The 274,227-nt window shown below is 40.7% G+C and overlaps 1 protein-coding gene and 1 long non-coding RNA gene across 12 annotated transcripts; one reads left to right on the forward strand and one right to left on the reverse strand.

Annotated features, from left to right (window-relative positions):
• Positions 1–19,060: 19,060 nt before the first annotated feature.
• SCAF8 (SR-related CTD associated factor 8) lies at positions 19,061–186,195 on the reverse strand. Of its 11 annotated transcripts, none has more exons than XM_037391115.1 (21): positions 185,795–186,195; positions 163,005–163,088; positions 161,426–161,470; positions 157,550–157,711; positions 154,315–154,471; positions 152,778–152,908; positions 149,266–149,442; positions 143,173–143,252; positions 142,640–142,757; positions 141,598–141,729; positions 141,331–141,443; positions 140,648–140,841; positions 138,040–138,140; positions 136,240–136,353; positions 135,423–135,579; positions 134,093–134,223; positions 132,319–132,463; positions 131,710–131,790; positions 130,887–131,108; positions 128,529–130,243; positions 19,061–19,152 (listed from the first exon to the last, which is right to left on the reverse strand). In XM_037391115.1, the coding sequence occupies exons 1-20, from the start codon at positions 185,822–185,824 to the stop codon at positions 128,544–128,546; spliced, it is 4,074 nt and encodes a 1,357-aa protein (XP_037247012.1). In that variant the 5' UTR covers positions 185,825–186,195; the 3' UTR covers positions 19,061–19,152; positions 128,529–128,543. The 11 variants fall into 11 exon arrangements, with proteins under 11 accessions (XP_037247012.1, XP_037247013.1, XP_037247014.1 ...); XM_037391116.1 differs by lacking the exon at positions 19,061–19,152 and adding an exon at positions 87,145–88,300; XM_037391117.1 differs by lacking the exon at positions 19,061–19,152 and having other exon boundaries at positions 120,377–130,243; positions 143,173–143,249.
• On the forward strand, positions 73,313–84,630 carry LOC119149637. The gene is made up of 3 exons (XR_005104793.1): positions 73,313–73,470; positions 84,017–84,073; positions 84,203–84,630. It is a non-coding gene; the product is annotated as an uncharacterized LOC119149637 (long non-coding RNA).
• Positions 186,196–274,227: the final 88,032 nt, after the last annotated feature.

Raw genomic sequence — 274,227 nt, forward strand, 5'->3', positions numbered from 1 at the left:
GATCTCTCTCTGTTAACATCTTCCTCCTTCTTGCAAAGTCACATTAAAACATAGATTGCATAGATACTCCTCTGCCACAGCCTCTGGGTTTTATAATATCACTGAGTTTAGCATTTGTCACATCTCTGAAAAAGCATCACTGCAGGAGTCCTTTTCAAGAAATCCATCCGCAACATGTTGTTCCTGGCCTGTACCATGTACTTAATGTCAGAGATACAAAATAATCTTTTCCAAATTATTTGTATGAAAGCTTCACACTCTATCAATTAAAGCAGGAAATGGGATGTTATAGAAAAAGCCCACACTCAGATTTTCCATAAAACCTTTGCTATTAATACACCCAGATTCACTCTGTGGTGTGTTTACGATTAGAAGCCTTGGCGGAAACATCAGCTGGTTAATAATCATCTACATCTGTCACAATATCCCATTTATGCCTCAGCCTACATCCTTCCATTGTTTTATTAGCTACCTTCGATAAATGATTGTCAGAATTGTTTCCTCTTTGTTTGCAAGAATCATCTGAGGATGAGAGAGGAGAAAATAAAAACTAAAAAGGTGATGCTAACTTGTAGTACGATTGGGAAGGCAAATAAAGGAGATTTTTAACGGTCTCGTGCATTGTTCCACCAGTAAAACAGTGTTTATTAGCTAGACTTTACAGCCCAGCCCGCCCCCCGAGTTTTTAAGGGTTGACCTGACCAGCCCCAGGTGGTTTGCCCTTTCTCAGGGTTCATCACGGGAGCATGGCCCTGTGACCCCAGCAGTGGAGGGCATGGCTGCTTCACCCAGGGACCCACCAGTGCTGCTGGCCACTGCCCCACTGGCTGGCCGGGGCCCAAGGCAGCAGGTCCCTGCAGGCACCCTAATCAAACCTCCATCCTGGGGATATTTATATATCATTCAAGACGACACAGCTACCTAGCCTGCAACAGGGACTGAGCCCAGAAACCTCTGCAGATGTCTGTCAGGTATGCACAGCTTGGTTCAGTACCTTCATGGCCACTGTCACGAAAATCCTTGTTCTGCTGAACCCTTAACTGGGGAAAAGAAGAGACAGATCTCAACTCTTCCACAGACTGAAGCAAATCGGTGGAACAAAAATGCAGTCTGTCACTTTGACAAGAAAAAAGGGAGAGAAAAGGACAACATACATTTGGCAGGCAATAGAGACCTAGGACCACATTTACAGCCAGAACAGTTTCCAGATTAATTTGCCCCATTGCAACCCTTGTTTTGTCATTTAAACAATGCATACTACCAGTTTCCTACCAGAAGTAACATGTCCTAGTCCGATCACCCAGGAGCCTGAAGGGCAGCACGTAGGCACAAGGCTACGTGTCCTTTGGTTTGAAGCCCTCTTGCAGTCTTTGCAAAGACAAAACCCCCTTGTGCCTACCCTGCAGGGACCCTTGCTCCCACCTTGGTGGAGTTCGGTTCCCCTCCCGCTGGTGCCCTCAGGAGGGCAGCGACTGGGGCGGTTTGGGCTGACAGGTAATGTTACCCATCACAAAATGCTGTAAGAGAACAACTAGCACTATTGGAACTTAATGAATAGTGATGATAACGGAGGTAATGTTACCACTGTTGGATGTCCTCCTTTAAACAGCCAGATTGCAGAGTTACCCAGAGGCAAAACACACTTCCAGCTGCCAGGTGAGAAGCAGAGGAAAGAAGGTTCTTAAATACAGATGATGGGTGTCTAAGGGCGATCTGCAATCTGCCAGAAACTTGCTGCTGAAATTACTCAACTGATCTACTAAAAAGTCATTAAGAACAAGCTAATGTTGCTGAAAGCAGCATTTCAGGCTGCTTGTCAGGCTAGCTTTTGATGACGCCTGCTACATACTACAGTATTTGATGCACCCAAAGGCACTAAAAGGAAAAAAAAACCCAGTAACAAGTGCAGAGTATTATCAGAGCCTTCATTTGTGAGCAAGATAAATACTGGTTCCACTCAAACCGCCTCACTATTTGTTTTGCCATTGAAATCGGCAGGCTCTGTTTCAGTTAATTTTCCTGAGTGCTTTAACTAATCAAGTCTTAAACACAAACATTTGACCAAGAGAGAAAAAAGCATGAAAACAAAATAGCGTTGTTTTGCATGCGGGGAGCAAGAGAAATATTTGTGAAGTGCAAATAATACACGCAAGAGAACAGCATGTTCTGTGCTTGGGGGGGAAACTGCAGTTTTCCCTGGCCGGTGTAGGAGAGCCCGTCCAGACTAGCCTAGCCTTGCGCTGAGCAGCAAAGGTGTTGCATTTTCTAATCAAAGTGTATTAAGAACAAACAGTTCAACATGACTCAAAGAGCTTTGCCCCATAAGTGGGAGTAGAACATGCTGCCTGAAGCTGACTTTTGGGTAGGTACATGGACAGGGCAACAGTACCTTGCTCCTTGCCTGTGGAAAAAAAAAAAAAAAGCACCCACTAAAGCAAAAACTTTTGCCGACATACTTGAGAGAGAAAGGACCAAGGAGTATCCAGAGGAGACAGAGTAAGAGAAGAGAGAAGAATGTGATGGTATGACCCTGGGACCCAGCAGGGAACGGCACAAGCACCTGAGGTCTTGGCAGCACTGAATGCTGCAGCTCACAAAGCACTTGCCGGCTGCCCACACCTGCGGAGACCACACGGTCGCACTCCTCCTGTTAGGTGTTCACTTCTGGTGACATGCGAGTCCACGACAGCATCACCACAAGCTACACCAGTAAGAATAAAACTACTTTTTTCTGCCCTCTTAGTTAAGTGCATACAAATGTTTAATTCCAGTTTTCATCAAAACTTAGATGTCTCTAAAACAAAAATGTTTCATGTCATTCCCCATCCCTCCTCCTCTGTTCCTCTGTAGTGTAACTCTGAGCAGCCTCACAGCAGCAGAAGTGCGGTTCCCAGTGCACAGGAGCCAGCCCAGGCCAATCCCAGGCACAGGCAACTACGTGCTGGCAGCAGGTAGCAACCTCAGAGCCAAGGCTGGCCACCCAGTATGGCCATGGCCACTTTTATACGAACACCCAAATTCAGAAGTTGGCTTTCAGAAAGGAAAGCAGAAGCTGTCTCTGCTGCGCTAACCTTCCCAGGCTGGGCCTAAAAGCAACACAGCCACGGTAGCAGATGTCCAGCTCCTGACTGCGGCAAAACACAAGGGAGAAGTCTGTAAGATCACTCTGTGGCCAGGACCACTCCCCCGAATCCCGGTACTCTCCCAGCACTTCTATACCCTAGGAGTGCTCCAGCAGCCCACTCCAGCCTCCCTCCAAGCTGCACAAAAATGCCATGGGAGCTGCCCTGGAAACAAGTTAGTCCATGAAAAACAAGAGCTGGAGACTCAAAGCCCATACCAACCAAATATTGTGCCTCTGAGCACCACAGCCATATCATTTAATCCTTCTTTAGCATCTCAGGAGGTAAGGAGAGAGAAGCAGGCAAATCCTACCACAGTTAAAACTATTTCTTTGATCAGTATTTCACAGAAGAAAAACCTACAAAGCAACACCATCTATTCATATTCATGATGCCCTTGCCAAAGTTTCACAATAATTCAGAAGAAACTTCCAGTGCCTGCACGCATGCTCAAGTACACAGGTGCAACTGGCAGCAGAGACTGCCTTCCAACACAATCACTTCTGTACGAGCAAATGAGAAAATATTAGGTCTTACAGTGTCCTACAATAACTACCTAAATTCTGGTTTTAGATTAATTTCACTTTAATGAACCAGTATTTGAGAATCCACAGTTACAAAAATGGAAAACAACATAAAGGCTTGCTCAAAAGACTGCCTATGCAGGAAGCAGCTCCTGGCCTCAAATAGTAGATTCAATACCACTGGTTTGCACCTTTGACTACATTTAGCTTCTCCAACAGCAAATTGAAAAACTATTAGTTAATTTATCTGGGAGGGGGTTTTAGGACTATTTGATTAACAAGCAGGTCTAACAAGGCCAGCCACATAACTGAACAAAACCATTTCTTTATAAATACAGCAGGTAAACCCATCTCTATGAGCAGCATTAGCTCAATAGGCATGTAACATATTCTGAAAATCAAGAGTAATTCATATATAATTCACCCTGTGTTCACATGCGTATTATAATTCATCATAAATATCTCTAACTACCAATGTTCATACAGTCTATCAAGAGGCATCTCAACAGAAGTGTGATTCACAACTTCACAGGAATGCTGGTGGAAGGCTTTTGCTATCACTGTGAATGCTGATAGTTATATTACTACTGAGAATAACATGCAGCAAGGCAGTGCATAGTAATGCTAGATGAATATCATGCATCAGAAAAAGGGAGCGATTTCCCCTTCTGAATCCACTGCAAATGTATGAATCTCCTGGATCAGTTTCTAATCATCCAGTTCTCACCACTTTGTGCAGGCTTATGTTTGCTGTTAACATGTCAACAAGCTGCTGTGGTCTGTGAAAGTAATTCATTGGAAAACAACACCTTGAAAACTTTCAAGATTTTCTTACATAAAGAAAGAATAAATAAAACTGCGTTAACCAAAGGTTTTGATTAAACTCTACTGGTTAAGCCCTGTAAGAAGTACATAGCGACAGATCACACAGGAAAAATGTCGTAAGAAAATTAAAGCCTTTTGCAGTATGCCTTAGCACAAACATTTGTGTGTTGTCCTTGTGTCAGACAAATGCTCTTGCAGCTCTTCACACACCAGAACAACGGCTCCCAAAGCAACGGAAATGGCACCATCCAAGAATTCCAGCAACATTAATACTGTCGCGTTTCCTGAAACTGCTACAAGCCATAAACAACCATGGAGAAGTCAGCCTGAAATGCCATTTTAACTCCATCTGTGCAGCAACCAAACGGTGCACAAGAGTTGTATTTGCTCCTACTCCGAGCCAGCACACAGCTCTGCCACACAGCCCAAGCCCTGCAAAAGCACCACCCAGGCACCTGCTGAACAGCTCTTCGGCGTCAGGCATCTCCAGCAGTGAGCAGAGGGGGGTGGCATTCATCTCTGATGTGAGCTAAGTTGGTACATTAACCAGTAATCCAAGCTCCTGCTACAGTTAGTGGAATGACCCAGTCATTTCAGCCCCCCCTTAAGTGCTGAGATAGCTGGGTGCTCATAATAGCTGTTCTCTTGTGAGTAATCTGGCTGTCAGAACATATGCATGCATCCTCTCTTGCTATGTAAATACAAGATACAAGCTACTCTGTGAGGTTGTTTCAGGATTTTTTTTCCTAATAACATATGCATTGACACTTTCAGCTGCTACTTTTACTGGAAATAAGCCTTTCTGCTTTTGTGACAAGTTGCATGTCTTACAGTAATTGAAAAAAGAGTACCAGATAAGGGTATCCTGCCTGCCTTGAAATAACTCTCCTACTTCCTTTATCCAAGAAGATAAGAAACAACTGCACATATGGGCATTACTACATGAAATTTACCTCTCTTTAAGGAAAAGCCTAATTGAAAATTCGGATAATTTCTACAGCTAGAAGAATCCTCATGGACGTAGCCTTGTGTAGCAATTCAGGTATGTTACAACCTGAGCAACGAGGGGGTGCCGTCGAGCTGTCCAAATTACACGCAAGCTTTGCCTCTCATTCAGAGACACATCTCATAGTTGCCTTTTTGCTCACCAAGTAATTATAAAACTGAGACTACACTGTGTATTGATTTTTTTCCCTGTGCTTCCTGGATTCTTTTTCTAGCTGTTCTTCTCCATCACCTCCTCCTCCCATCTTCCCTTACTTTCACATCAGTGCCACAAATTTCATCTGCTGAACAACTGTTCTCCATCCCCACGCCCCCTCCTGCAGCAGTCGCCCTTCTTTGACTCACAGCTGCTCCCTCTAGCCACCCCACTCCTCCCTGCTCCGACCGCAGCCCAGTAATGAGTCCCCAAAACCCATCCAGTTATCCATGCAAGGTGACATGGCAGGTTGGGTCATGGCCGCTCGGTTCACCTCGAGCAGCTTTCCGCTGCAGACATTGGTTTGAAGCCAACTGCCCAGGAACGTGGGCAGTGAGTGGGGCTGAGCTTCTACCAGAGGGGAGCTCCTCTGCCACACTGCCTCGGCCATCACAACTGCCTAGTTCTCCCCACACTCTTATCTCACTGCATCACTTGGCTTTTGCAACCTGGCCTTTAGGATCCAGGTTAACATTTGCTGCTACAGCTGCCTGCTATAAATCTCTCGTATGAGGAGAACTGAGGACGTCTGAGCTGATGCCTGCGAGATGGCCAGATGGCCGTGCTGTCATCCTGTGAGTTTACACGGGCTGTCTCCCACTCACATCCTTGGACTTCAAGTTACTCTGCCCACCCCGACTAGCAGGAGCATCAGCTTCTGTTGTGTTTCTTCATTCCGTCTGTGCCATGGCATCAAACCCAGCTTCGAGTAATCTTTGAACAGCTATTTTTTTCTTCCACTGTAACAGGTTATTAAAGAAAATAAAATGAAGCAGTGAATATGATCTATTTATTACACAGAGACAGCACTGATGCTCTGAAATCAGACAATGAATCAAGGTCGGTTTTCCCCTGCAATATAAAGTTATTTGTACCTCACTGCCTTTCCCCCTTCGGAAAGCCTCCCAGGATAAACCCAGTGTGAACTCCAAGCTGCTGGGTTTGTGTTGCCCTGAAAATAGAGAGGACAAGCACAAACATGCCCCAACTGCCAGCCGAGAGGAGCTGAGGGACCCCAGAGGTGAGGCGAGCCATCACGCAGCCCAGCCCTGCTCCCCCCGTGCCCCCTGCACCGCTCCCCAGCCCGCTGCTGAGACCTGGCCCTGGCAGGAGGCCGCTGCCGGGCCCTTGGCGCACCAAAAGACAATTCTTCATGCATTTTGCCACCCCACCTTCAAAGGAGTGTTATCTCCCCACCTCTAATGGGCTCTCCAGCGGGTGCCAGCATCACGATGGGTGACGCCGGGAGGGACCCCCTCTCCTGCAGCTGCTCTAACAGCTCCTGGCCACTATCTGGTGAACCAGACAGACCCTGGCACCGGCCGCGGCTGCCAGCAGGAACCCCACCCCAGACCACTGCTGCTTCCTGATGCACCTGATACTGCACAGCCCGTCTCCAAATGCTCTATTATCTTACCAGAAATGTCTGCATGTGTTTTTATGTAGGAATTCTACAGCAGCACAAGATCCGAGAGCCCACTCTCCTTTTCAAATGTGCAAGGAGGGAGATTCGATCTGTAGAAGTCAGGTATAGAAACACAAGCCCCATCTTCCAATTAAACAGATAAACACACCAAGAAATCTTTCACCGAAAGTCTTGTCACACACTGGAACAGGCTGCCTGGGAAAGTGGTTGGTTCACCATCCCTGGAGGTATTTAAATACATGTGGATGTGGCACTTAGGGACATGGTTTAGTGGTGGATTTGGCAGTGCTAGGTTAACAGCTGGACTCAATGATCTTAAAGGTCTTTTCCAACCTAAATGATTCTATGATTCTAAAACATTTTGCAGTTATACATACCCATCCACCTTTCTTTAGCTGGCAATATCCCAACAGTGTATTTGCGTATTACACTGAATTGAGGCAATAAGCTCCTCTGAATGTGTGACACCTTCTTGTTCTTCACCAACACAACAACAGCTCCATCCTGTATCTTTCACACCAGTGCAACTGAGAACCAAAATGAAGTCCACATTTTTCCATTTTGCTGAAAAGCAGGTCCTACAAATTTATGCAATGAAATAAACCACCATGATGACAACGGGTAGGAAATAAAAGTGACAAGCTTTGAGAGTAGCTCAAACAATTTCCTGAAGCAAATGGAAATCAATTTGCATTTCTTCTCCTCACACGAATCATCATTTTTGTGTTGTTGGTTTTATTTTTTTCCCTTAGTACAGTTTTTCCTTTTTTCAGGTGTGCATGAAGGAAGTAGGGATGAAGCTATGACTAAAAAGATACAGGCACAGAACAGTACAAGTCAGCATTTTTTTAAACAAAAATAAAACATTTTTTTGATGTATTAAAATGATCAAATATAATAATTCTTTCACGAATATTGCTGGAAAATTCAGAGAACTACTTTGTTCAGTTATTTAAAAGAAAGGTAGAGGCAATTTGAAGAACTTAAAAAGGAAGGACAAATCTCTTTAGAAAAAATGCAAAACAGAATATTCTTTCAGCATACAAAAGGCTGTTAGATTTGGCATCAGCTGTTGGCCAGCCTCATCAAGAATAGATGAGAAATAAATCAGGTTGATTTTCAGTGAGGAAAGCTTGTATAAGATGTCAGGGAAAGCTTTCTAAGTATAAGGACATCTAAGACCAAGCTACATTAGGAAGGTTACATATACAGACAAATTAGGAAAACAAGGCAACGTGGGAGGGAAATGACGTATTATCCTTTACAATGGTGCTAAAAGCCTCCAGTAACTGAATGTGCCAAAATGAAACAAAAAATTATTGTTGCACATGTCAACGTGTTGGATCCATTTTTACAGGAAATAGGCAAAAGCAATCCTTTCCAAATAAATAACGCACAACTTAAAACTAGTGGCTTTGAAACTTTTTAATACCGCATTTGCTTTAAAATAGCCTTTTCTTTTTTAGACTACATTTTGGGAAAAATCGTAGTATAAATTTTCCATACACTCCTTGAAGAAGTGTTTGGAAAAAAACATCCACTAGCTGACAATACAGTTCTGCAATTTTTATTTTATTTTTCTAATGAAAACTGATCTTCATGACAAAGTCAGTTTTCTGTAGGAGGTACAGAATACTTTGTTACTTTTTAGCCAAAAACTAAGCTACCACTTCACAGTGTTAACACTTGCTCTTTTCTTTCCACAGTCTAGACAGAAGCAGTGACTCTGTAACTAAGGCTTCCAAATCCTTTCAGTTATAAAACCTCGGTTTTAAAATTTCACAACACTTTAGCTAATGACACGGCTCTGACCAGGACTGTTAATAACCCTAACTGTTTGCTGCAGGAGCAATGTTCAGCCATACAATCAGATTGTCATCTCTGTCCCAGTAGGGCAAATCTTCCTCAAAGTTGCCAAGGGCAGGGGGAGAAAGAAATAAAGCCATGGATGAATGCTGACCCAGTTCTCATTGATGGTAAAATCCCCACGGTGTTCACTGATGCCAAGACTTTGTCTAGGGAAATTATTACAATTTTCTGCTATCATAACGAGTTAAAAAATCAGGCTGTTTGCTGCTGAATGCCACCTGCTGTTGCCTGGCAAAGCATATTCAAACAATTACACAGGACATATTATCATAACGAATGGCTCTTTTAATTTACAAATCCAGAAGTCCTGTGCTGAAGTGGTACCATTATCCCCAGTCAAGGGTGGGGTGAAAAGCTGGAAAAACAGGGAGAAGAGAGATGGGCGCACAGACAAGAGGGTTTCTCCAGGCAGAACAGTGGCCAGCGGGTGGACGGGGCTCAGCTACCCCAAGATCTAGTGCTGCATCTTTTCCTACAGGCCTCACATGTAGTTCAGCAGGAAAGGATTTCAGGATTTCACACTGTGCATTGTCTGTCAAAACACACACAGAAAACCAGCAGCTGGTAAAGCACTATATGTTGCTTATTTCATCACATTCCGCATGAACCTGACAGGAGACATGGTGTGTCAGGCTCACAGGTCCATTTGGGAGAACCAGTCTTCAGCAGCGACCAGCAGCAGCGGCAAAGCAAAGTTTGAGGGGAATTACAGAAATACAGTAATCATGAAGCAGTCTACCAAGGACTGCACCTTATTTTCTTCTCTTGAAACAAAAATATGTGAACTAATGTTTCTTTAGAAAGAAAAAAAAATTGGTCACGCAATCTGTGTTTTTCAGGAAATCAAACTAGATGATCACAGTGATCACTTCTGGCCTTGCAATATATTAATTTAAAAAAAAAAGTCAAACATCAACTTCATTCTCTGTGGTTTTCCCCCATGAAGTCCAAAGAACTTAGGAAACCCACTCTTCATCTCTTGGATTTTACAATAAATCTTCCTTTACTGATTCTACAAGAGCCTTGGAAATCAAATATCTTTTCATTTCCAGCTTCTGCAAATAATCAAAACTTTGTTCAACACTATGGCTTTTATTCCAACACACATAAATAGCTTCTTGACTTGCAAAAAACCTGAAACCACTTTAATCAATCAGCTATATATAGTCTGGATAAGTACTGATTTTGAGATTCTGGGTATACAGCCAATCCTGTGCTATTTGCTAATACTTTGATCTAAATTTACGTTATTTTAAGAAGAAAAGAAAAATATTCTGGGGAGAACAAAGACTATGGTAAAGAAATTACAATCTGTAAAAGCTAGAGGAAATGTACATTAGCTAAAAATTCAACTTGTTCCAAAAGCATTTCAGAAGGCAGAAATACATTTAGACTTATCACAAAATGAGACACAAATATCCATAAATTTGTTATTTTGTTACTCCCACAGGAATTCACTGTTGATTTTCCAGAAATCTACCACTACATTAAGTATATTTAATAGCATTAGTAGACAGCACTACAGTTTCACTGGGGGGGTGTGTGTGTGTAACATACTGCTCCGTTTTCTATGGCAGCATTATAGTGCAGGTGATTTATGTCTGTGTAACAGAAAGGGCTATTCTGTAGAAATATCACAGGAAATGACACACAGGAAATAAACCAACACAGACATCTTACAATCATTTCCTACGCTCTAACGCAGCAATCTGCTGAGCTCCTGAAACAACCCAGATGCTGCTGACGCAAGGAATGAACAAGCACCAAAAAGGCTTCCCTTTCCCAGCATGGTTTCTGGGTCCTGGGAGTAGAAAAGGATGAGCAAAGCAACAAGCGATGGAACAGCCATTTGCCACCTGGAAATATGCTTTACTGAGTATTAGCTCTTCAGTACTGTCATGGTTCATCTATGGTGGCTATCAACAGATAGGGGGGACCCGCAGCAGCTGTGAAAACAAGAAAGCTGAAGATTAATGTGTGGTGAATGCTCAAGTAATGGCTGGGGAAAAGAAGGCCACATGGAAAACAGTTGCAGTAAGCCTCATGCCAAAGTCCTCTCATCTTCTTGTCTGCCTCCCTCCTGAAAAGGGGCTTATATGAAAGATGGTAATAGACTTTTTAGTAGGGCTTGTAGCGAACGGACAAGGTATAATAGTTTTAAACTAAAGGACGGTAGATTCATAGTCAACATAAGGAAATTTCTGATGATGGGGGTGGTGAATCACTGGCATAAATTGCCCAGAGTGGTGGTAGATGACCCATCCCTGGCAACGTTCAAGGTCAGGTTGGACAGGGCTCTGAGCAACCTGATCTAGTTGAAGATGTCCTTGCTCACTGCAGGGCAACAGGTTGGAGTAGACGACCTTTAAAAGTCCCTTCCAACCCAAACTACTCTGTCAGACGTCCTATGATTCTATGAACTACCAGCAGTTCCACTCAGATACCATCCTGTTAGCTAGCATGTGTTATTCTGCTCTGATGCTCAAAAGCATCCATTCCTTTCCCACAAGCTCCTACTGTGTCGGGTAGCAGACACAGTAAAAATTCAGTCCCTGCCCTCAAGAGCACTTAAGTCAGGTTTCAGCAAGACATCAACAGATGCAAAGCAATAATCATGTTTCAGTCAGGTTTGCCTATATGCAATGGAAGACCACATCCTGGAAGCCAGATGTACTCAGTAACATTTTAACACGGATTTTATAAAGGAATGCTAGGACATAGATCATAAGGGTTTAACTGAATGCCCAGTATAGAGAACTGTTTTTCATCTAAGTAAATTTTACCAGTTAAAAATTATCAGAAAATGAAGAAATATCTCAGCCTACTATCTCATTATTGCTCAGTATTCTACTATTTCCACTCACCCTTCATACAGCCTTTTAATGGAGATTAAAATACATGAAAGCCACATATGCAGACATGTATACAACACATTAAAAATAATACGCATCTGACATCAGCATCCTAGGCTAAGAATCAAAATGAGACATCTTTATACTATTATTTTCTAGGAAAAAAAGAGCAGAAATATTCTATGTGAATTTGAATAAACAGAGGTCTACACAAGCAGATTACACTGACACACACTTTAAATGTAACTATTTCTTGGAATTTTTTTCCTTACCCACTAGAGGAATTAGCAGGGCTGTCTAAAGACAGCAATGAGGAGAACATCCATGTCATTCCATGACATGTTGTTGGGGGTTTTTTTGAGACGGAAGTTTTTTCCTCAAAAAATTTCATGTGCAATTTTACCATTAAGTACATTGAGGTCACATAGCTGGTGAAATACCTAAAGCATGTCAGCTAAGCAGCAAAGAAACATAAGACTAATTTTACTACTGTATAACTTCAAGTAAAAAAAAGTTTGAGAAAATCAGTACAAAATTTGCTGTCAGTAGGTGAAACTTCCCACTGTAAAAATAAGTATAATTTTCTTCAGGTAACTGAAAAAGATACCAAAGACTTTCACTATTACCTACAAACAATGGAATCATAAAATACACATATGATGTACAGACACCCAAACCATCTTAAAGCACCATGGATGAAATCTTTGTCTCATTAAAGCTGATTGCAAACTTGCCATTAACTTCAACAGCGACATAATTTCATCCATTGTGCCAACTCATGAAGCAGAAAAAGGGTAAAGGAAAAGTTTTGAGATATAAAACTAAAACAACAAATAAGAATGTTATAATCACCACTTCTGATGCCTTCCATCTTCCATGCAGTTTCTGCCTCTGCCGCCGATATGCCAACAAGCTGAAGGTTCAGTGCTTAGGCAGTTGATTTATCGGTCCCTGTGATACAGATTTGGACCATGCCCTACCCTTTCCCCTGTTCCATGCCCAGCGAAACACAACACAAGAGCTCTTAGACCAGCTGCATTTTAATAGATCCACAACAGCAAAAGTCAGCTTTGCAGTGACTCAGTTCAGAGCACTGCACTTCCTAAAACTGGGAGGTTTTTTGGTTTTGTTTTTTTAAGGTTAGAGGGAAGTTCCTCAGCGATCAGTGTGCAAGATCCCTTATCAGTGATGCAGGGAAGTGGGTGGCACCATTTGGTTTCCATTCAAATTCCACTCTGATCCCAAATGAAAGGGAGTTTTGCAATTATATTGTCACCTCTTCAGATATACTGCAAAGACTTCAAAGGAAGAACATTTCTGGAAATCACATGGCTTGGTAGGTCCAAAGGGAGAAATATACCTAAAGGCCAAATGTCTTTCATAAGATACTGCACTCTAGTAACAGCTGTTACTCATATACAAACAACCCACTTCTGGGCAACCTAAACAACAACTGTATCAGTATATGAAGAGTTTTCATGCAAGACCTTAATGAATGAGCTGAGGCTACATTTACTGGCCCAGCCACCTGAAAAGTAAGTTCTGCAGCACTGTAGGAACTTCTACCAGATCACTGTTGCTACAGGGAAGTGCACTGAACTTCAGAACTATTGAGGTATTATACACTGTATTTTCTTTATTAAAAAAAAATATTTTTAATTATGTTTATAAAAAATCTCAAATTTAGCACACCTGCTTTGTTCAGTTCCATCAACAACTATTTTTTAAATGCCAACAACAGGCCAGGCAGAACACACATTAAATTTCCGGTCATGTAAATGCATACAACATCTGGACTGGACTAAGAAATATAAGCAAACAGTATTGTAAGCAATCAGCAAATACAAAGAGGCAACATTTCCTTAAATGTTGTCTTTTAGAAAGAGAAAATCCTCCACAAATTTCTTTTTAATATTGTCCACAATGCTTTTATAAGACATCAAAATTTGTGCAAGGCACGAGCATGTGAACAAGAAACATTGACTCCGTTTTAAAGTGAGGATACTCAATACCCACTACCCAGCATTTTCTTTCAGGATCTTCTATTTTCAAGATCATTTTGCTATCCTATTTAACATTATCCTGTATTACACCGTCAATGATTTTGAAAGTCGTTCTCCAATCTGAAAGTGTAACGTGGTGTTTAAGAGATTAGCTCCATATGCAAACTCAGCTGATGACCGTAGGGAACATTTCACGTATGTAATTTTAAGAAGCAAAACCCCACCTCTCTGACATATCAGGATAGAAGATGATGTATCAGTAGATCACACTGTAAGGTTTCACAGGAGACTGGAAAGAGGAAGCAGAAATGAGATCTCGCCCTCAGCAGGAGTACACCTCTGAGCAGACAAAAAGCAGCAGCTGCAGAACCTTGAGATATCTGTAGCCTGTTGACAACCGTGGTAAGGCTCAGGTGGGAGAACAATGATCTACCATGACTGACAGTGAGCTCAGTTAAAATGCCACTCGGAAAAATACAAACACAAATACTCCTGCTCCCATGCTCACACACATAGCACCACTGCTTCTGCTCGAGGCCTGGCCATACAGACCAGGAAAAACCTGGGGTGATGCTCATTGCATATCAGCTGCACCACCAACGCATACTCCCCTGCCACCTCGTGTTACAGCAAAGGAGGATGACACATCCAGCACGACAGACAAGCTACATCTTGCTGGCCGCAGAGCAAGAGTGGGCACACAGGTAGGTGCCCCAGCAGGGCTGCAGGTCAGCACACCCTGCTCCCCCAGGAACTTGTCTTCCCCTTCCCATGGCACCCCAAGAGCTCCACGGGGGAAAGGTGCACTTTGCTCCTTTCATCCCAGCATCTTGCCAGCAGTACCAGCTCACAGAACTATCAAACTGGATACACATAACAGGGAGAGCTGCCCAGTGGCTGGAGGGGCAGCAACATTAAGCTTTGTCAGGTGTGCCGAAATTTTCAGTGTCATCTTTAGTGAGGCTGATGATCCCGGCTGCTGTCAGGCAGGGGAGGATAAGGCTCTGACAGAGAACATCAAAGCAATGGGAAATCAATGTACGGCTAGAAATAAGGGAAGGCTGAAACTACAGCTAGCCAGCTTTGGAGATAGGAATATTATCTCAGCTGGAAGTCTTGAGGACCTTATATATTCCTTCTGGGGTTACAGTGCAAAAAAATGTATACACCAGATTGATTTTTTAGAAAATCAGTAACTAACTTTTACTGAGTTTCTACACTGTTGCCTGTCAAAAGAAACCGTTTCCTGAATACAGAGCCTAAACAGCAGGCCACAAGGCTTCCCTCAATAGACCACCATTTTCTTCTGCTTCCTCAGCCTTTTTTGCACTTCTCCTCTTGCACACTATGCTGGAACATCAGCCACAGGGGCTTGGCCAAAGAGCCATGAAGCTTCTTTCTGCCATGACCCTACCCTGTTTTGCATGAAGTTTGAATGCACACTGTTGGTACCAGCATTATGTGTTATTGAAAGAGTTTTTAAGATTGCTCTGTTCCATGGTTTACGTGAAAGCACCGGTGCGTATTTTTCTCCTCACATTTGATCAGCTTCCTGACCATTCTATCACAAATTTGGGGTTTTTTTCCCCCTGGGTCTACAAACTTTTGTTTGGCATTTTCTCATCCAATCAACCACAAGAGTAAAACTTTCACTTGGAAAGGAGATAAAGAACCAAGCCTTGTTTTTAATTACTGTAACCTAGGAACAATTTGTTGCAAGAGTCTACAGATAGCGTTATGATCATATCATAATCAAACATCTGAGTCCACAGTCTTACTGCATATGCCAGCAATGCTGGGCCATAATTAAACAGCTATTAAAGTAAGCACACAGTGACCTACTTATCTCAACTATACATCAGCTTTGCTTCAAAAGAGGTTCTTCTGAAAATCAGGTGTCAGTATTCCTCAGGCTATACCACCATGGAAGACCCCGCATGAACACATACCAATAGGTACTTCACTTTTACCGCCTTCAGCACATCCGTATCCCACGTTAAGCAGCTCTCTTCCTAACTCAGGTTTTCTAGACCCGATGCATGCACAACAAATCATCCTCCAGAGCAACTTGAGAGTCGGTGTATAGCATGGGCACTCACGCTTGCATCTTCCCAAAGACAGAGCAACATTTAGAAGCTTATGGGCCATGCACAGCAAGTAGGTTCTTCAGTCGCAGGAACCAGGAGCCCTTGGACCTGGGGAACCAGAGCCCACTGCCCTGCAAGGGGAATGTAATCCACATGCCTCCAGCCAGCAGGAACTCCAGCCAGCCAGGAAGGGCTCAGTCCTGCAGAGCCTGAGGAAACATCCCTTACCAGGTACCTTCTTAGGGTCAGCGCCTGCTGCCCCTTTCCAAGCTCACTTTAAACTGGAAAATCAGCACTGGGCCTGCAGGGTATCAATGCCTTCCTCATGAGATTAAGTTTTAAACCACCTGTATCTCCAGAACGTACTTTGCTGAAATACTTAATGAAGTCCGAGCAGTTATTAACACTAACAAAATCTGTGCAACTCTGCCTGTACGGGCCGGCTGCTGTAACAAAATTCAGCTGCAACATAAATGCAGGAACAATCAAACTTGTTACTGCAATTCAGCAAGTAATTTCAGGTTATAAAACTGAACAGATGGCACTTGTGAGCTTTATTCAATATCTTGGACTTTTTAATTAGATTCCTGTTCAGGTCATTCTGCTGGTCTACAGCAGGAGACCTCAGGTTTCAAAATAACCTTAGCAATCCCATTGCTCTGTCTGATAGAAACCACTACGTCAGGGAACTGCTGCAGGCTCAGCTCCTGCTGCTTCCACCCCAGGAACCAGTCAGCAGGTAATTAAAAGAGCAGAATTAAAGGGATAGTCCAAAAATGCAGCAACGCCTTAGCCAAAATGCAAATTAACGCTGTAATGCGCCACACTGTTTTATAATTTCAGGATGTTCTCAGTATGTTTATCATTAGGAAGCTGTATGCCGTAATTTTCTCTTACATGTCTTCACGTGGTTCCCAAATTCACCTTCTGCCATTGACAAACTTGCTCTGGGTTTTCACTGCTTTTTGGAAAGCTGCAGGTGATCACAATCGAAATGAAACAAAATGTACTGACTGCTGAAAGCTGATAAACTTGCAAGGCAATAAATAGTGGATCTACCCCACAGCACTGAAACATGGCAGAAACCACCAGCAGGCTCTGATGGTTGTGAGACCCAAAGCCCCAACAGATGTTAGTCTCATTAAATGTTAGAATCAGGTCCAATACTTCCTGTTACCAATACAGGTCAAGCAAACGAACAACCCAAGCCCCCAGCAGATTGACTAATATGACAAATTAAGATCTTTTTACAAGTGCTGCAGTACATTAATCTCAGTAACACTTTCAACCTGAGGCAACGGAGCATGGCACGACACACCAGAACAGTAAATCTAGTTGTATGCATCACAACGGCACAGCATTGCTGCTGTCCTTTTATCAAAAGCAGTTAGAAGTTGACTATTTTGGAGTTGGTTGGTTGTATTACTTCACCTTTTTGAGGAGGAAAAAACTCCAAAACTCAGAAGACCTTCTAGACTGTTGTAATCATTTCAACATCACATTGATCACTCCTGCAAATCCATTTCCATTTTATAACATATCCTGAATGTATAACCTAGCATTAAGAATAACCTGTGTGTTTTAGAAAATGGGCCAAATACTCTGATAACCAAACAACAGCAAATCCAGAGCTTGTGCATATTTACTTCTGTGGCACTGGTGCCCTAAATTCCTTTCAGATGGCCGAATTCTAAAGTCATTACAAAATGTACCAATGCTTCATTATATACTAATTTTAAAAGACATGAGTGGGTTACAAAATAGACTGAATATATAGATACCAATTTTTTTAACTGTTTGAGTATCATATAATAATCTGCTCTAAGAGTCACATGCCTGGTGTGTGTCAGTCAGGAAAAAACCTGCAACTTGGACAGTTCCCTTGTTTATTCAGCACAATTTTGCCCCAAAATATTTTGTCAGGCAAGAAAAGCAATCCTGTCCTAGCACAGGAGGTGACCGAGTCCCTCTGAAACTTCAGCCCTCACCAGTGGATGTGTTTAAGATCGCATCAGACAAACTCCCGGGGAATGAGGATGAACTGGATGCACTGAGGTCCAACCCTGCTCCCTACGGCTTTGTGATGTGCAGAACTGCCCATAGGCCTAAACTTCCTAAAAGCTGGCTTTGTCAGGGTTGGGCAGTGGATTCCTGTGACAAAGCCCAAACATGGCTGGACTTTGTGTTAACTAGTAGCATACATGGTGTAGTAGATAGCACAGTGCTGACAACAAAGTGGGGTTACTGCAATTAATAACAGCAAACAATGCTGAAGGAATTAAGAATAATGAAAAGCCAAATAAACACACTCACCACCCTTTTATAAAAACATCATGATTAAGTCTTCTAAAATCTCTAAAACAACCCCCTTATTTCACATGACAAAACTAAAAGGGGTGGAGGAAACCTGCCTTCCCATAATCTCAGTTGCTCCAGCTCTTTCATACCCTCAACCAAAGCGTTGGTTTCTCTCTCATATGCCATGCATAAGATTTGTGACTACAGCAGAAAGACATCTGATGATCACCAGAACTAAACTTTAATGCCGCTCCGTCCTCTGGGGACAGTGAGACAACAGGAGCAGGGCACCTCTTTGCTGGTAATGTTCTGTCTAATTCTGGAACGATGCAGTCTACACCAGAAACTGCTCATTCATTCCCTCTCCTTTGATAGACACACATCTACCACATCATAACACTCATAATAGCTGAGCAGGAAAAAGCCTAAACCCCTCCCTCTCCCTCCTTAAGTTAAGTATAGAAAACTGCATGTATGCTATTTACAGATTTGGACGCTTGTCTGGACTGAAGTTTTGTAAATACAACCTATTTTGAAGTCAGAGGCATTAAATGTTGGATGAATGCCTCGAGACAAACAATTCAGATAGCCTACATTTTCCCCAGTGCTAGTGTTCACTGTTGGGTGACTAAAACCTCAAAGGCACCCAGCCAATACGAAACATTAAGACCCAGGGACTAAAGCGAATTTTAAGCTGGTTGTAGCTGGACCTTGGCCTATAATGTTTTATAATCCAACTTACACATTCAGAAATAAACAAACAAAAAAAAATAAAAACAAACAAACCTTGCATAATTTATTTGCTCTCCGTGTGCTGTGTTTCCCTCTGCATCCTGGGGTGAAAGCACAGAGGGAGGGTGGGGTGTGTTCTTAACGCTGCCCCTGCCGCTTCCCCGAGCTGAAGAAATTTTTGCTGGAAGTCTCTATTTTCATAGCGCTGGCAATCTGAAAAACAAAAACTGTTTTGTTAACATGTGTATCCCTAGATACATTGGTAGTAAGTTTCATTCTGAATCACTGCCAACTAAATCATTAACCTCTCCCATGCAAAGCCAACAACTCGCATGCAAAAAAAGGCAGCCAGGAACATCTCTGCTCAATTCACACCTCACTTACACATTCTGTGCGGGCCGCTCATTCGCAGCAGCTAAAAACTCTTTCTGTATACAAAGGCAAGTCAGAAACCGGTAATGCAACACATTACAAACACATGCTTCAAGAGGAGGTTTTGTTAAACTGTCTAGGATTCCATCTGGGAAACACACAACCAGGCAAGGTAGCTTGAAATGGGCCAGCACCATCATGGTCCCCTTTCTGCAGTGGTGGCACTGACCGCAAAGGGTGCCTGCACCACAACAGGATTGTGATCCACGCAACAGCACCTTCGGGTCCATTCCTGCATGTTATTGAAAGCTTCTCACATCCCAGGCCTGGACAGGCTATCAAAACTCAGCCAGGACCTCTGCAAAATAGTTGTACATCAGCTACAAGGACCTCCCACCGAAGTTTCCTTGCACCAGCCGAGCCAGGTTCTCAAAAGCCGGCCATTGCTTTTGAGTAGACCCATACAGAGTAACGAGCTGCTGTTTTGCTCACACTGCCCAAAAAAGGTAAGACAGAAGATACATCTGCTCTTCTTGTTCGATGCAAATACACTGAAGATGGTGTCTAACTGAGCTCCCAAAAGCTGGCAAGGAGAACTTTGTGCTCTGCAAAGTCTGTCATTTTCATGCTGCAAAGTGTCAGACTGTATTACAATATTTTCTGTGATGTTTAAATTGGCACAGCTGACTTTCAACAGCTTCTTCACGGCACATAGCACCTTGTCATAAAAATTTCCTTATTTCTACAACAGTTAAACTGACATACCACAGAATTAAAACTAACACAAGAATTTTATCTTACTCCTCATGCTTCAAAAGGCAGATCTTACTGAAAAGCCTGGTGATGGAGTCTGTGTACAACAAAACAGAGTCTCAATTAAAATGTTACATGCAAACATGTACAACAGAAACTAGGGTTTACTCCTCCATCTAAAACTGTCAAACATACAAACAGGGTAACATAATACTAGACATTTTCTTTTTCTAACGTTACTCAGTGGAATTAGAGCAAAGTCCCAAACTGACTTCACCAAAACCAAAGGCTATTCCATTAAAATAAAATGCAGGCAAAATAGGACATAATGCAGGCTGCAAAACCACCATATAAAAGGGAGAAATTAACAATGGGCCAACAAAGAGCAGTATCAGGCTGCAAGTTACACCCAAGAGGAAGCAGGAGTAATAAGGTGTAAGTAATTTTTTTCTTCATTTTTACCATAAAACCACTTTTAAAGTTTAGAGATAAAGATAGAGACTTGCTTTGCTGGTGGGGAAGAGTAAACATCTATCTACACTGAACATTTAACCAAAACCCTCCTTATCATCAGTGTAAGAGACACAGAGCCAGCGCTGCAGGGCAGGGCTGCAAGTGCCACAATGATGGCATTCAGGTAACATCACCATGACCCATGTGCCATGGATCCCTTCTGTCACAAAGTTCATACTGCTGCTACCATGCCTGATGTGTATTTTTTATCATACTTTTCCTACAGCATGGCACAGCATGGATCTGTTCCTCAAAAAGACACAACACAGCGCTTCCTTCACCATAGTGCCCAGTTTCTCAACACCAGCAACTAAAACTCAAAAGACTTGGATGGTAGCTTGCTCTCACCCACATGATTGCAAATCATCTTTGCTGATGACTTGGTAGACATGGAGTGAGACCTAATGTGATGCTAAATGCAAGACCCGTGTCAGTATAAACATGCAATTTCAACCACATAGAGTTAAACTCTGCCGTCATGGACTTTTGCTGGCCCATAACTATAGGGGGAAGGCAGCTGCTGTTAGCTAATTACAGCCGTGGTGACCTCATGGTACTAACACTCAGTCATCCCAGATTCGTAAATGTACAGCTAAAATGTTGCAACTGGGGCAAGAACAGGCAGAAATGAGAGCACAACGCTTACAGCAGGCAGGTGATGTACTACTTTTGATATGAAAAAAACAATTTATGGCAAAGTAATACATGAGGTCCCTACCGGTCAGCTCTTACTCGGAGACTTATAAAGGACAATATCCTGCTGTTTGAAGAAAACTTCCTGGCCAAGGAAGAGGGCCCAACTTTTTGAAGTGCTTCCAGCACTCCCAGAAAGCTACCTCTCAGGGAGGTCACAATGCTCCCCTGCAAACAGTCCATCAAATGTTGACGGAAGTTTGCCATGGTGAATACAAACTTCCCAGCAATGCTCTGTCAGCTCAGTGATGCCTGTTTCCCCATATCTGCACACTCCTGAATAACAAGGCTTAACATAAGGAAAATCTATAGGCCTCCAAATAAAGGATAGGATGTTGCTGTGTACATGGTACACAGAGAGCTCTACCCATTCAAGTACCTTTTTAAAGCAGGCTAGGAGGAAACACGCATCATACACCGGTGAATTAAAAACACTCCTCTTTCCCCTTTTCTAAAACAGATCTTTTAATAGCACGGATTCTCATCAAATTTCTACTGAGGGCAAAGCACTTCTGAAGGACTCAATGTGAAAAAAATATTTCTTGCATCCAAAAAACATGGTGAAGGGTAAAAAAAGAGAAAGAGGTACTTAAAAGACAACTGCTGCTATACTAAAATAACAGTTACATAAACCTCACACATCTCAGACTGAGCTTCTAGCCTCCTGTATACTAACAAATAATGACAAATCTCTGGGTGCTAAGCATGGCAAATACAATACTATAGGCTCTGCATTTAATTAAGGACAGGTAGGCGTAGCTGTGAATGTCTTAACAGAATAGATTAGTAGGTGCTACAGTACCAGAACTTCAGTTTGTCATTAATCTCGTATTCACACTTCCATTTCACTGCTGAATAGGGGTGTAAGCAAAAATAAACACCAGCAAATGTCTAGCTGGTATGGCAGTGAAGTAAAGACATCAGTACAAAGATATCACAGGCCCTTCCAGCTCCACTGTAAACCAAGAGTGAATTACACTATAGACTCAAAAGCAACATTAAAGTCATGGATCTAGTTCCTGAGTTGCTATCTGGGAAGGGCCGCACAAACTCAGGGTAGGTGCCACCTGCAAGAGCAGGGAGAAAACACCAGCTGTTGGGGTTTTTTTGCGGGGTTGCCAGATATCTTCAGTACAAACTATAGCCCCTTGTTAAAGCCATGTACAATAACCAGGTGCTGAGCAATTCAGGAACACAATGCTACAAACACTTTGTTTCAGCCGTAGTATGTTTCCTGTGTCAAAAGGAAGGCATGAGATGCTACCAAACCTCAACAGGTCTGGCAAGAAGGAAGCAGAGGTGACGCTTGCTCATGCGGTTCCCCTGGAGGGTTAGCTGCTTGTAACCAAACTAATGACAGCACAGTGCCCTCCTATAAAACGCACTGCAAACTGCTCTCCAGGGTAGTTATGCACAGTATATACATCCAGACCCTCACCTCTCGAGATGTCATCAGACAGGCACAGAGATTTTAACTTCTTCTATACCATCTATGTTCAACCAACAACTAGAGAACAGCGTGTGGCAGCTGTTGTAGCTTTCTGCAACAGTCCATCAGTTTGCTACATGTGGTTTTCTTGGAATTCTGCCCCCTCCCTTTTTCCCTGGAGAAACTTGGGAATAGTCTGCAGATCAGATGTAATACCATGGAAAGCTGCTTCTGCTTACACGGGGGCGGGGGGGGTGGGGGGTGGCGGGAATAATAATCCCACAACTTTTTCAGCATTGAACAACTCTAAATGCGCCAGCATACTGGACACACACAGTCAGGATATATTCAATCTAAGCCGCAGCACAGCTCCTGGGAGTCCAGGGTGCCCAGTGACACACTGAGCATCAGCTCTGCTCTGAGGCTGCAAACTCTCAGGTCCACAGGAAGGGACTGTTTACCGAGTGCATCTTCTCCCCCTGACCGCAAAGCCAGGGCTATGCCACAGCCTGCAGCTCTTCCCAGAAGGCAGAAGCCATCTGCACAAGGAAAGATGGGACTTCCCTTCCCTGTGCCTGCGTGTTTGCTTTGGGAAACTTCACATTCCCGAGCAGAGTTTCAGAATCTACCCTAACTCCTCTGTCAGATGCAGAACTGAGCCAAGGAGGAATTGTATGCCTGGGATGATCCAAGCCTTCCCAGTCTCTCTTGCTATTTTCAGAATGTATTTCTGAAAGCAACTGAAAGTACTTTTTCATTTTTATTGATGATTTACAGGCAGCACAGTAACAAAAGTGCTGACTTTTTTCCTAACCTTTGACTGATCCTATGAGAAAAAGGAATATCTTGTTAACGTTACTTACTTTTAATTTACTAATTCTATACAAAACCAATGATCATCATCTAAAGCCTCTAACTCTCTACTCAGCAATTTAATTAGAAAGATGATAATTGATTAATCCACTTAGGTTAATCTGGAGAAGGTGTGACTGACCAACAGATCACTCCACCCCAGAGAAATGTGCATTAACCAGTTCTGCACTGAACTGCTTTCCTCTTCATTAACATCAAACAGAAGAGCAAAAACCCACAACACAACAAAAACAAAACCCCAAACTTTCAGTGTTAAACCTCAGAAATATTTTTTATTTTACTTTATTCTTTAGGAAGTCTCACATTATCTTGCTTTGGATTTCACAGCCATCTATTTATTTTTTTTGAATTATGGTTTATATATATTTTTATATTTTTACACATATATTTATTATTATATATAAAACAAACCCAGGCTGGAGGTTCAACATGCATTTGCAAAGCCCTGCCAAAGAACTGCAGTCATAAATTAGTTGGCTCAGGCAAGCAGCGAGGGATGACACTGATACTCGACAGGAATGTACACAGCGTTACGAACACACCACAACTGAAACCAGGCGTACTCCCATCCAGCGAGTGGTTTCAGTGTCCCACCTACAAAGACAATCGAAAAGAAACCCTTATTTAAGGTTTCCTCACTCTTTTTTTAAGCTCTCATCAAAATTTCTCCAGCCACAGGCTGGCCTACAAACTGACCATGAGTCTTTTACCCCTAAAAAATGGGTAAGCCTTCCTTGACCGTATCTGTGCACCACAACTCACACTGCCCTTAGCCTGGTAAAGCTCATGTTTCACCTGCCCTTAGGTTACAGTTCTGTCTGCTGATGCTCTGAACAGCAAGGACCATCTTTCCTCTTTCCATGAACATCCCCTCCTGGTCTCTACACACCAACAAAAAGCGTCCCCACCGCATGACCCTCTCCTTGCCCACCACCCTGTGACCAAGGGGGAGGGCCATCTCCTTCCCACAGGTCTGATCCCTAGGTGATTCAAGCAAATAGCCTTCCTGCTCCATCTGCCCTTGACCAGGAAGATCTGCAAGGTGGTAGGTAGTGTTGGTGCCTCAGTTCTGCATACAGGAGTAGCCCAATCCTTCTCCTGGTCACCAGAAAGTGACACTAGGAAGGCAGACATGGGGCAGACTGGATAGCCAGGCTAGGTAGGGCAGGGAGGGAGGAGCCGAGCTTTCTCTTCCACATCCTAAATTACATGCTTCATATCATCTCTTCTCCTGTGTATGCTTCTTCCCGTACTTGGAACTATTTATTCACTTACAAAGCCCAAGCCACCACACAGGACACACCACGGCCCCGCAGAACTCCTGGTACATGGTTAGAAAGGGTTCTTCCATTGGCCTCTGTCAACTTAGTACATAATTAATACATGACATCAGCAGAAGTCAAGCGAGAAAGCTGATCCTACATCAGCATGCCATTTTAAGAGCATCCAGAACTGATCCATTGTGAATCCCTTTTCTGTTGCTGTTATGCCTGCTGGTGGAAATTTTTTTCTGAGATCGTTTATAACTCAAGGTTATTTCATCATCAAGTTACGGAGAAAAAGAAATAAACCTATGTTATTGCAAAGGACTGGAACTGATAAGTAAATCTTACTGAGGCTTCTGATGGTCTTGCCAGCATCCATAGATCAGTTCAATGATGCAGACTTCAAAAGAGGGTGACCGATGGGGAAGGGGAACAGAAATAACAGAACCGAGCCTGATCTACGTGAGGGTCCATCACAAAAACACAGCTTTCTAGAGGTGACGGGATTAGATCTGCAGAGAGTGCAAGTGAGGCCCCATTACCAGCTTGGGACTCTCAATATCAAAACATTTTTGCAGTGAAGCAACTAAAGAAAATAAACGTTCCTAGTCAGGCAGAGATCAGTCATAAACCTTTTCTGAAATGGAGATGAACTCTCTTATTGTGTATTTAAAGCAAAACTATAAACCAAACCAGGCCATATCTTTATAAAGCAACACTGTGGGATTAAAGCAACAGCGGCGATATTCTCTGCCAGAGCTCAGGCTGAATACCGCAGGAAGGACCCACCAACAGTGCTACTGTTCAGGAAAAAAAAAAAAATTTAAAAAAAGCCATCATTTCCTAAGCAAAACTTCAAAAGACGTTAACACCTTTTGCATAAAAAAGTTAGAGATTATTTCTGTAAAACCCTCCACGAAGCTAACAAAGAAAGCCAAAACATGTTGCACATTGAAAGGTGAGCCTCAGGTTTCCACAAAGCTAACACCACTATCAACAGGTCATTGCTCACATTTGGTGGTAGATACCAAATGAAGCACTTAAATATCTACATTTTACAGATACCATGCTGTAAGAAATGCTACAGAATATACTGTATTATCTTATATTTTTCCATGTACTTTATTCTCCCTTTTCCTGCACTTTCATTTTGTATAATTTTTTATATCATGTATAATTTTTACATATAATTTTATGTCACGCACAAGAAAATAGCATGGTATTTTAATCCTGCGTTTTCATCAGGACATTCATAATTGATTGAAAGCAACAGAAAAGCTGGGGAAAACCAACCTCAAGATATTAACTTGAGATATAGGCCAAAATTCCGTCTTGTAGCTTAAATAGGTCTTGTGAAAGATTCAGCATATCAAGATAAACGTTTAAGAGAAACACTGGAGTTCCTTGCTCTTAGCTCAGCACACAAACTCACGGGGAAGTCACCCACCATTAACTTCAGCTGCCAGGCAGACAACTACAATTTGCCACACAGTTTAAGTCTTACCTAAGATTTTATAACACAGAGTCTTGAACTGCTTAATTGATTTAGTTCACTCTACGAGCCTTACATTTTTTTTTCCAAATTAAGAGCATATAGTTGATGTTGATGATACCACTTCCACTCACATAAGTTTTAATTAGTGGCATTTTTGTTGGTGGGAACATGCTTTAAGACGGGCAGCCAGTGCTAAGGAACAATCCTTACGGAATATCCTAACAGCCTGAACAGACTCAAAATGCTAAATGGTGTATCATGACTGCTGCAGGTTGCTAGGACATCTGTGGCAACATTCACCTTTGGGTATGAATGAAATGTGAACGGAAATCTGAAGGGCAACAAAACATCATTAGTCTTTCATCATGGTTAGCATGATGGATTAGCAGAAAGATTGTAAAAACAACCTAGTAATTTATACTCAGCAAGCAATTACCTATTTGTTGCAAACAAGAGCTATTTCTTAGCCCGCTAACTTGGCCAACACTAGAGGCTGGCAACTGCTTCCTTCTCCCTTTCCATCTCACCTGCCCAACTATAAACTCTCCCTTCAAAAAAAGCTCCTGGTGCCTGTCAGGGATCACAACTGAGAAAGCAAAGATCTAAAGCATTCTCACTAGGAGATTTTCTGCCTTCTGAGCAAGCTGAATATTTTAAAGGGGTTTAAGATAGGGAGATTAAGAGTTCTCAATGCCATTATAAATGTAAAAGAACAACAGGAACATGGGAGGAGGGAACCCAAACTACATGAAGCCTTTAGACCTTAACTGGAGCAATGCTGAGATATCTGCAGCAGCTTCATTCCCACCCTGCAGAATGACTCAGATCTGACCTTCATCTTGCCATCAGCCTCAAGATATCAACCTGTTAGCCTGATTGCTTCAACAGTGTAAAGATAACATTCCTTAGACTCTTCTTTTTATTGTTTTATTTCAACCTTCATAAAAATTCCAGTACTATGTTTATGCTTAGCTATTTTTAAATAAAATAGATCGATCCATCTCCTCTATGGAAGTCATGGCTCCAAGAATTGTGACTCTAAAACAACAAAGAATTATCAGTAAAATCCTAAAACCAGTAGTACTAGAGTCTCCCCACAATCTGGCAGAAAGAAAGGTAGAAGACAGAAAGATATTTTTCAAATCTTGTTCCTAAACTTTGGGCATCACACCCATCATGCTAGGCTCTCTTGAGTGGTACATGGACCAGAGTATAAATTCTACTGCCAGCTTCATCAGAAATTAACGGCATGAATGATGACTAGTAAAACAGTGATGATTTCAACTGCTTTTCCATTACTGCCTCAAGTATGCCTTGGCATAAAGCTTTACCAGATTTGGAGGACTATTAAATGCCCAGATACCTTCTCCTCTGACAAAGCAGAAGCAGCGGTAACTGTGGAGCTACCCAGCCAGGGTACTTGGTACCACCCAGCGTATTCATCACCCCAGGCACAGACAGGGGCTGGTGGGGTTGAAGCATGTTTTATAAAGTGGGAGTATTCCAAGATTTTATCAGCAAGCCTCTAACCTGCTTTTGTGAGCACGTGTAGATAACAATTTTCACCAGCTCTGGTAGGCTGGTAAATCTGGGTTAATTTCCACAGAGCTGCAAAAAGCATCTCGACTCCCCCCTCTACTCCCTGAAGGTATAACAGCTCTTTGAAGGAACGGCTGGCTAAATCAAGTTGACAAACCTCTCTGATTTTCTGTAATGCATTCTTTTAAAAAGAGTTGGAGTTCTGCTGAAAACCTTTCCAAGAGTTTTCTGCCTGAAGCAGAAAAAACACTGTGGAAGTTTTGTATATGAATGACTGAAGGCTGGCAAGAACTAAACACAGGTGAAAATATGATGTTAGAATATGGGAGGCATGCTTAAAGGTGCTCCTACCACCTCCATCTACCATATTTTATATATAATATTGTATAATGCAGTTGGAAATGTAAAGTCATAGTAAAACACTAATGGCTTGCCCTTTCTGTTGTTGTTGCTTCAATATTTTAAACAAGATTACTGCTGTTTTAGCAATATAAAGTATGAAACATCCAGATTTCTGTGTTGAAAATCCCTCTCTTGGTATCCAAGGCCAGGAAGGGACCACCTGATCCAGCCAGTCCTGTCACAAGCAGCCAGGCACTGCAGGCATCTGAAGGGTCTGTGGATCTTATAATCTGTCCATCCACATCACGACTCACAAAACACTTCAGGAGATCTGACATGAAACCTGCAGTCTCTGGGAAGGGACCAAAAGGTGAAACACAAAGTGTACAGTGAGAGCAAAAGAGACTGGAGACCTTGCAAGGGTCCTATGGCAACACAGGATTTTCTATACTCAAGGACACAGCTCTATCACCAATCCTCATCATGCATGGAGAAAAGAAAGAAAAAAACCCGAGCTGCTAACTCCTAAAAAGGAATTTTGAAACAAATTACCTACAGTTCCTATCACAAATGACAGCAGGTCCTTCACCTACCAACCATGTCTCTCTGGGTTCCTCGGTCAGTGCACCTTACACCACTCCTGAGCTAACGGAGACAGTTGCAGGGGGAGTCACAGCCAGAAGACGACATTGAGCAAAACCCTCTCTGGACATGACCCTCTCCACAGGAGAGGCTGGAAGACCAACCTTCTAATTTTAGGCACCTCGGTAGATTGTTTGCCTGAGGTAAAACAAATCTGAGCCACAGAGTATCTTTCCTACTTCTTTCTGAGCAACAACAAAAAATAAAAAAAAAAGAAAAAAGAAAAACGAAAACAGGAAGGAAATTTTTTTTCCAGTGGAAATGTAGTTTAAGAGGCCAATAGCCTGGTAAAATCTTGAAGTTATAATGAATTCCAGGATTCATTCGAGTAGTCCATTCTTAAAAAACACAATAATGAAAGGCTTACATATGAAATTTAGTAGTAATAACTTTGGGGTCAAATCCATAGTGATCTCTTTGGCAAAGCTTTCACTGACGACACTTAAATGTGATTTCAGTGGGTGTTCTGCCTCAGAAAGGACTTTGGGATTGGCCCACACTCCGTATATTTAAGTCACTCCAGTCCCAGTATTATACAGCGCCAACCAGTAACAAAACCTAGCATTATTTAAACCATTTGCATGCCAGAATCTGCAATTGCAGGGTGCAAAAGCCAGCAGGAAGCATTGATCATTCCCTTAGTAGCAAACAAAAATGCAATCTTTTTTACTTGGCTTTCTTATGATATCATTTACCTTCTATAATAGCAATTGCTTTTTTTAAAATGTGGATTTGCACAGTATTCAATTTGCCAGTTTCCCCATATAGATGTAAATTTACTGAAATAGCTGTTCAGAAAATCCAAAGCCCAAGGGTGGAGTCCTAAAAATAAATATATGTACTTTAAGATCTTTTATATCCATACACGATAAGAAATCTGGTTCTTTTCTGGTGAGCCATAAAAGGGGAAGAATGGGAAAACCACAAACAAGCAAACAGAAAATAAAAATTTGTATCTTTTGGCCTACCCCCTCAAACCTGCACAGATACTGCAATGCAACCACTTGGCTAAATGTTTCAAATGTTGGTTTTTCAAAGTATTTAGCCATATAAACTACCCTTTTGTTTCTGTTGGCTTCAAATGTTCCTAGGCTCATGAATTCTTCCTTATGTCTTATTATTCAAAAAAATACAGCCAACGTTGCCTTTATGGAGCAAGAAAAACCTGAGTATCATTTTCCACTTAACTCTTCTGGACCTGCATGAAAGTGAAATCAGCAACAGTAACTTCAGGCCAGGTTTTCTAATCATTCCACCTAATCACTACCATTTTTAAGTATTTTATTTCCCAAGTAGTACCATAGAAAAAAACCCTGTATAATCACAATGTAAACTCAAGTCATAGGAGTAGTGGAGCACAGGCTGTAAAAATTTATAAAATTTACCCAAAGAACAAGCAGCAGCAGTAGGTAAGACTTACTGCCCTACCAAATGCCACAATCCCAGAAATATTTTAGACAGAAAGCATTTCTTCCTTTAATTTGAAAGACTTAACTAAATCAGACCCGATATTGGTTTCCAATCTTCCAAATTCAAGTATTTCAGTGAACACAGCCTTCATTGGCACTGCTATGCTGTACTTTTACACTACCACGAAAGGAAATTTTATAATTGTCACCTTCTTCATCTTTCAAGTATTTTTTCTGTCTGTCCAGCTTCTCTAATCTGAGATATCAGTAACTAAACAAGCGATTCATCTTCACTTCCATATTTTCCACTTATTTAACTTCACATTCAGATGATGAATTTGTGATGTGGCTATTTCCACAGCAGGTCGCTGACTTCAGAGCCAGCAGCTGTCAGTCACTGTCTAAACAAGTCCACGAAAAACCTGCTTCAAACACCAGCCACCCTAGCAGGAATAAAGACAACACAAAGCAGTGAGTTCTTCCCCCTTAAATACCACGGGTACATGATCTGCAGGTCTTTCCCTTCGTCCCCCAAGACCTTCCTCCCTGTTGCATTTTTCAGGACCAGAACAGCCAGCCAGGAGGAACTCCAGACAACTCCAGACAGAAACATATTTTCCCATGCAAGCATCTAAGTTTCTCCACCCGAGCTGAGGAATGAACTCCACAACACGGCAGTGAAACGCTGCTATTTTTCTGAAGAAGCACTGTCCGTCCCAGCAATTCCTGGATGAAAACACAATATTCAAGCTACAAAACCATAAGCTTACAGAGCTGACTCTTCAGTCGGAGAAACGTGATTTCTTCCAACTTTAAGGAATGTGACAGTAACAGTAAATCTGACCCTGCTTGGGAAGTGTCAGGCAATTCTCCATATAAGGTGAAAAATGTGCTAGTGCAGCTCATGCAACACTGCTAATTCCTTGCCTGTTCTCAATATTCAAGAACATAAATGAACGTATAAATCAATTTTGTAAGTAAACCTTTTGCATGCTTACAGCTATAAACCATCTAGACCATGCTCAGCACACAAGGAATTTTGAACTTAACCATTTAAGCCCTTTTAATAACAAAGTGCATTTACGCTTGGTATGCATATTGCTGTAGCAGATAAATTAACGTGAATCTGAGAGGTCCCAGCCCTGTTCAGTTCCTAAATTCCCTTTATACTTTACTGTTCCCCAGTCATTCTGTGTATTCCAGCCCCTGACTAACACGCTGCTGGCAGCGCACCCGGCACGCAAGGAGAGCAGCCAGGAGGAGGGCAAGGAGGGGGCTGAGGGCTGGGTGCAGCCCAGCAGCCCAACACAACCACCAGTCACTCTTCTGCATGTCCCCCAGGATGATCCATGGTGGAAGCACCACGGTATGAGCACAGGACTGCTGCTACTACTATTCAGCATTTTTATCATGGCTCTGATAATCTAATAATATTTATGTAATAGCAACAGGAAAATATGCAGCATTTACCTAGTTGTGTGTTACAAGAAGATTTCGGGCATCGCTCACTAAGAGACTGATGGAAAGACCTCTATGATTTTTTTCATGAGCTCTACACCAGGCTGTAACAGCAGAGAAAAATTACTTTATATGATCACTCCCCCACAAAGCAAGTTATAGCATCCGCAAAAGATGTATCAGACCTGGTAGTTAAGTCTACTTTATTTTGAAGTTAGATCCAAACACCAGTTCACCCCATTTCACCTGGTTTTTACACCATGGTGTCAACACCATTATGAGTTATCTCAATGGTCTGACAAATCGCCCAATGAACCAGCTGGCACACCAATAGACTTTTTTTCCTTTCTCTCTTTTTTTTTTTTCCCCTCAAGGAATGAAGTATCAATGGACAACAGGGCATAAAAGAGAGGAGATTCAGAAAGAGTCCCATGGGGTCTTTTGGAAACCACTCAAAGCTGATGGGATTAACACGGGACAGAAGACTTCCTAAAATCTCATTGGCAATAGAGAGAAAAAACCTAAAAGGATTAATATAATTAAATATATTTTTTTTTTAGAAAACAAAATCCTTAAGTCCAGGAACTACTCTGCAGAAGCTGTACTCTACAAGTCAGCGACTTGGATGAGAGGCATAGAGGGGAAGTTTCCACACACACGGCACATACACATATAAAATGTGGGTGGGGACAATAGGAAAAAAGTTTGTAATTTTCTTGAACCTTTACGAGAGAGCATGGAAAATTTTGATTTGATTATTTTAGCCACAGAAATTTCTCTATACCAAAGATCGATCAGATGATGGCTTCAGATTGTCAGCCTTCCTAGTTTATCTACCTTCAGCCAGCTCATAATACCCCGAAGGCAAAAAAATGTAACATGTGCTGAGAAGACATCACCAACTGCTTCATCGCTAGCATGAATGTAGCCTTCTGGCGCATCAAATACTTAACAGCCAAAAAGCAAACACGGCCAGGAACGGAGAAACAGAACATACTAAACGTCTCAAACGAGGGATGAAAAGTGCTATCAACACATCAGTTATACTAGTCTTTCACAGCTTTGCTTATGGCAGGTCCCGTGAAGTTCAGGTTACTGGTCTGCAGACAGAGCACAACACGCTGCAGCGTCACAGCTATTAAGAAACCCAACGATCAGGGATGACTGGCTACAGCGACTTCTTCCAAGAGTTTTCTCTCCACCTATTCAACAACAACAACCACCTCATCAAAACCTTTTAAAACACTTTTTGTCTTATCCAAAGGACCGGCTTCACGCACCGGGCAGGTCTTCAGCTTCTCCCTGTGAGAGCCCCTCTCCCATGTGACAGTGCCCTGACGCACACAGACTCCAGAACTGAGGGGGCTGAAAATGAAGAAAATAATCAATGTGCATTTACCATCTAATTATCCTGCATTTGGCTAATCGTGACAGTATTAAATCATTTATGTTCGCTGGCAGTGCCGTAACTAGCTTGTATTCAGCTTTCTGCATCACAGCTTGCACATCTGTAAAATGACAGCGCTGTCTGGTCTGCAGAGCTCGAGCGAGCTTCCACAGCCGGTGACCCGTCCCGTACTGCTACTGCTGCTGGGCTACTTCACTGCTTACTTTTCAGAAACATCTTGAAATTTTTGCATTTTGCTATTGACCCCTCTATTTCTAGGATTATTTCAACATTTAATCAATTCTAATGCTTAAAACAATCTAGTATAGCTTGATTGGTAAGTTACTTTTGAAGGGATTTACTTTGTTACTTCATAATTTCAGAGATGTAACTTGCAGAATTCCATTTGAGGAAGTGCTAATGAATCCACCAAAACTCCCAAAATAAATGAAAAAAGCCCAGCCTCATTGACATGACCACGCCACATACACTTCACAACCTCTCTTTATTGCCATTTATGAAGCATTACGAGTATGCTTCATAATTCAGAAATCTGCCCCCTCTATGGTTTTGCATTTCAGGAAAAATTAAATATATAGAATAATACAAACGTGTGAAAAACCTGAAAAAATAATGAGGAGTTTTGTACCAGACCCCATACCAACCACTTGCAAAATGGAATTTAATACAAAGAGAGCCACTATCTTGGTGGTTTCAAAGAATCATAAAACTGCACGCAGCTTTAACAACAAATATCAACAAATACATCCACAACCAAGAAAAGAAAGGATGCATCAGGAAAGCTTGACAGAATAGATTAACAGCTTTGGGAGATTAATATATTTAATATGTTTCTGGACAACAGAAAGCAAAGGAGGGGTCGGCTCCAATTACAGTATTAACTTGCCTGCAAAAGTAAAAACAAACCAATCAACAATGACAAGAACAACAAAACACTCAAGGTGAAATGTGTTTCTTTTTGCAAAATAAGTATAAAACCAAGAGGGACTGCTAAACTGGTAACAAGCTGATATTCTTCTGTCACAGGAGCTTTAAACTGGAGAGGCTAGTGAACAGGGACATATTCCCAGGCACAAGTCTGCTACCATCTAAATCACTGGAAATAGTTGTACACTTAATGGTGGGTGTATACTGGGCTCATTGGAATAGTTTCATTCAGCTCAAGCCACTATCACAATTAAAAATATAAAAGGATGCATGAGAAAGAGCAGCATTACCAAGTGGACAGGCAGAGTGTCAACATTCACTTGCTGAAGGATGATCGACTGAAAGGCTTTACCACAGCAAGATCCCAGGGAACTGGCACCCTGCCTTCAGAACAATGACCTAGAGTCGAAGGCACCACTTCCTATTCCAAATCAGCCAGGACACAAAATCCTCACCCACTAAAAAACTTCTCCAGAGGTTTCTGGCTATCAGAGATTCTGTTCCGGTGACTTTTTTTACACAGCACCCATTGCCTTACTATGTAAAGTAGCATAGCCCATGAATTCCTACAACATAGCAAAGCATCGCATTGACATGCATCTGGATTTTAGGACTCAAATTACAGTGTTTGCTATGTTCTAGAGAAGAAAAAAAATCAGCAAGATTATCTCTAAACATTATTTAATTCTTACAGAATGACTCTTTAAGCATGTTTACAGTCATTCACATCCAAGGCTCGTTCTTATTTCCTGGAACTTTATCTAATGTAAATTCCATATGGAAGTTTTTAGTGGTATATGAAGATGCATACAAATTAACCACATTCCTTTCAAATGAAACAAAACAGTAAATTTAACAGGGATGAAACTACAGCTACCAAATTATATCTGAAAAACAACAAAAAAAAAATCTGACCTTTGTGTACAAATTTACTCTTAAAGGACCTATTATATTGCCTTAATTTAGAGGACAACTCTGATGTGGCTTAGTACAGTTGACTCACTTTTTATCCAGGGAATGTCTATTATCCATGTGATAGCAAAGAGCTCACATGGCTAAACCACAAACTTTGAGCTTTTCAGTGTTTAGCACTTAAAGCTTCGAAGATTATGGCTCCTACTCCAAAACCAGTCCAGAAAGCACGGCAGGAACCACGATAACATACAATAGAGAACTCTTATTGTACCTTTACTGACACGGCTCCCCCATAAACTTCCCATGAACTCTTGAGGAAACCATTTAATCATTCCTCTTTTCTATGCAAGACTTTATATATTATATGTAAGTATCATAAATGTGTGTTTATCAATAACACCTACAGTAGTAAGTAAATAATACACGTATACTTACAATCAAGTGCTAATAATGAATGGAAAAAACTTTTCTCAAAACAATGAATAAATTATCAGTAATACTTCATACTGTGATACTAAGTGCAACATGGAAAATGACATATTACAAATTCAGCTTCTGGGAACAACCCCAACTACAGCAATTCTACAAAGAAATCCAGAGATGGAAGGAAAAAGCCATCAGCAAAACATAAAAATTCCACACAAAAAGGTGTTTGGCTGAGGAAGATAACTGCACAATAAGAACCTCCTATCTCAAGAGGACATGGAGATTACAAGTGAACAAAAAGTTATTGTCAGGCTCCTATCCCGAGATCCCAAACCAGTTAGCTCCACATAGTTGCTTGCAGTATTTACCAAACGTGTTTTATTTGGGGGACTGTCTTCCCTATAACACAGAAGTCCTAGTGAAACATGAAATACTGCAAGAAATAAAAACAATGACAGTATGTTGATCAGAGGAAAAAAAGACGTGTTCCAAACCAAAGTAAATAGTTATAAAAGAAACAAAATGTTTAAATGGGCTTATTGGTTGTGCACAGCTCAGAAAATTTAAAAAATCATTTATTATGATCTTGCGATGGGGAAAAAGACATAATAAAAGGTATGTATTTTAAATAACCCAGACACTTACTGTGATGTCCCAAGCAAAATACAGGGTGGGTGGAGAATGAATTGAGAGCAGCCCTGTGGAGAAGGACTTGGGGGTGTTGGTTGACAAGAAGCTGAATGTGGCCCAACAGTGTTGCAGTCCAGAAAGCCAACTGTACCCTGGGCTGCATCAAAAGAAGCGTGACCAGCAGGTCGAGGGAGGTGATTTTACCCACCACTCCAGTCTCATGAGACCCCACCTGGAGTACTGCATCCAGCTCTGGGTCTCCCAGCATAAGAAGGACATGGACCTGTTGGAGCAAGTCCAGAGGAGGGGCACAAAGATGATCAGAGGGCTGGAGCACCTCTGCTATGAAGACAGGCTGAGAGGGTTGGGGTGTTTCAGCCTGCAGAAGAGAAGGCTCCAGGGAGACGTTACAGCAGCCTTCCAGTGCCCAAAGGGGGCCTACAAGAAAGCTGTGGAGGGACATTTTGCAAGGGCTGGTAGTGACAGGACAAGGGGAATGGCTTTAGACTGAAAGAGGGTAGATTTAGATTAGGTAGAAGGAAGGAATTCTTTACTGTGAGGGTGGTGAGGCACTGGAACAGGTTGCCCAGAGCAGCTGTGGATGCCCCATCCCTGGAAGTGTTCAAGGCCAGGCTGGATGGGGCTTTGAGCAACGTGGTCTAGTGGAAGGTGTCCCTGCCCACGGCAGGGGGTTGGGACTAGATGATCTTCAAGGTCTTTTCCAACCCAAACCATTCTATTATTCTATCTATCATTCAGCATAGATGACAGGCTGAACATCTTAATTTCTACACCAGTTTTCTACAAGTAAGAAGTAGCCACTGATTAAGAATTGTCTCAATCTGAATTCAGTGAATAGCAATTACTGTCTCCCCTCCTTTACGACTGGGATTCAACATTCATAAAGTGCAAGACAACAAAAGCCATTGACTAAAGGCAAATTGGAAAGCAGCAATAAAAGCCTCCCTTTACACTTGTTCTTAGCCTTCAATATCCATTGCCATTTACAGTACAAGGTTTAGTGAATGATCTATCAATATTGGCCTTGGGTGACTCTCTCCACACAGATAACTCTGCATGTGGAGATATTCCAGGACATGTTCTTTAATAAAAATGTTGGCTCAGAGATTTGACAGTGACAATTCGTCACAGATACTTTGACCCCAAGCATTATACCAAAAAAACCCCAAATGTTTTATGGTGCTAAACCCCCTGTGTATCATTCCAGGAAACATTTAATCATAACAACATTGCTGACAGCCAAATACTGCAGCCAGTCCTCATCCTGCCAGTGAAGTGCTGCCTCCCAGCAATGCACATTCTGATGTCCTGCACAGCTTAAATTTAAACATCTCTAGGGACAGGGCTCCCATCCTTTCCCCAAAGAAATGCGCTCTGCTACTTACGAGACACGACTGTGAAGACACCCTTCCTTTTATTCAGATTAAATTTTCTTCTAAGCTTATTACTTCCAATTTTTACCATTCATAATCCCTTGCAGCATCTTAAGTAACAGCCCCCTCTGCAAAAGGGTTATAGCTTTCAGGTATGCTAATTAGTATGTCAGCCCTCTCCCCATGACCATTAAGCTAAGCTATCCCACATTCACATCTCAGTTTACTCCAATCAGTCTTCAGTATGCTATCATTTGTCACTCTCTTACAAATACTCTCCAAAATGCACACAATGTCCTGAACACCATACATCCTTAGACTGCTGTGAACTGCCTGATAGTTTATATGTACTATATTCCTTCCTACTGCTGCGTTGCCCAGATCTGGAGGCAGTAATTCAGATGTAGCCCTGTAACTGCAACAGACCAGCAGTGTTATCCCCTCCCAGATTTCTGTAACTCAGTTTCTGGTGGCCAGTCTGTTTCCATAAAACGCCAGTTTGTTGTGCAAGAACATTACACATCTCTACAACCACCACCACCCGTGCCTAGTCCCATCTTCTCCTTCCTCCAGTCATTCCCAGCTTCAGCAGTATGCCTCAAATTCAACTTCATCTCTTCAACACTTAGATCATCCTGAAGGATTTGCAGAGCATCTTGAACTGTTTACAAGTACCAATCTTTTTCCTCATCCCTTTCCAGAGCAATCTCGCCCTACTTCTGAAGAACACACTGGAGACCATCAGATGCACCCCTCCTTTGCCAATGCAGAGGGCAACCAGTGCCAAGCGCTGGGGTCACACACAAAGGCTCTCCCAAAGCCTTGTCTGAAACGCTTACTGACGCCACAAAATTAATAAAATCTTTTCCATTACCAGTAGTAACAGGCAAAATCCAAGGCAGCAAAAGGATCTGTGGCTTTAGAATATGCTACTCAAAATATCTGCTGATGGTCATAAGACAGAAAGAATAAGCCAAAAAAACTGTATGATGTAGTCAGTTGGCAACTGGGGAAAATCACACACAAAATGAAATGCATTCAGTACTGTAAAAGCAGGGCTGTGGGAAATTGTTGGTTCTCCATATAAGGATCCAATATTTTTTCAATTTGCCAGCATAGCACAAAGCACATAAAATCTTAAAATAAAATTCTAAATGTTAACCATGAAGAACACTTTTTACAGTATTTCTTAAGAATGTTAATTCTGTAGACCCATGAGTCCCGATTTTACAATTTGCAGCCAGCCTAAATGAAAAATAAGAATTTTTAAATTCTGCATATAAAAAGTCAACCACCTTTTTAATTGAGAGTTACAAAAATGTAATTGAAAATTACTAACCTCAACGCACTCATTAGTGACAAATCCTAACCCCAGTTAAACACAGCCCTAATAGGATTAAAGAGGCATGCAGGATGATGTATGCAGCTCTGGTATGTACGAAAAGCCAAAGAAAAATCTGGATCCATCTGTAGAACAGGGATCAGACAGAAAGCTTTGGGAGCACTGGTAGCTCAGTGCCCAAGGTGCACGCACACCCTTTCAGGTATCTCCCTTCATAGTTGGAGCCACAGATGCTGGAGCAACAGATGCTACTTACAGGCACGCTCATGACCACGGGAGCCGAATGCATGCCCCACTGCCGCCTGCAGGTAACACTGCTGGGCCCAGAAGCTGCAAGGTCACCCAAGCTGCCATGGGAAGGCAGTGGGCAACGGCATGCCATGTACCTCGCAACAAGGCCTTTCGCAGAGCACAGCCACTCTATTCACACTTCAAATGGTCCTTTGCCACTTTCCCTGCTACACAAAGCTCTTCAACAAGTGAACCGTTTGGTCTACCACAGCTACAAAGTTCGCACATGCAGGTAAGCAGGATCCAGGCTGAGTTTCACGGTCTCAAGGACCTTCCGTGAGCATAAAAATCACCGAGCATGAGATTTCCTATTGATCACACGCCACTGGCTGCACATCTAAGGAGGCTCAGGAGGGTAAATAATTTTTTCCCAAGTCAATTGTAAATTGGCTTCCTAAATTGTCTCCAGATCCTTTCCAGACAGCAGAATGGAAATAATTAGAGGTGGTTGGAAAATGGAATTTTTATCCTGCGGGGAAAGTCTGATAGTCCTGTACTTATTTTTATCCTGACACAGGCCAAAGCGTAAAAGCCTTAAAATATTTAGTAAAGCAAAATATGGCAAGGTATTCTGATATATACTGAAACAACACCCTGAACACACTTTGACCTATTTTGCTGCTAAAGAAGAAGTCGAACAGAAAGCACTTTGAGCTCGATTACCTGCTGCCAGCTGGGGGTGAGGGTTATGAGACTCAACGGGTGCTGCCACACGAGCATACCCGGGCTGGGAAGCGGGGAAACTGCAAGAGCGGGGAGCCGGCCAGGAAAGCTCTCAATATTCGATGGTGACCTGCACCACCAGGGAAGGGCTACAAGCCTTGCTGCCCAAGGACTAGGCAAGGGCCCGGGCTGGCAGCCACCCCAGTGGCACTGAAGGGCACAAGACATTACACGAAGGGCAGTTTCCAGGTTGGGCAGCACATGTCCCACACAGCACAGCCCTGCTCTGCTCCCTGGCCCCATCATGCGAAGTCACATCCAAAGCCTGGGAAGAAAATAGGCTATCGCTGCAACTCCCAATGGACAAAGCTGCTGTCCTCTGGCAAGGGGAGCAGCCCAAGTCACACACCTAGATGGGGAAGACTAGGGGAAGCTGGCACTGCCTGGGACACACTGATGGGGCCAGAGTGGCTTTCCTAGCCCAGGCAGCGAAGCATAGGAGCCACCACCTCCACCCCTACAGCATCTCCCCACCCCAATGCAATCAGCACAAACATGACCCATCGCTCACGTGGACACACCACCAGCCCACATCAATGATTTATTTTCCTGCCCGAGATCCTTTCTGCCCCGCAAGACCACACAGCAATCCCCAGCAGTGTTGACATAAGCTCTCCGCACACCTTATCCTACTCCTCTCACTCTGGGCGGGAGACAGGACAATGGAACTACACTTAATCACCACTCTCTTGTTAATCTTCTGAAGACAAGCTTAAATGACATGTTTTGGAGGTTTGGGTGAGGAGGTTCCCCCCACTTTAAAACAAACTTTATTCCAGTCAGCAGTGGTTCATCCTAACTTTTCCTGCTGCTTACTGTGCAGCCAATACTTGCCCACCACCTGCATACACACTGGCTTTTCCACAGAGACTAGTCAGGAGCTGAGATGCCATGCGGAAATCTGCAGAGAAGAGATCTGTAAAAGTTGTATGCAAACCGTGAACAGAGTTAGAAGAGGCATTCACCCTCACCATCTCTTAGGGAGAGGAAGAACACATCTTCCCTCCTGTTTTCCACGTACAGCACTATGCCTTCTGCTGCCTAACCAGCAGAGACAACTGTTGAGCCAAGGACCTAGGTAACTAAGTCAAGTAAAACTCTTCCCTCCAGACACCATGGAGGTAGCTGTTTCATGCAAGTCATCCAAGTAGGAAGCCCCATGGGAAAACCTTCAGTGCCATCACTCTGTTAGAGCCCTTCCCTGCAGCTGCTCAGCTAACAGAGCCATGCAAATCCTGAGCAGATGCACATTTTGCATCATTTGAATCCTGGCTTCAACAAAATGCCCTTGAACAATTCGACTCCTGATGAGGACGACCTCAATGCAACTTTCCACTGTAGAGCTAAAGAGGTCTCCTTAGCATCTCTTCTTCCTCGGGTCATCTGGCAACTGTTCCCAGAGGAACCTGCAGCATGCTGTCCAAGTACAGCTGAAGCTGAAGCACACAGGGGCTGAAGCACAAAATAGCCATGAACACCAGAAAAAATGCTTATACCATTGTATCTTTCTCCAAAAGCTCTCTCCAAGCCAGACCAAGGTATCAGGAGAAACAAAGGAGCCCTCAGCTGCATATGGGGAAGGGAGTGATTGCATCAGTTCAAAAGCTTCACCTGTCCTAACCTTCCCGCATGGAAACGCTGCTTCCATGCAGCTTTATACTGCAGACTGCCGAGCCTACGGGTACAAGGCTCAGAAAAGAAGGCTTGATGAAGAACATGAAACACAGTCCAGAAAAGATCTTTTGGCATTTTGGACTTAGATGGCCACCAAATCATGAACTAATTGCTTCTTCCTCTTAATATTTCTACACAAGTGAGGCAAGCTTTGGAAGGTTTAAAAAAGAAAAAAAATCAATTAACAAACTCAAAGGCAGTCAAAGAGACGCAATATACTAAAAGATGCCAGTTTCCTTTCATCAAAGATGCAACTTTACAGGATATGTCTATAGGTTATGATGCCGACAGGTTCAAACTTGTTCTGAACAGACACAAGGAATCCCTGCCCACACTCGGAGATAACCAAAAGACTTTTGAACACTTTTAGCATGGCTCTGGGCCAAACTAATAAACTCCGCTGAGCCGCAGGGACATCACCTTTAGCTCTGTGCCATTACCTTGGGCTGGGCACATGCTGGCAGTGTTCACAGTGCTTTGTGCTGGCTCAAAACATGGGCAGAGCTCATTCCTGGCTGCCTTCACTGCAAGACACAGAGGGAGCTGCCGTCACGCTCACAGCCTTGTCTTCAAGCCCCAACTTCAATCTTGGGGCCACCCATACCCATTACCTGCATTATCAACCTAACAAAAAACATTTCAGGCCAGTTTTTGACTCAAGCGTCAATGTTTTGACACGGAAACAAAGTTTTTCACCTGAAGGTGATGAAAGGAGTTGAAATGAGAATCCAACTAAACCAATACACTTCACTGTAGCTTTGAACTACACTACTTCACAGCAGCTTTTCTATTGAAAATTAGGAATTTGCACATTTGCACGAGACTTCTTCAACAAAACAGCATTTTTATTCAAGTGTTTCTTTAGAAATACTTCCTCAACCCTCCAAACAGCACGTCTGTTCAGTGGCTTGGAGGGGGAGCAGATGAGGGGATGATGAGACACAGTTTAGAGTGGGTAGAGCTGCCAGGCTTCTATCCAGCTCCAAGACTTACAGACTTTGAAAGCCCTTGCGTCTGGTCTTTGACTCAAAAATGACATCTCTACAGACAGACACAGGGGTACGGGACTGTAAAACCAAAGCATATTTTCTTAACACTGCTCCAGAAATATCCTCTGCTAAACGTGTAACAGACGCATGTTCCTCATTAAAAAAAGTGTTGCTATACATTATGTCTTGGCTGTAGACAGATTCTGGCAAAGCCTGATACACTGTGGACATATAATTCATGTGTATAGTATGTGAATTCTGTACACTGCTGCTCAACCTGCTAAGGTCCTGTTGTGGATCTTGGGCCATGGAAATGGGAGCAAAGGGAGAAAGATAGATGTGGAGGACCAGCGTGAGGCTGAACCTGTAACTGAGAAAACAACAAAAGCTTTTGGACTTACTTTTCCTGACACCACCCCCAAGCACCCAGCTTCTATTCCCAAGTGTCACAAACTGGAAAAGCAGCACCAATTCCAGATACCTTTCTTTGAGAGGAAAAAGAAATCACCACTCTGTGGTGACCATTTTGTTCCTTGAGTCATCTCTCGCCTTTTGTTGAAATTTAGCTTTTGGTTTCTTGGAAAGGTGGGTCCCAATGATGAATTACAAAAATTTTTTGGCTGATTGGTGCTTAAAAGCAGCCCGTGCTAAGCATAACTGTAATCCACAGGGAGACCCTCAGTTTTATTCCTTGCCTGGTATTCAGACTTCCATTTAATTACTGGTTACTTAGATTTATAGGCAGATTTGCTAAAAACAGTGACTCTCTGTGTGCAGACAATAACCTTTTGATGGGTATGGTAGTAAAACTGAAATTCCTATGTAAACAGGACCAAATTTTAAAAGTAGCTGGTGTAGCACTCTAATGAAATTGGCAGCACTGTGTGGGTACTTTGTCTTGGAGAATGCTAAATGGTGCATAGCCAGCATTTGCTCCATAAACTGTCAAACAAGAGAACCGCAACTGTTCAGTGATTTGTTTTTCTAATGTAGTTCTCCGCTATGGGAAATGTCTTTTCCATGACCAAATGTAGAAGCTGTCAGGATCCAAAAGAAATAGAGGGGAGAAAGATGATGTCTAGAAGGTATCACCCAACAGAGAAAAAAGGTGAAGGAAAACATTTCTCAAAGACCCAGGTTTCGTAGCATTATAAAAAAGCACAATGCTTTAAGGATGCTATTGTTAATTGTCGAGCATCAATTATGCTACTACAACACTCAAATCTTTTCTTTCGTTAGGCAGTACTGATGATAATATTGTTGTGTACCTCAACAGGAAGATTAAACAATAACAGAGTCACCTGGTAACTTCCTTGAGGACTTTCTACTGCCTCACAAAATGAAGCAGGCTTCATCACTTTAGAAAGGTAGAAAATACTTAACACCCACATTTCATTACAGAAGAAACAAACACTCTGCAAGGAAGTGATACCTGAGCTACACCTCAGCAAATAAAGCAGTACATGAGCACTGGTCCCAGGTTTCCTATTTTGTTCTACATTCCTTTCATTTTATTGCAGTTTTAGGCTCATGTCAGTACCACAGACAACCAAAAGAAAAAGTAGCTTCGATCATAACAACAGAGGGTAGGTAAAAAAGTTAAAAGTCTTTACTACTGATAAAAGGATGCCAGGTCAGAGTTTTAAAAGCAACCAATATGGACTGACTTTATTTCAGATAGGTGCTCTGGTGAAGTCTCTCAGTGACAGAGAAAACAGCATAGCTCTCCTTTTTCTTACTTTTGTTTGCACCAGACAGAAAGAAAGAAAAAAATAAAACACTGATTTCATCATCTGAATTCAAGCCTCATCTGACCTGGTCCTTAAGAAGACACATTGTAGTTAAGTATTAACGATGGCTGTTAAGGGATTCTGGAGAAGCAGTCAGATACACAATATTTTTGCTGGGGTTCAAGCATCCGCAATATTCAGTAAAAGAATCAAGGCGACCATGAGCAGACTGTAGGACTCCTCTGTACGTGTAGACACTTCCCAATGGTGCAATTGTAGCTGTTAATTAGGCCTTGCTGATATCTATTACATACTTTCAAGTAGCTGATAGAACAGTTAGTTGCCTGCTACCCTACAATTTCCCTGCCTGCTGCCAGCCTAGGAACTGGTTGATCATAACAACAGCAAAGGTAGGACGGGACTACTACTGTCAGGGATTTGAGAGCTATTAGCGATAATATGCCAACTACAACAAATCTGCTCAACAAGACAGGAGTGTCAACAGACATCAGTAGCCTTCATCGCAACTTGCTGAGAATGAAAGTTTGTATCATTTTATGTCCCTGAAATGTCAACTCAATTGCAAATGTAAAAATAACAGTTTCATCACTTTGCTAGTCATAAGGCAAATTTTAATAACCTTAGTAATGTGCTGACCTTGACCTGGCTTGAGACAAGTAAGTCTCAGACACAGAGAAAGCCAGAAGCCTACGGAGTAATTACAAAAAATAAAAATCACAGCCATGTTATGACATGCTAAAACCTTGTTCAATTCCTATTACCAATTGCAATCTATACTCTCCTTGGGGGACGTATCTGGACTAAGCTGCCTACTAGCAGCACCTTCTTTTATTGAATGTCCAGTGCATTACTGGCACTATATAAAAAGATAAACCTTAGAGAGGGAAGAGCATTGTGAGTGTTGTGCAGGTATTTCCCTTTATTGCTGTTAATTACTGGATTGTGATACAACTTAAAAATTGGTTCCCTACTTCAGAACTCCAGCAGCCCAATGCACTTAGTTAAGGCAAAGGTTTTTTTACTTTCAGCAACAAAAAATTATATTCTTAGTAAATAAAAAAATACAAAGGTAATGGGAAAGATTCACAGCAAGACCATGAATATAAGGTCATGAAAACCCAAACAAAGAGGGAGTTTAAAAAAAAAAAAAAAAAAAAAGTCAGGATGAGTACTTACACTATCACTAAAAAAAAAAGAACCTTATAATTGTTTGTAACAGCTTTTCAGGTGCTATTTGTGCTTTGTGATAATGAAAGCGCATAACAGCACTTAGCACCATTTGACATTTTTCCATATGCAAAGAACCTTATAGGGACAATATGCCAAATGGGGACCACAGTTAATGTGGATAAATAGCTACACTGAAATCACTGTTGTCAGGTGACACTGATTTATTTTGTCAGTGAAAACGAATCTGAAGCACGCAGCACTGCATCTGTTCCACCATCGGTTTCCAGCTTCAGCACCAGTACCACCACAACTGGAACTTCAAAGCTTGCATCCAAGGTGTGATGCTGTTAAATGAGCGAATCTGTTCCTCCCACAGAAATAACAACTGCTGTCATTTTTGAGAATCAAAATGTTAGAAAAACTCACTGGACTTCCAGTGACAATATGCTCTCTTGTTTGGCATACAGCAGAGTAGAAATTTCCTTCCCTTTTTTTAACACTTTCCTCAAAAGCTGATGCAGACTCGGAAGACAACAGGGAGAACAAAAAGCAGGGGCAGGCGTCTCCCATGTACGCTGTTCTTCCACCAGCCAGCCTAATACGACAGACAACTAGAGTGGACTATATCTGATACATTCGTTTGGCAACTGGAAAGGAAAGCTGATGGAAGGGGAACCCCTTCAGACTGGATCTGATTATGCCTCCTGGTGAGAAGGAGGAGGGATGCGAACATCAGCCTGCACATAACTTGAGTGGAAGAAGTGTGAGGATCAAATTAGTAAGAGCCCTCGTAACACAATGAGAATGACTTTAGAAAGTTCACATTCAGACCAAGTCAAATCCAGCATAGGCATGTATTCATTGATGATTTCAACCTAATTAATTTAGACTGAAAATGCCTGAAACTAAACAATGTGTTACTTAACTGAAAACTTGAACATCTTTAAGCAAGTATCTTCCCCCTCAAGAGCTGATAAAGGGGAATATATACAAAGTATTTTGGTTCAAATAAAACATTCCTGTTGGTTTAAAACCACAGAAAAAAAAGTAGATTATTTTAACAGTTTCATTTTTCAAACAAGATGCCTTGCAGTCAGTTGGTAAAGCTTGAAAGTTTATAATTACTTAACAAGCTTTTATTCCAAACAATCGTATCTTAATGGTTCGAGTTTCTCTTCTTTCTGCTGTTGTATATACAATGATCACACAAGTTAATTATAGGGGGTTAACACTGCCAAGTAGCTCACACTAAAATTGCGATGTAGTTCTATTAGAAATCATGACAATTATATACTCATTACTGGTACCGGTACCACGTTCAAGTGCGATCTCTCTGTATGTATGGCCAGGTCGCATCTATGGGTGGTCAAGGTAAAATTTGCACCAGCTGGGCTAAAGGCACACCCTGTGGTGGGGGCACGGCTACACCGACAGTGGCTCCAGATCCAGGACTCGGTCTTTCCGCAGTAGACTGGTTTCTTGAACTAGAATGAGAGGTCAATGTCCTATTTTTATAGAGCTGCATTTACTGTTTCCTTTTAAAAGCTGTTTTATTAATATTGTGGTGTATCACAAAGGAATGATACATAAAAGAATGATAATTCTGCACACAGCTAATGCACATAAGAGATACTGGTTTTAAGAGCATTTTCAAGTGACTAATATGAAAACAAAACAGCAATTTAAACTTTACAGCATCAACTGAAGATGACATTTCGGCATGTAAGTATCCAAACTCTTCACAGTGTCCCTATAGAACACGTCTGTAACTCTCATATTTATACTCAGAGAAGATGCACAGAGCCTTTCGAATGATGATGATGCAATCTAAATGATTTAATTAGAATAATATGCTCTAGTCCTTGGCCACTCTCTTGCTATAAAGTAGGAATTTCCTCTGGGCAGGCACTGCACACAAGCCAAGCTGCAACTGCTTTTCCCAGCTTCAAAAAGTGTAGTTTGATTTCCCATTCCTGTGAGACACCAGAAGGGTCTGCTAACTTCTTTGACATGTTTCCTTTCTTCTTTAAGTCTTAAATCCATCCTAACAGTACAAGGAAAACAGAAGCAGTTGGTACCATGATACAGAGTTTAAAACACTAATAAGAGCTACTGAAAAGCACGCACGTTTGCACTACCTTCTGATTTACTTTTCAAATCAAAACTAGAAGTCCATTTCTTCTCCCAGGTTGTTTTTATCCTTTGTAATTAAGAGACTTGAAAATCTGAATCTCTCTTTTTTCTGAGGAAGGCATGGAAGAAAAAAAGACAGGATAGACCCTATTGCCACCCCAAATGTATCTCAGACTCTATACTTTGTGAAGATTGTTTTCTCCAAAACCCACACCAATTAAAAAAAATAATTAAAGCAGAAAAATATTTTATACACACTTTCCTCTACAGTGCTTAAATATTGACAGTGACAAAGTTACATTCAACATGTTTCAGTTCCAAAAAGCAGTAAAGAAAAAAAATGAGCAGCAAGAACAGTTTTCCTGCTTTTAATTTTTATTAATGATTCAGAGAAATTAATTTCTTTACACAAATGGGAAAAAGTTGCTGACTTGAGTGAACAACAAACTTCTGCAACTGACTTCAGTGGAGCCCCAATTAATATCCTCAAAGCGAACGTCTGTCTTCTCCTTCCTAACTGCAGATAAGAAGTTCACTTCTAAATTGCATCCTAGAGACATTTGGCTAAAACTATTTTCCTTCAGGCAAAAAGTAAACATCTATAAACATTTTATACTAACACTGCAAAGCAAAAAAACAGACTAAGCACTATTAACATGCACTTTTTTTTTTCCCTTCGTCGCATTTATAAGAAACAGGCAGCGATGCACGCCACAAAGCTGGGATCTAATCAGACACAGTAAGGCCCTGTCTAGACAGGCAAAAGTTATTACAATCAGTTAGCGTGGTTGAAGAACTCCATTAAGATGCAGGCCAGCAAGTAGGAAACGACATTAGCAAACGACACAGCACAACTAGGCGATGAGGCAGCCAAGGGGCATTCTGGTACCTTCAAAACCAAGACTCTTCACCTCATTGGCACACTGGCACATCGTAGCAATGCTCCTTCATCACTATCGAGTTTGACAGACTACAGACATGTGAGCAGCAGGAGACTAACTTTACAGGTCTCTGACCCAGCCACACAAGGAAAAGGTAAGCAAAGAGGAGTCAGGATGCTACTTCATGATGCTGTGCCCAGGCATAAGCTGACCCAGTCCCAACAGCAAGGTACCAAATGCCCACAACAGAGAAGACACTGTTTACGCAGCAGGTGAGCACCTGGTGAGGGTTTTATTCTCACCCTTCATCCGTTGGAATGATATCACTTCTGTTTGCAGAGAAACATGCTTCCCTCATGTTTGGGATATAAGCACATACATCCTAGAAATAAGAAACCCTGTACTAAAGAAGAAAGAAAAAACAAACTAGACAAACGATGAAAGCAACGAAAAATTAAAGATGAGTGATAAGAACTACATCTAAAGCAAAACAAACTTGTTTCCTCTGCTGTGATCTTCCCCATGACCTCAAAACTTAAGGCTTCTCAGTATCATAGAACCATAGAATGGTTTGGGTTGGAAGGGACCTTAAAGATCATCTGGTTCCAAGCCCCCTGCCGTGGGCAGGGACACCTTCCACTAGACCACGTTGCTCAAAGCCCCATCCAGCCTGGCCTTGAACACTGCCAGGGATGGGGCATCCACAGCTGCTCTGGGCAACCTGTTCCAGTGCCTCACCACCCTCACAGTAAAGAATTCCTTCCTTCTATCTAATCTAAATCTACCCTCTTTCAGTCTAAAGCCATTCCCCTTGTCCTGTCACTACCAGCCCTTGCAAAATGTCCCTCCACAGCTTTCTTGTAGGCCCCCTTTGGGCACTGGAAGGCTGCTGTAACGTCTCCCTGGAGCCTTCTCTTCCACAGCCTGAACAATCTGGAGGTATCACCTATTTGCTTTGCAAGCTGCATATCACAGCATATTTGATTCAGTGGCAAATGTGATAAAACAAGAGTAATAAATGGGCTGCCTGTGCTTTTGTTTTATTACTCTTTTTAAAATAATTGATTTTGAAGTAAAGAAATAAACAGACAATTCTAAAGAGAGAAAAGAGGCAGTGAGGTCACCTAGGAAATTGTTATCTCAATGTCTATAGACAGTAGGAGCACTTCTAATTCTAGACATGCCACCATTTAATCATGGCCCACAAGAAATAGAAGCAAAGCCCAGAAAAGTCGTCATATTTTAATTACCACCAACAGTAAAACCTATTTTCAGCTATGCTATCCCAAGCAACAAACTACAAGCTTTACAACTGCTATTAAAGGCCTCACAAACCATTTGCTGAAGAAGAGTAAGCATATACTTCTGTGGTTACACAATACAACACATGCACTTTGGGGAGGGGAGGGGAGAGGAAGCTATAAACTATCCACAGTCCACCAGGGAAAATCTTTTCGTCTTTGAATCAAGAACAGGCTTCATAATAAATTCCTTTGATATTGTATTATATAATCTCATCGGTAGCATTTGTCCAAACTTTTCCAGTGCATTACTTTGTGTCACTGCAATTTACTTTATAGAGGGGGAAATAAATCCCACAGAGAATTTGAGAGTATACACGGAAACAGTTGCAACTTTTCTATTATCATTATTATTATTATAATTATTATTTCCATTATTATTTTTCATGTTCAGAAGCCATGCACTTCACTTTGGCACCATTAGAATCTCACATTTGGCTCTAAATGCTACATACAGCAACGCTGCCAATCTATAAGGCTGTTCCACGGCAGCATGAAGGATCCCTATTAAAGTGCCTATGCACTATCAGACTCAAGGTCCGAGTTGAATTTGTCACTGCAAATGTGAGCAGACAGCGCAGTTTGCTCACTAGTGCAGTCAGTGGGCAGGGCACCCACATCACCCTCTGCAGGCATCTCACTGAGGGCGAGTAGTGAAGCAGGTCTTCAGCAGCGCTTGGTGGTAACGTCAGCAGCTAAGCATGGAAGAGCTCAGATCTGCCTAACAAACGCAGGTTTTGGAAGCACATCTGCTATTACAAACTGACAAACAAAAAGCAGTCCTTCAACCGACTCTGTGTCAGCCCCACCATGAGCTGCACTGTGGCCCAAGGGGAAGAGTGCCCAGATGCCAGAAACCAATACCATCAAGCTCTGCATGCAAACATACGGCCTACCTCTCTTCTGTAGGTAACAGGTAATAAGAACTAATTATCATTTGCACTTGCAACAACAGTTATTACTTCCAGATAGTCAGAATACTTACAGTACAGATCTAACAAGAGATGGTGAGTGCTCCCCAGGACCCGAGCACCAAATGAACACCTTTTGCAATAAGGGGAATGGAAGGAGCAACACCACTACCAACATCATCTAAACTACATTGCCATGAAAAGGGGGAGTCTCACAGCACTCTCCATCCCTGGCCATGGATTTCCACCTCCTGCCTTCAGGCCATGCTATTACAAGTGTTGAAACAGGAGCAGTTCAGTCAGTATACTGATGGGTTTTTTCAATGGTGAGCACTAATTTTCAGCCTGATCACTGACTTGATCTGACTCACACCCACTAGAGCCAGTGCAAGTAATGTGTTGGGATGGTCTAACGACAAAGGGACAGGACAGATTCCCCACCTGCTGCTGCAGTAAAGACTTTGCTGCTTTATGCTGGGAACCAGTTTCTACTTTTCAGCCAGCTCCAGGATTGAGAAACACACAGAGCTTATTTCACCTGGCGGGATCAGCACCCATTCCTGTCACAAGCCCATGTGATAATTACTTATTACTACAAGTGTCATCACAGCCTGTAAAACTTCTGGCTCACCCTGAGCATTAAGTACAAGACAGACCCTGCAAAGAACAGCACAAACCAGTAAGAGCTTACAAGCTCACACGCTTTTTATAAAACCCTGCACATTGTGCTGCACTATCTACAGTGTTCATTGTTGTCCAAAGCAACAATTATGCAAACACTTGGGCACTTGCTTAATTTTTCTGTTACAAATTACTCCATTACACTTAATGGATTAATTTGCAAAGGCTCAATTTTACCCAGGGAGGGAAGGCTCCTGAGGCTACATGCAGAATCACTGGACTGGCTCCCAGGGGAGGCAGGGAGGGGGAGAGGCAGCTGGGAGTGCATGCAGTCACACTGCAGCTCCACAAGCACTTTTGGCAGCAACATCAAGTTTTGCCAGCTTAAAAAAAAAGCAAGCCTACCTTCTCCACACCCTCTTTCCTCTTCTCTTACCCCCCAGTGAACCAAATCATGGAACCGTTCCAGGTTAAAATTAAATCTGGTTTTTAGAATTTAAAATTAAATCAGTGCCTAGATCCAGTTCACCGCAGGGCAGCATAAGCGTTTGTGCTGGTATGAATGGGGAAAAGAGGCAGAGGTAGGCAGGGGCTGCCAGGGCAACACGAGGCTGTGTCAACTTAAGCCACCCAAAGCACAATCGTATTCTGACACTGCAGTTTCAGCCTTGCTACACTCATCTGACTGTCACTGACAGTGAAGCAGCAAGGGTGGTCCTCCCCTTCCCCCCCACACCTCCCTGCCCTCTCCCCATTACACTGGGGCTCAGCAGCTCTCCCAGCCCCTCGCTTGGGAAGCCAAAGCTGCAAAAAAGTCCTGCAAAAAACCTCTGGGGTCGGGTTAGGGTTTTGCTACATTGGCTCCCAGAGCCGGCTTTCCACAGGGTCTGATGAGGGTGCGATGGGACCGCAGCAGCTCATCCCAGTGCAATAACAGTCAGAGCAAGCCGTCTGTCTTTTCTCCAACCACAGAGCGCAAGCCTCTCCAGGACCAGCCAACACTTCCCACTGGGACGGGACCAGTCACAAAAGTAAACCCAAATGCATCGAGAAATATTTGCAGATCGTAAGTTTCACTCATGCCAAAAACATAAAAGCACATTATTGTAAGTTCAGTTAGATAAAAAAAGGTCATACAAAGTACTGGTTTCCTTTCACATTCTTTGCATTTACAAAGATCCCAATGGTTCCAGCGGGATTTTCTTGTATAGCTTTACCAAAAGCTGATTAGAGAAAACTACCATTAATCCTGCTGTCAACTTAAAACAAAATGTTAAATTAATTTCAGTGGGAGCTCTGGATGCGTAGGGAACCCAGTGTGGCACCCTTGGATTCATACACGCAGCTCTCTTGGGAAATGACAAGAGCCCTGCGGACATATAAAAAGGGAGAATTTACTCCATGTTATTAAAACTCGGTACAAAGATCATCGAACCGTCTTCACCAGACTTAAAACTATTCCCACCAACCTGACCTTTTGAAACTGTCATTGTTCACTACAACGTTTCCCTTTCCACCCCTTCCTTGGAAAGCTCACACACACACACACACATCATCATCATCTTTAGACCCAGACCTGTGACAGCAAATCTTTTCCATTTTGCTACAATTTTGCTCTGTGTTTTCTCAAACTGCTGCTGAGCCCTGTGTCGCAACCACCACCTCCCTCTGACGGAGCACGGCTCCCCGGAAAATACCCATCAAAGAGCCGGGCACACGCGTGTGGGAGCCGCCGGACCCGCTGCGGGGGCCCGGGGGGCCGCTGTCCCGCCTGTCGCTGACGGGCACCGGCCGCAGCAGCCGGGGCGGGGAGGGCGCCCGGAGCCGGGACGCCGGCGGCAGCCGCTGCCCGCTCGCTGCCGGGCTGCGCGGAGCCGCCCCCGCTGCGCATCCCGCGGCGCCCAGGGCCAGGCTCCCCCGGCCAGCCCTGCGCTGCGCGGGGCGCGGAACCCTGCGCGCCCGCGGCTCTTTGTTCGGCGGCGCCAGAGGCCGGGGCTGCCGCGCCCCGCGGAGCCGGTCAGGACGCGGCTCAGCCCCGGGGCCGCCGCCGGCGAGATCCGTCGGACGGGGCGCCGGGAGCCCGCGGAGCCGGGCGGCGGCCGACCCCCCGTCCCGCGGCCGCGGAGCCCCCCGCTGCCGGCCACGGGGGTAAGCAGCAGAGGGCAGCTTTCACCGCAGACAGACCGACCCGCCGTATCTCCCGCCAGGGGCTGGCACCCGGCTGCCCCCCGCCTTACCTGTCCGCGGGTGCGCAGCGCCGCAGCCCCGAGGACTTTCTCTCCGCGGCGCGCCCGGCTCCCGGCGGCGAACTTTCTGCCTCTACTTCGCTCCGTGCACGGACGGCGGCGCCTCCCCCTCTCCCTCCCGTCGGGGGCGGCGGCGGCGGCCCGGAGCGCGGCCTGACCCCGCCCCGCCGCTCCGCCGTGCCCGGCCGGCAGCGCCGAGCGCCCGCCCGTCGGTGCCGAGCGGCGGAGGCTGCGGGTACGGGCTGGCAGGTGTGCCCGCCCCGGGGGTGCCCTGGGGGGCGGGGGCCGTTCACCTGTACCCGCCGGGACCCCGCAAGGGCAGGCAAAGGGCGCAGGACCCGGGCGTTGCCGCCCCATCCCCCTCCGTTTGCCTGGGCAAAGCCTCCCGTCCTTTAGTCTTCGTTTATTTACAAACTTAGCGCAAGTTGCCTACCCGGTTAATACAGCAGCAGGAGAAATTAACCCCGAGAGAAACCTCACACCTCTTGGGTTTTCACACACACAGGTGTTTAATGGAAAATAAACCACCTGGGAAACCTCTGCTTCTCAGAGGGGCTTGCCTCCCCACAGGGTGACCTGCAAAGGGAAGGGCTCTGGTGGCCGGGTGGCAGCGATCTGGGAATGCTGGGGCAGGCCACCGCTGCTGTGCAGCCAAGTTGTAAGAGCACTGAGGAGCAGTTACTCCACCTGCAATCATCTGCTGCGTTCGGTTCTTCTGATGCATTTATTGCTACTCCTGCACGGTGCAAGCGCAGCTCACTTGCACATTTTATGATGTAATTAAGCTTTGTTACGTTGGTAGTCCTGTCATTCTCTCCCCAGGGCAGTTCCAAGCTTGGGGAGAAGGGCTTTATTTTGGGATAGTCTGTTGTAGTTTTTTTCCCCCTGACAATTTTTGTTTGGCTTTGTTTTGGTTTGTTTACTGATCTTCAGTTGAAAAAACACCTACTTTTAGTACATACCTGCTCTACTGTGCATCTGTGAGCTCTAATCCTGCAACAAGGCCTGACTGCAGTCACCCCGCTCCAGATTGCTCACCCGGCGTACATAACAGGAGAAAGGCAAGAGTGTAAAGGAACAGCGCATTCCTCATCAAAAGACTAGATCAAAAAATGTTCTTTGCCACGGAGAGTGGCATGATGAACATTGTGGTGGTCCTTTATTCCTCAGCTAGCTTGTGCCACAGCTGGCCCTTAAACTCTTGTCTCCTCCCCAGGCAGGCTATACCCTATCTGCAGAGAGGTCTGCTGCATCAGAGTAGCAAAACTGAGTGAAAGTGAACCCGTACGGAAGGCTGAAGTGAGCAGCAGAGGACACATGTTCACAGTAGCCTCAGCTTCTCAGACAGTATTCTGTGTTAGTTGAAGTTTTCTGCTGGCTTCATGCCTGCAATTTCATTTCTGTAATCTAGTGAGAGATGGAGTCATCAGAATCATTGTCAGGAGAGAAGAGACTCTCCTGGCCAACAAGTGCTTTCTGTCAGAAAAAAACACTTACGCATAGTAGGACACCTAAGTGTGTTGTCAGTGAAGGACACTGCCAGCACTCCTGCCGTACGGACTAGCTTAGCCAACTGTGTTTATGACATTTCAATGAAGAAACCTGTGCAGTGACTATGAACTCTTTAAATATAAAGCACTAAATAGTTTTAAGGCTAAAATGAGTGGCATCTCCCACTGCTGTGGTTTCTTCTACTGATCTTGCAGAGAGCATTTCAGCAAGATGTACTGGCTAGAGAACTAGGAATATACCTTACTGATGGGATGAAGCAGAGGAGCATTGCAAAACTACTAGAGCATAAGCATTTTTTTAATGTGAAAAAGAAATCAGTCAAAAATCAGGCTTTTTCATTGTGTTTAAGGTAAATCATTCAGAAAAAAAAAAAGAGGTAGACTTTCCAACACAGGGTGGAAAGAGTCTGCTGAAGGTTATGCAGAGGAGCCATCTGCACCGTGTTCTGGTTTAACCAACATCTCTGTGAACAGGGGTGTCTGTTGCATAATTAGGACATTTAATTTAGGATTGGGGTGTTCACCCTATTCCAGATCACCTTCTCCCTGGGGATGGCTTTACTCCTTTATATGCCTGTAATTAAAGTATTGCTTTGCCTGTGTGCAACACCTCTCAATAAAGACTCTAGGGACAGACTTTCAGCTGGTGTCCATGGTGTCAGCTCTATGTGCTGCGCAGGTAGATAGAGCACAACAGACCAACAGACCCATGGAGAGCTGTTGGAAACAATCAATGGCAGGACTGCTAATATGACATATGAAAAAGTCATATGAAAAGTCATATGGAAGCCCTTAAAAACTATTTGTTCTTCAACAGCTAGCCTTTGAACTTTCAGGATCATGCCAGGGTTGTGTTTTCAATTTATTTCTCACAGGCCTGAGAGCTAACTACTTACTTTTAAAAAGAAATGGAAGCTTGAAATTGTCTCATATTCAAATGACCTCTGGAACCAGGGATTTAAAAACAAACTGAATATCATTAAAAATAACAATGTGGTGTTGGTAGCACCACCAAAGTGGTGATGGAGGCATTAATACCCACTGAGCCCCACACCTTTGTTCTGCTGTAATAGACTATGTTTATAGTAAACTCATATAAGTAGTAAATCCAGTTTGTAGTTTACTCCAGAGAGGAAAATCTTTGTCTGCAAAGTGCTGAACCAGTTGCCTATCAAAAGACACAAGAAAGAGTCATACTAGAAACTTTCACCTGCTGTCATGAATAAAGCTATTTTCACCATCAAATGCTACATACTGTAAATTTACTCTTAAGACCACCATTAAAATTCTTGAAAACATTCCAAAATAGTATGTCCTTTTCAGACTCACACATTATGATGTTTTGCAGTCTCAGGCCCTGTCCTTACGTCATGACTCACACAAGCAAAACATCTATTGAAATAAATGGGAATTAGGCAGAAAAAAAGATAGAGATGGGCGAAAATCAAACAGGAATAGAAACACTCTGGTCTTTTAAGGCAATTTGGTTCCTCATATGCACTCAAAGTTTTCTGTTCAGAGCTTAATTCTCATGTGAGATTACCGAAGGACTTCTGATGGGCCTTCACCGGGCGGTATCCTGGCTAAGTAGGCTTTAGCAAACACCATCTGTGGCTGTTCCTCGTGCACACCAGGTTCCCAAGGTACACAATAAAGTGTGCTTTTTTTTGTAAGAATATTCCGTTCCCCCTTTGCCCTCTCTATTCCTTGGTTTTCCCTCTGAAGGAACCATTGCATTAGATGTTTCCTCAATCTTAAACACTTTAATCCTTCTCCTTTTGGTTTGCTGTGGAACAGCATGTCTGACTGAGCCAGTGCTTGTGTGGATTTTCTCTCAGTGGTTGGTGTTCCTGCTTGTCCTCCATGTGTGTCTCTCTCTGCCTTTTAAGTAGTGAAATCCTTTATCTGTCCCCTCCTGACCTCCCTGCACGTCTGGCTTCTGGGCGTCTGCTTTACTTCTGTTCTTTGCTCTCCGGCAGCCGTCCGTGTTCCATCCGGCCGCAGCAGCTGGTCATCATTTGGTCTACTTCTGCCTGTTCCCGTGGGCGCTCCTGGGACCCGCATCCCCAGCACAAGGGGTACAAACTCTGGAGCTGGCCATTCCCTAAATTTTAATTCATAAAGTCATGGTGTTCTGCAAGCCAGGAGCAGATGCGTGGGATTCCTTCTATCCCTCCTGCTCTTCTCGTCAATACAGTATGGAAGCACACAGACAATTTCTAGCTCTCTCATTGGAAAATTACATATATGATGCGAATCATCAGATGGTCAATGCTATATATCCACTTTCTTTCAGCATGTTTAATCAAACACAGTGTTTAAGAGTATTTGTCTGCAATTAAAACACATTTTCACTGAGGGTAAATTAGTAAAGGTAAATTGAAGAATATGAAAACAATTTTCTTGTGCTCTTTGCATGCACACACATGCACACACGCACACACACACACAAACATACCTGGGGACAAGTGCCTACCTCCCGTAGGTAACCAAACCAGCGTTTTGGCTTCTGTGCCCCCTCTGCTGGCTGGCCTTTATGCATCTGTATTAACAAAGGTACTTCAAAAAGTTGTATTGGAATTCTTGACGATGCTGGCACATTAACAAAACTAGCCACACTAATAAAACTACTGCAAAGGGCAAGTAACTTCACCAGTCCTGCAGAATTATTTTCTCCAAATATATATTCAAGCTCAAACTATTTTTAAAATGTTAAGAGATGTCCAAAGCTGACAGAGCAATGTAAAAATTCCTAAGGAGCATCCTCAAAACACAGATGTGTGTGGGTCGGATGTTGTATTAATTCATTTGTAATTTCCAATTTGTTGATGTAAAAACTTTCTCCTTTTTGTATTTTTCCCCATCAAAACCAAATTATGAAATCTTACTTATCACTCTCTGTATACTGTATAGGTAAAAAGATACACATATGTCATTATTTTGATCTTATGCATTGAAACTTTTAAGGGAATATGGAATTTAAAAAATAAATCATGAAAAGGTGCAGAAAGATAAAATTAAGTATTTGATACAAGCAGAAGTATATAGAGAGGAAAACAGACAAAGCCATGAAACGTAGATAACAGTTCCATTAGACCCATGCTTAGTATCTGGAAGCCTATACTGAAACCTGCACTGGTCTCATTGACATCAGTGGGACTGGGCTTTACCAACCAGAAGCTTTCAGCAGGAAGGCAAAGCCATTCAAATCATGTCTGAACCCCAGGGGAACCACAAGTTTCAGGACAGGTGTGGAAAGGGACCGAAGCTGACCTAGCTGAGGGCTGAGAGGGCTAGTGAGTAACATCTGCACATCTTTGAAGCTATAAGAAGTCAAGCTGGAACAATTTGATAGAAAAAAAGAGCTTGTCCCGCTCAACAAGTAGTTTTTATTAATTACTAAAAAATAAGTTATGTATTGTTCACAGAATCACAGCATGGTCAGGGTTGGAAGGCACCTCTGGAGATCACCTAGTCCAACTCCCTGCTAAAGCAGGTTCACCTACAGCAGGTTGTAGTTCTGAACATCATGTCCAGGCAGGTTTTGAACATCTCCAGAGAAGGAGACCCCACAGCCTCTCTGGGCAGCCTGTTCCTGTGCTCTGTCACCCTCAAAGCAGAGAAGTTTTTCCTCATATTCAGATGGAGCTGCCTGTGTTGCAGTTTGTGCCTGTTGCCCCTTGTCCAGCCACTGGGCACTGCTGAAAAAAGCTGGGCCCCATCCTCTTGACACCTGTCCTCAAGATACTTGTAGACAAGATCCCCTCTCAGTCTTCTCTTCTCCAGGCTAAACAGGCCCAGTTCTCTCAGCCTTTCCTCATAAGGGAGCTGCTCCAGTCCCCTCATCATCTTCATAGCCCTCTGCTGGACCTTCTTCAGTAGTTCCCTGTCTCTCTTCCACTGGGGAGCCCAGACCTAGTAGTTCCCAGTTCAAATAGCTGAAGAACAGTTTAATTAAACATGTTACATGGAAAGAACTAAAGGTGTCTGCCTTTAAAAAGACATAATTATAGGGAGCTGTTCTGCAGCTTCAATACTTTAAAAACAGCGGAAAAGTATAGAATGGAAAGAGGAAGCTGATGGATTCAAAGAGAAAATGAGCAGCAAAGATCCAGGCTCCCTAAACCTCCCTTGTTCATGCACCCATGCAAAACGGACCTCAGACAAGGCTCATGGCCATGGCACCATTTTCAGAGAATATTTGCATGTGACTAGGCATTTGGGACTGTATCACTGTAAGACAAAACCATTTCTTTGCATTGACACTGCAAATGAAAGCAATGACCTCGTGCTCTTTAAAATAATCAATAGATGGGCTAACTTCTGCTGAACTTCATTTAAAGCCTCCTGCTGTTCCCGCAAGCATCACCCACCGCCCCCCCAGCCCCACACGCACCCTGCTGTATGCACAGCTTGCCACCTGGCCTGTATTACTGCAGAGCCCCTGTTTTGTTAATGCATGCAAATAATAGAAAAACAAAAATATTTCCTCTGTGCTTTAGTCACTGCACCAGCCTGGACGGTCAGGGAGCAGTGTGCGTGGAGCCTTTTACAGTGCCCTCCAGCTGGCATGCCCTCCCCCAGCTGGGAGAGGCTCGCCAGGGTCCCCCTCTCAAACCTCCGCCGACTGCACACAAAATGCCCTGGCCAAAGTCTTACGAACCAGTGCTCCAAGGCCAATCTGGGATGCTAGCATTTTTCTGGTGTGTCAAATCACCCTTAGAAGCCCTTGTCTGAAGCCTGTAAAGCCAATGCAGTTTTATATTGGTTTGAATCAGATTCATCTTAAGCCCAAAGAGGAACATTTCTTTTCAGGAATGAGTGTTACAAGTGCATCTTCTGTTTGCCCTGTTAGGTGCTAACAGGGGGAGAAGATAAGGCAATGGGTGGCCTCTGGAAAACACAAAGTCATGCCTAATTTCACAGTTTTCAAAAGCTCTACTTAAAAGCTGCCTGTGTGTGAGGCAAAGCCAGGCCCCTCTGCTCCCTGAAGATTTCACTTAGAGATACCAGTTTCACTTGGAGATAACCACAACTTTGGGTTTTAGCACATACTTACATTCTCAAAACATTGATGGGGAGATGACTGATGGGACTCCATATCAAAGTCTTTCTCAAGCTTTTATCATGTTTGGACATTATAATTTTTCAAGTCAGGAGTGGCAAACTGACCAGGACTGCTGACACACACCCTCTCGCCTAACCAAAATGAGACCAACACTCCTGCTGGCACTGATACCATCACTAGTACAAAAGATACTGCAGTCACAAGGTATCTTATCTTCCACAGCAGGGTGTTTACAGACTCTCCACTTGCCTTATTGTATTAGCACATGACAACCTGCAAGACAGCTCCTAAAAGGGACGGTGCTCTCCATCACTGCTTGTAGGTGTCAGCATTTAGTTTCTGTGCTTGTTCTGGTCTTTTCTTCTATTGATTCCTGGCGTTGCAGCGGGCAGTATATAAACTCAGTTCTCCTGTGAATTTATTAGCCCCTTACTACTAGGAAAAAGAAAAGGGTAATCTCCCCTTTCTCCCTTGGTAGCAGCAGACATGACTCCAAACAGAATGAAGGGCCAGATTTATTATACAGTAAGATGATACTTTTTTAATACATTAACTTAATAAAACAAGCATGCTGTTTAAAGGAACTTTTGCATTTGTACTTTCTTCCTTGCAATTTCAGAGCTGTATATATTATCATCTGTAAAGAAAGCAATGTCATATGACTGATGTTGCAGATGAGTTTTCCTTTGAGTCCTCAATAGGTGTTAAAGCATGTTTAACGTATTAGTTGAAATACCTAATCAGTGCTTTCTTTAAAATATCTTTCTTCATGTAGACATGGTTTTGTAAACTGACTAGAACAAGGTCTTACTTCATACAATCAACACTATCTGGCCCAGAGTTTTGGCGTGAATTTTGAGGCACAGTAAAAATTATATTATCACTCATTTCCATGGTTTTCATTCCCCCTTCCTGTCTGTCCCAGCATTCACACTGATGGCAGAACCAGGCAGCTGTGACTTGATTTTTACATTGATTCACTGCTGGCTCAAAAAAACCAAGGGTGTGTTCTAATTAGGTTCCAGGTTTTAATAGACCAAAGCATGTCCCTACGTGTTGTCTTGAACCAAGATGTCATCCAGAGTCCAGACCTTAACTGCCAAAATAAGCCTTGGTGTGCACACACAGTTTCTTTGGAGGCCTCTTATTCAAACACTAACTGCCCCTGAACTTCATTAGCGTGTGAAATGCAAAAAGCAGGAAAAGTGTCGTGCAAACTCTGACCGCTTGTACATGCGAAGTAGAAGGCTGTGTGCATCTCAAAAAGCTAATGATTACTTAGAAAAGTAAAAAAAAAAAACAAAACAAACCAAAACACCCAGGCCTGTTACAGACATGAGTTAAGGGATGTAAGACTGCACATATTAAAGGACTTTCAGATAAGCTGCGTGTCCTAGCTTGACCTAGTATACATGACTGAACTTTTTCCTGGAACAGGAAAATTATGCTATTGCTTTTTCTTATGTACTGTAGCATTTGGACTCATGGAGCTGCCCAGAAGTGACTTATTTCTTCTGTTTGCCAGCAGTTGCTCCGGAAGAGTTCTTGAGCAGAGAAAGGGCCGGCATTACGTGTCTGAGAGGCAGGCTGGTATCCCTTTACATAATAAGCCTGTACCACTGAATCCCAGACCACAAGATTCTGCAGCAGGCAGATTTTTCATAATTAGATCCTGACGAGGAACAGAGCCTTTAAAAAGGTTGTGCTAGTCTGTGCTGTTGCTTTGCAGGACAAGCAATCATGGAGCACAACAAGGGTCTAGTTGTGTGTGACCCACGAATCCATCGTTTACTGATACACACCAGGCAATCCAAAATTAAGGCAGAGACCCAATATTTCTGGTCCTCCATTTTAGGTTCATGCTGTGATTTTAGGCCTTTTGAGGGCTGGCAAAAGACAGACTGGCTGGTTTAGCTGTTTCCCTCCCTTCTTAGGGATTTTATAGGGGTTTTCATCACCATGAAATCTGAGTGTCTATTTCCTTTTTTATTTTCAGAGGAAGAGGTGGGCATGTGGATAATTCTGGTGGAAAGTCTGATGCAGTCCCTGCCAGCACAAGCACTTCCTAGAGGAAGGAGCTGGCAGGAGACAAGGGCTGACAGTAGGTTCAAAGAGGAGTGTTTGGTAGGAAACTAGGAGCAAGCTGGAAGCCGCAGCCAATGCTGTAATTAGAGCACATCCTGAGCAGCGGCAGTGGATCACACTTAGGACCACAAATGAAGGCCCTGTGAACATGGCAGAGATGACACTCCATGGCACTGACCACTTGTGCTAGGTGACGTCGTGATCCTTTTTGCACATCAGTCCTCACTTGAAGGGGGTAGTTTTGCACAGAACGACTCACAGCCCACACTTGCCAGATAATTGCACCTTCAGCATCTGAGTGAGGAGGAGGAGCTGGTAGAAGAGCAGTCCCCAGGAGTTCAGGAGGGAAGGTCCTGCTAGGCTGTCAAACACAGACCTTTGGTAGGCAACTGCCTGTTATCTTCCCCTTAGGTTCACTGAGCTTCCTTTGCCAGGTTTTTGTCTCCTTTGCTGTTCTAATTATTTGCTACTTCATTTCTCTGTCAATTAGAAACCTTTGAATAACCAGCTTACAGGCATTCATTATCAGTTCATATTTATTTCTTCTGGAGTATGCATTCCAGATTAAATTTCTTTTCTGGCATTTTCCTTCTCACCTATTCACATACAGCAAACATATCCCTCCTCAGAGAGAAGGTTCTGAACTTTGGGAGAAGTTTTTCTTCCCATTCTGAAAAAGATCAGCATTGCCATGAAAGCGCAGCTTGCTTGTCCTCCTGCCATGGTAGAAGTGAGCATTGCTACCGTGTCCGACATTCCAGCAGAGCTACCCCAAGGCTGAGTGAACATTTTGGGCCACTTTGAGGGCTTGTTCATGAGAAGGCAGGTCACTGCTGCTATGCTTGACAAAGGGCTTGGTGAGCACCAAGCATACCCAGAGGGACATTAGATAAGTGCAATGTCTGGCCAGAGAGAGGGAGGCTGAAGCCAAGCATACATGACTTTTGAAGACAGAAGACAAAGCAAGGACAATTCTACATGGGGTGTGTTTTACTTGAGTCTGGACTGTGTGAATGAGAGGAGAACTTGGCCTCCTTTTTTCTTCTTTTTGGAAGCAGGGAGGAAGAATGGGCTGTGGTAAGATGATGTGGAGTAAAAAAAATTCTGTATTTAGCAGGACTGGGTCCTGGTGGTGGTTCCCACAGGCCAGGGCTGACCAGCACACATTGCCTTTCTTTCTCTTAACCACAAGTTGGTTGAGCATGTTAATTTGAGATTTAGGGTTTTGAAATAAGTATTAATTAGAGCACAGCATCATAGCACTTGGACTGCATGGAAGTTGATGTGACACCAGACCTACATCTTATCTCCTGGCACTAGTCCTTCTTGGTAGTATTGTATTATGAAGTACATAATAACAATGAACCAAGAGCAACAATAGCGTAAACCTCAGATCTGTTACCCATAAAACACAAGTGAGAAAGTTTTTTTGACATTCATAATTTGCTTTCAGCCTGGTTCCCTAGGAAACAAGACTTATGTGAACTGCTGTCTATCTGCCTGTCCATCAGTTTTCCTCATCATTGGTGCTGCTACCTGCAATACCTTTTGAACTTTAATCAGTTTCAAATAAATGTAGTGAAAGTGATCTCAAAGCTGCCCACATTTAGCGTAAATCTGTTAAGGAGATAGAGAAGTGGCCACAGTAATGCTGCTAGTGACAGAAAAGCAGTCATTGCCCCTTGGTTTGTTTGCTCTGAAGGGATTTAGAAGTTGGCCAATTAGCATTAATGCAGGTGGCTGCCTAAACAGCAATTTCTGCGTGGCTTCTGGAGAAGCCGCAAAACACACTGCTTTCTGCTCAGCTGCTGAGATGAATAAAGGTAGAGGACCTGTGAAGGAGCTGCAGGTAGTGGAGCTGTTAGTGGAGCTGGCCCGAGGGAGCTGTTAGCGCTAGGGGGATGTGGAGGTGACGGGGACACAAAAAGGAGCTGCTCATACTGTTTTGGGAAGTTGGAATTAATGCAGGAAAATATGACACAAGTTTATAGGGAGGGTACAGTAGAGACCCAGAAAATAATCCACTTAGGACAGTGCAATTTCTCTCCTCCAGCTGCTTCAGATTCATTCCCTTGCAGTATTCCAGCACAATCCTCCTTGCTATGGACCACAGCCTCATCGCTGCAGCTAGTAACTGCATTTGTTGAAAAAACCTGTCAAGATTTGACTGTATATTTCATTTTCCATCTTGTATGCACTTTGGAAGCTCTTGAAAAACACCAGCCTTAAATATTATACGTTGGCTTGAGTTCAAAACTCAGGAGCACTTTAGGCCCCTTGGCGTTTTTGCTTCCCCCCTGCTTCTCTCTCTCAGACTCACATAGTGAAAATAAACTATCTGTCACATGAGTGTACGTTACTCACTCCATTATAAAAGTTAGGGTTTCCTTCTGTTCAGTTCTCAAGAGGTTTGTTAATAATTACATACACATACAAATATATAAAAATTAAGATATACAAAGACTAATATATATATATATATGTAAATGTTAAGATATGTTTGGTGTTGGTTGCTTTTTTTTCCCCAAGACCCCTCCTCCATGTGGTTCTGAATGGTTTCAGGAGGAGCGAAGTGGTCTGAACACATTTTCAACACATGAGCAAAGTTTGTTTTGACACAGGACAGCTTGAAGCAACGACTGAAACTCCAAGTATGTCAGTGCTGGCCTCCTCAAGGGTACAGTCTCTGAGCTGAGAACGGCAAAAATTGACGAGTTTTGTCTCCAGAAGACCCCAGCCACAGCCTCTGAGTATTTCTGGAGATAAACCACAAATGGTGGTAGGAGATGCCAAGGAGTAGGAAACAAATATACGACACCCCTATCTATTCTGACTACTGAGAGCCTTTGTTTTTTCTCACTGGTGGGGGGACCATGCACTTTTGAGGCAGTTGTAAAACCACAGAGTCTAATTGTGCTTTCTATGCATCACTTTACAGGTGTGCATTACATCTAGGGGGAACAGTCCCTGGAGATAGGCAGCCTTTTCATGCTGTATTAAGATAATCTAATGCTTTATGCACAGGACACAAGAGCCTGGAGCATATTTCATTATCAGATCCTTTTGCAAACATTGAATAACCAGTAGTCACGACACTCTTCGAGCTACTAGGTGAATACAATCAACCTTTCTTTACAAATGCAGTTACTGAGACTAAGTGCTTGGGATTTTTCCAAGCCTCAAGATGACAGTGTCGCAAAGTGTTATCTAAGCTCCAGACTACCTACAAATAAAGACATCCAAGATTTGTGTTCAATTTGTGATCACACAGTAGATTTCTGAGAAAGGTTTTTGCCACATCACTAACAGGGATGGTCCTTCCCAAATGTATAATTTACTCCCATAGCTGGTATAAAAATTTATGCCAATATGTGATTGGACAGAGATGGAGCTAACTCAAAACTGGTGTGAAATGAAACCTGTATCTAGGGTTACTGCCCTTGGGGGGTTAGAATCAATTCCTTTCTTTGCCCAAGCAAAGGTATAGCCTACCAGAAGGATGCAGAAAAACTGACTTTAAGGAAAGCGTAATATAAAATTTTCTTAGCTAGGATTTTTTTCTGTTGCCCTGGTATGCACATGCTAGTTCAGTAACATCATTATTCTTGGTCAATTCTTCTTACTCATAGACCCTATCAGGGTACCAACAATTAAAAAAAATAGTATCTGTGAATTTCCAATGAATTATTGCATGGTGGTAGAGAAATGTGTAGATGCAATTATGTGTTTATCGGATACCTTGCTCATTTTCTCACCTTGTAAAACTGCATAAGGAGTCTCCAAAATCTCTTTTTCCTTTTTCTTCCCTGTCCCCCACCCTTAATTCTGACTTCAAATGGCTGCTGGAAGTTCAAAGTCTCTCTTGCCTACTGAGGTTCCCCTGTGCTGACTTGCAATATTGCTGCCCTTCCCTTGGCTCAGTGCATGCTTAATATATATTCTTTCTTCAGTACATGGAAATTGCAAGCCCAAATGCCTTTAACGCAAAAGGGCAGAGTGTGTGTGAAATACGTACATGTGAGGATGCAACTCTGCCTTTCAGAGCTTTGCTGAAGGTACTGATTTAATGCACTCTATGGTTATTCTGCAACAGCTTAATGGACCATAAAAACAGTCCCACCTGCTAGAAACCCTTCTTCACAATTGCCTTGCTATCCAATATGCAATATCCAAAATTACCTAGAAAATAAACAGTATTGTACACAGATAAAGGCCCTTTGACTAGCCAGCTTCCTCTGCAATCAAAATATTTCCCTGGGTTTGTTTCCTCACAGTCTGTCCCTTCTTCCTCTTTTCTGTATGTTTCGTTGTCTCTCCTGAAATGTCATGACAGCAAACAGCCCATGAAAAGTCATTGCTTTCTCTGCAAGCACTTCTCTTGCCATGATAATTAGTTTGAGTTGGATGACTAATCATACAAAGTTCTGCCTAGAGCAGGAGCGCTGTAAAAGGGCTATATAGAAATGCAAATATAAGTGAAATGTGACTCACAGTCACACTTAGACTTTTCCTGCAAATGTATCAAAACAATGCCCTTTTTATACATTAGTGATGGTGAATTTAGCTGCTTGAGTACAAGAATAATCTCACTTATGGCTAAAGCTACATACGTACATCTTGTTAGATTATGTGGCACCACTCTCTTTTCCTAAAAGATCCACTTCCCTGGTTCTGAGTAGATACCAAGATCTGCAGTGTACAGCAATGATGTCCTAAAATCTATGTTGGACCTGAAGTCTCAGGCCATGGAAAAGAAGAACAGGGATTCAGGAACTGTGTTCTGTCTCATGGCACAAGCTCTCTCTGGCTGTATCTACACAGCTAAGTTAAATGGTGGCAAGGAACATTCAACTGCAGTTGGTGGCTGGGACTTGAGCTTGACTTTGTTAAATCATTTGATCCATGACCAGCACAGTTTTGCCTCCCAAACTGTCTCAGGGCACGGTTAGGGTAGGCCAAGTACCACTTCCCATAGGCAGTTGGGGTGCAGCCATCCTGTTTTGGAAGGCAGGAGAGCTTAAGAATAGGGACATAGTTGACTTCAGCCCAGAGAGCGGTCCTGGGCATTAATTTACCAGCATAGCTGTAGCCCATGCCTCCCTGAGTCAGTGAGCACACAGCAGAAGGGTAAAAAAGCGGTGAGATTCATGTTGCTTACCTACCTCACAATGAATTTGGGAACATAATCTATTTAAGTGCTCTGACATTTTCTATCTGGAACTAAATAACAACTGTTTGTCCTCAAATATATTTCGTACACATATATTATAGAATATCATATCTATTCATAAGGAAAAGCCTTAAAGGGACTGACACTGGCTGCTACTTGTTTCTGAAAATGCTTATTTCGCTGAGAAAAATCAAGCCATTTCCAAGCAGCCATGCTCAGTTACTCTCTTATCTTACATTTGGGTAAGTTCTTTTTCTTTTCTTTTTTCCTGCCATTCAAGAACTGTGCACAACAAAGCCGATAGATAATTCATAAAATTGAAGTGAATCACGCTGAATTACACACACGAGCAGTCTCCAGCTCCCAGCAAAGGAAAAAGCAGAGGTTTTGGAAGCACTGAATAGTAACTCAAGCGAATTTTGCAGAGCACTGTTATCTAGGGAGATGGGAAGTGGAGAGGAACGATGTTCTTGGATCACATGCTACGCTGCACCCAGGAAGCTGCAGATAATAGTAATGCTCCTGATGTTTGTAAGGGCTTTGCAGCTCTAAGATAGGGCTAGGTCAAAACAGAGAGAGCAAGGGAAAGACTATTGATGGAGTAATCAGATATTACAGGCACCAGTGCTAAATAAATTCCTATCAAAAAATACCTAAAAGCACTCTAGTTTCTTTTCAGTATTTTGTTTTTTAAAGCTGAGACCACTGTAGCCATTTATATTTTGTCTTTGCTTAACATGACATTTGCCATTCCCCTCTTCTGCATGTGTTGCCCAGTTATTCCTGATGTCAAACTGTCACAGAAGACTTTATGGGTGAGCTGGGGCTCACTGCGGGTGTTGAAAGGCTTAGAGCTCACATGCATTTGTACTTAAAAATAATTCAGTTAAAAGCTGGAATGTAAATAGACTTTATTCCCAGAGAGAAACAAAGGGAACATACATAATTTGTCCAATTTATTTGGATTAATGGATGGCTTCACTCCCCTCCCCCCCCAGTTTCAATTTGGTTTTATATCCAAATCAGTCTGGATGGGGAGATAACACACTGAGCAAAGTAACTGCATAAGCCAAGTGGGTGGGAAACAGTCTATTTCCTCCTCCTTCAAGCTCACTGGCTGCATGACGCCAGCCTGAAAGAACTTAGGAAACGGGGACAGACTCTGCACCAGCTTTGCAAATCCAGACATTCCTCATCCTCAGGTGCTTCTGAGGACCCTAATAAAAAACCCAAGTGATAGCGGTTTGCAAGAGTCTTTGTTTTTACAAAGCACCACATGGCATCTGCTTTGCATTCTCTTGCTTCCTCTCCCCCTCACTCTCAGCAGCTGTTTCTTTACAAGGAAACCGCAGAATGGATACTGCAGAAGCGCCTTCTTCCAAACACTTTGTGAAATGATTTTATCTGGGGCTGAGAGGTAAATGGACCCAGAGCTGAGGGGCAACACCGCTCTACATTACCATCAGCCCAGTACAGCTCTGGGAACAAGTCATCGGTTCCTCTTGGATGTGACCTGTGCCTGCCAGACCCAAACCAGGACCTGCTTATAGCACAACTATTGAACCAATGCCATGACCACATCATTCTCTTCCTTGCTGTGGAAATGACCTAGCTGCAAGGTGCAGCATCTGGCTTTGCTTTTCATCAAGGCTGTACTTAGGAGCATGGCTATTAATGCAGCAGGGCCTTGGAGCTCTATCTTCCATCCTCTGGAAGATGAAGACCCTGCATCTTCGTGCTGTCATGCTGGTTTTACTTTAGTGAAGCTCATCAGTGCTCAGTGAAATTGCACCAGCGTAAACCTGGCATAATGGAGCAGAGAATCAGGCCTGCAGGCTGCAATTTGTTCTGACATAATAGGATAAAACTATTTGTCTTATATGTATACTCAAGTGAGAGAGCTGATGAAATGTGTCAGAATAAAGCCCTGGAAAGCGAAGTCCTTTTTCTGTCCATTAATCAGGCACAGAATGAATGGAAAAGCAAAAGCTTCACCAGCCAGGCTATGTGCCGCTCTCCCAATATGCCTGCACCGAGACCTGGGTGTGCCCTCTCCCATGTGACAGGGTAGTTTTGTTTCCCTGTCCATTTATCTCATGGCATCTCTGTGGAGATCGCCAGGGGGGACACCAGTCAATGTCAATGTCAGTTGTGATGCTATTTTATTGTGCTCTTCAAACGTACCCAAGAAGTGGACGGGCACCCCTCACCCCACATAACAATTGGATAACCTACTTCCACTCCTTGCTGACCTACTTATTTGCACACTGGTGACCTACATATGAAATGCCCCGTATCCCACTTAGGTCTGTAGGTCCTACCACCATGAATGAGCTCAGGGCGTTATGTGTATGCATATTTCACCAGCATAAATTTGGTGCTACAGAACCCCATCCTGGGAGAGAAAAATCAGATTAGGAAGATTAACGATCAAATGAAGGAAAACATTGTCTTTGCTTCTTCTTATATTTTTAGATGGGGAACATTTGCAGCTACATAAAGGACTAGGGTGTAGAAAGTAGTAATGGATTAATAAATGATAGGGAAGAGCTGAGAAAGAAATCGAGAGTATTCTGAAATTTAGTAGCCCTTCACTGATACATAGTCTTTACCAAATACTGTCATGTAAAGTCTGAAGATCATTTGTTGTTGTCAACAACTCAAGTTTTCAACACGTGAATTATGAGGAAAAGTCCATACGGTGCAGTAACAGAGCAGGCATGCAACTATTTTAGCCCATAGTTACCTGTTATCTGAAACAATTATCTGTTTCTGTTATATGTTGGATTGATAAAAATTCTGCAGTTACTGACATTCCTATTGTTTGGTGGACTGTGTCCTCAGGAGGGCAAATTAATGCTCTTCCATCAGTCTGGATCACTGGGACAGTCTGGCTGTTGCTATAGGATATGCAAGAAAATGGACAGACGCTGACCTTGCAGAATTTGATGTAAGAATAATGACCAATTCTATACTCATCTTATTTACATCAGGAGCAGATCCAGATTGGGATTCACAGTATCAGAGGTGCATATGCAAACCAGGGTCTCCAAACTTCCCAAAGTCTCATGGCAGGTGAATAAACAGAGGCTGTAAGCTTTGCGCAGACACATTTTGCACACTGTAAGAAACAGATGTCCACTGTCACCTATCTGCTTTCTAGGCCTTCGTGGTCAAGGAACAGTTTTTGTAGGTCATGATACATAAGAAACTGGTGCTGCCAAAGCATTTTTTCTGGCTGCCTTTGCTGGCCCAGATGCTCATATCAGGGCCTGCTGGGGAAACTTTTCACACTCGGCTAGCAAAGCTCAAGTGGCTGGCTTTGGTTTTGTGGTGAGACAATCTTATTACTTAGTCACTGAACTTCTCACGTTGCACTTGATATATGCAATTTCTTTAGTGCGTGTCTCCCTTGGTTTTGGAACTCACTTTAAATCCATGCGCTCGGTTACATAATTTAAAACAGGAGCTGGAAGCAAGTAAATGTCAAGCTGGCCAGAATGACTTCAGGTCCTTCTGGCATTAGCTGTTCTTGTGGACCTCACTGGTGTGATGTTCATACTCTGTTCCTCTGCCTTGGCTGTTTATATCTGCTGAACAGGAGCTAATGAGGTCTCCTTGGGTCGGCTGCCCCAGGACGTACATAGTTATCCGTGCTCCTCACCATTCTTTTGGGTTGAAGGTGGAAGAAAATAAACATGAACACCGCCTCTGCTATCCCCATAAGGCTTAGAGCCCAACCCAAAGCCAAACCCTATCTTTCTCCCCAAACTAGCTTTTGACAAAATTCTGCTCAGCTGACTTGCCCTTCCTGATATGTACAGTTGTATTCACTAGAAAAAAATTTACAGATTACCAGGTTGTTACAGCTTGTTACCATGCCACAGCACTGTAATGGTGAATGGGAGAGGAAGAGATCAGAGAGAAGTATTTGTCTACCTGCTGCAGTATAAACCAGTGCCCTGAATATGCCATGCAGTACTTTTTCCAGTTTTAGACTATTCCACCCTATTTTCTTTATCTATTTTTTATCTACAGTGATCCAGTCACAGAATTTGAATCTGTAGCTAGAGGGAAATGAGTTTTTTTGGAAGCCATTTTTTCAAAGGTATTTGCGTGTGCTGGTAATTTGATGTATGACTTTTTGTGAAAGCTGTCACACAGGTATCCCACATGCTCCAGCACTGATGGATCAGCATACTGGCATGATGACACAAATACAGCCTTTCGCTATCGGCAGCCCGTTTGACTCTGCATTTTAAAGCCTCACAATTAAAAGCTCTGGTTCTCCATTAGCATCTCACATACCCTCTGCCTGTGCTAGAACAGACTTAGAGGTATGATGAATGAGTCAAACACCAAGAATCCAAAATTTTGCAAGGTTCACAGAGTGAGTAATGGGGTGGGTCTGCATCACATAGTGACATGCTTTAGGATTGTACGCAAGAGAAGTACTCCTGCTTCCATATGAGCCCACAGTAAAGGATATAGATTTTCCAAAATACTTCTGCTTGAGAAGCAGAGAGCTGTTGTGACAACTGCTCAGCCTGTGGTGAATGGAAAGCCCAACGAGGTCAATGAGGTTTCTTCTGCAAGATGGAAAGCTCATCACTATGATCTCCTGTCTGGACTTTAACTCTGGTCACCACGTGTCACTGCTGTAGTTACTCAGATGTCTGGTGTGAAACGCAGTTGTGTCCTCTGACAAAAAGTTGACCTCCTTTTTAACCAAGGTGAAGAACAGCCTGGAGAAATCTCACAAATGCGTTATTGCAATGGCATTCCCTCTGACCTGCTACCTGGCAGTCCTGGTCACTGCAAAGAAGTTAAAGTTCATGGAAACAGAAATGTCCCCTGAGCACCGGGGGTGGCAGTCCAGTCCAATAGCAAGACATGCTGTGGGCATCGTCAGCTCCCGCTCCAGGTCCGCAGCGTGGCAAATGGTGCATTTTTAAACCAGAAAGAGGACAGAGTACTGTCACAGCAGCTGGTTGCAGATGTCAGACACCAGACTGCTTTACCCCCTGTCTGCCAGAAAGCCTGTAGGCTGATAGCTCAGGTTTGCACATAAGGCTTCTCAATATCAAACACTATTGGTCTTTCCAGCAGAAATGGTGCAGCAGTAAGAGGTTACCTTCATCTCAGACAGGCTTTGCTGAACCAACCACAAATTCTGCCCTCTTTCCTCGACATACGCTTCTGCCTTTTTTTGTCCATTTATTTCAAACAGTACAGTAGGTAGGGGCAGTTTAAGCAAAATGAAAACCACCAGTCAAGATGTCAAATAAAGCCAGAGCACGGATACATGATGAAATTTGCTTTCCTAAAAGAAAGCCATTTGCAACAAAATAAACAAGAAACAAAAATCTGCTGGAACTTTTTACCAGGAGTAAACAGATATTAGCATGGAGTAAACCTATCCCTATTCAATGTCTGCAGTGTGCCAGGGCCTGCATCCAGACCACAGCTCCACAGCTGGCTCCCAAAGGACTAAGGGATTAAGAGCTCCTCAAAAATGCAACACTGCCTGCACTGTTTCTAAATCAACACGTCTTCCCCTTCAATGAGGTTCAGCAGTTTGACATTGCCGTCACAGAGCTTGGTCCCAGCAGGATCTGCAGCCACCGTCAGCCCTCCCATGCCAGCCACAGGAGTCGGTGGCATTGCAAGGCACAGCACCGGGTGGCTGCCAGCAGCAGCCAAGGTAATGTTGCAATCTCAATGAGTGCCATATGGCACGAACGTCACCTCTCACAAGGAAACAGAATAATCCCAAATTGCTGTTTGATAATTGCACTGCCTTGTAGGTGAAAAACACTACAATACACCTGGCATTTGTAACACTGCCTAGCAGCCAATTTATGACTGATGCAGTTGCAACACCACTGTACAGATCTGTACTGTTTCTGGGAAAGGAAGGGCAATGTTCTAGTGCTACTCCATGAAGCAACAATCATAACAGCATGACGAATAAAATGTGAAAGGAACAGGTTTTTTGCAATGTTACCAAGGAGACTTTAGTGCTTAGACAGTGCTGTGGGCTGACACAGAGGTCTGTGTTCATAACACATGTATTTTCAGAAGAGGATGGACTCAATGTCTTGCTTTGCTACGTGCATTTGGCATTCGTTCATGTTCAAAGGCAGACGGATCCACAGGCAGAAGTTTTTAACTGACTCAGGTAATAGGGGCTGGCAAATCTTCCCACTAATGGGTTAATGCTGACCACATAAAGGGGTTATCATTGGCTGAGAAGGGACTTTTGCATGTCATGGGCACAGTACTGCAGACTTGACAGCGAGTGGTCGTTCCTTTCTTCCAGGTCTAAAGCTAGTGGTGGGATCATTGACAATGCTTTCTTATTGTCCTGGGGCAGACTGGTTAAAAGTTGGGTTTTTTTCTTTTTCTGTTATATCAGTTCTCTCTTAGGTGCAGAATTAGGTACTAGAGTCACTGTCCGGTATCACTACTGGAACTGCTTTAAATTCAGCGCAGGATGGGGGTGACACTATATTTGACCTGAGAGGGAGTCAGAAGGTATTTTTCGTACTCCTGGCTCCTTCATGCTGTGATGACTGTGCTCAGTATTAACAGCAGAAGGATGAGATGAAGATAATGTTACCTATGTCAACTGAGATGGGCTTGGACCCAGAGCTCAGAATCCATTTCTGGTCCATTCTGCCCGCATACCTCATTACAGTACAGTGCCAAAGCAATGTGATGGGATGGTGCCCATGCAAAACACAGCCAAAAGCAGGAAAGGAAAGGAAATGAGTCAAGAGAATAACATCAGAGAGTTGAAAAATGTATCTGTGTAAAAGAAGTCTTAAATGGTAGTGCTAAATACTGATTCAAAGAACAAGAAAATTCAATAGCGATGCATTTCAGACTGCTAGCAGTTGTAGATTAAAATATTCACAAAGTTTCACTGAGTTTAACATGAGCAATTCTTAGCGCAAATTCTCACCATGGGAATCCACAGTTAGGGTGGATAGAAATTATTTAATACTAATTTTCATGGTTGCATTAATTAAAAATGCAACAAAATATTTTATGTGATTAAAAACTTCAGTTACAGATTTATCTAAAATTGTTTTTAAAAGTTCACCTTTTTTTCTGAAGAATTTTTTATTACTTTTCATCCATTAGAAAGCAAAACCAGTAGGAATATAGATAATATGCTAATGGGGGGGGGGGGAACCCCACAACCCCAACCTTCCTCAAGAAACGTATTTCACTTTTTTGTTGTAAACTGTGGTTAATGAGAATGACGAATGTAAGGTCTTTTCTCTACATTTTTTTTCTTGCTATTGCAAGCCCAGTTTGTCATTAGAAATCTCCTGGTAATTAAAAAGTTTCAAGAAGTTTTGTCATGAGCACCCTTTTCAAAGGGAGGGTAGAGCCAATACCAGAGGGTTTGGGCCCTCAGTCCCACAACACCGGTGCTGAATAGCCAGAGAACACGACTCTTAATAAAGAGATGCATCGCCTGCAGCATTCATGCGGGTTACTTAGTAACTACCTGTGAATAATGAAGGTATCCAGAGAGAATAAAGGTCACTTCGCACATGCTGTTAACAAAAGGAGGCTGAAATTTCTCATGAAGATATTTGGGAGTGACAGGTTAGAGAAGGGAAGCTCCCAGCAAGCAACAAAATTTGTATTTATTAGAAGGAGCACAGACTTTGCAAATGAACCAAAATAAAATACAATGAGACGGTTAATGGTACACGAGTGGAATGTTTAAACAAAGACTTAATGTAGGGCCTTTTAAAATGCAGTCCTAAAACATGCAGGGCATTAAGGAATTTTTTAGATCTATAAAACAGTAGCTGATTATGTATAGATGAAAGTTAATGAACTGGTATATTCCAAGTGTCTTTTCTAGATACAGCTTTGTAACTGCCATTAGCATCCACAGACACGTAAATATACAAACACATTAGTCATACATAAAATCACACTGTGCATTTTGTTAAGTATCCAAAGGCTGAAGTGACTCATGTGGTCAAAATTTCTTTTCCCTTGTGAATAAGACTGACTGCTTGACAAATCTCCATTGAAAAAGAAGGATGGCGTCTTTTGAGTAATATCTTTTACAGCTTCTAACGGCTTTAGAATCACTTGCAAATTAGTCACACTGATTTTAAAACTGCGTGTTCAAAACTATATGGAAAACTACATCAAATGTTAGAAAGCACTTATCAGTGACAGAAAGTCCAGCTCAGCATTGTCTGGCCCACATGCAGCCAATTTGTGCCACTAACCATGAGCACCCAACGTTACCTAATAGGAATGGCCACGTTTTGCAATCACATTGCAGAACATTAATGAATCAGATCTCAAAGGCTAGAATTAAAACTGTCCTTGTTCTTTTGCAAGGAGCTTGCTTTATCCTACATATTCCTTTCAAAACCTCCCTTTGGTCTCCAGGTTGGGAATGAGTCATGTCACGACTCCAGAGGAATTAAACAAATTGACTCATTCCACGGTGTTTCTACTGACAGTGGTTTTGCCATCTTCTGCATATGTTGTAACTCCAAGCATCGACAATTATCAGAGGATTTGTATTTGGCTTTTGTAATTCCTAATTCTCATTTCTTTTTTTTTTATTACACACACACACACACACACACCAGCTTCTCAGGCTGTTTTTAATTAAAATCAGACCCAGGAAAATATTGAATATTATGAAAAAAATCACTATCCGCATACTGTGTAAGAGCTGCAGAATCTGGCAGCCTTCAAGTGTGTCACTGTGTTTTAAAAAAGGCCTCGCTGTGTGCATACGTCATGTTCTTTGAGGAGTTTTGTTTTTTCTATGTAAACATGGCCTGTTAATGACGCATGTAACCCTTTCCCTCTGTCTGGAAGGTGGCTGCAGGCACCTTCTGGCAACACTTTGAGAAAACCCATGTGGGGCTCGGCAAAGCACAGCTGTGCTGGGGTCACTCGCTTCCAACCAGTAGTGAGACTGCAAACGTAGGTGTGACCTGGGTAAAGGAAACCTAAGGGTGCTCCTGCATTGCCAGTCTGAGATCTGGGGGGCTCAAGGGGTGTCACCCGTGTGAAGAGAACTTGCTCTGTGGCTGTACTCAATCTTCCTGGGCCTGCGGGAGACTGCTGATACATTTCCACGTCTGGAAAACCATTGAGCCTGCCTTTATGCCTATCTTCCTGCAGCCATCTTTCCACTATAACACGCACTAAAAGCCACAGAGCTGGCCTGGCAGGCACAGGGGCTCTGTTTTCGTGATAATTTTTTACACTGGGCATAATACACGTGTATACTGAAAGCCATCTTGTACAAGAGCTGTGGAAAGCAACCAAAGAGTTCATACTCCTGAGTCCCCCTTGAAGTTGACCCACAGAACCGCAAATAAAGGGGACTGAGAAAATCTGTTTCTGGAGAGAGAGGAAGATCAGTTTAAATTCAACATGCTTTATACGTAGGGATCAGGTATAGAGATGGAAGAGCAGGAGCATGGCAGAAGATGACAGACAGTACAAGGGGCTGGGAAGAGCGGGAGCAGCGTGTTGAAGAGAGCAGAGAGGAACACAAGATGGGGCAGGGTCTTGGCCTTGCTAAGGCACAAAGGAGACCACTGTATTTCTCACTCCCCAGCCTGTCCCTGGCTGCCTGGTGTGGAAAGTGAGTGCTACAGCTGCCGAGGAATGTAAAGCAAAGCAGGGAGAGCCACTGATTAAATGGAAGAAAAGACAAATCTATCCAAACAAATGAGTATTACTACCCTGGCTGCCACCTCTGCTCCAATTAGGCATTTCTGCTAGCTGTTTAACCTAGCCTTAGCTGCTTTGGCTTCAGCAACTTGATGTTTCTGGGTCTTTCGGGTTTAATGCCAAAGGTAGAGGCTTTCTATCTATCCAGGACAAGAGACACCGCACCTGATGGAGGAGGTCTCAGTATTTCCTTCTATTCTGGCTGTGTGACAACAGATGTCCTTGTCTGCTTTTCTGTGTCTCTCTCATCTTCTGCTACAATCAAATTGGATGGTCTGTTACTTCAATCCATTTTTGGATTGAATCTTGCCTGAAAACACAGACAGTTGCTAAAAGGTATGCCAGGGACCTACATTCCTCAGTCTCTGCCTGACTGCAGCACTTTCTTTCACTGCTCACATTACAGCCTGCCCAGTTTGAATATTCACACTGACTTCTACCTCTCCAAGCACGGAGGTCCTCAGACTCTGTGAAGATGAGATGCGGTTTCTCTTTTGGGCAAGTTGCTTTTCCCTTTTCCGGTGCGAACAGCTGTGCACAGTAACTCCCCTCCCAGTTCCCCACTTCTACCTCTTCACACAGACAGCCAGGAGACAATAAAAGTTCTCTGCACACTTCCATAGCTCTTCCTTCAGGGAACGTCTTTGCTCATTCTCAAATGCTCCATAAGCGTTTGTGTGTTCTGCACCCACTGAGCAATTTTGTGGCATCTCAGAGAGGTGATGGGTGAAGGACTTGGCTTCACACCCCTTCTCAGTCTTCCTTTACAAACCGCCTCAAAGGTCATTTCAACTCTTTTTTGGCCAGCTGCATTTCAGTTTCTTGCCATATGAAGATCTGGTCAGAGTAGCCTCTTCTGTCAAGCTACATCTGCACAGCATGATGCCCAGTCAGTTCTGTCCATGCTGCTCAGAGGCAACAGAAATGGTAGCAGCCGTGTTCACGCACAGCTCTGCTGGGGCTAAGCCATCCTGCTGGAAAGCACCTTTGCTGCTCTGCTCATACCAGTGAGCTCCCAGGAGAGGTTTGACTGCTGAAGTAGCGACAGAGCTTGAAGCCAGCTGACACGGCTCCGCGGTATGGCTATGGAGAGCTAGTTTACCTGCTTTTCGGCTTCGCTTCTGCATCGAGCCGCTCCTCGATGGCCAGCCACACCGGCTGGTTCAAGTAGCAAGTGCTGCAAATGCCCCAGTGCCCAGGCATCAAAGCTAATCTCTTAGTTAGCTGCTAAGCCCCAGCCCCAGCGCACAGACACGGGCGGGTGTTTGCTTTCCGCCGGGCACCCTGCAGATGGGCTCAGCCACAGCTGAATCCCGAGGAATGCAGAAAATTTCTGCAATAAAACTGATAATGGTCATTGCAGGAGGATATGTCATTTCCCATGGAAGTAACGATAGAACGGGCTGTAAAATATAGGGCCAGGCTCAAAATGACATTTTTTCTATTTGTTTATGCAGCATTTGTTTCCCTCCCTGTTGCTGCATGAAAGGCCCCTCAAACAGCAGGGGCAAGGGGCGACACGAGTGGAGCATGAAAGCAGCAAACCTGTGTCCATCCCAGTGCAAAACTGGCTAGGACACCCCACACCCCACCCCCATTCCCCCCGATTGTATTTTTTTCTTTTAGCTGAAACAGCTTCGAGTGGGAAAGCACAGCTCTGCGAGGGCGGACAGAAATGACCGACGACAACCGCTTCAGCCCGCTTCAGCCCCGGGCACCCGCGGGCACCCGCGCTCCCCGCGGTGAGCGGCGGCGCCGGCGGCGGGCTGGGCAATGTCGCCCCCCCGTGGTGACGGCGGGGAAAGCGGCCGCCGGTGGCCGCAGCCTGTCCCGGCCCCGGTGCGCCGCCGGTCCCCGCCGCGCGCGGGCCACCCGCGGCTGCGGCCGGAGGAGGCGGGGGCCCCGCCGGTGTTGGGGGGGAATGACCCGCTGGTGAGTGGCGCTGAACCCCCTCGGGCGCTCTGCAAACACGGGAAAGTGAGCCAGGAAAAAGCAGAGGGAAAGCAAACAAGCCTGAAGTCACTTTGATTCTGAAAGGATGAAAAGATTTAACAGCGGACGGGAAAAAAACGCGCTCGATTTGCATCGGCCAGAAGGAAAATGTACTTGGGCAAACAGCCCTTGCTTTTGAGTAAGAGCCCTTTTGAGAGGTGTTTTTATTCAAGTCTCCCAAGGAATGCAATCAGTTACTCTGTCTTGTCTAAACTTCGACTGAACATATAATTTCATTTAGCTAGTAATTGGCTCCCTTTGTCTTCATGCGGAGACCCAGGAACGCTGCCAAAGATCCCTCCCATCTGGAGGCTGCAGTGGCAACAACCCAGCTCCGGGGTCCTGCCTCAGCCCTTTCACCCTTGGCCAGCCCACCAGGACCTGCTGTGGGCCAGTGGGGGGGACCTGCCCCCCCAGCCCATGGGCCATGGTGGAAAGGGTGGCAAGTGCTGCAGCTGGGAGAAGCAGATCCCCTCCCCCACCCCACCCCTGACCGGGGGGGGGGGGGGGGGGGGGCAGCCAGCTGCCTTGGAAAGACCTGGTGGATACAAGTGCTGCACTTAAACCCACCGAAGTAGCAGTCCTCACCCCTAAGGACATAAAGCTGCCATTGAAAAGCGTACTCAATGTGTGTGTGATACTTGAAAAGATGTTCTGAAGTAAATATGAAATGGGTCCTAACAAGCTGGACTTCTTAAGAAGACGGATGAAAACAGTCAGGGTGACAGGAACTCTATGTGACTGGGCAGTCCTCACCCCTAAGAACTTGCAAAGAGTCTGTATCTTTTATATAGATTAATAACCTGAAAAGCCTAAGATTGAAGTTAAGTGCGTCTGCATTTGGAAGTTGTATGACTCACAGTTCCCAGCTGCAGCAGGTCAGCGGCTGTCTACATAAGAACGTTTTGCTGTGCTGCTGGAGCTCTGACCTCAGATGTTCCTCCTTGATTTACCCTGGAACATGGCTGTTGTTTTGCTAGGAGCGTGCATCAAAAGATCCAAGGTGGCCACACACAGTGGCTCTGCTGTGGCTAATCACCCTGAAAGGATGTACACAGCTTTGCCACAAGCAGTGACCAACATTTCCAGGAGCAGCGACGCTCGTTATGGTTTTAATGAAGCAACACTGGTCATTGACTTCAACTTCATTGCATGGCCATGACTCAGAGCATGGTTTTACCTTTCCTGTGCACAAAAAGAAACACAGCAAGGATGGGAGGAAGGACCTACAGGGGACCAAGCCAAGTGAACACGTCAGTGACTTTGAAGCTGCCTTTCCGAACCTGAATGGCAGCAGTTACCCTTTGAAGTGCTACCGCTGCTGAAGAGGCTTCATCTTTCAACTGGTCTTCATGTATTTCTATTATTTTTTGTTGTTCTTGACTAAAGACCAGGAATCTTAAATGCAAGAGAGCTCTTGTTTGTCTTGAAGCCTAGTGTGCCCCTGGAACTGCTGGAAACTGAAGATAGTGACTGAATTTTCCTTTTATGTTTTCGAAAGATTAGAAATTTAATTATTCCAGAAAAATGCATTGTGCCATTCTGTATTTCCATGCTTACTTCTTGTTTCTTTTGGGTTTGGTTGTTGCTAGCCTTGAATATTTAGGACTAACCGATTCCAATCGACTTAAGCAGGGAAAGAACCTGTTACATTGCTGGACAGACTCAAATGACACAGATATCTTCATCATCCAGGACACTCTTTTCTGCCTTTAATTTCGACCTCTACACTGGCTCACAGCAAGTTCAGTTACACAGGGATGTTATTGTGATCTAGACAAGGGCTGCCACATGTGGCAAAGAACCACGGTTTTCTGCATAGCAGAAACGCAGTGCACTGCTCTGCACTGATCTATATCTACCACCCCGAACCAAGCTTTGGTCCCACAGAAGTTGGTGGAAGTTTTGCCATGGACTTAAAGAGGCAATCGAATTACAGGAATTCAGTCTAATTCTTAGTGCAAATATCTCCTATGAAACAGTGTAGGCACATGTGCTGTACTATTATGAGAAGAGATAGTGTAGTGATTAAGTACAATAAGGGCAGGACCTAGAAAGCAATTCATCACAGAACTAATTTGCTATGCATAAGTTCTATTGATTGCCTCTGCCATGGCACATGGTGCTTTCCAATACTGCTTTGATTCATCACTTAATATATGTTGTTTAGTGCTCCTGGAGCTCCTGAATTTATGCCTATGAATAAAGAGGGGGGAAAAAAAAGTCTGTCTCTGGGTTGGAAGATCTTAAAAAAAACACAGAAAAGAATGACAACACAAAAAAATATAGCCTTGTCATTGACTATATTTTCTAAACTGTGATGTTTGGGAAATCTAATGTTCTGGCCTGGAGACTGGATGGGATGGGATGGACTGCCCTTGATGAATCACTGCTCCCTGCAGAAGTTGATTGTAAAGCTGCCCGAGAAGTGGAGCTGGAATAGGAATGAATATCCTTCTCTTTGGAGATTACCTTAACAGCTAAGTAAATTCCATGCTCTTCTTACTGTAACAGTACTTGAAATCACTTATGTGAAGTTAAGCTGCAATACTGAGTAAAGAAATGATAAAAATTTCAAAGCAATGCTAACAAGTCTTTCTTTTACTCTGTCACTGCAGTAAACACAGGGAGGCTGTGAGAATGCCCATGGAAAAAGCACTGGCTGATGTACAGAATATACACTCTAAAATTAAAGGAAGGAAAAAAAAAAAAGTTATTTCCCTTGAGTGCCTTCCAGATATAGATGACAATAGTTGTTCATACTCTGCAGGGATGGTTTTACTTGTGCTAGAGTTCCTGCTTCCCCTGCTGCGCAAAGTTGCTCTTTCAGCAAACATAAGTGACAAGTCCCATCTCTGCCAGCTTGTGGCTTGTCTTTGTCAGACAGTCTATTCCTCCAAGTCTGCAAGTGCTTCAGTTCTTACCCAAGCTAAAGAAAGCCAAGGTGCTTAGCACTTCACATCGGCCATGGAGCAACAAGCACGATTTTGGGCAGGGCAGGACTTTCATCAGAGGAACTTCAGGACAGCACTAACCAGTTGCTTAGTGTCACAGCACTCTCCAAACTAGCCAGCTGCAACAAGGTCTTTTACCATCACATACCAACATATTCTTCACGCCAGTCCCTCTGCTGCCTTCTCCTAGTCTCTCCTCTTCCAGAACACGTGTCCTCTCCCTGCTTCTTCCTCAGCTGCTCTCTCTCCATTGGCTCTCAACCACCTAAAAGAACAGCCAACAGCTGCACCTCATCTACATCAGCCAACCCACCACCCCTGAATCCAGCCCACAGTTGCATATTATCAATGCTAATTAACCCAGTTTCATTCCTCTACAGCTTAATATACCCACTGGGGGTGGGGGGAGGGCAAGGCGTGGTGTGGCGTGCATATATGTGTGGCATCAGACAGGGTCTCCTGGCTGGAAACCATGACTCGAGCTTTGCTGGACTCACTTTTATGTCCTGACTTTTATTTTGCAGTTCTTTTGTTGACAAACAATAATAATAAAACCAAATTCAACCAAACAGCAGATCCTTGTCTGGGCCTCATGAAGGTTATTGATTAGAAATCCATCTGATAAAAGCTGCTGTAAATAAGGCTTTTGGGAGGAGAATTCCTGAAACTGTCCAAATCTGTTATTGCACAGGGCACTTCAGTGTCACAGCAAAAGCAAGATTAACAGAAATGTTTTACAGCAGTTTTGTGCTAAGAATCTGATCTGGATCTCACATATATTTTTGGCTATGTGCACAAACAAGTAAACACTCTTCTGGTTTTGGCTAGCTTCTGGAATTTTACTAAAGGCGATAGTTTCAAATATTTAGTTTCTAATTTTCCAGTTTAACTGTATTTAATAGGAAGCTTTGTGCCTGAAGAAGAGTCAGGGGCTTTATTTTGTTCAGTCTGAACTTACATATTTGGGATTTTAAGGAAAACACTATTGTTTGTCTGTCTACCACAGGTACAACTGAAATTGCTCTTTTTCTGACATCCACTGATTGTTAGAGCTCTGCACTTCCAGCTTCCCATAGAGACAGAGCACGAGCTCCCTAGTGCATGCACACCACGTGAATCCTGGAGGGTGGTAGCTGTGAAAGGTGTCTGGGGTTAGGTGACAGTGTGTGGGGTCATTCTGATCAGCAGGTCTGAGGTCTTCCTGATCCCCCACAGAGCACGTGTCAGCAACAGTCCCCATGTCAAGCGCAATGCTTCTGCCTGCACTGGGACATGGCCACCGTTTGAATGGTTAGGAAGCTTGACTGAAGCATTCCCACTGTGAATCCACCACACACTCCTTGGGAATTCAGTACAATAATCAATTATTGCTTTAAAAATGTCAGCATATTGCAAATACATCTAGCTTCAGTTTAGTTCCCATTCATTGCCAGCTATAACAACAATGACTGGGCTGTCCCCAGGAGTAACGACGAGCCAGGAGAAGCTTTCTGTCTCCTGCCGAAGCTCAGCTGCCATGAACTGTGCTGTGCGGGGCCACAGGTGGGCAGCGCCTTCTGGCCCGCAGGTGCTCCGGCTGCAGCTCCCGGTAGGAAGGTCAGGCAGGGCACGGCTCCGCAGCCAGCACTCGGAACATTTAATTCAGCTGTTTAGGTCAATCCTGAATCTACATGTTTCCCTGTAAGCTGGAAGGTGGCAATGTTTTTTTACAGGTTTATTCCTTTAAAGTTGATCAAACTGTTTTCTGCTTATTCTCAGCAGTAGTAACAAAAAAGGTAGAAAGTCTTTTGAAGCTGTGCTGGCAAAAGGGAGACTTGGTGGAAAGCAGAACTGGTGTGAACAGCACATTCTCCATTTTCAGTGCTGCTTTGCAATTTTCTGACTTTGCCAGTTCATTACTTAAGTTTGTTTGTGAGAGAGTGGCTCTTTTAACCTAAGTAATCACATGAGAAATTCTTGGTATCTACGGGGGTTTCTCAGTCAGGTTCGCTATTGGCCTTTACGAGCGCTGTTAATTCTGCCCATCGCTTCAACTTCCAGATCTGCCGGGGGTTTAAGAAAACTGACAACATCTGGGAAATAAATTCATAACTGATGGTGAGTATTTAATGAACCCTGCACCTCGTACCCAACACCCAGAGCCGCTGCACATCACCACCTATGGAGGGCCTTGTGCAGAGCCCAGTGACACACCACAGAAACTTTCCTTCTTTCTAACGTATGTAGCCAGGAGCATGCTCTCTCCCACTGACCTCATCAGCAAGACTAACTTCAAAACCAGACACGACCTCAAGAGCATCATTTACCATTAGGAGGGAAAGGTGCCAGCCAAGCCAGAGAAGAAGACAGCCTTGAAACTGGCCAAGAACTGACCCAACCCAAAGTATGAAGATGACCCTTCACAGCAGTTCCCGGGAGGTAGGTAGGGTTATCATATGCAGTAATACAAATTAACTGTTTCTTGGAAGATGGAGAGGGGTCAGGTCAGATACAGGGCTCTTGGAGAAGCTGAGGTGAAGTGAAGCTGCTGACAGAGGAGCTCTCCTTGCATAGAGGGCAAACACAACAGGGAGTGAGAAAAATCGCACTAATAACTTTTTAAGATGTTGGCTTCCTTACAAGGTTATAATTAGCTTTGTTCATTGTTGACTGCAGTGCAGCAACTTCTTGTGAAATATCAGTGAAGTTACCTAACTGTCTGGTGACTTGGCTTACCCACTTATATGTTAGAATAAAATGTATGCTACCTGGAAACTTCTGTGAGACTCCCTTATTTAGTATTTGACAAGTATTTTAGGATTTCTAGATGAAGGTTGCAACAGAGAATTTAAAAAGTAAGTCAGATAATTGCTTATGAAATGTCATTGTGGTCATAGTTTCTCAAAAACTTGGGCTTTTTTGAGTAATAACTAACAAATAAATGTCGATTTGATAGCTGACTGTTGGGGTTTCCCTTGTATGAATAGGATGAACCAACAGCAGCACGTACACACACACGCAGTTCAAACCCAGGGGATTGTAACTGTAAGCAGTCTAAGGTGGGCTGATATTTGTAAAAGCCTGTGCTATCACAGCAATGCAGACTGGCAGCAGGAACGTAACTGCAGTTGCAGGTAAGACTTCATGCGGTCAGCTGTAGCAGAGACCTGCTTATACTTTGTCACCAAAATCCCTGCTGTGACCTGAAAAGTCAACTGGTTCTTAGATGTCTAATACCCAAACAACTCTGGACAAAAGACCTGTCTCTAAACCTACGATTTATTTCAGGTCTGGGCCCTGAACAGATGTTCTTATTCTTGGAATGGATTATTGTCTGCTAAGGAAATGACTTAAGACCATCTTATTTCAACATGAACTGCATACATATTACATTCAGTCAGCAAAACCAACACTCTTGCCTGCTAAGCCACACAGTCCATATCAAGTATTTGTTCTAATTGTGCAAATACTGAATTGCTCCAAGTCATCAAGTCAGCTAACACTGTTTGTAAAGCCAGCACAGCCCTGATTCAGATGTTTCAAGTTGCCAGAAAATAATGACTTTTGAAACTTTCCTTTGAAGCTGACTGAAGAGACGGGTGCACTGCAGGTCTCTCCATATTCATGTCCCTTCACAAAGAAGGGCTTGTCCAAACGGGGAGGCTTCTTAAAGGGGGATTCATCCAAAGAACAAAAAGCTCCAACCTCTGCCCTTACCAGAGTGCTGAGAGGTTTGCCTATTTTGTTGTGATTTGTTTTTTAATCGCTCCTTCAACAGATGGGCAACAGCCACACATCTCATCAGAAAAGTTCACCCAACAGGACACTCAAGCTTCCAGCAGCCTCTGGTTCTGCACAGACAAAAAGCGGTTTCTCTAGAACAGGCCCTGCTCTCGGGGCAATTTGTTTTGACATTCAAATTCAAATGGTCCCATGGTCAAGCTCAAGCATTTACAGTTCTGGTGGGTCCAGCTGGCCATGTCCTGAGCTTACACCTCATTAATAGCTAAAGGTCTGCTAGCACAGGAGCTTACAGTGCCCTGGTACTGCTACGGCACATGGCTTTCACTCCTGTGAAAGGTAGAGGGACCTGAAGGCATGGTTCCTCCATCAGTGTAAGCACACCTAAAACTAAACTGCTGATAAAAAAGTGTTTGCTCCCACCCTCTCCCTGGCGTCAGAGCTGGCACGAGAGCTGAACTCTTACACTGGCACATCTTCAACCAGACCAGGAAGCCTGACAGGTGTGCAGCTCTTTGAGGGAGGTCACAGGCAGCTGTGAGCTGGGCAGAAGGGGGGGACAGGGCTGCCCCTTGTGAGCCCGAGCACAGCCATAGATTATTTTCAACTGATCGGGGCACTGCACTGAGACACTCTTGTCCGACCCTATTCATGCTTAAACACACTGGTATGGACTTCACAGCGGTGACCGCTTTGCTGTCCATATGCTGCTACGTAAGATGCAGAACAGTGACATTCAGCTAAGAGGTTTCAAAAGTCGGGCATGCTCTGCTGACATGAGCTCAGATGTTTGCTGTAAGCTAGCATCAGTGGGACAAAGCCCTGCCTACAGTGCAGCACGGGCAGCCTTGTCAGGACCACGTTAGTTTTTGAAATGCAACGTGCAATCTTTGCTCACACATACTTAATTGCTACATGAGGAACATTTTTATAGTTTAAAATTTTGCCTTCCAAGAAGAAAGTAAGGAGGAAGGAGAAAAGTTTTAGACTTTTAAAAGCCATTTAGTGGCTTTTAAACTCTGATGTACATGTGTTCAGCACAATATATCACACACATAGCAAATCAAAGCCAGATTAGACTCAGCTTTTCTGCAGCTTTTTCCTCCAATACCTTTCCAGGATTACTAATTAATAGAGACCAGATGTCAAATACTTCAGTATAGCCTTAAATCTGGAATGCAAAGAACCCAATCTCCTTATTGCCCTGGAGCATCGTGTGCAAATTGAATTTAAGAATGACTATTGATTTGTTAACATTTTGTGTCCCTCTGCCCTTTAACCTGTTGTAAATAATGATACAAAGGAGAACAAGGTCCAACCATACAAATACCTTCCTCTCTTAACATTTTTTTGCCAAATCGTCTTCTAAACAGTGATCAGCAATAAGCAGGATTCCAATCAAAGACTTGCAGATAGACATCAAAATAGATAAAGTGATGAGAAACAAAATTTTTAATTTTGATCTTTATTATACAGGCCCAAAGCTGCGGTCACCATGCAGTTACACTGTAATGGGGATGACCTTGCTGAAAGGATCTCACTAAACAAATGTAAAGGGACCACAGACTACAACATTCCAAATAACTGGCACTTTAATTTTTTAAAGAGTAAAAATAAATAAAGGAATGGCAAGTATGTCCTTTTCACATATGGTGGGGCATATACATATTCCTTCTGTTCTATAGCTATTCAAGAGACAAAATTAGCAAATACTGCCTGAAAACACAGACCTTTCATGTGAGGGCTCAGCTAACTTAGCTGTTTCTCTCCCCCTGCCTATTACATCAAACACACATTTGGATAGGTGCATATGCCAAAAAAGAAACTCAATGTATTTTTTTTTGTATTTCATTTCTACTTCCTGCCCTTTCCTCCTCCTTTCAGGACACTTAACAGGAAGTAACTGGAGACGTCTACTCAAGTAACAGTCGTGGATCTTTTCCCTTCTAGTTTTTCATGATATTCCAATAATTTAAAGATTCATCACAAATCTAAAAAGGTTCAGGTGTCTCGCAAGGAGTTCATTATTTCTGGAATACAGATAGCCACAGTGAAGAGCTGCACATAGACTGCACACATAGTGTTATTTAAAAGTGGTTATCTTTAAAAAAGCAAAACATTTCTTAAAATTTGTAGATCAAAACAAAGCATGTCTTATTCCCTATAGGATTTTCTTGCAATCTGTTCTTCAATTATTTGCACTAGGAGATGCTACAAATGGTATTAGTTACAATATACAGTCCACTGTCATCTTCTGGTCCAGCAGAAGAACCTGTCTCTCCGATGGACGCAAAATTGTTCATCTGAGCAGATCATCCTCAACAGCACAAATATGGTCTAGAAACTCATAGAGTTCATGGTTTTAATTTATAAAATTAAACCTGCCCCAGACAGGTAATACTGGTATGTAAGTTTGCCATCCCTGGGTTCTGTCAGAAACGGGGTACTGAGGTGCTCAGAGCCGTCTCAGTCTGCAGCGCTGGGATCCTTCTGGCACTTCAGACCCAAGATGCGATGTGATGCACGCTAGAACATGGGCACACTTCTCACTTAACTCTGCAGAGCCCGGGACATGGTAAGCTGCCAGAACCTCCTTCATCTTGCCTGTTGATAAAAGGAACAATAACTAGTCATCACTGGTTGCTGGAGTGTAATTTTTAGCCCTATAAATGAGACTTTTTTTTTTTTTTTTTTTTTTTTTACCAGGCAATAGCAAGTGTTTCATAAATAACAGATTTGGGATAAAGTTTACAGTCTCTCTGTTAGCCACAGGATGCTTATGAGGGAGAAAGGTACCTTATACTGCATGGTTCCTAAAATATTATCCAGAGTTAAATATACCATTATTTTAAAAATATTATTAATTTTCCCTTTTAGTGTCCAGTAGCTTAGTACTTTAAAATCTTCATTAAAATATTATGTCTGTAAATAATATTTTTTTATAGCAGATGTGCTGGCTGGAAGTGCTGTATTGTCTCTCACACACTGTATGCAAGATATACTGTAAACAATTTAGAGGATTAATAAACAATTAATGAGTAAGAATCCAACAGATTAATAAATGGCTTACGTAAGTTTGGGGTAGAATTACCTCTAATACATATTGGTCATGTCCATTATGTATTGATAACAGTTATTAATCGTAACAACTGCAAATCCTTCATAAATGACTCATTGACTAGGCTCCACAGAACCAAGGGTCAGAAAAGACCACTACATTATCTACTCTGATCTCCTGCCAATTCAAATTTTTCCAGGTAGTCCTCTGTGAAGTCCAGGGACTTTGGTTCTCAGAAAATCAAACTCATAGACTGAGAAGCGGAAAGACTAAGAATACGCCTCCAATATATATTAAGAGGAAAGACTAAGAATACACCTCCAACATATATTTGCTGCAGACCAGGTAGAAGCAGAGGGAAAGGTACCTCTGGAGGGTGATTCACCCGCTTCTTAGGTAATCTCTGAAAGGTGTCCATCTTTTTTCCATGGACTGTAAGCAGACTAAAGACCAAACTTTCTTATGGCTAGAATTGAGTGCTTTGTGTCCTACCACAGGTATCTGACTACGTTCACCTATTTATTTCACAAAGACCATTCAGAAAGCCATCAGATCCTAGCAGCTTTCAATCAATACTGACAGAGGCAAAATCTGAAAAAATGTAATTGCTTCAATCTAATGTAAATACAGAAGTCATGCAATAAATTCCAGAACTAATATTGGGTTTTTGCTACATACCCTGAAATTTTGTGGAGATATCCAAAGTACTTTTTGCATGTATAATTATTATCCTTATCACATAGAGAAAAATCACTAAAGGAACAGAGCTAGCAAGTAATTTGAGAGATCTCTTCACCCATCCCTGACCTACACCATGCCTGCTGATGTTTGTCTAACCTATTTTTAAACATCTGCAAGGCTGAAGACTCCACTACTTCCCCCTAAACAAGCCAGTTCAGGGCTCCACTCTTCCTTGCCACTTACATTTTCTTTCCTGATGCTTACACTAAATCATCCTTGTTGAGATCTAAGCCTATTATTGCTTTCCAGTGCCGACAGCATACAAGGCAGCTAAACCCCTTCCTCTAGAAAGCCACCCGTTGCTATACGAAGGCTGCCATCATGCCTTCCTCTCCTCCTCTCACCTCTAGACTAAACAACCCTTCAACCTTCCCTTGAAGGCCCATGTGTTTTAGATCTCTGAGCCCACTTTGCTTTCTTGTTGGATTCCTCTTGAGCTGCGTGCCTGCAAGTATATAAAGCTCTTCCACCGAGGCCTTATCAGTACTGAGTAGAGCAAAATAATTACATTTTGTACCTTATTGCTCCCGTTCCTATAGCCCACAATAGCACTGGCCTTGTTTGCAGTAGCGCAACATCACCGGTGCATGTTCTGCTTGGGATCATTATGACACCAGGTCTTTTCTGCAGAACTACTGCTTGGCTAGTTGTTTCCCATCTGTATTTATGTGCAGCTGATTATGTCAAGCTAGATCTACAGTTCTGCATTTGCTCTAACTTAACTGCTGGAAAGCTGTTATTTTTTAGGCTACTCCACTACTTTATCAAGGTCATTTTCAATTGCCTTGCTTCCAATATGCTTGTTCTGTGCCATGAATTTATTAAGTGTACTTTCTAACCTTTCATCCAAGCTGTCAGTGAGAACACTGAACAGTACCAGAACAAGGGAAAACACTTGCAGGACTGCACTTAATGGTGTATCATTGAAAACTAGTCTCTGCATATGTTTTCCAAAGCATTTATGCACTCACATAATAATAATTTAATCTAGCCCAGTTTCCCCAGCACACATGAGAATAATAACAACTGAAATATTTTGCCATACTGCCTTGTTCAAATAAAACAGATAATACTAGTAAATATCTTTTAAAATGAAGTGTTGTATACACTTCGAAAATGAAAGCATTATGGAGGAAAGATTTCAAGTGAGAATACAGTCTTGCTGACAACTGATTTCATATCCATATTGCTACTTCTATGAAGTATGTGCTCTACTGGAATATTGTTCAATTTAGGCTTAATGGAAGTCTTTCATAGCCTCTTAAAATTGAGTTTGTTCAGTGGAAATCTCCACTGAGAAAGCAACGAAGATATACCACTACAGTACCTCCTTTGGAAATAAATCAGTTGCACAGCTTCACAAAACTCCAAGCTGCAAAATTAATTTACTGTTTATCTTGCATAAGTTCTTGATCAGAAGTATAATGAATGAGAACTGCTAACACCAACAGGACTGATCATACTGAGCCTTTCAAAGAAAGGATTACCATTTACATTAACCTTCATGGAGACACAAGCCAATTCCACAAATACAGGAGGCACAGATCACTCTTCTTACCTGATTTGGGTTATTTGGAAGACCTTTTCTACTTCTCACTCTATGATATATTCTGTTCATGCTATCTGAGCTACTCATAAAAGTGAAAAAACTAATTTCCTGAGGTGGAGACAGAGGCCCCTGCCCAGTGATATACAATATTGTATTTTCAGTTCTGGACTGCAAGAATTGGAGTCCAGCAGAAGCTGAAACACAAACTAGCCAGTAAATATGACACAAAGACCACCTTCAATTAACAAGAAATTTGATCTGTTTTGATATTTAGGGATATATCCCATTGGATTTCCAGAGAAAAGAAGAGAGAGACTGACTTTCCTCTGAAAAAATGTGGTTACAGAGAGACAAAAGCAAAAAGAGTACACACAAATACTTCTGACTTTCTCCAGTGGAAAAGAAGGAAATAGGAGAAGGAAGGATGGGTGAGGCAGCCAGAGCCAGGACCACTCGTGACGCACAGCCTGCTCTCTGACTGCCGAGGCAGGGAAGGATTCCCACAAAAAACTCACTTGTTACGGGAAGTCAAAAGTCCCGAGTCTGAGATAAACCAGATGTCTGCACCTCTCTGAGAACAGCTCTAGGGATTTTAAATTATAAAGATTTAAGAGACTTCACCAAGAATTGCAGACATCCATATACCAAAACTACCTTCGCCTTTTTGTCAGAGTCAGGGCTAGGATTTCCAGCCTTTCCTTTTGCCAACAGTGAAAGGGAAAGACAGTCAAACTGCTCAGAAACACAGCGGAGAGAAAACCCAGGCAGCAGCTCGCTCAGGAGCAGAAGAGCTGATACCCTGTTGACATGGAAAGGTGTACATGTCACCATGACTTCTCTCTTTGAAGATCCTCATCGTTCTCGTTGTGATCCAGAAGCTAAATCTGCTCAGCTTGTCTGCTTTGCAGGCAAGGAAAGGTGAGCTGCTGAGGGGTGAACTCTGCTTTCCGTGCACTGGCATCACGACACAGTCATCTCCTGGCAGAGAAGGGGGACAAGGGGGGCTGCACTACCCTGCTTGGTGGTTGAACCGTCCTGTCTCTGTGTGGATGTGCAGACCTTGCCTATGACACGGGAATGGGCTGCACGTGCTTTGAAGAGCCCTGAGCTCCAACACGCGGATAAGAGACTGTTCCATTCCTCCAACACCACTGAAAGCTGCGTATGAGGTCATCTCACTGTTTCCCAACCCAGAAACATGGACCTCATGATATCCCTCTGGGGAAAAGGAAGGAAGAGGAATGGCATTGGCCTGTTGGCACCGGCTGGGTCCTGCCACCACAGTAGGACGTGTGTCGCAGGCCCGTGGGTAGGCCAGGCTGCACGCAGCCACAGCCCGTGGCGCGTCAGGCAGAGCCGGGCACATGGTGCCAGAGGTGTGCCACATCTGCGGGGGAAACAAAGTGGATGGGTTGATACTACTGCCACCTGAAACCATCTCGGCTGGAAATGCAGACAATTCCTCTGCAGTAAATCTACAGTGGTCCAAACCCCTTGTATAATACTGCTGCATGCTTTTGGAACATCCAGTGCATTTTTTTCCTGAGTGACTGCTGCTTTTCTGCAGCGGCTTAAGTTGCACACTAAGACACAGTTCCAACGTGCACAAAATCTCTCCTTACACCTCAAACATCGAGTAGGGGAGCGACTCCAGTCACGTGGAACAGGATGGGGGGGGGCGGGGGCACTCACCTCACCTGGGGTGGGTACCCAAGGATGGGGCTCAGTTATCTATGCTTAGGTGTCTAGTGCCTTTTCAGCTGCCCTAAATGTTTCCTGCCTCATCAGCATAGGAACGAACCATCACATCTTTAACGGCACTAGACATTACTGTTCAGGCAAGCAAACCCACGATAAATGTCACATACCCAGCCAGAGTTATCTGAAGCCAGTCAATGATGGGAGGAGAATTTGTCCCATGCTCACCTGTTAGTCTGTCTAACACAGGTGGCAGAAGCAGCCTTGAGAGGGGTGTGGGTGTCCCCCGTGACTGCATAGCACTTGCTCTGTACTATAGAGACAATACAGTCTAAATGTTTTGCAATGGTAAAGTGAAGTGAGATGAGTCACAAACATTTTTTCAAGAGCAGAAATAGGAATCTGCATATAAAACATGTTAGTGTGTTGACTGACAGAGGGAAAATTAGTAACACTCAGTGTCATTAAGACTGAAGTTACCGAATAGAGATTAATAGCAAATGCAAAACTTTTCCTGATGTTAGCAAGCTGCATAAAATCTACTCAATTTAACTGACTTTGAATTTCAGTGAAAGTTTATGGGTAGAAAGTATACTACTAATAACGAAATACTTCGACCTTTTCCTTGAAGTCAAATATCTTAGCCTTTACCATAAGGAATTGCTGATTATATGTATACACTTGAATTAGATGATGAAGCCCCTATCCCTGATGTTAGAGAAGACTCTGTCAAGGGAATCATGATATTTGGAGCCTCATGTGATGTTATATATTTTGGTGTTGTATCTAAAGAAAATCATGAGCGTGTTTTATATGACCCAGTCTTAGAGTTGGTTTTTTTTTTTAAATGAGTAGTGATGTTTTCAGTACCTGAATTGCTGTATTATTTCTGTACCTGTACAGAAAAAGATTCTTACAGTGATTTTTTTAAAAACAAATTAACAGGCAAACATTAGCAGAAGTGTTAGAATATATCTAAGAGTCTAGATATCATAAAGATATCAGGGATATAAGGATTAAGGGAAGCTACAATGTGCTAAATTCAAATTACACTTAATTTACAATGGATAACAAAATCTCTAAACTTTTACAGAATTTATTTAGAAATATATTTTAAAACTAACAAGGATCTGCCAGTTTAACAATCACATGGAACAGTTTAAAATACGAGAAAATCTTAGACTAGACAGAAATAGTAGTATATACTACTCTTTAAAACAATTTACAATCATTAGAAAAAGTCCTATATAACATGATTTAAAATTCTGTTGACCTTTAAAAGCTTTTCTGCATTGAATATGGTGGTGTATGCGATACCAGTTAGAAATGAACAGTCCAGGGGCACACTGCATTCTGTAGTTAAGACCCTATTAGGGTACCAAGCAATAATCCAGTTGCCAGTTCTCTAAATACAAGCTGGGACTCAGCAACATTTTATGGGAGTGGGTGAATTCTGCACTGGAGGGGGAATTTCACAGCCTTGCAACTGTTTCCCTGGTGTGTGACTGAAAATGCACGTACAGCACTGCGCAAGCCAACAACTGTAGCCACCTCTGACCTCTTCACTTTCTTCCCCTCCTTTCAGGTAATCTATGCCTGTTTTTTTTCATTCCATACATATCTTCCTTCAGCAAGAATTCTGGAATCCAAACTATATCCTAATTGCAGCTGTGCAAACTCCAGCCAAACTCAGTTCTTGGCTTTATTTTGTTCCAGTGTTGTCAACACTGGAGTTTCTCGTGAACTCCATGATGTGATGTTTTTCTGTAAAGCTTCTCTTTCTGAAGAGTGCTGCTCATGTGATAAACTGAGTTTTCATCTTTTTATTTTTGCAGGCTAATAGATGCAACGAAAATGTGCAAAATGTGATTTTAGGTGCTGATAGGCTCAGAAGAGCCTGAGAAAACCAGAAAGTAAAATAAAAGGGATTTCTAGAGAAGAACTTCAGAAATTTTAAGGTTTCAAAATTTTAAAGCCAGACTTACGATTTTTGAAGCCACAATTTTTGAATGTTTGACATTTGTAAGACAAGAAACATCCAAATCTGCTGTCTTCCAGCATTGCAGGCTGAAGCAGTTATCCTGATCTGCCTTGCCATGAGGGAGACAAAGATTTATGTTCATTTTGGGGTATGTCTGCGCAGTTACGTGACTGAATCTTGACCACCAGCCAACTCTTGACATACTTGCTAGAACACTTCATCTACATTCAAGCCAAACAGTGCTCGGCAGGGCGGCTACAGTATGGTAGAGGGTGTGAGCTGGAAACTGCAAACAACACTTCTAGGTGTTAATGAAGAGCAGCCTTAATCTCTCTTCGGCAGGGCTTGACTGCGGGAATGCTTCTGGTTTACTTCAAGGCAAAGGCATATCCATGGACACAGCAGGGGCAGTTCAAGGGAAACCTTTTGCGCTGTGCTGATGTGGTGAGGATGGGCTCACAGAGCTGGATGGTACCAAGAGCCAGTATGCATGCCTAGAGCATCCCACCACACTGCCATACATCCCATGGGAGAGCTTGGGAGCCGACAGCACAACTGCTCCTGTGCTACGTCCGCCTTGCAGGGTAAGCCTTAAACAAACCTGGACCTCTTTGCCTTGCAGGAGCCAGGGCAGCCTACGGGTGGCTGTGACTGACTTAGGGAGTTGTTTGCTGCCAGCATCCAGATGAATATCATTTGTCCCAAACTACTGCTTTCCCCTGCAGGAGCCAGTGGGGAGGGGGAGTGCCCACTGCTAACTCCCCTCTTGCTTCACAGGCACTTCAGGTGCTGCTGCCTCCCAGTTGTAGGCCTGGTGTGATCCCATAACTGGTTGCATGGGGACAAAGTAAATAAAAAGTCATTGCACAATCACTGAGTATCAGCTGGAATCAGCTAACAAGTTGTTTGCCAGCAGTACAGAGCAGGTGCCTGTACTGTCTCAGAGCAGTAACTGATAGCTGGGCTTCCGACAACACGGAGGAAGCAAGCTGAAACCCAAATCAGCATCCCTACCCTGAAATAGACTTACACTTAGGAAACTCTTATACCTTTCCGAGTGTTTGTCAGGACTGTATCATGCCAATGACTTGCAGAGATCCCAAGACAACCAACAAACCCAGATTTTTCTTCTGTCTTACAGCTGAAGGCTCTTCTTGCTTTTTTACTACTGTGTCTCACCTATGAGCATCTGGTTCCCAAAGGCAGTCTCAGAAACATACAAAACTGTCCATAGTCCTTTGCTATGTAGATTAGGAGAGGTACAAACCAGGGGAACAGAAAACAAAAAGGTCTCAGCATGCAGACTCCTCCTATTCCTCTCCATTAACTGGCCAAGCTCTATCCTAAACGTTGGTTGGTTTTCTTTTAACAGTTTTTTGCTTACTGTTCCAGAAATTCATTGCTCTGATGACTAGAATCTTTTCTTCTAATTTGCAGCTTACATTTATTCATGACCTACTTATATCCCTAAGGTTTGTGTCTACAACATGCAGATTTTCTGGTTTTTTAGGTATGCACTACTTCAAGGCTGTTAGAGAGGCTGTGATCACAGTCTCTTTCCTAGGTTTCCTTTTACTAGGTTAAGTCAACATCTGTTAGCATCCTTTTGCCTCTTGGCTTTCCTATTCTTTCCCTAGTTTGCCTCTGAGTCTCTTCTAGTTTGATTTAATCTTTCTTGAATATGGGTGATGAGACTTACATTATTGTACAAAGGCCTGTTTAGGAGACTGGTTGACAGAGTCCCTCGGGATGCAGTCCTGAGGGGCAAAGGGGTCCAGAAAGGCTGGACATTCCTCAAAAAGGAAATCTTAAAGGTGCAGGAACAGGCCATCTCCATGTGCCAAAAGATGAGTTGGCAGGGAAGAAGACTGACCTGGGTGAACAGAGAGCTCTGGCTGGAACTCAGGCAAAAAAAGGAGAGCTTATGGCCTTTGGAAGAAGGGGCAGGCAACTCAGGAGGACTACAGACTACAAGGATTTGGTGAGGTTATGCAGCGAGAAAATCAGAAAGACCAAAGCCCAGCTCGGACTTCATCTGGGTACTGCTGTAAAAGACAAAAAATGTCTATAAATACATTTAAATACATTAGCAACAAAAGGAGGACTAAGGAAAATCTCCAACCATTATTAGGTGGCATCACAGTCGCAAAGGATGAGGAAATGGCTGAGGCAGTTAATCCTTTCTTTGCCTCAGTCCTATAGTCAGACCAGTTCTTCAGGTACCCAGCCCCGTGAGCTAGAAAACAGGGACAGGGAGGAGAACGAAGCCCCCATAATCCAAGGGGAAATGGTCAGCGACCTGCTACAGCACTGAGACACACACAAGTCCATGGGGTTGGATGGGATCCACACAAGGGTACTGAGGGAGCTGGCAGAAGTGCTCACCAAGCCACTCTCCACCATTTATCAGCAGTCCTGGCTAACTAGGGAGGTCCCAGTTGACTGAACATTAGCAAACATGACACCCATCTACAAGAAGGGCTGGAAAGAGCATTCAGGGAGCTACAGACCTGTCAGTCTGACCTCAGTGCTGGGGAAGGTTATGGAGCAGCTTGTCTTGAGTGGCATCACGTGGCACATAGAGGACAATCAGGCAATTAGGACCAGCCAGCATGGGTATATGGAAGGCAGGTCCTGTTTCACTAACCTGATCCCCTTCTATGACAAGATGACCCACTTAGTGGATGAGGGAGAGGCTCTGGATGTTGTCTACATAGACCCTAGTAAAGCCTTTAACATGGTTTCCCACAGCATTCTCCTGGAGAAACTGACTGTTCATGGCTTGGATGGGCATACTGTTCACTAGGTAAAAAACCGGCTGGATGGCCGGGCCCAGAGAGTTGTGGTGAATGGATTTAAATCCTGTTGGCAGCTGGTCAGAAGTGATGTTCCCCAGGGCTCAGTATTGGGGCCAGTTCTGTTTAATAATCTTTATCAAATATCTGGATGAAGGGATTGAGTGCATCCTCAGGAAGTTTGCAAGCAACACCAACTTGGGGGGGAATGTTGATCTGCTTGAGGGTAGAAAGGCTCTGTAGAGGGATTTGGACAGGCTGGATCAATGGGCTAAGGCCAACTGTGTGAGGTTCAACGAGGCTGTGTGCTGGGTCTTGCACCCAGATCACAACATTCCATGGAACACTATGGGCCTGGGGAAGAGTGGCTGGAAAGCTGCCTGGTGGAAAAGGACCTCAGGGTGTTGGTCAATAGCCAGCTGAGTTTGAGCCGGCAGTGTGCCAGGTGGCCAAGAAGGCCAACAGTATCCTGACTTGTATCATAAATAGTGTTGCCAGCAGGGCTAGGGAAGTGACTGTCGTTCTATACTCAGCATTGGTGAGGCTGCACCTTGAATACTGTGTTCACTTTTGGGCCCCTCACTAAAATTTCTTTGCTGAAAGGGTTACCAAGCGTTGGAACAGGCTGCCCGAAGAAGTGGTTGAGTCACCATAGCTGGAGGCATTTAAAAGACATGTAGTTGTGGCACTTGGGAACACGGTTTAGTGATGGCCTTAGCAGTGTTGGTTAATGGTTGTTCTCAATGATCTTAAAAGTCTTTTTCCAACCTAAATGATTCTGTGATTCTATGATGAAGGCACTTATAACTTGACTATCTCTACTGGAGACACCTTGCTTGATATCTTGGTATGTTCTAAGATAGCATTTCAAACACAGCTGTATTACACAAATGGCTCAGAGATATCTCACAACTAATAAACAAACTTTGGTTTTCTCTCATTTTACTGTCTCCAAAAAGTAATTGCAGAAACTGTGTTTATTTCTTTAAATGCCTGACTTCATATTTGTACTATTAAATTTTATCCCGGTCTTTCAGCAACTCTTTTGGATGAAAGGTACCCATCTGCACTTGCCCACTAGGGTTTTACAAATCTGCAGAATGAATGTGTTTGCTGTGTCTACATGCCCTCTGCTTTCTAAGATTTGTGTCTTCTGCCTGGCTTTAGCCACTCAGTGCAGACCATCAGCTTCCTTCCCACGTGCCCTTTGCAGTTCCCACTCTGCACTGGGAATACTGTTTCCAATAGCTGCTGTGCAGGAATTGCATCCCTGGTGAATTAGAAATGTATAAATAGACATGAAAGTTGAACTTTGCAGCCTAGAGCTTCTCTTAAAGATCCTGAAAATTGCTTGAAAAGATCAGTCTATGTGTAAATGTAATTATTTATTTTTAGATTTAATTAATGCCTAAAATGACTTTATGTTAGGTGCAAGTTGTCATCTGTTATTACTTGTGATTTCTCTGTGACCTTAGCTGCTATTGATCAGAAAGCCAGTAATTCCAGTGCTGATTCTGTCTTGCTGGGCTGGCACTAAAAATATGTTGGCAACTTTAAGTAAAATTTATGAATTATGTAAACAGAATGCCTCTTAGTCCCATATGCTTGTTATTCTATAAATGTCTATGTATTGATGGTAGATCCGTTCAGCATTAAATAAGCAGAAGATACTCTTCCTGTAGGTCATTTTCTTTCGGATCATTAAGTCCTTTTTCTAGTTGGCTGTCTCTGTAAGTTCTAAAAACATTGATTGAATCTATATTGGTGTTATCATGCATCCTTTTCAGTTATCCCAATCAAATACCACAACTTATATAAAATGTCTCAGATAATCATTATGGCATGACAGAGCTTCAGGGCATAGGCGAGGCTCTCACACCTGTTGAAGACTGTTGACTGCTATTATGCCAGTTATGGTCTCCCAGTGATTTACTATCAAATCCATACCGGAGATTTAACTGGATGAACTGTTCAATAGGTGTTTTTTGTCTACATTCATTCATATTACATTTTTGAATGCCTAAATCTAGCTTTTAAAAAAAAAAAAAAGAAAGAAAAAGGAATTCTTTAATGTCCTTCTTAATAAAACCAACTGAAATAGTTCTGTACAAATAATTATGATAATTAGGCAAATACTTAAGTGGTATTATTCACAGGACTGCAAGAACCAAAAGAAATCTTAATGGAAAAGACAAGAGAATTTATTTTACCAGCTCCTGAGCCCACCTTTCTCTTCTAAAATACAGACCCAGGCACTTTTCATGTCAACATGGGAACATCTCTATCACCACTTATTCTCCATTAACTTTGAGAAACCAAGACTGATCTGTTTTTAAACAATGGTAAGTTGCATTCACTTGCTAGCACTGCTTTTTAAATGATCCCTTTGCACATGGCCACTCCTAAAATCTTGTGAAGTTCCAAACTTGTCGGGCATTCAATGTTAGGTCCTTCAAGATCTTTAGCTTTTTCAAACATACTATTGTCAGTAAATACTATCTTTTCAAGAAATGGGAAAATTAAAGTAAAATTCAACACTGTTTTTTTTTCTAGAAAAAGACAGTCACTAGAGCTAGTCTTTATTCCTCACAGCCCACCCAATCTACAGAAAGTTATCCATGAGCTCCAGTCAGCAGAGGAACGCTGTCTGCTCTGGATGCCAAGGATCTCTGGAGAGCAACATAGTAAAACTCAGATCATTCCTGTTCACCAGAGGATTTAAACCAGAAATATTCCTGCTAATTACTATAATCTTTTCTCACTGTAACTACCACCACCATTTCTGAAGAGATCTGACATTATGTAAAGCATGAAAATGTATTAACAATTTGTCTGAAGCACAGGAAGATAAAGAAATTTCAGAGGGTAGTTGGTTTCCAATCAGATTAAGATGTCAAGAATATTAAATTCAAGAGTAATCTGAAGATCCTTAATTTTACCTTGACATCTTCTGTTTCTTCTTTTGAATAAAAATTCAGCAAAATGAAAAATCCCTTTACAGTAAGTAAGGCTTTTAGTAAATAAACCAAGGCATTTTAATACAAAGTGTTCAAGGTGTACTAAAAAGAACAATCTGTCTCAGTGCCAAAATAGCATTTAAAAACAAAACCAAAAAAAATCCAGAAGTAAAAAAAAATGGCAATTAGCATTAACTGTTAGGTTGTGCTCTTTGGCTCATATCTCTAATAGAAAAATCTTACTACCAGTATTTCATTAGTAATTCTGCTATTATCAAATGAACCAAAGTATTTTTTTTTCCTCTAACTGTAGAACATGTTTCTGCAGTGATATAATTAGTTGGAAAAACATATGTATTGTGGAGAACAAATGCATCTGACTGGAATTAAGTATGTACAATGTACAATTGAGTGAAAAGGCTTAATCAATCCAAAGAAAACTTTATCCCCATAGCTACTTTAATTATTGCACTCCTACACATGTGAGCGTAAGATTGGTGAAATACAATATTTACTTAAAATATATACTTATATTTCTTGAACAGTTTCAGCCTAGGAGAATTGAGTCTGGTGCCTTTAAATACAACTTCTTTGGAGATTAAGAATGTACAGGACTTTCCAAAAATGTCATTTGTAAATCTGGGGTTTTTTTGTGAGTGCTGCACTGCCAAATATTTTTACCACTAAAGAAATGCTATTTCAGCTGTATTTGAGCAGAGTAATAGTGGTAGCTAATGGCCTATTCAGTTAATCATAGTTATTCACTCCCTGGAAATGCCTCAGAATATAATAAATGTTTTGTTTTCTTTGTGGATTCTTAAATTACAGGCATTATATAATACCCATGATATATAACCGATCACTATGAATACGAACTGAACCCAAACCCACTCCCCTAAAGTAATTCTAATATTTGGAGCCTCTAAAGAAAAAAAAAAATGCTGTTGTTACCCACAGAGCTACTGAAATAGCACTGATAACAGGGTAAGAAATGGCTATAAAGTTCGTTCTGGTTTAACTAAAATGAGGCTATTTGTCATCCATTTACAGAAGTCTGAAATAACTATTACAGAACATTTTTTAAACAAAGAAAACAAGAAACATGCTCAAATAGCTGAACCACACACATCCTTTCCTAAAGGTAAAAAAGGCTGCAGATGTAGGGTTGCAGTTTGGCCCGTAAGAGACAGATCAACCATAAAGTTTTCACTCTGAGACCAATGTTCATTGGGTTTTACCAATATAAGATATACCTTGTTCATCTCATTTATTTATTTATTTATACATTCATATAGATTGTAGAAGTCCCTGTCAGACTTAGCTCTGCTTCGTTTGCTCCTCAGGGAAGATTATACTTATTACACTTCATGTTGACTACCTGTCACAAGGGTAAGTTTGTATTTGGCTGTACCTCATCTCTTTATGGCTGCCATTATACTGATGAGGCACAGAACCCTTTGTACTGTCTTCAGGAAGTTTCTTGCAGATGTATTTTAAAAAGCTGCAGAGTGTGTTTTAAACCAATGTTAGGCTTCCAAGGTCAGAGCAGGCTACGTTTTTTAGTTGCAATTGCTTTGCATAAAGGATTAGATTACTAGCTCATAAAAATACTACCCTGGCTACTTCAAGGAGTAAAGACAACCTCTGTCTTCTGTTGGCTTGCTGGATGGAGGAACTCCTCCACGAAAGCACACAAATCCTCAAAAGGCTTTCCAAATTAGAATACGGAAAAAGTTTGGTATTAGACACCTCTTTTATTTCTCCTGGAGAAAAAGATACTCCAGTATTTGCTGAGGAACTAATCTGGCAGGCCATGAAGTGATAAAAGATGCTGCATGGGTGGTGGTGTTCTAGCTTTAACTTTAGTTTTGTAGGAGAACTGTTACGAATTCAGTGATGAAAAGAAAATCAAACGGAAGCGACTATAAAATGAGAGATTTCATGATTCCTAGGAAAGGAAGAGCAGACAAATGCTAGGGGAATACCAGGAACGCAGCCTCAACCAGCTGCAGGGATTAATCCAGGACACCCCCAGGTAAAGGCAATCCAAGGGGGAAAGAGTTCAGGTGAGAGGACAAGTTTACAGAAGCGCAGCACTGAAGGCACAGCAGCAAACTAACCCAGTGCAGAGGAAGTGAGCAGTATGCTATACCTGGAGATATTTAATTACCATAAAGCCCCAAAGGAGTAATTTAAAAGGTACCAGTAAGTACACACAGCTTATGTAAGTACACATGGCACTGAGAGAATTGCAAAGAATTCATCATGCAAAGACACAGGGAAAAGAAAGAATACAAAATAGAATTAAAAAAACCTTGCAAATATGATAGAAAGAGAAAAGCAGCATAGAACAATCTTGTTAGCTCAAAATAAGCTCTGCTGGAAGAGAATACTGCTGTCATCACCTGGAGCTCCACACAGGCTAATCTAGCATCTGAGTGTTGCCTTTGGTGGCTGATATGTCAGTTACCTAGGGTCATCGTATGCCAACACAGTGACCAACAGAAAAGTTTGACTATGTCCTACAACATAACTGTTGCTTGCTCACCGGAGAGGTGGGCACAACCAGACAGAGACTTTTCATTAAGTTTCTAAAACAAGCTAGTTGTAATGCTGATGCCTTGTGTATTTGAGGATCTAGTACTCTAGTGATTCAAAAGAGATTTGTAAAATCTGATGTGATATAAAACTGGGTGAGGTTGCAAGCAGTTTACAAGATTAGATTAGAATTCACCATGATCACAGTATTTTGGAAAAATGTTCTGAAGTGAATGCATTAGATCCACAAAGAGAACTGCAAATTGCCACAGAAGGATAATTCCAGTACACAAGTATAGAAAGGAGACTTGCTAGCCAACTGTACTGCAAAGAGAATCTGCAGGGGAGTTGTGGTGGTCTATAAGTAAATTATAAATCAGGATGATAACCAGCTGCAGAAAAAGGTGGCCTGATATATATTCATATTAATACTGTAAGCAAATCAAGTAATTACTTCTCCCCTAGCAGCAGTGGCAGGCCCTGACTGCATTACCATGTCCAGCTCTGCCTGCTGGGCTGTCAGAGGAAGGAGACAGTTGGAGGGAGTCCAGGTAAAATAAGAAAAATAACAGATATAGAACAAGGGAAGGCTGAAATAATTAAGATTGTTTAGTCTACAAAGTGCAAAGACTAGAAGAAGACACGATAACATATTTAAAATATGTAAAAGTTTGCTATGAGAACAGGATGGTGACTTAATTGTTCTCTATATAGATCTATATCTATCATGCAGAAGACAAGACTTACTATGCAGTTGCAAAGAAAAGCTTTCTAACGCAAGGATGATCAGGCCAGCAGCACATTACCTACAGGTATTACACGTAATGCTGTCATAGGATGCAATGGGAGTGGCTGAGACAAACACCTGTCAAGATGAGGAGAGATATGCTTGGTCATCCCCAAAAGCAGGTGAAAAGCCCAGGTGATCCTGTGTAAGATCCTGGCCAGCCTTACACCCCGTACTCAGCCACAGAAACAAGGCACAGACCAGAGCTTTCCATCAAAAAGACTAAATACCGTGATGCACATGACTGTCATTTATCTCAAGATGCTGGCCAGGAAGGACAGAGCCTGCCGGACAAGGGATGGATCTCCCAAATCCATTTAGTTAATTAATTCAATTGGCTAGAAGTAGCAGAGAGCACCCGCTCAGTCACCCCTGCACGCTCCTGTCCACGTTTAACACGCTCATGCCCAGTCGTACCTTTATTTACTCCACCTTTGCTGCCAACAGCCCTTTTAACTGGTTTATAGGGACTGGTACAGAGTAAAATAAGCCATACACCACTGTGCGGCCATTAGGGAAATGAGCTGAAAAGGCTTTAAAAGAAACAGGCAGGGCCGAGGCTGTAAGTGATGCCTGTCACAGGGACCAGGCTGGCCATGAAGGCAGATAGCCAGTATGGGGGCACAGCCGGTGGCCACCGGTGCGGCACCTCTGGCCGGGCGGGTGAGCTGTGCCAGGCCGGCAGGCTGCCGAGGCCAGCCACCCCAGCCGCTAGCGGGGCTGTCCCTCATGGCTGCCTGAGCAAACAGGGTCAGAAACCCCAGTATGACAGGGAAAGGGGACAACAGCCTTCATCGGGGGAACATCAGTGGTGAGGCCCTCAAGTTCTGCTACCATTGGAAGAGTCTGATGAGTAAAGATCAGGGGAAAAGGGCGTGAAGGGTCCCATCCCCTCACAGAAGGGGAAGCCCGAGCACGCAGACCCTTGGAGCAACTTCGCCCTGTACACAATGGTGGATTCACATCAGGTCGCTTGCTACTAATATTACTTGTTTTTTGTCAAGTATAGAATTAACTGAAGCTAACAGGGATTTTCCAAAACAAATCCATGTGTAAGCTGGTGAGCGGGGCTCACTGATTCAGAGGAGGCAGCTGCATGGCCAGAAGGTGCTGTCGGGGTGGGGGTGGGGGGTCTTACATGGTGCTGCCAGGCCCCTCCAAGTTTTTTCCCCTATACTACAGTCACACACCCTGTGCATGACTACAGCACATCTGGTGCAAAGCGGCATGCCTCAATTTGAAGTCTTCCCCGCAGAGCAAATCCATTTTCCAAACTACAGTGTGCGACGTCAAAGCGCAGTGAAACATTTCCACTCTTCTTGTCAGTGTTTTAATCTCAAACAAAATTATCTATAAAAACAAATTACTCCCCATTTATAAAAAGAAAAAGTAAAATAAAATGAAGAGCAATGCAAACATAGCCAAAAGTCTGCCCTTAAGCTTGATCACTGGTAAAGACTGGATAACGTTCTGCATATGCTGAAATTTTCTCCTCGTGTGACTACACAGACTATAGATCTTGCCCTGGGAAAATCAAATTCATGCATAAATGAGATTAAACAGATCCTGTCAATTGCTCAGTTGTTCTTTCTACCTTCCTGCTTCAGCTTAACAGCTGAAACACTTGCTCAGGTTAGAATAAAAAAGAAAGTTCATACTTCAACCATTTTTAATGACAATTTACATGATTTTCCTGGTATGATGCCAAAATTACTGTAATTATATTTGGTTTTACTTACAAACGCAGACAACTAAGGAGACTGTACCGATTATGGAAATTCAAATTTGAATGTTTTAATGGTCCTTGCAGGAGAAAAAAATATTAAAAAATAGTACAAAACTGATACAGAAATGTTTGTTACACAATATCCTGATTACTCTCTATTCCTTTTTAAATATACCGAGGTAACATTAACATGTAACTGCCTAATGCCCTTTAAAATTCATTTTAATTTAACAGTTGTTTTCACCCTTAGCCGCTTCTGGGGGGTGCACCTGTAATCCTAAAAATGACCAACAAAGCAAAACTCATAAGAGTTATTTCCTCCTTCGATTCCTCAGTTACCGTAGATCCTCTGCAGACTGTATTTGCATGGGTAATGACGACTCATGAAGACGAATAATTCTGAAGGTGACTTCTCTATTAAATGATGTACTAAGTGGGACATCATCAGTTTCCAGCAAATGCCTGCTTTTCTTCATTTTGTAAGCTCACCTTATTGGGCATCTACTTTAGTCTGTCCACTGAATGCCTGGCACCAGCTAAATGCTATGAATGTAGTTAATATTCCTCTTTCTGCTATGTATCATGTTGTCTTTAGATTGCTGCAAACTGAACACCACAGACATTTGTAGCATAAACACTGAAGAAGCTACGCTAACTAGGGACTGAAGCTATGAAAAGAAATATGAGCTTCCAAGGACAGAAAAATTGCCCGTAACTTCCCAAATTCCATTAAAACATCCTTGTCTTTCCTTAAACAGTTCAATCAAAATCTCCCTGAAAGCTCACAGGATGTTAAATGAGAAGGCATTACAAAACTTCCCATTACCAGTCGTGGCAGTAGGGCCCAGGTCTGTTCCTAGCACTTCTGATACGAAACCTAACGCACACGTGCAAAAAAGGTCCTCAGCTAAAAGATCGCACTCAAACCAGGTAACAGAGAGAACTGAAAAAGGGAAACACTGCATCATCCCTTTATCACGAATGGAAAACCAAGACACTGGGACATGAAGCAATTCATTGTCACACTGAAAGCCTACAGTAAGCCACGTGAGATCTTAACTTTAGAGCACTCAATCCAGCTCCCATTAAACTGTAATTCATGTAACTGATAATATTCCTATAAATTAGTGATACATACATAAGAAAAAGTGTCAACACAGATAAAATGCCTGGTTCCCCTGACTCTTCTGAAATCACATCATCGATGAGTTTAAATGAGAACTCCAAATCCCTTCCAACAGGAAACGAAGTGGGAATGCTTCACATCTGAAGCAGTGCATAGCACGGAAACAGAAGCATGTCAGACAAAGTGCTCAGGTGATGAGATACAGTAAGAAGGAGAAAATAGAGATGCAATGAGGGATCAAGGTTTATAGAAGTTAATATACTTTCCCCTGATCTCTGCAAAACGAGGAGAAGGAAGAAGGAATTTACAGATCAGCAAGCACATAACACGAACTATCACCATAAAATTCCATGGTTTGTGACTTTACTGGTTTACTTACAAATATCTTAGCATGAGCTCAAAAGATAAAACAGCACATTTGCATAACTAGCCATGATTCTAAAAGAATACAGCCTTTTTCAGCATTGTCCAACTATTTCAAGTTAAAAATCTTTGGACACAAAGTTAAGCACTGGCTTAAGTGCCTAGAGAAATGAGGTGATGGTGTGTGCAAGAGCTGGGCCATTCTAGAATAAAGAGTAACTTGAATGTAGGAGACATTATGCTTTGTGGGAAGAGACAGAAAAATTGAATATGAAAGGCTATGTAAGTGCACACAGAATGCTTATTTTGTGATAATCTAATCCTAGATAGGCCGATTTCAGCACAACTACCAGGAACTATCAACCATTTTGATTTAGAATCTGCTTTACTTCACAAGTGCGATTTCATCAGGACTTACACCCATTATCTGCTTGGGAACAAAATTTGTGTCCTTGAAAACTTGTGCTTTTATCTTGTACTCTGTATCACACTCAGGATGAACACATGCCTCAAAGGAAGGGAATGATGAACTTGCATAACCTCTGAGACTGAAATTATTTCATCTTTAGCACGGAAGGCCAGATTGCCACATCTTGTAATTGATTGCTTTTCATAGTTATATAATTATAAGCTAAAGAAACCTGATAAAGGTAGAATAGTTTGTTTTCTGTGTTGAAAAAAAGATTTTTCAAGAGCAAAGAATAAAATGGCCTTTTCATATCCTGCAAAGCAAAATTAATCTCTTAAGGCAGAGGTGTACTTTTTTAATGTGACGACACATTGATTTTTGGAGGCAACTACAATGCAGCTTTGTTTTGTATAAAACTTCCATACAAATCATGTCTTTGAGTCTTCTTTTGTTTAAACAGTGCAGTAATTCAATAATACAGTTTCAAAGTTCATATAAAATAAAAACAGATAAGGAGACAAATCAAGGATGAGTAGCTATTTACACCTATATCCTGACTGTTCAACAGGGACTTAAAAGTGCTGTAAATTTTAGCCTGTTTAATAATGTCAAGCTAAATATCATACTGGACTAAAATCAGTCAGACATCAGGAAGACCACAATTAAAACTTCAAGGATCATGGGGACAAGATATTTACTCGGACAACACCCAGGCTTATGGACACTCATCTGTAGGCATTAAAATATGGTTTAAAACAGATAAACAAAACACCACGGAAATCTGTCTCAGATAAAAATCTTGCAGGTGGGAAAACATACTTGCTTTAAGAAAACCTAATTAAAAACCATGGAAGGTATCATACCTCACAGCGCTAATGAAAAATCTACCTTCTGCTTCTATCAAAAATGTGAAGTGCTGCTGAAAGTAAATGGGAGGAAGGAGAATCTCAAGGAATGATTTGTGAAAGATAACACATACTATTTCAGAGGATTAAATTCCTTTGTGTGAAATCTTTTGAAATTTGCCAAAGGTAACTCCATCAAGTAAGAGCTTGCTGGTAGGAGGGTATTTTCTATATAACATTTTCCTAGCTTTTAATAGGAAACTCTGGGAAATCAACACACTTTCATGAAATGCCAGGTTTTTTAAACATTTGAATAGCATCACACATTCTAGGATAGGGAAAAAAAAAAGTTTTCATTAGAAAAACAAAGCAAAAATCTCACAAGCTCAGCTACCCTGAACCACAATGTCAGGAAAACAGAAACCTAGGAAATAGAAACTTAAACTGAACAGAAGGACAAACTAGTGGTGTGTTTTAACATAACAGACTTTAAAACCGGTTACTGCTTTATCAATCACAGTTAGACAAAGTAAGCAAATGATCAAGCTTACATTAAGTATTGTTTTTCAACTCATCTTTCATTTTTTTACAAGTGTTTGCATTATTTTCTGTTTCTTCATATTTGCCTTATTCATTCCTTGTCATGTAGGCACAACTGCAACTATGCACTCACATGTGCTTAAATTTAAGCACATAAATTCCAATTATGTTAATCAGACTAGTCATGTTTTATGTGCTTGGCTGTATTAGCATCTAGTTTCTTCTATTTCATATTAATCATAAAAAGGAGTGGTTAAAGCAAATAGCATAATCAATGGGCAAAGCAGGTCAATTTTCGAAGTATTAATGAGAAATCAAAGGCATTTATTATGATAACAGTTAAAGCACTGCTGAGTATCTAAATGAGCACTCTCGCAGCTAAACATGTCTCCAATGGACATACTCCAACAGATTACTTTTATGCTTTTATTGTCAGCATTGCCCTTCAACCTTGTCAAATGTGGTTTGATCCTAAAAACCACCAAGGATGAATAAAAGTGTACAAAAGAAGGCAGGAGAGCTGTAATTTACATAGCATATTTAAGTAATGTTTAATTATTGCTTTCAGATGGCCATGACTGAAACGTTAGATGCACAAAGCAACTGTGCCATCAGCAGCTACCAAAACACCATCCATCCCATCCGCCATCAGTTTACACAGAAGATAAAAGGGAAAAACGTGCTATCTGCTTTATAATAGTAGCATAATTTGAACTGGCAGGAACTGGTCATAAGTTTTCTTAAATTCATCAGCCTGCTCCCTGACAAGGAATGGCCTAGTAATTTCCAAACCATCTTTACTAGAGGAAAAGCTAATCTAACTATAAATAACTCCTTTTGACTAAATTCTACCACAAGGTTATTCTCCTTTCTAATGATTTCTATAGTTGGGCAGTGTATTTTTTTTCCTATAACTAACTTTCTGTTCTCTCAAAATTAGCACAGACAGGTACTGATCATGAGGTAGAGGTGACAACTTTGACTCGGCTCCCCAGCTGGTTTGAGGGGTGCCTTCCCACCCTCTCGAGGGGCTGGCTGAGCAGGAGAAGCATCTGCTCCCACCACCAGAGCCGATGGCCCTGTGTGCCACAGGCCATTTACCAAGCACTTCATTCAACATCAAGCAGGAATTTGGGAAACAGGTGAGGCAGACAGCTCACCAGTCCAGGAACAGCTTCTATCATAACTAAGCCTTGCTCTCCACAGCGATCTCCGAGTTACCATACGTTAATGTCTCTAGTGTCAGAGTTGAGTATTTAAGATATGCTTTAGAAAAACAATTTGTTGGGGATATAGAACATGCCTGGAGCAATGACGGGGAGCTGTGATGCCTTGATAATCACAAAAACCCCAGTAATGCAGACCCTTTTCTGAGTCAGTTCCTTTCATACTTTCACACACAAGTTCAAATTTGCAGAGTAACTGTAAAATACAAACGTTTTACAGAAGACATACATAGCTCCTGCTCTCAAAATCTCATCCCTTTTCTAGGCAGTAAAACGTTTGCCATGTTAGAGATTGAGAATTGGATATAAGAAGCAATTTTGTTGACTCCTTTCAAATAATACTATGATTTCTCCTGGGTCTCTCAGATTTTTATAAGGGTTTTAAAAAAAAGATAGAAGGGCTGTAAAATAAGATGAGAAGCAGCCGTTTTTTCAAGGTTTGTCAAGTTGCCAGGAGAGCTGTTTCACAGCAGGACAAGTATGAGATGTTGTATTTCAAAGAAACTCCTTCGAGAAGCATCACTTTGCTGGGACTTTGTTACAGGCATGCCCACTGGCAGACAAGCAACAGTAAGGTGGGTGGCTTATGACACAAGCATGTGAAAAAAGTGTTTTCTTGATACCTGTGAGTATCTTTAAGAAAGCTGACCACTGCAAACTGATACCGTTCACTGAGCAGTACACCCTCCCCTGAAAAACTCCCAGGAAAGGTTGCATTTCGCTGTGACAGGAATGAGAACTTTCTGCACCCGCATTTACTTGGCCAGCAAAGAGGTGGACAGATGAGCTCCGCGTTCCTTCCCAGCCCACCGCTATAGCAACTTACGCTTTCCCAGAACAGCCCACATATCAAACACAGCTGACAGAGCTGCTGAGCAGCCCTATACACAGCATGGGCACCGTGGAGCAGGAAAGCAGCCATTGCGCTGCAGGTGCCCCTCCTGGTGCTGTGGCCTGACATGGGGACATTTACAACGGCAGTGCAAAACATGGAAAAATAAAATTACTGTTAGAAAGACTGCTGAAGTTAAAACTATTTTAATTTTTGTTTTTAAGTTATTTAGATCAGAAAAAAAGAGTATTTTGCTAATTTATTTAGTGTTGGTTTTCATTTGTATTTTTTGTGTTGGTTTTTTTTTTCCTGTAGCTAGGTTTACTTTTACTAAAATAACTTAAACATACTATTTGGAATTAAATAGAACCATTATACTTTTTGATGAGAGGACATGGTATATCAACATAAATTTATTTAGCAATAATATAGATTAATACACATTCAGATCTTGATTTCTTACATCTAAGAATTACAAATACGTTATCTTATTTTCAAGGTGATAATTTTTAATTATCTTCAATTCTCACTCTTTCAATCCATGTACAGTCATTGTTTATAAATAATATTTGAAGACTCAATGGAAATTCTATTTGCTTTGTAGTCACCTGTGCAATGAAGTTTGTCTTCTGCTTTACACAGGCAACACAGTTTTCTTTGGTCCATCTGTAAGTATTCCTTCAACTGCCATGTGAATAAAGTGTTGTACAAAAGCCCACCCATCTCCTTATTCCCCCGACTGCTGTGGACAGTGGCCTTTAAGCTCTCCCACTACACGTAGCCATGTGTCTCCACCCAAGCTGTCTCTGAAGCCATCCCACTTGCCACCTCTCCAGTTACTATTCACTACACGTTAAAATGCTGCTTCTCTTCTGTCTCAACAGGAGTTGAATAGCCTGATCTAGAAAATCTGGAAGCTGAGACAGTTTTCCTTCTCGTTGCTACAAGAGTAGTGCAGATGCTGAGCTCCTGACAGGAGGAAGGAACCGCATGAGATTTTACCATACTGACATGCCCTCAGTAACATGGTGGCCAAATAGTAAAGAAATAGAAGAATCCAAGATGGACACACAAAAATATGAAGTTACAAAGACCTGTCCAGATGTGCATGCTGGATGTACTGCATCTGATAAAGGTAATTCAAGGAGCAACCAAACAGCATAACCTCTATCAGATCAAATCTGGGTATTGCTGTGTGGAAAGTACTCTTCGTACCTCCTTCACACAAACAATTCAACATGAGGAAAAAGACTTAGGAGTTTCTTTCTTTGCTGATATACATAAAACTAAAAAACATGCCTCTTTCCTACTGTTTGGGACAAATTAGGATTTCTGTTAATAGGCTCAATGAAAAAAACACTAGTTGCTTGGGGTTTTAAAGCAACAGTAATAAAAAACACCTTATTGAAACTGTATTTGACAAGACTGCATGCCCACGTAAAAACTGAAAATATATTTATACTCTAAAAGCCCAAAGAGGTGTAAAACCAGATTCTCCTTTACATCCTTCCTTTAATTCACAGTAAAAAACATAACCAAATCCATACTCTGCAGAGAATACTACAATCACATTGTTCTTGAACAGAGTGAGAAGATATTCACTGTAGTATGAGGGGAAAAAACAGTATTAGAACTTCAGAGAAGAACCGCAAAAGATCTTAATAGAGAGGAATAACAAATTAGTCACTAACAATGAAGGTTATCACATTAAAATCTCTAGTTTCCTGGCATTTCCTTCCACATTTCAGCATTGTAAAACCATGGGTTGCTCTTGATGCACTGAGTACAAAGCACTGTTAAAAAAACCTAAAATACAAAATCCAACTAGCATTCCAATGTGTTAAAGGTAACACTGGATTAAAGAAACTAATTGTAGATAGAACACTCTCATGAAGGCAAATCTCGGCTGGCCCAAACTGTACACACATTGATTTTATTATGACTGAGATTAAGATTTTAGTAAAGCAAAGCAGACCTCAAATCACTTGCTCTTTTAGATACAAACCTCCTTTCATCACCCCTCCTCCCAGCCATTGTAAGTTGGTAAAAATGAGGCTAATGGTAAGCCAGTACAAATCTTACACTTCAAACCTATTGTAGTAGCAACTAGACATTGCATTTCCCTGCAGAACCCACGTCGTTCTGTAAGAACAGCCCCCAGAGTCAGAGACATCAAAGGCTTTAGCTACCTTACTGGCATCTGAGCACTCTTTCAGGCAGAGATGCTGTTTATCCAGAAAAGAACGAACTGCTGGGCTTTATTTATATATATATCTCTCTAAAATGAGCTGCCTAAGTCATTGGTTTCCAGCTAGTGCATCCCAGACACCAATGGACTACGGTTTAGAGTCAGGGATGAAGTACCTAAGGAAAGCAAATCCCGCCACAAATAGGCTGAAATTTGCTGCTTGACATTAAAGTGACCAATTAACTTTAAAACATTTTCACGGGTCTCAACAGGCTGAAGAAGCTTCAAAACTCGAGTCTACACCAGTTATCTAAATCAATGTTCTCTAGGGCTGGTTTGACATTTTCCTACTTCTACATGGACAATCAGCTGGGGAGTCAGAGGAAGAGCATAGGAAAATGTCTGTAAATACAGAAGAAAAGGTTTTTAGGGCAACTGCAGTTTTGAGTTTATGTTTTCACCTAAGAGCTACAAAAATAAGACTCAGTTGGAATGATGAAAGGTTCTTCTTACAAGCAATAATACAATAAAATATTTTTAAAGCTTTGGGAACCAAAGTAAGACATTTAATTACTGTGTGACTCAGCTAGAAATGAGTTTGGCCTGCTAGAAATAAGCAAAAATCAAGTTGTATTGATACAACGATCTTGATTCCAGAAAGATGTTGGAAAAAAACCACGATGTTTTTGAAAACAGTTACAAATAGGAGACATTACAAAGCAGAAACATATTAACATGAAATTGAGCGAACGTGTATTTCAGTGATTTATGGCAGGCTAATTCACAGAATTAAGCACTTACTCTAACAATCAAGCATTAGAAACTCAGATAGCCAGACATAAGGGTAAAATCAAACACAGGATGAAAGTGCTTCACCAAAGGACAAAAAAAATCCTTCAAAGTGGTATTATGCAACTGTATCATACTGATGATAAATCTATATTAATGTTTACATTGTGAAACTAAACTACAGATTGTTTTTTCCCTCCTTTCCTTAAGATAATTCTTGCAGAAATCAAAGCCACTTAGGTGCCACAGCTGTATGGTCCTACATGTTAAACTTACGAAGTACTTTTACGTCTTAGAAAATAGTACCTGTGATGTATTTTACATTAAGCTACCCAAACCATATATGAAATGTGCTCATGTTTTCAATACAAAGTATTTTTGAATGTTACTCTTTAGATATAAATAATTTTCAAGTTGTATGATGTTATAATTTTCATGTTCTATGATCACTATTGTAATTCATGGTTAAAATAAAGAGTACATAAAGGCAATGATTTCATTAAGAAATCTTTCAGATGAGTGCAGTAAAATAAATACTACCCATTTTGAGCAAATTTGTAAGTGATTAGAGTCAACGGATTGTCTTATTAGAGTTCACCATATAAATGACCACACTATGGAAAAAAATGTTTAAAGCATTCATAGTATTTCTCACAGAACTGATGTGCGAGACTGGTTTATAGCTGAAAATGGAAGATTACAGCTACTTTCCCATTTCTGAACTGTTGCCATTGGTAGGATATGCAGATGGACATCAAAACAGAGACTTCAAATGGGACTGCACAGACAGGCGCTGTAACAACTCTCAAGGAATGGTAAGACACCCGCAGCCCTGCCAGGAGGCAGGAGATGGCTGTCAGGGGAAGGGGAATCCCTGCTGGAGAGATGGGATTTGAAGAAGAGCTGTTACCAAGAGCTGCCAATCTCCCCCAGAGCGGTACCCGATTACCTGTCAGCACACTGATTTCCTACACAGCTGGTAATAAAACAACATGAGCAGTCTAAAAACAATGAAAACACCTATCTGATGAAATGCATCACTCACCAGAGGCATGTTATCCAGAAGTATCAAAAACATATGAATGTGTTTACAACATTCCTAGTCTGGGAACAGGTTTTATCAATATTTTACAGGGTTAGAACACTCCTATAATCGTGTCCAGAGAAGGATCAGATATATTAATCTAAGTATGTACAAGGCCATGAACGTTACTCCTCAAAGAAAACCAATCTCACTGAGGGTCTATGTAAACGTAGAGAAGTAATACACAGAAACTGACAGGATCAAAGTCATCCTAGAGAAAGCCCTGAAAAATCTACAAAGCACCTCAAATCCTAACCCCCAGCACTACAGTAGACCATTTTGGGTAAAAGCTCTTTACCTAGTTCTTTCCAGAGGCATACTTGGCCAGTTCCCTTCCAGAAATGGTATGTTACGTGGTAAAAGACCAAGAGTACTCAACATAATAAAACATACAGAACAGTAGTTAAATAAAGCATTTATATACACAGGGGAAAAAAAAAAATCTAAAGAATGAAAAGCAGATTCCCTTAGCTACATTTCTTAACCGTGCTCTCCCAACCATGTTTCTCTGACTAATAAAATAAAAAGTGTTTCAGGATCAAGCAGAGCAGCAGCACTCTGGCAAAAAGAAGCCCAGGACTTGTAAAAGGAAACAAACTTTAAAAAAATTATCTAAGTCCTTGAACTATTCTGTAATGGGTGGCACTGCTGGCTGGTGGGAGTGGGGAGGGAGGACAGCAGCCGGCGGCAGAGCCCCCGTGCTAAGTAACACGGGTTAGTGTCAGGAGTGGTTTTGTTGTGGTCAGTCAAAAAAGCAGAGCAATACCTCACCATCCACCTTCACAGATCTTCCTCATAAAATACCACAGTGATAAACAACTAAGATTCACCAACATTTTTTAAAGAAGGCTTTGATCTGTGAGAATGATGACCACGTAATCCTTGTTAATTATAGCAAGTGTTTAAATGCCAGGTGTGTAGGGGCTTGTGCACTACACCCTGAGCCTGGCATGCAATAGAGGGGGAAAATTACCCCCCGTTAGCATGGACGCGCACGAATCGGATGGAAAAATAACGATCTGAAGCACAACGGCGAATTATTTGCGACTCATCTTTGAGCCATGGGGCAGCTCCCCTGACCAGGGCGCCAAGGGGCAGCTGCCGCAGCTGGCTGCACAGTGCCCACCACCCACGGCCTGCCAAAGGCATTTAATAAAAGTAGAAGCAAAATCCAGGAAAGAAAAGCCATCCTAACCGCCAGGAACAGTAAAAAAAAGAGATAACGAAGCTACTTTCAAACATTAAAAGAAATAAACATTTGAAAAAAACTTTTGATTTTGGTAATACAAAAAGAAAATTATTGGGTAGGATCCCTTGCTCAAAGATATTCCTTCTAGGTGGCAAATTACTGGTCCTATATTTTTACTGTAGGTTCTTCACTGTTGCTTAAGTCTCCTTGCATTTTTCAAAAAGACTTTAAAATAAGCATTTAGTTCAATTTCAGTATTCTGCTCTTTTTCAAGAGAACAGAATCATCATAAAAATCTTAGCAAAGAAACTGAAGTCAGTGATTACTTATTTTAAAAAAAGCCAGGTATTTTACTACCAGCTATTTCAGCTAGTTTTTCATTACTGTTTCTATCAAACTAAGACAGACACCCTATTCTCATGAACATAGGACTGATTCAGCATTTTTTGTTTTCAGAATCACCTTTTCCCTTTAATGTAACTTTTACCAACATCACAGCTTGCAATGACCATTTCTCCTTAGTTTACAAGGCCCCCCTCGACTGTTCACAGGGTTATACATGAACCTCCACGGCCTGTAAAGCTGACATAACCTGAACTCCTGCATGTCTGAAATTACCAAAACCTAGAGCAAAACAAAATGCCAAAGTTTAACAGTGTTAATCCTCAAGAGCAGCCAGCTAGTTAGGCACCAATTCTACTTTATAACCTCAGGAGAACACACATAAACCCCAGCAACTTCACTTAATATCCCTCACAAATCCTTTGATTTCACAGTTCTTCAAAACCACTGAAATCTCCTGTTTCTGCTGAGAATTCTAAAAACATATTTAATCAGTACTAAAACACTAAAGAAAGAAGTATCAAATCTCAAGTTTGTTGCATCACTAAAAATCAACAACTGCTTAGAATGTTTTAGAATATGCAACACTTGCACTTTTGCAAGAGGAGCTTCTATACAATTTAATTTTTACAAAACCAGGATCTCTTAAAAGAAAAATCCCATGATATTCTGTTACATGACAGCTTGCTACTGCCTATAGATTTGATTACGAACGTATTCATCATTTGAGAGTGCAGAAAAAAGTATTAAATCATTAACCACAGGTAAGGTGACTGAGCTTCACAGCTCTCTCCTGTTCCTGCATACAACTCACTTGGTCCTGCTAGAACAGATTTCCCAGTTCCTGTGCTATTCTGTTGTTGCTTGGCTGCTCATTTTTGCATCCTGCTCTCACTCCATTATGTTGTGATACACTCAGATGGAAATAAATGCATAAACCATTGCTTTGGAGAGAAGAAAGTTAATAAACTACTAATAATTTTTTTTAAGGAGCACACTGTACATAGAACCAATGTACAGGGATACAGCATACAAACAATAAAGGATAAAAGTTGAAAGAACAAAAAGAAACTAATCCAAATTTCTTATACTACAGTCTGTACAGCCAAAACATAGGTGTTTGTTTAAAGACATACTGTGATCCAATAAAGATTTAACTGCCACCTGAAAACAAAAAATTTAACAGCAGTGGTGCAGTCACCATATCAATTACTTCTGTGAGCAAGGGATATGCAACTCCTCTCACTACTTTTGTACTCATTTAGCTCCACTTCATGCAGGAGAGAATGAAACTGTGAAAGAGCAATAGCGTTGTTTTTTTAAGAAGAGACAGAGAAAGGTGTACGTGGAAAGAGTGTCTGCCTCATGTCACAGGCAAGACCCTGCAACACCCAGGATCTGTGTACTTCACAGGTAATAGTAGGAGTTAAGAGTTTTGCTTGGTATTTTAAGTGTTCAGACGGCAGAACTCGCCATGCTTCACAAAAGGGATAGCCAACTGCTGGCTTCATAATTCATATCAGGTCCCTAAGCCCCAGTAGAAATGATAATTAAAGAGGGGAGCAACTTATCCAGCTGCCATTCTTGTCTTCGTACACCCATGGGCTCGCTGCAAAGCCAAGTTCAGAAACTGGATAAAGCATCCTGGCAAGGCAGGCTCATTTTTTGCATGCTCCTCTTGCTGCACGTACCCTGAGAAGCTGCTTTTCACAGAAGTTGCAAAATTATCTTCTGGACCTTCCCTCTTAAGAAGGTGAGAAAGTAGGCTACAGTGGCTGGCTGCTCACCACTGCTTTACATAGGTAGGGAAAGCATAAGAAATAACAAGAGTTTATGGAAACTGTTCCCCCCAAACCCACCAAAACTTCACTTTGTTTGAAGATACTGGAAACCATGCTATAATAATAATTGTTGAAATACTCACTGCAAAGAGCTTTTACCAAAGAAAAGAAATGAGTGAAAACACAAACTGGGGAAGTATTTCATCACTGCAGTAGAGATTTTGTGCCAAAAGAAAATCCACCAAACTTCCTATTTCAAACTCTTTAGAAATGGAAAGCAATAGCATCAGAAGGATTCAGAAGGCCACTGGAGGAGACCTAAGAACATCTTGGGAACAGCGATGACAACAGGATGTAGCACTTTTGTGCCAGCAGTTACCAAGCATGGTCAAGACCACACGAGGAATGGGAAAGCAAATGCAAGCAAATGGTATCTGAGGTATCCACCTACTACTAGTATTTCAGAAGGTAAGAATCCTGCAGAGTTTCAGAATTTAACTCTTGGCCTTTTCCCAGAAAGTGAGACCTAGAAACGGGAATCACATGCTTATAGTATCTTCAAATCCAGTTCTGTTCCAGAACAATCCAAACCAGCACCTACAGTGGTTTACTCACAGAATGGTCTGGGTCGGAAAGGACCTTAAAGATCACCTAGCTCCAACCCTCCTGCCATGGCCAGGGACACCTCCCACTAAACCAGGTTGTTCAAACCTCATCTCTCATCTTTCTTGCTTGTAGCAGGGATCCTTTCAAGTACAGCACCTGGCTCATAAACCTGACTCGCCAGCAATGATTAACTCAACAAACACGTTAACATCAAATACTTCTCCGATTTGTAAGTATTAACCATGTGACAAAGTTCAGTATGACAAGACTGTTCTGCTGCCTGCTGTGGTAATACTGTCATTGTGGCTCAGGCAGAAAAGAAAACCTTGATCCCTCGGTGAGTGGGAGCCTTGTGCTATACGGCTCAAGACAACACCGCCTGCCTGCGCACCTGTAAGGCACAGCTTTTGTCTATCACAATCCGCCACAGCATCATTTTTAATAGTACAAGGCTGGAAACTTCCACCAAACAGCTTAAAAGTCTGATGTAGCCAACCAAATGTTTCATAGCAAGCTAAATTTGAATGCTTAGTATTTAGATTTTTAAATATTCACCTTATTTTCACATATGATGTGCATTTAAGTCTATACATGAACACACCCGTGTCTAACTGACTCCTTTGACACAGCAAGAGCGGAAGACAAAAGAAAGATGCATCAGCTGCAAGAACACCGTGAGTGTAACATGTACAGCAAGAGGAAGAGTTCATACTGTACTTTGTCTCCTTTTATATGGCGTAGACTGTAAATACTGTGGCTATGCTTTCCCGAAGCTCCTACAAAATGGATATATACACATACATCAACTGTTGAACAATAATAAATTCTAATGTACAGTGTTATCTTGCAGCATGTAGCTCAAGTCAATGGTAGGCAATTACTGCAAGACAAGATGTATAATTTCAAAGCTGTTATTATAAAATACTTAACAGGTCCCAGTTCTGAAAAAATGTATTAAGACAAAAGGACAACAGTAAAATTCCTTGAGAAAAGCCTCTAAGAAAATATAATTTTCAAATAGATAGCTTTCCAAAAGAGCCAATCAGATGGTAAAACAGACTAGGAATTAAAACCTTTCCAGTTCTCTAGCAGACTTTCTTTGGGTCTTATTTTCTTACCCATAAAATACTAAGAAATGTTGAGAAAATTGCTTTCACATATTGGTTCCTTTTGGATTTATGTTTGCTTGCTTTTCTGTATCAAGATGAGAGCCATTTAGAACAAATTAATTCTCAAAGTTGGGAAAAATTAAATTCTTCATAATTTTCAAATTGTTGGTTGAATTTCTTCACAGTGCATAAGAAAGACTAAAGTATCTGGTGACAAGGTCACCATGGAGAAGGGAAATGCAAGACCTTGGTATTTGCAACAGTGTGCAAGTGTTGCATGGGACAGCTCCCGAGGTTGCTCTAACTTGTGCACAACTTTTCGAGTTGCATATCAGAGTGTAAACTGCTAGGTGGTGTGAAAAATGCCATTTTAGTTATATTCTTGAACATACTGGAACCAGATTATCATGACAAAAATATGTAATTTTGGATAAAAATTTTATTTTTTTTTATTACATGTCATCCATTCTTATTTCTATTCTGGTTAATACAGAAATGTAAACTTTTTGTTGGAGAAGGAGATTTATTGAGAAGAGTTAGGCAATGCATTCTAAAATGAAGAAAACTATTAACCTAGTGCATTCATTTTTCTTTAAATCATTTGAAGAAAAAAAAGCTATTTAAAAGAAACACAACCTTTCAAAAAAACATTAAGCGGACAGGGAGAAGGAAAGCTAGAGGACATAATGGATTCTAAACAAAACAGTGACTGTGTATTACAGGGCTGCTCTATGTACTGCAGTGAAGAGATCCATTTAGAAAGTACGATCATTTGGGAAAGCCAGAAGATAAGACCAATACATTTAAATTTAACTAGCTTTAATTTGCTTGCTTGCTTTCACTCCATGAATTTCCTAGCACAGGACTATGCAAGTACAGCACTTCAAATTTCTTTCAGACATTTTGTACAATCTATTCCACCATATTCTCAGAATCTCAAAACAATCTTTATTAGGGCTGCCAGCTCACAAATACTTACATAGGGGAACAGGATTTCAAAGAAAAAAAAAAATCATCCCCTAGAAGGCTATGGGCTTAAAAGCAGTAAGAAAAGAAAAAAGAGGGAAAAAAAAAAAAATCATGAAACTAGAACCGGATAATCTTCTAGTATCTGCTTTTCTAAAGGCTGTTGAAGAAGAAACCGAGACACACAAAACAAAGCATTTAAAATTCTGGATCCAATGAAGCTAATCGCCATATCCCACTGGTAAACAACTGAGGCTATATATCACATACTGGTTTACAATGGTAGCTGAAGTAGCATCATTTTAAAGTCTCTAGAAATAATATGAAAGGTAATGTCATGACTTGCATCAAGAAAATCGTATTTTCTATGGATAGCAGAAAGCAAATGATACTGTAACTAGGACCTTCCATACCAGGGTACAGTTGTGAAATGCACCCTTTTGACTACTGAGAGTAATCAGTAATTATCTCTGTACTAAGTAGACACTCCTCAACAGCAACTTTTTATATTGGTGGTTCACACAATTCAGTAATCTCCCCTTTTGATTTCTCTGATGATTTTGCCCCAAACAACATCACTCCCAACTTCTCCCAGCTGTCTGTGGCTATATTACAATGATGTAATATGTCTGATATATTACATGATAGACAAAATACATATGCACTAATCAGAATATCCTCTAATCAGCATACAGAGCGTAACCCTGAACAAGGTCAGTATTTGGACTGGGAGGTAAAACAAATGAGGAACAAAAAAAAGTCTTGGATTTTACACCGACACCTCAGCTCAGCACATTCTTTCCAAGTGAGACAGTTCTTTATGATGGTTTTACCTGGGTTCTGCGGTACTGACTACTTAAAAACACCCAAACAGGTATATTAAATATTTGTATCAAGTTATTTCTCCAAGAACCTCATAATCTTAAAAATATTTACAGTTTCCTAGGTTCTGTGGGTTTAGTTGGGTTTTAGTTTTGTTGGGGTTTTTTTGTTTGTTTTTAATTAAGGTATGAGCAATATTAAGGAAAATGCTCAGGACTACCTAAAATCTTTGTATACTTGCTTGTTGATTACTGAATATTTAATAAGAACATGTGCATCAACTTCTATAAAATCAAAAAAGAGAAAGGTTTATTCCCATTTCAAATTAGGCTTACAAGCTATTGCCTCTGAAACTATCTGGTCTACATACAGATCCAATCTGCACAGTGGTTTTCACATCTGCTAGGATTTGCCATTTCACGCCACTTTCCTTTTCTCTAGTGGTTCTGACCATGCAATGAGGATTGCAGGGGTAAAGCACGTATAGAGTGTACATCCAGAAAAGGCAGACAGTATGCACAAAACACTTAAAAGACTGTATTTCAATATTCTATATAACTAACATTTTTATCCTAATCACGTCAAGGTTTTACATTCTAATAATGGATGCTTAACTTCTTTTATCAATTCACAGAACCACAGCCGACCAAATTAATATTTTAAATATGGTGATTTTTTTAAATCAACATGAAATTTGAGAAGATGCCATTATTTTGCTTTTCTTAAGTAATAAAACTCTAAATTTATCAGCAAGCACTTCAGATCATATTTGGTATTTCACTTCCAATCACAGATAGCTTGAACAGTAAGGTTCTCAATAGTGAATTACCTATATTGGTAGTCATACTACTACCATGGTAGAAATCCATGAGTTTGAAGAGGAAGACTTTTGATTGTCCCAGACTATGCATATCAATTATGCATCTGAATTGCATAATTCAAAGGTATTTCTACTTTGTGGTATGAGGAATTTTGTGATGGCACCACCTGACAAGATAATATATTGCAAGCGCATGAAAATAAACGAAATATTAACTGGACAGACTAGTATAATTTCCAGTAAACATTTCAAAAGTTGAGTGGCATTTAGTATTTATTTATTTACACTACTGAAACGACAAAGATTTTTCTTGAAGAAAATCACTAAACCCCAAACTACATTTCAAATTCTACAAACAAAAATTTATTGTTTTTATCTAAAATTTGAAATATATGGTCCTTTTCAGAGGGAAAAACTTAAGGCACACTTAAAACTGCATTTCACTGCATTGCTGAATGAGATCTGATTACTTCAGAAACAGCATAAATCTAAAGTAATTTTTTCCCTTGATCAACTGAAGTGATAATGACAGAGCTTCCTTTGACTAGACGAAGGCAGACAGATTTTTAGAAAGGACTCTTTAACACCAAGATTATTTCTACTTAGTTCCTACCATTATCAGGAAAAAGCTATGTTTCTTATTTTGCCAGATGTAATTATAATATGATCTCTCTGTGTGGAAGTGGCATTCAGATCCAAAGTCCCTGCATATATGGCCCATGTAAATCCTACCAATCTACATCTGAGTTAACAATTCTATATCCATTTAATACTCTTCACCTATTAAGGATTTTTTGCATTGGCTTGCACACAATTATAACGCTCCAGTATACACATCAATACGGCTGTGAAGTTCACACTAGTTTTAGAAGTACATCAATTCATCTACCTTCAAGAACTTCACATTTTTTCTGCATTTCAACAGAAAGTCTGATACATGTTAATGTGAATATACATCCATTATAACATCGATATGCATACAGAAAATCATTCAAGAAGAAAACTGCGGCATTAAAGCATTAAATCAGGAAGGAAAAGATGTTCAACCACCCTATCTACAGGTTAGAATACTCTCTGACCATATTTTTTTTTTGTAAAGCACAAAACAGTCTCTTGTCTGAGGGCATTAGTATGATTTCATCTGATAGGAAGAAGAGAAAAATTAAAAGCAACACTAGTGAGTTAACTTAAAAGAAAAATGACAAAGTACAGAATAAGATCAGTTAAACTAGTGACACCAGTAATATCACTGTTACTATACAAGTGCTGAAACGTGCATTTTAAACTTCCTAAAAAGAGAAAATACATTCATCTTCAACTGTACAACTTATCTCAATCCAGCCCAGACCACTAGTTCTTCCTTTCCTCTAATCTTTGGCAGCAGGGTATCTAAAAGATACTGAGACTAGGACACTGAAGGAGACTACCCTTTTACATCAAGTTTGTGAAGATAGAAAGGAATACAAGCATAATGGCAAACACAATTTTACAGCTTACCACCTTCAACAAAAAAACTGTTCACAGACTTTCAGACCATCCCACCACCAGCAAGAATCACTTTTCTAATCCCATACACCTTTGCTGTAAGTTATTACTCTTCATGAATTTTCTTTTTAGACGTTCTACTTGACTTTTCTTGACTATGAATTATCATGTACATATGTTCATAAAATTTAAAATGTTTACTGAGTACCTAACAAACTTGTACAGACTAAGTAGAATGAATAACATCACTAAGACAACCCTTCAAGGAGAAACATAAGCCTAGTTATAATTAAAGTATTCCAAGATTATATTCTCTTTGCCACTGTGAAGTTTCTGCTGATGTGAATGAATACAGTAAAGCAACATGGTGGCAAGATGTTTTTGCCATTCTTGTCCAAATAAACAGCTTCAAATTAAAGAATATCCTGCTTTATGACTTTTAAAACATTCTCATCTACACAAGTAGATGGCTTCACAGTACATGCTTACTTGTGAAAGCTCAACAAGCGAGACTAATGTAAAATTCAAAGAATCAGCAATAGCTGTCAAAAGGGAAAGATCCTTTCATTACCTGACTTAGTAACAAAAAATTGTCCTAGTTATTCTTGATGACTCCTGATACTCTGAATAGATTTTAAGATTATATCTGTTCATCTCCCATTATCAAGAGAGAAAAAAAGGCACCCTTACTATTATGTTTAAATATATTCCTGAAAATACAAATGAAATCTGGGATCCTTTTTTTACCAGTTTCAAATCAAATGACCCGTAAATTTGAGTTAGGGTAGCATGAATCAAGAAAATGAGTATTTTAAGTGTTGACTGGCATAACGTATCCTTGCACATCTTCAAAACTGCTTACAATGTATTTTGAGAGAATTCAGCAATAAATTGGCTTATTTTATAAATACGTTCTATAAACAGTTTATTTGATAATTTTCTAACTGTGCTTAACTAATGCCTATACAGGCTTAATTACAGTATTCCTATCTTGCCATATTCAGGACAAGAGCACCTTAACTTCATAAAGTCATTTACATCACTGAAATGGCTTGAAGAATGGTATAGTACTCTACTGAAGCAAAGGAATCTAACAGGCTATTCCCTTGAGTTTGTAATAATGTGAAACACTACATATAAAAATGAAAGTGTACCAGTATTTCACAGGAAAAGGCTTCAACAAAGAAAGCATGTCTTATTGGAAAAAAGGCTGTATTTCATCTTTGTAATCTTTGTGGATGCAGCATTCTGCTCAAATACAGTACAGAATCACAGGGAGTTTAAAAAGCTAATAAACACACCAAACTTACTAATGCATAAAGTTTCCAAGTAAATACGCACGCCTAAATTTATTGTGTTCCCTGTAAAACTACCTGAAATATTTTTCAAGATGTATATAACTTATGAATATAGCAGGTCAGCTTCTGCTGTTGCTAGAATTGACACCTTTCATCACTAGAGCAAGCTCTGAACAGGCATAAACAGAACTGCTGCCTAAATACCTGGTGCCCCCCAATCTTCTTTCTCTCCCCTTCTCATTCTTTCCTTTGCATCAGCAGTAACTACATGTCACTACCATGAACCACATCAAAGACCTGGCCTGGATTTCAGGACAGCCCCTTTCAGTGCGCGTGTTGGCTTACGATGGCTTAATCTACCCTGAGAAAGGAAAGTCTTCACTCACACTCTGAAAGATTGAAACACTCCTATGAGCAAGATAAAGAAATAACACTTGGTTTGGTAATATTAAGTCCCTCCTGACTTTCTGAATATGACTATTTTTGTAGTATTTGTCTGCAAACATGATGCAACCGAAGCCTGTGCAATAAAAGTTCATTCTACAAAAAAATAAAATGGTAGTTAGAAATTGATGGTGTAACACATATGTTCAGTAGCCAATTTATTAATGCTTGAAAGATGTTAACAAAGATTAAAAAAATCATTAAATACATTGTTTTATACCACTACCAACCAAATTGTTTAACATTTCTCACCTGGTAATTTACCTAAACCATCATGCTATCAGCAATTTAGCATACTGTCAGTCCCAGTTTAGAAAAAGGAAAATAGATAAAACTTTCAGTTTCAAAGAAGGTTTTAACAAAATGTTTGAGAAGTAAAGCTACTGCCAATATGTGTTTGATTTGAGTATTTATGTGGTCTATGACTGAAGCCTTTTCAAACTGCACACATTAAAATAAAATCCCTTAAGTTCATAAAGTATCCTTATAGCTATTTTGCGCGTTTGGACTTTCACACAACCCTATCCGCCTGACCAGACTACTACATAGGTGATGCAGCATCATCAGTCAAGTTCTTTGAACCAGTCTGCCCAGGAAGGTACTTTTACCTTAAATGTTGTTCAACTCAAAACCCGAAACATGTTCTGGTAATAAACACATGGGCAAGGTCTATTACAGAGCAACAGTTATTTAATGCATACCTCACTACATCCTAATGACTACTACTTGCACAGTAGGTAAAGAATCATTCGTTCAAGTCCACTCTTTCCAAGGACTACCTTCATTAAGCTGACAGTTTGTTTACTATCCGGAATAAAAGTCCCTGTAATTGAAAAACCAAACCATGACACAGCATGAAAAAATACCCCACCTCCCAGAGGAAGAGGGCAACACACACATGCGTAACTTGCTTCTACGTTCAAAGGCATGCTTATGCTTTACACTCATGTGGCATTCTCATACTTTCATTCCTTTGAGGGAAGCAGAAGGGGAATTAAAACTTGCATGTTAATGCTTTAATGTTAAAGATCAAAATTCTAACTGGAGCTAAAAGTGTTTCTTCTACCAAAGGGATATTCATGTAACAGGATCTATCCTTGGATCTTATTACACAAAACAACTTTCTCCAAACTGAGTGAAAGAATGCTTTCAGACACAGAATTTTAACAAAAATTATGTTGAAAAAAGTTGGTGAAATGCACTTCAGTGGAACAAATTGAAAATCTGACATTGCCCTATAGCCAAATCTTTCATCGCCAATTTAAAGGATACACAAGCAGCAAAGTACGTGAAACAGGAGATAACAGTGCTACTGATTTACCTAAGCAGCCAATTCGTCTCAACAATTTAACAAGAAGTTCTACTTCAATATTAAACCACCAAAACACAAAGCCCCTCTTATTTCTGTTAAAAACATATAAGGTTTTTTAGATCAACAACAGCTTTATACTTTTTGTGCAACATTTCTGGACTTTGAGTCACTAAAAACAAATAACCACAAAGTACTTGAACACTACCACTATCTATCCAGAATATATTACAAAATAAGACAATGCAAATACTTGCTTAAATTTTGGTTTCATGCACATCTGCATTTTAAGAAATAAGCTAAAATCCTACTGTACGTTTTTACAGTATATCACATTCCACCTTCCAGAAGTAGTAAGAACATTGTAACAATGAGCATGAGAAGGTAAATATAAGCTTGACCATACTGCAGCAAAGTAAGGTTTATCTTACTACCTAAAGAAGGTGAAAAGCAAATTTTTACAACCTAGTTTCATTTCAATTTTATTGAACTGTCTACAATATTCTGTGAGTGTGTGCACACACACAGGCACGCACAGAAAAAGTGGTATCTACAAACAGTTTACACAAATATTTACATACATATGTTATTTACATAAACTAGTATGACTGCATGACTTTGGATGTAAAAACCATACGCTTCTTGCACATGTAACTGTTGCATTGGTCTTACAAATGTAATATAAACCTTTTGCAACAACTAGCTAAGCACATATCATAGCTGATTCCAAGTTTTTAGAGCTTGCAGGTTTTTAAAAAAAATACAATACCTAGAACACTGTTATCAAACAAATATGCTTTATTGGCATCTAAAAACAAAATGCACCCAACATTAAAATGTATTTTTTCATTTTTTTAAACCCACTGCAGTACGAGGAACAAATCACAAACACTTACTTTAGAGAAAACAGAGACTATAGTGTAGATTTTACAAAATCACTTTTAATCTCTGTGTTATGCTCCTTAAATAACATGGGCCGTTTCTTTTTCTGCCGAATTGTAGGAACATAAAATATCACAGCTTTGTCTATACTTTAAAATTCTGCAGCAGCCTAAAAACACGGACAAGATACACCAGCACCTGTTTCAAGTATAACAATTTTGATAGCCAACCTAAGGGTAGTATCTAAAAAATTCCATTTTCTTCCATAGGAAGTCTTTGTTTGACAAGCTGTTCTTTTATCTTTTGTGAAATTAAAAGCAAGTGGGGGCAAGTTTATGCTTTACCAGAGAAATAAAAAAAAAGTTTACCTACCATGTTCAAATTAAGAACAGTGTTCTATACAAGTCAGTTGTACAGTTATTTAAGTGAAAGATGAACATTAACATTAGATTAACTTAATTCTGGCAGACAAAAGTGAACTGCTACGGTCCAGTCAGCCATTTATCTATTACAGAGAGATGACAACTTTACAAAAGGTATCTTTTACCTACTGAGTGATGAGTTATGTCCCCTCAGTTTCTGTGCTTTCTACCACTGGTTCACTTTCTATATCAGCTTCTGTGTCACTCTTCTCTTTGTTTATCTCGACGGAAGATGTCAGTTTTTCATAAAGTTCTGGATCATCCTGCACCTGTGCAGTCGGTGGCTGACTTTCTGTCTCTGTATTTTCACCGTTTACCTGGGGCATATTATCGGCTTTGCGTTGGGAAGTGGCCCCATCAAAATATTCAAAAACCCGTGGATGTGGAGGGGGGATCCAGTTGTTTGACATTCTGTCTCTTCCAAACCTGTTCCCATTAATTTCTCTGCAAAAATTAAAATCTCTGTCATCCCTATCCCTCTGTCTTTCCCAGGGTCTTCTGCGGTCATCAAAATCTCTGTGAGCATCTTGTTCAAATCCTCTGTTCCAATTGGGACCACTTCTACTATCAAACCTATAGTTTACATGCCGAAACCTCTCTCTGTCTTCATGGAAGCCTTTAGGGCCACCATAAATAGGGAAGGCATGGTGCTCTCTTTCATCATAATCTCCTCTCTGTCCCCAGTGCTTGTCTGAATTGAAACCAAAATGCTCTCTTCGACCAAGGTTATCCATACCTGGTCTTCCAAAATTCTCTCTCATGTCTACATGTGGTCTTGCAAAGTGTTCTCGTCCATCTACTGGAGGTCTTCCTATACCCTCTCTTGGATCAACTGGTGGTCGTCCAACAGAATCTCTGACATCCACTGGAGACGGTCTGCTAAGATTATCTCTGTTTTCCACTGGAGGAAAGCGATAATCTCTATCTCCTTCCTGCTGAATGTTATCGCCTCCAAGTGGTAGTCTTTTCTCTGGATTAGGAATGCTATCAATATTTTGTCTTCCTGGTGTTCCAAAAGGTCTTTCTGTCTGATTAAAAATATCTCCTGGAGGAAAAGGACCTCGAGGTGGTGGGTGAAGAGATGGATCAAGGATCGCTGGAGGAGGAATACTACGCTGCGGTGGCATTCCTGGCTGCATTAATGGAAACCTTGGTCCAGGCGAATGGGGCATTAGGCCTGGACGGATATCTATAAGAGGCATTCCCGGCATCCTTTGACTACTAATATTTAAATGAGGCATGTTTTGAACCCCAGCTGGATGCTGCATTGCCAGAAGTCCAGAACTACTTGAAATATTTGGTGGCGGCACTCCCATAAGTCCAGAACTACTTGAAACATTGGGTGGTGGCATTATGAGAAGCCCAGAGTTGCTTGACACACACGGTGGCTGTACTCCTGCCAGAACTCCTGAGCTGCTTGAGACACTGGGTGGCTGCATTCCCGTCAGCAGGCCAGGGCTGCTTGAGACACTGGGTGGATGCACTCCAGCTAGAAGCCCTGAGCTACTTGAGACATTTGGTGGTTGCACTCCAGCCATAAGTCCAGAGCTACTCGAGACGCTGGTTGGCTGAACTCCACCAGCAAGAGAAGAGCCACTGGAGACAGTAGGTAGCTGCACTCCTCCTGCAAGACCAGAACTGCTTGAAACAGTTGGTGGTGGCACTCCTCCTACAAGTCCAGAGCTGCTTGAAACACTAGGTGGCTGTACTCCCCCTGCAAGTCCAGAGCCACTTGAGACACTGGGTGGCTGCCCTTCTCCAGTAAGCCCAGAACTGCTTGAGACGCTGGGTGGCTGCACTCCTCCAACAAGTCCAGAGCTACTCGAGACATCATTTTGCACTAAAATGCAGCAAGCAGAAGAACAGTTACCAGAAAACGCCAGTGTAACACATAGCATTCAAAACAAAATGCAGCTTAATCCATATTCAGTTAATGCATTCAGTGATGATACTGCTGACAAGGTCTTTCTCAGTTTCTATAACGAACATACATCATTTTAATCACAATTAGTGATAAAAAGACCTTATGCCACAGAAATAAACATCTCTACATAGCAAAGAATGTAAAGCAGCTTAAAATCGACAAGCCCCACAGCCATCACCCAATTATGCAAGGGAAGTGTTAAAATCTTTCATGCAATTCTACACATTTTATACCATCCTACCCTCTTCTGCTCCTTTCCATTGTCACTTGTGTAGTAAGAGCGCACTTTTAAGAAGCTTTCTAAAGGGCTCCCCGTGCCAGCTTTACTTTGAGTCTACAAAGAAAACATCCCTGAGCATAAGCTGGTAGAAATCAATGATCAGATGATGACAATGATGGTTCTCACCAGTCCTCCAACTTAAACTGAAAATTATACCTAGCCTAAACCCTCCTACTCTGTAGTTATTAGTGTAGTGGATCACAATCTGGAGGAAAAAAACCCTCAGAAGTATGATTCTTCCTGTATGCAATCATATCAGACGATAAAGACATTTCTTACCAGATCTGTTGTTCTCACTGGAAGAAATCTGAAGGTCTGTAAGATGTGACCCCTTTTCATCTGATTCTGGTTTGTTGATTGGCAGAGGATTAAAAACACTTCCAGCAGATAATGTTGGAGTAGCTAGATTGCTAGTAACTGTGCCAACTGGTAGAACAAGGCTAGTAAAAGGAACATCCTTCATCGTCTCTTGTGCAATTGGTAATGGAGGCTGTACTAAAGCTGTAGAGAAATAACAGAAGTGTATCACAGTAATCACATATTCAGGCCTTCAAGATGTTTGGCAGAGGTCAGGCTGATAAATCAAATTAAGTGAAATTAATTACCCTAAGTGTTACATTTTTAAGAATTTCTTATCCTCAACTAGCACTGTTAATATTTAATTTTTTTGTAGAGACCATGAACTGTAGGCAACCTAAGCAATCTGTATTCAACAGATATTTTAAAACATACAGTTTTTAAAAATGAATACAGTTAAAAGGCTAAACAAAACCAAATTATTATGAATTATTCAGTGACCAACACCAAACAGCTCAAGTAACAGATGTATGTTACAGACAGGTTCACATATTGAATTATGCATACATATAATATATATCTAATTTGCTCGAACTTTTTTCAGTAACCCCATGGTAAGTATCATTTTTCTGTCAACTTGAAGAGCTCCGTAAATCCTTTTCCTCAATATCTGCTTAAACCAGCTGAACAATAACTTCCATGTTGGTTTTTTCCATTACACAGGATACATTTCATTAACAGGTAGTATATCAAACAATTAGGCTTTCCATAACACACAAACAACTATTAGACGAATCAAACTTACGTGTTGGAACAACTGGTGGGACAACAGGTGGCGGGACAACAGGTGGTGGAACCACAGGAGGAACTGGGGGAGGCATATAACCTATATGGGAAAAAATGACAAATTATTACAAGAGAAGCAAATAAAGTTTTGCAGTAAAAGATTGTCTGCATTATTGATCGTGAAAAGCTGCATCATGAAGACTAGCAAAAACCAAATATATGGGAAAAGGCAACAGTGGTTACTGTTTTTAAAGTATCTGTTTTGCAGATGATCTGCACGTGCACCTTCAAAAGTAATTTCTGCCAGCAATATCCAAAGAAAAAAATTAAAGAGTTGCAAAAATTTCCAAAAGAAAGGAGATTATTCTTAAGGATTTTTAATCCTTCATTTTTATCAAAGTTTAAAAAATGATAAAATCTGGTGTAATTCCTATTCTTCACAGAATACACTGGTAAAAATAATATTTAGACATAAGTAATTTTAATCTAGTATCATATTTAAGATTCAAAGATCAACTGGCTTAATCAGTAACCAGCAGCTGATGGAAAACTACACAAAGCAAAATGGATGCAGAAGAATGCATTAGGTATACTCATTATATCCTCAACTTCATTTTTACTAACTTACCTGGCGGTGGCTGTGAAGGGTTGAAACTCGCTCGCAAGAAGGGTGGAGGAGGAATTGCACTATAACCAGGAGGAGGGACAGACATTGTGACAGGAAACGCAGGTGGAACCAAGCTAACAGCAGGCACAGCTGGAGCTACTGGAATCTTATTTCATGGAAAGAAAAAACAAGCAACTTCAATATTTAATGATATTCAATGAGGAATTGAAAAAAGGATAAATTGACTCAACTGTAACTCATGTTAAGCACTAAATGTACCAAAGGCTTTGTATATATTCTGAACACCCTGAAGAATTAGACTGCTTTCTGCAACGGTACCTACACTACAGCTAAACAAGAACACTGGAAGAATCCTATGCTATCTTTTCTTTGTCTAAAAAAGATCAGGAAAATACACAGTTAAACACTATACTTATTCAAGAATAAAAATTCACCTATGGCACAGAGGTGAAAGCAGAAAGGGAGAGAGAGAAAAGGAAGGAAAATGTAGATAGCGTGGCAATTTGAGAGCACTTCAAAAACAGTGATTCTGTTCTATTCAGAAAAAATTACTTATTTTACAACAGTAGTGGAAAGCCAACTTAGTGTATGTAATTATAAGGCTAATAATCCTGACAAAATCCTGGAAATTACTGTTTCTCAAATGCCTGAGCTACATGTTTCAATATAGTGCAGTGTAATTACAAGTAATTAGCAGCAATATTAAATATATAAAAGCAATATATATTTAAATATATACCGATCCCAGTATATACTAGGAGATAGTTGAAACGAAGACTCAAGACAATTTTGTGAAAAAAGCTCAAAATTCAATGCAAGCTAATGCAAACGTTAACTTTTCACAGTAATTTTGCGTCAGCTCAAGTACTGGAAATACCTACACATGTTAGGAAGGATAACACTAGTAATATGAATACATACAACACTGTATTGAGCAACTGCTTCTCATTTTACAATTTCACATGATCATTATAAAAAGGGTTAAAGAGTCTGGAAAAAAGGATTTGTATTTATACCTGATAAACATGTGCAGTGTAGTATACTAACAAAATTACACTGTATTCTTCTACACTTCCACAATAGCTTGTTACTGATGGGATGTTAATAAAAATTGTTTTAGCAGAATGAAAAAAAAATACAGCAGATAATCAAAGAATATATGCAGTAATTCATGAGAGAATGCAACAGCACACTACTTCAGCAATCAGGCCATTTAAAGATGAGACTGTCCTTATGAAATCCTACCCCAAAATTACTGAGAAAATATTTAAATATATTGTCAAAGCTGATATGGGGAAAAGTGCGTCAGTAGAGATGCAACAAGCACAAGTGAAAAAAAGATTACTGCATTGCTGAGCTTACAGAAAGATGCTTTGTTTTTTAAGCAACTTGCTTTATGGAAACTCATTTTAATTTCTCCTTAAGAAACTAACAGGCCAGTGTGTAACTCTCTCTCTCTTTTTTTTTTTTTTTTTTTTTTTTAGTGGTTTGTTGGTTTGTTTTTACCACTGCTGTCTTCAACACTTAAGCTGTACACAAGTGTGTACACAAGTGTGGGATATGTTGGGCATGAAACTGATGATTTAGCTCAACCACAGCAACTGAATCTACTCTAAAATATTTCAGAGATAAACACACATGGACATAGGACTTAAGTGTTGGGTTTTTTTTTTTTATTTAAGTACTTCAACACAGCATTAAAGTTTACCTGTATTGAATAAAAACCTTCCCCTCCAGTTCTGTGAGGTTTTTGCAAACTCAGACCAATACAAACCTGCAGCATAGTGACTGGTTGCGTATAAGCTTCTGTCTGTGTTGTAATAACTGTATTCTTATCAACTGCAGCACTCTGTGTAGTCTGAATATTTTCTTTAGCTGCTTCTGAGCTTCTGGCCGTTTCCCATTCTTCAAAAAAAAAAAAGTATATATTTAATATAAAAAGATAATTCATATGTTCATTTTTGTTTAAATACTAAAAAGTCCTCTTCTTTTTTAAACAATAAATTTTAATCTGGTATCTATACAGATTCATTACAAATAACCCCTAAACTTACTAGGAAAAGAAGCAAATGTAATAATTTATTATTATATATTTTAAAGAACGAAAAGTATCTTTTATAACCTGTAATACTCTGCTTAATTATACCTGTATACAAACTGTTTTGTCAAAACTTGCCAAGTGTTTTCACCTCTCATTCTGTTAATAACTTGACATATAGAGTATGTTACAGTTTTCTAAAAACTGCTGCTGTTAACATATTTGTGTTATCAGCTGGCTACTGTAGAATGACAAGAGAACCCTCGTGCTAAACAAACCTCCCCCCAATCCTCATTTTTTCCTTCTGCCACATCCTCAGAAAATTTTGTATTTCAAGTGTAACATACTGAATGTATTTCAGTAATGTTACATGTTTTAATTTTTCTGTCATTTATATTCAATTTTTACTCAAAACAAGAGTGCATTTTGACCTGAAAAATTATTGTCGCTATTACAAAAGTCTAATCATCTCAGTCTTCAGTTTACTTCAGTATAGTCCAGTGATTTGGTGCTAGATCTATCTCAAGAACACACAGTGCTCAGTCTCTTACAAATACAACGAACCTCTCAATTGGGTCTCACAATAAGGTCTAACATAACTTGCTTTCCTGTCTCTTTGACTTCATAGAGGAAATACCTTAAGGTTCAGATAAGCTGTGCCTATTTGGACAAGTTCCAACTCTAACTTTAGTCTTATACCTGAATATAAGACTTTTCGCAATCACAAGCAGATCATAACATCTATACAAATCAATATTCTATATACTTGGAAACGAGTGCACAGAAAATTCATAACTTTTAAAAAAAGCTATCCTTTATTAGCTTGCTTAAATTCATTCCCCTTTGTCACTAATTCCTCATTGGCATGACAATCAACTAATTACTCATCTACAAAGATATTCTAATTTCATTTTTACCATGTCATTTATATTGTAAACAAGCAGCCAGTAAAATTTATGTTACATTTAAAAGGGCATTTATTATCCAAACAATAAACTTTCTGAGGATTTGCAATTACCAAAATAAACATATTTTCTAACTATCAGAATCATGTTAATGTCCATACCTGTATTTACTGTTTCTTGGTCAATCATGCCACCTTCAGCAAAGCCTTCCAAATCGTCCAATTTTACTTTCTCCCAAGGAATATATGAAACTCCCAGATCCACATCCCAGAATTGCTTGTATTCTGTTTTCACACCTTTATTCAAAGCCCAGGCAATCTGAAAATAAAACCCAACCAGATAATCCAGCTAAATCATATAACCTCCCAACAGAGTATTTCAGATCATTTCCTTCATGTTTCTGTCGTTGCAGATCAATCTTCAGAGTCTCTTTATTAGAATTTTAACAAGGTTTTAATTTCAAATGAACCTGTAGGAAGTTTACTTGACCTGTGCAACAGATATGTGGAAGGTTAACTACATCAAAAAGCTTGAATCTTCTACATTAATCCTAACATATATATGCGGAAATTAAAAATACACTATTTCAAGGTCTCATCAATCAAAGAAAGCAGAAAACCCCACAGCATTTAATCTTATACTTAAGTCTGTAAGAATACTGTCAAATTTAATATTAAGTGATCCACACAGTCAGGTCCAGGAGGTCGTTTACAGTCTTGTACTCTTATCCCCAGCACATACATAAAATGTTCTCCATGTATTTCTTAAGTATCAAGTAATTAATTTCATTTTACTATCCTACATATCGCCTGGTAAAAGCTGCATTTTACATGGAGAGGAAAGAAAATTCACACCTTACCGCTTCACTCTTCTTGCCATATTGTACGTTTGAATGAACCGTTGCTAAATGACAAATCATCATACTAAAATTGTACTGTATTTGGAATGGACAGCATCCTTAGATTAAAACCAATTTACCTTAATAATTTTAGATCCAATTTTATAGGACCCAGAACTAAGTTTCTGAAGAGCACGATACGCATCTTGTCGATGAACCATACAGACATAAGCACAACCTCTTGGAGGAATCATCTATGGATAAAAACAAATAGTATTAGAAAGTAAGAAAACCATTACCTCAGATTATGTAACTACACTAAGTGAATACCAATACTAAAAAAGGAAAGGTTTACACCGTGAACAATCATTACCTTAATTAACAATATTAAAAATGGAAAGGTTTACACCGTAAACAATGATTACTTTAATCAACAATATTAAAAATTTTGAGCATTAGCAAAACTTAAGAGTGATATTGGCAGGGTACTTCAGTTACAACATTTTCAAGAAGCAGCCGGAAGCTAAAGAATGGGTGCTAAAAGTTACATGAAAGATTTGAACAACATTGAGCAGGCAAGAACCGGGAGCTATACTATGACAACTTCAGAAAAGCAGAGGCTGCTACCTCTTCTTAAGATCCCAATTCACTGCAAGTTGAGCAACAGCCTTTCACAAAGGCACAAACTTATTAATTATAAGTATCTTGCATTTTTGAAGGGTAGAGTCCTCATTCCCAAAGTGTAATTTCCACTAGCTTTGATGTTTTATTTAGGAAGGAAAAGTATGATGTGGCATGTAACCTTTGAAAGTCTGCAAATCATGTATGACAAACTCTTATTTTAGTTTTAGTCACAAATATAGGTGTGCTTTTATGTTGTTTGGGACCACAAAGTAATACAACAAACCAAAATACTTAAGATGACAGATTTTAACGCAGTTCTTAGAAAAATATATTTAAGATACACAACAATGTTACCCTAGGTACTTTAAGTTTTGTGGAATGCATAGGATTAACTATTTACAAATGGTTTGCCTCTGAAACGTAAGAGGTACTGGGATATCATGGTTGTTAGATTACTTTCCTTTGGGCTTTCTTAATTGCTAGTCCCTGCAAATCAAAAAAAGTCTTAAATAACAGGCGATGGGGGGGGTGGGGGGCCTGACTTGGGAAGCTTTTTATAAGATTCTGTAACGACACAAAAACTATTCCTTATTAATTATATACTTGAATTTATTAACATGATAAAAAAAGAGTAAAAATATTATCTGAAATGAATGAAATTGCATGAGAAGCACTTCAAAACTGCTGGAGCAAGAGACAAAAATCCAAATTTCTCTCAGGTTGGTATGTTACTTTAGAAGAAAAATACTTTCTCTTGAAGTTACATCATAGGCCACACTGAAGTATGACTCTAAACAACTAAATCTAAATTACTCCAAATCATAAGAAATGTATCTCTAAATGATAAACATATCTTTAATTGCCACATTTTAGAATAAACACTTGTTTACAGTACAATTTCTTCTCTTCTAAATGTTTTGTCCACACTGATTTAATTTAAGAAACCCTCTGTATGGAATGTAACCAAGAACAATGTGGATACACATCAGTTAGTGTCCAAAAGTCCAAGGAAAAAAGATACTTTCCCCATGCCATATCACAAAAAGATAAAAGACGTAACTTCATTTGTTAAGACCTTGGTTTAAAAAACTGTGTCAATGGTTAGTACTTGGGAAAAGCCATTTTACCATGAAGTGTACTGCCTGTAGTGCTTCAAAAGACAGGACATCAAAACCAACGAGCAAATACCACAGCCACAGGTTTTAAACGGTGATAAAACAAAACAGTCTCCTAAATACAAAGGAATTCAGTGGCATAAGCGTGTTTAAGTTGCTAGTCTGTAATCCCTGAAAATGTATGGTAACATTCTTACTTACATTAATTGACTCTATTTGTCCAAATTCTTCAAACAAATTAGTTAAATCTTGCTGTGTAGCCTTCTTGTCTACTTGACCTACCCAAAGAGTAGTACTGCAAACTGTCAAGAAATACAGCAATGTCAAACAAAATACTAGACTGTTAGCTTATAAAATATTCTATAGCACGGATATAAAAGGTTTTACAACTACACAGAAATCACTGATCAAAAAGCAAAAATAGTAAGTCTATTACTTACTTTATAGAGATCAAGTACATTGACAAAAATGTTAAAGGGTTAAAAGATACCGAACAGACATTCAGTACAAGTGTTCATTCTTCTTGTTTTGTTTGCTTTTAAACAATAGTTGTTTTAAAAGAAATGAAAAAATAAAAAATTATCTAAATTATTAGCTACAGGAAACCACAGTAGAAATTACTCGGGGAGGAAAAAAAAATAATTTCTATTCCACATTCCATAAAAAACACAGCTCTAGGATTTAAAGTCAATTTTAACAAAGTAAGATTAAGTTCTAACTGGCTAGAATGTATTACAGAAGGAACTTAACTGCAGTATTATGCACTGCATTTTCACCTGAAAGAAATGGAAACTATACTTTTACTTCACCTTGGGGAACATCCCAGAAAGACGAAGCTGGCTGAGGCTCACAATTGAATTGAGGATGTCCATGATACTCCTGACTTGCCAATTTCACAAGCCCAGATCCCTACAATTGATCTCCCAAATGCCTACCTCCACCCCCCTTGCCAAACACACTCACTGACATGTGAGCTAAAACTTCCTTCTCCAACTCGTCTCCTAGATATTACCCAATCTATGTGTGCAAATTCTGACAAACTCACAGCAGTTATTTCCACCTAACACAGTGTAATCTAAACCAGCAAGAGATTAGACCAATATTGGTGGTTTTCCTCAAATACCTTACTACCCTGAATAACTCACCCAGGATCTTAAAGGACCTAAGGTAGAACAAAACCAGACAACCTGGATCTCTTGGGCTTGCACTAACCTGAACGAAGGAAACATTCTTTCTCGATCATCCTCTTGATACATCACGCATCCTCCCTGTACTAATAATCTTGGTGCATCAAACTGGAAACCAGTGCTGTGCATTCCTCTCTCAACTGCCATTTTCAGTTACAGCAGTACTCAGCAGTACTGAAAAAGACTAGCCGTAAGTTTTCTCTTGGACAAAAACTTGTTCCTTACATGCTTGTAGATGGCCCTTTTTTCCTCATTGTGTTAAGCTTTATGAAATGACTCTTCAGACCTCAGCAAGTGGTAACAGTTGCTGTCACTGAACAAATTTCATGACGTAGAAAGCCTGTAGGGTGAATTACCTGTTTATTTATTTATCCCCCAACAAAGTTTCCACACTTCACTTAGCCTTCTTAACATCTTCTTTCCATGAGCCAAGTCATTTCATAGGACCTCAACTCCTGCTGCTGTTCATCAGATTTCTTAACATCCTTGCCTCCCAGCTCCCAACTATACTGATTATACCTCCCTGCTTTGCAGACTGCTGGGAGAAATCTACACCATAAAACTGATCTGCTGCTTTCCACGTGAAAAGCCAGAGAATTAAAAAAATATACACACCTAAACTGTAGTACAGTCCTGAGTTTGAAACCACCTTGGAATGATGTAAAATATTAATGTGAAGAGAACTGAAAGCTCTTTCCTTTGCAGAAATGAATTTTGAACTGCTTGTCAGATAGATAATATAGTTTAAGACACAAACACAAAACTACATCAGAAACTGTGTGTATCTAAACAAAGTTAAATTCTGGAACAGAAGTTTGTTACAAAAATAAAATAAGTACAATTATGCATCCCAAGATCCTCCTAAAAGCAGCAATGGGATATACCGATACAGTAGCAGATGACTACACCCAGTTTCACTGCTCCCAGTGCTTATCTCAAAATACATTCCCTCTGATTTAAAGCGACTGTGTGGAGAACATTCTCCTTCTCCCTACTACCTTCCTCCTTTTTAGTAAGTAAATTCTCTGTAGAAATGACAGCAGCACACAGCAGCACCGTGCAGAAGCTGAAGTTCACTTGGTTTCTGGATACCTTCTTACAATACAACCATTATAGGCTGTCTTATGGCAGCGCATTCCACCTGATTTTGCTCTACGTTCCTGCGAAGAGCTATTTAAAAAGCACTCTACAGGTTTAACAAAACTGGCCTCTGAGATACTCCAAGTCTCCAAAGTGTGTACCACATACTTAAGTGTCTTGTCAGTGTACTGATTTTCAGATCAAGCGCTTATCTTCAGATGCCCCACAGAAGACAGTGTGCAGATAATATAAATAGAAAGCAGGTTGTAACTTAAGGACAGCCCCTGCTATTCTCTGTTCAGAAGTAAAATCACTGGTGCGACAGTATGAGTAAAATCATCAGTAGAACAGTATGATACTTGCTTTCCTCCAAGATAAAATTATGTACCTAAGTTGTAAAAAACATCAGAAATGAAATATAGAAAAGAATATAGTTACTGTTTTGTAACAGTATCCAAGCTAAATCTTGTTCTTTCAACGAAAAACAAAGCCTTTTTTCCTTTTACACTACAGTATTAAAACAGTAAGCAGCTGCCACTTACCACTTAGTGTTTTTGAGCGTATAGGAGGCAATCCTTTTTTCTGACGTTCTTTTTCCCTTTCCCTAGCCCTTCTTTCACTAGAATATGACCGAGATGACTTTCTCTTCCTTTCTCTTGATCTCGAGCGTGAACGTTTTCTGTGTTTACGCTTACGAGAACCAGACCGTGATCTAGACCTTCGTTTTCTTGGAGACCTACAAAAATACTTAATTTCAGTATGCTGAGTTAAAAAAAAAAATAAATCTGATTTAGTTGTCTTTTAACTACAAACTTTAAGCATGATACAGACACTTCTGTTACCTTCACTCAGACTGCTTAAGGAGATAAACTTCATGCCATTAGTGTGAGGAACAGAACATACACCTTGAGTTTAAAACAAAATAAAACACATTTTGAATGTTCTGTAACACTATCTATTTTTCTGGCACAGAAAACGTGTCCAGATGGTTATTTTTGTTACCTGAACAAGTATTAAAAAACTCTGAAGTAAATTATAGATATGCAAAATGAACTGTCATACAGCAAGTCTGCATCTCACACACAAATGTTACATGAACACTTTTTTTCATTGTCAAAAACTGCTCATGAAAATTCTGGAAAATACAAAACTGAGAATGATAATCACAAATTACAACTTTGTTTCAGAAAATCTTCAATTACTTAATACAAGTTAATTATGAAACCTTGAACGAGATCTTGAACGAGTTCTTGATCTTGAGCGAACAGCTGATTTTTTTTCTTCTTGTTCAAAAATCTCTTCTTCAGGAACATCCTGTCCTTCATCTATATCCATGTCCTGAGATCAGACATAATAGATGTTCAATAACATTTAGTAAGTATACTCACAAATACATAAACTAGACGAAAGCGTATAACCATATTACTCATTTTGAGATTATCCTAATACATGTTTTCCTTTCAACTTCTGCAATCACATTTAAGAGTTTCACCTGTTGTTGAATATCCATTGAATCATCCACATTTGTTTCCACTTCTAAAAACTGCTGTTGACTACTCCCTTGTGATGGTGATGCAGAGTGCTCTGAACCAAAATTTCCTTCTTGATTCTCCTCAGGGCTTGCCTAAATAACAAATAATACCATAAAAAGCCTCAATTCAAAATGCTTACTGTCTCAAAATGTAACAGTACATGAAACAACTATGTATCTTAAAATATATTTCAAATATATCTGAAAAACTATTTATCAGGTTTCTCTTATTTTCCCACTTCCCATTAGTTTGAAAGCTGAATCCATTTTATTCCATTTTTTGTATCATCCTTAAATGCAAAACCTTTGAAATAGTTAATATTCCTGACTATACAAAAATGACTATATATTTGCTAATTCAAAAAAAAAAACAGAGTACACTTTGTTGCTCAGTTTGGCTGGCTGAGAGGATCCAATTCACACAGTTAAGAAGGAACCTTGGGTTGTCTCAAGCATCAGTTATGAATTAATAATTTCTCAAGAAATATGTGACACTATTCTTTAGCTCAGATTCTTCAACAGAATCAGACATTTATTAGCCAAGAATTAAAGCCTGGTAGGGGAAGTTAAAATTATCTGCAATCTCTATTCTGTCCTCTTGATGGTTCTGCAGCAGCAGCTTGCACACTGCTCGCTTTCCACACAGGAGCATAATCACTTCAGTGCTCACCACCTTTCTGACAGCTAGGAAAAAACTTTTTCCCCCATTTAAAGAGCGGAACAACCAAAGCACAGTCAGTCTGTAACTCAGCTAAAGGTTACTCCTTCCTAAGAGAAGCAAAACATAAACCCCGCACATTAGTGGGTTGGTTTTTTTCCTGCTTTAAGTACTTCTTCCACTTACCCCATTTACTCTGAAAACTTCTGTTAGATGATCAGTTAATGACAAAGACCTTCATTGTAAGAGAACTGTCAGTAACAAGACAATTTTTTGTCCTGGAGTATGATTTTTTTATCAGTGGAGAACACAATTATTATGACAGCCACAAGATGGAGTTCTTACTTTTGGAGGCTGCTGCTGCTCAAGAAGCTGTTGTCTGAGATGTTCTAAATTTTGTTGCTGTAGCTGTTCAGCTAGTTGGTGAAAAAGTGAGTTGTTCACAGATTCTGGCACTAAAGGTCTAAAATGAAATTATTTAAATTAGAAAAATGTAACAGTTTTTCCTCTTGGTTTAAACAGTTGGTAAACGGGTCTTCACAACCACTTCAAGTTTAAATAAACAATGTAAAATAATGAAGACAATTGTAGCTAGTTTGACCTTCTGTTATCATTATCGCATTAATGCTATCAATATAACTAACAAACCAAAGAATGTGCTAACCTCAAGATCAAGTCAACAAAACTTTTGGCACACAGACTTATATTAAATATTTTTAAAATATGTATGTTTCAGTAATTTTGTAAAGTGTCTTTTCTCTTCCTACTATTTTAATATGCTCTGAAAGAAACAACATTTTTCTTACTATTTAATCCTAATATTCAACTAATGTCAGGCAAATGTTAGCATTTTCCATAGAAACATAACTTGATCTTACAGTTGGGAAGTGGGAGTTTCCTTTTTAGGCTCTTCATTTTGTTCAGATTCTTCCCCAAAGTCAAACCTGTCCATCAGCTTCTAGGAGAAAGCAAAATAAGCATTACTGAGTACTCCTTATACGTCTCTCTATGTATTTACTTCTCAAAAGAAAAAGGCTCTTACTTCTCAACTTAAAAAAAAAAATAATAATTTTGGCAATTAACCTGAATAGAAAATTAAATGTCATACCACTATTGCAACATTGCATACAGCTAATGCAACACTGAATGCATCAAATGCTGAATTTTGTTCATGGCTTTCTTGAGCTCTGGCTGCTGTTACAAGTACAACCACATGTTTTTTCCATAATAAATAACAGTTAGTTTGGAGTAAGGCTTAAATAAAGATTAATTTTAGGTAATAGTTCCTTTAATTAGGAGAAATTACTACGAAGAGGCCAACTATTCAATCATTTGGCAAACTGCTCTGCTCATATCAAGAGAAGGCCTACAGCTTTCTTACTTCACAAAGAATTGCTGTATTTTCACACACACATGCCATTTAGACAACATGAATTCCTTCAAATACACTGCTCCTTCAAAACAACTTCTCACACAGTCTGCAAAAAAAAAATAATCAAAGCTAGCAGTTATCATGTAAGAGGAATAAGCCTCTAGGTGGATAAAAAGAAAGGTATCTGACAGGGAAAAAGAAAAACTTGGATAAACTTCTTGTTTTAACTGTAAGAATGTCTATGCTGTAGTTCTGCTGAACCAAAAAAAGTTTGTTTTCTTTATTAATTTTTAAACAGCCCAGAAGCATTTCAGTAGCATTTTACTTTCTTGAAAACAAAACAAAGAACAAGCATGAAGAAACAGAACAAACGTTATTAGTCACTGAGTAACTATTAATTGATAGAGCAGTGCTATCAAACCCGTGTCCATGCATATTTATACCTTTGATTTTTTCTGAAAAAGTAGACTTAATGCTGTACTGAAAACTGCCATAACTTCTTCTCAAACCCTGATCTCAGAAGAAAAAACCAAGAGGATGAGAACACGGGACAGTCACTTCAAAATACCAAGGCAATAATGTCTTTGGTGGCCCATTTTCTTTCTCAGAATGTTCTACTTACTCTCAATTACTGGAGTCCAGCAAGAACAAAGCATAAGTAACTAAGAGACTGATCAATCATGAATTTTTAGAATTATTTTCCCAATGAAATAACCAAATATACATGAAAGCAGGACTGAATCTATCTCTGAGAAAACATAACAGAAATACAGACCATCAAACTTAAGTGAGATGGGATGCTAAAATCCAGAATAACTTTCATCATATATATCCAAGCCATTTAAAACAAGGTGGCCACCTTCTTTTTATATTTTTTTCATATTGGTAGAATATTTTCAAGTAAGTATCTGCAAAATTCTGCTGCTCTGAATAAAACATGTATTTTAGAAAAACAACCAGTCTCATTGTAAAATACTATTAATCATCATGTATCTTCCATCATGACCAACTAGAAAGGAAGATAAAAGAATATGTTTAATTGTCTGAGAAAAGGAACAAATGGGAAGTAGTCAACAATTTATCATATGCAAAAAGATTACTTAAACTGGGGCCAGAGAATATCAAAAGAACTTTCAACCAAGGTAGTCAAATGTGCAGTGTGATTTTTGTTTAAATTTGTTTTAAACAACATAGCAGATAAAAGGAAAAATCTTAACTGAAAGATCATGATTTTTAAATAAACTGTAACATAATACTGTCTACAATAAAGCAATAGAAATTAAAAGAACTATGAGGATAGCTAGGTTAACCCACCACACACACACACACACAAAAAGAACTTTCCGTGAATGCTACACCTGTCACTTTATCTAAAAAGAGAACAAGTTCAGAAAAAGCAACAAAGGAATGATTAAAGACATGAAAAAAAGCTTTTTATTCCAAAGGAAACAAAATTATTCTTAAGGATCAGCGTATTCGCATATTCTCTTTCGTAATTAAAAGGAGTAGTACATAAACATAAAGGAAGCGTTGATAAAAAAATAAATCTCTACCAGAACACAAGGATATATATGGTCATGTAGCAAGATCACGAAATACACACATTTGATGTTGACGAATGGAAGGACTTTTTCATGTAATGCATATTAATTTGTGCAACTTACTTCCACAAGATACTAGAGAGACTGAAGAGCTTGAAAACAAAGGATTGGAAGAACTGCCAAATTTATTAAAAATAGGGATTTTTTTAAAGAAGATGGACACTTATGTATTCACCAGAAATATCTGCCTGCACTATTTATGTTATCCAACTTACCACTATTATATCAATGAATGAGAACCAAGCAGTTTTCTTTAGAGCATGATGCTTACTGTTTATTTATCATAAAAACTGTCTTTTTTTATGTCTGCCAACTCACAACTTTTGCCTTTTGGACAGTGCCTACAAGCATGTAAGTATTTCTATACCCACACCATGGCCCCATCCTCCATTCTCTGAACTCTGCTATAGGTCTGTTCAGTATCTTCTACAGAAACTACTCAATATTTCTAATTATTGCCTTCAGGAATTGCTAGATTCTCTAATTTTGCTGCTGCAGGTTTTTTAACATGTTCAGGATGGTAAAAATGCTTCGTCAATGTCCACCAGATGCCAGTACCCGTTCTGCCCATTCTTCATAAATCTTAGGATCACAGGGCAGTCCAGGTTGAAAGGGACCTCAGTAGGTCTCAGTCCAGCTTTCTGCTCAAAGTAAACTTATCTGTGCGCTCAGATTAGGTTACTCTGGGCTTGACCCAGCTGAGTCTTGGAAACATCTTAGCTTCCAACAACTGAGACTACATAATCTTTCCAAGCAATCTATTTCCAAGCAAACCATGACTGTCCTCATGGGAAAAAAGGTTTTCCTTATACCCACCCCAAAACCTTTTGTTTCGGTTTCTGTCTCTTGTCTATAGTCCTGCTGCTATGCTGTGCTGTGAAAAACCTGGCTTCATCTTCTTGCCAACCTTCCTGTAGGTGCCAGGGGGCCTTTGCCCCAGGCTGAACCAGCTGTGCTCCTTTAGAGGGCAAATGCTCCAGCCATGACCATTTCGGTGGTCCTCCACTAAACTCACTCCAGTCTGTCAACGTCTTTCCTGCACAGGGGCAGGGGTGGCAAAACTGGATGTGATACTCCAGATGCAGTCTAGAGTAGAGGGATGTCTAGATGGAACGATCATTTCCATCAATCACCTGGCTATACTCCTGGTCACACAGCTGAGATGCTGTTGGCCCTCTTAGTTGCCAGGGCACTCTGCTGGCTCAGCTCTGTTGATATAAGTATACTTGTGAACAACTTATTTTCTTATAGAGACTAGAACCCCAGAGATTAAGCAACTGTATGTCTGGTACTCGAAAAGTGTTAACAGTCTAGTGTTACTGTTCATTGTACTGTTCTGACACCTTGGGGTTTGATACTTGTATCTCTAACAGTACCGTCATCTGTAGTTGAAGCATTTTGTGTTAAATATAAAATTACTGCGAGCTCTCTAAAATGCACACAACTCAAGAACTTCAGAGTATCCTGGAAGATCACTAAAAAAGATCTAGATTTGCTGTCAGGAAGCAAAGCGTTCCCAAAACTTTTTCTCTTAAAAAGAATCTGGTTTGTAGTTTTTATTTTATTTGGCAATGCTATTTGGACTTTGTTACTAGTTAATTTGAAGCAGCTCAAGCCAGGCCCTGCACTGAGTACTCGCTAGCAGCTGCAGCATACCTTTTGCTTTTGCTTAATCTAAATGAATCTACTTTATGCCTTCAAGATTGCTCTGCAATGTGAAATGACGTGTGGTACACAAACCATCAGAAGTTTAACCTCAAAAGCTTGCTCCTGACTGAAACTAGAACACCAATGCAGATGCTTCCTATAGAAGTAAATAACGCCTTTGTAACACTTGCTTTATTAAGGCTGCCAAGTCTAGTGAGAAAAATTATACAATTAATTATATAATTAAATGGAAGTAGACTCTAATAATAAAATTCTATCATTATGACTCACGGTCTTCAGCTATTGAGAAGTGGGACTCGGGTGGCAGATGATACTAGTGCTGAGACACCATTAAAGAAAAATTATTATTCCCAAAACTTATCATTGCAAAAGTAAGATTGCCCATTAATACATATATATTAATATGCACTTTTCTATAATAGCTAGATTGAGAAATCCTCAAACCTTGGGAAAAGGACACAATAGGTATGGTAGCACCAATGTTATATTTAAAAAAAAAAAAACACCAGGAAATTTTAAAACGACATGCTATTTCTGCAAAGCAGCCTAAATAACCTTTGAGTAAAAGCTTCAACGGACTAACAATACATACATTATTAGTTCATTCATAGAGATGAAGTAGAACACTGAATAAGGAATTTGAGGTGTATTATAATCGAACACTACTTGTATAATGCAGAACTGATGTACAGATCACGTACTATAAACACAACTCTTCCACAGCGTACAAGAACTACTCAACACTTTATACCTAGTGAAAAATTGTAAATTATCACATTACCACAAGAATTCCTTCCACAACACTTACCTTCAAAATCTCATCACGTACATTGACTCTGCTGACAACTTTCACAAGACTGCAGCATGCTATTATTGGCATAAACTAACTAAACAGCTTCAGGCTGAACTCACTCAAGATATACAAACATCTCATCAGAATGCCAGTTCCTTCAATTTGCTCCAGTTAAGTTGACCAACATTCAAGACAGCCATACCCACAAGTACAACTATCCATACAAGTGCTGGAATTGAAGTCTGCAGAATAAACCACAACAGAATGCTGTATTCTTAATTATGTTTTGTATCTAAATATTAAGGCAGTCCCTATTAATTGATGCATTCGTTCCCTGTGATTATACCCTACTCAAGTTGATGGTTACAGCTGTGATACAGCATTGAGTACAGGCCATTCTTTTCCTGACCTTTACAGCTGCATTACTTTCATTAGTAATGACAACTCTTTATTATTTCAGAGATTTGAGTTTAGCTCAATTCTAGAAACGTAAGATAAATTGTCAAGTTCCAATGTTTTAGGACAAGTGCTGAGTTTGAGCAGCCAACTGCCTGAAAAAGAGATTATCAGGGTTACGGGAAAAAAAATATAATTATGGTTTTTGCTTCTCTGACTTCCTTAATATTTATTCACTCCAGGACAATTCCTACAGAGATTATCTACTCACAAGCTGTTTCTTGCAAAGATAATAAAACAATACTTATGTTTTAATCTTTGAGTAGAAGTTCTTCCTTTTTTATGCTCCTGATACTATACTACTACTGTAATTGCCAGCATGGTTATTGCTACCTGGCATTCAACTATATCAGCCTTCTTAAATTCCTGTATTCTGGGCTGCTATTGTTTTGGGGTGGGGCTCTTTTTTGTTTGTTTGTTGTTTGGTTTTTTAAGATAGGCATATATGTTGCAGAACACACAGTTTCTTCACTTACAGGGTTTGTTTTTTACACTTTGGCATCCCTTAGAAAGTGTCACATGACTAGTTTTGACTACAGTCAAACTTATTTCTTCATTTACTACCATTTTGTGGCTAAAGACCTTTTCTTAGTATCAATAATTTAAAGAAATTTCAAGTCCAATCACATTTTACTCTTCTGGGAAAACAACATATATAAATTTCTGCAAGTGTCCCTTTCATTACCTTTTAAGGGATCATTTCCTACCTTGGATCAGGAACACAGGAAGGGAAAATACAAGACATGCTCAATTGTCACTGATGTGTTACAAAGGGTGAAAAAATATAGTAACAATAACTTAACTTTGCTAAATCAAATTCATCTTCACACTTGATGGCCCTTATGGGTTCCTTCCAACTCAAGATAGTCTATAAAATGCCATTTAGCCCTAAACTCATACAGAACTACTATTTCAATTTATACTACTCTCTAGACATTTTTAAATTTTCAAGATAGAGCACTTTATACTATATTCAAGTATTTTTAAAGTTTCTAAAGTTAAAAATCCGAAAGAAGATTCTTTCACTTACACATATTTTAACAATAAATATTTCTTCAAACTTCTATTATTCTACCTCTACCTTGTTAAAAGAGACACTCTGTTCCAGTGGATTAAGTGTGTTAGCAGCAGCAGCTGCAGCTGTAAGTTGTGCTGTGAGGGCCTGTAACTGAACGACAAGACCAGCATCCAGGGCTTGAAGTAGCGAAGGCTGAGGTTTCTGTTGCTGTATCTGCAGTGTCTGTATCAACTGCTGAAGCTGGAAGAGAAAAGATAAATGCATTAAAGAAGAAAAAAATTTTAAAAGGCAAAAACCAAACTAGTCTTTTCCCCTTGCAGTTAGGAAAAAAAATCCTCAGGAATGCAGTATCATCTAACCTATGGCTATTATTTCATCTTAATTTGTTTTCTTTTATGGCAAATTTTGTTTCCCACTTACTGGCTAATTTGTTTTCTGTGGCTGATAAGACATGCAGATGCTTCTTCCTCCTAACTTGCTCTGACAAGTTGCATGATGACCAGTCACCACTCAGGATTTCCTGCTTTCTAGGGTTCCCCCTCTTCTGTTTCTCCAGTTTGATTCCTTCTGACCTGAAAAAAATCTGTTAGCTTCCTAAGGGCCCATCTATATTAGGAAAATATGTATGCTTTAACAACATTTGTGTAGAGAAAATATCTGCACTGTTGCAAGCTCCACTTTAAGATGATGCAACGTGCCTGTATGAAGAGCTTGCACTAGTGTCTCTGCATTAGTCACAAGGAAAACCTCCTCCTGAAACTCATGTTTGCTCCGACAGAATGCAAATCCCTTGCTATTTAACAAAACATAAAAAACTAATTAACCAGGAACTGCGAATGTAATTCGACTTCCTGCAATGGCACAGACTGGGCTCCGTACAGCACTGTCTTATGATAAAAATTGCCTAGATGCAGTGTTGAATCAGAAGCAGCAGCTCTAGTTCTGATTCAACAAAGAATAGGTAATGCCAAAAGACGGATGTTAAAAAATATTATTTAAAAATATTGTTGGGCGTTTCAAATATTATTTTAAAAAAGTTTTGGGTGTGGGGTGGTTGGTTTGTTTAAACAACTCCACCTGCAACCCAGGAGAGGTCTAGGATTATACCAGAACGATTACTAGGTATTAACTTCCAAAAGTGTGATGAATGGACCTAAAATGTTTCATCAGAGTAAAACAGATCACCCTTCTTCAAATCTAGAGGAGGAAATTAAAAATATAATTCTTCCATAGGGTTTTTTTTAGAATAAATGTACAATCCAATTGCCTGGTGTATCTTTTGTTCCTTACTCCAACTTCCTAGTTATATATAATTTTTTTAGAAGGAGCTGTCCCAATGACAAAATAAAAGGCTTTTTCCTGTGCAGATCTAGTCACCTGTTGAATACAGATGCTCCCATATAATTATACAGATTTACCTTATCACAAGGAAAAAATACTATTCCTACGGAAAGAAGCCCTCAAAGTACCATGGAATTACAGGAAACGGTCCTTTGTCTTCCATGAGGTATACCCCTGGAGTCTTACATTTGGGTATTTCTAGAAAAAAAGTTGAGCAAACCCAGGTAGTTCAAACTATGCTGACGTAAGTTCCCTGAGTAGTTTACATTCATATTCCACCTCCTCCCGGGCTTCACCACTGAACAAGAGTTCAATCCCTCCCTTCTTGTAAGGGCTCATTAGAAACCCTGCATAAGCTGATTAGTTTGATCATCTTTTGCACAATGCATTGAAAATGTATGATCCTTTTTCAAGGTTGTTTTAGAGTTACCTTCTGATGATGTGAAACAACTCTTCCTATTCTTTAAGAACAGTTATACAGAGTCCTTATACAGCAGAGTCTCTGAAAAAGCTTCAGTTGTTCTACCTCAGCAAGAGTTTTCACCGACTATTGCAACAGGCAAAGCTGAAGAGCTCCCCCCGCCCTCTTCTTGGCAGGATCCTTAGAATATGAGCAAATACAGCTGGTCCACCTTGTGCATAGCTCTAAGTAGGAAGGAATCAAACTGAAGGGGCAGAGGTAGAAGCCCTAGAGTGGCAAAATCCTGGGTGGTCACCAATCTAGCTGTTTTCACATTCTTGTTGGTCACATCTTTCTTACTCTGCCCTCTCCTATGTCTAGACATTCAAGTTTACCTGCATGCATTTACACCCATTAAACACAATCTTAAGATGAAATCAAGGATTTTGGAGAATAGGAAGAAAAGAGATGGACAGGATGGAAGAGAATGTTGCAGTTCATCTACTGATCCCAGAGGTCTACATGTACATATTTATTGTGTACCCAGTCTGTCTCCACACTTCTGCTCAAGACCATCTTTTCCATCTCCCAGAAATCTGTTCTCTTCCTCATTTTACCATTTTGAAGCTAAATATCTGAATATTTCCTTGTGATCTGCTGTCTTTAAAACTCCAATGCCCTTCTCATCTTCATAACCTTTTTCTTTTGTTTCATCCGTTGTTCCTTTTTCCTCCAGAATACTTTCTAGGTAATAGTCTTTAAAATTACCTTACTGACTTCCCACATATTTCCCATTCTCACTTCACATCTTTTCCTCGTTTAAGAGTTATTCCACTACCTTATCTTTCCTTGACATTCCACAAGTATCCCACAAACTTATTTTGCTCTGCTTTTCAATGACCTATCGATTTCTTGCAGTGTAATCAGATGAAGATACTCCATCCGCTTGAATTATGAGCAATTACAGACAACTCTGCTTAGCTGAACACTGTAAAACAATCTCACTAAGTAAAGTCATTGTTATTGTCAGCATCAGCATTTCGTAACAGTTCACTGGTGACGACTGCTCATCCATATCCATGGGATTTTTGTTTAGTACCCCAGCAGGCAAAACACGACATTCCTCAGTTCAAATAAAAATCACAATGTCAAAATTATGCTGGTGCCACAGTTCTCCCATAAGCTGAAAAACTATCATCCACATTTTTACAGAAAGCTGATTGTGTGCACTCAACTTATGTGGCTGTGGGTTAAGAGGACAAGCAGTTTAATGCACACTGCACATCAAACCACTTATTTGAGATTGAGCATGTAGAAACTGGGGAATACACTTCTAAGACCTTGTCTTTGAATGCTGCAAAATAAAAACTGTATTTAGCTGATGAAAAGATAAAGAAAAGCATCAACACACACAATGCACTTCCAGAATGGATACATTCCCATTATGTAATTCTGTACAATGTTTAGATCCTTGGGGAATCCAGCAGAGAAATATGCTTAAACGGGCATTCTATTGTACACCTGTATCCATGAAACCTTAATGCTGCTCTTGATTTAGTCATTTGCAATACTACATAGAAAAGAAAAGTATGTATTACAGACCATCTTATCTGAAGTCACATTCTGTGATACCTTCAAGGAACAAACAAGGTTGGTTATAAAAAGTAACAGGAAGTTTTAGTTTACCTGGAACTTACTTGTGATGAACCACATCATGGGATAGTTAGCATGGATACCGGACACAAAACTAAGAGATATTCACAAAAGCAGTATTCCTTAAGTGTACCTTAAAGACAAAAGTATCAAACAGTGTAACTGTCTACAAAATATTTACCTGTTGGCCTTGAGGACTTTGTAAAATCTGTGCAACAGCAGCAAGGGTATCTGTATTAGCAATCTGAGATACCCAAGGATCAGGTAAACTCTGCACCACATTGGCTGGAGTAACTGGAGTCACAGGGGTTCCTAAAGAAAAGAAAACCCAATACATCAAAGTATTGTAACATACAGACTTAGAAATAGTGCTAGAGAAAAGAAAAATCCCAAAACAAAACAAAACCTGCTGTTACTAAATATTGAGAAAGCACTGTATTAACATCAGTTGAAACCATTTTTCTGACACACACACACACAGAGCACACAGAATTAACACAAAATTTCAACCTGCAGCAGCTGGATTCATGAGGATTGCTCATTTTGTAATTTTTTCTCAAGAGGAACATTGAGACTAAAACAGCAATGTGATAATTAGTTTCATACTATAATCCAGAAGAATTCTCTATCCCTGCAAATACTCCTGCTTTTAGCTCTGAAGTGGAGATATGCCAATGAATGCTACATGGAAATTACTAAATTACTATTTTAAAAGACAATTTGCATCACGATTTCAAAGAGCATTCCAGTAGACCTGTAATATCAACAATTTGAAGTAAACTAATGAAAAGAAAAAATACTGAGCTAGAAGGTGCGCTAAGTCCAATCCACAAGCTGGAAATTCCACTTATTTACAGATACCGAAGAAAAATAAGGTGGATTTGTCCATGTCACTGCTTTTCAGTGTGGGATCAGCAGAAGATGCATGACAAAGTAGGTCCGTATGTGCCAAAAAAACATTTCTATATGTAAAATTTCCCACACATCCCAACTTTGAATGAAAAAATCTCCACAAAGTGAAGGAAGTTGAAATGCCAGTTCCTCACCACCAACCTATATAAGGCAGATGCTTAAGAGCACAAAATGATCAAGTCTGCATGTATAATAATGATAGTGTTTGGTAACTTGGGACATACTCCATGAGCAGGTTTTTTGCCCACATGATTCTCCAGCATGATTTCTGGCTCACATACTTCAGATGTGAGGGAGAGGGAAGTATGTCACTGGCTGCAGCTTATATGGTCAATGTGTTTTCCCCCTTTAAATCATTGTCTGTTGGCCAGCAAAAGTAAAGGAGCACTGTCTGACATTATCCAGCAGGCTCAATCCTATGGATAGCAAAAAGATACTGATGTATTCTTTTTCATGTCTCCCAACTGCAGCACCACTAATTAACACAGATTGTATTAAGTGCTGTGTTGTGTTTGTAACACTGTCAGTGATCCACTGTTTTGACTTTTGAGTGCAAAACTAGGTCTTACTGCACTATTGCTCAATCTGAATATATTTATAAAACACAGCTGAAGGGTAAACTCAACAGGCTGCCTCTTGTTTTTGCTGTTTCCCCTGATTCAGATGCTGGCTGTATTTCTTTCCAGAATTCACTTCATTTGTCTAAAGGAAACCAGTGAGATTTTTCAACACGTTAACAGCCAACATACCAAAGCTGACACAAGTGTTTTGATTCCAAGTATGGATTTTAACCTGGTTTTGTTTACCTGGTGTATTGTTGCTCATAGCAGCTGTAGTGCTGGGCAAGACAGGGGTCACAACTGGAGGAGGAATTCCTGCTGCCATATCCAAGAGAGGCTGAATAATTTCACTCTTGAACACATTATTCTTTTGCCATAAATTCAGCACTCTAACAATTTTACTCTGAAATGAAGAAAGGGTAACAAAAGACCTGAGTTGTGCTTATCTATCTTGTTATTATCAATTACAGAATTCTTAAACAGCAATTGTCCATCTGTCTAGACTGAAGGACCTTTAGGTTTAAAAACACTAAGAACCATAAGAACAGTTATGCAGGGTCACACCAAAGATGTCTAAGCTATGAACTTAAGGCTTACCCTAGGCAACACTAAAGACACACTATGCACATAGTGACAGTCCTCTCAACAGAAAATTAAATCTATTAGAACGTAACAAATCAAGTGTATTTGCGTCCTTTGCACCTTTACTCGTGGAAGTTGGTATGGAAGGAGAATTGTTTTAAGGAAGCATTTTACAGCATTATTAATAATTAAAACAAGGAATTAGTTTCCTAAACTTCCACAGTCCACACATATGAATGCAATTCTGATCTACCTATGAACCAAAATTATTTACGTCCTCTTAAAAATGGGCGTGTACTAGTAAGACAGAAAAATGATTTTATTAGGAAAATATCTCAGTATTTTGCAGGTCCTCCAAGTGAGGAATTTAAAAGTTTAAACTGGAATATAATTCCATGCCTATTGAAATTAGAGTAGTATTAAAAAATGTGGATTATGCGGAAGGAAATAAAAAAATAAAAATTCAAATTTTATACAGTTCTGTTAGATGTAACTCACTGTTCAGCTCGTAAGTCTACTACATTTCTATTTCACTCTTTTGATCCGCTGCCAAATGTTTTCTTTTCTAAGCTTCACTTCGACCAAAAGACAAAATTTTGCTTTATTTTGAAAACAACCTTCTTATTGGGGGGGAGGTGGGTGGGGTGTAGTTGTATTACAAAGAGCAGAAAGTTCTTTACAGAATCTTATGCTTGCTGTCACGAAGATGCTTTAATTCTACAAAACATAAAGATAAAGAGTACTTAACCACAGTGTTTAAACCGAAGGAATAAAAGTCTATTTCTCCAGAACTGCAAGAGGATACTTCAAGAGAGAGAAGCACTGAATTTTCACTGCATGGAACGTGCAATTTAGAGTTCCTTTAAAGAAACCTCTGAAGGCTTCCATTCAGCACTACAGTATGTAAGCCTTTCTTCTTTGAAAGTTTGTTTCATAAGGCAGTCCTCAACATGTCCATTAGAGGCTCTAACCTCCCTCTCCTATTCAGAACAGGAATATAAAACTATTTCTGTGTCTCAGTATCTACCTCTCCCTTGCTCTTTCCACGGCTGAGCCAGACAGGAATCAGTGAGGTTTTTTGTTACTTTAAATGAAAAGCTACTGTACTTCTGCTTGATTTAACACAAAACAAAACACACATTTACTTAGATGAAAGGTAACTGTTGTGTTTCTCTGTTATGCCTTTTAACCAGATTAAACAACAAAATGCTAGAAAAAAGGTACGTATCTTGGTATCTCTGACAGCACAATTTTTTGCTGGGTCAGACATATATACATGGTAACTACTTTTACAGCACAAAGGATTTCCTATAATACTGAATCCATATGCAACACAGCAGAAAGACTTCAGACTGCAAAACACATTTTCCTGCAAGGTGAAAAACATCTCAGAATCGAAGCTGGTAGGAGCTTTACAGACCATAAACAGACTGTATTTTACTATTCTTCTTCAACATCAAACACCTCTGATGTGATACATTAGTTGCCATACACTGAAATATCACAGTGTAAATGGCACTATTTCTTACCCTACAATAAATTTACTGTATTTCCTTTAAAGCCAGACACAAATTGAGTACTTGCACCTATCCTTGTGCCAGTTCTCCTCCTTCAATAAGTCAGGCTATTTCTGTGTTAGTATGTTTCCCAGGGTAGTAAGCTAAATGATCATGCAAAACAAACTAATACTGCTGAAGGAATACAACTAAACGAAGAAAACCTTAACTATCATATACATGTATATGTTTAACATATATATATACCCACACATATATGTAGAACACTGTGCAATAGAAGCAGCACAAGTTGATCATGCAGATAACCTAAAACCAGACTGGAAAAAAACGTCATTTGACTTAACCTGTTCAGCAGCACCTCAGAACTCCGTTGCAGAAGAGAAGACAGACATCCATAGCAGCATTTTTCCAACTACTTAAAATTTGCAGATCCCGACATATTTTCCTGCAGAGATCCTAACTCATCTAAAAAGGCAGGAAGCCTAAGACAACTACAGCAGACACACAATGGCTGAACTTGCCTTAACCACCTTCCATGGATACCTTAGTTTTTCAGATCATTTGTTGAAAAACACAACTGTAGGAATGCATGCGACTATTCAAAGAACAACCTGGTTTCTGGCAGTGTCCTGCCTCACTCACTACTTCACTCCATGACACTATTACACAAATTTACGTGGAGATAAAGCCCTTAGCATTTCCTATCCTTTTGTAATTTTTCACTTCAGTAAGAAGAAATTCTAGCTCTTGTAAGATCAGTGACAAATACGAAACAAGTTAAACTGCCTGCACTCTCTGCTATTTCCAGCCAACCTATTATAATTTCATAGTGACCTTGACTACTGGGGTCCAAGGGAACAGCTGAACTATGGGGTCAAACTATTCAAGCCAGGCCTTATTTAGCTGTTGGTTGACTCAGTATCAAAGGGAAGGTAACTTCTAAGATACTTTGTTGTTTCTTCTATTGCTCCTTCAATCCAAAACACACCAGCTTGTACTGAAAATACTGCTACCAAAAAAGGTATTTATTCCTTGACACTACACAAAACCTGCTCACTTATTTTCTCACTGAAGAGGTAAAGATGACAGTAAAAGTCTCACTACAACTCCCTCCTACCATATGCCCACCTAATTTTTTCCCATCAAAATACACTAACTCAAATCCATCCAGTCTTCCTGAAAACCTTTCCAAAAGGTTAATCTAATTGGATGTGTATTCCCCCATCTCTACACCCCGAGAAGCAAAATTAAAGAAATACAGATTTTTCCAATTAATCCAGTTTTTAGTACTTCTGTATAAACAATAAGGATTTTGATCTCACTTTCTGCTTGCTTGAGTCAACCTGATTATAGACTTTCACATTTATGTGTAAGTGGTTTACCTTGTCATCCCCAGGACAACGGTACAAGTTCTGGAAAGTGCTGATGATGTTATTGCTGAATCTTGGAGCAAATACATCCTTTTCTTGTCCAAACTGATGCCGGGACTGTCTCACAATGGAGTCAATGACATACAGACCAGGTACCTTGTATTCTGGTTTGCACTACAAAGAATGATAATTTAAAATATATGTGAAAACGAACAACAAGCATTAATGGCAGAGTAAATAAACAGCTCTCTCTAAGTTTTAAATGGGAATTACCAGAGTGTTCTCTGATCTATTTAATAAAGTTGAATTTAATAAATTGTCCTGAAAAATTGAACTCTCAAGAATAGCTAACATTTAATGTTCAAGTTACCGTATCTGTTGTATGCATACTCCAAATATGTAAATGGTTTAAAATCCTTTTCCTACCTCTAAAAAAAATTTTTTTAGAATCTAGCTATTAAAATTAGCAATTGAACCACATATCCTTTTTGAAAGCACACATCTATTTTAAGAGAACAGCATAAAGCATGACCAAATTCTTAACAGTACATTTAAGCTATAAGCTGAGTTATAAGTACATTAAGCTGAGACTAGTTATAAATATAATTCAAAAATGTTTCTGTTCTTCTTTATAATCAAAGTCAACATTAAAGTTAACATTTGTTTATTTTACATCATTCCAATTAGTGTGTGGTATAACCCCCCCAAAACAAAAATATATTTATGTGGACATCTTTTTGCTTGAGAATACACCAATTAAACTTACTTTAGAACTCCAGAAAACTTGCATAATTTACAAACAGCATAGTATTTATAAAGCATGTCTACTAACTACAATACTAATTACTTCAGTAATCTTACTTAACAACTAAAGCTGTTTTTTCTGTCTCCTAATTGCAAAGTAATTGCACCAGACTACTGCAACCCATTTATATATGGAATACAAAGTGGTACAAAAATACAATGAAGTCATCGCCAGAATATACCATGACGTGGATTCACTTCACAAATATTGGTTGTACACAGTTATCACACAAGTTAGTATGGAAAAGATGGGAAAGTACACCCATTCGCTTTCTGATCCAGGTAGTCTAGTAACACATTATGCAGCACACTAAATTCATAATCTCTAATACAGTGCCAAACAAACTCTTCAGGCTATTAATTTTATTATAGCCTAGCTACAAACTTCCTGTTTTGAGAAGTTGATTCACTAACATTTGCAACCTTGATAAAGCACTTATTTATGCTCTCAACATGGTACAGTGTATTTAAGTATGACATTCTTTATATTTAAGAATGTGTGGCATCCTTCTATGAATAAATGTGTATTCTTGAATTTATAAAATTAACATCTAATTGGATATAATACGCTGTGATTCAGGGAATCACTTCAATGTCTTATGGCTACTGAAATTTTACCTTAATTATTACCAAAAATAAAAGTATTCTGCATACAGAACAGACAGCTATACAACTTTTCACAATATTAGAATCAGTAAGACCCACAGATATTCAATAAGAAAACTCAGTAGTTATGTTAGGTGGAGTATTTAACAACATGGCACATACAGAAAGCAAAAGACTAATTAATATAATAATATAGATGGTAAAAAAATAAAAACACAAGTAAAAAATTAAATAAAGAAGAATTACAACTGGGACAGTGAGCCTGTGCATCCCTAATCTCAGATGAGACAGCTTTTATACAACAAATATTCATTTATTTTCTGAGTGAGTCTCAGCAATAAGATAATTTGACTATTCAAATAAATTATTCAAGTCATGCAATCACAGTAGAACATCCTTACATATATGATACGTGGTCATTTGATCCCTGAAGTGATGTTAAAACAGTTAACCAAAATGACAATAGAACAGTGAATTAAGTGTCACAAAACAAAGAACATCATGGTCAGTTATTCCACCTGAAGTTTCAGTAACCTCATGAGATTAATTCTGAAGAAAGAAAATATTGGACTAGTAAAGAATCAACCAGAAACTAACTGAGATGGCACTAACATCACTCTGGACAAGTCTATAGCAGATTTTAGCTGATGATTCAGTAGTCTTGAGCTTTAACTTGAAATGATTGTTTCCAGAACATAATGCAATTATCTTCCAAACATACGGCTTAAGTCCATAAATATCAGATGGCTAGCTTTCATCTGCTTATCTCAGATTCTATCAAAATAAGAACTTACCATTTGATGTTATTAATAATTTGCGTGTTTCAATAAACTACTCATAAAATACTAGAGAAAAAAAAAAAACACATCCAGCCCAACAAAGGGAAATAACTAATCCAGAGTGATCACTAAGAGGGTTATCAATAACAACATACATCTGCCTCCTCTAGCCAGCAATGAACAGTGCAGAATTCCCTCATCAAGTAGCGCTGGACACTGAACACAAGCGTGTGAAGACAACCCATACTCTCAGTACCTTGTGGAAGGGTCATGAACAGCCAGTCCATATCCTGAAAAACTGACACTGTTACATTCAGAAGATAAATCTTCTCTCCTGCCTCTGAACACAGAAATGCCAATTGCAGCCACTGCAACTAAAAAGCAGTATTTGGAACTTGGGCAATTCCAGATTAATTTTGGGATATGAAACTGCAAAGTGCTACTGATCAGAGATGGACAAGATGTACACCTGTCCTCATCCTCCTATGTCCACCTGTACCATTAAACAGTGATCAGAGGATACTGATCCCTTTTTTTAGAGGTGAAAAAAGTCAGAAGTGATGCTCCAAAAGACAACTACTTGACAAAACACTAGCAGTGATGGTAAAGTACACTACTAGTCTTTACCAGTGCCATGAAATATACATATGACACTTATTCTGCATAGGACTGACGTTCCAGTACCTAAATAATTCATTCACTAACTGTGCTGACAGTTAAAAACACCAGCCTACAGTGGAATCCCGTTTGCATGGCCCAACCACTGCCAAAAGTCACTGCAGCATACAACGGGCACCAAGGTAAAAAAGGTAATGAGGAAGACAAAGGTTACTGACACAGAGCAATCTAGGCTGCTTTGTAAAACAGACAACAGAAGAAAAATTGAATCCAACACTGCAACACTGACTAACTTCTCTAGCTTGTCTGTCAAAATAAAAAGGCAATTTGATCGTAATTTACTCCTATTTACGAAAGAAGAAATTCAGTACCAAAATGACCAACTGAACAATCAGGTACAATGCAGACGAGAAGGGAAGACTCACAGGTTGAATCCATGCATTTCGAACTGGAGGTAAAATGCAGTTTTACCCAAGAATAATTAACTGTTACAAGAAAACAAAATGCAATAAAATTCTTTATTATTCAGAATCTTTAATACTGCATCTTCCAAAAAAGTAATTCCAATCTAGCTATATAAATAGTTTCTGTTTTAAATTACTAGTAGCTACCATGGACTGAAATGCTACATCTCCTACTACATAAAAGATGAGGCTGAATGGTCATCTTCCCTTCGCCTTTTAAATCTATAGGAAAACCTGGCAGAAAAGTAAAAGCAACCATCACTCACCAAACCACTGTCAATTCTTTTGCTATTAGCTGTTCACACGGGCTACACTGACAGCCTCTTTTAACATCAAATGAATACATACAGAAGTAGTCCTAAGACAGTATTCACAGTCTGTCAGATCAAAGTAGATCATAACTACAAAATTAAGACAAAGTATTTGTCTTTCTGCATTGGCTTATGATCAGCTACTGATTACTAGCAGAAACTGAATGTGACTAAAAACTGAAATAAACTAACATGTGATAAAAATATTAATCCCTATGTGTACCTAAAACCCAATGGTCTTCAATACTCCAATCCAACACGAGAACATTTCTTAGTGCTGACACAAAATACCCGTGACTGACTTACCTTTTGAATGAATTTCTCAACACTCTGTACAACATGCTTGTAGAACTGGAAAATAAGATAGTATTTCAACAGAGAAAAAAAATCTGAAGATGCATACACTTATTCAAGTCATACAATATTGATAGTAAAACCAGAACTAGATACTTCAGTTGATTAATCAGCAATCCAATACCTACAGTTAAGTATGCTGTCTTCCTCAGAACATTTAACAGCATATAAAAAAAACTAATCTCAACTTTTCTTACCTTCTGAAGGCTTTTTACACTGGAATTTTTTTTAGTAACATGCACTTACATTATTCTCTTAGTTCTTGCTAAGTAACTGTTCCTTCAAAAACAGTTATTTCACTGTACATGACCAAAGATGTTTGCCTAATGCTACTCAGCATAACGCTTCTCTGTATTTAATTTATTTTCCAAGTGTTCACTTTAATAACCTAAAAAAATGAGTACATGAAGGCCTTGTAACTGAATACTTTTTCTTTAAAATTGGCCTTGGTTTTTTGTTGGTTTTTTTCTTTGAAATCTCACATATCATCACAATGGTGCTGTATCATCTCAATAACTGCTCTTCATAATTAAATGTTATTGAAATTATAAGAGTGGAAGTAGGATTTCCAAGTCAAATACATAATAAGTGATTTTGGTATAATTTAATTGTTTAATGTATATAACCATTTACTATCATTCACTACTTGTTGTTGTTCAATACAGGTTATTAGCATTCTCATTATACTGCAACATATACTTTAATTTACATAAACTTCTCCTATTTAAGGAAGCCAGTGAATTTCACTCTTCTGTCAACAAACTGCTCTCTCCAAATTACACAAAACAGCAACACAGATTTCATTATCTGAAAACATATCCACATTCTCAGTAGAGAAATGTAGCTAAGAGGAGCATAAGTTCATGGCTTTTTTGCTTTTACCATACTCTCTTCTTCACTGAGTTTCCATTTGTTTTGATGCTTAACACTAATGGCATACTTTCCTTCACTATTTTTCAGTGCTGTTTTCTGCTGCTCAACAATTATTTTTACTTTGTGGCAAGAAAAATCTTTAATTAGCTTACTAATGCCAAAACTTAAGAACAGTCTGTACCCAAGCAACATAAAAAATAAGATCTATGAACAGCAGCCATGAAAAAGGATGCTAGGAATTTATAAAAATAAAGTAAAACTTAAAACAACTGTATTGATCCAAAGGTATACATATCTTACTTTATTTGGAGGGGTGGGGTGAGGTAAAGAATTGCAGGTTTGTATTTATTCACCTGTTCTCAGGCAATACCAGTTTTTCTTTTTTAAACTGAGGGAAAATACCATCTTTCAAATCTGATTGCAGAGTCAAGGTGGTAGAATTCTCTCTCACATATGACAACCAGCAAATGAAAGTCACAAAACAAATCAAGCCTTCTGCTGCACTCCTGAAAATCCCATCACTATCACATTTGAGCGTAATTCAGAAATAACACACAATAAGGGAGGTGGCAAGTTCTGAAGCAAGTTAAGTTATTCAGCTATTTTGACACAGATGAGAAATGTAAAGGAAGTCAAAAGAAGTTAGCCAATTCCTTACCTTTATAGCCTTGATTGCTGCCTTGGTGATCTGTGTCATTTTAGCTTTAGAAATGGGTGGCTTATAATCATTTAGTGAGTACAACTGCCAAAAAAACAAACAAACAAACAAACTCCTCAAAAAACAGTTATCAGAAACATATTCTGCAGTTGTAAGCTGTATAAAATTACACTATTTTTCCACAATAAAATGCCACTTCTAATTTTCATCAATTTTAAATACATTTTACACCAGAAAATGCATCCCCATTTAAGAAAAAATAAAAAGGTCCAATAAAATACAATGTAAGATCCAAAATCCTTAAAAGATAGCAGGTTTTTTATTGCAATGGTTACTATTTACCTAGTTTTACTAGCACTAAATACAGCAGGCAACTGCAGGTTAAGGTTACACGGGAAATATGATATACAAATACAGTAGCTGTCATTAAGTTTTTCTTTCTAGGGCAAAAAAAATTAATATACTTGACTACTTTTATAAAGCATACCAGAAACTTAACCAAATACTTATTATATTCATCATCGTATGCCTGCTGAATCAAATCTTTTTATTTTCCATTAAATAAAAAAATCCAGCCCAGTGACAATGCATGTGACTTAAACCAGCAGATTTGGAAAAAAGTGTAATTTCCTTCATTCACTGTGTTAACTGATACAAATAATGTATCAAAAGTATTACAAATACTTAAGTAAAACACCAGCTGGGTTCTACATTTCAAACAGCTTTGTAACTTCACTAATATCTAACCACCAAAACAGCCACCCTACACAGAACAGGTAGCAGTGTTTTGCAAGATTCTTCTCCCATTACACAGTAATAACTTTCTTTCTATTAGTACATACATCTTCTAGCAAAAGCAATACAGCATGACAGACATTCATCAGAAGTTTGCTACACAGCAAGAGCAGTACATGAACATAGCTACAACTGATAGGTGGTAATTGGAAAAACTTCCTCCATGCCAAGTCAGAACTCCATCATCCAAGGCTATTTACTTGCTGTGAAAATCTCTGATTATTCACAATATATGGCTTTGAATACAATGCTGCTCTTTTCTCCTTAATGCAAAGTGTTAGCAGACAAGGGACTGTCTACTATTTGCTACTTTGATACATGAAAATACCAGATACAAAATGCCAAACCAGTTTTTAAGGATATTCTTAACTTACATTGTAAACAAAAATACAACACACAGGTCTAGAAGCACATCAGCTCAAAAATAGAGCCCTGATAATGAGAATGACCATCCAGAGACAATTTATTTCCTTCCTCGGGATAGGAAGAATTGGAAGTTCTTCCATAAAATGGTCACTGAAACAGAAAAAAAGCCAAAAGACTCCTCTCCTACTATACACCCTGACCTAGATTAATATGCATACACATATTAACAGTATCCTTAACTTCCTATAATTCATTCAGCTTTCAGAACACATAATTCCAAATTGTTTACATTTAACAAAGTAAAATGTAACAGTAAACAGATCACACAGTGGAACAGCTTAGAATAAAAATCTTAAATACAGATCACGCTCCCCAAGTTACTTACAATAATTTATTGCTCTGAAACTAACAAGGAGATATTATTCAGTGAGTTTCCAAGAGACAAGGATTTCCTCTCCCTGCAAACATGAGATGCTTTTTTTCTATCCTTTCCTATCAAAAAAAGTTCTAACTAAAACTTTGTATAGCTGTCAAAAGACAGAAATAAAAAAATTGGTTTTTTTCCAAGCATAAGTATCTATCTTCTCAGCTTGAAAGGATTTCCACTAAAACAGTGAGATTATAAGCAGTTCACATCTAGATATCCCAGCTTCTAAAACAATTCTAATTCTAGCTTCTAAAAAAAAAAAAAATCTAAACCAACTGTTACTACTTCTCACTAATGGTAATTGCTGTTGCAAAACATTCTGAATTACTACTTTTTGTTGTATAAGAAGCATGTCAATGTCCTTCTAGAATTCAAATGTATCAGTGCTCACCACCACCACAGGGGAGAGGGAGAAAACCAGGCAGAAGATCAAGTCTCCAATCAGTTTCTTCTCTGGTTTCCACTCAAAGTTCAGTTATCAACTTCCAGTTACTCACAGATGATTTACCAGGCTGTGGGTCACTCATCCTGGCTACTGGCTTGGCTGGATGATGTGCAACTACAACTAAACTGCTCTGTTTGCTCATGTCTGATTTTAGATTTACCAATATCCTCAAGTCCTTCTCCACAGGGCTGTTCTTCATCCACTCATCACCCAGCCTGTACTGATGCCAGTGATCAGTGATGACCCTGAGGTGCAGGAGGACCTTGCACTTGGCTTTGTTGAAGTTCATGCAGTTCATGTGGGCCAGCTCCCCAAGCCTGTCAGGGTCCCTCTGGATGGCATGCCTTCCCTCAAACATTACCAATGGCACCACTCAGCTTGGTGTCATCTGCAGACTTGTTGAGGGCACACTCATCATTAATAAAAATATTAAATAGTATTGGTGCCAATATGAACCCACAAGTGACAACACCTGTTACTGATCTCCACCTGGACACTGAGCCATTAACCGCAACTCTCTGGATGCTGCCATCCAGCCAACTCCTTATCCATTCAATAGCCCATCTATCAAGCCCATCTGCTTTACTGCTAGGCTGGCTAGAGAAGCAAGACTGTTGCTTCTCTACTAATGAAAACTTTTTTTTTTTTGATGTAGCATACATGATTTTTACATTTTTACATTATACAGTGGGCATTTCAAGAAATCAGATATTCTTCAAACCTAGTTAAAGCAAAATAACTGCAATTTATTTGGGATTATAATATATGAAAATAAAGGAGTTAAAAATTTATATATTCTTTTTGGTTTTAAAACTTGTGCTTATATTGTAGCTCATTTTTCCTGTATGCTCTTTTGTACAAATGCTTAGTCAAAACATTTTGCTATAATTATTTCCTGATCATCTTTTTGTAAGGCACTCATGCTCACTAGCAGAAAGTAAGTGCTTGCCCTCACATAAACGAAGCCTTTAAACTAGGAAAAAATGGCAACTTGGCTAAACAGTAAAGTCAGGGAAATTATCTGAGGTAAACATTTCAGAAAATCAGAAGTTGTACCCAAAGGAGGGGAAGGAGCAGGCGGAAGTGACCATAAGCTCTAGCTGGTAACGCACATGTAAAAAATAAAGCAACCAAGTCTGAGAAACAAACAGGAAAAAGCATAAAAATCAGCCATTTTCAGAAAAGAGAAGAAATAGCAGATCTATTAAGAGTGCTCCTCCAAGACAGTCAGCAGGTAAAGGACTCGTAGGAGATAAACCTGTACAGAAAAAGAACCCCCCCTTTCTCTTTTTAGATCTACACACTGAGGAAAGACTGTGGAGACTTCCCATACCAGAATCCTCCTCAAATGTGTTTATACGAAGGTGAAGAACAAACAAGCTCACAATGTGAAAAATCATGAAGAGCTGCTAGAACTCAAGAGTAAAAGACCTAGTAGCTGTGAATCATGAATTCTCACTTGAAACAGTCTCAATCTTGCAGCTCTTAAGAGACAGGAAAAGCAACATGAATTTCTGACAAGTGTTCAAGGGGAGAATCAGATAACAATGGATCAGTTAGGTTCAATGTTTGTACCAGAAAAAAAATGTATAAATTACTGGAAAGAAAAGAGTAAGTGGGCAGTTAATTCCATGCACGTGTTGCAAGGAAAAGCAACATCTCAGTCTACCATCTTTTTCTGAAACACTCAATGAGCACACTGAGAAATCACTAATATAGTCCACCTGGACTACCAGAGACATTTACCAAAGATCTCTCACAAAAGGCTTCAAAGAAGCTAAGCTCTCCTAAACAGACTGAAGTAATTCTGACAGAAAGGCTCTCCTGAGCAAGACAAATAACCTGACCAATTACTCTTTAAAGACAGCCAGCAAACAATTTGAACAAACAGTCATTTTGTTTATAGTAGAGGGAAGTCCCAGTAGAGTTCCACTTGCGCTAGGGCCTGTGCAGTCAGGTATATTCTGGATATGACAGACAAAGACTATCAAAAGCTGCAGAGGAACATCGGTGACACAAACGAGTAATGAAAAGGTAGACAAATTCAGCATGAGTACACACAAAGTAGCAGACACTGGCTTTGAAGCTGACTAGTGCCATTCAGGAAAGGGATCTGCTGGTACATGAGACATTTCTTTGAAGGCATCAACTCAACAGTAAACCAGAAAAAATCTCAGTAGTAAATACAGCAAACACTTTTAGAACCACAACATCATTTAGGCAACTGTACAAACTAACCTACAGGGTACATTCAACTTCTTAATACTTCCGGAATTTCAGCTCCCCCCTCTGATCTTGAGGGCTGGCATGAAATACTTAGGGATAATGAAAAGTGTTTTCAAGTGAAGAACAAAGGTGACTAGGACTTCAGCCTGCAAACAGGATTACTAAAAAGTGATGGCAGATGTCAATATAATCTGAGTAGTGGAGATCTACTGGGAAGGATGGGACTGGAGGAGTGCACCAAATGAGATGAGCAGGGAATGAGTGAGAGCCAGGTGGTGGATACGGCTCCAGACTGCCCAGCATGGTCTTCCTCAGCCTGGGAGGGCAGCTCTGGCATGCTTTGGGGGGACCTGACTCACTCCCGAACTGTTATCACCAGCTTGTTAAGTCCATGACCAGACACCATAATGAAATACACCCACTCTTTTAAATAACTGTATAAAATACAGTTAGCTATCTCTATGCTAGTATAAAATGCAGCTCTCAGTTTAAAAGAAACTTACTAAAATGAAGTTTGAGCCTTATCACATCAGGCAGCTGCATTTTTTCCACAATGGAAATACAGTTCATTTAAGAGGGTCAAAAGTGAAGCACTGTAATCTTCAAGTGGCAGACAAAACCACAAGTTTCAGAGGTTTTGAAGCACACTAGTCACTTTTACAATACAAGCTGGAAGAAGAAAGCAAAAGAGCAGACACAGAAACCATTATGCAAACTTCAAAAACATGCTTTACAGCTGAGCTACCATATGATTCTATGAATTATGAAGAAAATCTGCCTAATTCCATTCACTAGCCATTTACCTGCTTTTCCGGATAAACATCAACTCATACCAAAACCCCTGCCCCAAAACACAAAAACTCATCACTATTTCTTTAAGCATCTGATCACTATTGATAGATACCTGACCAGCAATGAAACCTGTTTTCTGTAGTTATTTTCCTAAGTTCACAGTTGGAAGGACATGTATGGTGGAAGTATTTGCATTGTTTCTTGTGTGAAAAAACAGTAAGCATAGAAACTTGCTGTTGAAATCTCAGGCACTGCTATAGCGAGCACCACAGTTTGGAGTCCCTTTTTAAAACGTACACTAAGAGAATAAAAATTTCTTTCCAAACACTGCACATTATCACCAGTTGATGATACAAATACTTATCAAAATCTAATACAAAAACCACCTCACACGTTGTTGGTTCAATTTATTTTTCCTATTCCCTTATTATTGATTTTGCACCACAAACGAAAAAGAATATGCTAACCTAAACAAATCCAATATTTATCTCCCAGCTATCCTAATACCTAAGGGGGAGAAACAGCCTCCCTGATACTTGCCCAAAAGAGCACTGCTGCAAAAGGCTATGTATTCACCAAAGAGTAATTCTGACACAAAGGCTCTCCTGAGCAAAGTCACCACAAACACATTTGGGAGAATAATGCTTCAGTCTTTAATAAATTGAAAGGTTAAACCCTGATTGAAAGAAACCTGTAAAAATCCATTACAAAATTATACAGAACTTTGTTTTGTACTGTCCATTCTTAAACTACAGCACATTGCTCAGAAGACTAAAAGGTGAGACACTCCCTCTCTAAAGGTAGATGGCATGACCAGACACAAATTTAACTGATCAGCAGAAAGAAAACACTTATCTGATCCTAAAGAAAACAAATTAGTAACTTCCTAAGAACACAAGTGTTAAAAAGGAACAAAGACTAAACTTCTGCAGAAGCTGATATTGGGGGGGGGGGGGGGGGGGAGGGATGTGTGTGGTATGTGGAAAAGTAACACAGAGACAAGAGACAAGTCACAAGGAGTCTGTACTGGTAAGAGAAACCATTTCCAAACTGTTGGATCAGTTTTGGGAGGAAGGGGTGGGGGTGGGGACACAAAAAAATAACCCAACCCACAAGTGTTCTATAATCAAATTATGAAGAACATTAAATGCAGGCTTTGCATATGACCTTCTGGGAATAATTTTATTTTCCTCTAAGAAAAAGCATAAGAAAAGTTAAGAGAATACTTTCTAGTTACTGTAAAAAGTGTCAGTGACTTTTCCAGCTCGGTGCACTTAGTAGCACTCATTTGACTGCAATGTCAATGAAAATTTATTCTAGAAGTTTATTCTAGAAGGCTGCGGACAAGACTCTAAACTTTGTTTCCCAAGTATTCTAGATGATCAAATACACTTGGCTCCAAACACACTGCAAACACTGGAACCTACCAATGAACATTAATCTTACCAATCCATTTACAGCTACAGAAAATAACAGATCAATTTGCAGTGAATTTGTGTGGGGGAAGTTGTTTTACTGCTTTCCTGTACCATGATTCCATTCAGCCATGCCCTACGCACATCACCGTTTTGATAATTGGGGGGGGGGGGGGACGGGACGACACAATCAATAAGCCTTTGACAGAAGTATGAATGTTTGATTAAACACTGAATATAAATCACAGGAAATCCTTAAAGGGAAGGCTTGAATCCGAATGGCACTTCAGGGACAAAATGAGTCCACAAAAATATGCTTATCACCAAATCCTAATCTGTCTCAATGAAAGCAACTCCCAGGGTAATGATCTTGCACATGAAGAATCAGATGCCAGCCAAATGGCCATGCAAGCATGTAACAGTTTATTAGACAGATAGCACTGCAAGTCTTCAAGATGATCAAAGTAATAGGTAGTTTTAAGGGTGGATTTTTGTTCTGGTTTTATAAGAATATCTCAAACCCTGCTTTGTTACTGTCTGAATGTAAAAATAGTTTTTTCTAATTTGTAAGTTCTTACTCTTAACTCAACTGTACAGAACTGTAACAAGATATACACAGAGTATCAAACCTGCATTACATCTCCAAAATTATCAGTTAATTCCTCCCCATGTATCTTTAGTAGGTATAACAGCTAACCAATTCACGCCTCAAAAAACATCCCGATCCAACTGCGCTTCACTCCTCCAACTCGGCCTTGTGTCACACCAAGCATTCAGTAGCATGACTTACTACCACAGGAAGGTGAAAAACCCCAGTGTGGCAGCTTACATTGCTAACCAAGTCTATTGCTTAACAGGAATTTAAGTTGGAAAATTCTCAGTGGAGGACCTGAGACATAGAGACTCAGGTGCGCTCATGATCCTGACTCATACCCATTCCCTGGTGAGAGGAAGACCCTCTCACTATATAGACATGAAATATGCTATGTTCCTTTTCCAGTTCCTCCACATGTACACTCACTTTTTTTATTTACCCTCCACATCCGAAGACTCACCAAGTTTTGGTATGTTCTTGTCAAATTTCACCCAGCCCTAGTCAGCTTGGCCATTTCAAGTGACAGGATGTTGCCGAAACTCTCAAATTACCAAACTCTGATTTAGTGTTTAACTATGTGTTAAACAAATCTGTGCACAAAGTTTAGATCAAGCTGACCCTCTAAAGTCATCAAAACTGATGAATGAAAGGACTTCTAATCAAAAGAGTCAGCCTTGGGAAACAAAGAACAGATGGGGAAAACAACACCGTTATCTAAATTACGCAGAAAAAAGCCTCCAAGTGAGAAAGTTCTGGCTGCAAGAGAAGCCAAGCTGATAATGTGCTGCAATCCACAGAAAATTAGTTGAAAGTACCAGAAAGGTAACTCTGGTAACGGGAGATCACAGCCTCTAACTCAAAGAGCCCCCTCTGAAAAAGGACAAACCCCCACTTGGGGAGCATGCAGTTAGTAAAAAAACTTCAGCAGTGAAGACACCAATCTGAGGACGCCTACTAATTTGCATTAGCAGTGAGAAACTTGTAACCAATACTGTACATGAATGAAAATTAAAATTTAATGTACTGTGAATATGCTAGTACTCTATTGTATATAATGTATACACTCAAGTAACATGGTGTGCATGTTAGGAGGAAAAATCCCGCATGCACCCAGCGCTGCAATAAACCAATGATGGCTTTCTAAAGTAGCATTTGGTTTGAGGAGTTTTCCTGGTTATGATTTTCGGTAACAAGGAAGAAAAGGAAGTTTGACAACAACTCTTTCAAGCTTCCAGTCTAATCATGTCTCTGGGCTGAGCATTACCAAGGAGCAGCCACTCCCTGCTTGGCCCCCATGAGGAAGTGATGGTTCCTGGTTGCTACCAGGACTGCTTTTATCTGTACCTCTCTGGTTCCATGTTTTTAGATTGTTTTTATTCTTAACACCTTTCTATCTTTCTCATAATAATTAATTTTTACCTCCTCTTTTTTTCTGATCTTTCCTGTCCTGGTTTCAGCTGGGATAGAGTTATTTTTTTTCTTGGTAGCTGGTGCAGTGCTGGGTTCTCGATTTGGTGTGAAAACAATGTTGGTAACACACCGATGTTTTTAGTTGTTGCTAGGTGATATTTATACTGAGTCAAGGACTTTTTACTTTCTCAGGCCTTGCCAGTGAGAAGGCTGGAGAGGTGCAAGAAACTGGGAGGGGACACAGCCAGGGCAGCTGACCCAAACTAGCCAGAGGGATACGCCACACCATATGATGTCATGCTGTGCACATATAAGCTGAGGGAAGGAGGAGGAAGGGAGGGACAGCACTTGTCTTCCCCAAGAAACCATTATGCATGACGGAGCCCGGCTTTCCTGGGGATGGCTGAAGAACTGCCTGCCAATGGGAAGTGGTGAATGAATTCCTTGTTTTGCTTTGCTTGAGTGAGCAGCTTTTGCTTTACCTATTAAACTGTCTTCATTTCAACCCACAAGTTTTCTCACTTTTGCTCTTCCAACCCTCTCCCCCATCCCACTGTGGGGGGAGTGAGTGAGTAGCTGCATGGGGCTTAGTCACCGGCCAGGGTTAAACCATGACATTTCTCCTATGCCCGTTCTTACCTCCCCTTCTCTCTTCTTTGTGCTAGGGCACAGTAGAGAAAATATATTTTTTACTGATGCACAGCACTAATTCAGAGAAAACCAACAGAAACAGCATTCAGTACATGATATTTATGGAAGATAATATACAGTTGCCCTTTTAGTGATATTTTCTCTTAATATTATTCTAGCCACCAGCAGCTCAGTGATTCCTGAGCCTGCACTAACTGATCTTTCTATAAAATCTCTGAATTCCCTCCACATAGAGAATTCAAATTTATTTTTTGATGCATGTACATCTTTAGCATGCCCAACATCTTTGCAGAAGGTGCATAATTTAATCAAAATCTGTGCAAAAGAAACTCCTTTTTCTTGATTTGAACCTGTGCTCATTAGTGATACTGGATTTACAGAGCTTCTGCGTCGGAAAAAACATTGATTCACCTCTTCTGTATCCCCAGTACTACAGACCCTTATCTCATCATCTTCCAGTCATCTCTACTCTAGCCCAGAAAAGAGTATTAGTACAGACCTGTTGAACTGTTCTTTCCGCCCTTCTCTGTACATGCAGTTCTGCCAACAAGGCCTTGTGTGGTGCAAACTAGACCGCACATGACATAAGATAAAGAGGCACTGGCACTACAATGACTCTCTATTTCTTTCCTAATAATTTCCAGGATTCTGACTGCTATTTTGACTACTGCCGAACTTTTAACAGACATTTACATTTCGGTTGCAAGATCTTATTAATTACCAAATAATATCATTTCAGTACCCATCACTGTGTACATAAAGCAAGGGTTGCCTTTTTCATACTCCCCAGCCTGCATTACCACATTTAATTTGACAACATGGCAGGGTGCCATCTAACAGTCAGTACAGCAATGTCCCTTTGCAGTCCTTCAGAGCTAGCTCTTCAGTACCAACATCCTGAATAACTTAATACTGTCAACATTTTTTCCTCATTATTCTACCCCTTTTCCACAGCATTTACGAATACATCAAAATGCACAGAGTCCCAGCACAAACCCATAAAAGATTCCACCATGAAGAAAGATAATTCATGTCTCCACAGAAACTTTCCCCCCCATCTCCCCTTTTACTATCCATTATGTAAGGATGCACTTTCATCCTTAGTAGCATAGTTTCAAACTTTTGGGGATGGATCTTCTCAATTACTTTTTGGAAATCCTAGTAACACCAGCTGGTTCTTCCCTGTCCACATGTTTTCTAATTGTCTCAAAGAACTCTAGTGCATATATGACACATTATTTTCTTTCATAAAAGTCACACCAATTCTTCCTCATTTTATCATATCAAAACACAGTACTGCACCAGCTACTAAGAAGAAAATTAACTCTCCCCAAGCCAAAACCAGGACATCACCTGTGTATTGTTTCAAACAAATTCAAATTGTACTTACTTCTCATCACCTCCAATTGAGTTATCCTTTCTGTTCTTACACTGGTTAAAAATAAAACCAAACAAATGCCTTAAGACTGAGTTTTTAGTATCATATCCTAAGGCAAGTGTTTCTTTAACTTCCTCCATCATCAATCAATATTATCTAGAAATAGATGGGAAATTGACCTCACAGGGGCTTTGCATGCATTTACTGGACAATGGGAAAAGTGTCATTTCCCCATGCACCTCCTTCAGAATCAACAGGTTCCAAATGCAAAATTTACACAGATTTACTACATAAATGTATATTTAAGTATCATGTCCAAGAAAAGACCAGGCTATCAAATAAAGCCTATTATATTCACAATTCTGTGTCTTCCTCTATCTAATAAAACTACATGATTTGTACAGCAAAAAGCAATGACATTGAGCTAAGAAACTACATAAAAGGCAATATTCCAGTGTACATAAAAGTTAGGTTTAACAGCATTATTGAGACTCCCTTTCTTCAGCAGAACTTTTAATAAGCTACGTCCCATTTCCAAACTTGGCGGGGGGGGGGGGGGGGGGGGGGGGGGAAGGGCTTGCTCAAAGATCTAACAAGCTATTTAAAATATATGTTCAGAATGGGGGGAAAGGCAAAAGATCAGACTGACACTACAGATCAGGCACTGACTTTCTGTTCTGTATTTTTTCTTTAATTCTGTTAAGAAAAGTGGCCTTCAAAAAAGGATTAGTGAAAGCCTGGAAATTCATCAGCATATTTCAAAATGTGATTGTTTAGTAATGCCAACTAATTTTATCATTACAATCGTAATTCAAAAACGCTTTAAAAGTTAATTCTATTGTAAATAACTATAAAAAGTGCACTATTGCAAATAGCTGTAATTTACAAGGCAGTATACTACACAGTGCTAAGCTACAGTCTAAAGTCTCTCAAGAGAAGACCAGGCTGCACGCACATGAACTACATCTTTGAAAAGTCAGTCGCTTACAGTTACTGCTTCTCCATGGAAGGCAATGGCACACTATATTCTGCAAAGCCCAACACTTAATTCCAAGATCTTTCACCACTTACTCAACAGGCAAGAGAGTCAGACAGCTTTTTCCCTAACAAAATGTTGAATGAAAATCAGACCACAGTACTAACTTTATTAAAATACAGCTGCATAAGTAATATATCCTTTTTCACACCTCTGGCCACATCTTACAAAGACAAGAGTGGCTAGGAAATAATTTTTCATATAAGACTAATTTTGCCACCAGAAGGCTTGAAAGCTATGAACACCTCTGGTCTCACGTGACCCAAAGGAACAGCAACTTCCAGCAACAACTTCCAGCAACTAAGAGAATAAACATTTTGATACTGATACTCTAGGACTCAGTCCAAATAATTACAAGATTATGACCAGAAGCATGTCAGGGATATCAATTACACGTATCTCTACTGAATTATTATTACAGTTCTCCCTGGCTGCTACCAGGACACAACACTAACCAGACATCATATATAATAACAGATGTCTGCAATTTCCATGTTCAAAAGCCAAAACAAGTAACTAGAAGTCAAGCCTAATAGGTATTACCTTAAATTACATTAATTTATTTCACATTTCAACAGCATTAAAATAAATCAAATCCAACTGTATATATAGAAATAGTCACTGAATTGCTTACCAATATTTATATCACCACACTGCAAAGAACAAGAAGAGAGTATTGTCAGTTGTTGCTTTAAAAAAAAAGGACAGAATCAACAAATTTCTATTATGTTGCATTTTGCACACTCCTGAAATTTAACCTCTAGGAAAAGTTACTTAAATTACATGAGCACCCTCAGTGAATAGGATTTTTCCTTGATGCTGACTAGGATCTACCAATCAGCACCTTGTTGCTCTCTGTGCTGCACAGAAATGTTAAAATATATACCAAAGATATGTAGGATGACCAGAATGGCAGGTGCTCCATTCAGCATAAGGTATTTCAGTTTGGAGGGAAAACAATGAAAAGTTCTTTCAGCAACCAACCAAGACAAGTTGCCAAAATCCAACACTGAAAAAAGCAAAGAAGAGAGGGTTGCAACTCAACAACTATCTTAATAAAATTGTTTTCAAACACTTGAAGTGCCTGACATATGGTTTAAATTAACAAATATAAAATGATTGTCACTATCCTTGATATCCCAGTCTATGACTTCCTTTTACTGTTGCAGTTAACTGATTTATAAAAAAATTAAAAACAGCCGAGAACATTCACATAAGAAGCTTACCCCCTCACACATCAGTTGTATTATATACCACTCATTACATATGTTTATGTTTAAAGAAGACATCTGAATATTCATCCTAACTGAATGTATAAGCAATTAAGTGAAATAGAATGCTAAGGTGATACAACAGTCTCTCCAGCCCATCACATTTCAGCACATGAAGTCAGGTGTTACCATCACAGTCTTTGCTCAGTCCATCTCCTATCCCTTTCATTTTGAGGAAGCACAATTCCAACTTTCAAATCTCCTGAACCTGAACAATTTGGGATGGAACGCCAAGATTGCATTTTAGTTTTCACATATTTGAGCCAAAAGGCACATTACAGTCTATTTACAATTTCCTCTAAACCCTCTTCATTACTACTTTCAATGAAAGCTTCTGAGTTCCATCGGTACAGCTGGCTTTGTACAAATAGACTATGAATGTAATACTGGAATTTAAAAAAATCACCTGGATTCAACTCTAGGCTTCTGAATTGCATACAACTATGGAATAGATGTTTACCTCTAGAACATACTTCTTTCGGTCCTAGCCCTTTAACAAGCCATAAAATAATTGCTCTTTTTCACTTCATAGTAACTTAGGATGTTCACTGCATGGAAACAGAAAGCTTAGAAAAAACTAAATAGACCATGTGAAATAGCTAGGCAAGACTGTGTGCTTTACCAGTGCTCAAACTCCCAACAACAGAAAAGAAAGACTGATGACAAATGATCCATATAATCTTTAAAAGTATATCACATGAGAAAAATCACAGGAAGTGAAATACGCTTGTTATATTGCTTCTTCTCTTATCATTCCTGCCATATGGCTAATTTCCATCATTAACACTTTATCATGATTTTATAGCTAATTCTAGATCACCAACAGGAAAATCGATCAGCTTCATAGACAACGTCAGTCTCCATAGATTTCCAGAGGTGAGCTTGGGGGCTGCCAACACTGGAGAAGTGCCTTTCACTCTTGTTGCATTACACTGGTTTGGTAAAATGTGGTGCATGCAGCATGGAGTTAAATGCCTTAGTAAAGTCTCAATACAATCACACCTCTACAATCATGAGAGATGAAATGTAGGGACAGATCCCAAACATTATGAAAATCAAAGACACGTATTTCTCTGCCAACTGTTTTTAGGGCTCACAAGAAAAGCTGCCCTGATTTCAAAATGTTTTCTCCTTAGATATGGTTTAAAATCCCCTGCATTCATAATGAAGCTTCATGATTTACAATTTGTTAAAAAATCATGGTTTATAGAGGGTTATATCCATATATCCAACCAATATATCAGTTATATAAATCCTTCTTTCCCATTCAGTGTTCCACTTTCCTGAAAATTAAGCAGCAGTTGCTACTACTGTGCATCCCATATCTGGTAACAAAGCTATGACACTCAACACATTATCTGAAACTGTAATTTAGAGCAGATTCAGAAAACAACATATTCCTTTTCATGTGAACCAGCTTTGTTTTGTTAATTTGCATAGAAGATTCAGTATTCTGAAAAACTTTAGTCTGATCAGATCTTTCCATAGGCTTCCAATGTTCTGGTTAACACATTACAAGTTCTTTGGACTTAACTGCTGGAATATCCAAAGACATTTACAAGCATGATCATTAATCTTTTTAACACTGCAATCACATCAATATAAAAATATTATAATTGTATTTTATTGATCATACTAATTTCTAAATTATTTGTCAAGAGAGCTCTATACAGTCATGTCATGAGACCAAAATTTTTAAACCATTTTGCTCACCAAAGTGAGCAGCACTTTACAGTATTTTGTACTTCTTTAGAAGAAAAAAAAGTCACAGAATAATAGGAATGGAAAGGAAAGGATGCACATAATTAATTCTACTTCACTTTTTGAAAGTAACTAATAAATACTAAAAACGGGGGGGGGGGGGGGGGGGGGGAGGGGGAAAAAAAGGGAAAAAAAAAAGGAAACCCTCACCACAACTCCAAATGAACATTTGGAAACACTGAACCCTAGGCCAAACACCACAAAAAGATGAATCTTCTGAGATACCTTTCCCAAGAACGCATGCTAACTCAATTAAAAATTCCAATTCAAATATATAAGACAACTGTTCACTGCCTTGCATAAAACACCTTGTGCAGCTGTCATCTTATAAAGGAGTATTTACTCCAGTCTTTCAAAACTGTATGTTATAGATAGAACGTCACAATAAACAAGTTCAAGGCTACCAAAACAGGTGCCTCCAATATCTTAGTGGTTTTACTGCTCAGCAGCCATCCATACAAACCACCGTTCCTTGCTGCTACTACCTCTGGATCTCAGCTCTGCCCCTTCTGCTTTTACATGCTCTTTTGTGCCCTCATTGTAAACAGGAACCAGAGCGTACTCTGCCAACCTTCAAAACCCAGCAACAGCAAACACTGTAACAAAGGTGACAAGCCCTACCTTCCACATATGCATTTTATTATATTAAATGTGTGCATTATGTTTACATCAAAGCATCAGGAAAATGTTCATCAGCTACCTATATAATCACAAAGCTAGGAGAAAAGGTAACAATCTGGTATTATTCACTTGGAACCTCAAAAAACCCTAAAACCTAATACAATCAAAACCTACAGTAAAACCAGGCAACACCTGAAAAAAATGGGAAGAAAATTATAAAATTATTGTATATCCATAGGTGCCATTTTTGTACAAATGGTAGCTCACTTGCCAAAAGCCTAACAGCAACAGAGAGAAGGCTACTACAAGAAATACATATTTATGATGCAGATAAAGAGGTTCATGGTGGCAATGCAATCACTTCTTCCTCCAAATTTTAACAAATTCTACTTTTAAAAATGTCTCCTTCTGGTCAGTACAACTGGCAAGGACAGGTGAAGACAAGAACTAGCGCAGCAGCTGAAGATCCTCCTTTTCTCCTAAAGAACACGTACCCTACAGTGTAGAAACAGCTGCTGAATAAGGTTAATAAAATTATATAGTTCGCTGCTGCTGCTGCTGCAGGTGCTCCCAGAGAAATACCGCATAAAAGTAGCTCCAAAGAAGCAAGGAAATGAAAGGAAAGAAATGCACAGGCAATTCATGAAAAGTTCTGATACAGGAACAAGGACTAATATTGAGTTCAAAGACAAGCTTGCTGAACTCTGGATACACACCTGAACAGACAATTACGAACTATTGTCCCAGGCCTCACAATGGAGTTACACCAATGGCTGCTGAGGCCAGGGACATGGGTTCTCAGCAAGGCTGAATCAACCACTCGGGATAAATTTCACAGTGGCTGTTCCCAGGTAGAACGATAGACCACTTTTACAGACACAAAAAACCAAAATTGGGCCTCTTCCCAAGTGAAAAAATTCCTTGCAAAAGTAATGAAGTGTCTAGACCGTATTTTAAGACCTGCTTTATCCCATACTTTTGTTCTGAATGTTTTTTTTTTTTCTGTTAGAAAGCCACTTCAATTACTAGACTCCACGTTCACAACTGCCACAGGAAAACAGACTGCTGATGGCAAACTCAATTAAGACCTGTTGAAATAATTTCAAGTACTTTGCCAAAGACTGCAGCCCCAGGCATGGTCTTAGTGAGTAGGCAAAAATTCAAAGGGTCTGAAGTCATAGGAGTTCAGAAGTGCGTTTGTTTTGAACTACAGAACAGTTCACTACTCTCATAGTAGTAGCAGAGTAGCAAGGAGGATCAATACTCATACTTCTAACTATCCAGTTACAACTCAAGACTGTTAGCAGAATCCAGAGATCTACATGACCTTCCCAGGCTTACAGGGATCTAATCTAGACCACAGTTTAAGAAGAAATTTAAAGCGTATATATTGAAGGAAAAAAAACAATCTATGACTGACTGTCCTACACTACTTCACAGAAGAAATGAGATCCTTGCCCAAGATATGCACAAAAAAGCCTCTAACATTTTGGGCTTTTAACAGACTTGCATGATCACATTTTTACAAGGCAAGAAGTCAAGATCCTGTGACTGGTGAAAGTCTAAGGTCAAAACAGTCTTTGAAAACGTTATATTAAAACTATAAATATTTATACTGCACACATGGAGATATTCAATCAGGTGAACATCAATTTAATATTTACTGTATCTTGAAGACAGAAAGACTTCCTTTCCCTATGTCCTTTTAACAAAAAGCAGATAGTGGAGAGCCAGCAAAGTTCAGCTCTTGCTGGGATGGAGTAAAATATTTACATTTCACTGATATTGCTCTTAATGTTCCTGAGAGCAAAAGGGAAATTAACAAATCCTTAGATATTTTGCTGTATTTTAGGGAATTCATACAGTTTATAAAGATTCAGTGTTTTCTCTGAGTAGCACTATGGGATTATAAAGCAAAATAAAACCTTTTTCACATCCACCCCAGAGGTTTAGAATGAAAAACAGAGACAACTTTTCAGATGTATGTGGGTCCACATGCATATGCAAATATCACTGAGTTAACTTTTTCTTCTGAAAAATAAGAATAGAGGTAAACCAAAAGCTTTCATCCTAGTTTGCTACAACAAAATTGATGGTTATCAAATAAAAAAGAAGAACACTTTAAATATATCATAGTTGCAAAAAATCCTTCAAAACAGCAGAGGATGTGAAAGAGGGCCGCACTCTTTTTATGACTAGTAACAGAAAAGAGGAAACAGACAAGTTTTCCCACTTTTTTCAGCAGCTAGGAAAAAAAAACTCTGCAGATGTTTCAGGTGCTTCAGACAACTGAAACGTGCAGCAGAATCTAAGAAAAATATCTCACCAGGGAGTAGCTTACACGCCCTTTCACTGTTCCTTATACATAACTGGTAGCACCACTACTTGCACTAATCAAAGCCCTGGCTCCTCATCTCAAAAAGCATCCTTTTTTTCACTCTCCCAAGCTATTCAGCATGCATCTCCATTTAGCATCTTCATGAGGCCTACTATTTAGCACTTTTTTTTTTTTAGCATCAACTGGCATTCTTTTGTGAAAAAGCCTCCTCAGCGACTCAGAATATGCCACTTAAATAGTCAAAATAAAGTATGTGATTTACATTTCTGTGCTTTTGTGCACCTATACTCCAATGCTCAGTAATTAAAGTGTGGATTATTTCCAAGGGTCACATTTCTGAAATTGTAGCCGACCTATTCCCCACTGCCACTTGAAACATATCTTCTGAAGAAACAACATGATAAAGGTGACTAACAGACAATGAAGTGCAAGTATATAGACAACAGCACTGCCAGCAAATGATCAGTGACTTATGTCCCTACCACTGACAGATTTCAGAAGAACCAGTTAACCTAAAAGTAGCAAGGATCGCTTTGTGTATCACTTATCATCTTACACGTCTCTCAACCATTCTGCATGCCAAAAGCTCACTGTGACTCCACTTTATGGTGAGCTATTCGAGGACAACCATTTTCATTGTCAGTAACAGCTGAACCCCAGCCTAGCAATGCTGTGGAAGTTTTAATTATGATTCTCACACCCTAGATGACATTTACATTAACAAGAGAAAAGACACAGAAACCCGCATCACTCTAAGCAAACTGTAATCACTACCTTAATCTTACAGTGCTTTATGTGCATCTTCATCTTGAAACAGTTTTAAGATGGAATAGAGCATATTCCACATCTCCATAATGACATTTAGTTTTCCATTCAATTTGTTTATGAAAAGATTAGCACCCAACTGTACAGAAAAGAGGAATTATACTTTTTATACAAAACATGCTCAAATGAACACATCACTTCTGAAAAGAAACTGAAGACACATGACTCCGTCATTCCTGCCCTCCAAGGGAGAAACTCTGCCTTACTCTTTTTTTCCTAAACATAAATGATTGCTTTCACAACTGCCTTTCTCATGTCATAATATATTGTGTTGCCTGACAAATAGAAAATCTATTTTTCCACTAAATTTCAGCTCGAATTTGAAGCACGGGATGCTAAAACAACTATTGTTCACTAGACTCAACAATGTAAATACTACAACGAAATATGTTTTTTGATTTTGCTGGGTTTTTTTCTTAAGCTATCAAACTGCCCTAAGTAAGTTTTACTGTTGCTAACCTTCTAAATGGCTGTAGTTCAAGACTGCAGGTACCGGTCTCAGCAACTTATAAATTACAAGTATTTTTCAACTATTTGACTAAAGTGTGCATAACGAATGCACGAGATATTTTTGGTGTTTTTTGCAAACAAAAAACCCAGTAAGGGCAGCATCACAGACAACAAGACTTAACGAAGGTTGTACATGAAGAGATGTGTGCCTGTATGTGATTACAGATATTGAGAAACTTTAAGTGAATAGAAATGCTACATTTAATTGAACTAGATCAGTGAATTACTATTGCAGTTTTAAAAGAAATCAGCCTCTAAGCTGAATATGCCCTCTAAAACTTAAATCAATGTCCTTTCAAGATTCCTGTTACTCAATATTTAAAGATGCAGTTAATATGACTAAACAAAGTATTGCTTCAAAGATGCAGTTTATCTTGTACTTAGAACTAATCTGATACCTATTTCCCCTAAAATTAATTCCAGTCCTATGACTATTGACTTGTCTGTAAAACTATGCATATTTATTCTTTCATAATGAAAAAAAATTAAAAATAATTAAATTTGTTTCAGAATTAAAGCATCCAACGATCTCCTTTCACATTTGTCTGCATGTATTCTTCAAATTATAGTGGAAAATACTTTAGAAAAACAAAGCTTGCCACTGCAAAAAGGACAAGTATGGCAGGAAAACTCTAGGCAGTACAGCACCTGAAAAAAACTTCAGTAGCTGAAACCAATGTGAGAATGGCTAGATTTGAAGCTGACAGCAAGACTTTAACACTGAACTGACTATACAACAAGTAACTGAGTTTTAATTAAGTCTGCAATTAAAACATTACCATCTGAGTTCTGGAATTGTGACAGTACATGTCCTTGCCTCTAGTCCATTTCAATTCCTTTTTAACAAAATACATTTTAAAGAACGTGTAAAAAAATTGACAAATTCCAGTCATTTTCTTCTGTCAAGAACTGTTCTTGACTTTGATGTGTTTTCCAGAAAAAAACTCGGGGTCTGAACTGAGACCTGGAGGAAAATGATTCTGCAATGGTTAGCCTTCATGATGTCAACTGTAGCAAATTATAAACTGTGTGGTATAAAATATTGCCAATTACCTCAACAGTATATTAAGTCAGTTGTATAATAGTCTATTTTTCAGTTGCCGAGCAGTTTTAATCAAATAGTAAAATTATCAACCACAACATGAAAACAATACTGAATATGTTTGCTTTAGCAGTGTGATTATTTCTCATCTTTAAATTTATCTTTCCCAAGACTTTAAATGTTGGGGCTAATTTTACATATACAATTAGGTACAACACTGATAATGTCAGGTATCACTAGACAATGAAGAGCTTTCCGCAAGAGACAGAATTCTTTCTAGTAGTCAGAGTTCAAATAAAGTTGATTTTGTCCAATCGAATTAATGACAGGTTTATGTTAATCAATTCTCACTGTCATACAGCATAGCTATAATACAATGCTTATCTCACACGCACATTTGGAGTAAGCCATGCTACCTAGATGGACAGCTGCCTTTATTTTAGCTTCACTGCAGAATCCAAACATAACTCCTTCCTTTAAAAACTAACAAACAAACAAACAAAACCACACCAACCCCAGAAGTACCCAATCAGCAGACTTAAGTGTTTAAATGTATTTGGAATGTTCTTTCTAAAGTGTCATCCGGATTTCACCAGTAAGTTACATAAACTGTTGTAAAATTATTAACTGAATGCAAACTGCGTAAGTGAAAGCATGGTAAGTTTTTGTATAATTTAGTCTATCCCATCTGCCACTAAATTTAATTTACGTCTATTTTAAGCCAAAAATCTCTAGAACAGAACTCCTGACATCATTTCTGGAGGACAACACAACCTTAAAACATAACATAAACAAAGAAAAGGATTTTTAGAAGTGAAGTGCATATATTTTCTAAGTTAATTGACAGCATTTACATACAGCACAAACCAAATCTACTGACTCGTATACTTCAGCTACTTTAGATAATTATTGATCATTTCACAGTCCTAAAATGCAAAATGTGCATAGGTCAGTTAGACCTGAGACCATGATGGAAAGTTAAGTTAAAGTCAAATTCTGCGCTGGGTACAGAGGTGTTAAGAGTGGCCAGCAATGGCATGCAGGATTCCCCAAACATATTAAGCTTTGTACCGTTCACTTTCAGGTTAAGAGGTTTAGTCATAGTACTTAAAACCTTTCTATCAGTGTAGCCCAGCATTCAAATGGAGACACAGGTTAAAAGAAAACTGAAAGAGAAATCATGAAAACAAGTCTATTCATAGATGCTGTCTATTTATACCATAGGAGATAAGTTGATTAAAATGTCACTGCCTGATCTGCATTTTCTTTTCTGACAACCTGAAGTTTACTGGTTTTGAAGCATTTGGAAGATTTAAGGCATATTCTTCAAACTCTCCTCTTCAGTACAGTTCTCACCATTAGTCTCCAGAGTTGTTTATTTTTTTCAGTACTTATATCTGAGTGCTCAGAAATTCAGCCAGAAGTTGTTTTCCAATTTGAATGCAAAGACTTTTGCTCACACATTGTAGGTAAATACGAGAAGGTTCTAATCTGCTTATGTTCTTCTGCTCTCGTGACTAGACCCTTCCTTTTCGCCGCTTAACAATACAGCACATAGGTTAATCAAATAAAAAAATAGGAGAAGAGTTTCTACTATTTGTTTTTTCTTCTAGTGGCCACAGTGTGATTTCTTCTGCTGAAAAATTCAACCTGCATAAAGTGCAACACCTAGAACCACACAGCAGTTAGTTTTTCAACTGCTCCTCAGTTACGAGAAAGTACCTGCCCTTTTTAAAAACCTACCTTATTGTGGCTTGTAGAAACAACACAGCACACTGTTCCACTACAAATCAAATTAACATTTTAAAAACCCAAACCACTACTGTATTACTTAAAATCATTAAAACTGTACTACTTCCCCACCGGGGGTAGCACGAGGGCAAGCTGGAGCTGCAACACCTGAGCAGTCTGTAGTATACTTGTAACCACAGCTGATACTTTCTACAGTTAACATGAATAAAGATGTATTTTTAAGACATAGGGCTACTCTATAAAGAAAATAAACACCTATTTCCCTTGCTCTTACGTTAACTTCAAAAAATAAATGATACGAAGTCTCACAATCAAGAGGAAGAAATATGAGTCGCCACAAGAACTATCTTGCAATAAAATAAACATTAACTACTGGCACAAAAGAGAAGCCAGGTGCCGCATCAATACCTGACCCCGTCAGCACGTGTTTTGGGGTGCCGCTGCCCCACCTCAGCACAGTGCTTCGATGCAGGACCTGAGCTCAGGGCCGCATGCAGGGAACGTCTGCTTCCACCCTGACCATCGCGAAGGTACCATCCTCAAACACGGAGACGGGCCTCCAGGCCTTTGTATTCCCAGCCCCAGATTTAAAACGTAGCTCCACGAGGTGTTACAAGTGTGCGCTGCCCGGGCGGCCACACATGTCACAGGCGAGGAGGAGGAGAGAGGCGGGAAGCGCCAGGACCCGGCGGCCCGGCCGCCCCGCGCAGCCTCCTCCGGCCGCTGCGTGAAGTTGGTCGGGCATCACCGCCCCACCGCAGCCCGGAGGCCTCCTCCGCCTCGCGGCCTCCACCTCGGCCTCCCCGCGCCTCTCCCCTCGGATCCGCTCAGCCGCCCCCAGCCCCACGGCGGAAGCAGCGGTGTGGGGGGGCGCCTCCGCTACCCCTCCCCCCCGCCCCGTTTCCCAGGGCCGGCGGCAGCGGCCCGCTCCCGCCCGACACCGGGGGGAAGCCCCCGGGCCTCCGGCGAGAGCGCCCCCCACCCCCACTCCGCCGCGCCGGGGCCCCCCCGGTTCCCGCCCCCTCCCCGCGGCGAGGCGCGCGCAGCGGGAGCGGGGCAGGGAAGGCGCTGGGCCCCGGGACGCCGCCCGCTCCCCGACCCCGAGGGGAAGGCGCGGGGAGGGGGGTTACACACCTCGCTGTTAAAGGCTTTCACGGCCTCCATGTCGCGGCGGAGGCGGGAGCCGGGCGGCTTCTCTCCGCTGATGGCGGCCGGGCCGGGCCGCGGCCGGGAGGGGGGCTAGTCTCGGTCTGTGCGTGCGTGCGCGCCTCGCTCAGGGGCCGCCGGGCCTCCTCGCCATGGCGGGTGGCGCAGGGGGCGGGCGCGGAGGGACGGGGGCCCCGCTCGTTTCCGTCTCCTCCCGGCAGCGCGCGGCCTTCTCGCCCCGCTTCCCGCCCGGCGGCGCCGACGTCCCCTCCCCCGCTCGGCTCCGCTCGGCCGCGCCGGCAGGAGATGGAGGAACAACGCGCAGCGGCTGCGGCGCGGGCGCCAATATGGCGGACACACGGGGGCTCCTCGCAGCGCAGCTCCGAGAGGAGCCGAGAGCCGCGCAGGCCGCTACAGCGCCGCCTGCCGGGCAGCGCTCGCTCGCCCGCCCCGCGCCACAGCGGTGCTGCCGGGATGGCGACCCGCCCCGCCCGGCGCCCGCCCCGGCCCTGCGGCCCGGCGTGCAGCGCGGGGCTACGGGACCGAGGCGTTGCACGTCACCGGGGCGAGCCTGGGCGCTCTGGGGCCGGCGTGTTGGCCGTTGCCGGCTGAAGGCGGATCCCCGGCGGGAGGCGACCGCCCGCCTTCTCGCACCTTGTCCGCAGGGCCTCACCTCCGGCAGGGCCCGCTGGGGAACAGCGTGCAGGCTTGAAGGAAAATATGAGGAAAACGTGTCGGCAGCAAAAAAATATGAGAATTTTAAAAAGTTACAAGCAATTGGAAAAGAATATTGTTTATCAAGCAGAAAGGAGAAAAACAAAATCATAGCGCAAATCAGTCAGAAGCCCCAGCGCACTTACTGCGTGTATGTTGTGACTTGACGATCAGACACCAAGAAGTCACTAAATCCAGACGCAGGCGTTGAGGTGTTCCTGCGCCGTCGCCCAGGGCACTCGCCCGGGTTGCAGCCTGCCACCACCAGTGCTACCCGCACCCCCGGCTGCCATGCCGGCCCTGCACAGCGCCCTGCCTCTCCCCAAAGCACGAAACCTCACTCAGCTGAGACATTCCAGCAGCAGCAGCACCACCAGACATAGAGGACTTGCTTCCAGGGCATAGATGATTATTTTTCCCCCCCTCAAACAAAGGCTGCCACGAGTCACTTTTGTCAGGGAGAGGCTCAAGGAGCTCAGAAGCATTGAGGATAAAGCCTTAGGTTTGCCTTTAGCTGCTGTTTTTCCAGAGCTCGGTTATGTTCTTTCAACTCTACTGACACAACAGAGCCATAACAGCACAAATTTGACTGGAAAATAATGAACTGCAGTTCAGACCAGAGCCTAGACTCTAGGCCAGCTCTGGATAGGCTGTGGCCTCCTGCCCTCACAAGCCCCCCTCAGACCAGAGCCACGAGGGCCCGTCATGGACAGTGACTGTTCCCACTGTGGGCTGGAGTCAGGGGCTTCCAAGCTGAAGCAAGCTTTACTCACAAACAAGGTAACTCACAAATTAAGATAAACCCAGCATTTGAGGCAGACCTGGAATCCTACAGCTCCATTCTTACAAGGAAGATGATGAAGTCTTGTTACAAACAGAATTCCTGTCCCATCCCCAACAGGCTTGCTTAGCGAAAAAGCCCATCTCTAGCAGTCACTGCGGTTGCAGTATCAGGCCACCAAGAGGGTCACTGAATCTGTTCAGACTGAAAAAAGATGGCCATGGGGTAGGGAGGGCACCCAGTAGCAGCCAATACCTGCAAAGTAAAATGGCTAAATAAGGCTCCTTAACATTTTTGATCATTCTGAAACACTGGAATAAGGCTCTTCAACAGAGCTACACAGCAGGAGGTCAGGAGGCAGCGGTCTTAAAGCAGGGGAGGTTCAGATACAACTGAAGGAAAGTAATTTCCATTGTGAAGATGGCCAAGCGGCAGAGCAGGTTCTCCAGAGTAGCTGTGCAGTCTCCATCCCTTTCCAAGGTCCCATGGGATAAAGACCTTAGTAACCCACTCTGAGCCAGATGTTGGACAAGAAAGCTCCCCAACACCCCTTCCGAGCTGAGCAACACTTCCTGTTGAACTGCACTTAATATGACCTGCGCAGCTCAGTGCAGCCATCTGGCAGTTTTCTGCCAGAACTGGCCCCCCTTCACAGATGTTTTGAGAAGCACACTATGCTTACCAGACATTCAAAGTCTCTGTTTCTCTTTTGTTCTTTCTTTTTCTGTGGGAATTAAGAGTAAATAAGATGTGAAGAACAGCTCTGTTCCTCCAGGATCTAGTTTTCCTTTTAGGCAAAATTGAAGCAAGTCTAGTTTTTCTTATTGAAATGGATGGAATACCACACTGCACAAGAAAAGTTTTGCAAAAAGTATTTTGAAAATGGCCTCGAAGCAACCACAAAACTCCCACGCAACTGCTTCTCCAAAATACTTATTCCAGAGTGAATAAAGGAGAAACCAGAGGAGGAGTAGGATTTACAGTTAGATACATGCACAAAGCCTTGACCTCAAAAGCACAGAGCCTGGATTTGAAACTAAGTGGTCCCCCTCCCCCCATATTTAGCCTGTTTGCTGTAGGTCTGTAATAAACATTTAAACAAATATATTTACCACTTAAAGAGCTTAGGTAACAAAGCCTTTTAACAACGCTATTTACTTTCAGCAGTAGGAAAAAAGCATAGCAGCACAGTACATCCCTGCTCTCATAAGGAGCTAGCTATCATCCAAAAATAAGAATTAGGCTACAGAATGAATACTGTAATACATCTCTGATTAGAACTAAAGGTTTGAATTAAGCAAGCATACAAATGAAGTAATATCAAAACAGTATTAGTGCAGAAACACTGGCTTGTTTTAGGGTAAGGCCACCTTGCCCCATGAGACTGCTTAATTCATTGATTTACTCTATTACTCATATCATACCAAAGCTGGGAGATTTCTCATTGTGTTGTGGAGCAGATCAAGTGACAGCTTGCTGCACAACACCAGCATTTGGAACCGGTGGTTCCAGTGCTCTGCACAGCTGCTGAAACTCATACCAGAAACTTCAGTTTTGTAAATAAGATTCCATTTTCTTTCCAACATGTCAATGAATTATATGTGGGATTTGCAATGATGGGGCACACTTCCTGTGTGGATGCAAACTTTGCAATTTTGAGAGAAAAGCAAGACTGATTGGATCTTTAACCTGCTGGTTAGTGAGGGGGATTTTTTTTCCATAGGAGAAGGTAAAATAGGTATGCCTGTCTTTTTCCTACTTTGGACAAGTCCAAATATGGACTCAATAGATCGAACAAGTGTTACACTTGCAAACGTGCTGAAGAAATCCTCCATCGATGTGAGCAATTCCCTGTTGTTTCCTCTCAGCAGAGGAAACCACAGGCAAGTGTCAGGACGTTCATGTTCCAGTAGGCACAAAGAACAGATGAAAGTAGATCTGTTATTAGGCACTTGTAGCTTCAGGTAAGAGGATGTCACTACGGTTCCTTCACAGTAACTCCACACTTTTTTTCAATGCACAGCTTCAGGTCAGCCTTCATGCACACTGCCAGTCTCTACTTAATTTTTCAGTGTGTTTTCAATGAGCTGCTTACGTTTTTGACTGGACTGTAGCACATTTCTCCCTTCTATCCTTCTTCATTAACTCTGCCTCACCTTCCTCCATTTGCATGTTGAGTTGCCATTCCTCCTTCACTATAACCATTATAAAAGTTCTTATTTATAACCAGAAAAATATTTTTTTTATTTAACTTTTCCTGATTTTGTTAGACGTATGTTCACATAAGGAGCTCTTTTTTTCACTTATGAATTTCAGAGATTGTAAGAGAAACTGAACTATTATATTTGTACCCGCATGTTGCTCATGGTAGCCTGATAACGGGGAACCCCAGTTAGTTTACTATGCAGTTCATTCTGGTCAAGCTTGACTGAACTCTGAATATCTTGCACTTGTCCTAGCATGATGGTGTCAGACTCTCTCAGCACAACACCACAAAAATCACCTCGAGAATCCTTTATTGGAAAAACACCTTCAAAAGCGATCAAAGCTTTGATTTACAGGCCAGCTTCTGCTCTCAGCTCCACACTCTGTAAGGCTGTGTTGATTTCAAAGGGAACTGCTTGTATCAGGAAAGCAGAAGACAGATTTAAAAATTACCTTGAAGTAACATTTCTCAGACATGCTTGTAGGAATTCTGGATAACTTGATGCAAGTGCGCTGGCAATACAAGTCACACCTACTGCAGCATTTCCAACGTTACTAGAATAAGCTCAGCCAGGAAGAGTTTGCTAATGCTTTCTTATTCTGTAGGGGATTCAAATCTTGAAGTTTGAACTTCGTGCCATCCTGTTTCTGATTACGCTGTACAACTACAAGGTAGAGTGATCATTGTTTCCTATAGTTGCATAGTCACCATTTAGCTCTGCTCCTAACATGATAGTTCTTTTAAAATAAAGGTCAGACAATGGTTTGCAGCAGCAGTTATAGCATGCTTATCTCATTTTAATGTAACAGCAGAATTACAAGAATTACAAGGATAGAACACCCTTATGATCTCCACTTGTAAGTACCATAAAAGACATAAAAAATATTTTATAGCCAATTCCAACTACAAGAGTATCCATTTTTGCTTGGGGAAAGCTCAAACCAAAACAAAAATCATAACAGTATTTCAGTAGATACAGGTGAAAAAATATACATACTGAAATATTCTTGAAGAATTCAATTTCGGTACTAAAAGTTTCAAAAATATACTTCAGTATTTCAAGGAAAAGTCAAGGAGGATTCACTGATAAATTTTAGATGTTATAAATGATGAAAGACTGCTTATTTGGAGTGATGCTGTTTGTAGAGCAACAAGCAAACCTAGGGTCAAAAGCCCGAAGTGAGAGCATTAGAGACAGTGGACTGAGAATACTTTTTAATTAAAAAAAAAATAAAAAAGAAAAACTGTTTACCAGCTGGCTCATGTTCCTTTTGACATACAGGCTGACAGCAAGGAGAGCAGACCTTGACCAGCAATTTGGATCATTCCTTCACATTATGTTACTTTCTCTATCCTGCCCATACATACTAAATCTCCAACATGCAATAAGGCTGCAAAACCAGAGTTCTTTCTCCCAGTCTGCTAAGACAATCTCATTACAGAGTATAACAAAAGTGAGCACAATACACTAACAGTCATTTCTCTGTTTACTGTCTCAAGCAAATAACATAGGAAAATAAGCAATTTTTGGTCAAGCTTTTTTTATTATTATTTGCTTCAAGCTTAACAAATGAGACCTAGACTATCACATTATCTTTAAAATCTACATAGCCATGAAATCAAAGGTTTAGCCAATATGTAATGTCACTTTTTCTAGCAAAAGCAAGAATGCAAAGTACCACAATAAAAGAATAAATCAGTGGGCAGGTCTCCTAGGCATAGGACTTTGCCACAGGTGTATATGGAACTGGACAAGTTTTTCTGAACTGGCTGGTCCAGACTTACCGCATGCTTCTGTATTCTGATGGCTAGCAAAGTCAGAAATGAAGGAATAGCCAAGGTTTATTTCATAGTGATTAAACCTGGCTGTCTGCAATGCCTAATTGATTACTGACAAAAAACATTTGAGGAAGAAAGTCCCCAGAGATGAAACATGCCTTCTTATCACATGACAGTTTTCTCATCCCGTTCAGCTGTTAAGCCTGATTTTCCAGTTTCAGAACTTTTCTGGCAAGTTATGACCTTATTACAGTCATATCAATTGCACTTTGTCTAAAAAGATGGGATTCTTATCTCGTCCATTACTTTTCAGTAAACAGTAATTCCAGTTAGGAAAGCAAATTATTTCCTTTCTTACTATCTCTGTTAGATCTTGGACAGTGTGGCTCAGCTCATTAGCAATTCACACAGAAATAGGAAAGACACCAGAAATACACAGTGGCACAGACTATACAGTAAATCTTACTTCTCAAAAGCATGCTTGTGCTTTACAAAAGAATAGGTCAGTCTGAACGAAAGCCTTGCACTAGAAAAGTTAAAAAGCAGAACAGAGACGATTACATGTACACACACAAGTTGTTGGCCACCATAAGTCCAAGGAATTTTAAATAGCCACCATCTTACCTGGGGTGTTAAGGAAAATCCTGGAAAACAAAAATCACTGGCTACTTACAGCTTTTGCAGAAGAAACTTACATAGCTATGCTTTATCCATTTATATTCCCACTCCAATGTGTTTTTAATAAACATACTAGAACGACAACTTTTGCTATTTGCACTAATGACTGTGTTTTGAAATAGTATATATTCCTGGCATGGCAGTTAGCTTTTTGTGTCAACCTTCAAATTTCTCTCCAGATGCCCTAACAGGAATTACTTAATTCAATTAAAGCATATATGGTTGGGATAAAACAAAAAAGAGACTCCTTGAGTATAGTGCTCGAGTTCTGCATAAGGAAACGATCATCCTTCCTGCGTGTTATTAGACAGCACTATCAGTATACTTCAAGCAAAGCATGAGCACGTGCTTACTAGTTTCCACCATCTGTAAGACCAGTAGATCAGAACTAAAGCAATGACAGCAGATCCCTTTCTTCCTCCTCCAAGAATAAGACTTACCTGTCTAAGCTCACAAAGACAATACAAATATTTAACAAAGGCAATTGTATAGCAGATATTTTAAAAAAATAAAAAACAACCAACCCCAGGGTATGCAGGTTAACCAGGTATGTATTTTTGAAAGTGTAGGCAGAAGAGAGTAAGCAGAATCCCTCGTAGCAGGAGATGATGTGGCACATAAGGAGTTGACAGGAAGAATACAGACACCTCCAAGTGTGTGCAGCATCCTTTGTCACCTAAACTCAAGTGGTTAAATGATGTCTAGAAATACCTCTTAATCCGTCACCTATCCAAAAGATTCAAAAGTTCACAGGCACACACTCCTTACATCTTTGTTGTCTCTGGGCCAACTAGCACAAGACAGTAACTAACAAAAACTATTTGTAAACTCCATCCAGGGAGGGGAACACTTGCCACTTGAGTATAGTTACTTTTAACACACTGAACTTGATGCGTGTTTGACTCATTAGCGACACATATATGTCGATAAAGTTATAGCTCTTCATTATGAAGGGTGATGAGAAACCGGGCAAACTACAAGTACAAACTACAAAACAAACTGTAGCACAGACAGTGCTTGGTTGGAGCTACTAAACTTAGCTGGGTTGAGTTGACACACAGTTCTTCAGGTTTGCTGCCAGTACTGTGCTTTCCAAACTCCTGCAGCCACCTGGAGGAAATCACCTCCTCCCATGCATCCAAACTACTCAACTCTCCAGATGCAGACGCCTGGATTCAGAATTCAGGTCAGGAGGATGACAGGCTTGGGAGCTGGCTGGCTAGGGTCGAGCAGAGCTTATCAGTAACATTACTGGGCATGTTTTTGAATTTGTCAAGCACAAAAGCGAGAAGATGCCTTCTAGATCTGAGCAGCCCCCAGAGCAGTCTGCTTAAACCATCATGATCCTTTAGTTCATTTTCCTTCTGTCTCACCTGAAGCTCTGATCTCAGAACAGGGAAGAGGTTGTTACTAGAAAATATGCTTAAAGTATTCTGTGAAGTTCAGGGAAGTTAATTCTTTAGTTTTAAAACCATAATACAGGGGCAACCTTTTTTTGTTGACACATTGGAACAGGTACAAAGTTGCATTTTCCCATGGTAATCTACCTATCATTTGGAGGAAAAGCCCTGCAACACAGTTTAACATGTAACTAATTCTGAGAAAAACTCACTTCAAGAAACAACAAAACACGAACAAGAAAACTTCGGCAATTGCTCTACTTTCCCAGGGCAAAACTGTGCTTGCCCAAACACAAGCTGTACAGAAACCACCCTTCTGCTTGACCCTGACAACCACCCTCTTGTCAGCATTAAATCCAGGACTGCATAATATAATATTGGGAACAGCACATTGGCTGCTGGTACCTGAGCTAATGAAATCGGGTACATTACCGCAGACAGAGAGCAGAAGTTCATACTACCTCTGTAGGAGTGCTGATACCTACCTCACAATATAGTCCAAACCACTGTTTGCTTTGGCTTTGATACAGGACAACTTGTAATCCACCTAACCTTTCTGAGTAAATACCTTGCTAACAAGGTACGCTTTGCCATGCTTGACATCCCTAAGTATGCTCCACCTTCAGCTCCCAGGCTTTTAAAACTTACACTTCTCAAGGGCATTTATAGCCTTAATGTAGGATAGTGAGAGGTATATGGCCTATACAGCCTTTCAATTCCATACAAAACTACAGATGCAGAGATGAAAAGATGCCACTGCTACAAAGATGTAAACACTGAGAAACTATGTTCACTTACTGTAAGACTTTGTAGTATAATCTAATAATTGTGGGTGGTTTCTTTACTAAGTAATAACAGGTAGATCTTACATTGGTCAGAACTTCTGGAATTATGTATTTGAAAGCTCTTTGCCACCTTTTTTAAGCTTTGTAGCTGTAAGATCTGGACTGTTGACTCCCAAAGGTTTTTGAAAAGTAACAGAGCAGAAATCATCTTGTTGAGCTTCGATGTATGAGTGGTCACTTCCTTTAAGAGCAAGACTTAAGGAACTAGCACTGGTATACCCTCTGTGACTTAACTGAAAGATTGGTTTGTCTAGGTAATAGTACCACTACAACAACATTCTGTATCATCAGATCTGTATTGATGTGAATGTATTAGTCAAATAATTGCTCTCATTAAGCAGTGATGAAGCTAGTCCAAATCCCTCAGAAGCTACTAAATGAAGCATTCAGAAGCACAGTAGGTCACAGCAGAGGCAAGGTTTGGATATGCTTCTGGAGCTTTTTGGCTTAACAGCAAAGCGATGTTACAATGCTTTAAAAACACACCTCACCAAATTCCCCCCAGAAGAAGATGTAAAAAGGAAAAATAAAGCTTATCTCTCCAGACCAGAGCCCAGCCACTAGAGGAATGAACTGTTATGAACCAGGTGATCCTTGTCAGTCTTATGCTTACTTTGCAAAATTCACAAAACAAGATCATGTCATTTAAGAATACTTACACAATCAGAAACATGTTATGTGCCCTACTAGTCAAAAAACTGCGTTCACTCGTGACCAAATACAGCATTCCAGCTTCATATCTGTCTGCTCAGGTATAATTAAACTGAGAAGAAGCTAACCTACAATCTGCAAAAATATCAATCTCTTGAATGCCCGATCTAAAACCCCTCTGGCGATGGTACAGGAGTAAATTAAATGCAAAAAGCTGGCATCATAAATAACTAAAAAAGCATAATGTATTAAAAACTTTTCCCCAAGTTTAAAGAAGTTTTCAAATACAATCTTGCCTTCGTTTTGCTGTATTAAAACCCATATACAGGGAAGTACTAAGATTTCTTCTTATGTCCTTCAGATAAGATACCGAGAGTTGTTTCTGAGAAAAGATTTCTGGAGCCCCAGTCTCCCTAGGGTGCTGACAGTGTTTGCCATGGCACATCCCCAAAGGAAAGGTGCAACTGCTGGTGCAAATTTACAGGTTAAATGGCTTACATGGACATACACACCTGACTTTTTTGGGGCCGCAGCCTGTAGTCTCTTCTCAACTTTGTGTCGTGCTTCCTTACCATCAAAGCTTTTTCCCGAAAGCCTCACAAAACAGACACGGTTCTGCGGAGCCCGACGCAGACGCCGTGAGCTATCGGTAAGCCAGCAGGGCAGGTGACAGCCCGCACCCAGCCTCGGACACCCAGCCACAAAGCAAGAGCTCAGGAACTCTGATGGCAGTTTTAAAAGTGGAAAAGCTGCAGTTAGAAGGCATTATTGTGTTTTAGACGAGGGCTTAGGCTACATTTAGAGCCCTGCAGGCTTTATTTTTCTTAGAGACTAGAAGTCAGCCCCGGCTCTCTGCGGAGGCAGCCCTACAGCCCCCGACAGCTAGCTCAGCGCTTGGCGATCCCCAAAGCAGCAAACGTCGGGCCGTGCGTTCCTCATCGTTCCAGACGGTGCTTACAGCGGGCTGCCTAACCCCGTCCCTCTCCTCGGGGACCCTCGGGACAGAGCATCTCCCCCCCACCCCTGGCCGCGCCGACTTCACTTCCACCCTCCGAGCCCCGCCCGCGCCGCTGGCCGTCCCTCTCCGGCGCGGCGCGATGGCGCCACCTGGTGGCAGCGCGGGGGAGCGGCACGAAGCGCTCCGTCGGGCAGGCAGCTTATTCACACGTCTGTGCTCTGGGGGGAAACGCGGTTCCCTTCCTCTTTGCGTACCTGCTCCCGCGATGCCGCCTTTCCCTGCCCAAATAAACCCCTCCACGCACATACCACTCCGAGGGCAATTTAGCCCGCACTCAGGAGCCAGCAGCTCCCCGCGATGCTTGCCCGAAGTGCTGTGCAGTAACACCCTGGAAGGCTCTACCTCCCTGCTTGCCCACAGGTGCCGACTGTCCTTCACTCCTTACTCTCCCCAAAACCAGTACATCCTCTCCAATAGCATGGCTTTACCAATGCAGCTGTAAGGAGGTGCTTCATTCAACGTTACCAGGCCAGCTTACCATGCTTATTTTTCAGAAAGCCCTTCTGTCTTCCCCTTCTATTTCCCACAAGTGGAAATTATTTAAAAGAAAAAAGTAATCACTATTCTGCTAAAGATCTAGACTAATAAAAGATTGCCTTTACTTGCATACCGCTATGTTATGCTAATTATATAATGCCCCATCAAAACAAAAGGCAGATTATTAGCAAGAGATTTGCACTTTAGCTACCATTTTTACTTATTTTTATTCAGTTTAGGTATTCCAACCCAGTTGAAGCCTGCAAGCATTTGATTTGGCTTAATAACAAGATTACACCCGGTGTGCTTTGCATGCTGAAGACCAGAACTTGTTAACTCAGCTTTTGCCCGCTCGTCACTGTGTCCACACAGAGCTCTGATGAAATAAACGCAGGTTGTGAACCACCTCTGTTAGAGATACCCTGCATTGTCTCCTAGTCATTTATGGAGCAATGATACACAGTGTAAGTATATACAAAACGGGAACCTAACAGTCCATTAGTGCCTTTAGCAACCCATTCTCTTTCTTAACGCCTTGGTTTCCTCTGATCTTTCCTCACATTCTGAGCTCTCTGGTTCAGTCACAGACTACCTAAGGACTAGGATAAAGACAGTTTCTCACTCAGCATAGAGACAGGAGTCCAGTCTTAATTTTGGCCTCTCAAAGCTCCTAGTCATCAGCACTGGTGAATTTTCAGGCTTCTTTATCCAACTCTGAACCCCAGATTTAGCATCAGGTAGGGCTGCAACTGTAATATAATGTAAACAGGCTGAAGCTATACATGGGTAAAGTTCATAATAACCACAGGCATAAGGTCTGTCAGCTCTAGCACCTGTATTTGCTTAACATGGTCTGACAATCCTGTAATTAAAGCACTAATTCTAATAAAGGGAACCCAGGCATCAGTAATTTCTGCCTTATATTATCTCATGGCAGTGTGGCAAATGATTACCTGAGTACAAAAAAAAAAAAAAAAAAAAAGAAGAAAAACCCAAGTTCTGTGTATGTTAAAAAACCCAACAACTTTTAGCTGGTGCTAGAAAACTAGCAACAGTAATAAAAATACAAAAGGAGAATCATTAATAACAAATGCTCTAGTAGGCAAACACAAACAGGAAGCAAGCCTATGCTACGTCCAAAAATGCTCCCAAAATAGTTAAATACACAGATGCATGTGTATCAACTAGTAAAAAGGTAATATATGGCAATCAAATCTGCTAGGCATTCTGTAATACCTGTAAGTGATAATAATTATCAACCTGATTTCTGATTCTTAGTTGAATAAACTTTTGAAAGAGAAAAGGAAGTACAATATGTCTGTAACAACATGATAGTCTTATTCTATAATGCTGTCTGGACAACAATAAAAAAATCAAAGAAAAACTGTTTAATACAAAATTTGGTCTTAATAAGCCAGTACAGTAATTCTTCTCAAACCTAACATCAAATTGTCTGCTTGAGTTCATGGACCTGAGCAATCCTCTGAGATTTTACATAAGGGAACAAAGTAGCATCCAATTATAGGATCAGACTCTGCATGACTGTAACTGATGTTACAATTCCCCACAGACTTCTCTCCAAATCTATTTGAGAAAAGATTGGCTGGACCTGGAACACAAGGAATCAGTCACGGGCAAAGCTAAATTTCATGCTTCTGTTGCTAGTGAGACTAAAACAAGCAACAACTGTTCCTCTGATAAGGAAGGTACAATAAATGCTATTGTACACAGTTCCTTTATCACAAGTTAAATGTGGTCCTTAAAATTTTGGCAAATAGCCAGTGCAATCCTTCACACAGAGTTTAGCTACCAAGAAATTAGGACTGAGTTTTCATCTGCTGTGACTAATTACATATTGTTCTTTCTGTAATACCTGAACTAGATGTGGACTTTCAGATTTGGGAAAGACCTGGAGAAGAGTAGAAAAAAGAAAATGCTGCAGTAGAAGAACAACTTCAGAAAGCAGGTCAATACTAATTAGACTGTAGTTCAAACCAAACCAAACAAACCTATGCAAATTCATAGTATTCAGATCACAAATTCTGCATTGTTTCTCCCCAGACATCACTTCTATGTAAACTTCACCACACCAAGCAAGGCAAAATGAATGCAAGCCATTTGTTTTCCCCAATTATTATTAATACGGCTAAATTGCATTGTCTTGGATGAGTCCTGCGCATTTATTTTAAGCATTATTACTAACTATACAGTTCCTCTCCCAAAACATGACTCCCAAAACCACAATGTAACACCTTACATTCCCAGGTTAGCAAAAGCCCCAATTGCACTTCAATCTATAGTGTTACTGCTAGGTTTTGAATTTGGTTTTGAGGAGAAGAGACTACAACATCAGTTTTTCCATGGGATTACATATGATGATTACACAGTGAAAGAAAAGAGATTGATTTATCTGCTCATATACAAGGAACATAATTAATAGTTCTTCCACCTGAGCAAGAAGTCTGACTTAAAATTGAGATAAACAGTAAATATTGCTTTAAATAAAAAAGCATTGTTTTAACAAAAGCCTTAATTGAAAGCTACATCTAAGATGTTAAGTACAGGTTACAGGATGATCAGTATGTTCCTGCTAGGTACTCATCCTTTTCCCTATTCTCTTCTCTAGCAGTTCCCTAAAAAGGCTAAACACTTACCTGAAAGAAAAAGTCTCCTAGAATAAGACAATTAATACCCAATACTAGCAGATGACTGCCACTTTACAAGGAGTATTTATCCTGTCACACGGCATTTCCCTCTGCTGCAAGCACAGCGGTATTTACCGTGAATATGGGAAACCAGGGGAGGGTGCTCTGGTTGATCCAGAGCAGAGGAACTGTAGTGCCCTGGTTCCAGAGAGGTAGACACCAGAAAAGTTGCAACATAGCCACATAATCATACATACAGCTTACATTAAAAAAGTTACATATAGAAAAATTCTCCCAGAGCTATTTTTGAATTCAAGTGCTTCAATTTTGATACCTGTAGTAATGGCCTTTTTTCCCCCCTGTCCTTTTGAGTACAGCTTCACACATATCTTTCTCCTCCCAGTCTATCATAGTGGTCAATAGCTTCCTTTGTAAAAGCTAGAATAAGGAAAAGAAGTGACTCACAGCTTCTCTATCCATGAGAAAAGAGGAAAAAAAAAAAGAAAAAAAAAGAGAGGAGCTTGCACTTTATCCGAGTTCCCATGAGGGAAAAAAAAAAAAACAAACCACAAACCTTTCTTTTTTCACTCCACATAATTTACATATACAGCAGTGTCAATAGAAGGCAAAAGCTCAATGTCCTCCTGTTTCTCAGAATCACCACCTCGACACCCAGAGCAGATGAAGCACTTTCCTCACCTCAGGCATGTGGATTACTGACAGCACCTGCTTCACTAAAGGCACCTGAAATAATCACTTCAGTGATGTCAGTCAACCACCTCAGTGACTCATAAGCATGGAAAGGCTTAACTCAGCAGAAATAATTCCATCCTGATAAATTGTCTCAGCCTTAGGGAAAGCACTACTCAGCCACACATAAGCATCTTCTGGCTTAACAGTTTGTAACACTGCATATGAAGTGCTAGCTGACCTTAGTATTGCAGGCTGTAAACTACTACAACTCTTAGAAACTAACTTTATGTAAAGTTCAGCTTTCCCTGCCATAGAGTAACAACCACCCTGGGAGAGAGCAAAGAAAAGAATTAGGTTGTTTTCCCATTTCAGTTCTACTTGCATTCTTGAGCACCATTAGATGGTGAATTAGCAAAATGCAATAAGAATTCTCTAGCAATAGTAGAGCTCATAATAAAAATGTCAGGGCTTTAAAAGGTCTTTTAAATTGCAGCAGTTTAAACCATTAGCATGTTTATACAGGAATATTACAACAATGAAAATAGCAATGCTTTTTTTATCACAACCAAAACATATACTGTGTGGTTTATAGCTATATTCTGTGCTATACTACCCAATTAATATAGAGACATTTAAATAGCAGATAAGCACAACAGCTACCTTGCTTTACTACTTTTGTCTTCCAAACAGTATTGTGAAAGAGACACCACCTTAAACAGATGACTTAATCTGCTTGATGAGAATAAAAGAGACAGGTGGCAGAAGCCTGCCTAAAGAAGAGTAGTTCAGTTCATTATGTACTTCTACCTGAAATGTGTAGTTAGCTCTGAGAACAGAGGAAATTATGCTTATGATGTGGTTGTATTTAAGGAAGACAGTAATGTTTATAGCTAACATCATTGGTAGCTGCTAAGTAGCCTTCTTGCTTCTTTCTGATCAAGATGAATGCTCTGTCTCAGACTCACATAAATAAAGAAACTGGTTTATCAAAAGAGTTATGCTAGAGAAATGAACAAAAAAAAGACAAGTACTAAGACTGTCTAGGGAAAGAATTCATATTCAAGGTTAAAAAAAACCACAAAACACAACCCAACAAAACTTGTGCCATTTAGTTAACTGACTTACTTATTGTGTAGTTTAATTAATCTGTGGCTTGTGTAATAAGTAAAAAAATCCAGCTAGTACTTTTGATTTAGATGCTTATAGTGAGCTGATATGGCATAGCAGACTTTTATTGTAACAGGGGGTTTTATTAGTTTGTTTGTTCAAGCTGTCTGTGCATGCTGTGTATTTGTCATGTTTCATCATCTCTAAAAGCTGAGATGGGACTGTCTGAAGTTGTAAGAATGAAACTTTAAACCCTGAAGTTTATGCTAACATGTGTGTTAAGAGGAGTACTAATTAACTCAAAAATCCTACTCCTTCCTCATCTAAAATACAGCATTTAATGTGAAAGTATTGACTTATCTTCAAAGACAGTACTATCTTTAACCTAACTGAATATGCTTGACCTCCGTTATCTGTGAGGAATCTTGGGTACAGTTCTTGCTGGGAATCTTGGGCAGCTTTTATTTTGTTCTCACAAATCTCGGTGACAATACTAGAAGTGTGTTGTAGGAAGTAATTAATATTCCCATAGAGATATTTAGTTCATTACAACACAGGAGAAGTTTAGAGAAACCAACTTAATTCAAGCAAAAACTGATAACTGAATTATAACTGAAGATAACAAAGGTAATCTTGCTAATGAAGGAAGGTGCTATATAGTCCTTGTTTCAGTTACCTCCTTTTGGAATATGGCTACAAGTATAATATGAATTATACAGACAAACTCCTTATAGAGTTTGAGCTTTGGATTACAGACGTTTCCAAATGCAGTATTACTCCCTTTTCACTGTAGATTTTATATATACAGCTTTATATAAAATTTTGCCAATGTTTTATTTTGTGCATTTTATTGTTCAGTTCCAGTTTATGCAGAATCAATAGTTCATAAAATCACTGAAAGATTTTTTCCAGCACAGGTGGGTTTTCTTTGTTATAATTGAGAAGGAAAGTTCTCTGTTCCTGGGTGCATCATTTGAAATGAGACGCATGCTTTGGAACAGGCAGGAAGAGATTAACAAAATTTTTCTGTGTATTCTATTCACAATCAACAGGTCTTGTAATGTAGCATAGTAAGTAAGCCCTAGGGAGTTATTAGAGCCTGGCAGGGTTTATTTCTGGGTGGTACATGGATTGAGCAGAAAAATCTTAGCCCAGCACAACAAAGAAATTGCAGTGTTATGGGCAATAGCTATGCAACCTCCCAAATAAAATAATAGGTCACCTTGCAAGTACTAATCCACACTAAAAACCTGTCAGAGCCTCAACCTGTCACATCGTGATGTCTTCTTCATTGAAGTTGAAAGGGTTCCCTGCAGAACAAACCTTGTCTGTATCTTCCTTTAGTTGTTTTTTCCTTAAAAAAACCAAAATCTCTCACTTTCCAGGCCTTCTCGGGGATTACTGAGCGTGGTGAGGGTGCGTATCTTTTGCTTGAGGCCCTTGTTTTAAGGGTGGAAAGTGCTTTTGCTGCCTTCATGCTTCATTTTTAGCAAACAGTTGTGCTGAAGGTTTGTCATCTTGAGAACTGGTTTCTTTTTCTCACAGAAAAGAAAAAAAGAGTAAGCTGTTACCGAGAGTCATTCTAGGAACAGTGAGATTTGGATGTTTAGTTACAAAACTACACTTTTCCTTTGGTGTTGGCTGTCTGGTGGGGACCAGGCTGCCCCAGGATAGTGTTGGGCGCAGGTGTCAGACCTCTGCTGTTGTGTCAGGCTGCCGTGGAGTAGGGATGTGTGCTCAGGTAAGGGGCAGGGGTGGCTGCTCTGGTTGGTTAGCACTGTGTAACTGAGGCTGCAGAAGTCCAGCTCTCGGTGAGAGTGGCATGTCATGCCTGCCTAACTTCTTCCGTAGCCCTAAAGCCAGAGTACCTACCCTGTCTTGCTTGGAGGCAATTCAGGCAGCTTACACAGGATAGGTCAGAACGGGTTTTCAGTCTTGGTTATCTGGAAGCCCTCACCTCATCTGATAACCCCAAAGACAAAGGTGACTGTTACACTTGTGAATTCAGTCCGTTTTATTCTCAGTAAAACTTGTCTATTCATTCCCTTAAAAGGCCTGCACGTAACTGATGTTCTGTTCCTTTAAAGTAAAAACAAGAAAATCCTGTTGAATAACGCTTATCTGGTGGAGGAAAAGGGAAGAACTGAAGGAACCTTGATAGGAACACTACAAAAATCTGGTTTACCCCTGAAAAGTGGCACATGGGTGTGCTGCGGTTTGCTTTCACTCCTTCACCTTTGAAAGTGGATAACCTTTATTCTGGTACAATGTTACTGTGTTAGATGTGAAAAGGTCCCCTGACATCACATGCCTAATTGGGGCTCCTCAGTGAATAGGATTTGGCCTTTTAGCGGTATCCTGAATGCACTATTGACTTGCTGACAGGAAGCCCTGTAGCGATAACAAAGGAAGAAATGATTCAGCAATCACCGGAAAGCCTCCCTTGACTTCCCATCTGCTAGTCCATCTATTTCCATGCTGGTGGAGCTGCCTTCACATGAGGGCAAAGTCTCTCATTGTTCAGTACTTGGTTCCTCTCTTTTTTCCCTCCTTTCTTTTTACTTTAAAACATCACATTTTCCACAGGTAGTATCAAAACCAAAAAGCATTAACTACTGCTAGCTGCAGCAGAAAATGGGTACCTGAAGACAAAGTGTTGCATTATGAATGGCAGGGTGATTTCCAAAATTAGCTTAAATCCAAGGGATTAGGGTATTGTTTTAACGAACTGTGACAAACCATTACTGTCCCTAGGGTGACTGCTGTAGCCCCTTAATAGCAAAATCCCAACTCCTGCTTTAGAGAAATTGGTTTTCATTTATTAATGTAACAAAGAGGCACTATTCAAAGTTTAAAATGCTTTTGCTTTGTATTACAGTACCCGATGTGATTATGCAGCTAAGAAAACATTCAGAAATTATTTTATTTTTAAAAGAAAGTAGTAAAGCCAGTCTTTCTGTTGATACATGCTTCTTGTGGGAGTACAGTGTATGCCAGCATGCTTAGCATGACTAGGAAAATTCTTTTGCTGTATTTGGGCAACGTGTACACCAGGGCATTTTTATACTTATCTGGATGAACTCAAAACATCAGATGTTCTGGTCCAGGTAGTGGCACACAGTCAAAATTAATAAATATGCTAGAAAGTGTATGAATAATAATAGCTGTCTAACCTTGATATGTTTATTTTTAAATGTGTAACACAACAAAAAGATTACATATCCTTGTTTTAATGCAGTTCATGATGTAGGAAAGTACAAATTACCCCATGAAATCGAAGCAGTTGTCCATATACTTTGTCATTTCATCTCCTAATTAAAACAAGAAGTCTGAGGTATCCCTGAAGCTGTGTTCTTTGCCCTAATTAAATCAAAAGGAAAGTACCATTTTGCAAATGGTACTGTTCACAGAGAATGCTATCCTCTTTCTGAAGCAGCTTAGATTTCTGCATTATGCTTTGAGTAACTCCTTGCATTATTTCTTCTCTTCCAGCTCTTCTATTTTTGTTGAAGTCTCTGTGAAGTTTTCTGTGATGTTATATATCGCTGCATGGTTTCTGAGGTTTTTATCTTCTTAATTTAGGCCTCTGGATTAGTTTCCTTTCTATGAGGGGGTGTAGGAGACATAAAAGTTGTTCACTGAGTCATCCTTAAGATCTGATGTGAAAGCTTTCTGAAGGCCTAGGGAAACTTTTGGCAGACTAACCCTCCTGCAGAGGTGGTGGGGGTGCAGTTCTGTCTCAGAGGCACTGTAGCCCAGCCGAGGCATGGCAAATCTCTGGTTAATCCTCTCTGGGGAGAGCATAAGATAATTATATTTAAAATAATGAAGGTAAGTCCTAATTTTAGGTCATATCTTTGGAAAACCGTAATAGTCACTCACTACTGTACAAAACTATACATGGTAGGATGGGGTTGACCTGGGTGGAGGGCGGATGGCAAAATACATTTTCCTCTGTGACCTTAACAAGAGAGCAGTCTCTAAATTTTGGCAGGGTTGGTATGGAATAAGGTGTTAAACTGATGTTAATCTACAAGGCAAAACTTCACCCATATACTCCAAAGTCACCGTGTTTCCAGCAACGTGATGTCCAGTTGGGATCATCAGTGGGATTTTTCTGGAGGGTGGCTGTGGACCCAGAAGGCACAAGGCATTTCCTAGCAATGCACTTTTGCTGTTCCCAGCAGAAGGCAAACAACTATTTGTTGGAAAGCATTGCAGGACCATTTCAGATGTCTTCCAAACATTTTATGGAGGAAAATGTGACTCAGGAACACAAACCCTGAGCTGAAGGGAATGTCGAGCTTTAATTATGGTTTTCTTACTGGTATAAAAGGTCAATCCTTATCCTAGGGAAAGTTGGGAATGAAAATAACCATAAAGCCTTAGGAGAAGAACACCAGGGGATAGGGTAAGGGAGCAGGTATTTACAAACTAGGATATTCCCTGTTAATCTGGAATTCAGCTGTGAAAGTGAAATGAGGATTTAAAGCACTATCTTAATTGCTTAGGGACCTTCATTAGTCATAGATAGGAGAACAGTTTGAATTATCAGTGTTTCTTCATCAAGTGGCACTTTACCCTCCTGTATTTACTGCTGTATTGTTTGTCCCCTGTGCTTTTGTCAGTACAGTCAGGGATAAAGTACCAATGGATTGTGTGTGTGGAAAGGTGCTTTTCCATGGGACACATGTGAATATTTACTTGTGCAGCTGCGTCATATATACATATGCATACACACATATATATAAATAGAGCTATAAAAATACATGTTTCTGTAGATATATTCGTAGAATATGTATAGAGCTGTGGATATGTATCTGTATAGATATAGACTATATATGTAGATTGCTCTATAAGCATATGGATCTCTATATAGCTGTACCTACAGATTGGAGCCTGGGAGAGGGCTGGCGGGGCTGCGGAGCTGCCGCTGGCCGGAGCGGGGGCGGCAGCGGGCGCTGGGGGGCAGCGCGGGCCCGCAGCCGCTGGGGGGCGCTGCAGGCCGGGGGGCGGAGCTGCAGCCGCGGGGCGGAGCTGCCGGCCGGGGAGTGCGGGCGGAGCTGCCGGCCAGGGGGTGTCGGCGGCGCCGCGGGGGCTCCTGCGCCTGCGGGCGGGCACCGTCAGCCCGCACGGGCGCCCGGCGCGCTTCGCCCCCTTTCTTACAGCAAACGAGAATCCCCCTTGCCTGTTGCACGCCTCACGCACCCGATCTGTAGGCGCTGGGGGGAGCCCGCAGGCCCTGGGCCGGGCCCAGAGCAGCCGGTGTGCTGAGCTGGCCTCGGTCCGTTTTGCAGCTGTGCCTGTGCCGGGAGGTGAGGGACCCCTGCAGGCTCCGCGCAGCGTCCCTCGGGCTCCCAAGAAGGCCTGGAGTGTGCGGCTCACACCAGCCCCGCAAAAACAGGAAAAGTCAGGGATCCATCTGGTTGTCCCAGGCGGCGCAGGCGTCGTCTGGGCCCAGTTCTCTACAAGACATATGTAATAATGCAATGATCAGTTTTGTGCATCTGCATACTTCCAGCTTTACATTTCTCGCAGTGTAGTGAGTGCTGCAGAGAGCTACTATCTCCTGCAAAGAGCAGCCTATCAGCAAGTCGCACGTTATGCTTTCTCATGGAAACATGACTGTTTTCCCCCGTAAACTGGAATTTTTTCCATGAGTTCAAAGTAACTTGAAACTTATGGCTGCTGTCTGAGTTCGTGAAGTGAAGTATTAGCCAACGTGGCAGAAGACGTAGCCCATATAAAGGAAATTCTGGATGACTGAAAAGTCCATTCTAAAAAAGGCTAAATATTTATTGAATGTTGCTCCTAACAAACCCTTTTAGTTGCCTTGGGGCACAAGGATAGTAAACAGTGCTAGATATGTTCTATAAAACTGTATATGGTATCCAGCTTATTTTCTGGCATCCAGCTTATTTTCTGGCTCTAAGGAGGCTCAAATTTTTCAGGAAGTATCTTCCTATTACTCTTTTTTTTTTTATTTGCCAGATGTTACTATCACTGGATCTTTTTGTTAGCGACTTTAGTTTGTGTCACTGGGAAATAATAATTTTCTTTCAGCTACTGGTGATGCTTTGAAACAGATTCCCTGAGCCCCTATTCATGTAACGAAGCACAGTGATTATTTATGGGCTTCATGGGCTTCATCTGTGTATTAACAAATGCTTATGGTGCTAAGATTGCTGTGGTCAAGCCATCTCCGCTGGGGTTTCTTACATGGTGATAAATGATGTGTCTCGCTCCTTTCAGTTTAAAAATGCACTTGTTATTCCCAAGTGTAAAAATGGTGGCATGTGGATTTACATGTCTTTTTTTTTTATGGAAGAGGCATATATTCCTTGTTTATTTTTGGGGTGTTAAAACCACAAAACCATATTGTGAATGTTTTATTTGGTTTAGCAATAATGACAGTACTGGTTCCTATATCATGCTGTTGGATAATGTTATTTCCATTTCGTACACGGGGAACTGAGGCACAGCAAAGTAAAATGAATGCCTGGAAAACACCCAAGAAGCACATGGGAGAAGCTGGAAAACAATCAAGTATTCTCAGTACTAGTCATCTGCTTTGTGCACAATGGTTCTCCTTCATTAAAACTGGAAGGATTTTCTTTTCTTGGGAATGAGGAGGTCAAGCACTGTGTGGAAGGCATTTAAACTCTAATGTAGCTCCAACTAGCTGAAAAAGGAATGCAACAATCTGCACTTTTTGAAACGCAAATACCTTCAAACATTTTACTAAAACATAATCTGATGTAATGGAGGTAAAAAAGGAGCAGGAGATAAAAAGTTAAGGGAAGGGAAGAAGGAAATATCAGTAAAAAAGTGAAATTGCTGTTATTGTACTGCTCTAATAACTAACCTGTTATAAGGGTTTGTGAATTTGATACAACTAATGTGCTGAGACTCCCTCAACCCACTGAAAGAATGCAAAGCTTACACTACAATACACTTCACAGGTACTTGTGGTTACAGATTCTCGCTCTTCTTTATTTCCATGGTAAACCGGGAGATGGCCTGTCCCATGACTCCCTGCTGTAGGTGGTCCCACAGCTATAATGTGCTCTGAAAGGCAAAGGACCCTATTTACAGGACAGGTGCCATAAAGCACATGCTTATCAGCCATGGCAGAATAAGGCTTTTGATCCTGGTCAGTCACATTTTTTCCTTTGAACCTACAAGCCAGAGAAAGTGCCTTGTGATGTTCAAACTGTTTTTTACAAAACATCAAACCTCCCACTTTGGACATCAGAAGACAGACTTTTTCTGTCAGACTGAATATAGAAATCCCTCTTCTTCCATCATCTGTTTCTCTGATCTTGTTCCAGCAGGTCACAGCAAGCATGGTTGTCATTATGATACTGATGCATCCCACTTTTCTTGTCTTCCTTCTCTTGTGATTCAAGGGTGGAGTATTCTCCAGGGCCACTAGCCTATCCTTCCTGTAGCCCTGCAAGGATTTTTCGGGGATGCTGGCATTCCCTATGATACTTTATACTCATGATAGTTTGGGCCAGGCGAGTCTGCCTTTTTGTCTCCACAGAGCAGTCATGTACATCACAAGGTGCTTGCACTGAGCATCCAGTGATCCACGTACTGCTGCAGGAGTAGATAGCCAGCTTCCAGCAAAGGTGATTTCTACCTGTCTGTGGGCTGGTACTTTGTTATGGGCAACCTCACCAAAATGTTAGTAAGAGTCTGCAAAGAGATTCATATTATGGTTTCTTTTGAGAAAGAAATGCATCTCTAAAGAAGTACTCACTTTAGGGCCACAAAGGTTCAAGATTGCTCTGGGACTACTAGAAAATACTGGCACTTCTGCCTCACAGTCCTACAGAAATTGAAAAAACCATGCCAATCCTAGTGGGATTCAACAGGCAACTGGTTAATAACCATGTCCTTGAAGAACATGCAATGTCTGCTCAGTGAAAGAGATTGTTAAAAGAGAAGCTGAAATCTTATTTCCTTCTCATTGCTGTGATTAAAGTTGGGGGGGATCCTCTGATATATTATACATATCCTTTCCTGTAATGGGTCATGGTATAAAGAAGACTTTGGTAGGTGGAAAGTCTCCAGTATTCCAGGAAACTGCAAGAAGATGCCCAAACAGGCGTATGAAACACTGAAGGCAAAAGCATGGCATTTCTAAAACTATTTCCTTGTGTCGCAGGTCTTATCTATGCTGTTATGGCCCATATGTGACACTGGCAAGATTAAAGGCAAGTATTTTCAAACGGACTCAGTCTGGGAGATAGCTGGTTGGCTGGCTGTGCTCAGGCAACCAGAAAGTGTACTGGTTAATACTGGTGTGTGTCAGTGACAGGGAAGGGAGAGAAGGGCTGCCCTGTAGTCTTGCACACTGGAAATACAGAGTGACATTCATGAGTTACTGATTTGAAAGGTATGTGCTGCTTTCCTGCTCAAATCGAAGTAGAGATCTATTATAGGTATTTCTGGTGATCACATGAGTTTGCTGGCAATATGTTGTCATTCGAGAATGTAAAAAGATGGCTGTTCTGGTCATGCTAGGAATAATTTGTTCTTTGCAATTTCAGTGTTATATTTCCTATAAGCCTTTATTATGACTTAAAATGTAGTTGGAAAGTTTATTTTAGTCTATTTCTTTTTAAATGTCTGGTTTGGGTTTTGAGTAATAAAGAAGTCACAAACCTTTTGTTTTCCAATGATTCAAGCATTATTAAGCTCTAATAAAAACTTTTCCATTTGCATATATTTTTAATGTATAAATATTTTTGAACAATCATTACTGCACAGGAAAAAGTCCTCAAGTTCTTAAAGATACAGTTAAGGAGGGGGTGAAGATTTTACAGACTAGCTGCCTGTTAGCAGCTTGAAAGTGTTTTTTGAAAGTATGAACAAGTGTAAATGAGAGCATACTTGTTTTTAATGAGTGTATGCACAAAACACCCAAACCCAGCAGTCTTAACCAAACTCAGTCAAAACATTGCGTACAGAGCTGTTAACTCAGGAAGGAGGGTTTTAAACCAGGTTTGATGGGCAAATAGGGACTGAGTGCTCGAGGTGAGAGAGGAAACATTGCGAAGGGGGGAAGATGTGCTCAGCAGAAGGCTGTAAGGAGGACTTTGACATTCCCACACAGAAGGCAGGGTGCTCAGAGGCTTACTTTGTATGCAGGTACACTCACATATTGAGTCTGGGTGGTACAAAAGAGGGGCTGGAAGTCCATAGGCAGTCACAAGGCTGCATATGGACAGATTGTGCAGTGTCATGATAGGGGTGCTCCAATGCGCTCTTTGAAAACAGGCCTTTGGGCTGGTCAAGCCTGTCCAAGTCCTACAGCCATGCTGGGTCAGCCTGAGGATGGAGCGGATGAAACATCATTTAAAGCCTTTTCTCCCTGTCTCAGCTTCCAGTACAGCACTTTTTAGTCAGGCCAAAGAATCTACTGGATTTCATCCAGATTTTCCTTGTTCTTAGGGCTGGATTTACTAGAGTTTAAATAACAATGAAATGTGAACTGATTTTGTCAATCTGGCTGCTGCTTAGGTTTCAGACCCCTTTGTCCGTTCCTACTCCCATAACAAGAAGCTTTTTCCAAAAACAATACAATCACAGATCTGGCAAGCCAGTATGCTGCTAAAAACAGAGCATGCAGGAGTTATATCCCAGGATGGCAGAACTGCTGGCTCATGGTCTGTGCTAAAGATCCAGCTGGGGAGACTTGTGATCTTCTTGCATTAATATCGGTAACTCTGGTTGATGGTGGTTTATATGCTCAGACCTTTGCACCCAGAATATTTCCTAGAGCAGCCTTTGCCATGTGAACTGTTAAGGGGCTTGGCAAGCTAGTAGCACAGCTTAAATATATTCTGGCCTCCTCCTCTGAGCTAGCTTTAGCAGGGAGCAAATAGAGTAATAACTCCAGTCCCCAGCTCAAGGAAGGCTTCTTCTAGGTGACACTGAGACGTACAGCTTGCTCAGAGGAGAGGAAAGCAAATTGCTTGTTACTGAAGTGCCAGCTCTGACCGACTGGCTGAGGAATATTTGGGAATATTTGGTGGCATGCTTCAGCTCCTTCTGCCTGCTAATGACCCCCGGGTCAACTCTGGAGGTACTCTGGAGAGCTGTTAAATAGCTGAGTCTTATGCCCCATGTAGCTGATGAGATATGTAGGATGTGTGATGGTGTGTGGAGGCAGTGACCTGGAAGAGGACTGGAAGAAGATGTGTGAAAAAGGTTAATGTTATGAATGATGTGAGCTGAGGTGACAGTTCCTTTCTGAGCACACCGTGAGTGTCCGGCAAGAGTGTCTGAGTGTTTGTAAGGTGTTTACATCCTCTCTCCCCACTGACCAGCTTGCTAACCTGTTCAGAGCACAGAGACCACATTGCAAAGGTGGCTTCTGGGAATATTCAAGTTTGGGGAAAAAAATCCCCAAATTCCCCTTCTCAGCCAGAATTTTCCAAGCTAATATCTGCTCATCTTCTCCTTGTGGAAAAATAATGTTATTTTTTTTCCAGTACTGGTATGGTCGGAAACAATGCAAAGGAAGATTGCTCATTTGAGTACCAAAAATTGAAGAACACTCTGATGTTTACAGAATAAATTATGGCTTTTGCAGAATCCAAGACATTAGTTAGAAGTCAGGGGTTTGCAGGAAATTAGCCTGCTATGTAGTACAAAAAACTGTGGGTTTTTTTCCCCCAGTTCTTAGCGTCTGTTAAAAGGGCTGATCTGTTAAAATCAGAAGGGAAGCAACACAGGTTGCAGTGAGACTTTTTTTATCAACATGTGAAATGGTGCCTTGGTAGAGGAGCAGAAGGCTGTAACAATTTCTCTGACAGTTTTATCACTGCAACTTGTTAATGGTCACCCGTAGACTGTTGTTTCTAGTCTAAGAACTCATGTCCATATGTGCTCATCTATTGAGCAGATTCAGAGCAGGCAAATAATTTTCTAGAGCATATATAATTTGTATAGAACTTGGGGCGGGGGGGGGAGAGATATATTTACAAAATTGAGAGGAACTGGGTATAGAAGAGGGTTTGTCTAGGCAGGGTTTTCTGGAAAACAGAAAGCTGAAGGTGCCAGAGGAAAGAGGTGACCCAAAACAGCCTCCCATTGTTCAGCAGGAGGCTGGACATGGTGAGTGCTGCTCATTTGCAGTCATGGGCAGCCCTGCAGGGGTCTGCATTTGGGACATTCTGCTGTTAAAGGCTGTGGATCCATGGCACCACCAAGCAGTAACTGTTCTGAAGTTAGAGGGACACGACTGATCAGTGACATTCTTTTGCAAGATAAATCAGCAGTGGATTTGACTCTTGTCCTTTTTCTCTTGTTGCTTTGATTGCTCTACTAATTCATACAATGAAGGTTAATATGTTGCTTTTTTTGATTAGTTTATTTCTAGTTTTGAGGTCCTTGAGCCAGTATCAGCTGCATGCTGTATGCAGTAGAAAAAGTAGGAGAACCTCCAATGGAAAAGTGGTTTTGAGTTGATGGTCATATTTTCAGGTACTGCAGCATGTGGAAAAAAGACAGGTTTTTGCACAGCAGCAGCAACAGTCATGATGTAGTGATGTTATCTGGAGGTATTACGTTCAGCTGGAGTGCAGCTGGGAAATCTGTTGTGCAAACACCCTGCCAAAAAAACCCACAGCACAAAACCAGCACCAAACCCCTCCTTGCTCTCAGAAGTTTCCAGTCCAAGAAGCGAAGACAGAAAAGAAGGCAGTCATTGAAGTGCCTTGGGATTGCTGTATGAGGAGGAGGAGGTAGTTTGCTTAAGATATATACCTATCTCTTAGATGGCTAGAATAATACAGAACTTACAAGTGAGTATAAATCTGTCCCTTCCATGTTTATGGGGCCTTTCAGTGACCAGAGAATACTTCTCCATCTAAATAGACCTCGCCAGGGTGAGCATCTAATTACAACACCTGCATCCAAAAAGTTTGTAAAGGCAACATTTCTTCATTCAGTTAGCATTGGCAACAGTGACTGATGGCAAATAAAGTGATAAGGAACCTCTATGGCCAAGAAAAAGGAAAGTGTCCTCTATAGGAACATGTTCCATACGGGAAAGAAAGGGCAAGCATGAACTGGGTTGCTGCAACAGAAGCACTATTGTATGTGTTGTTTTATCTTGTATTTACCAGGAGTTGTGCAGAGTATGAGATGTTGGAATTGTGTGGGCTCCAAAGCTATGTACAAAATTTCATCAGAAGGCTAACAATTATTTTGTTGCCTTTTGTCTAAAAGTAAGATTGCTTTCTCTTTCATTGTCACATGCTGTATTTTACAGTTCTTGTCTCCTCTTAAATTGGCTTGGGGTGATGTGTTGGGGTGGGGGTCAGCAATCCGTCATTGCTGCAATGCTGGCTCTGGTTTTCATGCACCAGCAGAGCACTGTTGATAATCCTCTTCTTCAGCTCCCTCCCCCTCAGCACAGAGACACTAAAGTGTTGAGACAATAGCTTCTGTATTCTGTAAACACACCAAAGGTCATAAAAATATATAGTCCTAACATTAGCTCCTGCTTTTCAGCCTTTGCTACTCCCATTTGACCTCATATGATTGCATAAAAAGGTAAATAATCACCTTCAGGCTTAACAGTGAGGAAGAAGTGAGTTTGATCACTTCCGTAATAGAAGAAGCCCTTTCTCAGTAGGTGTTACTGGCTTGGGGGAGTTTTGTTTGCTTTTTGTGTTTCTCTGTCTTGCCAGCACTGAGGACAACCATAACAGGCTTCTGCCCAGAGTTTTACTTGAGTGGTCACAAAAGTCTTCTGTTACCTGCGATTAGATATGGTTGCTTTAACCCTTGGTTGAGGTTTGCATACAGTGCTGTCTGAAGTCATTCACTTGACTGCAATAAGTGACAAATGTAACAAGAGTGGGGCATTCAACAGAGTCCAAACGTTTAGTGGCACAGGCCTGCCCTCTCCCACTCCGATAGGGTTTTTTTATTCTGCAGGGTTTTTTTTCCTGTAAAAACAATGAAAGGAATTTGTGCTCTCTTTAAAATATTTGGTGAGCTCTTCTGAGAGAGGCATTAAGTAGCATGTCAATAAATGGAAATCAGACCTATAAAACTGAACTTTGGGGTTTTTTTGGCATTTACTGATTTCCAGGCTCTGTGCACATCTCCCTCAAGCCTGGCAAGGCAGTGAGGACATCTGTTTCTGTGAATGAGCAGAATGTGCTTGGCCTGTGAGCAGAAGGTGTGTTTCAGGCTACAGTATCATATTTTTGCTCTAAGACCTTCCAGGAAACATAACTTCTCTGTGTTGAAGTTTGGTAGTAAACAATATGAAAATATGGAAAGCTGTTGCTGCTGTTAAGCTCCAAACACTCCCTCCCGGCAAGTTAGAAATGTCTTATCTAACCTCTTTGAGAAAAGCAATGTGAAGGTGCTAACGTGCCCCAACCTATTAAAAAAAGATTAGAGATCTACCACCTCACTGGAAGTTGATGTGTCAAAGTGAGCTGTTGGAAAGAGCTGCATCCAAAACTGGCAATTAACATTTCAAACCCTTGATTTCAGTGCCTTTTGTTTGGAAATGTATGATCTGATATCTTCTGTTTTATTAAGGATTGCAGGGTTTGTCTTTTCTTGTTTCCTCTGCTCAGCTGTGAGGATGTCATCCTGGCCCCCTTGAAGTCAGCAACAGAGCCCTCATTTGATATCAGTAAGAGCAGGACTGGACTCCCAGTGCTCTGTTGCTTGCTTGCAGTGCACAACAGGCTCCTCAGCTTTTTAAGAAGTTGGTCTAACCCAACCCCAAAAGATGATGGACTTGGGGACCCCCTGCCTCAGCCCAGTAACTGGAGCCCCAGAGCCCTAGCTTAGGCAGAGGCTAACCCCCAGAGCTGCAGTCCAGGGCAATGGCCACAGGATTGCACACCTGTCTAGGGCAGCAGAGGGGCTTGGCCCCGGTCAGGGAGATCACCTCCAGCCCCTCTCCTTGTTGCAGAGAGCTGGGGAGCCTGGGGCTCTCCAGAGCATGCAGGAGGGGGGAGGTCGTGACCATCCAGTCTGCTGCACTGCTGGAACTGATGCCACCATAGGCAATAGTGTCATATTTTAGGAGTGCTTCTGCAAACAAGCAGGGCCATTCTTCCCCATCTTGTGTATTCCCTGCTCCTTTGGAGTCATGGAGAGGAATGGCTTTGGTTAGGCTGTCTTAAACTTTGCAGGATCTCATCCTCTTATTTGGCCCAGATACTTCTTTTACATGAGGCTTGCACTCTTCCTGGTCCAGCTCTAGTGCCTCTGGCTTCCTATTAATTAGATATTTGGTTTTGGGCTGACTTGAAATCCAGACCGTCACATACTGCTGTCATTATTTAGACATGCAGCTCCCCATCCCCTTAAAATTCTTTTAATTCTTTAGTTTCACACTAAGAGCAATACTAGCTTAGAAAGAAAAACAGAGAGTTTATTTCATGTAATGGTTGGCTCCACTTTCCCAGCTTGTGATGTCAACAGAAGTCTTGAAGATTAAGAACACATATCAGATTTCACTGGCTGGCTTAAAGTTACCCTACTGGGAAATGTTGCAGACCCTTTTTCCCTCTGCCAAGTAAAATTTTAAGAAGTTTAATAAATTAAAAAAAAAAAAAAGTCTGAAGAAAGTCAAGACTTCTACTGAAATGAAATGGATGTGGGCCTCCTGAGCAGGGTGTAGTGTACAGCCTTCTTCTGCCTGCCCACCACCAGGAGTACGGCCACAGCCCATGGTACCACCACAGCTGCCACTCCCCATTGCCTAACTTGTTAGACTTGGATTTCATCTGCTCAGGTTACCTGCCTAGCTCTTCTAGATTTTCACTTTTCCCAAAACTGGGAAGTCCTCAAGAGTTTCTCTTCCCTTTTCTGTCTTCTCCCCAGGCCATCAAACAAGCACATCCACGTTGCTACTGTGGGTCCCCTTAGGCACCCAGGAGCTTTAATGTTTTGAAATTATTGGGGGTAGGTGGGGAATTTGGTTTCTTTAGAAGTTAAATAAGCCTAAATTTTTGAAGACCTATAAATGATATTGGGGTTAAGCGTAATGTAGAACGGAAGCAGTGGTGTGGTATTTTCCTATAGGGTGTTTGTATACATCCAACACAAGAATAACTTAATTTGTTCTTAAGGAAATTATATTGTCAGAAGAGAAGCTTTCCCTGGAGCCCTTCTAATGTGGTGAAAAACAGACCCAGCCTTGCTCTCATCTGCACTCATCCGCGTTGTGGTAAAGAAGCAAGGCAGCTCAGTGTGTGTGAGTGTTTTGTCGGTGGCACCAAATCTTATACTTTTGCTATGCAGTCACTACTTCTCCCGCATGCTGCTTGTTATCTACTTGTTCCCATATTCTAGGGTAAAAATCATGCCTTTTGGGGCTTAAGACACACACCAAGAAGGACTCATTTCAAAAATGATTGGAATAGGAGCCCAGGGAGCAGAGGGTCCAGCTTCTGGGATGGCTTCTTCTTTCCCTCTCTGAGCACAGACTGGCTGACACTAACAGAGGGGACAGAGCCTTCACTCTCTGTTGTATTTGCATCAGATAAGGCAGTAATTTCTGGCTTAACCTTTCCATGGGAGAAAACTTTCACTTCATTAATACTGGCATCATGAACAGGATGGCATAATTCACCGTGTGACCCAGACCTGGCTGTGACCTGCACCAAGCTGTCCAGGGCAGTGCTAACTAGTGCCTTAGTGCCACGTGAACGCTTCTGCACGGTGACTTTGGCCGAGGCCACAGATAAGTTTGTGTAAATCACTAAGAGGCCATCATCTGGTAACTAATTTTCGCCTCTAACTGCTTCAGCAAGACCTCCAACCCTGCCACTGAGGATAAATGACATCCTGTTGTTATCTGTCCTCCGGGCAGCTGCTAAATTCCCACAGCAGCTTCAGTCTCTGTTGAAGGATAGTGCTCCAGGCATTGCCGCATGTCCCTGGTATGAACATGAATAACGAGCGTAATTAGGGGCTGACCAGACAGAGATGCATCAGGTCCTGGTGGCAGAAGCTCAAGTTGGAGCCTGGAAATATTTCTTCCTTTTTGGTTTAGTTTTTGGATCAAGGGGGAGAGGAGGGGAGAGTAGGAGTGCTGAGGCAGGGCTAACAGCTTTCTCCAAATTCCCAGGAGACACAGCCTGATGCTTTTATGCATTTAATTCTGCCTCTGATCATTTGGTGTGGCTGTGCAATATGGCTACGTGCATGGCACTGCGAGGAGCTGCAGGAGAAATACCTACAGTGAAGGATTGTTTTGGACCACAGAGGAGGAGAGTAGTGTGTTTTGGCAGGGGTGCAGATGGGATTTACCCAGGAGATGTAAGAAAGCTTATTTAAGCTTTCTGATTAGCTGGATTTTGTAGTTGGGCAAGGCCTTGGAGTTAGTGGCGTTAAGTGAGCTATTACCTACAATGAGAAAGTATCTTCTTGCCAGGAGTCCAGAACATTAATTTCTCTTGTGTTGTTAAGTTATGGTTTGATGTCTATCCTCAAGGGTCTTCTAGTTATTTTCCTAATGCTTACTGTATTAGATACTTGAGGCAGCTGCTGTTGCCTTGAGAAAAGGTCCTGTGTGACCAGAGCAAGCTTCAGTGAGTGCACAGCCCCCCGAGAATGTGTCCTGACTGCTGGTGTTTCACTGGAACCTGCCACCAGATTCATCTCTATCTGCTGCTGCTGGCAACGGCTAAGCTAAATGCTGTCTACATTAAACTTTTGGGGAATACATCAAGAAGGATAATGAGAAAATTTTTATTGGAAACAAACAAACAAAACCTCCTCTAAAACACCCCAAAATCCCCAAACACCGTGTTAGTACAGAAATAAAAATTGCTCATCCAGCTCTGATTCCTAAACCTAGTTGCTGTAACAAGTGGTCCCAATAATGCAATATTCAGAATGCTTTCTTCTGTAGTTTTGTACTGAGGATGTATTCTTTGTGTTGGTGGTTTCTTTGGTGTTCATTTTTCTTTCTCAGATGTTTAGATTGCATTTCCCTGTGAGAAATCAACCCTTTTCCAGTGGAAGCTTTGAATTGAAGTAGGCAAAACAATAATAAGTCAAGTGAGGAAAATTAAGCAACTGGTTTAAGATTAAAATTCATAGTATCTTTTACAGACAGCTTATCATGTAAAGATCTCCACACAGTTCAAATAAATCTGAACAGATGTATTTACAGGCTGGATATTTAACGTTCAAACTGTCAGGTTTCAACTATGGCCTGGGCTTTATCCTGAGGTAGAAGTTTATCTACTGGTAAAATAAGATGTGCTGGTGGAGTCTCTTGAAATGATGCAGAAAATCAAAGACCCTGACCATTTGCAGTCAGTAAAGCTTACATGGCCCTGTTTATAAAAGGTCCTATTCTGTAGTTCTGGACATATTTCAGTTTGTGTTTATGCCTGCCTGACCTTCTTAAAATATATTTCTTTTGTTCCTGGTTTCTGTACTTCACTGAAGTTTTGCTCTGCCCTCCCCTTCACAAATGATCACTGTATAACATTTAACAATTCCAAATTGATTAAGTTCAGTGAAGGACAAAGTGAGCCCTATTCGCGTGTGTTTTTCTGAAGTACTGCTGACAAAAGCTATGTAAATGTAACACATGACTACTGTTTATGGTAGATTAGGCTTGTTCAGCACTTGTAGGTAATGTACTCAGTTTGCAAGTAGAATAAGATGATTTTGTGGTGGGGTTGTTTTTGCGATTTGGTTAATAATTAACCTAATCTGAAAAAAAATATATGGCAAAAATAACTAGACTGGACAGATATGCAGCAGAAGGCTCCTCAGCAGGAAGGAGGTGACCTTTAGAAGTGAACGACAAAGCTAGTATGTTAACTCTGCAGAGACTCAGAAGCAGTCTAGCTAGATTTTTATTTTTTTTTCAACAGGAAAATAGAGTTTAAACTATCTCCTTTTCTGTTGTTCCTGTTAGCAGTATGCTTTCATTTGCCTGCCCCTCCAAGAACATAGCTCTGTGTGATAACACACAAGCCAAACTATGCTATGCAAGCTGTTGTGCCAAATCAGGAAACTTTAGAGAATTTGTGGACCCTGGAGAGAAAATCTATAAAGGCTTTGACCCATGGAACCATGACAAAGCTGCTGTGTTTCTGGGCTAATTTCACTACTGTTCTACCTTTGTAGTTCACTTTGAATAGAGGTAACATCCATATGAGACAGGCAAACTATGGTGATCAGCATCCAGCAGTCTTGTGAGAACAAAATAAAAGGGAAACCAGTTTGGATCTTTAAGCTGCAATGTGAGTGGAAAAGAAAGGAGGATGCTCTTGACCAATGGCACATCATCTGAGGGTAAAGGCAACATGTGTGGCGTGATGTCTTGGATTTTCTGGCATATAACAAATTCTCCTTGACCTGCCCCTGCATGTTGTCTTTGTATTTAAAAATAAAAAGAAAAAGTTTGTTTTTCATTATCAAGGGCAGTGGAAAATCTGCAAAAATTCGGGACTAGGAAAGCAAAGCAAATGAAGACAGTGGGTGGTCTGTGTTCCCTACAACATCTTCTCAAGTGTCTGGACACTGAATTTGATGTAATCACTTTCGCTTTATAAGCATATATCTGGGTGGGAAGGGAGTGGGGGAAAGGGAAAAGTAACAAATGTTAATTATCTAGACAAAGTGTTCCTACCAACACTGGTTTTAAAAAAGAAAGTAAAGATGTTTCCGGGAAGGAAACATGAAACAGTGTATTGTTGTTTATATTTTTGTATCACAGCCCAGCCACTGTTCTTTTGTGTCACTGAATTTCATTTCACTTTTAATCTTGTTTTTGTTTCTTACTTAAGTGAAGCTTATATGTTAAACACTTCTGGTTCCTTTAAAAAATGCTGTCAATCGATTGTAAATCCTAAACCCATAGATATTTCTTCTTGTTGGCTAGAAGAGGCAGACTTTCCTTGCCTTTGTTTTTTGGTGAAATGCCTACATTGCTGTGCATTTGCCAGTAGGCAGGAGGCTTTTCAGATGCAGAGTGGCCAGGTAGGTGCAGCCCTACACCAGCGGGCAAAGCTTCTCATGTTACTCACAAACCTGATTTTTTTTTTTTTCTTTTAAAAAAAGAGCAATGAAACTCTCTTTTTAAAGAGGAGACTTGAGAAAGCCATTTTGTGTTTAGTGTGTATCTCTGTCCAGGGCTACCTTCACTCCCTGCATAGCAAATATTGCACTGGGGTCACTTTCCTGTGCCAGGGACTGATATCCTCCCTTGGGATCACTGAGGAGTCCCCTCCCTTCTAGCCATGTGTACCAGGCTCTGTGGAAGATTATCTGAACAGGCTTTTTAACAAACACTCAGGTTTTAATCTGATTCTCAGTCTGTGAGCCCCTTGCCTGCTCCTGAGCCCTCAGTCCAGGTGTGTGTGCAGACAGGGCCAGGCCTGGTGGGTACGCTCCCTCCTCCTCCTCCATGGGGAACCCCCTCACTCTGCAGGCTGGGGCCAGCACCATGTTTTCTGTCATACGTGCAACCTGAGGTAACAAGGAAGTAAGATCCTGCTGTGTACAGTTTCAGGGCAAACTCTACTGTACAAACTCCTCAGTAGATATTACGATGCTTGTAGATAAAATCCCACATTTGCAAACACCTGCGGTACTACATCACCCTCTACACTGTTAGTAGGGCCTTTTATGGAGCTTTGTCAATGAGTGATTTCTTATTTTTCAGTTGCTACCACAGCAAGCTGGACTATGAAGGTGGAATTATGATAAGAGTGTTTTGGTTTTAAGGTAGTGGGGTAGTGCTCTGTATTGCTGATATCTGTATCTGACTGCCTTGCAAAAATCATGCTGTAGGAAGTTCCTCAGATAATGTAATTTTGTTTCCTGTTTCTTCCAAAGCAAGAGCCAGGATTTTTTTTTTATGTCTACGTCCTCTGTACTCCTCTTTCCTTTGGCTTACTGGACAAAGCTGAACTAAAGGAGCAAATCTGACTGTTTCATGGGTGGGTGAGGTTTGTAGCAACTCTGACCTAATGCAGAAGCCAATTCCATTATTAAGTTGCCTCCTGAGATTGTTTCATTCCTCACTACTATGTCCCACCCCAGAGCTGACAGGATTAAATTCTCAGACACTTTCGCACACTTTCTTGGTGTTTTATGGGGGTAGAGGTTGGCACTTTTTTGTGATTTTTTTAACAGTAATAAAACCACTCAGGTACACACCACAGTACAAGGCAACTTGCGGCAGTATGCAGTATGGTGTCCCTGAAGCTGAGTAATCTTGCCAAGCTGACGCATCCTCAGCAGTAGCAAAAGTTGCATCTGACTTTTGAGACCTTCTCTAGTGGTTGCAGAAGACGCAGAAGCAGCTTCCAGTTGTTTCACACTACCTTGTGCATGTGCAGGGAGTTGCCTACAGCTTCTGCTCTTGCATGTGCGCAGCAGCAGCATTAGTCCTGTTGCTTCTGAAAAAAGCTTTGCAAACAGAAGAGGAGGCATTTTCTACCTGGAGAGCTGCTCACCTTCTCCTCAGGGGAAAACATGATGGGTGAGGTAGGAACAACCCATATTTTGGATGTAGGACAGAGGTTATTAATCCTGGATAAAAGTAAACTTACTTTTAAATGTACATTTCATTCTTTGTAAAGGCTAAATACCTTTTACAATCTTATTGATATCACATGAGAGTTCAAGATTCAAATGTTTTTAAACTGTTGTGTGAGTGAATTACGTACTATGCTTTACGTCGTGTATTATATAACAGCTAGTTCAAGGTGTCCCACAATTTCTCAGTACCAAACAAGTGAATGTGAGGCCTTGTATATAAATCTCCTTATACCAGGTGCAGTGTTTGGGTTTTTTGTTTGTTCTCTTTTTCAAACTGGTAGGCAATCTGCCCCTTTTATGTTATACTGTTGCATGCAGCTTGTGTTGTGTACCTTCTTCGTTTTAATTCAGGTGTCCTTCATTGCATAATTTGTATCAGTATTCAGCCCTTTACATTACCAAAATGGTGCAGAAGACCCTTAAGATGAATGAAGACCAAAGAAAGACTGTTTTTGCTGGACTGTACATCTTTTCTTGCTTTGCATGTTACCACTGATTATAAAAAATTCATATGAAGTCTAAGTGCCAAAGCTGTGGTTTTAATTGTAGGGTATATCCCTACAATTTATAGTAGAGGTTTAGTTAATTGTAGAATTAAATGACTTTGTTTTCCACTGCTGTGGGTCTCTATTGAATTTGGCACAAGTTCAAACGGCTTTGTAGCATCCAGCCTTTGCTGGATCATAAAGCAAAGACCCTCCCTAGGAACACAAATGGAAATTCTTTCCACCACTGCAGTGAGATTAATGACAGTGTTAGTAGGGTTTTTTCTCCTCCTTTGTCCTGTAAATCTGAGCTCTATTCGACTAAACTGCCTTTAAAAGAAAACAAACTAAAACTCAGGCTGCCTAAGTTCTCCTGAGGCACCATTCAAGGGGCAGTTATTTTGTTCATCCCACAAACCTGGCACTGGATTTTGGGCAGGAGGGCATGCTGGCAGAGATGAGGCATGCTGGCAGAGACTACTGGGGTTTGCAGTTGTAGGAGAAAGGGGCCACACATCAGCTGATGCTGCTGATGTGGTGATGGATTAGCGAACAGAGAAAGGTTTGCATTGTGCTAAAAATGGAAGGATTAGCAGCTGCCCTTGTTCAGTCAGGCTAGAGGGAGGAGGATGAGGAGGACAGCCACATGCTGTGGCACTGGTCTGTAATAAATTTGCTGCCAGCATCCTTCTTTACTGCTAATCTCCCTCCCCTTTCTTCAATAAGAACAATACTTCTGGAGACTTTCCTTCATATCAGAGGAAGAAAACTCTTTTTATTCCTTCCATTTTGCTTATGCTTTTTAATTATTACTCTGCTGATTGCATTTTTAACTTTTCAGATATTTTTAATTCAAAGTAATTTCCAGATAGAAAAGAGTTAAAGGTGTTATCTTAACTGCAAAGGCAGATCTCAGCCTGAAGTAATAACCAGAGATGGTTGTACATATTGATTTATTAAATGCTACAGCTGCGTGGCTGGACAGCATGTCCTCATACAGATGTGTTATGTGAGGTTTGAATTCAGATCCACCTCTGAAATTAATAAGCCATGGTGTTTTCACCTCCTCAAAAAAGAGTAAATTGGTTGTTTATGTTGATTTTTAGCATTTGCTTTCTTGTGTCCCCTGTTTAGTGAAACACAATAACATTGAACAAAGAAAACTTCAATTATTTTGATACAGTTCATTGACTGAGACTCTTGTGTTTGGCACAAGACCTGTTTCAGCAATGCTGGCAGTTACCATCATCACTGACGGGCTCTGGTAAGAGTTGAGAAGCTTGCTTGGATGCTTGCTACCTATTGCTGTCTGCTCTCCCCAGCGCTGGGGGCTGCCACACCAGCGACTCACTGGAAGGGAAGGTGTTTCCATACCTGTTGATGGCTGTGTCGCAAAGGGCTGGAGTCAAACCTTAAATAATTTCTGAGCACGTTTCTGAGCTGACTTACTGGGATGTGAATGGGGGCAGCTGTGTTACCATGTAAATTCCACCTGCCAGCTCTGCCACTGGCCAGCAGCCTCCGAGCAGGTGGTGGGGTACGCGTTGTGGCATGTGCTCCCCAAATATGACACAGCTCCTGGGACTGTGCTTAGGTGCTTTGGTGAATTAGGCCGCTGCCCCTTCGAGGTCCTCCAACACTTTTAAATTCCATTTGGCCAAATATATTTGTATTCCTCAAGGAAATGGATTTGCATCAGCCAGATACCTTTTATCTTGGTAGAGAACTCAGCCTATTAATTGGAGGTGAATGAAACCCCCTTTTTCAGAGTTGAACTGCGGCTCGTGAAGCTTCTCGCAGACAGATGAATCTGGAGGTAAGGACTCCTCTGTAGAAAAAGAGGACTAAACCAAGCAGCTTAAATTACTTGACTGTCAGGTGGTGAGACCATGCCGTGGCCAGAGCACATGCAGAGCTCCCTGTTTGTAACTGCTGCAGCTCCTCGCTAGGTCGGCTGCACAGGTAGTGTCCATGGGGGCAGCATGTACTAATACATGACAATGACCTGTCGTATTTTTTAAGTACTTGCAAAGAACTCTGTGGGTTGATATTGGTGTTTTAGATCTATTTATAGATAACTTTTAAAAAAGACAACCCACAAAACTGCCAAAATGTGTCTTAGTATGGTACAGCAGCGCAAATTGTGCTGGATCACTTTTTCATCAGCCAATGTGCAAGATCTCTTGGCATTTCAGATTTATTTTAATTTAAGGAAAAATATAATCCCAAACTTAAGAGCCCAAATTCTGAAAATGGAACACTTAAACAAAAAGCTCTGTTCCATGAATTTCTTTTGTCCTGTGGCAGTTAAGCTCCTGAGAGCTCCTCAGAAAACAGTGTGGTTTTCTTCAATGTCTTACTGTGAATTAAATGCTTAATTTGCATTTACCCGTTTGAAAAACATTGTCTCTGTAAGACAGTTTGTTCATGTGAAGAACTTTGTTTAATATGATGTTCAAAGAAAATAAAAGAAGCCTTTTGAAAATAACTTGATTTTTTAAAAAAGAGAAAATACTGCAGAGGAAAATTAACAAACCTAAGTGCTGTTTAAAACAGATGATCCTTCTTGTTTGAGAGCAGACAAGTTTCCTAGCAGCGCCTGGGGGTGCTCACCATGTGGGGTCTGCTTAGCCACATCTCTTCTGAGCAAGGACAGAGAAACATTTCAAGACAAGAGTACTCCTGCTCACTTGTCAGAATCATGATTTGCTGCCTTATTTTCTGTCACATAATCTAGAATTCTGGGATCTCCACCTGAAAGGAGAGGAAGAGGCATTGCGAGTACATGTAGGAGCACCGCTTAGGGAAAATCATGAGAAGAACTTGTCAAGTAAGAAAACATTTTACAGTCCTCTCAGAAAGTTGCTTGGGAAGTTAGGACAGAAAGAGGCTAGGAAGAATTTGGCTTCCAGATTTTTTTCTTCTCCTTCAGGGAAACAAATCCATTTTAAATGCAGAAGTTAGAAAGAAGGGAAGAGTTCATTCTATGTCATGTCTTACTGTCCTGTCTTTAGGCTGCAAGAATGAGTTTTCCCCCATCTCTAAGCATTATTGTTGCACAAAGCTTTCATTGTGATGGGTGGGCACTGTCATAGCTCTAAAGCACATATACCTCAGGGACAGCTGAAATTAATACTGCAAAACCACTGGACCTTAAAGACTTGGAAGGGATCTCTGATAGTCCCTAGTTCAACCTTTCATGCAAAGACTAGGTCACAGACTCACAGAATGGTCAGGGTTGGAAGGCACCTCTGGAGATCACCCAGTCCAACCCCCTGCTAAAGCAGGTTCACCTACAGCAGGTTGCACAGAGTCGTGTCCAGGTGGGTTTTTAATGTCTCCAGAGAAGGAAACTCCACAGACTCTCTGGGCAGCCTGTTCCCATGCTCTGTCACCCTCAAAGTAAGGAAGTTTTTCCTCACATTCAGATGGAAATTCCTGTGTTGCGGTTTGTGCCCGTTGCCCCTTGTCCTGTCACTGGGCACCACTGAACAGAGCCTGGCCCCATCCTCTTGACACTCAACCTGAAGATATTTGTAGACATTTATAATCCCTGCTCAGTCTTCTCTTATCCAGGCTGAACAGGACCAGCTTTCTCAGCCTTTCCTCACAAGGGAGATGCTCCAGGCCCCTCATCGTCTTCACAGCCCTCTGCTGGACCCTCTCTAGTGATTCCCTGTCTCTCTTCCACTGGGGAGCCCAGACCTGGACACAGCGCTCCAGATGTGGCCTCACCAGGGGAAGGTGAGTAGAGGGGAAGGACAACCTCCCTCGACCTGCTGGCCATGCTCCTCCTAATGTGCCCCAGGATACCAGCAGCCTTCTTGGCCACCAGGGCACGCTGCTGGCTCATGGTCAGCTTGCTGTGTCCACCAGGACTCCCAGGTCCTTCTCCACAGAGCTGCCTTCCAGCAGGTCAGCCCCAGCCTGTGCTGGTGCAGGGGCCTGTTCCTCCCCAGGTGCCAGACTTCACACTTGCTGCTGTTGGAGTTCATTAGGTCCCTCTCCACCCAGCTCTCCAGCCTGCCCAGGTCTCGCTGGATGGCAGCGCAGCCTCTGCTGTATCAGCCACTCCTCCCAGTTCTGTATCACCAGCAAACTTGCTGAGGGTACACTCTGTCCCTCATCCAGGGCACTGGTGGATAAGTCGGACAGGACTGGACCTGTTACTGACCCCTGGGGCACACCGCTGGCCACAGGCCTCCAGCCTGACTGTGCTGCTGGTCACAACCCTCTGAGCTCTGCCGTTCAGCCAGTTCTCAACCCACCTCACTGTCCACTCATCCAGCCCACACTGCCTGAGCTTGTGTGTGAAGATGTTATGGGAGACTGTCAGGGGCGTTGCTGAGGTCAAGGTAGACAACACCCACTGCCCTCCCCTCATCTACCCAGCAAGTCATTCCATCATAGAAGGCTGTTAGGTTGGTCAGACGTGATTTCCCCTTGGTGGAACCATGTTGACCATTCCTGATAACTTTTCCTCAACTAATGGAAAGTCTTCCTTTCTCTAGACTTCCTTTCTCACTTCCAGAGTCTGGAAAACTTGAGGGTCAGCCTTGGCAGTAAAGACTGAAGCAAAGAAGGCATTCAGTAACTCTGCCTTCTCTGTGTCCTTTGTTGCCAGAGCACACACCTCACTCAGCAGTGGGCCCACATTTTCCCATCATCCTTTTCCTACTGATGTACAAGCTCTTCTTGTCCTTGACATCCGTCACCAGATTTAATTCCAAGTAGGCCTTAGCCTTTCTTGTTACTTCCCTGCATGTTCTGACATCTGACATGGAGGAAACGATGTCTGAATATTAGCCAGGTCTCTTGGATGTCCCCTGTCTTCTAGAGCCCTAACCCATCATATTCTTCCAAGTAGGCCCTTGAAGAGGCCAGAGTTAGTAGTTCTCCTGAAGTCTAGGGTGGCAGTCCTACTTATTGCCCTGCTTCCTTCATGCAGGATCCTGAACTCCACCACCTCATGGTCACTGCAGCCAAGGCTGCCCCCAACCTTCACATCTCCAACCAGTCCTTCTTGTGAGTACAAGGTCCAGGAGTGCATCTCACCTCGTTGGCTCCTCCACCATCTGTGTCAAAAAGTTACCATCGATGATCTGCAGGAAGCTCCATTACAGGTCATGCCATTACACCACATCAGCTGAGGCTACTTTTGACTGAGTCTTGGACATCTCTTGCATGGAGATTGCACAGCTGCTCTGGGTGCCTGGGCCAGGCCTCCAGCACCTTCCTTGAGTGGAAAGTAAGGAACTTCTACAACACTTCTTCTCATAGCAAACGTGCACTTGAGGTACATGTGCCAGTAATCTCTATCTGCAGAGAGATAGAGCAATGGCAATGGAGGAGAAGATGACCTTTTTTATTTTAAATCTCTAAAAACACTAGAACATTTTGTAGCCTCAACAAAAGGGGGAAGTTTATTTGGAAAAGTTATTAACCTGTTCACATTAGAATACTTACACCATGTACTTGAAAACGTATCTCATTTACATGTTACGTAGATAATATTACTGTGTTAGTTAAATGTGTGAGGGCAAAACATGTGGCTAGAGTGTGAGGTTTTGACATATTGTTGAAGAATCAGATGGCTCTTATTGGAAACAAGGAATAAAATTCTCACCCATATCAGATAAATATACCATCAAGACTTGTTGAGGTACTTGGATGAATATGAAATTAGAGCTACAAGACTCTGTGTTCAATGATTCATTTAAATTACTACCATTAGAAAGCAAAACTGAAATCAGATGTTGTGATTTCCTCAGAGAGAGGGTACAATAACTGAGATCCTGAAGAGGTACCCAGAATCCATGTAACATCCTGATATGTGTGATTTTCAGGATGGTGACTTGATGGGAGAACAAGAAAAGTCGTCCTCCAGCTCATGGTCAGTAATATGAGTTGTTTGGGACATGGATGTGAGCCAACAGAAGTCTTTCCAGGAGTTACCCATGAGATATCAAATTCATTTCTTCCTCTGTTACAGCTCAAGCTGTTTTATAAAGTACTCCTGCTTTTTCTTTTGCTTTTTCCCTTTTTTTTTTAAAAAAAAAAAAAAAAAGAAAAGGCTTCCACAGCCTAAAGGGCTGAGATTGTGACATATTTGGCAACCCTTCTTCCCTTCTAAGGTCCAATACCTTTCTTTCTGTGGAGAAACAGCAAAGGAAAAAGGAAAGAAGCACTTCAGCACAAGCTCCTGATTTGCACAAGCTCTTCTGCATGCCCTGACAGACCAGGCTGTGGGAGCAGCTGCTGACAACCTGTATGCAGATGGCTGCATCCAGCTGATGTCTGAGTATGCTTATGCTAAGATTTATCACTTTCTACCCCTTTAAAACCCATGGTGGATTGCACTGAATTTTGCTTCCTCAACAACTGATGGAAGTTCTTTCATGTATGGGCCCAAAGTGGCCTTCAGATGGGCTGGTAGAACATTGGTGAGGTTTCCCTAGGGCAGGCAGGGCCCTGGACACCTGAGTACTTGTGGTGCTTTGCCAGCTCCATCTCTTACGCTTGTTTTGGTTGCCAGTGCCTTTCACACAGCTCAGGTGCCTATGCTGCACTGCTGAATATGCTCATGATGCCTTGCATTTCTGCTAACTGCAATGCAAATCTGGCCTTCTGGCAAGTGCAGTAAAAGACTATGTTGAAGTTGAAACAAAAGTCAGACGTTATGTTCTGTATTATTTTAAGAAGAGTTTGAATTATTTTGACATAGCCTGAGACATAGCTTCAGCAAGGAATGCTAAAGATTTGCTGATGACTTTTTTTAAGTCATCATAGTCACCTGAGAAAATGTGTAATATTTTTGTTTTCTACAAGGTTTGAGTATGATCTTTTTGAAGAATTGTATTTATGCAGAGCCCAGGCACCAAAACTGTTGGGATTTTATGACATTTTATTTCACCTTTGGAACTATAGTTTTGAACAACCTTCTTCAGTAGATTGATAGCAACAAATTAAATTTTTAACAGTGGATTTCTATTCCTTCTTCTCTCTACAGGTGGTATCTGTTAGGATTGTAAGGACATTCTGAACACCAAAGGCCAATTTCTTTGCCAGGGAAGAACCTTTCCTGAATAATGTATAGCAAAACACTTCTCACAGCAGTACAAAGTGTTAACACATGTATGAATCCTCCGTTTAGTTTCAGTGATAGTGAGTTACTTCCCTTGTTTTTGTCAGTCCTTCAACAGTAAAAGAGAAGAAGATATCTCAAACTGCATGAAGTTCCCATTTTTTATCAAATGGGCTTCTGGTTGCCTAGTGCTCCTTCAGCATTAACACTGGAACTGACTCCTTTGTCATGCCACTCCTGAAGAGCTCTTCTTTTGAAATAAATTATCTCCTATACATAATAAACACTGTCATTTGAGAATAAATGCATTACTTAAAAAAAATTAAAAATCACACTGTCCAAAAGACCTCCTTTTGCTTTAGCTCCAGGAGCTGATCAAGCTACAGCAGTGATGTAGGTGCGTAAGTTTTCCACATGAGATAGACACACATGTAAGTCCAGTTTGTGCACCTGTAGGGAGAATCACCACAGTATCTTTGAAAACCTTACTCTCGCAGTTACTGATCTTCAATTACTTTACTCACAGGCAAATGGAAAGAGGGAGAAAAAGAAGCACAAAGTATTTTTGAAAAACCTCACAATCTGCTGGGAGTTGAGCAGACTGATAGACACCATTCTCATACCCCACTCTGTCAGCTGCCACGGTACAGTGCCACAAAGGTGATGAATTTTTAAAGTGAGGTTACAAAACTTCAGGAGAACGTCAGAAGTTCCTACACCTCTAATGATAACACTGAGTCTTCATTTTACTGACTTTTGACAGCCAGCCCTGAAGGTCTTTGAAACTCCCAGCTCTGAACAGCCTGTTTTGAAACATAAACCAAAACCCCCTAACTGTCTAATGCAAACACCAGCTAAGAAGTTCCTGCTGGCACACTTGGCCTTGCATTGCCTTGCACTGCCTTTGACTTGTAAGTCTTTCAGAAAGCTTTGGACAAGCCCAGCTCTGGCTGAATGCCTGCTACCAGCCTCCTGTGTTTGCTAACGCTTTCCAAGGCTCTGCACAGTTTTCTTGTGTTGTGCCTACACAATAATGATCACGCAAGCGTGGTGGGTTCTCTGCCCTGTGAAAGGGTTTCCTCTAGAAGACATGTCCTACTCATGCCTGTGGGATAGGCACATGCTGAAAAGTTTTTTCTAGCCTGGGACTGTAGAAGGAGTGCAAACAGATTTCCCCTGGTTATCTGAGATATACAATAAGTGTACTTTAGATAGAGACTTTGAGGGAAAAGGGGAAAAGAACAGTGGGGAAAGGAAATGCAGCACATACGCTAGGGACCTGATAGAGCTTGCGAACCCCTCCAAGTGTAACAAAAGCAATCATCTTCTTTATTTCTGTGCTTCTGTGGTTAGAATTAAAGCAGTCTTTGATATACCAACTGACTGAAACTAGGCAGATGATTTAGTAAAACTACCAGGTACTTCATCAAAAGGCAGCATGTTAATGCTTTTCATTTATCAAAATATGTGCCGTTGATACACGGTTGTAGGAAAAAATATATTAAACAAAAAGTCTGTATTATAAATACAGACAAGAATTGTGCAGCCTTATTATCTGTTACCAAAGACTCAAAGTTGGAGATTGCTCAGCACTATTTGGACTAATGGTGTATCTCAACACTGACATTCTTTCAAGAGGCTTAGTTCAAATGCTCTTTGGGATCTAGAGATGGTAGCTAGCTCTAGTGAGCAATGCTACTACAGGAATCTGGCTCAGATTCAGGTATGCAGGAACTTAAGACTGTTTATCCAAAAGTTTGAATCACCCTCACTTGTATCTGAGCAGTCTTGGCTGGCAATCAGTCAGGAAAGCAGACTTCACCAGCAGAATGCTAGAGGCAGGGATGTGTTTTACAGACAGGGAGGATGTGAGATGCCATTGCCGGCCTGGGAGGAAAGGAAGCTGTTGCTATGATGAAGGAATACAAACAATCAAGTCACTTTGTCTTTGAAGATAACAGCATGACTGTGAACCTAGACATTGCTCCAACCAGGGAAATGCAGTAATTGCTCCTCTGGCAGCTTTATTACTTTTACTGCTTGCTTGTGTTCTTGGGAGTCTGTTCTTCTTACCATTGCTTGTCTGCCTGCAAGTCTACAAAGGAAAATTATTGCTAAGGTGATAGGATTTGTATGAATTCAGATGCCAGTATGGGATATGGCAATAGAAACTAACATCTGATGTCTGCTGGGGTTAAAGTTACTTGGAACTATGGAGACTACAATACTGTAAAGTTCTGGGTTCTGCAAAGCTTCTTGGGAGCCCAGGACTGGACTTGCAAGGCACACATGTCAAAAAGCTTCAATAACCCTTTTTTTCATACTCTTCAGTAAAAAGGATTTGAGCAGTAGTAACAGTGTGGAAAGAGAGATGAAGGATAAAAAAAGGAGAGAAACATTGGGGCTTCAGAACTGGAATTCAGGCATTAGAAGTCTATTTTGGCTCAGCTATTGACTTGTTGTGTGGCCTTGGACAGCCTGGTTTATAAAGCAGGGAGGGAAAACTAGCACAGGAACATCTGAGGATTAAAAGATGTTTATAGAGTGCTTTGTACTTGCATCATTTTATCTTTTTAAAGTGTTTATTGATTTTGAGCTAGCCTCTTACACCACTGTAACAGCATTGAACTTTCCTCAACTGGGTCTGTTTCTTCACAAAAAAATACACATGTACATACATAAGACACAACATTCCACATAAGTTCGAACCAGTTATAAAAGTCTTAATATCATTTTGTAGGTATTCAGTGTTGAAAAAGATTGGATTCCCAAGCCTGGGGCAGGGGAAGTCCTTAAGGGATAGCTGTCTCATGAAGGCTTTCTTATAACCGCATTAGTTAACTGCTCAGTTAAGGAAATAGATATTTGACTGAGGAAGGTATTTTATGTGTGTTTTCTAACTCTGTCATTTTAACTCATATTAACTTAGTGAAATCTTCTGTGGCGTGAAGTCTCAAGAGTATTTTGCAATAGATGTTTCTGAGCATCCAAACCCTTCTTTTCTACATGAGAATAGAGTGAAAGTAGGTGCTAGTAGATTGTACTGCCTGCAAGCATTGCTGTGCTTGTTTTGAGAGACAAAAAGCCATGTGTTAATCATCATTACAGTATGAAACTACTAGCTGCAGTCAATTTAAGAATTCATGCAGAGTGATTCCCCTAAACCCACTTGTCTGCATAGCCTGGCTGTGTTCCCCGGGAGACACAGGCTCTCTTGAGCCACTCTGGTAAGACAGGCTGTGAAAGGGAGAAGGGAAACAACCTGAAATAATGCTGATTATTGATATTATGGTGAACAAAATGCAGTAGGTCAAGGGGATGAAAAGATGCAGGAGAGATATTTGTTATCATAAATATATGCTATGAATGCTCAAGACAAACAGGGTTCAGTCATAAAGGAAAACCTTTGAACAGAATAAGACTTTGGGAGCAGCTGCATAAACATAGTCTACAACAGAGATGATCCTATGATCCCACAGGAAATCACAGTTGTTGCACGCATATACTGAAAGCCTAGAGTTCTTCTGTATACAGTAGTTGTAAAGGAAATTTTCTTTGCTCATTTAAATGGCTGATGAAGTTCAGGAACTCCAGGGGCCAGCTACTTGCAAAGTCTGAGAATGGTAGTTAATATCTTCCATTGTTCATTACCTTGTATTAGTTTGCTTTTGCCAAGCAACTCTGAATATTCAAGCAGTCACGTGGCGTGCGTTTTGGATGGCTGGAGGTGTTGGTAAGGTAGTGGCACCTTCTTTACATTTCACTAACTGCAGAACTGCAGGTCCATTTTCAATAAGCTTGGGGAGCAAACTAGCAAGGTCAGGGAATGAACATACCCGTGGAGGAGAAAGGTACACCTGGTTCACATCCTTAGATTCTTTAGGCGTGAAATCATGAGATTACTCCCTTCAGACTGATGTGCCTTGGGTCAGAGACCCACATTCAGTGTTGATGTATACAGATAAGCAGTTGTCCAGCACCACCAGCAGATTTCCAGGCATGACAATGAAAATCAGCAACTTCTGAAAACCAAGCCCCTTGTATTAGGTGCTTACCATCAGCCACTTAATTTTGAAAATGTTGGCCAAATGCCACAGAGCATTGCTTCTTTTAGAAATTATTTTTTTTAAAAACCTAGTGCTGGCACTTTGTAAACAATCTCAGGTATTTCCACTCTAACATTAATGAATAAGTAATTTACCAATGGAGAAATAGATCAGCTTGATTTTTCTCTCATTGCCCTTTCTTCTGGGGCCAATATTGAAATATGGGAGCTGAAATGATTACTAGAGGGAGAATGCTCTCTGCTTCTGCCTTTCCATCTAAAACCCTTTTAAGAGAAAGTTCTGTTTCTGGGTCTCATTCCTGAGGCTTAGGCAATTCTCACCTCAAACTATTTTTCAATTTGCTTGAAGTGCTTCCCTTGTGCATTTTTATTTATTGTCCATGTACAACGGGGATCAAATGTGTTCTTAGGTTGTTAATGCAGATTTCTGTGAGCTTGAAGGGTATGAAAACTTCACAGTTTACTGGTGCTCAAACACAGACTCAGTGAGATTATTGTGAGGGAAGCATGGCACCTGTATTCAGTTCAGATCACCCCTAAACTTCTAATGCTATTTCCCCACTCTCAAAGCATTTATTCAGGAGTAAGATGAAATGAGATTGGGATATATATATATATATGCGTGTTGAGTTTCTCTAGGTTGCTTTGTCTTTGGACAATTTCTTCCTCTCAAACAGGCTCTAGCGAAGTTTACAAATCTGCTTCACAACATTCTGCTAGTTCTAGGTGCCTTGCTATTTTTCAGTAGCACAATCACCTCATATTCATTGCAATTACTAGTTACAGAAGACTAATTTTAAGAGATTAATTAACTGGAGATTGACAGCAATGCCGGTGGATCTGTGGGAGAGCTACAGGATTTTGCGTGATAGAAGTTAGACATGGAAATTCAGGATGTGCATTCATTCACTTACTTACATCCCATGAAGACCTTCTGAAAATTGATCTTGCCTGCAGACTGCTGAACTGTTTGCCTGTTGCTTTCTCCCACTGCTGCAGGCCAGGTCAGCACTCACGCTACCACAGAGGAAGAGATCCAGCTGGTGTCTTTGCAGGAGAAATATAATCTAATATATGGTATTAGATGTTCTAATAGCTGAGCTTAAAGATCCAATAAGACTCAAAATCTAACTGGGTGTGCATATGTTTGGCTTAGCAAATAGCAATAAAAGCACTCTTCAAAGCTAATTGCCTCTTTCTTCACAGTTATGAGGGTAAAAGCTCTAGATTGATGAGAAATTTGCAGTGTGCATAGATGATGTTTACCACCAGTTCAGTAATATCAGCAACATCTTTGTCTTAGCAAAGTTCTCAGAAAGACATTCTGGGTGTGCTGTTGTCAGTGACCTCAACTTTCATTGCCCATAAACGTCCAGCACTTGGCAGGGCATGTCAGTTAATGAAGAAAAAGGAATGAAGAAAACCGTTCTGGCCAAGAAAAGCAGCAAAACTGTAAATAGAAGCCTCAAGGTCACCTATAAAAGGGTAACTTGAGCATTACTTCTTTGGGCTCAAGAACTTTGAACTCCTGGGAAAGCAAAAGGGCTCAAGGAAGGCACTCTCCTAATGACTGGAACAGCAGAGGGAGGAAAGTCCCCAGAGCCTTTTCCTTTCTTGCCTTGCATTTATCTCCTGTTGACCATGACAGGAGAAGGCTTTTGAGGGCAAGGATGTCTTAGTGTAACAATAAAAGAAATGCAGAAGCAAACCCTTGCCTGGGCATTGCCGCTTTCACAGCTGGTTTTGCCCAAACAAAGCTGAGCATAGCTTCTGACTTGCCAGCAGACTAGAAGCTGGTACATACTAGTGTATGACCAGAAGCTATTTTCCTCAACCATTTTCTTTCCCTGAAGCATATGCTTCAGGGGCTCCTGCTTTGCTTCAGCATGCAGACTCTAGTTGATGAAGTGAGTCACTATCGCCATGTTCCTGTGGCTACCACATAGCCCTTTTTTCTCAGACAGATCCTCGTTTTCTATCCATTATGTCCCATTGGGGTAAATAATTAATATTTTATATTAATATCCCTGCCTGCTATTTATTTATTATTTCTTGCCAGCCTGACCCAGGCAGAGTAAGTTTGGGAGTACCAGGCTGTTCTCAGATAGGCAGGCGGTAGCAGGCAAGTGCCAATGGCTAGGGGTAATGTAACAGACTGAAAATTAACACCTCATCCACGTACAGCAGATGTAGGTGCTCCAACTGGGAGCCTTACAACATGACAGAAGAACCTAGGGATTGAGTGAAATAGGAACATGCCAGGTTGGGGGGAGAGAAGGGGTTGCAGATGGGAGGTGCTCTGAAGCAGGACTGAGGACAGCAGGTCAGAGAAAAAGCAGAACTGAAGCAGGAGCTGGGAAGCTGAAAAGTGGAAGTGCATTAGGGCAGCAAGGGGAATGGGGGCCTGAAATAGGATGTGTGGGGGTCCATAATGAGAGTTGAGGAAGGGAGTTAAGAGGAGCAAAGAGTTTTTTGGGGATGATGAGGTTGTGTGTGGGAGGAACATTGAGAAGAAGGTACAGGAGGATGGGTATTCAGCTTTGGAAATACTGGGAGGTTCTGAAGAAAGAGAAGTGAGAATACTTGGTCTCTTGGGCACTCTGGGACATGAGAAGCTGGAGACAGAGTCTGTGAGAGAGGAGAATTGGGACCAGGCTCTCTGGAATCTGAGGGGCTTGCAGTCAGGAGAGGACCAAGGATACCCTGGCAAATTTCCACTCAATCGTTGCCGTGTGCTGATGGTAGGGACATCCATTGAACTGCTTACCACATGCTCTCTCAGCTGCAGGACTGCAGGACATTGTCCCCCTGAGTGTTTCCTACTTTCATTAGTGTGGCAGCCCAATTAATTTTCAATCATGTAACATCCCTATGGCTAAAAGAGTGGTAATTTCACAGTTTAGCTGTTAATATATGAACATAATATAATGTAATATAGTATGTGCTAGAATATAAATGCAGTTTAGCTCTATGTTTTATCAACTGGAAACAAAAAGAGCCAGTAAAATATCCCTCAGGTAGTGCAACAGGAGCCCTTCTTCTTCCCCAGTCTGCCTATAGGCAACCTAAAAAAAATATAGAAGTTAATCTCTATTTCACTGGAAATAAAATTGCAGGCAAATGCCCTTCAGTAATGCATTCAGATTCCTACAGATAAAACTCAGCCCCTGGAAGAAGAAAATCCATTTTACAGGCATTTGCAACACTGTATTGGGGTCACCTCCTTCCCTGTGGAGAGAACAGCTACTACCCGGTGACACTACCCAAGAAGATAATGTCAGTTAATAGAAAATCTGTTTAGTTTTCAGCACAGTTTACTGGTTTTGTGAAGCCAGTGTTGCTTAGAGAAGAAAGTTTTGTAGCACTGTCAGTTCTTTTCCCAAAGACTGAGAGCCCGTCTCCATACAAAGCTGCCATGCTGTCTCTGTACCGGGAGGAAGGAAGCTCACCCTGAAGGAGCAGTCTGCAGTCCTGTTTCTGAACTCTGCTGGTGGCAAATGCTCTGGCAAACGTGTAGGCCATCACTGTCTTACTGCTGCTACTCAGCCTGTAACCAGTGTGTGCTTCTCTTTTTTGCCTAATTTGTAGTCTGCTCACCTCAAGTTTGTTTATACCTAGCAAGTAGGTTTATCACTTGTTTGTACTTCACTTACAGTTTGTTTGCATCCAGATTACAGTAGGTTCACTGGCAAATTATGCCCAATTTGCAATCTTCATATAATTAACTGATTTGTTAATACCTCGTTTGCTATCTGTTTACAAAATTTGACAGAGAAGTATTTTTTGAGATTATTATGCAGGTCCTGATGAGGAGAGAAGCTTTATACAGGTTCAAAATGTACATGAATTGGGCCTTATTTGGCTAAGTGTTTGAATAGACTGCCATGTTAGTGGAATAAAGAAATGAGCCATATGTTTTAGGTGGGGAGAAAATGAATAATTCAACATTAAGGGTCAAATGATCCTGCCAAGAAAAATCTACTGAAGAGGAAGTACACTGCGTTATAATTATTTGCATTGTAGATAATAATATCAATTATAGTTCCCAGCTGGAATCAAGCCTCCATATTTTGGCTTCTGTACAACCATGGAGTAACAGTTCCAGTCACAACAAGTTTCAGCCAAATAAAGACAAAGCTCAATTAGGAAAACAATGCAAATTTGCGGAAGCATGGGGTTGGACAATTAGAGACTGATGCTTGGATATAGTTACATAGGGCAGTTCAGTGACAATTAGCAGCACAAATCAACGTTTATAATTAATGTCATTTTGCAAACAAAAAGATTTAACCCTTCCCAAAAGCCAGGTTAAAGAAAATATCATGTTGGACCCACTGGGAACCATCTGCATAGGACTAAGTCTATGGTCTAAGTGAAATTGTCAACTCACTAGACTTTGGTGTAAATTTCATGCTTTCAGTTCTTCTAGGAGCCACAGCTTCTGAAATCTAGTTATAATGAGACAATCACACTTTCCTTAAAAAAAAAAAGAAAAGAAAGAAAAATCAGCAGCAAGGAGCGTGCTGGCAGGTGCTGCGGTAAAAGGGGATCAGGTAGGTTTGAGGCAAAGGCAAATGAGGCAGCTGCATTTGCAGACTGCTGGGGTACTGTCCCTGGCACAGAGCCCTGAAAGCCAGGCTGGCACGGCTGTTGTCCAGGCAGAACATCAGAGGGTCTACGGAAGCAATAATTCCAAAAGAGCTAACCCTACTCCAGACCCTTCAAACCTGTGATGGCAGGAGCAACAATCCTGGCTTTCTGAGGTTCTCCCCTAGTTTCCTTTTCTTAGTTTCCCTACGTTTTCTGTGTCTTTCCCCGTGTCTCTTCCAATAAAAGTAGCTTTGTTCCCTCCCACCTGGGGTTGCAAAATTCAGTTTTGCCTACACAACTGAAAAGCTTCATGCAGTTTCTACCCCAGATGAGGGGACTAATTTTTCCATGGGATTAAGCAGTAAGGCCCTTACAAAACATAGCAGACACAGAGCTGGCTGAAAACCACCAGCCTCCTTTCTGTAAATAAAGATGTTGAAGTGGGGGCATCAGCCTCCTTGGGAGACATGTCAAACACTCATGCTTGTCTCTGTTCTCCATGGAGATGGCAAAGATCTTTGTACTTCTTGTACCACTGTTTGAAAGAAACAATCTGCATATACTTCAAGTGGATCTGATGGTCCAACTGTCCTCCACAGATTTCTCAGGTCCCAGGAAAATCCAAGTAGGTGTCACTAATGTCACTATTTTTTTATATCAAGGCAAAGCCAGCAAATTCTAACAGGTGGTAGCAGTGGAGCCAGCCAGAAGCTTCCTTCCTTCTTGTCCTACCCGACCCTGCCCATTGAATTGTGTGTTGTTTCACACCATACTGATTCCTTTTCACACTCCCTGTGTTGCTGACGCTTGCAAAAGCTTCTTTTCTAGGATAATAATCCATGATGTAATTACAATGGATTGTCATTTTAATAGCTGAGTGACAAATGAATAGAGACACCTCTTCATGCCTTCTTTTTCCAGCCGGTAGGAGAAGACATAGCTTTCTCTTCAGCTTCCCACCCTTTAGGAAGAGGAAACATTTTTTTCCTTTTCCTGCCTAAAGGATACAGCAAGAGGTCTCTCCTCTTTTCCTTAGTGCAGCTGTGGTCATCCAGAAAGGTGACCTATTTTTGTCTCCCATTAATGCACCCTTTGGGAGGCAGGTGAGTCTGGCTACCTGGTCCCTTTTGGGGGAACCATGCATGCTCCCACTTTCAGATTACATCTCAATACTTCAGTTTGCTTGTTTACCGGCAGGTTAACTCGACAGGCCTAACTGGATTTGGCACATACACACCCTTTATCTCTGTTGTGACAGCAGTTAATTAAAGTGACTCAGAAAAAGGCTTCTCCAAAACAAAGTCATGTTTATTTGCCAAAGGAGCATCCAAAGAAGTGGCCTAAACAGCAAAAAGCTGTAGCTTAGCTTGACCTGCTTGTAGGTCTGGCTCTGCCCCAGCTTGGAAGGGAAGCCTGCTACCTGCTACGCTGCTGACTGCCCAGAGCTGCTCTCTGCTCACTGGTAGTGGCAGCTTATCCCTCCTCCTTGCCAAGCCAGCATCTTTAATGCATAAATCTACCTTGACCTCAGCTCTTGGCCTGAAGAAGCACCAGTGCTGTCTGCCTGAGCGGAGCAAGCCTGGAGTAGACATCTTTTATTCAGATGCGCTCACATGGCCCCTTCGTTCTTACTCACTTTTTATTTTTACTAATTTTCTGTTTTTAGTAGGGCCTGTAGTGACAGGACAAGGGGCAACGGTTTTAAACTAAAAGGGGGTAGATTTAGATTAGATAGAAGGAAGAAATTCTTTACTGAGGGTAGTGAGGCACTGGAACAGGTTGCCCAGAGAAGCTGTGGATGCCCCATCCCTGGAAGTGTTCAGAGCCAAGTTGGATGGGGCTTTGAGCAATGTGGTCTAGTGGAAGGTGTCCCTGCCTATGGCAGCGGGCTTGGAACTAGACAATGTTTAAGGTCCCTTCCAACCCAAACCATTCTATGATTAATAGTTGCATTGCATTTGAGGTTCTGATGCTCAGCAAGAATAAGATATCACAAACAAAGTGAGACCTACATGATACATGCAAAACAGTACATGTTTTTCTTATTCAACCCAACTACGTAAGAAAAAAGGGGATGCTTCTTTTTCTTACTTTTTAGACAGAAAAGCATATCTTAGTGTAAAAACACCATGTAAACAACAGACACTCTTGAAACTGAGTCTCCTTCCACTTATATCCATTTAAATGCCATGGAGCCAGATGAACTCTGTCTTTGTATAGCCCTTTAGATCTGTGGAAGGTCTGTGTAAGTCTGCTACCACAGCTGTGCCTGGGAAATCCTCAGTGAGTAGTATTTCCACTCATGCAGCAGGGACAACAGTAGGACCACATTGAGAGAAGCAGTACCAAATCACAGTCACCAAGGAGCATGGAATTACTCACAGGTGTTTACAAGATAAAAATCAGCCTTCTATATTTAAGGTTTCTCTAAAGGACACTCACATTAGTAATGGGTGTAGCCTCTAAGTCTGGGTATTTGACTGCCACACTTTTGCGCATCGCTGGTAAGCCCAGAAGGAACATCCATTCTTTGATTAGGAAGATAAGGTGCATAAGATAAGGAAGATAAGTCACTGCACAAATAAAACTTATTGTAGTACAAAAAATGCAGTTTCTAAAAGAAAACATACCATTTTTTCCACATGAAGAAATTAGGTCAGGAAACTCATGCAGGAATTGCTGAAACTGCTTTGATGATTGTTAACTTCCACACTTTGCAAAGCAAGCAGGTCAAAGGCTGGGTCTTAAAATAAACAGGCCTGAGCTGAAGAAAAGCAAGGTTCATTAAGTTCCTCCTGCAATGCCTACCTAATCCTGTGAAGCTTAGGGACAGAAATGTGTAGGACGAAACTTCAGAAATATTCCTGAATTTATAAAAGGCAACAGGAAGACTTGTATTTTCTGCCCTGTTTATTTGGTATGATATCCAAATATAATGTGTGAAGGAAGTGGAAACAGAGAACCAACAGCTAAACGAAGGTACTTCAGGTCACTCAGAAAGAAACACCATAAGCATATAACATGTTACTGGTGTTATACATATAGCATATTACATTTGAGGTCCCAAGACTACTTTTACATTTAACAGATGATTGCTGCACATTAAAGAAATGTTATTAAGGATCTGGTTTTTTGTCCTTCTCTTACAGAGTTGTCTTGGATATTTGGCTCATAAATTTGTGGAGGGAATGCTTCACCTATATTAAAAACCTTACCTCAGTTATTAAAAGGAAAAGCAGGGTTAATTTTTTTCACCGTTTGCCTTTTTTTGTTTTTTGTTTTTTATTGTTCTTGGTGTATTTTCATTGCTTACACTTTTGGTTTTCAAGCATTAATGCTGGGTTATGAAAACAAATATTGTACTTATACTCCAAGTTTATTTACTTTCTTTTCATTATTAATTTTTTTCATTGTTCGGTTTTGGGAACAGAGTATATGAAAAGTTTTACTTGAGTATCTCAGGCATTTTAGTATTCCTTACATAGTTTTTAATTCTGTACGCATACGATTAAAAATCAGTTGGGTTTTGTGACATTTACAGTCACCATTCTCCTTAAGTTGTGACACTGGGAATGCTTGAATCATGATTTTTTTTTGTCATACTTCCATCCCTGGTCCTTTGGAAGTATGAAAACCACTACTTTTTTGAGGTGTTAGGGGATGCTCTCAATCTCCTTGAACCCCAATGGGAATTAAGACCCACTGTGGACATGGCAACACTCTGAGAACAGGTAAATTAAAGAAGAAAAAAAATCAGAATAACTGACTTGTAGACTGCAAGTATCCTACGCCAAGGTTACTGTGAATGATTGGAACCTCAGAGCAGAGTTTGGGCATGGGCGAATGGAGGGTGTAGCAGGACCATGGGCTTATTTCAGCTTCAGTTTCTGAAGCAAGGTCTTAAGTAATTAGTGTCTTTGAGCTGAAGTTTGTAGGTATTTGAATATGATGTTTTAATCTATTTTTTACAGCTTGCTTTCATGCTAAAATGTAACTGAAATTTGTGCCCTAAGGTAACACTGTTGAATATTAGTTCCTGACTGCCCTCTGGTTCTAAAGAAATACCTTTTAATACTACTTTTTCGGTGTTGCTCAGGAATCTGTTGGCATTTCAAATCGTTTATGAGGTGATGTAATTTTTCTGAGAAGAAAATAATTCTTCCCTGAAATGTGACTTGGAAAGCGTTGGTCCTATAAACCCATAATTTTTATGTATGGACTTTATGTTCATGTTGATTTTTTAAAAAAGAAGAAAATAATGACAGAAATAACAAATAAAAGCATTATTTATATTATAGTTTCAAAGAAATAGCTTTTCTAGAAACTGAACACAGTTGAAAGCTACTCTATATGTGATCAGGAAAGGTTGATTCTTAAAGGACCCCTCAAAAAAAAAAAAAAAGCAGAAGAAGGATTTTTTTAAATGCTGCCAACTAACGTTTTATCTTCAAACCATCAAAATTCAGTTTATCTTGCTGACAGAGATAGAAGACACACTTCCACAGTATCTTGTGATGTGCATATGTTTCATGCCAAGACAGCTTCCCTGTGCAGGTCAGCATACAGCTTATGTATTATGCTCAGCATGTATTTAAGATTCATGTAAGTTAACAGACTTGCTATATTTTAAAAGCATCTAAAAGTAAAATGAGGAATATATTTCTTTAAAAGCTCAGATATCCTGATCTCCATTTTTTGCTTCCCTGCTTCTGAGCAACTACACACTGTCATTGATGCTTTCCGATTGCCCAAACATTAGCTATCAAAGAATCATAGAATCATTTAGGTTGGAAAAGGCCCTTAAGATCATTGAGTACGGCCATAAAACTAACACTGCCAAGTCCACTCCAAACCACATCCTGAAGTGCCGCACCCACATGTCCTCCAAACACCTCCAGGGATGGTGAAGCCACCCCCTGAGAGGAGCAGAGGCTGTTGACCTTTAGTAAAGTGGAGTCTGACACGGAGACCTACTCACGCTAAGCATCTACAAACCTGTAGCAAAGCTGTTGTGATTTTAGCACTTTGGACAAGTCACTTCTATGCAATTCCACTCTAACACAGGGGTCCCACGCTTAGACAAGAACATCTCATGTGGTGTTAAACGGGAGACGTGCAGTAGTGAATCAAGCTCTTTTCAAATATTCTTCCCAGTGATCAGCTGATGAGAGGTACTCAGTGTGTGTACACGTGAATGTGCATGTATGTCCATGCGTCTGTATATATTTATGCATTAGATATTATTTATATGTCAAATATTTCTCACTTTACTATAATATGCAGTCCCAAATCAGTACAGTACAGAATTTTTCTTTCAGAATTTATTGATGCTCTGAGACCATTATTGGTATTTGGAGTAAGGTGCCATTCTGCCATTCCTTACAGATGTCTTTTACAGACTGCAGTGGATTAAATTTGTTATGGTTATGGCCTGATAGCTAAATTATATACTTAATCATTTAATACTAATCTATATGGCAGACAGTAGCAGTTTTTAAAAGGTTTCTCTCCCTCCTTGTGTCAGGAAATTTCTCTGTCAAGCATTTTAAAAACCATTTCTGAAATAAAATGTAAACAAGATGTGTGTAATAGTAGACCTAACAGTTAATCTGAGCAGATGTTTCTGATGAAAGCTTTCTGTTTTCTGTTTGACAATTTCAGATTGTCTTTCTATGAGATACCGGTGGGACAGCCATCTCAGTGACATTTCCATTATTGCTTTTTTTTATTTATTTATTTCATTTCTCTGTACAGGAAAAATACAGTGATATCTGTTATGCAGAAATATAATTTAAAGCAAATACTTTTTTTCCTTGTCACTTCAGCGGTAAACCAATTTTAATTATTCAGTATTATTTATAATGTACACTAGTAATCAGAAGATAAATCTTCAGGAATTAGTTATTCTATATGAGAAAGTCTCCAGAAAACTGGTTAGATTTACTGGTCTTTCCACAATGGTATGTCAGAAGTGGCATATAAGAGCTGCTGTTCATTGTCTCACAAGGGTTATGAGAAATATTATTTTTCTAGCAACTTAATTTTATTCCTAGTCTAAGGATCATGCCAGCAATAGCTTTTTCCCCCGTGGAAGCTCCCCACCCTAATGCCAGCTAATACTCCAGTGACGTTAGCGCTGGAAGTAGTAACATGGACCAAGTTCAGATGGGTTCCAGTGTTTGTCTTAAAATATTGCCACTGTGTTGTCTAGATGGGCAGGTCATCACTTGAAAACAGTTCTTTCATGACTGTTAAGTAACAGAATTGGATGCTGTAAGTAGATCCATGTTGTAATGATCTGATTAAGCTATGATGTTTTCAGTAACAGAATTTAGAGCATTTTAGATACTGATCCAACTCAGCTGGAAAACAATCCCCTGGAGTAAGATTTTGCATCTTTAGTTTGTGCGTGGCCTGTGCATCTGTCATACAGATGATCTCCAAAGCCTGGCTTATGTCCCTTGCTAATGTGGGAAATTTGACTAGTATGGGAAGAATTTAGGACATACTACAATTATTGCAATATATTAAACCTATTGCTGATCCTGTAGTGTTCTTAAATTTAGGTTAATGAGATTACTGTGTTTTAACTTCAATAATCCTTAACCATAGGATTAGGTAACAGAGACGCAAGAAACCGTTTGCAGGGCAGGGAGAGTGGTTGGCGTGTCTCCTACAGGTTCTAATGAAATCACCTTCCTATCTCCAGCTTTTTCTCCTGGCCTTGAAGTACCTATCACAGAGAAAATATTTCCATTTCCAGGGAACTGACATGCCCCATTCCTTATGTCAACAGATGTGTCATTAGTGGGATTTAGCCATGTGCTACAGGACTGTTTGTTCTATAAATGTTTTGTTTCTAGGGTTCAACCTTAACGCCAAAGTGTGTTTGTGCCCTGCTGTCTTTATAGAAGCTTGAAAATATATTACAAAAGACATATCACAACCTTTACAAAATGCTCGTTTATTATTACTGCAGAAGCACTGTCCCTGTCCTTGCCTGTGCCTGAACTGCACCAGCGTTAGGGATGGTGGGAAGCGCCAAAAGACCGAGATGACTCTGAGTGCTTTCAGCTATTGAGTGGCTTCAAGCTGTCCCCCAGAAGAAGGGAGCCTGGCTTTGCATGACAGTAGGACTTAATTGTGCTGTCTGGAAATTGGTTGCTGAAAGCACTTTTTAATAAAATCTATTGTAATTTGTGACTCCCTGGTTTACCACAGAGATAAGTGCCAATTCAGGGATGGTGCAATGGACCATCAGCCTCACCCCGCAATTTGTGCTGTACTTGCATCTACAAAGACATATCGGGGAGCACACACAGACACCTGCAAATCCCAGAGGGACAGTGCAAACTGAAGTGAGTCAGATGTGCTTGTGCTATAGTGAAATATGCAGACTCCAGGCACTGTGAATTGCCAATTTTATGAAACTCAATGCTGTCTTCCATGTGCCAGTGCACAAAGAAGTATTTCCCATGGTTGAGCAAGATATTAAGTTCTGTGGGGAAGAGCAAGACATTGTGGGAAAATGTGTGTCACCTCACATACCTAATACTTGACAAGTCTGAGGTAATAGTTATGCCTAAGATAACAGCAGCTAGCACAGTGGAAGCAGGTTGGGCATGCAAAATATTCACTATACCCTGAGGTCCTCAAACACTCCTGTGATTAGATGTGCCCACCCTGAGATCAAGTAAGGATTAGAGGAAAGGTGTAGCTGGCACATGTATCAAACAGGAAAAATAAAGAGTCCTTAACGTACCAACTTCACAGACATAGGGAAATAAAAATAGCAAACTGAAACTCTTCCAAAATAGACAGGTGTGCGAATAGTTCCTGCTGAAGGGAGGTATAATGTTGTTTACATTGCCGCTCTTAAGCAAGACTTCACTTCACCACCTCCCAGAGCATAAATATTGAGATTTTAAATGAAAGCAGCTGCAGGATATCTAAGAACAAGGATAGTATCTTTGGATCAGAATATATTGACACAGGCTATGTTAACCCTGTAAGTCAGAAACAATGAGTTAAGTGATTTACTTTTTCTGGTTCTATACTCAATAGCAGAGGTTAGCAAGGCAGAAACATTTTAGACTTTTTTTTTTTCTGATGTGTAATTCCCTCTACATTTTGATAGCTTAAGATAAATGCAAACCTATGTGGTCATTTTGTGGGTCAAAATGCCCAGCTGAATGATTTGGCAAAGCTTGTTTTTAATTAGATCCTCTATTTGTCCAAAAGGAGAAAATTTGGAGGAATCTTCTGGAGAGAATTATGACAACAAACTGGGTGTTGTAAGCCTGATAAGGACTCCAGCTAGTCAAACATGAAGAAATTCTTGAAAAGAAACCTCTTAGGAAAACTGAGTCTGTGGTGAGAAGCTGGAGGTTTTATACAGTGAATGCTACAGGAGATTGCATTTTTAAATGGACAAATACAGTGAACTTGTAAAAGCAGAAAAATGTATCTCTGTGCGTCTTCATCCACTATTTGCAAGATGTAAGATCCAAAATAATAATATAGAAAACAGTTCATATGTGAAGCCATTTGGGATAGTTACCAGTACTGCATAGTACATAGGTAAGTTACCAATTCTACCAAATTGCTCACAGAACCTGCTGTTCCATCCAGTCTCAGCTCATCCCCATCCCCAGGGAGGTGCCTGGTGCCCAAGGATGGAGCTGCCCTGATGCCCCTGGATGCTTGCTCCTGACTGGAGCAATGGGATGGGTCCTGGCTGCCAGGTCCTGCCTGGCTGCCCTAATGGGGAAGCCCCACAGTCCTGAAAACCCAGCTCCTGGGAAACCCACTGGTGCTGGAGTAGTGCTAAATTCACTGTGTAAGAAAGGAACAAGCAAAATAACCTCACACAAGGTACCAGGAGTGTTCAAGAGAGATGAAAACCTGGTGGACTCCCAGCCCCATGCCAACTAGACAGCCATCTCCTTTATTCATAGCCTAACAGCCATTCCCTGCTCCAGTGGCGATAACAACGCTATATCAGATGCTTCCAGTTATCCTCTAGTGCTAAATATGGAAATCTTCTAAAAAGAATATACTGCTTGAGAAGGTATGAAAATAAAACCTAACATTTTATTCAATTACCTTTATCAGCCCTTAAAAGAGTAAAATGCTGAAGCTGACTCTTTTGGATCCCAAATCAGTTGTCAGTGATGGACAGGTAATGAGTAATCCCTTGCTTACACACATCACTGCACATCTGGCATTAGCAAGACAGAAAAGGAAACTTGACTTCACCTAAACCAGATCACACTAGAGATTGAAAAATGCAAATTATTAGGCAAGAAGGACCAGTGACTGCACCCACTAGAGCATGACACATTTTTTTATTTAATGTGCATACCTACCTCAGAAAAAAATAGACTACATAAGTTAAACTAACTTGGAAATAAAACAACACTACTGCTCGGTTATGTATCCTGAAGGCATGGCATAGGCACTGTGTTGTGCTGTAGCTGCCTGGGACACTTGAAGTGCATGAACTACATTTTAATAACATGAGGTAATTTAATTTTGTTTTTCTTAAGAACAACATGTTAATATATTTTTTGAACTAAGAACATGAACCAGGTGGGAAATTTAAACTCAAGGCTTCCAAATTCAAGACAACTACTACCTTTTTCTTTTTTTGCTGTATTTGTCAATGGCCTTCTAAAACTTTGAACCGTTTCAGCTTCTTTGAAAAAAGGCATAAAGACCTTAAAGGTATGAAGGTCCTGTACAATTAAGAAAAATCAGTGCCTGGAGGCTGGAATAAGACCCAGAGGGGGTGTCCCTGCTGAGGAAAAACCTGCAGCATAAGGGTGTCCATTAGCTAAAGGCAAGGTGGTAGAGGCTGGCTAGCCAGTGCAGAGCCAGCTCAGAGCCAGCTATGGTACCTCCTGCCCCTTCACAGTTACTAGTGGGAGAACACAGCATGGAACCAGATGTCTTTTTGGGGTTGGTGTAAGTTAAGTGCGGAAGGAAAGGCTAAGCTGTTAAGAGATGCCTGGGGGAAAAATGCAAATTCCAAAGGAAAACAATGATTCAGCAGTTTTCTCTTTATGGAATAGCTCATTTTTACTTCTTTTTTTTTTTTTGGGGGGGGAGATATTTTAAAACATCACAGTACAGGAATTATTAAAAATTTCTCTATCTGATAGTGTAGCACATTATCATGCTAAATTATCAAGTTGCCTAGGTGAGTAAAAAAGTATTTTTCAAATGACTGGAGGTTTGAGAGAACTATAATTCACAGTGCCTGAAATACAGCTCAATTTCTTTTTGAAAGGAGCCTTTCTCACAAGATTCCTGGCACCTCTTGGGTCCAGCTGGATCAGAAATAAAATACAAACAGCCTCTATTTGAATACAGTGTTTCTTCTCTGGCCACAACATCAATTAGGAAGTCAGCAAGGGTGTGTACGTGTGTGGGTAGATAAATGAATAAGTGAGATTACTCTAGTTATCCCCAGAGATTTAGCTACCACCTTTGTGATGATAAGTCTAAAAATCTATTTCCAGCCACTCCCACTTTCATATATAATACTAGACATGTCATTGATGTCTTCCTCAATCAAGTCTTCTCTATCTCAGTTCTTCCCTCACCCCGCCTGGGCTCCTGCCAGGTCACATAGCTTCATAAAAGCCTTGGAATCCATTCCCACAGCCACCAATCTGATTCATCCTATGACTCGTTTTTATCTTAGCTATTGCAGGTTCTTTGTTTCTATTTGCACAGTCTGTAAAGCCTGCACTTGCACAAGTAATCATGTTAGTTATAGGCACTAGTGACATCCTGTCCTTTCACCAGCAGATGAGAAGGGAATTAAGTGCAATGAAATTGCCAGTTTATTGTTTGTTTACTCTTGAAAATCTAGTCAGTTTTATTTACTCTGATTTTCTTAATTAATGTAGCTTAGAGGGTCAGAACATGAACAAGCTGAGGGATCCTCTTTGTATTTTCATAATATTGGGTCGATTGTGGGAGGCTCCAATTGACTTCCCATCTGGTGGCAGTGGCCTGTGTGGCTCTTTGAGTGACAGAGGTTGGAAGACAGGATTCAAGGGTGCTACTCCTGATGTTGTATAGAAAGATATATAAGGAAAATATAAGGAAGAAAAGAATTTTCTTTTATTCCCACTCTCCAGCTATCTAATAACTCTCTGTTTTTCTTTGCTAGACCCCTGGAAAAGGAAAGCAAGAAGCATATTCCCTCAGCTCATCCCAACTGAAGTGATACACCCTCATATCCGGTAGAAAGTCTTCTGTCTGTTTCTTTAGGTGGGATTTGGGAACTGCTATCAAATTAATAACTATACACTACACAGTATTTCCTGAAGATCCTAGTGAAGACCCTATTATGTTCAGTGGTGTTCATACTGACAATATCTCCAACAAATATGCTATCTGCAAGAAGCAGAAGGGCACTGCTGAGTCAGATACACTCCACAGTTGGCAGTTCTGATAAGGAAAACCATGATCATTCAAATCTCAGTTCCTGGCTTTTTCCACTGGCCCATTATCATTGACAGATGATATGGTTTACAAATCCCTTCTAAAAAAGGAGAGAGAGAGATGGAAATTGCATTTAAGAACAAGCCCATAATAGCATTTCCCAAGCTGATCCTTCTAATTGTCCTGTGACACTTGCAGGGCTGAAAGACAAGAAAAAGTAATTAATATAGAAAGGGGAAAATCCTAGTATTTACATTCAGCTGAGAATTTTGGGTAGGGCTGAGGAAATAGGCCTTGACTGCCAGGCTGTGAATGGACTTTTTTTTCACCTGTTCCCTGACGCAGAACACAGGGAGTGGGACAACAAACTGTGCAGGGTGTGCAGAGAGCTTGGGCTCAAACACAGCACTCCCAAGTTAAGCTGCTTTCCTTTTTTTTGCCTGGAAGTGTCTCATTGCTTTGAAAGGGTTATAGTGCTCTGCAGTCACTGAACCCAAAGGCTTGGCTTGGCCATGGATCAAGCATGTGAAGAACATGCGACCTTCTCAACACGGAAAACCTTCGTCATGCAATGAACTTGAGTAGCAGCACAGGAAAGTTGTACTGGGAATAAGTAGAGCCTCTCTGCTCCTCCCATGAAGGGCTATGTAGTTCAACCAGTGTTTGGAAGTGAGAAAAGAAGAGTGTATGACAGACAACTGTTACGTTTTTCACCTAAATTTTCCAGGGCTCTTCCTCAGTCTTTGGGGTGAACAGTTATCACTGTGTAAAGAGAGGACACTCAGTTGTTCTCACACACAGAGCCAAGGGAGGAGTTACTTCCGTTTCTTACTGCTTCGTTTGCTTCTATAGTCAGGCTCTCAGTGAATGAGGCAAGAAACAGTTTGTAGCATTACAATTTAAAAGGGTAAGGGCAAAAACCTTGCTGTTTGTGTCATCCTCTCTTACCCCTCCAACGTGACTGCAAACATAGGGATGTCATGTTTTGCCTGGCTACCGATTAGACAGGTTCTGCAAAGGAGAATGACTCAGATGTTGTAATAATATTGACCTGAAAAATTGGTCTGTAGAGCTTCTGTATGAAATTCTAAAACCTTCCTACAAACATTAATAAAAAGCATTTCACAACTTTCTTGTCAGACAGGTAACTGTTATTGTCATCATTTGATGGCTGCAAGAACTGGGACAGAGACGATGTGAGTTGCTCAAAGTGACAGAGCTGAGAACAGCATCCAGCTCCCTGTGCCACGAATATATAGAATGTGGCAGCTTCCCAATCCATTTCATTTCACTAACAAACCAAATTAATGTAATGATGACAAATATAAAAATCAATTTTAATCTGGGTAGTGACACAGATAACATTATTTTCAGTAGGAATCATGTAAGAATGCCTCAGAGAATCTGCAGCAGATACAATGGGTGATGTGTCACTGCAATGCCTCTGTGTAAGAGGGGACATGGAAACACTGGGCTTCTGTTTCTGCGATCTGTGTTGATCCTTTTGTGAAAGCCAGTGCTTATCTGTGCAAGGGTGCACTAGTCTAACTGTTGCTTGATCCTTACAATTGCTGGAAAAGTCTTAAAAAGCGGTCTGTGTTCAGGGTTTGGCTACTGACAAACCTGCTCGAGCTGGCACTGTCCTTTTTGCTGTATGTAAGAAAAGATAGGAAGAGATGGGTGGTTCATCCACGCCTGAATTTTCTTGCAGCATCAGTAAGCCCTGATTCAGTTCCCATGTGACTTTCACCACACTTTTTTTCACCTGGGAAGATATGGGTGAAGTTTCTTCAGACACTAGGCAAGTTGCATCACAGTGGATTAAAATGACAGCTTGTTCTACAAATACTTAAAGATTAAGAATGTTTATTTCTAAACATTAAGTCCTAGCAAAAGGACAGAAGGAGTTTGGTTTTTACTTGGAGCAGTATCACAGCTGATAGCAGAGACACTGAATAAGAATATAGTCATGAAGGTTAGGAAAATGTACAAAAGCAGAATTAGATTTCATTATTTTTACTTTCTTTTGTTCAACAGGTTATTGCATTGCTGTATATTTATAGTAAAGGGTACAAACTAAGGTTATACTTCCATTTTTATTCCCCAAATAGTTTATATTCTCTTTTGAGTTAATAAATTAAAAGTCTATTATAACTGGAAATAATTACCCTCACTCACTGACCATGCATTCTACCTACACCAACTAATTTCCTGCTGAATTTGGCATGCTAACCAGTTTGAGCTATTTCTTGTAAAAACAATGAAAATGCATGTTCCTTCAGTTGCAGTGCTGTAAACTTAAAACCATATGATGGATTATCTTTAAAATAATCTTGTTATAAAGTTCGCTTTATGATCTTGTCTTACTCTAATTCACTGTATACCCCAGAGTCTTCTTTTCCCATTAACTCTTAACAAATACTAGGGAAGTGAGGTATTATATTTGAGGAGGGCAGAATATTGTATTGTCCTCATTAAACTGTATTATCTCAGGAACAAACAGGTGTCAAAGTCTTCCAGGGTTTACAAAGAGGTCAGCTGCACTGAGCAAACACCAGTATGCGCTATTGTGTATCTACATCAGAGGTGTACGTGTGTGAAGCTCCCTTTTTTGATCTAGCTAAACTTTTGGGGACTGAATTTTAAGTTATAATGCATTTGCTCTCTATGTCCTCCAGTATGGTCTACTCGGCCTTCTAATCTTCTGAGAAAGGTGTAATGGCTGGGAACCTTCCAGGTAAGATTTGGGTTTAAAATCCAGCTTGGTTTATATGTAAGGACCCAAATACATACTTTTAAGGAGAAAAACCTCTAATAGTGTGTTATGTTCCTTCCCATCTTTTCTCTTTTTTTGTTTGGTATGTGCTGATGCTGCCTTACACCTTCAGGGCAACTACATTTCCATTGTGTTGTTTTTTGGTTTTTTAAGCCCTTTGGGGTTGAAAAGATATATTCCCCCTAAATGGTATTAATTATGTGTCCTTTCTACTAAATGAGAAAGAATGCCAGTACTTGCTGTGGTCTTCCAATGCACAATAAGATGTTTAGCATCTGTCTAAACATTGTGTCCCCCTGATCTGAATTTTATTCTCATCTGGTACTTGTATTTCAAGAAAATTTGATGTTAAGAAATTACTCAGCAGCCAGGAGAGAAAGAATGATAAAATCTAATTATGGCAACTTTGGGCTGTGCATACACTATCAGTGTCTGTAGCAGAGGTCCTCCTCCATGGCAGTGTTATATGGCTTAGAGATTGCAGCCCCCTCTAAATGTGCAACACTAACCCACAGTGTTTCATCTGGGAGATTGCTCTGATGTGACAGGGAAAGAATTCAAACTGAAAATCTGAAGCTGATGAGCTTTCAGGCAACTGTGTTGCTGCTCCAGCTTATTTGATTTCTTGAGATTTTAATGCAACTCTACAGCCTCTTTTGGGGTAAAATCTTTGACAACACTAGTGTAAAGAATAGGACTGAATCTTCTGTATGCCCCTGTATGGCTGTGACAGCATCAGTAAAACACGGAAGCAGATATTCAGCATTTAGCAGCTACTGTAAGAACCACCTGTTGGCACGGCAGACGTTACAACATCAATGAATATTCCTGAAAACCGTATGTATCCCACAACCTGCCCTGACACCTTTCTGGGGTTCTTACAATTGTCCTATGTTTTACGTGGACAGGGGTGGCAGGAGGTGAGAGCTTGGTAGTGACTGATTTGCCAGTGTGGTTACTCTGGGTATTGAAGAATTCTCGCTCTCTCCCTTTGAGCGTCAACGCTGAAGTACGTTAACAAGATTACTGAACTTTGACGTTTGCTTCTGAGATTCAAAGCTTTTCCAAATTATCAAGATTATTGAGAAAGATGCATTCAGGGCACCCCAGCAAGGTGGTTTTTGACTGTCCTGATTCTCCATCACTCTGTTTTGGTGTTCATACCGTGGTGATTACTATTACAGACACAGGTCAGTTGTAAATATGGTGAAATAGTCCATTGGATTAAAGTTTATATTCACACTCTACACAGTCAGACATCTCTGTATCAGATGGATCCAGAGGGGTACAATCCCTCTGACCATGCTTGTGCCTGTCCTGTGCAGTTGCTGCTCTGCAGCTGTATCACTCCTACTTTAAACAGATTAGCTGGTCCTCGCAGAAATAATACTTCATCATCAAATTATCTTTGTTAAATGATCCGTGCTTTGGTATTTCCTATGGAGAATATTGAAAATCTCCAAGAACATATGAAGGCATAACAGGGAGGAAGGCTGCAGAATGCTGTAACTCAGTCTGATTCTGTGACAGAAGGTACTAAGGAAATGTAAACTTTGAGGAGGAAGAATTAATATTTTATTTGTCATATATAATTAGCATGTAGATCTATTGTATATGTCTAACATAGGTCACACAGATGGGTTGCACTGAATTTCCCTGGTGCATAAAATATACTTTTAATAATAGAGATATCATTCCTGCTAAATATTATGCAGCTCTTCTATGATGACTTCTTCCAGGTGGAAGTATCATTCATGATAGTAATATTAGGTGTAAAATTTCTACTTTTTAGGCTGGAGGAAGCTTTTATTTGAAGGCTTAGCCCCATGAAGTGTTGTATGCCTTGGACCGCCACTGACTTCAGAGACAATCTGAGCATCTAAAATAAATGCTTGGCACTTTTTAGAACTGAACTCTGCTTCCCTTAATGGGGTTTGGGCTAAGGAGTAGGCAATAGTGTTGCAAGCCTCACACACCCACCGTGCAGTTAAAAATTGGGGACTCTGCTCCTTGGTTATCTAATTTTAATGTCCGACTACCAGATGATAGCTGAAGCTGAATTTTTGCTCTGCTTGGTGTGTCACACACTGAAACAGAGAAATTCCTTTTCCATTCACTTTTTTGGGTTTAGCATCCCTGTGTCTAGATCCTCAGGAACATTTGTCCCAAAACCTAGTTTCTTTGTGTTGGGATCTGGAATAAGTGTTCTCCCTTCAAATACAGTCTTGGGAACTCAGACGATTAATACAACCATAATGTTGTTACGCAAAAGCGAGCTTTCAGTGACTCAAATCCACGCAGAATGTGTAAATGCTGTACAGCTGATGCAAAAAGAATTGGACTGTATATTTACCATTATTTCTATATCCTTTCTGTATCAAAACTGGCCAATGTTAGAAAAAGCATCTTGCTGCAAATTGCTTGCCTTTTCTAAGAGCTTACAATTTCTTTTTTTTTTTTTTCCTTTTTTTTCTGTAAAATAGAGGTAGAACCTCTCTGCTGCACAGACGTACCTTTCTGGCTTTCAAATGCAAAGAAACATCACATGACAATTACTGACTGGATGTTCCTCTCTGTCTTCCTGTACATCAGCATGTTGACATTTCGTCAGTGACATGAATTTTCCGTGTGACTTCTATTTAGTTATTAAAATATGCCTGCATATAACTGCTTCAAAGTTATCTACTCTCTCAATCATTATGTTTTTAAATGCTTGCAACTGTGAAAACCCATAGACAGATGTTTCCTAATGACCAGTGTGTGCCACAGCCAGTTGCATATGAGCAGCAAAAATACAAACTTTTCAAAACAATACACATTTTGTCATAGAGTTTCTCCAAACTAGTGAATGTCCCCACCAAAACCAGTTTCCTGGCAGAATGTAAGGGTACAGCAGCTGTTTGAGGAAAAAAAAACAACCCACCCCTGTTGCTGGGGTAGTTCTGTATATCCTCAATATATTTGTTGTTTTTAAAAACCACCCAAATTCACACTGGGAATTCACAAAATAACATGCAAAAAAGGATCCTTCATATGTGCTAGGTACGGGACACTGTTGCATTTGTGGCGTCTTTCATTCTGTATGCCAGGCTCCTTGTTTGGGAAGTTGTTGAGTGGAAGGTTACTTGTCTAGAAGTCAGGCACATTTATCAGGAGGGAAAGATGCTTTTCTGAGTCCATGCTTCCTTAGCAGAGTAAGCCTGACTTTCAGAGGGCTACGTATGTTTAGATCTCATTAAATCAACTAGAAATACTCTTATTCAGCACTTCAGCTAATTCTTTCTATAAAAGCAAAACAACCAGAAGTGGTAATTTCAGTTTAAGAGGTATATTTTTCTAAGAAACAATTTGTGTTTGGGTGCTTTTAGGTGCATAGATTACTATTACAGAAAAGAACTTTAAAATCCATTTCACCCATCATTAATTACAGCCTTTGTTTATGTGTTTGTCTTAGCTTCTCTATTTATCACAGAAGATTGACAAACTCAGTGTATTACATGGGATACTTCATGATCATCACTATTTTCCTGTTATTCATTATTTTTTCTTATGGGAAGGAAGAGAAGGCATACACCATGTTGGTACTGTGATGTTCTAAAATGCTCTGAAATGCTGGCTGAAGGCATGGTATACCAGAACTTTGTATATTTCTTTGGGTTCTGCCCAGAACAAGGAGGCTTTGGAAGTATTTTTTCTTCTTTCCCAGAAGAAATGAAAGATGTATTTGTTTGTCTTCTTTATTCTAGGCAGGACATAATAAGGAAAAGAGATTTAAAAAATAATCATTATGCTTCCAAGCATGTTTAATGTGTATGTATTTGGATACATATTATTTAATTTTGTATTTTGTTTTATTACTTGCTTCCCAGAACAAAGAAGGCAAAGAAACTCATGAAAATACAAGCCAAAGAAATAGCGTGTAAGAGCGTGTGTGTCTGTATGCAATAATTTATAAACTAACTTCATTACATAGTAATACAAACCATCTAGCCAGCAATGTTCCCCTGCTTCATTACACTGTGCACAGAAAAATTGTGCTTTATACCAGAGACCTTGTTGTATTCATTGCCATCTGAATCTTTTGCCTCTTTCATTGTTCTGCTCATCTCAATTTAAAACACAGTTCCGATTTTGATCTCTGAGTACTATAAATTCAAAGTAAGTCTAACAACTTCAAAGAAGTTTATTTCTGCTTTACATAGTTATAACTAAGATACAAATCTGGCCCATAGGCACATTCATTTTACAGCGAGTTAAAACATGTACTCTTACTATTGGCAAATCCTTAAGGTTAACAGACATACATGTAGTGTTAGAATAGAAGCTATGGTACTGCTTTTTTTTTTTTTTTTTTTTGGCATCCAGGGCTATTTTTGGTTCCTTCCCCTTTTACACACATTCCTGCTAACAATTAAAAATGGCTCAGTACAAAATTAAATCTGATAGCTGAGCACTTCATGTATCAAATACATTTTCTGTTTAGATTATGTTTATCATACATGGAATAGAAATGTGAGGTCTGATTGTCCTTTTACTTACAGTGGCGTCAGCAGTAGAGATGGGGTGAAAGATGGACAGGAAAATGATTCTGGGGATCTATTCATGTTTGATGCTTAGCTGTCAAAAGAAGAAAGTGGTGCAGAAACAGTGTCTGCTTGTGCCTTTGTGAGCTCTGAATGATCCCTGTCCTTGCTTTTGGAAATGCTGCTTGGAAGGAAAAGCAATGCACAAGGTCATTCACAGCTTTCCCCTCTCTAAGGAGCCAGAGCTGGCACTGCAGCACATCGCACTAATGGGGTTTGCCTTAACCTAGGTGGGTATGTAAGACTTGCTGGAAAGGCCTGCTACCACTGTCCTTGAAGACTGTCACCCTGGAGTTACAGGTTCCACCTCTCCTTTGTTGCCCTAGCATGTTGAGAAGGACCTGATGTCTGTGCTCAGTCTGTGGACAGACTCTACCCCAAAGGTGAAAAGAGAAATAGATGGCCTTGTCCATCCAAATTCCTACAGCAGGCCTTTAATCTGCCTTAATCCCCTGGTACTCTTACCGATGTAAAGTACTGAGTGCCCTGCATGTAACAGATTTCCTCCAAGAACTCAGAGAAGGTGTTCCAGCCTTTTTCAGGGTCAGCTTCAGGGTCTCATGTGTCTCCTCTTTTCAACTGACCTGGGCTAACCGGTAATATTTCCTGGGATGATTTTAGGTTTACTCCCCAGATTTGAATTTTCAGATGCCTCCAACAGAAGGTTCTTAGTGGAAAGTTCCTGGGATGTTGACTCATTTCCTCTTTTTTTCCATTAGGGTCTAGATTTTCTGACTTTTAGTGTGCACAACTAAAGGAATACTTATTTAATTTAGCATTCTTGAGTCTAGGCAAAATGCCAGGGATTTATTTTATCAGTAGGTGGAGTGGGCAGATGGCTTTGGGCATTTGCCAGTGGTTGGCGATTTAATTTGTTTCTTTTTCTGTAACTGTGCTCTCTGCCTACACATGGCATGATAACGGAGACAAATAGCCGTGAACAATGATGAAGGAGATCAGCTTCTAAGAAGATCTCCATTATGGTGAAAGGGTGTTAAACTCACAGCCTACAGTCATCTGTATGGACTCCATGCAGCCTATTAACCCAGTTCAACAATGTAAGTTGGTTAAAGTATCAAACCCCTGCTCAGGAAAAGTTTCCCTTCAAGGGTAGTATGAAGTTTAAGGCAGTGAGATTTAAGCACATGCCTGTTTCCTGAAGTAGGGCTTTGCTAAGTTTCATTCCTTCTAGCTAAGCCACAGCATTACTGTCTATTCTACAGAAAGAAAATGGAAACAGAGTGTATGTTTTCACTGCGATTAGCTCTTACACCTGGAGTCATTGGGTTTCCAAGCAGACTGCAATTATATTTGGCCAAAAAAAAGGTGGAAAAATGTCCTGTTTCCAGGGTGGTTGCTGGAATAAATGCTGACAGTGTGGTCACCAGTGGATGAAGCCTTTCTGTCATCTTGTCATGTTTTGCCAAACCCATACTTCAATGTAAAAACAGAGGTACTGTACAGTAAAGAATATAAGAATAATGAATATGTTCCTATAATAAAGACTAGACTAGTTGTAGGCAGGGTACGATATGCAAAGGAAAGTCTCATTCAGTGTCAGTAAAGATCATACAGTTGGGCCTTAAAAGCAGTATCTGGAAGACGGGAAATGCCATCTGTATCACACACTCTGTGTTACTTATCCTGTTGTGACATTGCCTGAAATCAGTTCAGTGCTTGCAAGCTTATGGCACTCCAGGAATCCAGGGTGCATACAGCAGCACTTCTGGGACCCAGCATTTCCCAGAGCGTGGCATGGCAGTTGCCTGGGATGCAAAAGGCTCCAACTGATGTTCATTAAAATGCCATCAATGCTTCTATCAGGGCCACAGAGAAGTGGTTACTGCTTCTGTGTGCCTTTTCAGGATAACACTTTCTTGTGTAAAGTTGATTACTAGAAAAACTTGCAAGGGATAAACTGCAACCCAGCCTTAAAAGGGCAGGCTTATGTGAGCATTACTGTCACATGTGACAGCCTGCATTTGAATTTCAGAAACTTTACTTGGCTTCTTTCTGAGTGTTGCATGCTCTGATCGTAACTCCTGTAATACTCCAGTCCATAAACACTCAGTACAGTACATAATCAATACTGTCTGGTGCAGCCGAACCTTGTGTTTGCCTCATGGTAGTCAATATTCATTCTATTTTAAGGACCAAGCTCTCTGGTTAAGTTATACCTCTCATTACAAACTCTGTTCAAATGAATCCTGTGATGCACCATGTCATACAGTCAGGTGATGGCTATTTTGTATCACTGGAGATGTTGTAAAACTGCAGTAACCAGTACAGCCCTAAGACAGCAAGGTGCTTGGTCTAGAGATCATATGAGGCAATTTGCCATAGGAAGGAAAAAACGTTTATCTAATTGACCTAAAGTGAAACATCTCAAGTTAATTCAACAACTCAAAATACTGTTTTTCCAAGAAAATGGTATTTAAGTGCAATTTTCCTCTGAAAAGCAACAGCTTTATGGGAACTGTATTTTCTGTTGGAAAGGCATTACAATAAGTGATCCTTGATCAGGTCTAATAATTTAAGCACTGTAGCTTTATGTGATGGTATTATTATTATTGACTCTGGCAAGTAAACAAATGTGTCCTTTGCTTCTTTTTTTTAACCTGCAGTGCCCTCCTTTCCCTTTCTCTGCTTCCATTGCATTGGCCCTAAAACGCTGACTAGACAAACAGATCATCTGACCTCACCCATCTAGTAATTTTTCAGCTAATTACTTTGTGCTCCCAACTCCCAAACAATTTTCATGTAAACATGTTTCAGGAATCATGTTTCATTGTGGATAATTCCCTTGCCACCCTCAAGTTCAGGCAGGTGTTTTGTTTAGTTTTGTACAGGTTCTGATTCTCTATCATTAGCCTTTGTAAGTAATAATTTTTAACCGCTTTGATCTATTCACTAACTTCGAACTTTCCTAAGTAAAAGTTGATTCCTGTATGTTTTCCATGATGGATTTTCATGTTACATTAATGTTCCTAAACACAGCTTAGCTGCTTAGCTTTGTTCAGCTGTTCATCTGCGCTCAAGTAAATGAGATTTCTCCCACAAATAGGACCCACAGACCTTTCGCTTCCCTCAAAAAGAAAAACAGATCATCACACAGCAACAGCTGTCACGTAAAACCCCAGCCTGTATCTCACTGGGGATGCATGTACTGCATGGTGATCCATGGGAGAGCTCATGTAGCTCCACAGGATGCTCAGCCGCAGCAGGTCATGCTGCAGAGGTCCAGGTGTTTTAGAAGAACACCAAAGATATCCAAAGGGACAGCCCCACTCCCAGTGGCAACCTTCACCTTACACAAGGCGGAGAAATGAGCTCAGGTGAAGCAAATGTATTTGGCTTACCTTTAAAACAGATGATGTTGCTTGATGATTATATTGATGTATGTAATTATCATTCAGTATTCTCCAGCAGATGCAGTAGGCTATGCTCCTGTTTTCTTAGTAGTAGTTCAAAAAATTGCACAATTGTAGAGGAAAGGCAGGGCCTCTTGGTATACAAATCTTATGAAGAAGAGAAGGTAAATATGCTGCCTGAAAATGGGAGCTTTCTGAGATCAAACCACATGACAAAATAGCCTACAGGGCAGTAGTTTGTTGAGGTGGCCAGTGAACATCAAGTCTTCTCCCTCGACGTGTTGAAAGCTGAGATGACATGTCAGACCACTTCTAAATTAATTAGAATATTGTGTTTGATTTACCAAAGTTCCCTTTACAAACAGGGGGAAAAAAGTCTTTGTTTATTTAAAACTGCTGAAGGGAAGGTGTCAAGCTAAAGTATTACCAAGTTTTATTGTATTTAGTGAAGAACATACAGAAAGGATGCAAAATCACTGAGGGAAATGATAGCATCTATCGAAAGCCCTTCATCTCTACACCTGGTCTGGTCCCAGGTATACATGAACCTGTATCAATGCCACTATGCTCTTTCTTCCTGAAATGAGCTAGGTGGGGTTTTTTTCCTGTTTGTAGAAGAGAAACAAAGGAGAATGTTTAGGATAAGCATTCTCCACCATAACTTGTATTAGTAACATCTTTATTGGCCCCCAGCGGGAAATCCATTTAATCCTTTGTAGAAATCTTGTTGACCTCATGCGGGTGAGCGGCAGAGACACTGCAAATTTCCAAGATGCAGCTGCCAAATACAGTGTGTAGAATGCTATGATTTAGAATTTCCTCCCTAGGGTTTCCCGGTAGAGAGTCTAAATGCAGAATGTGGCTTAGGGAACCCACATTCTCCCCAGGGAGATAAAACAAACACACCCAACAGTCAGAAGGGAATCTGTTCTCATAATATTTCCAGCTTGCTTTCAAACCAGCTGGGATTTCCATGCTGTGAAACTTGGATCCATGTGGGAACAACTGTATACTACTCTGACACTAATTTTATATTCAAGCTTTAGAGTTTTGGCCACCTCAGGGAATTATGCAAAATGGAATCGGGAGGGACCTGGAGGAATAAACATATTTGTGCAACATATTTAGCTTAATGGTTAGGCATTCTTGCTACTAAACTCAGTCAGCAAGTCATTCATGGTTTTCATGGGAACTTTTGTCTCTTAGTGCAAAGATAAATAAACTCAAATATTTCTTCCTTCCCAGAAACAGAAGCTATGTGGGCATGATTTGGCTTGTCAGTAAAAACAGTGCTGACCTGGCTGTACCACCAGGGTCTAATGGGCTAAAGCTTTAATTCACTAAACTAACATATTAGCTTGGCTTTCTTTTTCCAGCTGTTGTAAGAGAGAACTACTCTTCTCCTAATGCCTCATGCAAGCCTGGTCGATTTGCCCTTCGTATGAATGCAGCAGACCCCAAGGTAGATCAGTACATATTTTGTTACCACTGTCTTCAGGTTAGTTCGGAGATGGATGCATTTACTTTCTGTTCTATTCCCCTATCTTGATGCTTTGTACAGTGTGTTGGGCTATGTTCTGAATTTCTTGCATATATAGGGTGCAGGCAGGTCTTCTCCAGGTAAGCATAACAACTGCCTTTTCAAGGCATAACAGAATGTAATGCCAACACTGTTAGTCCAGGAGTAATAGCAATGACATTACTACAGCTATGATGATTGCAGATGTGAGAAGGTACTTTCCTGAGCACTTGGAAGCTTTCCTGTGTCTTCTACCTACATCACAGAAATGAATCTTCTGCAATGTTTACTCCTGTTTGTAAGTAACCTTAGAGAAAATGTCCACATAAATTCATTCTTAGCTAGGCTTTTAGTTTATTCCCTTCCCTAGGCTTCTGAAACTGAGTAGGACTTAACTAATTATTAAATAAAGGATCCTTTTACTTTCCCTCAACTGGCAGATTTGGAAGCAGGGTGGAAACAGACCTGGTTCAGCATAATCTGTAATACTACTTACTTTCATTATCTTTCTTTTTTCCCTTGAAAACTAGTTCCCTAGAGCTTACAAATCTGAGGCAAATTGGCTGATGATATTTTTCAATTATTTGTTGATGGAAAAGGGTGCAAACTGATCCATGTATCCAAATAAGTGTTAAAATAAGTCTTCTATGGCGTGCAAAGCCCTGCTTTGTCTTCGCGAAGTTATCTTGTTCTTGTAAATAGGCAGTGATTAACGGAACAGAGAAAAAAAAATTTAGTGTGTTTTATGAGTGTTATAGTGTAGTGTTGTAAGGTCACAGCAGCACAGAGTTGCTTGAATTTACTCCAGATGTTGCTTAAAAAAACCCGAACATTTTTGGCAGATGTTTGAAAATAACATATAGACCAAGACAACTAAAGAACTTTTGAAAACGCATTTTTATGTTATAAATGTCTCATCAAGGTGCAAAGGCTTATTGAAGTTATTTGGTGCAGTAGAGGAAAATTTGTGCCACTGCTGAGGGTAGTTTCTATAACTGATTTCAATTGTAATGCCAGCCACTAGAAAATGCAACATGGGAGACAGATGATGGCAATTTGGACATGCTTTGATCAGACACCGCACTTTGTTACAGAAAGAAATAAATCATGTCATACAGAGACATAAGAAACTGATCTTCACAGCTCCCGCTGCCAGCTAGTCTCTTTGATTTAAAATAACTGTGTTGCATACATCACTGTTGAAAAATTATTTTGATAAAAACAGAATAAAAGTAGGTTTAGACTGTAGTTTAAAACAAGACAGTTGTATACTATGCTAGAAAACTAGAATACTACTTATTCCATCTTTTATTGATTTTTTTTAAGTGTATGAAACCTGTAGAACACCTCGTGCCGGGAACTTCTGGGATTGACACTATCACTAGATTCCAAGTTATGATTCTTCATGAAGGTCTGACAGATGCTTTGCCCTGAACTAAGCTATTTCTCCTCTGTGTCCCCCACCAGCTGTCCACTGCACCCTTCTGCTGGAGCTTATCTTCTCTGCTGCCAGGCTGCTGTGCAGCCTGAGTGCTTGTGCCTGGGCTGTTCCAGTGCACACAAATAAAGAAGGCTTGAGCTAGGGCTGAGGTGCCTTTCAACATCCTGATTTAAACGATCTTACCTATATCCATCAGTGGATGGTGGCCACTCCCATGAAACAAAAATGGTTTCTCTTTGCTTTCTTGCATTGATGGCTTTGTTTGGATAAAGCAAGCCGGAGCCTGAAGCTTTTCTGTTTGCTGACTGAATGGCTACAGAAGTCAGATGCGGTGCAAATGTCACCAAGGTCCTTAGCAAACACAGTTAGATCATGATTCAGCAACAAGCTTATGTATCTCCTCTGCTTTGAGCACCTGATGTTCAAAATGAACCTGCATGCTTCAGCCAGGCATGAGCTTAAGTATGCTACTGAATCAACAGCATGGCTGTTGCTGCAGCCAGAAGATGTGAGCTCTGTGTCTTTCTCTGCTATCGCTTTTTGGATGACTGTGTACAAATCAGCCAACATTTATCACTTTCTCTGCTCTCTGAGACCGAGTTGTTTGTGAACTTCTTTGAGCTCCTTGCATGAAAGACTATGCTAGGACAAATCAAAATACAGTATCATGATGTAATTCAGTGAAAGGAAAATATTCCTTCTGCTTAGCTTTGCCTGATAAGGTCAACATTATATTTTTTCCTTTCTTTTTGAAGCCAGACCTTCATTAATGTCAGTGAGACCTCAAAGTGCCTTTTGCAATAATGCTTTTAAAAGATCTTTTAGTAACAAACCTAGAGTTGCTGTTCTGCTAAAATGATTGGTTTCAGCAGATGCTCTTCATGTTTGTAACTTCATGATAAAACAGATGAACAAGAGCCCTCTTTCTTCTCTGCTAAAATACATTTGACACTGTGATATACATGCGTTGTCTTTCTTCTCCACTAATATACACGTGATACAGAAGTCCATCTCAGCTCATGCATTAGAATCTGGCTGCTTAGTTTCCACTAGCATGAGGAATTCCATGTATTTGTTTAGCAGCGTAGATTTTGATCTATGACAACACTGATGAAGCATTTTTTGAGAAAAAAATGGAAAAAAGCCATTATCATTCTACTTAAACTTGGACCGCATTCTATTTTACATCAAGCAACAGAATTAATTACATTTCACAGGATTTCTGAGCCCGGTATGACAAAATGAACTTTGAGAAAGAACTGAATATAGACAAATGGCCAAAGATCATGACAAATACCTAATTTGTATTAACTGCTTCATCAAAAAGCAAATCCTCCTTTTGATTCTTCTCCTTTCTCTGTAGAATGATTTTTTTCCACACATTTCCAGAAATATGGGATGTAATTCAAATGGCTGTTTTGCTCAGTCCTTATATACATGAGTCTTTTATACATGAGTGGGGTCTTTCTGGGGACTAGCTTTTACGTTATCTCATTCCTTTGGATTTGGGGGACAAAGAGTAGCTATTAGGCGACAGGGAAGTTTAAGTTACCAAAAAGTAGGCATTGCAGGCTAACTGTCCAGTACCCTGGTATGTATTATTACTTTCCTCTGTAGTATCTGTGGTTTTATTTGCACTCTGCTTTTCTACTCTTCAATGTGATGGGGCTGCCAGCTCCTTTCCCTGAAGTCTCCACTCCTCTACCACGCTGTACCTGGCAGTCAGAATACTCTCCTACAGTGAGCGGCATCCCCACGAGCCTTCAGTTCCTTCTCTAAAACACACAAATGTTGCAAGGCCAGTACCAGCTCCAGTGTACTGCTAACTAAAACTAAACAATCCTGCCTTCTTCTTTGGACATGTTCACCACCAGGAAAATGTGATTTCTCCACCACAGTGCTAGGCAGGTGCTTGGAGTTTGGTGGTTATCTTGGTCTGGATAGAAGACATTGAGGCACAGGTTAACCTTAAGCTATTGGCTGTATCAGCCCAAGTACACCACTGGCACATAGCTCCAAGTAATAAACATAACACCATCCCACAAAAATCAGGAACTGTTAATCTGTTAAAATTTTTCCAAGCTGTAGGTTTCACAAGTAAAGTGCTTAAGGAACTGTGAATCATATTGAAGGCAGAGGAATAAGTCAAGTTTAAGGAATTATTAACATGTGTGGAGAAAATATTTTAAAAATTAAAATAAGTCCATCTGGCTTCTCAAGCCCGAGTACAGATTGAATATATATTGCTTGCCCTGATTGACTCATTGGAACACTTTGGCTGCTTCAAGTTCCTTCTTTTTCCTTCCCCCAAGTGTAAATAGGCAGATATTTGGACAAATAAAAACAGATCAATGGTTTTGCAGACTTGTGGATAAGCTGAATGTACCAGGACTGCACAAGAACTGGTTAGAGATGTTGTCACTTATATAAACCTCCTAAGAAAGATCTACCATGTCACTGCTGAAGCCACCAAGAAGACTGAGGTAATTATTGCCACCCACTGTTTTAAGCAAACTCTGTAGCACAGTTAAAACCATAACAGCAATACATCACTTGCAAAATGAAACCAAAATCTCAACAGATTTGCAAGCTTTTAATAGCAGCTATTATCAGAATAGGGAGGAGTTAAATGGGGGAGATAAATAGGTGGAAACTCTGTAAAGATAATTAACCAATGATAGGTAAAGAGGGATGTTTCCCAAAAGTTTCAGAGGCTCCACTTAATTCAAATGATAAACTCTTGATTACTTGGTTACTTACCTATAACTATCTTTTGAAGTGCAGAATGCTGAATCTAATTTTACTGGTATTGAAGTCAGTGAGAGATCATTCACTGATTTCTTGCACAAAACATTCTTCTGTGCCAACAGAGACTACTATGAAATACCCTTACTTCAGCATTTGAAAAATGGAGATGTACACAATGTCACAAATTGTGACAGCAAATGTCACAGTCAGTACTTAACAACTTTGACTAAGTTTCAACACAGTTTGGCAAAGACCAAAATCAACATGGGATATCAGAGATTAGCACCAAATGTGGCTTAGTTAATTTTAAAAGATCCAAATAAGTCCATTGGTCTTTAGAAGCAGTAGTTGCTTAGTATCTTGACAAGGGTCTGTATACCCAGGAGAGTCTTAACAGGGGTTTGTATACACCAAAAGGTCTGCACAGAAATTGCCATAAACCATGTATGTGACATCTCAAAATTGTCTGTATAAGCACAAGAACAAAGCATGTTTTAAAAGACTATTGGAAAATTGAATGCAGTGGTACATACCCAGGGAAAGATTCATCTGAGGCCTGATCTTGTTTCTGTTGGGTTGAACAGTTAAATATGTCAACAAGAAGTCATTCAAAGGTTCCAAATATCCTACAGACTTCATTCCTTCATTTATAAGCAAGTCTTCTGAGAATGATTTAAAAAGGTAAAAAACTCATGATGACAGAAAAAGAAACAATATCTTATTGGTCTGCTGCCATAAAAAATACATAAATGAAATGAAAAATCCCACTAGATCCATGAATGCATTTCACAGAAATCTGTGAAAAATTGCCCTAAACTACAGCCATTTTTGTTTACTTGGCAGAGGAAGACAATATTACTTAAACATGGAACTTTTTTTTGTTTTGTTTTTTGTGATTGTTGTTGTTCATCTGCACTTTTTGTTCCTCCAGCTACGATGTTTGGAAGAGCTACCTGCTGTAAATGGTGTTCATAGAAAAAAAAAATGGAATCAGAAAGAGCTGAGAATTCACTACCTGTTTTTGTTTCTGAGATATTTTGTGTAGAAAAAAAAATACTGAAAGTAAAATGTCCACTTGAGCCTTACCAGTTTTGTAGACATTCTCAAATGCAGTGCTAAGAATTGTTGACACAAGTTGTGCCAGATGCTTAACAGTTAAATACTTCACCTTTCTTCACATTGAAGCAGCAGGGAAGAAGACATATAGAGGAAGAATTTGCAATTAGAAGCAACATAATTGATCATCCAAAGACCATCTGGAAAATCTGTCTGCGATGGACAAACTGCTGATGAAGGTTTCAGGATGTTTAACACTTAACACCCAACACTACACTATGCTCACAGAATGTATGGACTTACAGGCAAACTATCTGCCACCAGTACGATTTGCTTGGCCTTCTGCATTACTTAAAACCATGAACCTCCATTTTCAGAATTGTTTCTTCAGCACAAGTTAGCTAAATGCATTTTTCAGCTATGTTTTGCATTAGAGAGATTTTCCTTAAGAAGCTAAAAAGGTGTCTTATTTACATTGCCTATTTTGTATTGCTGATTATGGGGTTGAATACTCTTAAGTCACATATTAATGATATTACTGAGGTTTGTGCTTCCTGACTCACAATGATATAGTTAACTAAGAAACTCATCTTTGGAATTTTAATAAAAGCTGCCACTCGATTTATCAGGAAGCCGGAATATTTTTTCACATATGATTTTTCCCTTAAATGAACCATCTCAGCTTAGCCCACAGCATTAAGATTTGATTCCACAAAGTACTTAACCACAACTTTATGTTTTTTATGCAACTTGAAACATATGACTAGTGGTACTGTTTGAAAAATAGTCCCATCAGTCATGTCCCTAAATTTAGAAATGCTGAAAGACCTTGTTGAATCAGTAGCCTCAGAAAAATTGGCAAACTTGCATTGCTCTGGGTCACATGTAGTTGCCTTTTTTTTTTCGGTTGTTTGTTTTTTTGGGGTTTTTTTTAAGCATAGGTCTTTGAAACAAGAAAAACATTGGGAAAATTCCATAATTCAACTGACAGTAAACAGAGGACATAGCAGTGATAACAGCCAAATATACAGTGCTGTGAAACTGTGCCTGTTAGTAGAGAATTACACACAAAGACACAAAGGCTCAAGCCTCACCAGGCAAGTAGTCCATTTCTAAACTTACTTTTTGTTCAAACATATACCACCAGCCTTAATTACAGATTGAATTACCAAACATATAGTAGTGCAATAAAACCCCAGCGACTGATCACAATAAAGCTAGATTTTTGTCAAAAGATAGTAAAATTTAGCCATATAAAGAAATGTTCCAGTATAGTAACGCTGAATGAAAAGGGAGCTGTGAAGCCTTTGGGATATATATTTTATTTTTCCATTGAATTTGGCTCCTTTCAGAACATATACAAAGGGTGCACAGTGCTGCCTGGCTCTCCCCTACTTTTTCAGGAAAAAAAGGTTTCTGTTGATCATTTTCATGTGCAGTATATATATTCACCTTTTTCTTTCAGAAGACTTTTGTGTTTTGACACAAACACTAGAGAAGAAATTGTGAGGAATCCGAAGGCTTCATATAAAGCTGCTGTAATAAACGAAGAAATGAAGAATTTAATTCACGTTAGTGTTGATTTGGCCTTTATAGGGCAAAGCGACACTACAGGTCAGTGAGTGGAGCATCCGCTCCCAGCCTCCAGAGCTAGAATTCACCCCAGAAATCTGCTGTGAGTCTTGCATGGAAGTATGCCCTTTCCACTTCTGGTGTTAAAATCTTGTAGCAATTGGTCATGGTTAAAATTACATCCCATGAGATCTGAAGGTGTTCAGCTTTGAGATATCTGGCTACTCTTTCCATCTGCAGCCATGCAGACAGTGCAAAATAAACAACATAAGCCTAGAGGAACCTCAGTTTCTCTTTCTTCTTGAAGACATTTGAGCAAAACCTCTTTAGCCTTCCCTTGAAAATGTCCCAAATCAAGCTGTAAATTAAAGAGAAGTATTTCAAGGTTGCTGGAAGGACATAAGTGATCAAATCTTGCTAATAGTTCACAGGAACTTTGCATATAAATTGGTGGAGGAGGCATTCATCCCGCCCCTTTCCCAAAAGAACACATTTGCCCTCTGGTGATCTCTCCCTGTGCCTACAGAAAGGGAGGGGACTCACTAAGCAAGGCTGACCATAGGTGACATCAGTCTTTCTCTTGGACTTGTTCTGAATACCGACGTGCGGGATGTTCACACAGGACTTGGTATTAAAACAAGCATCTCCCACTGACTGAGTCAGTTCCCCTCTGCCTTCTTGAAAAGGTAAGTCAGTTTGGGAAAACACAAGCAGAGGCCCTTACAAACAATTGTCTCTATATGGCAGGGCTGCGGTGCTTTGGCAAGGCTGCGTGGGGAAAACGGCATTGCTGCGAGCGTGATCCGAAGGCCGCTGCTGCTGTTGTGTTCAGCACACTGTGCCTTTCTGTGTCTTCTTACTCTATTAGAGCTTTTGGTCTCTGTGTCCTCCCATGACCATGAAAATGACTTTAAAATCGAGGAACAAATGCCAAAAGTATATAGCGCCATAAACTAAACCAAAACCACAATAAAAAAAGTAGGCCCCAAACTAATAAGGTGCAAACACCGCTCTGTCTGTGTGGGAGGGACAGATAATTGAGGGCCAAATGAGGATTTTGAACTCATGCTGGATTTTGTGGTGCTGTTTCCCTTTCAAGGAGCATGTGAGAGGTGCCAGCCGTCCAACAAAACACTAAATATTTAAAACCAACAACTCCACTCATCTGGTGGCTGGATTTGAAAGAACAAACATCAGTCCATTGTCTGGCTTCTGCCGTCATCTTGTACACACAGAAAGCCAAAGACTCCAAATAATTTTGTGGCCTCAGGCATCAGCAATAAACAATGTATATTTGATGTGCTGGCTTAATTTCTGTCCACTGAATCTGCTGTGTTAAAGCTGTTTCCATGCCTTTTTTCTGTTATGTTCAAATCTTTATATGCCCTACGATCTTTTTTTGTACCTTTCTCAAGTCTTCCAGTTTCATGTTTAGGATGCTGTTACTATGGAAGAGGTGACCAAAGTGCTCTTTTATACTAAAAGACCACTGTAGACATGATTGTTGCAGAAACTTGTAATTCCAGTCTGCTGAACTCCTTGCCTGTCACTGCAATTTCTAATTAAATTATCAAATCTGGGGGGAAAAGTCCTGAAAGGAGGGAAAAGGAAACACAATTATTCTTGCAGTGGAAATAAAGAATACTTACTGAATGTGGTTTCCAAAGTTTTTTGCCAGACTTCTGCTACGAAAATTATTGTCCAGAAGGGAGGCTGTAAACCTATTTTTGAAGATCGGTATGTTTCAAGAAGGACTATTGTGCTTCAGGTAATTGCTTTAACCTTTCTCATATAATTTATAAGGTCTTCCAACACTTGGGCTACCAACATTTGTTTGTGACTTTTATTGCTTGCAGAGCAGTCACTGATTCAAACGACAGACCTTCTCTTTGGTGTCTGCAAAGCCGTGTGTTCAGAGGATTAAATGGCCCCTTTTTTCTCTCCATTCCTCCAAGCTCCTCTCCCTGGGGATTCACTTTGCATCCCGGGCTTAGCACAGCCAATGAGTCAACTCTTTGCAGAAGTAAGAGTAATATACAGTCTAAGGAAGCATTATACATAATGTAGTAATTTATTAGAGGAAAAAGCTTGTGATGAATGTACGGGAAATATTTGGGTGCTGCTCCTCAGTGAAGGAATGGGAGGTATAAACTTCTCAGCAATGATGATAAAAGCCCTGTAATGTACAAAGCAAACTGTTGAGCATGATTTACCATTTCATTTTCAAGCAGTTTGGAATAGTGGTACTTTGCTAGTACCAACAGCACTTGCTGCAAGGGCAAATGCTACAGAAAACATTTGCTTTCTCCTGAGATTACATAGGCAACACGTGAGGAGAGCTGGCCACATAAAGGGTATAAGCCATGAAATCTGAAAAGCTTTGAAAGAACTAGCTGAGCCAGTCCACTAAGAAACACTGCTAGGGCTAGACCAGGGAGGTGAAACCTATAGCTAGAAACGGCCCCAGGAAGCAAACTGAAATCCTGTGGGGCAGAGGGAGGAGCTGAACTGAGACGCCCCACAGCCTGGGCGAGGCTGCACCTCACCCAGCTGGTGGTTGGGGCCCCAGTGTTTTCACCCAACTGGTTTGATCAGACCTGCTCTGAATATGCTTATTAATTCAGGATCCCCACGTGCCACTGGGAAGTGAACCAGGTTAGCACCTGAACCCAGAAAAGGCCTCAATCAAAAGAGAGTCATCGCTTTGTAGAGCTTGGCCAAGCCTGGACTGAGGGCCTGGGAAGACATGTGCCAAGACAGCTGCAGCATTAGTTAAACAGTTCTAGTTTAAAATGTTATTGCTCTCCCTCCTACCCTCGCTCTGCTCCTTCCAGCAGACCCTCTGCTACAGATCCTCCCTCCACAGAGGAGTATGTGGAATTTCTTTTGGAAGCTCCTCAGGTGTTCCAATGGATGGTCAGAGGTAAGGCTGTTAGCAGCTGCAGGAGGATTGTCTGGGCTTTGAACCTACCCTACATCACCTTAATCTGAAAACATTTAAGCATGCTCTTCCCACTGAATTTAACAGAATTACTCTCGTGCCTAAGTTTAAAGCACTTCAGGATCAGAGTCTTTCTTAGTCTTGCATGAGCTGGCTGTGACAGAGTAAGGCTTTGAACCTCTTTCTTTTGAATTTAGTTGGGCTGTCTTAACCACAAGACCACAGGTATTTTGTGAGACTGCTTATTAATGTTTGCAGCATGTTTAAAGATTTGAAGATTCGAGAATGCTATAGAAGATAGTACAACAATAGCTTGCTTTCCAGCTTTCTAGAGAAAATGTTGCTAAAGTTAATGGGGTCTTTAATTCCTGATGAAGTTGATTTTCTTGGCTGCAGTAACCAGTTATGATACTGCTGCCAATTCTACTTAAAACATTTAAATAAATGACTAGTGGAAAAAAAAACCCAAAACAACAGAAAAAAAAAATTCAAATCTTCTGCTCAGATTTTAGGTATTATTTTTAAAGCTAAGCAAGTATTAAAATAATTTGTTTATTTCCTATTATTCTTTTCCCCTTCCAAAAACTAACTTATATTTGCAAGTAAAACTCTAGCAGGTACAGTTAATGCACGTTTCTTACATTTCAGAGCCTGCAGATAAATTTAGGCTATTAAGAAAAAAGGGTGAATTAAAATATTTGCATATCTACCATCCTTTAAAAGGAAGCAGCAAGAGGAAGACTGCAAAAGAGAGCAAGAAATATTGCTTTTCAGAAAGACTGTTTCTAGCTCACAGTTCCACTGTTGCATGTGCACATTCAGCCAGTCTAGTTTTAAATCCCTTTGGCTGTTTTTTTTCCTGATGCCTGAAGACTTCAGTAAGAGGGGGAGGAGTTAAGAGTGATTTAGGCAGAACACAGGCTTCTCGAATCATGGTCTTTAAATACAATATAAAAAGGAGTATCAGCGTGCTCTGTGCAGGAATAGTTCTGGCTTTCCATCAGTACATTTGTATCTCTTAGACCTTATTTTGATCAAGTTCCCAGACAAACATGGGACAGGGTGTCCTGGCGCCGTCTCTGATATACGAAAGATGGTCTTCCTTGCTTTGGCCCTCATGTCTCCTCCTGACAGCAGGAGAAGGAGAAGGTTTCCACCCTCTGTGTGTGGCTTCAGGGGTGGTGGGGACATCCTGTCTGTTCCGATGAGCCTTCTCTGCCGCACTGCCTGCCATCACAACCTCACCCCCCATGCTTCCTCAGCCCAGAGCAGCGTGGTCTTGCAGCGTGGTGCTTGAAAGGAGCCAGACGTTACCCCTGCCTCCTCCTCTGCCTTTGCACCAGGGACTCAACCATGCCATGTCTGCTCCACCTGCCAAGGGTACAGTAGTGCGTCACTTCTCACCCTCTCCAGCCCTCCAGGCACCAGGCAGGAATGGGTCTGAGTCTGCTTCTGTGTGCCTTTGATAAATGACTGCTGGACAAACATCCGCAGCAGATGGGGCAGATGCTGTTCCTGCTAATTTTGCAAAATGCTTCCCGTGCTCTACCAGTATGAGCTTCTCCTTGCTAATGTTAAACTCCCAGCAGTTTTTTCCAGTTGGGAACATAATTCTTCTGTATCTGATCAAACTGACTGATGGGGTGCGTTCAAGAAAAATCTTCCTTCTTGTGTACCCTTTGGGCAGGGAAATGAGGACTGGGTAAAATCATCTCTCTGTTTCTGTATAAAAAAATGCTGCCATTTGACTTCAAGTTTCTTTTTAAGCATTGATATGGGTGAGTATTGTAATTTTACACAGATCACTTCTTGTGCACTCGGTTTACCTGAGAGTCAGATAGTTTCATAGTCAGGTAAAGGGACCTGAGGTAGGCCCAAATAAATTTATAATCCAATTTCTATTTACTATAAAATATATTTATAATAAATCTAGATTTTGCAATAGGTTTGCGATCCTCTTCTAAAACATGCTACCTTGGTACAAGGTGCAGTGGAGGAAATTATTTCTGTGCAGTGATTTGAGAATCACCTAATAAAATCACCTGGTGGATTAAAAATGTCAATGTATGGCAATTCAGATCCTATTTCTGCACTCCTGAAGGAAAAAAACTCCAAAGCCTTGGTATAGTTTAGAGGATCTTGCTTCAAGTTAAAACTTCAGAAGACCTTTCCTTTTACTGCTTAGCTCAGTTCAGCACAGTGTCATCAGTGTACATATATACACACGTCTTTATATGTAGACATAACTTATACATCTGTATCAGCAAGCAGTGGCGACTTTTACTTCACTAGGAACTTTGTGTAGGTTGTTTTAAAGCTGAATGGATTAAAAAAAAAGGGACAATACAAGTACAGGATCCAGTACAGCTCTGTCCTTAGGAAATAAGTAGTGCCGGAACCTTATCATGGGGAAAAAGTAATAGATCTACAAGAAATCTGATCGAGCCATTGATATATGTAGGTCCTCCTAACTTAACTTTGGTTGCTGATAAACCAGCCATAACCATACCCCTCTTTATTCATTATGTGTTGTACTATGGCCAACTACAGATACACATAAAATTAAATAAATTTAGCAAAATCATTACAATCACTTTGCATCTGTCTCTTTATTTAACTATTTATTTCTTACTCCTTTGTACCTAGAAATATTTCAGGGCATAGAAAACTTTCCATTCACTGGAGCTAGCAGTTTATTTTTATTTTCTATAGATATTTCAATTATTTAGAGAGGAAATAATATACTGGATAAAGAAAAATAGGGTGTTTCTCACCACTGTGAGATTATTGACCTTTGAGTGGTGAGGAGACAGAAATACAGAGATGAAATGATTTGATCCAGGTCACCAAGGGAAGTGGTGCAACCACTGGGGCCAGAATTCATACCTTTCTGATGTTTCCTTTTCTTAGGAACCACTATTTCATTTAAGGCAAGATTTTTTTATATACTTTGCCTGATCTGAAATGACTATTTTTGTTTTACTGAAGGGAAAATTTAATTGCTTTATCAAAATCTTTCTGAATTCATAAGAGCATTACATGGAATGACAGTACACCTTAGTCAGTCTGTTCTCTCTAGGGCACAGGGAAGGCATGGCCAGGACATTGTTTTTCCAAAGTAAATGCTCAAGCCAGGAAGACCTCCAGGCTATCCTCCTTACCCCATTCAG

Source organism: Falco rusticolus, chromosome 6, assembly GCF_015220075.1.
Source record: "Falco rusticolus isolate bFalRus1 chromosome 6, bFalRus1.pri, whole genome shotgun sequence".
Lineage (NCBI taxonomy): Eukaryota > Metazoa > Chordata > Aves > Falconiformes > Falconidae > Falco > Falco rusticolus.

Bases quoted from the DNA above. Each gene is read 5' to 3' on its own strand.
- SCAF8 (XM_037391115.1), bottom strand. From the start codon at position 185,824: ATGGAGGCCGTGAAAGCCTTTAACAGCGAG. The intron at 142,758-143,172 runs GTAAGATCAAGT...ATTTCATTTTAG, and splicing joins GAAACTCCCACTTCCCAACT to ACCTTTAGTGCCAGAATCTG. The intron at 140,842-141,330 runs GTTTCATAATTA...GTATTTTTGTAG, and splicing joins CGTTCAAGATCTCGTTCAAG to GTCTCCAAGAAAACGAAGGT.